Here is a 271,811-nt window from a genome sequence, read left to right as displayed (position 1 = left end):
CAAAAATCACTCCTAAATGGGTCATAGACTTAAATATAAAATATAAAACTATGAAAATTTTTAGGAGAAAATATAGAACATCTTTAGGACTTGGGGAGGAATTCTTAAACGTGATACCAAAAGTGTGATCCATAAAAGAAATCCATAAATTGGACCTCATCAAAGCTAAAAAAAAAAAAATTCTTAATTTAGAAAAGATTCTGTCAAGAGTATGAAAAGACATGCTATAAACTGGGAGAAAATATTTATAGACCGTATATCTGATAAAAGACTCATCTAGAATATATAAAGAACTCTAATTACTCAACAATCTAGTTAGAGAATGGGCAAAAGATGAAGAGACATTTCACTCAACAGGATATATGAATAGCAGATAAGCCCATGAAAAGATGTTTAACATTAGTAGGCATTAGAGGAATGCAAATTAAGACCCCCAAGAGATCATTACAGACCTATCAGAACAGCTAAAATTTGAAAAATAGGGACCATGCCAAATGTTGATGAGGACACAGAGAAACTAGATCTTTCATACATTTCTGATAGGAGTGTAAAATTGTATAGCAACTCTGGAAAACAAGTAGTTTCTTTAAAAAACCAAGCAAATGGCATGACTTAGCAATTATGGTTCTGGATATTTATCCCAGAGAAATGAAAATGTATGTCTGCATAAAAATCTGTACATAAATAATTACAGAAGCTTTATTTCTACTAGCCAAAAACTGGAAGCAACCAAAGTGTTCCTCAATAGGTGAAAGGTTAAACTGTGTTAAGTCCATATTATGTATTAGCATCAAAAAGGGACAAAACATTGAGCCACAAAACAACTTAGCAGGATCTCAAGGACATTAAGGTGAGTGAAAAAAGCAATATCAAAAGGTTAGAGACCATATGATTCTGTTTGTGTAACATTTTTGAAATGACAGTATTAGAGATGGAAAAGATACTAGTGGTTGCCAGGGGTTAGGAATGGTGGAGTGACTATATAGAGGGGTGGTATGAATGAGATCTTTGTGGTGATAGCGTAGTCCTCTATCTTGATTGTGGTGGTGGTTACAGAAATCTACACATGATAAAATGGCATAGAACTCTTCACATTGTTTCAGTGTCGATGTCCCGGTTGTGACAATCTTCTGTATCAAAGGGGAGAAACTCAGTGAAAAGTATATATGACCTTTTTATGTTATATTTGCAATTTCCTATGAATTATTTCAATACTTTTTTTTTTAATACCAACATGACTGCCAAACACATTTAAACTATTAGAAATATAAGGAAGGACGCCTGAGTGGCTCAGTAGGTTAAGCATCTGACTCTTGATTTTGGCTCAGGTCATGATCTGAGGGTTGTGGAATTGAGTCCCACAACAAGCTCCATGCTGAGTGAGGAGTCTTCTTGGGATTCTCTCTCTTCTTCTTCCTCTCTCTCTCTCTCTCACTCCCTTTCTCTCCCTCTCCCCACCCCCTGTCTTCCCCACCCCTGCTCACGTGCACACTCTGTGTCTCTAAAATAAAAACAAAAATTAAAAAAGAACTGTAACAAACAGCTGATAAAAACATAATTTAAGAGGAAGTTTTATTTATTAAAACAATTTTTTTTAGAAAGAGGGCTCAAGTGAGCAAGAGGCAGAGAGAGAGAGAGAGAAAGAGGAGGTGGGGCTCACCCGGGGCTTGTGTCTTACCTTAAGTGGGGCTTGTGCTCACCCGAAGTGAGGTTCGTGGGGTTCATGCTCACCAGAAGCGGGGCTTGTGCTCCCCCAAAGCAGGGCACAAGCTCACCTGAAGTGGGGCTTGAGCTCACCTGATGTGCAACTCAAACTCATGAACTGTGAGATCATGACCTGAGATCAAGCAGACAAGTGAACTCAAAAAGAAATCATTGGAAATAATTCAGTCAGAGGAGCGAAAAGAAAAGGAAAGTTCAGGGGTTTAAAGGATATCATAAAGCAGAGCAATATACACATTATAGGAGTCCCAGAAGGACAGAAAAAAAAAAAAGTAAATAAAAGGACTAGAAAGCTTACTCAAAGAAATAGAGGCTGGAAAATTCACAGATCTGGGGAAGGAAATGGATGTGTACAGATCCATGAAGACTCTAGAGAACACCAAACAGGAGGACTCCAAAAACAGCCACACTGAGACATGTTATAATCAAATTGTCAAAAGCCAAAGACAGAAAATTTTGAAATCAGAGAAAAGCAACTTGTCACATAAGAGGGAACATTTATGCCTCTCATTGGCTTTTTTCAGCAGAAAGTTTGTAGGCTAGAACAGAATTGCATGATATATTCAAACTGAAAGAAAAAAACCCCTGCCAACCAAGGCTACTTTACCTGGCAAAATTATCCCCCCAAAATGAAGAGATAAAGAATTTTCTAAACAAAGGTTGAAGGAGTTAATCACTACTATAACTGCCTTGAAAGAAATGATAAAGGGAGTTCTTCAAGTTGAAATGATGCTAAAAATCAACACAATGGCTTAAGAAAATATGAAACTCATTGGTAAAGGCAAATATATAGACAAATACAGAATACTGTATTACTTTAATGGTGGTAAATAAATTGCTTTTAATTCTAGCATAAAAATTGAAAGACAAAAGTATTGGGCGCCTGGGTGGCACAGTCGGTTAAGCGTCCGACTTCAGCCAGGTCACGATCTTGCGGTCCGTGAGTTCGAGCCCCGCGTCAGGCTCTGGGCTGATGGCTCAGAGCCTGGAACCTGTTTCCAACTCTGTGTCTCCCTCTCTCTCTGCCCCTCCCCCGTTCATGCTCTGTCTCTCTCTCTGTCCCAAAAATAAATAAAAACGTTGAAGAAAAAAAAAATTAAAAAAAAAAAGAAAGACAAAAGTATTGAAAGTAACAAAATATATTACAAAATACACAATATGAATAGATGCTAATTATGACAATAATAACAAAGTAGCAAGTGGGGTAGAAGTTAAAATGTTGATTTTTTTAATGTGATTAAGCTTAAGTTGTTATCAGCTTAAAATAGACCCTTATAACTATATTTTGTGTGAGCCCCCAGGTAACCACAAAAATTACCAATAGAAGTTACAAAAGAAAAAAGAAAGTAGTTAAAGCATATCAATACCAAAAAAATCAATAAAATGGAAAGGAAGACAAGAAAGGAAAAAGGCAGACGAAGTAACCATAAAACTACCAGAAAACAGCAAAATGGCAATACTAAATCCTTCCCTATCAATAATTACTTTAAATGTAAATAGATTAAATTTCCCAACCAGAAGATGTAAAGTGGCTGGATGGATTAAAAAAACAAGACTCTGTAAGAAACTCACTTCAGATTTATGGACACACATAGGCTGAAAGTGAAGGGATGGGAAAAGATTCTATGCAAATGATAATTCAGAGAGAACAAAGGTGACTATACTTAGGTCAGACAAAATCGACTTTAAGTCAGGATAGCCACAAGAGACAAGGACATTATATAATGATAAAAGGAGTAATCCACCAGGAAGAGAGAACAATTCTATATGCACCTGACATTTCATGGGAATACAAAGATACTACAAAAACATAGTAAAGACTGTTTACCAAAATCTAATAGCCCCTAAATATATAAAGAAAATATGGGCAGAACTGAATGGAGTAGATAACAATATACAGTAAAACCTTGGATTGCAATGAACTTGTTCAGTGAGTGTCCCACAAGATGAGCAAACATTTCTAATAAATTTTAACTTGATAACCGAGTGATGTCTTGCAATACAAGTAGTACGTAACGCCACATGTGACATGATCACCACTGAGCCAAAGGTTATTCTCTCTGTCTCTCTGTCTCTCTCATTTGCTGAGGGATTGTGCGAGATTGTCTCCCATGCTCAGATGCTTGGTCTCAAGCCATGGTGTTTGGCAGAAATCAATGATTTTTCAGAACGTTGGAAGGTGCCCACAACCAACATTAGTGTATTTTTTTTTTGTCACTTCAAAGCACCTATAGACATTCCTTTGCTTTTCCATACAAGAGTAAGCTTAGGAATGCTTGGCTTCATTGTAGGTCAGGCTGCCTGCAGTTATTGACCCTTTCCTATGCTGCCTTATTGCCACTTACATTAAATACAGTATATGACAAGTTTATTAATACTGTACTGTAGTCAATATCCATTAGTGGTAGTGAAAGTCATACTACACAATAACCCTACTCTCTCTTGTCTCCCTCACACTAGCCAAGAAGGTTTTCAAAGGTAAGTGCAGGTTAATCTGTTTATTTTTCCTTACATTTTATATTTTCTTTATCATTTTGTATTATATTACAGAATTGTAATCATTTTTATATGAATATTTTGGGGTTGTGGAATGAATCATCTCAGTTTCCATTATTTCTTAGGGGAAATTTGCTTTGATATACAAGTGCTTTGGATTACAAGCATGCTTCCAGAATGAATTTTGCTTGCAAACCAAGGTTTTACTGTACTAATAATAGGGGACTTCAATATCTCACTCTCTTTTTTTTTAATGTTTATTTATTTTTGAGAGAGACAGAGAGAGAGAGAGAGAGAGAGAGAGTGTGTGTGTGTGTGTGTGTGTGTGTGTGTGTGAACAAGGGAGGGCCAGGGAGAGAGGGAGACACAGAATCTGAAGCAGGCTCCAGGCTCTGAGCTGTCAGCACAGAGCCCGATGTGGGGCTCGAACTCATGAATTGTGAGGTCACGACCTAAGCCTAACTTAGACGTTTAACCAACTGAGCCACCCAGGCGCCCCATTATGTTCCACTTTCAATAATGGGTAGGACATCCAGGTAGAGTATCAATAAAGAAACAGAGGACTTAATATAGACCAAATGGACCTAATAGACATATCAGAGCATTGAACCTAATGGGGGGGCAGAATATACATTCTTCTCAAGTGGACCATACACAAAAATCAACTCAAAATGAATTAAAGACTTAAATCTAATACCTGAAACTGTACACCTCCTAGAAAAAGCTTCATGACATTGAAATGATTTCATGGATATGCTATCAAAAGCACAAACAACAAAAATAAAAATTAGTGGGACTACATCAAGCTAAAAAGCTTCTGTACAGCAAACAATCAACAGAATGAAAAGTCAAGTTTCAGAGTGGGAGAGATTATTTGCAAACCTGATACCTGTTAAGGAGTTCATCGCCAAAATATATAAGGAACTCCTACAACTCAGTAGCAAAATTAATATCCCAATTATAAAATGGGCTAAGGACTTGGATAGACATACTTCAAAGAAGACATACAGATGGCCAACAAATGTATGAAAAAATGTTCAACATTATAATTATCAGGGAAACGTAAATCAGAACTACAGTGAGATATCCCCTCATAGCTGTTGGGATGGCTATTATCAAAAAAACAGTGTTAGGATTTGTTAAAATTAGCTGCCTTGCACACTGTTGGTGGGAATGGAAAACAGTGTGACCGCTATAAAAAACAATATCGAGATTCCTCAAAACAACTAAAAAGGAACTATTTTACAATCCAGCAATCCCATTTATAGCACTTATTTAAACAATTGAAATAAGGATCACAAAGAGACACTAGCATTCCCATGTTCATTGTAGCCAAGTTTACCATAGCCAAGATGTAGAAACAATGTTGAACAGATAAAATCTGCATGTATGTACCACAGAATACTATTCAATCTTAAAAAGTAAGGAAGTCCTGCAATATGTGAAAACATAGATGAACCTTGAGGACATTATGCCAAATAAAATAGGGGAATCACAGAAAGATACTGCATAATTCCACTTATACGAGGTATCTAAGCCAAATGCATAGAATCAAAAAAGTAGAATGGTGATTGTCACAGGCTGGGGAATGGGGATTTATTAATAAAGTTTCAGTTAAGCAGGGTGAATAAGTTCTGGAAATCTGTACAACATTATATCTATAGTCAACAATAATGTAAAGTACTTAAAATTTTATTAAAAAGGTAGATTTCATGTGTTGTTACCACAATAAAAAAATGAATAATTTAGGAATGTATGATATGGGTACAGAAGAGATTTGAAACTACAAATATATTTGTGCAAATTTGTTTTCACTAAATTTGAAAATCTAAAGGAAAATATGGAAGGTTCTGTATGGAATTAGTGTAATCATAATACCCCAACTTGATAAAGATGGCATTTTTTATTTTTTTTTTTTAAATTTTTTTTTTTCAACGTTTATTTATTTTTGGAACAGAGAGAGACAGAGCATGAACGGGGGAGGGGCAGAGAGAGAGGGAGACACAGAATCGGAAACAGGCTCCAGGCTCTGAGCCATCAGCCCAGAGCCCGACGCGGGGCTCGAACTCACGGACTGCGAGATCATGACCTGGCTGAAGTCGGACGCTTAACCGACTGCGCCACCCAGGCGCCCCAAGATGGCATTTTTTAAAGGCAGAGATAATCTCACTTATTCTGAATGTAGACACAAGCAAAAAGATATATCAAAAATAGAATCTTGTATATTGGAGGAAAATACCATGCTCAAAAAGAATTTATGTCACGAAAACAGACACATAGATCAACGGAACAGAATAGAAAATACAGAAGTAGACCCACAAATGTCTGGCCAACTAATCTTCGACTAAACAGGAAGGAATATCCAATGGAAAAAAGACCGTCTCTACAGCAAATGGTGTGGGAAAACTGGCTAGCGACATGCAGAAGAATGAACCTGGACAGCACTTCCTTAACACCATACACAAAAATAAATTCAAAATAGATGAAAGACCTAAATGTAAAACAGGAAACCATCAAAGTCTTAGAGGAGAAAATAGGCAGCAACCTCTTTGACCTTGGCCACAGCAACTTCTTACTCAACACATCTGGAGGCAAGGGAAACAAAAGCAAAAATGCACTATTGGGACCTCATCAAGATAAAAAGCTTCTGCACAGTGAAGGAAACAGTCATCAAAATAAAAAGGCAACCAACGGAGTGGGAGAAGACATTTGCAAATGACATATCAGATAAAGGGTTAGTATCTAAAATCTATAAAGAACGTACCAAACTCAACACCCAAAAAACAAATAATCCAGTGAAGAAATGGACAGAAGACATGAATAGACACTTTTCCAAAGAAGACATCCAGATGGCTAACAGACACATGAAAAGATGCCAACATCATTCATCATCAGGGAAATACAAATCAAAACTACAATGAGATACTACCTCACAGCTGTCAGAATGGCTAAAATTAACAGCTCAGGAAACAACAGACATTGGCAAGGATGCAGAGAAAGGGGAACCCTTTTGTATACTTGCTGGGAATGCAAACTGGTGCAGCCACTCCAGAAAATAGTATAGAGGTTTCTCAAAAAGTTAAAAATAGAACTACCCTGCGACCCAGCAGTTACACTACTAGGAAGTTATAGAAAGGATACAAAAATGCTGAGGGGCACATGCGCTGCCATGCCTATAGCAGTGCTATCAACTAGCCAAATTATGGAAAGAGCCCAAATGTGCATTGACTGATGAATGGATAAAGAAGATGTGGGGTGTGTGTATGTGTGTGTGTGTGTATGTATAATGGAATATTATATATTATTATATAATTTGATGATCAAAAAACATGAAATCTTGCCATTTACAACAATGTGGATGGAGCTAGAATGTATTATGCTAGGCAAAATAAGTAAGAGAAGCACAAATATGATTTCATTCATATGTGGAATTCAAGAAACAAAACATGAGTATAAGGAAAGGGAAGGAAAAATAAGATAAAAACAGAAAAGGGGACAAACCATAAAAGACTCTTAAATACAGAGAACTCAGGGTGACTGGAGGGGATGAGGGGAGGGATGGGCTAAATGGGTGATGGGCATTAAGGGAGGTCACTTGTTGGGATGAGCACTCGGTATTATATGTAAGTGATGAATCACTGAATTCTACTCTTGAAACAAATACTGCACTATATGTTAACTGACTTGAATTTAAATTTAAAAAGAATTTATGCTAGAAACATAAGCATGAGTTTCACTTTTTAATAAATGCATCATCATAATCCATGACACAAAAGCTTAAAGGAGAAAAAAATGAACCTAAGAGTATCTACCAAAAATTTTGTTAAAATTCACCAACTATTCCTATTTTTAAAATTTTCATGGGAGGGATGCCTGGGTGGCTCAGTCAGTTGGGTGTCTGGCTCTTGATCTCAGTTCAGGTCATGATCTCACAGACCGTGAGTCCCGCATTGGGCTCCAACGCTAAGCTTGGAGCCTGCTTAGGATTCTCTCTTGCTCCTCCCTCTCTGCCTTTCACTCTCTCTCTTTCCCTCTCTCTCCAAATAAATAAATAAAATTAGTTTTAAACAACTTCATGGAATACAAAGATACTACATAAACATAGTAAAGACTGTTTACCAAAATCTAATAGCAAATAGCTTTTTTTAAATATCAAATTTATTGTCAAATTGGTTTCCATAAAACACCCAGTGCTTATCCCAAAAGGTACCCTCCTCAATACCCATCACCCACCTTCCCCTCCCTCCCACCCCCCATCTACCCTCAGTTTGTTCTCAGTTTTTAAGGGTCTCTTATGCTTTGGCTCTCTCCCTCTCTAACCTCTTTTTTTTTTTTTTCCCTCTGCTCCCCCATGGTCTTCTGTTAAGTTTCTCAGGATCCACCTAAGAGTGAAAACATATGGTATCTGTCGTTCTCTGTATGACTTATTTCACTTAGCGTAACACTCTCCAGTTCCATCCACGTTGCTACAAAAGGCCATATTTCATTCTTTCTCATTGCCACGTAGTATTCCATTGTGTATATAAACCACAATATCTTTATCCATTCGTCAGTTGATGGACATTTAGGCTCTTTCCATAATCTGGCTACTGTTGAAAGTGCTGCTATAAACATTGGGGTACAGGTGTCCCTATGCATCAGCACTCCTGTATCCCTTGGGTAAATTCCTAGCAGTGCTATTGCTGGGTCATAGGGTAGGTCTATTTTTAATTGCAAATAGCATTTTAATCATTGAAATAGGGAAGGTATTTCCACTTACAATCTATTTTCTTTGCCTTTTTGTCCTAGTCCGTTTGAATTACTTCCAGTAGATTCTCCCCAGTGTGAGACTTTGTCCTGAAAGTTTAATTTTAAAAACTCGTAGTCCTTAGACTTCTCTGGTATGTCCCCACCTTACAGTTGACCTCTTGCATTCTCCCCAAAATTGAGGTGTCAGAAACCCTTTCCAGTTTCAGGTGCTTTTTCTGCAAATTGGCTCACTCTGCTTCCCAGAATATCTGTTTGGTAGTTAGGGTATTTCCTTTTGTGGGGCCCAGTAGACATCTCATTACTCTTCTCTGCTTTCTCTCTGACAGATACTAATACCACTTGGGTCTTAACAGCTGTCAATAGTTTGTCCTCATCTACCCATACTTGGGGGTTTGTCGATGCCTTATCACCTTTTGTTGCTGTTGTTTGTAGGTTTTGATTTTACCATCCTAGTGCTTTGGCATTTTTTATGTGGTGATTTGAGGAGACTGTGAAAAACTGAAGTGCTGCTGCCACTTTGTGCAAATCTCCCTTCTTTTGTCATATGTAAATTTGTTTCCTAATCATTAAAAAATAGAATGTTACATCGTATGGTAAATAATTTTTTCCATGGACTGTGATATGGAGCCTTGCTCAAAAAGTTGTCTTTTTTTTTAAACCTAGAAAACTTGAATTCAAGTCCCGGTTTGGTTATTTGCAAATTGTTGTTTTTGTCATTTAATCTGAGCATCAGCTTCTTTTTTGTAGTGTGGAAATAACAGTATCTGAGTTTTGTTGATTATTCAACAGCATTTCTAGAAATGCTTTGCAAAGTAAAAAGCACAATCAATGCAAATACAAAATATCATTACTTCTTCAGTTTGCCTTAACTGAGAACTTTCCTAGGGTTTCCCCTTTCCCATGCATGTTTTTTTACAAAAAGTTTTTTTTTTTAATTGCAGGAGAGTATAGCAAAATTCTTACTATGTAATCAAGAATATTTGACCCATTATAGAGGCCCAGTGAATTAGCCAGACGTGAAATCCTTTGCAGAAATGATAGTGTCTTTCTTCAAATACCTTGATGCTGCTTTATTTGAATCACATCAAATATAGTAAGCATTAAAATGCCCAAGATCCCACCAAAGCATTTCCTTTGAAGAGCTCATGGACCCATCTCCAAAACAAAACGAGTTGTTTGTTTGTTTGTTTGTTTGTTTGTTTGTTTCTTATAGAGCGCAAGCAGGGAAGAGGACGGAGGGAGGGTGGGAGAGAGAGAGAGACAAAGAGAGAGAGAACCTCGAGCAGGCTGCACGCTCAGTGGAGAGCCCAATGAGAGGCTCGATCCCACAACCCTGGGATCAAGACCAAAGCCGAAATCAAGAGTCAGACACTCAACTGACTGAGCTACCCAGGCACCCCCAAAATGAATTTTTAAAGCATAATACTATTACACATACATTTATGTACATAAAACCTTATGTTTTCTACCTAAAAATAGACCATACTGATAATAATTGTTCCCAATAGGGAGGACTGGGAAGATCAGAAGTAGTGATGAACAGGGATTTAGCCCTATATTTAATGTTTTAAACTTTAAAAAATAGCTTTAGGGACACGTGGGTGGCTCAGTAATTTAAGCGTCCAACTTCGGCTCAGGTCATGATCTCGTGGTTCATGGGTTCGAGCTCCACTTTGGGCTCTGTGCTGACAGCTCAGAGCTTGGAGCTTGCTTGCTTCAGATTCTTTGTCTCCCTCTCTCTCTGCCCCTCCCCTGCTCATGCTCTGTCTGTCTCTCTCGCTCTCAAATAAACATTTAAAAAAATTTTTAAATAGCTTTACTGATGTATAATTAATATACTATAAAATTCACCCATTTAAAGCTTATTTACAGATTGTGCAGCCATCATCATAATCTCATTTTAGAACATTTTTATCACTCTAGAAAGAAACCTGTGCTCAGTAGCAGTCACTCCTCATTCTCTTCCATCAGCTTCTTCCTTTCTTTATGGATTTGCCTATTCTAGAGGTAAATATAGATGAAATCATGTAATATGTGACCTTCTGTGACTGGCTTTTTTCATTTAGCACAGTGTTTTTCAAGGTCTCCTGTACTATATAGTATGTATCACTATGACTTTCCTTTTTATTACTAAGTAATGGTCCATTGTATGGTGATAGCACATTTTATTTACCACCAAGCTCTAGGCAGAACCACATTGCCTGATGCTAACACAGTTCCTCACTTTCCTCTTTGAAGATTCTTATCCTGCCCACTCTACCAGTTCCCTCTTCTTCCTGACAAGTTTTTTTTTCATGAAATATTTATTTAAGAAAATAAGTATTACACAGAAGAAGACACTTTAAACTAGTTAAATTTAGGTGAATCTTTGTAAAGCATAAGCTGGGTCCTCATTTCAGAGGTATATCCTGAATAGGAATTTCTGGGGTTTATAACTTATAGACATTGAGGGGATGTGGGATGAGAAGGATTTACCGTACAATGGCCTAATTTGCTAATATGAGATGTAACAAAGGAAAACAATGGTAACCTGAACAAATATCTATTGCATATTTTGTTCTGAACAGTAGTCTAAAAGTTTTACATACTAGCAATCCTCATGGTAACCCTGCAAGGTACGTATGATGTATTCAATTTATGGTTGAAAAAAACCTGACGTTCATAGGGTAAAAATGTTATCCAAACTCAAAGCTAAGAAAGATGAGTAGAGATTCAAACCCACATTTCTATGACTTCAAAGTGCCAAGTGCTTTGGCCAACCTCTCTAATTAGACCTAGAGTTGGACAGTGGTATGGGAAGTGCTATCTCTGTATATGAAGTTTAGATTCATTTTAGTGAATTCAAGGGGCAGTAGGCTTGGGGCAGAAGATCCAAAGCCCCAACAGACTATTCCTAAACCTGTAATGTCATATCTGGGAAAAAACATTGATTTTTTTTTTTCATTGAGAGATGTCTTCTGAGGCTACCTCTGCAAGGCCATATAGGAGAGGGACAGGTTCCCATAAATCTCCTCTGCCTCATCCACTGCTAACAATGAATTCTAGCTGTGGAGTTGCTGTTTCTCTGAACCAAGTGGGATCCAAGCAGCCAAAGTTTGAATTAACTCAAGCAAGCAACAGGCTTGCCTGAAGCAGGATACTGGGAGGTGGTTCTCACTTGGTCTAAGTTTCCAGAACTAGCCTGTCAGTTGTTACTGAGAGAAGAATTCTGCCAATAAGAGTGGTGGAAAAGAGAAAGGAATAATGGGAAGACAGCACAGGTAAAGAATAGGACCCAGAAGAAAATCCTGGATGGATTTTGTTGGCAGTGTTACTTATAATGGCTAAAAACAACAACCCTGGGTACAAAATTCATGTCTGTCTATTAAAAATGGTTGAGGGGTACCTGGGTGGCTCAGTCAGGTAAGTGTCCAACTTTGGCTCAGGTCATGATTTCACAGTTTGTGGGCTCGAGCCCCGTGTTGGGCTCTGTACTGACAGCTCGGAGCCTGGAGCCTGCTTCTGATTCTATGTCTCCCTCTCTCTCTGCCTCTCCCCTGCTCACGCTCTGTCTCTCTCTGTCTCAAAAATAAATAAATGTAAAAAAAATGTTTTAAACGATTGTGTTAACTATAGAATATCATTAGCAACATACCATGGAATACTGTGCAATCATGACAAAGAGTGGTTTAGAAATGCACAGAATGACTTGGTGACCCTGCCACTATGCAGATAAAAGCAAGATTCAAAGGAATGTAGATAACATGAGGTCATTTAAAAAAGATTACCCCTAAAACATTTATATCTAATTATATGACTATGGAAAAGAATGTGGAAAGTTGTACACCAGGTTAGCAGTGATTTCTAAGAATAAAGTGGGGAGAACTGCAGTCAGTCAAGGGGGTGAAAAGAGAATATGGTAAGTGAAATAAATTAAGAGAGCATCTTATTAAAGGGAGGGAGTCCAAAATAAAAGGAGCGTATAGGATATGGTTTCATTTTGTAAAAGTATTTGGTCTAAGCTTTCTGAAAATAGCAGGGATTACAGTTCAGAAATCAGGGGATAATGGATGCTTGACATCAATGCTTCAAGACTTCACAGAGGCTACCCCTCCGGGGTGGGGGTTGGGGGTACCTTCAGACATTCTCATGCCTCAGTCTTTTACCTGCACCCTTTTATACAAAGCCCAAGTCCCCAACTTCCAACTTTTCTCTCACAAAATCCTTCCTTCTCAATGATCAACATTACAATGAATTCTATAAGAATGTAACTTTGCCTGCATTGAAGACCACTCATTTATAAGTTTAGTCAAGCTGTATAATCAGTCTTATCTCAACCACTCTAATGAAGAACAGGCCTTGAGTTTGACCTTTAAAATAAAACCTCACTAAAAGGTTCTCCTACAAAGGCAAATTTTGCATCCCCCTCTGATTAAACAAAAACTGATAATTTGAAATGTCTATAATTACAGTTATGTCATAGGTTTCAAAGATACAGGATCTATTTCAGAGGTAAGATCAAGGTCAAACTGTTTAGCTTCTCTCCCCAGCAGTCTCTGGAATAGAATGATTTTTTCATAACAGGACATAAGGTGGTAGATTGTGCATATTTATGGGGAAAGGTAATGGAAGATTCATTTTCCCATTACAGAGTAATCACCTAGAGCCATAAGACATATATAATGAAGGGATTGATAAAGAAGCTCAGGGGTGCCTGGATGGCTCAGTCGGTTAAGCATCCAACTTTGGCCTAGGTCATGATCTTGCCGTTCCTGAGTTTGAGCCCTGTGTCAGGCTCTGCGCGGGCAGCTCAGAGCCTGGAGCCTGTCTCAGATTCTGTGCCTCCCTCTCTCTCTCTTCCCCTCCCCCACTCACACTCTGTCTCTCTCTCAAAAATAAGTAAACATTAAAATTTTTTTTTAAGTTTAAAAATTTTGATAGCTGTATGTCTAGAAGCAGGGTGAAAACTTATTTTAAAGTTGTTAAGCATTTTCATTGGTGGAGGAAGATTGCTTTTTTTAAATTTCACTTTATGAAAACATTTTAGTGAGACTTTTGATCAATACCCCACCCTAAATGACAAAATTCTACTCAGGAATGTAGTTTCAGCCCACAGCTAATAACATCATACACAGTGATAAAAATCTGAACGCTTTTCCTCTAAGATCAAGAACAAGACAAGGATACTGACTCTAACCACTTTTATTCAACATAGTATTGGAAATCCTAGCCAGAGAAATTGGGCAAGAAAAATAAAAGGCATCCAGAGAGGAAGAAGTAAAGCCTCACTACTTGCAGGTGACATATAAAGACTCCACTAGGGTGCCTGCCTGGCTCAGTCAGTAGAGCATGAGACTCTTGATCTCAGGGTTGTGAGTTCAAGCCCCATGTTGGCTGTAAAGTTTAAACATTATTAATAATAAGTAATAAAGACTCCAACAGAAAATTTAGAACTAGTAAGTGAATTCAGTCAAGTTGCAGGATGCAAAATCAATATACAAAATCAGTTGTGTTTCTATACACTAATAATGAACTATCAGAAAAATTAAGAGCCCCATTTACAATTTCCTCAAAAAGAATAAAATACCTAGGAATAAATTTAACCAAGGAGGTGAAAGACCTGTAATTGAAAACTGTAAGACGCTGGTGGAAGACATTGAGGAAGACACAAAGAAATGGAAAGATACTTCATGCTTATGGGTTGGAAGATTCATATTGTTTATTTTTTTAATGTTTATTTTTGAGAGAAACAGAACAGGCAGAGAGAGAGGGAGACACAGAATCTGAAGCAGGCTCCAGGCTCCGAGCTGTCAGCACAGAGCCTGACGCAGGGCTCAAACCCATGAGCCACGAGATCATGACCTGAGCAGAAGTTGGATGCTTAACTGACTGAGCCACCCAAGCACCCCAAGAATTAATATTGTTAAAATGCCCATACTATCCAAAGCAATCTGCAGATTCAGTTCAGTTCCTACAAAAATTTCACAGTATTTTTATGTAGAAATAGAATAAATACCCTAAAATTTGTGTGGAACCACAAAAGTAACCAAAACAATATTAAGAAAGAAGAACAAAGTTGGAAGCATCACACTTTCTGATTTCAAACTATATTACAAAAGCTTAGTAATCAAAACAGTATGGCATGGGCATAAAAACAGACACATAGGTCAATGGAACAGAATAGAAAGCCCAGAAATAAACTCACACATATAGGCAATTAATTTAGGACAGTAAAGCCACAAATAGGCAATGGGGAAAGGACAGTCTCTTAAATGATGTTGGGACAACTGTACAGCCACATGCAAAAGAATGAAGCTGGACCACTATCATACCCATACACAAAAATTAACTCAAAATTGATTAAAGATTTGAACATAAGACCTGAAACCATACAACTCCTAGAAGAAAACATAGGCAATAAGCTTCTTGACATTGGTCTTGGTAGTGCTTTTTTGGATCTGACACCAAAAGCAAAGGCAACAAAAGCAAAAATAAGCAACTGAAACTACATCAAACTAAAAGTTTCCATAGCAGAGGAAATAATCAACAGAATGAAATCATCAACTACTGAATGGGAGAAAATACTTGCAAATCATGTATTTAATAAGGAGTTAATATCCAAAACATGTAAAGAACTCATACGACTAAAAAGCAGTAAAACAACCCAATCAAAAAATGGGAAGAGGATCTGAATAGACATTTTTCCAAAGAAGACCTACCAGGGGATATCTGGGTGACTTAGTTGGTTAAGCATCTGACTCTTGATTTTGCTCAGGTCATGATCTCCATGTTTGTGGAATTGGGGCTCTGTGCTGACTGTGTGGTGCCTGCTTTGAATTCTCTCTCCCATTCTCTCTGCCCCTCCCCTGCTCGTGTGCATGCAGGTGCACGTGCACACACGCTCTCTCTATATATGTATGTATATTTGTATATGTATTTGTATATATATGTTAATATATATAAAAACATAGGAGCACCTGGGTGGGTCAGTCGGTTAAGCGTCCGGCTTTGGCTCAGGTCATGGTCTCCTGGCTCTTGATTTAGAGCCCTGCTTCCAGCTCTGTGCTGACAGCTTGGAGCCTGGGGCCTGCTTTGAATTCTGTGTCTGTCTCCTTTTCTCTGCCACTCTCCCACTCATGTTCTTTCTCCCTCTTTCAAAAATGAATAAACGTTAAAATTTTTTTAAAGGTCATACAGATGGCCAACAGGTTCATGAAAAGGAGCTCAGTATCACTCATCATCAGGGAAATGAAAATCAAAGCTACACTGAGATATCACCCTACACCTGTTAGAATGGTTATTATCAAAAATGCATGAACTAACAAGTGTTGGTGAGGATGTGGACAAAAGGGACCCCTTGTGCGCTATTGGTGGGAATGTAAATTGGTGCATCCACTATGGAAAACACTGGCGTTTTCTCAAAAAAAGTTAAAAATAGAACTACTATATGATTTAGTAATTCCACTATTGGCTATCCAAAGGAAACAAAACACTAACTTGAAAAGATACCTGTACCTTCATGTTCACTGCAGCATTATTGACAATAGCCAAGACATGGAAGCTACCTAAGTGTTATCAGTGGATGAATGGATAAAGAAAATGTGAAAATATATATGTATGTTTATCTACTATATATAAAGGAGTATTTTATATATAGGTGTATGTGTGTGTGTGTGTGTGTATATATATATATATATATATATATATATATATATATATATATTCATTCAACAAGAAAAAAAGGAAATTTGCCATGTGTAACAACATGGATGGACCTTGACAGAATTTGAAATAAGTCCATAGAGAAAGACCAATATCATATATTCTCAAATACATGTGGAATCTAAAAACAAACAAAAACCAGAAATACCTCATAGATACAAAGAACAAATGAAAAGTTTCCAGAGGCAGGGGATGAAGGGATTGGTGAAATGGGTGAAGGCAGTCAAGAGATACAGACTTTTCAATCATAGAATAAATAAGTCCTGGGGATATAATATACAGTATGATGACTAATTAATACTGTAGAACTTACAGGTTCTCATAAGAAAAAAAATTATGTGTGGTGATGTATGTTAGATTATTGTGATAATCATTTCGAAATACATCCAAATACAAATTACTGTGTTGTACACCTGAAACTAATGTTATGTCAATTATATATCAATAAAAATAAAAAATAAGCTTAAGAAATGAAGTTTGAACATATAAAAAAGCTAAATTTTTGTCAAACTAATTTCATGCTTTGTCTCTGTTGTGTGTTCATGTGAGGTTATGATGACGTGATCTAGGTTTTCAGTTGTCATTAAAAAAAAATTTTGGGGGGCGCCTGGGTGGCGCAGTCGGTTGAGCGTCCGACTTCAGCCAGGTCACGATCTCGCGGTCCGTGAGTTCGAGCCCCGCGTCAGGCTCTGGGCTGATGGCTCAGAGCCTGGAGCCTGTTTCCGATTCTGTGTCTCCCTCTCTCTCTGCCCCTCCCCCGTTCATGCTCTGTCTCTCTCTGTCCCAAAAATAAATAAACGTTGGAAAAAAAAATTTTTTTTTTAAAAATTTTTCCCCTTCTCACTGGGCCCCAGAGAATGTGGTGGCATCTGATTCCAAGTAATGAGGATATTATCACAAGCACTCCTACAGGAACCATAAAGGATGTTAGGTCAGGTCAAAAAGGAGAGAGATGGCCTATCCAGGTCACCAGTTGGGCATGACCCCTGGACTCTTAGAAACATTAATACATATCTGCAGCATCCAAATGTTTTTCTTTTCCATATTATAATTTCTCTTTGTTCCCTTCAACCACAAATGTAGATAAAAATGTAGAACCTGGATGGGGCTGTGCTTTGAGGAACTAAGGGAAGGGCCTGGGTCTCCGCTCGCCTAAGGCAGCACAGAAAGGACAGTAGTTGCCCGGGAAAGATGGGCAAAATATAGAAGCGGGTCACCATCAGAAGTTTTAAGAAAGCAGCTGTCTGTTGACTACTGACACAGATTATTGGATAGTGCTACAAGTATTCATCAGAATCCCTCAGATGGGGAGGGGAGTCAGGTGAAAAGGTGTGCTTTCTAGAGTACACACAATGCGGAATTGTCACCTGAGCTTTACGAGAAACTCGGACCCTTGGAACACGGAGATTTCATAGCCCAAGTTACATCTGCTTTCTCCTGCTCACATTAAAACTGGCCACCTGCCCTACCATAGACTATCATAATCTGGTTCAAACTTCATTTGCTGGAATTTGAGATTTTATAAACTTTTGATTACTTGACAATTTATAAATGTTTAGCAATCGATATTGCATCTAGATTTCACTTGTGTTAAGGAGTAGCAAGAGACCTTCTGCCCAGGGAATGAATCTGGCCCTATATTTTATGGTTAGCACCACTTAATTATTCACTGGGTAAACATTTATTAAGCATCTACAATCAACACTAAATAAGATGACCATTCCATGATGTCAGGATGTAATAGGAGAAAAGACATTTTCATCAATAATGATTACACAATTTTGGAATTCATAGTAGAGGTCAATTAGGGGCATATACCTATTGAGTGTCTTCCCCATCACTTTTTACCACAGGAAAAAGCTCATGAAGAAATGGAAAATGGAGACTGAGTCATACCTGAGGAAAGATACAGGTTCTACTACTTAACCAGATCTAGAGCAAATTTTCTTTGCTTCCTCATGAACAAGATGGAGGTTTCATAGGGAAGTTGGGAGGATTAAGTTGAGACAATGAATGCAAAGTATTTAATACAGTTCCTAGCACAGAATGAATAGCATTAATATTACACTTGCTTTGTGCTGTCTTCACCAAGTAATATCTACCACCTCTAAGCTCCATTACCTGTAATTGGAGAGATTGCTTCAGATGTCAGTCAACAAGTTATTAGTTTCAATAAATTTTAAAAATAGACAAAATTTTAGTTTTGTACATATACTTAGCACTGTGGTAGGGGCCTCTATACTATTATAAAATTAGTATAAATAGAGTTTGTGAAGTCTACATGATGTTCATCAGACATGAGATATTTGGAGATCTGAAATTCATCCCATGAAGATTAGTACAGAGGAAATGCTATGAAAGCTTCTCTAAAAGAAAAAGAAATGAAACCTTTTTGATAAAGAGTGAGGATGGCTATAGGAAGGTCTTGGAAATACCAGGAAGTAATAAATTGTATATACGTATGTCATATTAAACATCTGCCAGATTTGATAAGGTACATGACTTCAACACTTGCCTCTTGACAATCAGGGTCTTCTGGTTTACCAGGTATAGTACATCCCACAGAGTCCCAGAACAAAGTAGACTCAATAACTATGCCAAGTGGAATCTGAAGAGATGTATAATCTGAATAAAGTTTTATTTATTTTTGGATTTAAACACTCCTCGTTTTCTGAATGCACATTTATAGGGCAAATTGCTCACGTTAAAAACCGTCCTCGTAATATGTAGTGGTATTGCAATGAAAAAACAAGTGAAAATAATAAATGCAGGTACATGTGGTAATGTATGTCAAACAGCTTACATGAAAGATGACGTGTCCTAAAAAAGTTCCTGGTGAATGGAAAAAAATGGCCCAAGGCAGACAACAATGTCTATAGATGCATATGAAGAGTTCAAATGAAACGTGGAAAAGTAAGAAGTAGTAAAACATTTACTATATTAAATAAATATAACCTCAGTTACTAAAATGAATAATAAAAGCAGATGAATCCCTGCTCCTACATTAGTATATTTTTACGGACTGAATAATTCTAGTTAGAGCCACTGGAGCTATCAATTCCCACTTCACCTATACATCCCTGAGCCTTTCATTCCCACTCAGTGCTTGAGATGTTTAATATATTTTACTTCTTCCTCCCTCTTATGGCTCTGATTCCTCCTCTTCCTCTTCCTCTTCCTCTTCTTCCTCTTCCTCTTCCTCCTCTTCCTCTTTCTCTTTCTCTTTCTCTTCCTCTTCCTCTTCCTCTTTCTCTTTCTCTTTCTCTTTCTCTTTCTCTTTCTCTTCTGATGGAGGTTCTTCAGCTGCCTCTTCTGCTGCAGGTATTTCAGGCTCTTGGGGCTTTACCACAGCCTTTTCTGGACCCTTTTCTGTGGGTTCTGGATGAGCTTCTTTTGTACATTTACAAAGGATGATGACACAAACAGTTATCAATACTGTGCCCAAAAGTATCAGGAGTAATATGAGCAAATAGTCTGAGAAATTTTCTTTATCTTTGTGAACAGTGGTAGTGTTTTGAGTTTCACCTGGGTGTGGTGCACTAGGAGAGCCACTGTCCACACTACCCCCATTTCCTGCAGTTTTGCAGTTGGGGGGTGCATAGCCAGCCTCACAATGGCAGTGCTTTAAATTGTTGCAAACTCCTCTCCCATTACACATTTCTTTCGGTTCACAGTCGTAGTTGAGCACAGCATGATCAGTGCAGGAGCGATTCATACAGATTTTCTCTGGGGCACAAAGAGTGCCAATGTGCACATATCCATTATCAGGGATATCAGTAATGTCATAGACATCCATGCTCCAGCAGAAATCATCTTTATGAGGGACCTGAATCATTGTTTGATTAGGTTTGATTTCTGGTACATGTTTAATATTTGTACATATGATTTTCCCACAATATATGTTTTCATCCTCACATTTAATGTATTCTGACCTAGGTGATGTGGGAAAGCCACAGTTTCCAAATCGGTCTCCTTTGGTGTTCATGGAAATGTAACAGTCTTCTGGGGCAGACCTTGCAGGGTACCCAAAAACATGTAGACATTGAATATCTGGGGTCCTGCACACACCCTGAACACAATAGTGAACTCTTTCACAAGTTGTACCATCTTGCTTGTATGTGTCGTGGGGGCATATTGCAGTCGTACCATCACAATATTCAGGAAGGTCACACTCTCCAAGAGCAGGACGACATATGAATCCCTTTTCTGCAAATCCACATGTTTCATTACAGCAGGGTCCAGGACTACACTTTGCATTTTCCTTCAGCCTACATGTTTGGTCACAGCACCGGTTATTACCACAGTCAGGTCCACAGTCACACTCCTCATTGTCCTCCAACACACCATTTCCACACTCTGCATTCCTACGCAGGCGATGTTGGGGCCGAGGCTTGTTAAATAGGCAGCCCCCTTTGTGTTCCCGGAGGAACTGGTAGAAGTAATCAGAGCTGCAGTTGCTGAAGCCACCTTCTTTGGTGATATTTTCACGCATGAGGCACAAGCGTTTATCTCTACAAGCGCAGGCCGAGTGGTCGTGCCGAATACCCAAGTTGTGCCCAAGCTCATGGGCCATGAGCGCTGCAAACAGGAGGACGTCTTCATGATGGAAGGACTCAACGGCTGCCGCAAAGCCACTTGAACAGGCACCACTGAGAAATGCCTGTCCCACGTCTCCTTCAGGACGATGTCCGACGATCATGTGGGCAACATCGTGCTTCACGCGACGGGAGAGCTTCTCCTGTCTCCAGCTGTTGAAATTCCCGAGTGTAACTTGCAAGTCCGCCGGGACTTCTATGAGGTCCCCCTCGGTCCAAATCTCCATTCCCGCCAGCACCACCTCTGTGTTTATCCCCCTGGTGAAGCTGTTGGCCAGAGCGGTGATGTCCATGACCCTCTGGACTGTCTCACTGACGTCACTGCCCCACATTTGGAACCGCTGGTTGTTGACCACAACAAACATCTCCACGTACTTGGTGTGTGACCAAAAGGAGGACGGTGCCTGTGGACTGTGAGGCTTCCTGCTCCCCTGCTGCCGGCTGGCAGGCGCCACTTGGCTGCCGTTGGAAGTGACCCCACAGGAGACTCGAGCTTGGTGTGCCATCGTGTACAACACATGTTCAGAGCGTTTCGAAGTGTCCTTGGGCTTAATGCCATAGGGTTTCCCCTCCTTAATCAGGATGCCCCTGAGGCCTGAACAGGTGTTGAGAGAAACAAAAGAACCCGGGACTCCTTCTATGTAGCCTTCATAGTGACAGTCATGTGAGATGAAAGGCATTTCTTGCCCCAGGACGCCACCGTGGTAGCTGAAGACTGGGAAGTCCTTCACAAAACAGTCTGTCTTCGCCTTCAGGTGAATCGTCCATTTCTGGCCCTGCATTAAGAGCATATAGGATGCCTTTTCCACTGGGTCTTCCCTTCCCTTGACTGTCAGGCTCTTGGGGATGACTGTTTCATAAGAAGAGTAATATACAGATCCCAGGTCACAGTACAAGGTTGGCAGGAAAATCAGCACCAACACTAGCATGATCCCCAACCTGACACACGGAGGTCCCGGCACCACTAGTGCCCACCTCGAGCCCTTCATTTGGGGAGCCCGAGTCAGAAGCGCTCTGCCAGCCTCATGTGTAACCACTTGGTATTTCTGTAGAGAAGACAAGGAGGAGGCAGAGTGTCTCACAGAGGCTGCCACTGGCATGGCCATTGTGAATCGGTTGATGGTGTGCGGCCTGTGTCCATTAGCAGCAGCTCTCCCTGACACGCCAACCCTCACATGGGAGTCTGGCATTATGGAGTCAAGGCATTAGCTCCAGATCTATGCTGGCTGTAGGAAGGGTGGCTGGCTGCTGCCTACTTCTGAGAGGCACAGCCTCTGGCTGTGTCCTTTCCAGTCTCTCTGATCTCTCTGTAATCCTTCAGATAGTGTCCTTTCTCTGTGACTTCCTTCCACAGCATCAGCTTCGGTGCTCCGTGGCTACGGTCCTTTTGACACCGTGGAGTGATGTAATCACAAAGGGCTGTGAACTCTAAAACGCAAGACCATCCCTTGAGAGTGGAAACAAAACCTGCATGCCTCCTTCAACTGTGCCACACGGAACGCCCCGCCCCCACCCCTCCTGTTGTCCGTTGCTTGACTAACTCCAAGTGTTCCAGACCAGGGGCCTTAGACATCTTTGGTGGGCACCCTCTGTTGCTCACTTCCCCTCTTCTAAACCTCTTGCTCTGTAACACATGGACATGATAACTCAGAGTGTCCTTTATCCCTCAGTGAGGCATTATAGTGACATGCACATCTCCCAGGCCAGTCTGTTCGCTAAGGCAAATGGGGTGGTGGGCCTGTGCCGCAGGATAGACCCAAGTGGGCTGGCGACCCATGGGGCACGAGTCAATACGCCTATGTTTTAACATCTTCAAAGCTCGGTTCCTCAAGTTCTGTTTATGACACTGTCCAAAAGTGTGTATGGGAGAGGCCAACAGAGCAGCCTCTTCTTATGTGCGAGTGTGAGTATCATGGGCATGTCAGTGGGTGAGTCCAGGCCCACACCCTTCTCAGGATGGCCCTGACATATGGCATGATGCTAAGGTTATGCCCGCTGTGAACTAGGTATCCTAAAAGTCTCCCCTGTGCTAGAATGTGGCCTCTACATGTCCAGTGACCACTTCTGTTTGTTCACCTTTATACCCTCATGTCTAGAAGAGTGCTTGTCCAAGAGTAGATGAACAAGAAATTATTTAGTGAGTGAATAAATGACTCCCAGGTATGGGTGCTGTGATTGAGGTCTCATCTGTTGCATGTTATTCGTTTGTACTTGCTGAACACCTGCCCTGAATGGCTGAAAGTGTCTTCAGGAAAACTCACAACCATGCTGACTAATGGCACATTTGTGATCTCAATGTGTACCTCTTCCTACATTTCACCGGTCAGGTCACCCTAATTTCTTCTTGTCTCACATTTCACTGAGAAAATGGAAGCAATCGAAAGGGAACTTCCACATGTAGAAGCCAGGCGAGCCCACCTGTACCTAGATTTTCCTCCTACTGTAGTGGATAAATTGTCCATGCTCCACTCTGAGGCCTATCCCTCTGTATCTAGAGTCACCTTCGCATTCTGTTTCTCATGGGCTTCACTTTTCCAGTGGTCCCTTCTCTCTTTTACACCTTAAACATCTGTTTGTCCATTGTATCCTATCTCATTATGTGCTGTAATATCTCACTTTTATGAAACCATCCTTCTCAGTTCATATCACTGCCCAGTCACATCCAGGTTCTCTTCTCTGTTTCACAAGGAAACTTTTTTGAAAGGGTGTGTAAACATTCTGTTCCAACTTGCATCACTAGTTTTCTTTTCCGAAATGTTTTCCTTTGAATTACAGCACAAACACTACACGTGCATGAAACATGAATGTATTTTACTGCGAGTTACTAAAAAGAGAACGGCTGAGCCAGATACAAAAGGACAACTATGTTATGATTACATTTATATGAGGTTCCTCAAAGAGTCAAGTTCAAGAGACAAAGTAGAATAGAGGTGACCGGGAGCTGGGGAAAAGAGTAATGGGGGAGTTCTTGTTTAATGGGTGCAGAGTTGCAGCTTGGGATGATGAAAAGTTCTGTAAATGGGTGGTGGTGACAGTTGTCCAACAGTGTGAATGTATTTAATGCCACCAAACTGTACACTGAAAAACAGTTAAGATGGTTGATGTTACATATATTTCACTCAGGGAGAGAAATAGCTGTGTGTGCACAACTCCACTGAAGTAATCAACAGTTTTAGCTCCACAGAAGTCACCCATTTACCATTCATTGCCAATCACAAACCCTCCTGCTCCAGAGAGAACCATGATCCTCTCTCTTTTGGTAACTCCTTTCTCACTTCTTAAAAAATTGTTTTGCTTCCTAAATAGGCATCCCAGAATTGTGTGATTTTAGTTTACTTGTCTTTTAGTGACACCTTTATTGAGCTACAACTCACATAGTTTAAAGAGTACAATTCAGTGGTTTGTAGTATGTTCAGAAAATTATGCAGGCATCACCACAGTCAAGTTTGGAACATTTTCCTCACCCTCCAAGGAAAGCTCTTGTATTCATTATCAGTCCCTCCCCACTCTCCCTTCCCCTGAGCCCCTGGCCACCACTAGTGTACTTTCCAGCTCTATGACTGTCTGTTCTGGGCATTTCATAGCAATGGACTTTCTACCCGTGTGGTTTTCTGTGACTCCCTTGTTTCACCTCGCATCTTGTCAAGGATGAGCCATGTTGTAATGTGTCCATACTTCATTGCGTTTTGGCCAAATAACGCATGCTTTTTGAGTAAGTGAGTATACCGCATTTTATTTTTTGACCCATCAGTCGATGACCATTTTGATTGTGTCCACTTTTTGGCTATTGTGAATAATCCTGCTGCTGTGGTCATTTGAGTACAAGTTTTTGCATGGACAAATGTTTTCATTTGCCTTGGGTAGGTTCTTGGGAGTGGAAGTGCTCGGTCATATGTTAAGTCTGTGTTTAGCCTTTTGAGGAATGGCCCAACTGTTTTCTAAAGCAGCTACACAATTTTACATTCCTGGCAGCAGTAAGTGAGGATTCCAGTTTCTCCACATCCTCTGACATTCATTCCTGCCTGTCCTTTTGATTTTAGCCATCCTAGTGGATGTAAACTGGTATCTCATTGTAGTTTTGATTTGCACTTTTCTGATAATTAGTAATATTGCACAGCCCCCTTCGTATTCTTATTGGTCATTTATTTCTTCTTTGGAGAAATGTCTCTTCACATCCCATGCCCTTTTAAAATTGGGTGTCTTTCTCCTTGACTTGTGAGAGTTCTTAATATTGTCTGGGCATTAGTCCCTATCACGTAGATGATCTGCAAGTATTCTCTCCCATCCCGTGGGCTGTCTTTTCACTTCCTCAGTGCTGTGTTTCTCTCCGAGCGGACGGCTATTTCATTTTTCTTCTTCTTTTTTTCCTAATGCGTTAAAACACAGAGAACATGAATTTTACCGGTTTTAAGGACACACTTCACTGGTTTTAAATGCATCCATAATGTTGTGCTGCCACCACCACTATCGATCTCCGGGACTCTTTTCGTCTTTTGACTGAAACTCCATAGTCAATAAACTATACATCCCCAGGGTCTCCTTGCCTCCATCCCCTCGCAACCACCATTCTACTTTCTGTGTCTGTGATTGTGACTACTCTGAGTAATTCCTGTGAGTGGAATCATAACAGTATTTGTCTTTGGGGGACTGGCTTATTGCACTTAGCGTAACGTCCCCAAGGTCCATCTGTGTTGTAGCATGCGTCAGAATATTTTTTCTTTCTAATGGTGAGTAGAAATATTTTTTCTTTCTAAGGGTGTTACATAGTATATGTGTATACCACATTTTGCTTATCCGTTCGTCGCCCGTCGGTGGACACTTAAGTTGCTTCTGTGTTTTAGCCACTGTGAATAGTGCTGCTAAGCACATGACATACAAATATCTCTTCCAGACCCTGCTTTCAGCTCTTTTGGGTATATGCCCAGAAGTGGAATTGCCGGATCGTACAGCAATTCTATTTCCGATCTTTTGAGGAACCGCGACACTGTGTTCCGCAGTGGCTGTATCATTTTACGTTGTCACCGATAGCACACGTGGGTTCCAATTTGCTCCACATCCTCTCCAGCACTTGCTCTTTTCTGGGTTTTTTGACAGTAGCCATCCTCATGGGTATGAGGTGGTACCTCAGTGGACTTTTGATTTGCATTTCCCTAAAGATTGGCGATGTAGGCCATTGGTGTATCTTCTTTGCAGACATGTCTTTTCGAGTCCTTGGCCCATTCTTTGAATCAGGTTGTTGATTTTATAGCTGTTGAGTTTTAGGAGCTTCTCTGTATATTCTGGATGTTAATCCCTTCTCAGATACTTGACTTGCAAATATTTCCTTCCATTCTGTGAGTAGCCTTTTTACTGTGTTAATAGTGTTTTTTGATGCACAAGATCTAAAAATTTTCGTGAAGTCCATTTTGTCTTTTTTTGTTGTTGTTTTCTGTGCCTTTGGTGTCATTAGTTGGAGAAATCTTTGCCAAATCCGGTGCCGTGAAACTTTTGCCTTCTGTTTTCTTCTAAGAGTTGATAGCAAGACAGGTCCTGTGAATGGGGATTTTCTGGGGAAGTGCCAGATATGTAAGTTAGTAACAGTTCTATGGCCATGGGGCCTTTGAGGAAGCTCCAAACTGTTCTGCCCCTTACACTGGGTGCTAGGCCGCCTGTTTTCACAGCTACTGCTGTTGATAGGATGTGTTTTTTTAAGGCTAGTGGGGACCTGAGGGAGACGGGGGATATGGGACTAGGGCAATTAAAACTTCACAGAGTTCACTGCTCTAACCAAGATTCGGCTGCTTTACTGTTTCTGTTTTTGAACAAACCGGCTTCACATGGTTCTGTCTTGGATTAATTTTCATACTGGCGGAAAATTGATTTTGACTGTTTTTGCCTGTGTTGTGACTACCTTTATGGAGGAGGGGACTTGGGGGGGACCCTGCTTTAACCTTTTGGAAGTCTTCCCGTTTTACCTCTTAACTTCCTGTGAATTCATAGGAATGCAGTGTGGCCGGCCTCTTTTGCTCCACATGGTATTTGAGTTTACACTTACTCTTTTTGGGTGCCGCCATAGCTCATTCCTTTCCACGTTGTTCTACACTTGCATTTCTCTGTGTGGATCAGTCACAACATTCACTGTATTATCTGTGAACACAGGGTTCTTTTCTTTGGGAATACTATGAAGAGTGCTTCTATGACCATTTTTGTCCAGTAACATGATGCAAATAAGCAGCAAGTTCTAGGGTATTTGCCTAGGAGTAAAATAGCTAAGTTACAGGGTACTTGAGACAATGAATGTAACTAGACAATAAAAAGTGCTATTTAAAAGCGGCACAGCTGTGTACATTTCTGAAGCAGTTTATGAGTGTTTCCACTGTTCTGCGGCAATACTTGGAGTTTTCAGTTTTATATAGTCAGTCTTGGGTGTGTGGTGATATCTCTTTGTGGCTATCTAATCTGTATTTCTCTGAATACTGATGACATTGAACACTTCCACGGATGTTTGTTTGACTCATCCTTTACATCTTGACTCCAGTAGAATGAGCTTTCATTCCCACCCATCCATCCAAACTGCTCTGCTCCCGGATACCAATGGGTAACTCTCCGTTGTCAAATCAAACGATCACCACTCCGTCTTCACCTTACGAGCCTATTGACAGCATTTAAAAGATGATGGGTATGTTCTGCCTTGCCTTTTAAAACAATCACTCTGCCCGCTGGGTGGAAAGTAGGCTATTGAGGGGAACCAGGGTGGAAGCAGAGAGACCAGCTAGAGACTCTACAGTTGGCCAAGAGGGAGTAGATGATGGCTTGCAGTGCACTGGAGAGTGGGGTGGGGGCGGTGGTGATAAGAGGTCACATTCTGGATATATGTTGATGATAGAGCCAAGAGAATTTGCGGGTGGACTGGGTTTGAAGTGTAAAACTCTCCCAGAAACACGTTCTTGCTTGGTTTTCAGGACAGTGCTCTCTCCTGGTGGTAGCCCTACCATACCAGCCACTTCTCCCACTTCTTTCCTGAATCCTCATCTTATCAACACCTACACATGGAATGTCCTGGAGCTAAGTCCTCACCCAGTCCTCAGATCTGTTCCTTTCTCTAGCTGCTGTCTCCCTAGAGCACTCTCAGGACAGTGTCAGCCTGTCCCTAGCTTGGATATCATCTCCATACTGACAACTCTCAAATATACATCTGTAGCTGACTTCCCTCCTGACTTCTAGACTCAGTCCTCTCGCTGCCGGCCTGGCATACCCGCTTAGGTGTGTAATAGGCATCTCAAACTAAACATGTGCAACGGCTGCTCTTTCTACACTCCTCTGCCCCTCAGTAAATGGCAACTCTGTTCTTGCAGTTGCTCAGGGCAGAGCCACTGGGGTTGTCCTTCCCGCCTTTGTCTCACACTCTACATCTGCTCCCACGGCAAATCCTTTGAGCTCTACTTCATAATCCTCCCAGGCTCTAGCCTCTTCTCACCACTGACACTTCAACCACCATCCTCAAAGCCTCTGATATCTCCCACTTGGCAAATCCCAAGGTCTATAAGGATTCTCTGCTCACGCAGTGGCTCATCGCCCTACCCCTGCCTGTTCCTTGATCATGTAGCATATGGAGTGATCCTTCAGTACTTCTCCGCTCTGGTCACTCCTTTGCTGAAGCCCCTCCATGCTTCCCATCTCCACTGAATAGAAAACATAACTCCTTACCAATGCTTACCAAGTCTTCATGTGATCTGTCTCCACCCACAGCCCTCAACTGCTACTCTCCACCATGCTCATTGTGTCCAGATAATGCTGACCTCCCTGCTGTTCTTCAAACATGCCAAGCATGCTGCCATCTCAGGACCTTTCCACCTAGACTTCCCTCTGCCAGGTTTGTTCTTCCCCTGATACCTGCTGAGCTTCTGCTGTCACCTTCTTTTTTGAAAAAGTTGTGTTCATTTTTGAGAGAGAGAGACTGAGAGCAAGCAGGGGAGGGGCAGAGAGAGGGAGACACAGAATCCGAAGCAGGCTCCAGGCTCCGAGCTGTCAGCACAGAGCCCGGCAGGGGGCTTGAATGCACAGACTATAAGATGATGACTTGAGCTGAAGTCGGATGCTTAACCGACTGAGCCACCCAGGCGCCCTTGCCCTTACTTTCTACCTGTCTCTCCTCAAATGTCACCTTCTCACACAGGTCTTCTCTGACCACTGCCTTCATATAACAGTCCACCCTGACATCACTCTACTTCCCCTTGCCCTGCTTCATTTTGTTCCATCACACAGATTATAACCTGGCACATCATGTTGTTATCCTTTTGTTTGTGCTGGGTTCACAATTTTTTAAAATTTCCATGGGACCTGGGGCTTTGTCTTATTTACTACCATGTCTGTTGTACTGGTAGTACAGTTCATAGGTAAAGACTCACTAGTGGTGGAACGAATGAACGAGTGAGACAATGAATGAATGGATGGATGGGGAGAAGTGACATGTGTCAGTTTCATAGTAAAATTAGAGTTCTATAAAAAGCCTTGGGCTTGGACAGCAAGGCTCAAATGTGCCAATTTGGTCCATCCCAAGCCATTTGCACTTGAAGGATTGAGGATACAGTCAGAAGAAGGAGAAGGCTAGAATCCATGACTTAGGATCCAAGAAGCAAGACTGTTTTAATGCCACTATGGTCTTGAGAGGGGTCTAAGGAAAAGAATAAAGTCCTTACCAGTCTTACGTGGGTAAGGACTGGGCCCAAGGCAGTGATTGCCACATTAGCCAAATCTTATTCCTCCTCATCCCCAGAGATTTTCAGTTTAGTAGAGGAAGTAGAATATGTTTGCAAATGACCATATATAGGGTAGGTCAGAATGCCATAGGTATAAAGGAAATTCAGTATTATGACTCAGGAGTGGACAGACCTTACTTACCATTGTGGAACAACGTACAATTAATACAGTCTTACAGCCATTGTCACAGTTGATGTTAGATCTTTTCGGTGTTTATTCGAGCACCCGCTGTATGCCGAGCACTGCACTGGATACCAGCACACACACACATTACCGAACTTAATCTCTCAACCGTTCTGTGAGAGGTAGCCTTTGTGGGTCATCATACTGAGGCAGAAACCCAGGCCCAAGGAAGTGAGGTTTCCTGTTCAAGACCAGTGAGCTAGAATGTAACGCTTAGGATTTAGGGACACGGAATGTGAAAGCCCCCTCGATAAGAAGAAAGGTGACTTTCTTCTTTTATTTATTTATTTAAAAAATTTTTAATGTTTATTTATTTTTGAGAGAGACAGAGACAGAGAGTAAGCAGGGAAGGGGCAGAGAGAGACAGAGATGCAGAAACTGAAGCATGCTCCAGACTCTGAGCGGTCAGCACAGAGCCCAACAAGGGGCTCAAACTCACGGACCGTGAGATCATGACCTGAGCCGAAGTCAGATGCTTAGTTAAGCCACTGAGCCAACCAGGTGCCCCGACTTTCTTCTTTTTTAAAAAAAGTTACTGTTTACCCTCAGAAAGTTCTTCCTGGTTGGATTTATTAGGCTAGGAGAACACAGGACTCAATGCTTACACGGCACTCATGCTCTTAGCATCCAAGGAGGAGAAGAGAACTCTCACAGTGCTTAGGAAAGGTAGCCTATTGTTTTCTCTTATGCTTGAATTGTTTTGTAAAACACTACTAGACATTTACATTGGTCATCAAAATGGCGAACATGACAAGAAAGATGATTAAAAATTGCATCTGTTTTGGGGGCGCCTGAGTGGCTCATTCGGTTAAGTGTCCGACGTTGGCTCAGGTCACAACCTCACAGTTTGTGAGATGGAGCCCCACATCAGGCTCTGTGCTGACAGCGCGGAGCCTGGAGCCCGCTTCAGATTCTGTGTCTCCCTCTCTCTGTGCCCCTCCCCTGCTCTCACTCTGTCTCTTTCTCTCTCTCAAAAATAAACAAACATTTTAAAAAAATGTATCTGTTTTGGAAAAAATCATGAATAAAACTAATGGTTTCTTTTTCTAGGTTCATATTGTGATAGAAAATGTAAATACTTCAGGAGAGACTCTGAATAGTTGGGGGATCTGATGTACTGGTATCATTTTGTTGCAAAAGTTTTATAGATTACTGTCTGTGGGCTTTTCTTAAATCCTGACACATCAGTTACCTCCAAGTTGGGTCTATTCTTATTTTTACAAAGCACTGAATTGGTAGCCTTTGCTTTATTTCACATACTTAATTGCATAGCTGTATTTTTCTACTGGCCTAGCTTACCTATGGACCATAAAGGAAGGCTCTGGGTGGAAAAGGGGTCAGTGGATGGCATGAGGGAGGGCCTTCTCTCCTGCACCTTTTTCATGCGAAATTGTCTGCACTGACACCCTGCTTGTGATTATTCAGCCACTGGAAACGCGTTACTAGAAGAAATGTCGTGGCTTCGAAGCTCACTCCTTTTGTGTCTCACACGGCTTTTTTTCCATTTCTCTACTAATGCATGAATACCTCCAGAATTTGAGATTCTGAGAACATGTCACCTGAGTAAACACATTTCTTGTGCTGAAAGTATTAATCGGAGATTTCACTCAAGGAAGGACAAGGATGGGTACTGCTTTTCTGTAGAAAACCATCACTTGATGGTCTGTTTCATACCGACTCCCCTCTTAGTTCTTTCCATGAGTATCCTCAAAGAGAACCCATGTTTTCTTCAGAAAAGTAGAGAAAGGTTTGCTGGAGCAGTTTCAAGAGCCTGTCCGGAGCTGTGATGGTTGAACCAAGCAGGGGTGGGGAAGAGTAAGGTCATTTGGTGGAATCAAAAGCCCAGAGTGGGAAGTGGCCATGGCATGTAGTGAGGACACGGGTCCTTCCTGTCAGACATACTGAGGTGAGGAAGGAGGGCATGCGTGTTTTCAAAAGTCATAGGAGACAAAGGACAGGAGGACCCAATTGTCACGGCCCTTTAATGCCACACCAGGTTTACATCTTCTGCTCTAGAAAACGAGAGAGCAGTGGAAGTTCCTGAACTCCAGACTGTGGTGACAAGATCAGTGTCTGTAGAAGCTTAGGAAGGCCTTAAGAAACCTGGTTAAGTAGTTTACAGCAGTAAAACGGGCAGGTGCTTGTAAACACTTGGTCAGCCATGATTCCATCTCTGCTGTTTCTTTTATAGATATGTTAAATATAGTTTTCTAACTGTGAGACGAGTCCCCATGGCTTTGTCATTCACATACTAACCCAACACCTTGCTTACCCTCATGCATTTCCTTGCAGCATAACCTCCTCACGTAAAACTTGCATAATTTTATTAAATAGCAGAAGTGGTATGGACCTTTTTTCCTTTCCTTTCCTAGTCCAAAACTTTTTAAAGATAAATGCCCAGAAGCAAGGGGAGTATTAATTTTAAAAAGTCAGCATTTTGCAAACATTCTTGGAAGAAGTCTACCTTGGTTTTGAGAAAACATTTCAATGAGCATATTTGCCCAAAGGAAACAGCAACATTCTGTTCTGAAATTAAGTTTGTAAACACTGGAAGTTTTTATTTCCATTTTTAATACGGTGTCAAGAAACATTGCAAACCAGGGCAAAACGTTACTTAGTGCAGAACTGCATCCCTGTGAAGTTGATAATGTCACCTGTGTTGAAGGTAAATCTTTTATTTTTCCTTCAGCTGAGCCCCAGAGGAGAGGTTGGTGTTTGCGTCCAAGTTATGAGGATATTCCCCAGACTACTCCTGCATGGACAAAGAAAGATGTCAGGTTGGGGGCATCCAAAGAAAGAGAGCACCTATCCAAGTCACCCAGGGAGGAAGAGACATGACCTCTGGACTCCACGAACATTAATGCCACATCCGAGTGCGTTCTTTTCCATATTAAGTTTCCTTTTGCTCCCTCTAAGTCTGGATAAAAATCTAGAGCCTGGACTTAGCTGTGCTTTGGGAAACTAAGGGAAGGGTCTTGGTCTCCACCAGTCTTAGGGAGCACAGAGAGGACAATAGCCACCCAGGGAAGGCAGGTGAAGGACGGCAAGGAGTCACTGTCAGAATCTCTTGGGGCTGCAGCTGGCTGGGTCATGAGTGACTACCAACAGAGATCACTGGAACACGTAATCAAGCCTTCCTCAGAATCCCCCAAACATGCTGGGGGAGGGAATCCGGTGAAAGAGTGGGCTTTGTAGAAAGAATCACACAAAATGCAGAACGCTGAACCTCAAACCAGAGTGCCCCTACCTCCTCTCTTAAAATTGGTCACCTCCCTTCTACGGCAGATCCTAAAGAACCCCAACCTTTAATCCCTGGAATTTGGGGGTTCCACACTTCTTAAGATCTACCTGGCAGTTAGAAACATGTCCCATTTTCTATCAGTTTTTCAGAGGAAGTTCATTCGAATAGCCTGTCCTAACCTTTGTTCCCTGCCTTCAACCTCGTCTTGCAATCATAAGGACAGCAACTAAAAATAGCCTATTCTACCTGCCACTTCCGTACTGCTAATTTTTTGTACATTTTGTTGTCAAACATTGTGAAGTTTTAAATAGGTTTTATTGATTGATTCTCGATTTTCCATCTGACTTTTGGTCTTTTAAGAACACCATTTAATTAGCTAAGCGTAATCACCCCATACGTAGATCATGACTCCCTTATACTTGAGAAGCTAGCAAAAATATGTGATGCTTTTTACCTTTTATCATAGTCCCCATCACATGTGCAGTTAGGAATGTCATCCCTGCTGTTCTCCACTGAAGTGCTTTTCAGCAGAAATCCTCCACATCTTTTTCAAAAGTCTCTAACCACAAGTTTACATGTGGGGGCCTTCATTTACCCAGTCTGCCCTTGTTCCCAAAGCTCTCAGCTCACTACTAATTAATGGTACATTTTCACCGCAAATCCTGATCTGTCATAAAACACTCTGAGATTCGGTTACCAGCAAATCTCATGACCTAGAATCTTACATACCTGAAGTCGTGATTTTGAATTTCCCCCTGACGTTTAGTTTTGTTCCACCAAAAGTAATTAATGTAAGCTTCTAAAAAGCAGAAATCAGGTCTTATCCTTCCTTTGTCTGCTCTTTCCCGCTCACGTAGGTCAAGCAGTTAGAAGAGGGACTCAGCAAAAGTGTCGGCAGGGACTGATGCTCAGGAACTTCCCTGAGGCTCAGAACGCTAGACCTGTAGCAGCAACACTGCACCTGCGCAAGGTTTTGGCCAGTGCCATCCATAGAAGTTACCCTCCTATTTTAAGGTTGGTTCTGGCTAAGTCCTTCACTTGGTCAACATTTACTGAGCACCTACAATGAGCTGAGACCTCAAGCTGAGTAGGATATGAACCTGCCACTCCAGGAGGTCAGGATGTAATGGGGTAAAGGCACTTTTCATCAGTAATGACCACACAACGTGGTAGGTTCGTGACAGCAATCAGCATCCATCCCGTAAAGGTTTTGTTTCGTTAGAGTCACTGAGGAAGAAGCCATGTTCTGGGCAATTGAGGACATACCGATGTTTGTTCTGGTCACTTTTTTTTACTGAAGGCCAGGCTCATGAAGCAGGGGGGAATGTAGATTCCGTCGTACCTGAGGCAGGACACAGGTTCCACCCGAACTCTGTGATGTCTGTTTCCTCATGTAGCAGATGGAGGTCTCAGAGTGTAGATGGGAAGATAAAATTAAGGCAAGGAATGCAAAGTGTTTTACACAGTGTCTTGTGCTATTGGATTATGTAGTTATTAAATGTGTTTGTGCTGTCTTTACAATGAAGTACCACTTAAAGCTCTGTTCCTTTCTACACTCACTCAACAGGTATTAACTTAATAAAGGAATTGAGAAACAAATATTTTTAATAAAGCAGAAAATAGAAAAAGGTAAAACGGGTATTTTAACTGAGCACTGGTCAAGATTGCTTCTTGGCTAGGTTGCCCACCTCTGGCCCATTTACCCCAACCAGAGTAATCATCCTGAATTAATGGAGCTCTTTCAAGAAACTGCAAAACTAAAGGACATCCAGGTTATAGGCCATATAAAGCCTAAAGTGATGTGTTGTTTGAACACATATATTTACTTACTTACTAATTTAAAATCGTTTCATTTCATGAATAAACTTCACAGGGCAAATTAGAACAATGAACATATAAACAACTTTCTAACATAATGTGTAGTTTTAAGTGGGGTGAAAAAGCCTGGGACTGCAATATGTATAAGCATAAATAATGCTGTACACCCAGTAAAATAGGTGGAAGATTATATCCATAAAAGACAGATTACTCAGAAACTGGACCTACTAAGGCAATATATTTATCTGAATATTTCATGAGAAAAGTTTAATTTAAATCCTTCATAAAATGTGAAAATGAAAATTTGAAATATTTTTGTAAGTGATTTTACATATGCATAGATAACCAGTGACGATGTTGAAGAAGAAAAGTCCTCCTCGCACAGTTTACCTTTCCACAGGCTGTAGACTTCCTGTCAGGGCCTGCAGCCGTCAGTGTAAACTTCATGCTTGCTCCACTGAGCCTCTATTCCACCTAATGATTCAGCTATTTGATATATTGGCCTTCTTCCTGTCACTACTCATTTTTCCCCCTGGTTCTTCCTCTAATCTGCCTACTTCTGTTTCTGGTACAGTTTCTTGAGTTTCTTCTAGAACCTTTTGTTGGCACTGTGATCTCTCCTTTCCAGCCCCAATAATGGCACCAATAATCAGACTTAAAAATACTATTAAAAGAAATAAGGCGAATAAGTACACCATCCTGGAAAGGCCTTTGCTTTCATCTTCATTCTCACAACCTCTGCCAGAATTACTACGAGAAACACTGTGACTTTTGCTTTCATCTTCACTTAGATTTCCATCATGTGGCTTTCCAGGAGGGCCACTGTCCACACTACCCCCATTTCCTGCAGCTTTGCAGTCAGGGGGTGCATAGCCAGCCTCACAATGACAGTGCCTTAAATTGTTGCAGACTCCTCTCCCATTACACATTTCATTAGGTTCACAGTCGTAATGGAGCACGGCATGATCAATGCAGGAGTAATTCATGCAGACTTTGTGTGGGGCACAAAGAGTGCCGTTGTGCACCTCTCCATCATCGGGGATGTCAGTCATGTTATAGGCATCCATGCTCCAGCACCAGTCATCTTTGTGAGGTACCTGGATCAGAGTATGGTGGGGTTTGATTGCTGGTATCCGTCTAATATTTGTACATATAAGTTTCCCACAAAATATATGATCATCAGAGCAACTAACATACTTTGTCCTAGACGAGGCCCACAAGCCACAGTTCCCAAACCGGTCTCCTTTGGTGTTCATGGAGATATAACAGTGTTCTGGGGCAGACCTTGCAGGGGACCCATATATATCCACACATTGATGATCAGGGTTCTTACACCGGCCGCCAAAACAATAGTGAATTCTGTCACACAATGTGCCATCTTGCTTATAGCGGTCTATGGGGCATTCTCCGGAGGTACCACCACAATATTCAGGGAGGTCACACTCTCCAAGAGCAGGACGACACATGAATCCCTTATGTCTCAACTGGCAATCAGAACAGCATAGTCCATCACTACACTGTGCATGCTCCTTCAGCCTACATGTTTGGTCACAGCACCGGTGATCACCACAGTCAGGTCCGCAGTCACACTCCTCATTGTCCTCCAACACACCATTTCCACACTCTGCATTCCTACGCAGGCGATGTTGGGGCCGAGGCTTGTTAAATAGGCAGCCTCCTTTGTGTTCCCGGAGGAACTGGTAGAAGTAATCAGAGCTGCAGTTGCTGAAGCCACCTTCTTTGGTGATATTTTCACGCATGAGGCACAAGCGTTTATCTCTACAAGCGCAGGCCGAGTGGTCGTGCCGAATACCCAAGTTGTGCCCAAGCTCATGGGCCATGAGCGCTGCAAACAGGAGGACGTCTTCATGATGGAAGGACTCAACGGCTGCCGCAAAGCCACTTGAACAGGCACCACTGAGAAATGCCTGTCCCACGTCTCCTTCAGGACGATGTCCGACGATTATGTGGGCAACATCGTGCTTCACGCGACGGGAGAGCTTCTCCTGTCTCCAGCTGTTGAAATTCCCGAGTGTAACTTGCAAGTCCGCCGGGACTTCTATGAGGTCCCCCTCGGTCCAAATCTCCATTCCCGCCAGCACCACCTCTGTGTTTATCCCCCTGGTGAAGCTGTTGGCCAGAGCGGTGATGTCCATGACCCTCTGGACTGTCTCACTGACGTCACTGCCCCACATTTGGAACCGCTGGTTGTTGACCACGACAAACATCTCCACGTACTTGGTGTGTGACCAAAAGGAGGACGGTGCCTGTGGACTGTGAGGCTTCCTGCTCCCCTGCTGCCGGCTGGCAGGCGCCACTTGGCTGCCGTTGGAAGTGACCCCACAGGAGACTCGAGCTTGGTGTGCCATCGTGTACAACACATGTTCAGAGCGTTTCGAAGTGTCCTTGGGCTTAATGCCATAGGGTTTCCCCTCCTTAATCAGGATGCCCCTGAGGCCTGAACAGGTGTTGAGAGAAACAAAAGAACCCGGGACTCCTTCTATGTAGCCTTCATAGTGACAGTCATGTGAGATAAAAGGCATTTCTTGCCCTAGGACGCCACCGTGGTAGCTGAAGACTGGAAAGTTCTTCACAAAACAGTCTGTCTTCGCCTTCAGGTGAATCGTCCATTTCTGGCCCTGCATTAAGAGCATATAGGATGCCTTTTCCACTGGGTCTTCCCTTCCCTTGACTGTCAGGCTCTTGGGGATGACTGTTTCATAAGAAGAGTAATATACAGATCCCAGGTCACAGTACAAGGTTGGCAGGAAAATCAGCGCCAACACTAGCATGATCCCCAACCTGACACACGGAGGTCCTCGCACCACTAGTGCCCACCTCGAGCCCTTCATTTGGGGAGCCCGAGTCAGAAGCGCTCTGCCAGCCTCATGTGTAACCACTTGGTATTTCTGTAGAGAAGACAAGGAGGAGGCAGAGTGTCTCACAGAGGCTGCCACTGGCATGGCCATTGTGAATCGGTTGATGGTGTGCGGCCTGTGTCCATTAGCAGCAGCTCTCCCTGACACGCCGACCCTCACATGGGAGTCTGGCATTATGGAGTCAAGGCATTAGCTCCAGATCTATGCTGGCTGTAGGAAGGGTGGCTGGCTCCTTCCTACTTCTGAGAGGCACAGCCTCTGGCTGTGTCCTTTCCAGTCTCTCTGATCTCTCTGTAATCCTTCAGATAGTGTCCTTTCTCTGTGACTTCCTTCCACAGCATCAGCTTCGGTGCTCCATGGCTACGGTCCTTTTGACACCATGGAGTGATGTAATCACAAAGGGCTGTGAACTCTAAAATGCAAGACCATCCCTTGAGAGTGGAAACAAAACCTGCATGCCTCCTTCAACTGTGCCACACGGAACGCCCCGCCCCCACCCCTCCTGTTGTCCGTTGCTTGACTAACTCCAAGTGTTCCAGACCAGGGGCCTTAGACATCTTTGGTGGGCACCCTCTGTTGCTCACTTCCCCTCTTCTAAACCTCTTGCTCTGTAACACATGGACATGATAACTCAGAGTGTCCTTTATCCCTCAGTGAGGCATTATAGTGACATGCACATTTCCCAGGCCAGTCTGTTCTCTAAGGCAAATGGAGTGGTGGCCCTGTGCCGCAGGATAGACCCAAGTGGGCTGGCGACCCATGGGGCACGAGTCAATACGCCTATGTTTTAACATCTTCAAAGCTCGGTTCCTCAAGTTCTGTTTATGACACTGTCCAAAAGTGTGTATGGGAGAGGCCAACAGAGCAGCCTCCTCTTATGTGCGAGTGTGAGTATCATGGGCATGTCAGTGGGTGAGTCCAGGCCCACACCCTTCTCAGGATGGCCCTGACATATGGCATGATGCTAAGGTTATACCCGCTGTGAACTAAGTATCGTAAAAGTCTCCCGTGTTAGAATGTGGCCTCTACATGTCCAGTGACCACTTCTGTTTGTTCACCTTTATACCCTCATGTCTAGAAGAGTGCTTGTCCAAGAGTAGATGAACAAGAAATTATTTAGTGAGTGAATAAATGACTCCCAGGTATGGGTGCTGTGATTGAGGTCTCATCTGTTGCATGTTATTCGTTTGTACTTGCTGAACACCTGCCCTGAATGGCTGAAAGTGTCTTCAGGAAAACTCACAACCATGCTGACTAATGGCACATTTGTGATCTCAATGTGTACCTCTTCCTACATTTCACCGGTCAGGTCACCCTAATTTCTTCTTGCCTCACATTTCACTGAGAAAATGGAAGCAATCGAAAGGGAACTTCCACATGTAGAAGCCAGGCGAGCCCACCTGTACCTAGATTTTCCTCCTACTGTAGTGGATAAATTGTCCATGCTCTGAGGCCAGTCCCTCTGTTTGTATACTTGAGAAGCTAGCAAAAATATGTGATGCTTTTTACCTTTTATCATAGTCCCCATCACATGTGCAGTTAGGAATGTCATCCCTGCTGTTCTCCACTGAAGTGCTTTTCAGCAGAAATCCTCCACATCTTTTTCAAAAGTCTCTAACCACAAGTTTACATGTGGGGGCCTTCATTTACCCAGTCTGCCCTTGTTCCCAAAGCTCTCAGCTCACTACTAATTAATGGTACATTTTCACCGCAAATCCTGATCTGTCATAAAACACTCTGAGATTCGGTTACCAGCAAATCTCATGACCTAGAATCTTACATACCTGAAGTCGTGATTTTGAATTTCCCCCTGACGTTTAGTTTTGTTCCACCAAAAGTAATTAATGTAAGCTTCTAAAAAGCAGAAATCAGGTCTTATCCTTCCTTTGTCTGCTCTTTCCCGCTCACGTAGGTCAAGCAGTTAGAAGAGGGACTCAGCAAAAGTGTCGGCAGGGACTGATGCTCAGGAACTTCCCTGAGGCTCAGAACGCTAGACCTGTAGCAGCAACACTGCACCTGCGCAAGGTTTTGGCCAGTGCCATCCATAGAAGTTACCCTCCTATTTTAAGGTTGGTTCTGGCTAAGTCCTTCACTTGGTCAACATTTACTGAGCACCTACAATGAGCTGAGACCTCAAGCTGAGTAGGATATGAACCTGCCACTCCAGGAGGTCAGGATGTAATGGGGTAAAGGCACTTTTCATCAGTAATGACCACACAACGTGGTAGGTTCGTGACAGCAATCAGCATCCATCCCGTAAAGGTTTTGTTTCGTTAGAGTCACTGAGGAAGAAGCCATGTTCTGGGCAATTGAGGACATACCGATTGTTTTTCTGGTCACTTTTTTTACTGAAGGAAAGGTTCACGAAGCAGGGGGGAATGTAGATTCCGTCGTACCTGAGGCAGGACACAGGTTCCACCTGAACTCTTTGATGTTTGTGTCCTCATGTAGCAGATGGAGGTCTCAGAGTGTAGATGGGAAGATAAAATTAAGGCAACGAATGTTAAGTGTTTCACACAGTGTCTCGCACAGTAGTATTATTGTTATGTGCTTTGTGCTCTCTCTACAAATATCTACCAAATTAATGTGTTGTTACAGGTATTTTGAAGATTTGTAGATAAAATATCAGCCTTATAGAAATTAATAAATCCGGAATATTAACAAATATTCAAATGTGAATTCCACACCACTGTGCACATGTCCCCTGGCCTCAGTTGCCTATTCCTGCCCCATTCACCCAGACCCTTGAATCAGATGCAGCCCCACCAGAGAGCCTTAATATAAAAAAGCCCATTACTAGGGTGCATGGAGTCTGAAGCGATGCTTCATCCAAAAATTGCCATTTATTTATTTTAAATTACCTCTATTTCATGAATAGAAACTTCATGGCAATAAGAGTACTCAAAAGATAATGTTCCTAAATAATGCATTGATGTGACTGGGTGAATAATCCAGGGACAGTCATGACATAGGTACTGATAATACACTGTGTCAAACAATGTAGATGGAAGATGGTATTGCCCTGAAAAATAACTTTAGTTCAGATATTGACCCAAACACAATACATGACATTGATACCAATGATCCATGAGAAGAGCTTAAGTAAAATTGTTTCGTGAAATGAGAAGAAGCAAAACTGCAGGATATTTTGTATATGAGTTCTTATATCAACGTGTAACCAAAGTACTACAAGCAGTATTGAAATCTGGGTTCCCTCCTCCCAGGTTACTGTTTCTCTAGACCCTGTAGTCCAGTTAGAGCCACTGGAGCTCTCAATTCTCACTTCATCTTTGTCTCTATGAGCCTCTCATTCCCACTCAGTGCTTGAGGTATTTGATGTATTTGACTTCTTCCTCCACTATTCTGCCTTTGGTTATTCCTGTCCTTCACCTGCTACCTCTTATGGTGCAGGCTCTCCTGGGGCTTCTGGTGGTGGAAGCTCCGGATGTGGGGCCTCTGGCGGTGGGACTTCCTGTGGTTGGGGGGTCTCCTCTGGTGGGGAAGCCTTCTCTAGTGGGGGGTCTTCCCGTGGAGCCTCCTCTGGACCCTTCTCTTCAGTATTTGTGGGTTGCTTTTGTAAGGGCTGTGTTATCTCTTGGTCCACAGTAGTCTCTGTGATCTCTGAGATCTCCTCTGAGGAGCCTCCTGTCGTCTCTAGTGACTCAGTTCTAGCCCTAAGGGTAATGAAAAGTATTAAAATGAACAGTAATACTAGAAGAAATCCGGGGAGTATGAAAATTATGCTGCCAAGAGCCCTCATTTGAGTCTTACGTTTAGTAGGACTGCCACTTCCTCCTGCACTTAGATTTTCATCAGTGGATTGTCCGGGGGGACCACTGTCCACGCTACCCCCATTTCCTGCAGCTTTGCAGTCAGGGGGTGCATAGCCAGCCTCACAATGACAGTGCCTTAAATTGTTGCAGACTCCTCTCCCATTACACATTTCATTAGGTTCACAGTCGTAATGGAGCACGGCATGATCAATGCAGGAGTAATTCATGCAGACTTTGTGTGGGGCACAAAGAGTGCCGTTGTGCACCTCTCCATCATCGGGGATGTCAGTCATGTTATAGGCATCCATGCTCCAGCACCAGTCATCTTTGTGAGGTACCTGGATCAGAGTATGGTGGGGTTTGATTGCTGGTATCCGTCTAATATTTGTACATATAAGTTTCCCACAAAATATATGATCATCAGAGCAACTAACATACTTTGTCCTAGACGAGGCCCACAAGCCACAGTTCCCAAACCGGTCTCCTTTGGTGTTCATGGAGATATAACAGTGTTCTGGGGCAGACCTTGCAGGGGACCCATATATATCCACACATTGATGATCAGGGTTCTTACACCGGCCGCCAAAACAATAGTGAATTCTGTCACACAATGTGCCATCTTGCTTATAGCGGTCTATGGGGCATTCTCCGGAGGTACCACCACAATATTCAGGGAGGTCACACTCTCCAAGAGCAGGACGACACATGAATCCCTTATGTCTCAACTGGCAATCAGAACAGCATAGTCCATCACTACACTGTGCATGCTCCTTCAGCCTACATGTTTGGTCACAGCACCGGTGATCACCACAGTCAGGTCCGCAGTCACACTCCTCATTGTCCTCCAACACACCATTTCCACACTCTGCATTCCTACGCAGGCGATGTTGGGGCCGAGGCTTGTTAAATAGGCAGCCTCCTTTGTGTTCCCGGAGGAACTGGTAGAAGTAATCAGAGCTGCAGTTGCTGAAGCCACCTTCTTTGGTGATATTTTCACGCATGAGGCACAAGCGTTTATCTCTACAAGCGCAGGCCGAGTGGTCGTGCCGAATACCCAAGTTGTGCCCAAGCTCATGGGCCATGAGCGCTGCAAACAGGAGGACGTCTTCATGATGGAAGGACTCAACGGCTGCCGCAAAGCCACTTGAACAGGCACCACTGAGAAATGCCTGTCCCACGTCTCCTTCAGGACGATGTCCGACGATCATGTGGGCAACATCGTGCTTCACGCGACGGGAGAGCTTCTCCTGTCTCCAGCTGTTGAAATTCCCGAGTGTAACTTGCAAGTCCGCCGGGACTTCTATGAGGTCCCCCTCGGTCCAAATCTCCATTCCCACCAGCACCACCTCTGTGTTTATCCCCCTGGTGAAGCTGTTGGCCAGAGCGGTGATGTCCATGACCCTCTGGACTGTCTCACTGACGTCACTGCCCCACATTTGGAACCGCTGGTTGTTGACCACGACAAACATCTCCACGTACTTGGTGTGTGACCAAAAGGAGGACGGTGCCTGTGGACTGTGAGGCTTCCTGCTCCCCTGCTGCCGGCTGGCAGGCGCCACTTGGCTGCCGTTGGAAGTGACCCCACAGGAGACTCGAGCTTGGTGTGCCATCGTGTACAACACATGTTCAGAGCGTTTCGAAGTGTCCTTGGGCTTAATGCCATAGGGTTTCCCCTCCTTAATCAGGATGCCCCTGAGGCCTGAACAGGTGTTGAGAGAAACAAAAGAACCCGGGACTCCTTCTATGTAGCCTTCATAGTAACAGTCATGTGAGATGAAAGGCATTTCTTGCCCCAGGATGCCACCGTGGTAGCTGAAGACTGGAAAGTCCTTCACAAAACAGTCTCTCTTCGCCTTCAGGTGAATCATCCATTTCTGGCCCTGCATTAAGAGCATATAGGATGTGTCTTTCACTGGGGTGTTCCTTTCCTGAACAGTCAGCCGCCTGGGGATGACTATTTTGTAGGACGTGTAATATACAGATCCCAGGTCACAGTACATGCTTGGCAGGAAAATCACCAACAGCAGCACAATCCCCAATCTGACACACGAGGGTTCTGGCACTTGCCCCAGCCTCAATTTCCTCTTCTGCTGAGCCCAAATCTGAAACTTTACCTTACCCTCTTTCGAGGCTCCTTGGTTTTTCCATGATGACAGTATAGAGGCAGGATGTCTCAAAGAGGCTGCCACTGAAACAGCCATTGTGAATCAGTTGGCACTGCAGGGCTTCCGTCCTACAGCAGCAGCTCTGCCTAGCATGTTGAGCCTCAGAGACTCAAGTATCAGCCCCAGATCTGGGCTGGCTCCCTTAGGGATGGCTGCTGTCCAGCTCTTGGGTTACAGACTTAGGGACTGTATTTCTACTTGCTCTTGGCCTTTTCTAGTTCCCTTACCATATGACTTCCTTCCAACAGCAGTAGCTTTAATGTTCCTTGGGTAAGTTCCCTTTGTCCTCACAGAGAGATGCCATGTGGGCAGACTGTAATGATCCAGCCAGTACTATAACTCAGGCAAATTATCCTTATTCTCAACCCAGGCCACACTACTCCTGATATCCGTTAATCTGTTCATTCTTTGAAATCCAACATTCTGGCAGGAGGTTGGGGGGAGGGGACAGGGATCCTTTGGGGATCTCTGAACAGGACAAAGTTCTCTGTTGCCCATGCCTCCCGTCCCCATTTCTGTAGCATTCAGGATACTGTTTCGCAGCCCAAGCCTCCTTTGTCAGCCTTTGTTCATTACACATTCAGTTTAGACATTTTATATCTGCATATAAACATATTTTTTCTGCTATGAAGTTTTCCTAATGCACATATTAAGTGACAAATGAAATGAACTCAGTTTTACCATGGAAATATGTAAGTGAGGAGGATCAACATTCAGTTCCTCCCAACAGACCCAACACAAAAAGAAACTAAGTAGGTATCTAGTTACCATTTCACCAATAAAAACTGGAGTCTGTAAGAATTTTTTTGAAGATTTCTTCACTCTTTTCACTAAAATTGAACTGTACTGTCTGTGTAAGTCTTTGGATTTGGTTTTGTGTCCAATTCCTGGGGTATTTTGCAGTACAAAATCAAAAGGGAGAAAAAGCACTATCTATCCACATTCTTTGCATAGTTATTCTCCTGTGCATTCTAAGATGAACTAAAATAAGACCATACATATTTTATCTTGCATAGAAATAATTTTATATCAAGTCAAACGTTTACAATATAAAACCCTTGAAGTAAGGGTTATGACTACAACTAACACTCAACAATGGAGATATGCCCTATCTAGTTCAAAAAGGAATGGTTCGGTACCACAAGATCTCAGATGTGAGCAGGAGAGCAGGTCACCTCAATTGTATTTAATTCCTAATACAGATGATAAAATTTATCATTAGCACTGGCATCATTAGCATCTAGCAAATATTAAGAAATTTATAGCAAATAAGGTAAGATGATTTTTAGCTAGATTTCTTCTTTTATTTTATATAAGAAAGCCTCTTCAAATTATATAATTTGGAAATTAATACAAACTTAAGGTATTTCCCTGTATTTTAACCAAACATGTAGGACAAATTGAGTCATTTTGTGGGATAAAAGAACCAAATTAATAATAAAAGAACACTACTACTTTTTAAATAGAAATATAATTAAAGCTAACTGTATCCAAGTTTTCAGTTTTTAAATTGAAACACATTTTCTTTAATACATACACATATACGTGTTCACAAACAAGGTCTGATTTAGATCATTTGAGTTCTTTAACCAATAATCCCTTCAATTTGTTCTTTCTCACATGAATACAACAAACTCTTCTTAAAAAGTTATCTAGAGAAAAAAATTTTTTCACTTGTTAAGTAGGCTCTATGCCCAATGTGGGGCTTGAACTCATCACACAAGATCAAGAGTGGCACACTCCACTGATGAGCCAGCCAGGTGCCCCTAAAAAGCGTACCCATTTCTAGCTTTAAAAAGCTAAAAAGCTATCCTCCTATGTTTCAGACAGGTATCTGACAGGTATTTTCCTATGCTTATACACTTAACTGGAAAGATAACACAAATTGTTTTACATCAAGCAGATTTATAACTATGTTAAAGTCTATAGGCATTTGAGTGGTAAGTAATGGTTTTGGTTAAACAGAGGGTTAGCAAATCATGTGGGAAAACTGGAGACTCTAACCTCCTGCCTACAAGAACTGTTCTTACAATGTGAACTGCCTGCAGGTAGAGGCATTTAGAGGTAGGAAGAGACGAAGCTGATTTTGTTTCACATCCAGTTACATGTGAAATTTGCTTTATTAGGAAACCTGACTGGCATACCAAAACAGAATTTGTTACTGGCCTACAAACCCCACAAACGAAATTCCACTTTGAAGACCACAAACAGTGCTGCGTCCTTTGGGAACTACTGTTCTGTCAGGAGTCCAAAATAAGACCCACTTTTGCATTACAACAGCTAGACTGTCCTCCAGGGTATTCACCAGCTTCCAGCATGGAGCTCTCTCATGTGGGCATATGTGGACGCAGCGCTTCTTTTGGGGGCCAGATTAATTCGGCCCGGTGTGACTAAAATGTGGGCAACTGTTACTTAGAGTAAAAGGAAGCACTATTGTGGATGTCCTTTTAGATCATGCCTAAAATTCACCACATGCTAAAGGAAAAAAAAAATCATCCAGAGCCTTTGGAAGGTACCCTAATAACAAATCGAGAAATTAATGGTAGACTGGGCATACCAGTATTTACTCTGAAAAAAAAGAGTAACAAAGTTAACTATGGCCATCCTTCCTCCAACCAATACCTCTGCCCTGAGAAAAACAACAGGTGAACATTCATTCTGTTCTTCTAGAAATAAGTGCAGCATTTTTCCTGATTGCAGTAAGCGATTTGTAAGACTGCATTTCACTAAAAAAACAGTAACTTAATTCAACCCTTAATTCAACTCTCAGCTAAATCTTCTGGTCAATAAATAAGAAAACATTTTGTTTTTCTCTGCTAACTCTTTGATTTTGCCGTATTTAAAAGCACTGAATTCTCCTTACAGGGTATCCATTTACAACAGTTATTAGTCACCTAAGATTAGGGAGCCTTACCGTTAAAAGTATCTATTACCCAATATGACAAGGTAATCCTTATAAGATGCTTTGTGTTTTTATCATGTATTTCCAGTCAGTCCCATACATGTGATGCATACTAACCAAATGTCATCCTGAGGACATGCTCAGCAAAGTGGACAAATCATAAGAAAAGAAGTGAGCTCTGTGAGGTCAATTTTGATCAAAGAGAATGTGACAGGACATAAGTGAAGAATTGCACCTGCGACCATCTTCCTCTGCTCTATGAATTGGAGTTTGCCTGTTAGCCCTTCTATTTACCAACACAGGCACCCGCCAAAAACTGCCAAACACACAAACAAATAACGGTTTGTTATGGAAGCTCGTGTGCACAACAGAAAACTAAAAAAGCATCCAGCCTTGTTTTCCATTCAAACAGTTGATCTCTGGCCGAAAACCACCCTTCCTGAAAATGAAGGGCACTTGAACGAAATAAGACGTAGCCTGGGGATGCCAACACGAAGCGCAGGCTGAAATATCAGAGAGTAAAAGGGCAGCTTTAGAAGAAAAAACTGGACCATTTTAGATGCTAATCCAGTAGTCTAGTTTACATGATATGTAACTTTCTCAGAAAAATTATCTGATAAAAAGGGCCAGGAGAACAGAAAAACGGAAGCAGCAGCAACAGAGCTTGGTGAGGCCTGTGGGGAAGGGAAGAGGACTGAGCAGGACCTTAGAGGAGCAGAATGAAGCTCTGGTTCTACATGAAAAGAATAAACTCGAAATCTTGTTAGACGTAAGAAACCTCCCATACCTTTGAAAAGACCTGACCCCAAAAAAGAGAGAAATGTTACCACTTTTCTCTAAGGAATTAGGGACAAGAGAAATGAGGCCTCAGCTCCTTGCCTCTTCTATCATGGGAGTTGGCATCCTGTGGGTTCCAGCAGGCAGTCTGCAATATGGATCCACAAAAATTTGTTTGGCACCAGAGCTAATCTACCGATGGTGCAGAAAGCAAATACACAGGGTGAGTGAGACCAGATTCCACAGTACTTGATTCAAATGTTTACTGAACAGACAGGTCAGTATCGTCGGCCCTTTGTCTATCACTGACAAGTGGTTTTTGTATACTTTATTACAAATAAAACAATCTTGTTGACAATACCATCTATCATCTTACAAACATATGAGAAAACAGTCCTAGAGTAATAGTATATCTCTAGGAACTGAGCTTTTCTTACAAACAAATGAACTATACTATGAGTAAGTTCTGTATTTAAATCTATACAGCGTCTTTAAGTAATGTGGAAATGAAATTATGATTTATTAATTTACATAAAAATTACTTTATACATTAAAGAATAATTTTTCAAATTGTTAAAAAAAAAAGTCTGAAGCCGTCATTATTGGGATTCATGGGACATGGTTTGTTCTTCTATCACTTGCTTCACAATTTCTGCCAGTTTTAGTCGATCCACTTTATCTGTGAATCCACGACCTGAAATGCACAAAAAAAAAAGGTCAGTCTCCAAATGTTTGGAGTGAGATTGTTAACAGGGATCCAGTAAGGTACCCAAGGGGTGTGAGACTGGGGCTCTGCAGTGTGGAATCTGCAGCACAAAGTTCATCTGAACTCTGGAAAGCAAGTGAGAGGGCTGGACGTCCATGCCTGCAGTTAAGCAGGACTAACCCCATACCAGAGTACTCCACTCACTTTCTAGCCTCACTTCCCCTCAAAACAGCCCCAGCTCAGCCCCCAGACATCCTCCATGTTTCACACGTAATGACTTCTCCGCGTTCATGGAGAAAGGGAGAAGTAAGTTTCCTACCATTCCAACTGAAGCTTTGCAGAGTATCTCTTAGGAGTTTGCATTCCCGGTTATACTTCCAAGCCTCCTGCATTACTTCATTCAGCTTTTCATCTTCATTCTCTCCTATTAATAAAGATGAAGAAGAAGTTGCGTTTTCCTGTGGCATCACGGGATGTGAAGTGTCAGAGACGGAAGGACATGATGTCCAGCTTGTTGAGAAGTGGTGAGTTAAAGTTAAGGGGCAAACTTTCACAGACACTGTTGTTACTACTAGTCCCTACCTTATATGGAGGCCACTTCTGGGCTCTGAACTCTTATTCTGAGAGCCTCACACAACTCCTCTCGTGGCCCCAGGGTCTTAGCACTGGGGTATGGGAAACAGGCAGAGTCAGACTCTGCTGCTGAGCAAGAATACCTGGTTAACCTAAGAGACCAAACGACGAAGGGAGAGCAAGGCTGAGGGGACCACCTCTTTGTCCTAGGCTCATTTCTTACTTTGGAAGCCGCGGTACACGCTGGGAGTTCTCTTAAAACCCAAGAAATCTAGATGGTTTTCTGGTCTACTACTTGAAGCCTCTCATTCATCTGCTGAGGAGAGTCCATGACACCCCAGTGAGTGTATTAAAAGAAAGCTGTCACTCAAAAGGAGACATGCACGAGTCACACTCTGCCCATGATACAAGTAGCAGCAGGGGTCACTTCTGAACTTGGGAGGTATTCTCTTTATATCCACAAGTTAATGACGGCCTTGTACTCTAAAGGCTCCGGAAACGTTCCTGACCTTCACAAGCTGATCCTGACCCTGTCCCCATTTTCCGTTCTCCATCTTCTATCCTGTGCCCTCGTTAACAAACTAAGAAAACACAAAACTGCATGCTGCACCAGACGCGGGCAATTATACGTCAACTAGCAGTTTCACAGAAAACCAAAAGAGGGACGAAACTTACCACCTTTCTGAGTTCCCACTGCCTTCTCTTTTTAGTGGGCACAGATTTATACATATATAAAATTACATAATAATTTATATAAATTTATAATTTAAATAATTTATATAATTATTTTCTTACAACACAAAGATGAAACAGACAGCCTCAAATTAAACCACTCCTTCTGTCATGTGCATGTGAGCACGTGCACACACACACACTCACACTCACACACACGGAACATTGGTAAATGGCGTGACCTTTACCAGCCTGGGGGAGAATACACTGAGCAATCACATCTCGGAGCTTTTCCAAGGCAACATTTGAATCCTCGGCTCCATTTTCACGGTCGTGGATATAAACACCGTCCTTTGGCTTGGTGCTTTAAAAGTTTGGGAGAGAGGTAATAACAAGGTGAAACCTCAAAAACCAACTCTCCACAGCTGTTTACTCTAAAGATAAGGCAGCACATTTTTCAGATAAATGATTAACTACAGAGTGTCTCCACCTCCTCATGCTATTTCACAAGCCATCCTTTCCACCCTCTTAAGAGGTAGAAAAAGGGCAGACCCCTGGCTGACCTCTCCCAATCCTGCACTCAGGCACACCAACCATGGAGAATCCACAAAATAAGCTTAGTTACCCGAGTAATTTCCTTTTTCTCAGAATGGGGTTGTTCACAGAGTGCAGGGGTTTGAGGCTGACTTTCAGATCCTGGATTCTCATGTTGGCCAACTGTTCTGCATGAGCCTGCTGGATTCCTGCAACCACCGCCTGAATGTAAACACTGTCATCAGTTTTCACACTCACTTCAGGGCACCTAAAGAGCCAATCTAAGAGAGTAGGAAGGAGAAGCTCAAAGAACTAAGAAGGTAGTTTCACTGTTATGCTGGCAGTATACAAATTTTGATAAGCCAGAGCATTCTTCCCCACGGATTGGCAAGCCCAGGGAATACCAGGCAAACCAAGGGCCATACAACAGCTAGCTCTTCTTCCCTGCGTGTGGACAGAAATGCAAGTAAGAAGTGCTAACAAGACTTATGTCACAGTCACGGGCAAGAGCAAGTGTAAAGAGAGGCATTCGTGGCCATTAGGGGAAAGGCTGGTAAGCTGCTGCCTGAGAAGTCTCCTGTAGTGGCATGTATTCACTGCCCCCACAGTGTAGACAATCATTTCAGCCCTGATGGCTCAGAACCCCAACTACTTCATACGATAAGCATGGTAGATCATCAGAAACTGATCTATAAGCCAATTAATTTACAATGAGAAATAACTGTCAATGGAGTCTAGAACTTTTGAAGTCTGTGTCTTTGTGACCAGTGCCGGCTCCTACTATGGGCAGACCAATTAAGGAAGATAAATAATCAGCAGAAAGCTTTCTAAGAACAAGATGATCCCATGTTTATATTTTTAAACAGGCCAAACTGTGAGTGTGTGCGTGTCTCCACAAAATAAGATCAGTAAGGATACATTAAGCCATAGATTACCTCATCTCTGAAGGGTGAGACTGAGGCCAGGGGAATGAAAAGGAATTTATGCTTTTTATTTTATATTTACTATTTGAATTTCAACAATAAAATTTGATAGTTTTAAAAAGTAGTTCCCTGTTAAGCATGCAATTATATCAGGCAGAGTTTGAACTCATTTAAGGGAACTATAATAGCTGGCCTTGGCTAAACTCCACTGGATCCTCACATCACCCTTATCAGTGATGGCCCAATCAAAAAGATGAGAATAGCTCAAGGTTGTCAGCTCAGACTCCATCTCCTAGGCAGGGCTTAGATGGACACTATCCAACATCTATATATGTGGCCATTTTTCTGCACTTCAGAGTTAGCCAACCTACATCATGACCCCATTATTTCTTCAAAAATGGGAATATATGGTCTGTCACCTTGCAGTTCCATCTTAGAGGCCTAGGGGCCACTCTTTCTCATTAAGAAGATTCTGCATATCCATATTTGGCTTCATTATACACTAAGTCTAAAGTAACTCCAGAAAGCAATCTTATTTCTTCAATCCCAAGATCTTGAGGAAAGTCACACTATAACCCCCATGTGCCAATTTAAATTATCTCAGGATTTTGGACTGATCAAACCAATTCTGGACCACTGGGCATATTTAAACCAGGAGGACAACGACACAAAATCAGATATGGCAAAGAACTCTGTTCTTTCCAGCCCTTTCTTTCCCATACTCCACCAAAACTAAGGGAAGACTGAAAATTTTTTTCCTATTATTCCCTTACCCTTTCTCATACTTCAACCCCGTGCCTTCTAAGTGGGTAAAACTCCCGTCTGCATCACTGCCTTTACCTCTCAACTACACTATAGTCCCACACAACACATCTCATTCATTTACATGTCCGTCTAAACAGTATCTAAAATCTAAGAGACTTGCCTTGACCTAAACCAGCTTTGTTCCTGATTTCCCTCTATTTGTCAATGGTATCACTAGGTATGACATCCATTGTCCCCTTAATATCTACTAAGTCATCAAAAACTATAGAAATTTGTCTTAGAAAATATTGAGTCTATTCATATGTCTCTACTTCTCTGCTCCTAGAGTTGCCCCTCAGCTTGCAGATGACTGCAGAAGTCTTAGGTTGGCAAGGCTGCAAGTCTGGCTGACCATCCCTAAATACCTTTCCTGTGGCAAATATCTTCCCCCAAATTTACAAAGGCCCCTCAGTTATGCGCTACTAAGACTTAAGCTCCTCTGTGCACTTTCAAAGCCTGGCCCTCCCACAGATGTCTCCCGGACTTCCCATTAATAAGCTAGGTGATTTTTCCCACTCAGGCACTTCGGTCTGTAATTGTTTGCTCCTGGTGTTCCCCACACTTGGGCACTTATGCTATCTGCTCATATTCTTTGAGGCAGCTCATGGCTAAACCCATGAACCGGTTAAAAACTGCCATGCAGTAATTAAAATATGGGAGGGTTGCCTTCTCTTTGGGAACTCTTCCCTAGTTACACCCCTTCAAAGATGTTCTCTTTTTCTGAATTCCCACAGCATTCACAGAAAATGTAGCATGCAAAGCTCTGATGTCTGAAATGTTCCCTCCCTGTTTCAGGTAAATTGGTCTTTCCAACCAGTCTTGTTTAAACCCCTCAGGGGAAGGGAGGGTGTCTCACAGTACTATGTGCCCCTCAACCCCACAGCACAAATATGAAGGATTTGGGTTTTCCTTTGGTGTGTATTCACTGGGCCCTGATCTGGTCTTTTATGCAAAGAAGCTTTTATTTCAGATCCTGACTTTGAGGAAAGCAGGGACACCTCTCTGGTAAAGACTGAGTTCTCTGTATTGCTCCGCTTTGAGCCCTCGCTGAACTTTGTCCCAGCATTCCTTCTCAACAAAGCCTTTTTGGTGAACAAAGTAAGCATCATTCAAAACCTTATCCATCATCAGTTGAGCAGAGGGTAGCACATTATCCAAGGCCTCTGTCGAGTTGAGCCATGGGTGGTCCAACACGCCCTCGATGGTGAGTCTTTCCTCTGGTTTGACCTTTAAGAGCCTGTGGAGAAAAGGCCAACAGGGTGCTGTGCATAGTTGCTTCCAGAAGGCCAGGAAGTTCCTGGGTCTGGTTCTTACCAGCTCCAGCTTCTGACTTTTTTTTTTTTTTTTTTTTTTGAGACAGAGAGAGACAGAGACAGACAGAGCATGAACGGGGGAGGGGCAGAGAGAGAGGGAGACACAGAATTGGAAGCAGGCTCCAGGCTCTGAGCCATCAGCCCAGAGCCCAACGCGGGGCTCGAACTCACGGACCGTGAGATCGTGACCTGAGCTGAAGTCGGACGCTTAACTGACTGAGCCACCCAGGCGCCCCCAGCTTCTGACTTTCTACAAACTCCTACAAGCTTAGGCTTTCCATCTGCAGGAAGGGGTGGGGTTCTAGTCCCTAGCCACTAGTTGTGAGGGCACTGTTGTCCTTTGCTAGTCCTTTCTATACTAGACAGAGTGAGATAAAAAAGACAGGAAAAGGCTTAATCCAGTGATACTTCAGACTGAGTTCTAGGTTCAATAAGCCCACATACAGCTTATAGTTCCTGAGACTTGAATCTCCACGTTCATGTTTTTTATGACAGCAGGCTCCAATTTCCAAATGGGACTCAAAGTGCTCTTTTGGCTGATAGTGGCTACAAAGAGGGTCATTCAGTAATGAAAATCCAGGTTGCTACTTGTGATAAAACTGACAGATGTAACCATATGAACCCTTTATTCCAAAAACATTCAAAAGCTAAAAATTTAGAGTTTCTGAGAGGGGAAGGCATTTCCTCCTAAGCTGAATGTATTGCTATGTACCATCTGCATTTTGATCGTACTTCTTTACATCTTGTCTGTTCATGCTGATGCAATTCTTAGCTCACTTCAGCATGTGTCCTAGGCTTTTTACAGCCCCTCCTTCCAACTACATATCCTCCCACTATAAATGTCAGAGTCAGGACAACACGTGCACTTGCTCTTTCAGGTTCTCTGCAACCTCTGGGTCATTCTGAACAAACAGCTTCAGATTCTAAAGAAAGGATTATTTAGAAAAGAATCCAAGGGGCACCTGGGTGGCTCAGTCAGTTAAGCATCCGACTCTTAATTTCAGCTCAGGTCATGTATGATCTCACGGTTTGTGGGTGTGAGCCCCACATCAGGCTCTGCATTGACAGTGCGGAGCCTGCTAGGGATTTTTCTCTCCCCCTTACTCCGCCCCTTCCCCCGCCTCAAAAAAAAACAAACAAACATAGGGAAAAGAAAGAAAAGAAAAGAAAAGAAAAGAAAAGAAAAGAAAAAAAAAGAAAAAGGAAGAAAAGAATCCCGAAGCTGAAAGAAGATAATCAATGTCACTCTAGGGACAGGAAATATATTCTACAGAACTGACAAAGAACCACTTAGAGGATACTGATGTTTTGGTTAAGGAGCTGAGAATACAGTGTGGAAAAAGCATGGGAAGACAAATGATGCTGTAAACATTGCCTCTGCCCTCCGCCCTCCTAAGAAGTTTTACTTACAGATTTTAGAAACTAGTCCCTCTTTATATACATAGATCCTTAACCAGTGGGATAAGCTCACTTTTGAAAGGGAGTAATCTCCACAGAGAAATGGCTGTGGTGTCAGGAGACAGCTCCTGGGGACTGCCCCGTTAATGCCTATCTTCATCGCATTACAGATGAAGAAACTGAAACCAAAAGAGGGAAAATTGCTCAGTGAACACAAAGCAGTAGGAATGCTGGAAGAGTGCCCAAATCCCAGGCAACTGGGCCTCCCACACAGGCGGGCAGGAAAGGCAAATACACCTCAAATTTAGGTCTGACTTCTTACCTAGTCCTTCAGCTACCAAAGGACTCTGTCAACTCTCCCTCACCCACTCACTAGGACTAAATCTTCTAAATCTATCTCAGCAGTGGGGAGTCTAGAGGCCTACACAATCAGCCGCATACCCCCAGCAGCCAAAGAATGAAAAGCCAAAGTGTCATTGTCATCTTAGCCCCTGAGTTCAGTTCCTGATGCCACGTCTTTTCCACGTGACTGGCTAACATGCAGGAAGGGCACACCACAGGGCTTACCACTTAAGGTCCTAAATTAATGTTCACAGAGACAGTAGCTACCGAGGGACCTGGGTTCACATCCCTGAGGACAAATTCTAAGAACGCAGCAGGTGGGAGCAAAGCTCCATTTTCATCAAGGTGGAAATGCAGAGCTCTCATCTCAGACCGCAGGGATGAGAATTCTATGATGTGCAAACAGGAAGGAACATGCCTGGGAAACCAATGACTTTTCCCTTGTGCTCCACCACCTTAGGCCTCCTTGGCCTCCCCACCCTGCAGCATGGGGACTCACTTCCTCACAACATCTTTGGCCATCTCCGAGATCTGGCTCCACTCTTCTTCTGGGAACTCAAAACTGCCTGTCATGATCTTTCTCCGCATATCCTTTGGGATAGTCCGGCTGTGGTGTTTGGAGTAAAAAGGAGGGTATCCACATAACATCACGTAGATAATCACCCCTAGGGACCACAGGTCACAGCTCTGAAAGGAAAAAGAAAATAGTCACTTATGAGCAGAGGTACAGCCCCAAAATAAAGCCCCCAGGACCAGCCCAGAGACAGCCCCTAAAATACACAGGCTGCTATCTCCAAAAATCACTTAACAGAGAATGGAAAAGTTTCAGGAAGTCTTAAGGGAACTAACCTTTCTCTCCATATGTTTTATATGCCACCACTGCTACATATATACACACCAGCACACAAGGCCAGTCTAGGGTGAAATAAACAGTCAATTTTATTCTCATTGCTCAGGCCCAAGCTACTAGCTGAGCCTTGGGTACAGGTGTACGACACTTCATCTCCAGCTACAGACGTAACAGATATAAACCAGCTGGTTGGGAAACATGTGCTAGGTCAACCTGGGCAAGGTTGAGGGTACAGGAACCAAGTAGCTAGGACACAGGCAGGTTGACCATATAATATAGCACAAGTCATTTCATCAAAACCCAAAGCAGTTTGACACAGATCAGAAAGAGACAGTAGAGGAAGAACAGGAGGTCTAAAAGCATTCCTTTGATGACTCATTGCACCCATGCGCCAGACCATACACCATTCTTGGGGAAGATCTTTGGAAAGAAAGAAAATTGCCACGAACTACTTTGTCTGTAGGTGTTAAGGTGCCTTCATGGGCAATAGTCACAACATGATCATTAATAAAACACTCCTAATTTAGTTAAATGCAGCTCTACCTGCCTCAGAACCTGGCTCCTCAGAGGCTCCAATTCAAGCCTGTCTTGAATTGCAGGACAAAAGCAGTGTCTGCCTGAGAGAGGCAGCCCAGGGAGCCTGCCACTGAGGCCACATGCTCTCGCCATACCACAGCTGCGTCCTGCTGAGAAAAGCTTGGAAAATGGGGTGTCTCAGGTACTCCCACCCATGTTTTGGCATCATACTAATGGGTATTCGTAGATGGCATGACCCATGCTATAGAACATAATTAAAAAATTATAGAAGTGAAAGGAATCTTAAAAATAATTCAAATCCCTCCCTTTCCACATGAGGAAACTGATACTACTTTTTAAAATTGAGGTTGATAGGGCGCCTGGGTGGCTCAGTTGGTTAAGCGTCCGACTTCAGCTCAGATCACGATCTCATGGTCCGTGAGTTCGAGCACCACGTCGGGCTCTGGGCTGATGGCTCAGAGCCTGGAGCCTGCTTCCCATTCTGTGTCTCCCTCTCTCTCTGCCCCACCCCCGTTCATGCTCTGTCTCTCTCTGTCTCAAAAATAAATAAACGTTAAAAAAAATAAAATAAAATAAAATTGAGGTTGATATGTTTAACTTCTAAAAATTTAATTGTATCTTATTATATATTTTTGTGAAAATATTATTTGCAAATGTAGCATTCAGTGTTCATTTAGTTGCCAATATAAAGATTATCTCTAGACGAACTTATATACACGTTCAAAAGCAATGTTTATTATTCAAAAGCTGTTTATTATTTCAACATGCTACTCATGTACAGTGCATCATTTTTATGAATCCCATGCTAATTCATGAGCACCACAGGGTTTACAAAATGGAACAGGAAAAGAAGAAAAAAATAGCACCAGAAAATAATATATCACACAAGAATTCACTGCATTCATGCCGAGATTTTAGCAAGTGGATCAATGTCATCTGAGTGCTTCTACCCCTCACTTCCTGCCTGCATTAAGAAGCAGGAAGCAGTTTCTGAGTCTGATGCCGTAATCAGCACAGCCCTCAAACCGTCACCCCATAAGAGCAGAGCTGCCTGTGGTTTTGAGTCTGTAAGACCAAGATGTGGAGCAGTAATTACTTGGGGACTGACGAGTGTTAATCATGAAAGTAAATGTTCAGGGTTCTGGTTACACTGTGCCAGTGACAGTGCGAAGCACAGGGTCATGAGTGGCAGAGGTCCCTGTGTGTTCTTTCATACGTATGTCTATGTGTACATGTGTGCAGACACTATAGGAATACGTGGCACCCTCTAAGGTGTGGGACTCAAGAAGAGCTGGCCTACTGCCTTTTTACCACACCCAAGTCCTTCTCTGTCATCTACATTCAGCCATGAGTCCCCAAGCAGCATCATTTTTTTTTCTGATCTACTCAGTGACTCCAGGACCTGTTTTAAAAGGCCCTAATATTCTTGTGCTTTAGAGCAGAGATCCTGATGCCTAGACTACATACTGAGAACTGTGATAGTACCAGGAACACATGCTGTGTGTCACAGACACTGTTCTAAGTTCAGTATTTTGGGGTAAGAAAGAATGGCCATAGAACATCCTCAGAAACAGCCTCCACCTCAAAAAAGCAAGACAACCATGTCTTTTAAATGTGGTCAGTGGACAATACAGTTACCCAAATAAATAACCTACAGGCAACCATCGCCCTTGGTTCCTGCTGCAAAACCTCAATTGCTGAGAACCTTATTTCATATTTCATCAGACAAAAACTTGAATTCCAAGTACTCTTCTGCATGTGTGGGTGCTGCCAGCTTTTGGGGCAGGAATATTATTAAGGGATAAGAATGGAATTAGCCACATTCCCAAAGAGCCACAAACACCTCACAGAAGAGGGGCTACACCTGAGGGGTGAAGGCAAGTATCTCTTCCCCTACCTTGTTGTAAGTGTAGGGTGTTGGTGAGGTAGGTATGATGCCAGATTTCTCCTTCTGATGCCTTCTCTGCGCCTCCAGTACCTGTCAGAGTCAGACCAAAGGGGACAATTTATTGAAAACCACAGCAACGACCTACAACTTGAGAAAGAATGCTGGAAGGCTGAAGAGGGTAGACACTGGCGGTCAATAATTAAAAACAACAACAACAACAACAACAACAACAACAACTTCTGTAAAACACAAACTGTCAAAAACCTTTTACCCCTCTTACAACCGACAATTTATCAGTATTTGCCTAGGTCAAGGACATGAAGATCAAGTCCTTAAAAGAGACTGAACTCTTCTTCCTGCCCATCAAGGCATCTGAGATCATGTATTTTTCCTGGAGACACAGACATTCCCTTATGCCTGTATAAAAGCAGACCAGCGCTGGCCAGTGGATCAGGTTTGAGGTACTTGTTGCCATCAAGGACTATAGCAGTCATGTAGGTCTGGGTGTTAAGTGTTCCAAAGAGGTAACCATGGGGCCATCATCCTGGCCAAGCTCTCCATTGTCCTGGGCAGGGAGACCCCTGGGGGAACAATACTGGCACACCCCACAGATTACTTGAAAGTGACAGGATGATGCAACTCTGTGCTGGTCTGCTTCCCTTGCACACCCAGACCCCCATGCCCATGAAGCTGCTGATGGCAGATGTTGATGACAGCTGCCACACCTCGGCCAGGGGCTGCAATGTCACCTGGGGCAACTTGGCCAAAGCAATCTTCGATGTCATCTCCAAGATCTATAGCTGCCTTCCCCCTGACACTCTGGAAAGAGACTGTGTTCACCAAGGCTCCCTGTCAGGAATTCACTGACCATCTTGACCACATCAGAGAGTCTCCATGCAGAGAACTCAGGCTCCAGCTATGGTCACCACACAGTGTTCTTACACAAGAGAAATAAAGCGAATTAATTAAACCTGAAAAAGAAAATACTGTTTATAATAGCACAAAAAACAGTAAGGATAAATCTAACAAAGATGGGAAAGACCTATACACTGAAAACTACACAAATGTTGTTAAGAAAAACTAAAGGCAAAAAAAAAATGGAGCAATACAGCCTGCTTATGGATCGGAAGGTTCGGTATTGTTTGGGTGTCAGTGCCCCTACATTGAACCATACTTCTAAAAGAATCCTAGTCAAAATTCCAACATACTTTTTTGTAGAATTTAACAGCTGACTCTAAGTTCATATGGAAATGTAAAGAAATTAAAATAGCTAAAACAACTATGACAAAGAACAAAGTTGGCTAACACTACCTTATTTTATATTATTATAAAATAATTATATAATTATTATAAAGTCACAGTAATCAAGACAGTACAGTACTTGTTAAAGACAAGCAGATCACTGGAACAGAACAGATAATCCAAAATTAAACCCACACATGTACATTCAACTGATCATTGACAAAGGCTCAAAAGCAAGGCAACGAAGAAAAGATAGCCTTTTCAACAAATGGCACCAGAACTGGATACACAAATGCTAAAAAATTAATGTGGATCCATACTCATGCATTACACAAAAATTATATCAAAATGGATCACACACCTAAATGTAAAGCCTGAAACTATAAAACTTGTATGAGGAGATCTTGGGTGATCTTGGGTTAGACAAAGATTTCTTACATAGGAGACCAAAAGCTGAGTCCATGAAACATTTTTAAAAATTGATAAATTGGCTTTCACCAAAATTAAAATCTTTTGCTCTTCAAAAGACACTGTTAAGAGAATGAAAAGCCACAGACTGGAAGAAAATCTTTCCAAAGCATATATCTGATAAAGGACTTTTATCCAGAATACATAAAGAATTCTCAAATTCGGCAATAAGAAAACAACACAATTTTAAAAATGGGGTGGGGCACCTGGGTGGCTCAGTTAGTTGAGCGACCAACTCTTGATTTCAGTTTAGGTCATAATCTCATGGTCTGTGGGTTTGAGCCCCACCATGTTGGGTTCTGTGCCGACAGCGTGGAGCCTGTTTGGGATTCTCACTCTTCCCCCTCTCTCTGCCCCTCCCCACTCACTCTCTCTCTCTCTCTCTCTCTCTCTCTCTCAAAATTAAATAAATAAATAAAAATAATTAAATTAAATTAAAATTAAAATGGGAAAAAGATTTGAACAGATGCTTCACCAAAGAAAATATACAAAAGGCAAAGACGCACCATGAAAAGATGCTCAACATCATTTAGTCATTAGGTATATGCAAATTAAAAGCACAATGAAATACCACTGCATGCCCACTAAAAAAGACTGCCCAGGGCGCCTGATTGGCTCAGTTGATTAAGCATCTGACTCTTGATTTTGGCTCAGATCACAATTTCACAGGTTAATGGGTTCGAGGGTGGAGCCTGCTTGGGATTCTCTCTCTCCCTCTCTCGTTGCCCTCTCCCCCACCTCCTCAATAAATAAGTTAACTTAAAAATAATAATAAAAGACTGCCCATACCAAATGCTGGTAAGAGTGCGGACACCTTACACTCTCAGACACTGCTGATGTGGATGTAAAATCGTATAACCACTCTGGAACACAGTCAGGTTGTAAATAATGATCTAGCTATTCCACTTCTAGGTATTTATCCAAGAGAAAAGGAAATAATTTTGTACAAAAACTTGTACACAAATGTTTATAAGAGCTTTATTTGTAATAGCCCAAAACTGAAACAACCACATATCCACCAATAGATGAATGGACAAACAAATCAAGATACACCAACATAATGGAATACTTATTAGCAGTAAAAACAACTAAACTATTTACTGATACATGTAACAACATGTAATTACACTGAGTGAAAGAAAACACCCAAAACTGAAAATACTGGATGATGTGCTACTTTACACATAAATCTGCAGAAAATGCAAATACTCTATAATGACAGAAAGCAGATCACTGGTTGCCTGGGAATGAGAGGACAAGAAGAGAGGCAGGGAAAGATTATGAAGGAGTACGCTAAAACTTTTGAGGGTGATGGATATGTTCACTACCTTGATTGTGGTGATGGTTTAATGAGATTATATAAATATATATATTAAAACTTACAAATTATGTAATTTAAATATGTATAGTTTATCATGTATCAATTATATTTGAATAATTTTTTTTCCCTTAAAGAGGGCTTCTTTGGTAAAATAAACCTTGAAAAGAAGAAGTATCAGCTATGTAAAAAAAATACAACACTCTGGCCATGATGGATTAACCAGTACAACTTTCTTTCCCACCACACACAACTTGAACATTGGACAAGATATAAGAGAAAGTGGGGCATCTGGGTGGTTCAGTCAGCTAAGCATCCAACTGTAGATTTTGGCTCAGCTCATGATCCCTGGGTCATAGGATGGAGCCCTGTGTCAAGGCATGAAGCCTGCTTGAGATTCTCTCTCTCCCTTTGTCCCTCTCCCCACTGCTCATGCTCTCTCTCTCTCTCTCTAAGATAAAAAAATTAAAAGATTCCTTCTTATCTTAACAAAAAAGATATGAGAGAAAACTGTTTTCTGACACTGAATAATATACAACACAGGTCAGCAAACCCTGACAGATAGCAAGCAAATGTGGTAATCCATATGATCTGTCAAGAAGCATTTTCTGGAATGCAGTGCAGGGAGAGATTCTAAGCAGGGTACAGAGGGCTCACAGGAGTTCAGTAGTGTGGCCAAAATTTGTGGAGCAGACTACCAACTGTGGGGAAGGTACGCAAAAACCTGCATGAGGATCCCTTTGATCTTTGGGATGGTACAGCAAGACTCTGTGAGACCAGAGAAGCAACGAGGTACTAGAACAACTACTCGGGATCTATAAGCTGAATAATTCCCAGATGTTGCAGAAGTCTAGGAGATACCTGAGGTCCAACTAGCCAAGGTAAAGAGACTTATTGATCATCTGGGGCATCAACAGAGGACCAGAAGTTTTCCTCTAGGTAGCAGGGCTGAGGTAACCCGAGAATAAGGCCTCATCTAGACTCACCCTGGAAGAATTGCAAAGCAAGTTTCAAGACAACCAAGTGGACCTGCATGTAACTTACCACTCACCAAAACAATCTTTTTATATACTTTTCTTTTAAAAAAAATTTTTTTTAACGTTTATTTTTGAAAGAGGCACAGAATGCGAGTGGGAGAGGAGTAGAAGGAGAGGGAGACACAGAATCTGAAGCAGGCTCCAGGCTCTGAGCTGTCAGCACAGAGCCTGACACAGGGCTCAAACTCATGAACCGTGAGATCATGACCTGAGCCGAAGTCAGACGCTTAACCATCTAAGCCATCCAGGCGTCCCTGTTTGTAAATATTTTTAAATGACAACAAAACCCAGACATTCACCAACATAATATTATAACATCCAGCACCCAATAAAAATTTCTTCAACATGCAAAGAAGCAGGAAAATGTAATCCATAACCAGGAAATGTGATCTGTAACCAAGGAAAAAAGTCAGTCATAAAAGCAGATTCAGAAATGACAAGGGTGGTGCAATCAGCAAAGATTTTATTACGTATGTTGAGGTACTTAAAGGTAAACATAAACATGAAATAAGAAAAGAAACAGATGATGTAAGTCAGAAATGTGGGGCACCTGGGTGGCTCAGTTGGTTGTACATCCAACTTTTGGTTTCGGCTCAGCTCATGATCTCACCATTCGTGGGTTTGAGCCCTGCATTGAGCTCTGCACTGGAAGTGTAGAGCCTGCTTGAGATTCTCTCACTCTTGCTCTCTCTGCCCCTTCCCTGCTCACTCACTCTCTCTCAAAATAAATAAATAAACATTAAGTAAATCAGAAATGAAGAAATTCACAGATTAGACAATGCAGAAGAAAAGAGTAGTGAAATTCTAATCATAGTAACAGAATTTGGCCAAAGTGAAAGAGAGAGAAAAAAAGATGAAAAAAAACAAAAAGATCACGGAGTGTCTGGCTGGCTCAGTCGATGGATGGACCATGAAACTCTTGATCTCGGGGTTGGGAATTCAAGCCCTACCTTGGGTGTAGAGATTACTTAAAAATAAAATCTTAAAAAAAAACAAAACAAAACAGAACTTTTAATGCTCTGTGTGTGATCTAACCTACATGTAACTGGAGTCTTTGGAAAAAGGCAGAGAGAGGACAAGCAGAAAAATATTTGAAGAAATGTCTGAAAATTGTCCTAAACTGATAAACACCATAAACTGACGGATCCAAGGAACTCAATAAACCCCTAGTAGGAAACAAACAAACAAACAAACACCTACACCACAGTCAAATTTCTGAGACCTGATTAGGATCTAGGATGTAGAAAGCTGGAGTGTTACTCCCATCCTAACAGCAAGGAAAAGCTAAACTACAAAATCATCACTTTTCTTGAACCTATTAGAGATCAGAGGTCTCAAGACAATGAAATATTATGCATTCTAAAGAAAGGCCCTTCCAGTAAGAAGCAAGATGTGAAAACTGGCTCACCTATGACAAGCCAGGAGGGAGCATTATAGCATGCCATATGAGTAAAAAGAATTCAGCTAAATTTTTAGCAAATTGCTAAAGGCAAAGTGTGGGCTAGCATGAGGGCTAGAAGACCCTGTAGGAACCATAGAAACAAGGGGAGTTTGCACCACTCACAGACGCTTCTGCACAGACTTCCACCAGATACTCAACAGGACCTGCACAAGACTGAGGCTGGTTCAGAAAAAGATACCTGTTGCTGCCAACACCCTCCACCAGGCTGGCAAGCACAATCTAGTGGTAGAGGAGAAGACTGTGAATTGAGAGCCCCTCTGAGGCACACAGTGCATAGGCAAGGCCAAAGCTAATGGTGGAGAAGTAACATTAAAAATAAATAAACATGAGGGGCGCCTGGGTGGCGCAGTCGGTTAAGCGTCCGACTTCAGCCAGGTCACGATCTCGCAGTCCGTGAGTTCGAGCCCCGCGTCGGGCTCTGTGCTGATGGCTCAGAGCCTGGAGCCTGTTTCCGATTCTGTGTCTCCCTCTCTCTCTGCCCCTCCCCCGTTCATGCTCTGTCTCTCTCTGTCCCAAAAATAAATAAACGTTAAAAAAAAAAAAAATTAATTAAAAAAAATAAATAAATAAATAAATAAACATGAGGCGCCTGGGTGGCGGTGGTTAAGTGTTTGACTTTGGCTCAGGTTCATGGGTTCAAGCCCCGCATCAGGCTTTGTGCTGACAGCTCGAAGCCTGGAGCCTGCCTCAGATCCTGTGTCTCCCTTACTCTCTGCCCCTCCCCGCTCGCATTCTTTCTCTCTCTCAAAAGTAAATAAACATTTTAAAAGATTTTAAAATATATACAAAACTTCAATAAATAGATCTGTATTTTTAAACTGACTGAATCATTAAACATTTTCTACAATGAAAACTCTAAAATACGTATCTATCTACCTATTTATTTTTTAATTTATATCCAAGTTAGTTAGCATATTTAGTTGCATTGTTAGTGCAACAATGATTTCAGGAGTAGATTCCTTAATGCCCCTTACCCATTTAGCCCATCCCCCCTCCCATAACCCCTCCAGCAACCCTGTTTTTTTCTCTATATTTAAGAGTCTCTTACGTTTTGTCCCCCTCCCTGTTTTTATATTATTTTTGCTTCCCTTCCCCTATGTTCATCTGTTTGATGATACTTGAAGTCATATGATACTTGTCTTCCTCTGACTGACCAATTTCGCTTAGCATAATACCCTCTAGTTCCATTCACATAGCTGCAAATGGCAAGATTTCATTCTTTTTGATTGCCTAGTAATACTCCATTATATATATGTATGTGTTGTGTATATATCTTTATCCATTCATCCATCAATGGACATTTGGGCTCTTTCCACACTTTGGCTATTGTCAATATAAACATTGGGGTGCATGTGCCCCTTCAAAACAGCATACCTGCATCCCTTGGATAAATACCTAGTAGTGCAATTGCTGGGTCGTAGGGTAGTTCTGTTTTTAATTTTTTGAGGAACCCCCATACTGTTTTCCAGAGTGGCTGGACCAGCTTGCATTGCCACCAACGATGCAGAAGAGATCCTCTTTCTCTGCATCCTCGCCAACATCTGTCGTTGCCTGAATTGTTAATGTTAGCCATTCTGACAGGTGTGAGGTGGTATCTCATTGTGGTTTTGATTTGTACTTCCCTGATGATGACAGATGTTGAGCATTTTTTCACGTGTTGGTTGGCCATCTGGATGTTTTCTTTGAAGAAGTGTCTATTCATGTCTTTTGCCCATTTCTTCACTGGATTATTTATTTTTTTGGGTGTTGAGTTTGATAAGTTCTTGATATGTTTGGGATATTAATCCTTTATCTGATATGTCATTTGCAAATATCTTCTCCCATTCCATTGGTTGTCTTTTAGTTTTACTGATTGTTTCCTTCGCTGTGCAGAAGCTTTTTATCTTGATGAGGTCCCAATAGTTCATTTTTGCTTTTGTTTCCCTTGCCTCTGGAGATGTGTTGAGTAAGAAGTTGCTGCAGGCGAGGTCAAAGAGCTTTTTGCCTGCTTTCTCTTCTAGGATTTTGATGGCTTCCTGTCTTACATTTAGGTCTTTCATCCATTTTAGGTTTATTTTTGTGTATGGTGTAAGAAAGTGGTCCAGGTTCGTTCTTCTGCATGTCGCTGTCCAGTTTTCCCAAAACCATTTGCCAAAGAGACTGTCTTTTTTTCCATTGGATATTCTTTCTTGCTTTGTCAAAGATTAGTTGGCCATACATTTGTGGGTCTATTTCTGGGTTCTCTATTCTGTTCCATTGATCTGAGTGTTTGGGGGCCAGTACCATACTGTCCTGATGATTACAGCTTTGTAATACAACTTGACGTCCGGAATTGTGATGCCTCCAGCTTTGGTTTTCTTTCTCAGGATTGCTTTGGCTATTCAGGGTCTTTTCTGTTCCATACAAATTTTAGGATTGTTTGTTCTAGCTCTGTGAAGAATGCTGGTGTTATTCTGATAGGGATTGCATTGAATATGTAGATTGCTTTCATAGTATCGACATTTTAACAGTATTTGTTCTTCCAATTCATTGAGCGTGGAATATTTTTCCATTTTCTTGTGTGTCGTCTTCAATTTCTTTCATAAGCTTTCTATAGTTTTCAGTGTATAGATTTTTCACCTTTTTGGTTAGGTTTATTCCAAGGTATTTTACGATTTTTGGTACAACTGTGAATAGGATCAATTCCTTGATTTCTCCTTCTGCTGCTTCATTATTGGTGTATAGAAATGCAACCAACCTGTACATTGATTTTATATCCTGCGACTTTGATGAACTCATGAATCAGTTCTAGCAGTTTTTTTGGTGGAGTCCTTTGGGCTTTCTACTTAGAGTATCGTGTTGTCTGCAAAGAGTGAAAGTTTGTCTTCCTCTTTGCCAATTTATGCCTTTTATTTCTTTCTGTTGTCTGATTGCTGAGGCTAGGACTTCCAACACTATGTTGATTTACAGTGGTGAGAGTGGACATCCCTGTCGTGCTCCTGTCCTTAGGGGAACGCTCTCAGTTTTATCTCATTGAGGATGATATTAGCAGTGGGTCTTTCGTATGTGGCCTTTATGACCTGGAGGTATGATCTGTCTATCCCTACCTTTTTGAGGGTTTTTATCAAGAAACAGTGCCATATTTTGTCAAATGTTTTTCAGCATCTATGGAGAGGATCATGTGGTTTTTGTCCTTTCTTTTATTAATATGATGTATCACATTGATTGATATGTAGATATTGCACAAATTTATTCCTGCATCCCAGGAATAAATCCCACTTGATCATGGTGAGTATAATTCTTTTAATGCATTGTTGGATCCAGTTGGCTAGTATATTGTTGAGAATTTTTACATCCATGTTCATCAGGGAAATTGGTCTATAGATCTCCTTTAATTGGGGTCTTTGTCTGGTTTTGGAATCAAGGTAATGCTGGCCTCACAGAATGAGTTTGGAAGTTTTCCTTCCATTTCTATTTTTTGGAACAGCTTCAAAAGAATAGGTGTTAACTCTTCTTTAAATGTTTGGTAGAATTCCCCTGGAAAGCCATCTGGCCCTGGACTCTTGTTTGTTGAGAGATTTTTGATTACTGATTCCATTTCTTTACTGGTTATGGGTCTGTTCAAATTTTCTATTTCTTCCTATTTCAGTTTTGGCATTTATATGTTTCTAGAAATTTGTCCATTTCTTTCAAATTGCCCAATTTGTTGGCATATGATTGCTCATAATATTCTTATTATCATTTGTATTTCTGCAGTGTTGGTTGTGATCTCTCCTCTTTCATTCATGATTTTGTTTATTTGGGTCCTTTCCTTTTTCTTTTTAACCAGTCTGGCTAGGGGATTATCAATTTTGTTAATTGTTTAAAAAGAGCTCCTGGTTTCATCGATCTGTTCTACCATTTTTCTGATTTTGATATAACTTATTTCTACCCTAATTTTTATTATTTCCCTTCTTCTGCTGGTTTTGGGCTTTATTTGCTGTTCTTTTTCCAGCTCTTTTAGGTGTATGGTTAGGTTGTATAATTGAGACCTTTCTTCCTCCTTTAGGAAGGCCTGGATTCCTATATACCTCCCTCTTATGACTGCCTTTGCTACATCCCAGAGGTTGTGGGTTGTCGTGTTTTCATTTTCATTGGCTTCTATGTATTTTTAATTTCTTGGTTAACGCATTCATTATTGAGTAGGATGTTCTTTAATCTCTAAGTATTCGTGTTCTTTCCAAATTTTTTCTTGTGGTTGATTTCGAGTTTCATAGTGCTGTGATCTGAAAATATGCAAGGTATGATCTCTATCTTTTTGTACTTATTGAGGGCTGGTTTGTGACCCAGTGTGTGATCTATTTGGAGAATGTTCCATGTGCACTCAAGAAGAATGCCTGTATTCTGCTGCTTTAGGATGAAATGTTCTGAATATATCTGTTAAGTCCATCTGGTCCAGTGTGTCATTCAGTGCCATTGTTTCCTTGTTGATTTTCTGCTTAGATGATCTGCCCATTGCTGTAAGTGGAGTGTTGAAGTCTCCTACTGTTACGGTATTATTATCAATGAGTTTATGTTTGTGATTAATTGATTTATATATTTGGGTGCTTCCATATTGGGTGTATAAGTATTTACCATTGTTAGATCTTCTTGGTGGATGTCTATCTCTTAATTATGATATAATGCCCTTCTTCATCTCTTTCTACAGTCTTTATTTTAAAATCTAGTTTGTCTGATATAAGTATGGCTACACCAGCTTTCTTCTGAGAACCATTAGCATGACAGATCATTCTCCATCCCCTTACTTTCAATCTACAGGTGTCTTTAGGTCCAAAATGAGTCTCTTATAAGCAGCATACAGATGGGTCTTGTTTTTTTATTCATTCTGATACCCTATATCTTTTGATTGGAGCATTTAGTGTACTGAAAGATACGAATTTAGCACCGTTAAGTTGCCTATTGAGTTGGTATTTCTGATGATGCTCTCTAGTCCTTTCTAGTCTTTGTTGCTTTTGGTCTTTTCTGTTTTGTCTTTTCTCCACACAAAAGTCCCCCTTACAATTTCTTGCAGGGCTGGTTTAGTGGTCACAAACTCCTTTAGTTTTTGTCTGGGAAACACTTTATCTCTCCTTCTATTCTAAATGACAGCTTTGCTGGATAAAGAAATCTTGGCTACATATTTTTCCAAATCAGCATATTGAATATACCTGCCACTCTTTTCTGGCCTGCCAAGTTTCTGTGGATAGGTCTGCTGCAAACCTGATTTGTCTTCCCTTATAGTTAAGGACTTTTTTTTTCTTTGCTGCTTTCATAATTCTTTCTTGTCTGTGTATTTTGTGAATTTGATTATGATACGCCTTGGTGATGGTCGGGTTTTGTTGAATCTAATGGGAGTTCCTGTGCTTCTTGGATTTTGATGTCTGTGTCCTTCCCAGATTAGGAAAGTCTTCCACCATAATTTGCTCACATAAAACTCCTGCCCCTTTTTCTCTCTTCATCTTCTGGGACTCCTATGATTTAGATGTTATTCCTTTTTAATAAGTCACTGAGTTCTCTAAGCCTTGTATCATGCTCCTTTGCCTTTGTTTCCCTCTTTTTTTCTGCTTCATTAGTCTATAATCTGGTCTGCTTCATTAGTCTATAATCTGGTCATCTAAATCGCTGATTCGTTGCTCTACTTCATCCATCCTTGCCGTTATGGCATCCATTCAAGATTGCGTCTCAGTTATCACATTTTAATTTCTTCCTGACTAGATTTTATTTTTTTTATATCCACAGAAAAGGATTCTATGATGTTTTCAACCCCAGTTGGTATTCTTATTATCGTGGTTCTAAATTCTAGTTCAGACATCTTGCTTATATCTGTGTTGATTAAGCCCCTGGCTGTCATTTCTTCCTCTTCTTTCTTTTGGGGTGAATTCCTTCGTTTTGTCATTTTGGAGGAAGAAAAAAATTAATAAAGTAAAAGATGAAAAGTAAAAATTTTAAAACAAAACAAAAATCAAATAAATGAAGCTAGATCCTAAGTGTGTTTTGGTCTGCTTGTTGACAGAAGCTTGATAGAACAGAGAAAAAAAAGGAAAGGATAAAAGAAAAAAAAGATAAGAAAAAATTTAAAAATTAAAAAAACTTAATGTAATAAAATAAAATAAAATGAAATAAAATGAAAGAGAAATAAAAAAAACTTTTTAAATAAAAAATAAAGGAATAAAAATAAAAAATAAAATTTTCTTTCTGTATTCAAGAATAAGGAAGAAAAGGAAAAAGAAAAAAGGAAACATTTAAGCAAAAACAGAAGCAAATAAAATGAACAAATAAATGAACCAGCGAACAGAATGAAACCCGAATGAAGTTACATCCAGTTTACCCCAGAACTGAAACTATGAAGCCTTCCATAGTCCATACACTAAGCAGGTGGAATGCCTAATGCTGTTTTTCTAGGGGATATGCTTGGAGGGCGCACTTAGGCAGGACTTAGTGTAATGGCTCCATTCTCCACTAGGTGGCTGCTTAGCTTACTGGAGTGGAACAGTGTAGTGCACATGTGTGCATATGCACGCATGCATGTGGGAGAGGTGGAAATGGTTTCACCCAACAAATTTAAAAAAATTTTTAAATAAGAACAAAAAACTGCTGCTCTTCAAAAGACCATTAAGAAAACTGAAATGCAAGCCACAGTCTGAGAGAAATATTCATAATATATATGTGGTAGGCAGAATAATAGCTCCCCAAAGATTTCCATGTCCTAATCCCTGAAGCCTGTGAATATGTTACCCTACAGAGCAAAGGGACTTTGCAGATTTTATTAAATGAAGGATGTTGTGGGATGCCTGGGAGGCTCAGTCAGTTAAGCATCTGACTTCAGCTCTGGTCATGATCTCATGGTCTGTGAGTTTGAGCCCCGCGTTGGCCTCTGTGCGGACAGCTCAGAGCCTGGAGCCTGCTTCAGATTCTGTGTCTCCCTCTCTCTGACCCTCCCCTGTTCATGCTCTGTCTTTCTCTGTCTCAAAAATAAATAAACGTTAAAAAATATATATATTTAAATGAAGGATGTTAAGATGGGAGACTATCCTGGATTATTTGGGTGTGTCTAATGTAATCACAATTATAAATGGGAAGCAAGAGTGTCAGAATCAGAGAAACTGGAAGATGCCATACTACTGGCTTTGAAAACGGAAGAAGAGGCTACCAGCCAAAGAATGCAAGGCACCTCACAAAGCTGGAAAAGGCAAGGGAATGAATTCTCCCCTAGAGATTCCAGAAGGAACACAGTCCTGCCAACACCATGAACCATTTCAGACTTCTAACCTCCAAAACTTTGAGATAATAAATGTGTTGTTTCAAGCCACTAAGTTTGTGGCAATTTGTCATGGTAGCAATAAAAAGTAATATACATATACAACAAAAAACTTGTATCCAGAAAATAGTAAGAACTTTCTATACCTCAATTATAAAACCAACAACCAAAAAAGGGCAAGAGATTTGTACACATACTTTACAAGAGAATGGTGTACACATATTTCACAATAGAATGTCCAACAAACACATGAAAAAGCACTCAACAGTAGCCATTAAGAAAATGCTATAATCAAATTCATAATGAAATAATACTGTGGACCTACCAGAAAGACTGAAATTATAAAGTGTAACATAAGTTGGTAAGAACATGAAGCAACCGAAACTCTTTAACTGGTGAATATGTAAAATGGTACAACCATTTTGGAAAAGATGTCCCCCCAAATTTGTAAATGAATGTTCCCAGCAGCTTTCTTCATTATAGTCCAAAAAGGAAACAATCCAAAATAGCCATCAGTCAGAGAATGGATAAACAAAACATGGCTTAGTCCTATTATAGAATACTACTTAACAAGAAAAAGGAACTGATGCTACGTGCAGCAACATGGATGAATTTCAAACACACGCTAAGCAAAAGAAGTGAAATACAACAGATACACGAGTTCCATTCATATGAATTTCTATAACCGGCAAAACTAACCCATGATGACAGAAAGCAGATCAGTGCTTTCCTGGAGCCAGGGGTTAAGCTGGGAGCAGACTGACTACAAAGGTTCACAAGAGCTTCTGAAGTGATGGAAATATTTTATATCTTAATTGTGGTAGTAATTATGCAGGAGTATCTGTGTCAAAGCTCATCAAACTACACTTAAAGTAGGAGTTTTTTTAATTGTACATCAAACCATGATTTTAAAAGAAGTTGAATTTATTTTTTAATTTAAAATTTTATTGATTTTATTTCTTAATTTAAAAAATTTTTAAATTGTTTTTAATGTTTATTTATTTTTGAGAGAGAGACAGAGCACGAGTCGGGGAAGGGCAGAGAGAGAGGGAAACACAGAATCCAAAGCAGGCTCCAGGCTCCGAGCTGTCAGCACAGAGCCCGATGTGGGGTTTGAACTCACAAACCATGAGATCATGACCTGAGCCAAAGTCAGACACTTAGCCAACTGAGCCACCCAGGCGCCCCAAGAAGTTGATTTTAAGAGAATAAAATGCCTGCACCTAATTAAGCAGACTGTAGGTTTCTGAAGCTGAGCCCTCCCTTTACCATTTGTAATATACACCTACTTGTGCTGCAGAAGAGAAGAAATGTGAGTCTATAGACAGCATGGTGATACATCCTGTGGCAGAAACAGCAAACACTTACCTGAGGTGCTACATAATAAGGGGTGAATTGGGGTGTCATCAAGTCACCTTGGTCAATTTTGGCAAACCCAAAGTCACACAACTTCACTGGGGCATCCTAAAATAAAGCAAATGGAAGTCACTGCTCCAGAGTTCTCAGTAAACACTAAAGGAAAATCCAAGTGGAAGACATATTACCTTGAGCTCTCACTCATGGGTTTCTGACTAACACCTGAGCCTATGAATAGCATGTCCTCACATCTGAAGACAATGATTCATACTGAAGAATCTTTCTTAGTAATACAGAGGTAAAGAATTTCTGCCCACTCACAGTTGGCCTTGTTTCATGACTGGTAATTTGCAGTACTAAAATCAAGATTTTAGCCAAAAGAAAAAAAAAAAATCTTAGCCAAGTGCCCCCTGACTCTATCTACTGGCCCGTCATCTCTTTTCGATCCAGGGTGCGATTTCACTTTTACCATCAGCTTCAAGATAGCCAGAGCAACTTATTTGGTGGGACATGGTACATAGGGCAAGGGGTGAGACGGGAGAGGAAAAAACACCTGATCAAAATTAACAGCAAATATAACCATTACGCCTGAAGGTAATTTTTAACAGCATATAGATTACTGCCCCTTCCCAAAGTACCTCCAAATAATATCCAAAATCTTAAGTCTTACAAATGCATTATCAGTACCATCCAAAATTATCAATGCCAGGGGTACAGTAGAATTTCTCTGAGCCTCTAGCAAGGAAACAAGTGGGGAAAGTAGGCTGCCTGAAGCACTTCAGCTTAAAGCCTCCTCACCATGGATTCAGAGCACTCCAAACACATACACACCTACACACCCATTCCTGAACTATGCTGAGCATGGCAGCACTAAAATGCAGCAAAACAAGTCATCTCACCAAAGAGTTATCCTTGAAGAGCAGATTTTCAGGCTTGAGGTCTCTGTGAGCAATGTTTAACAGGTGACAGTGCTGTAGAGCCAAAGCTATCTGGAAAAGGACAGTGGAGCAACCACATCTTAGAAAAGACAGCTCTTTAATGCTCCTGGTTTAGAGAACTCAGGATGTTAAAAAAAAAAAAAAAAAAAAAAAAAAGATCCTTAATTAAGTCAATTACAACTGCGGTCAGTTTTCAGTTTTAAAGCAGAAATTAAGTAAGACTTTGGGTACCAAGGAATAGAAATGAATTAAACTTAGTTTAAGTGCAACCTGTATTTTATTAAACAAAGAGAAAAATACAACAGTAACACACTTCTTTTGTCAAAGTAAACTGATGGTTAAATCCTGTATGAAACGGGAAGAATGAAATGCTTCCAATTCCACTCATCTGAGATGCAACGGGGCTGCAGAGTAAGCACTGTGCCAGGCAGCCTTCGTAAGGTTGGGTGTTGCCCAGCAGGGCAGTGGCCACTAACACCTGGCTCAGAAGGGAACTGCACTCTCCAGGGGGCTCAACTCCAAGCTCTGCCTTCGAGAAAAATAGAAAGCAGCTAACTGGATTTTTCCACCAGATGTTCCAATTTGCTCATCCCATTTGTTGAAATGAAATGTCACCTATTTAAGTGGGTTTGAAGGGTTTTTGTTTTACAGAAGATTATCAGAGCACATCCTAAGATTTAAAATATTTGAAAAATACGAGGTATATTTTTTAAAATTAAATAGAGAGAACAAATTCTACCTGTTTTTTAGTTCTCAGTATGGAATTGTCCTTGGCATTCCAAATATCAGTTCCTCCCTACCAGAAAGGAGGCTTCTAATAATGCGTGAGGCTCCTTCACATTGGTAGAGCTTGGATTTGAGGCTGCTGGCTGTGGTTTGCACTCACAAGCATAGGTAGTGTGCTATAAGAGGGTCAAGTCTTCCGCTAACACCGCAAGGGTCTCTGGCCCAGTAAGTAGAGTTTGATAGTAATTCTTGCTACAAGTGAAAAAAAAAAAATGCTTGAGGCTCATGGAAAATTTGGAATAATTTTTTTATTAAGAACCAATTAGGCTGTGCTTCCTGCTCTTTGCCTTGCTTGCTTGGCCTGAAGATAAGCCTTGAGAGTCTAGCTTTTCACCTCTTCAAGAGGTAATTTCAGTTAGATTCCTAGTATCGTTTGTGACATAAATCATTTCTGTAGCAATAAAACATGATGTCAAAATAGACTATAATCAGGAATAACCCAGAATTAGAAAGACCTTAGAATTCTATGAAAATCTGATAAGGTGACTCAAAAGCAAAGTGTCTTGTATACAATCATCTTAGAACATATTTTTATACCATACAATCTTTCAGGTGTTATCAGTAGCAATTTATCTCCAAGTCCAACAATAGTGCTTAGACACTACATGTTTAATAGCTACAGTCTAAAAAGGAATTAAAAAATTACCTTCCTTCCAGAGTGTATTTAAATCTTATAATAGACAAGCAATTGACAACCACTTAAAAATACAGTGCTCCCCACCAAAGCATAAAAGGGGTCACATTTCTCCTGTCAAAGCATCTTTTCTGATTACATAACAAAGCAGGCAATGAGAGATCAAATAGAGCTTTTCTTCAAGCTTTCTTTTATTCCCCCCAATGAAATTGTGCTTGTTAACCAACATTGTTGGCAGTTTGATTGGTACCCGGGGTTAACTTGCCTGCTTTGTTACTTGGCTGGCTTGCTTCTCTGTAAAGTGCCGGTGCTGGCTGATTCTGTGAAATAGCTCTCCCCCTTCCATCATCTCCATTACAATTAAGAGTCGAGCCCTGTTTGAAAGCATTTGATTTTGTTAAGTTAAAAAAAAAAAAAAAAACCTGAAACATCAAGTAGCTAACCTAAAGATGCCTCATGTACCAAATGTGTAATAACTGCTTCCTAAGTCTGACCCGCCCACACCCCTCTAAGTGGACCCTTGTCACTACCAACTAGACACTATGAATAAGAAATAGCCCACACCTAAAATTTTCTAAGCTAAAATGGGAGTAAAATAATTAAGTTTTGAAGACAATGATCCTTTTGAAGATACTGTACTTGTTATTACTAGATGTTAAAGGGGGGGTGATATATTAAGTGACATGTTTTGTATCATATTTAGGGCAGATAGATGGAAAATGTATCGAAAACAGAGTATGACTTTGTGTAGAACATGAATTTCAAGTCACTTGGCTGCTGTTGGGCCACCCTGGTAATTCACTCTCATTCTGTGTCTGTCTGTGTCTGTATCTATATCCGTGTCTCTCTCTCTCCACTCCTGTCCCCACTACACTAGTTTTCCATGTGACCCACAGCATACCCAGCAGGACAGCTGGACAAGGCTACACAGCTACTAAAAAAAAAAAAGCAAAAATTCTTATGGTGTCAAAAAGAAAAAAAATCAGAATTCTGGTTACCATTCTTTGATGTACATGCTTCCAGTTTCCATCCAAATGCTTTCACCAACAGAGCACAGTTGTAAGAAACAATCATTTGATTTCCCATTTGTTTTTACAAATCCATCTTCTTTGTCCACCCAGAAGACTCCTACCCATCCTCTTCAAGTCCTAGCCCCGACATAACCACTGTGTGAGACACCTTGTCTCCCTAGCCTACAGTTAGCAGCTCTCCTCTCCTTTATAAGCTCAAAGTATTTTATGGATGCCTCTCCTTGGTGCCTATCACATTGCTATGATGACAGGTTTACATCTCAGTACCCCCAGTAGAAACCATACCTTATTTAACTTTGAATTCCCTGGAAGACACCTGGAATGCCACTCAATGGGCTTGCCAAATATTTGGCAGCTAAAAGAATAATGTTGATTTCTTCCTTTAAAAGCAATGTCAGACTAAGCAATAAGGGCTTTTTGCCATATCAACTTCAAAGACAGTGCCTAGTAATATTTGGTCCTCTTTCACTAATTTGAAATAGAATGTTTTAATTCCACATTACATACTTTTTTTTTTTTTTTAAAGAGAAAGTAATCACAATAATCAGGGGGCCCCAGAGAGTAGGTGGGGCATAGATAAAACAAGACGGGCAATGAGTTGGTAACTGTTGAGTTTGCATGATGCGTACCTGGGGATTCACTGAATAATTCTGTCTGCTTTTACAAATGTTTGAAATTTTCCAAACTAAAAGGAGGAAAGAGGGAGGGAAGAAGGGAGGGAGGGAGGGAGGGAGGGAAGGAAGGAAGGAAGGAAGGAAGGGAGGAAGGAAGGAAGGAAGGATGGAGAGAAAGGGGGAGGGGGAGAGAGAGCACAAAAGAGAGGAAAACCCCACTACACCTTGGCCTACATGTGGAGAGGTGGATATGAGGAGATGACCCCTATGTAGTCTTACCTGGGGCTGGACTCATGAGGAAACTGTACACTGTTAGCAAACACTTCAATAATTTGAACTATATTTGGGTGTGTGGCACACATCATGTGCAGACGTACCTTAAAGAGAACAGAGATTCACCTCACCAACAAATTTACTTTCTGCTGCCCCATCTATTAGCAAATGAAAAATCTGGCAAATAACTCATTTTGTTTCAGAAATTATTCATACATCTCTAAGCAAAAGAGTATGTCCTCCATTGTACATATTCCTAACATGTCATCACAACATCTGGGTGATTTAAAACAAAGGTGTTTTTTTTAAAACTAGAAACACATCGTCACAGCACTCCTACAGCACTTACAAGACACTATTCACCATTCTCCACTCTTCAGGGACCTTGTCCAATAAGTATAAGCTGAGGTAAACCTGAACAGTTCAGGGCACAAGAACTACATTAACTGAAAAAGAACAAGAGGGAGTTGAAAGGAAATAAGATTCTATCAGCCTTTGGCACTGATAGATATGGGACCACTTTAAAATGATAACATGAATAGGGAAAAGGGGTAAATATGGATATAAAATTCTTTGTGCATCTCTGTATTCTCTGCCTTACTTGTAAAAAGAATAATTCTTAGGCACTTCCAATACTTAGGCAAATCAAGGCAACAAAGGGCCATACCTCATTTCTAGCTTTTGGACGATCAAAAAGAATTTTCAGTGCAAACCGTTCTTGAGTAGATTTCTTCACACAGACTCTAGATTTGGAGGAAAAAAATTCAATCAGAAATCATCTATTAACAGTGAAAACTAATTTAACAAGTTCTTTTAGAACTGTACTTTTTTTTTTAATGTTTACTTATTTATCTTGAGAGAAAGAGAGCACGAGCAGGGGACAGGCAGAGAGAGAGGGAGAAAGAGAATCCCAAGCAGGCTCCACGCTGCCAGCACAGAGCCCAACACAGGGCTCAATCTCACAAAACATAAGATCATGACCTGAGCCGAAATCAAGAGTCAGACACCTAACTGACTGAGCCACTTGGGTGCCCCCTTAGAATTGTACTTCTAATCAAGAATATATCCAGATGCATCCAAATAAACTTGCCCCTAGGGCTAGCAGGTGGAGAGGCAGAAAAGCCATCTCACCCACCCTGCACAAGCCTCAGCTCCCACGCCATGTGAAAGCAACCTGAGGATGGCCAAGGAAGGAATAATGGCCTCTGCTGGCTATAGGCGACTCTCAAGAGTAGCTCCGCAACCTCAGTATCTTAAATGATTCTACATTACAGACCATGTGGCTCAATTAGATTTCTAAATGGATGAGAAAAAGCCTAACATAAATACCTCCACTTGTTAAAGTTATTTCACAAATGTGGCACACTTGCTGTTTCTAATGGCCAATGTAGGTCAAATGGCCTTCTTCAGAGCAACTTTGCCATAGTTTGCATGTGGGTCTCTTACCTAACTGGACCACTAATTCCAGCTCCCAGCTTCTGAGTCCAATTGATATTGTATTCCTCTAAAATGGAGGTTTCCTATTAAAATAGAAAAGGGTGGGGGCAGAAAGTGATTCTCCAATTAAAAAGCTGAAAATTAAGCAGGGTGGACAACAGAAAACCTTATCACTCAACACCTCACCTTCTAAGAGAAACCGATAAGCAGAGCTTTGCATTCTTTTGGTTTTATAATTAGGTATTTTGTCTAAATGACTAAGTTAGGCACTGTTTTCCAGCAAAAGAGAAAGCAAACACATTAGGAGGAGAAGAAATTCTTCAGCTCATCTACAAGGTCCATTTGAGTAGATACTCAATGTTTTTTGGGGGGAGTGTGAAAGGAAGACATTCTTTCAAAATACTTCACTACTAAATATCACTTGCTAAAATGGTCAGGTACCTTTCCTGAGGTTCCAGAAAGACTGGTCTGATATATGCTTCCATGACCAGTGGCCTATACTCTTGAACAAGTTGGTCAAATTGTTGGAATAACAGTAAATTGTTATCTATTGAATAAATTGAGACTTAAAAGTTCAAATAAGGTAGTAGTGAGTAGTAAATTGATCTAATTTTCAATGGCATCATTTTGAATATAAAGATATTGTCATATTCATTGGGTAACTATATTTTTTTATAGTTTTCACTTGTTTTATTATACTTTTAATAGTTTTCAGTGGTTCCAGACATAGCCTCTATAGTTTTTATGGAATTCCTGTCTAATCATTATATGTTAAGCTTCTATTGCCATATGCTCAGGCAAGAAAGCCACATATTAAAGTTGTGGTAGGCTAAAATTCATTTTTTAGGGTTCCAAGGGAAGAAAAGGAAACCAAATTCAGACCTTGAGAAATTGGGCTAAAACTCATGAGACATTCAAATTGTTTTGTTGCAATGAAAATCTAACAGACTCCCAATTCCCAGTATATGGGAACAGAATATCTGTCCATGTAACACACATTCATTGAGCAGTTGATCTGTGCCAGACATTAGGCTAAGTTCAGAGATGAAAATAGAGCTTCTGCCCAATTAATATGCAAGCATATAAAATAAGATTAGGATAGCCATCACCTCCACACGTCTTTGCGGCCGTTTTTTGTTTTTTTTTTTCTGCTCAGACTTTTTTTTTTTTTTTGATTACTAGTGAAGTAAAACTTTTATTTTTTTAAATTTTTTATAATATAATTTATTGTCAAGCTGGTTTCCATACAACACCCAGTACTCATCCCAACAAGTGCCCTCCTCAATGCCCATCACCCACTTTCCCTTCTCCCCACAGCCCCCACCAACCCTCTGTTCTCAGTATCCAAGAGTCTCTTATGGTTTGCCTCCCTACCTCTCTGTAAATTTTTTCCCCCTTCCCCTCCCTCATGGTCTTCTGTTAAGTTTCTGAAGATCTATATATGAGTGAAAACATATGGTATCTATCTTTCTCTGACTGACTTATTTCACTTAGCCTAATACCCTCCAGTTCCATTCACGTTGCTGCAAATGGCCAGATTTCATTCTTTCTCATTGCCAAGTAGTATTCCATTGTGTATATAAACCACATCTTCTTTATCCATTCGTCAGTTGATGGGACATTTAGGCTCTTCAACAAATTGTGCTGGGAAAACTGGGTATCCACGTGCAAAAGAACAAAGTTGGACCCTTAACCCCCTATACCAAAACTCAAAATAGATCAAAGAGCTTAATGTAAGACCTAAGACAATAAAACTCTTAGGACACGAGTTTCATAACACTGTCTTTGGCAATGATTCCTTGGATAGGACATCAAAGGAACAGGCAACAAAAGAAAAACTAGACAAGATGACTATGAAAATTGAAAAATTTTGTGTATCAAAAAACACTATTAATAGAGTAAAAAGGCAACCCACATAATAGGAGAAAATATTTGCAGATCAAGTGTGTGATAAGGGATTACTATCCAGAATATAGAGAACACCTAAAACTCAACAAAAAAAACCAAACAACCTGATTCAAAAAATGGGCAAAGAATTTGAATAGACATTTTCCCAAAGATATAAAAACAGCCAATAAACACATGAAAAGATGCTCAGCATCACTAATCATGAAGAAAACACAAATCAAAATTCAATCAGATACAACCTCACACCCATTAGGATAGCTACTATCAAAAAGAAAAAAAAGGCAAAAAACAAAACAAAACACAAAAACAGAAAATAACAAGTATTGGCAAAGATATGGAGAAACTGGAACCCTTATGCACTACTGATGGGAATGTACAATGGTACAACTACTGTGGAAAACAGTATGGTAGCTCCTCAAAAAAATTAAAACTAGAATTCCCATATGATCCAGCAAGTCAACTTCTGGGTATATACTCAAAAGAAATGAAAACAAGATCTTCAAGAGGTATTTGTACATCTATGTTTATAACAGTACTATTCACAATAGCTAAAATATGTAAGGGACCTAAATGTCCATATACATACAATGGAATATCATTCAGCCTTAAAAAGTAAAAGAAAAGAAAGTCAGTAATATGCTACAATATGATAAACCTTGAAAATATTATGCTAAGAGAAATAAGTCAGTCACAAAAAGACAAATACTTTATGATTCCATTTTTCTGAGGTGCTCAGAGTAGTCAATATTATAGACAGAAAGTAGATGGATAGTTGGTAGAGTCTGGGGGGGAAGGAGACAGTTTCAGTTTTACAAGAGCAAAAGAATTATGGGGATGGATGGTGATGATAGCTGCACATTAGAACTGTATTTTTTTAAAATTTTTTTTCAACGTTTATTTATTTTTGGGACAGAGAGAGACAGAGCATGAACGGGGGAAGGGCAGAGAGAGAGGGAGACACAGAATCGGAAACAGGCTCCAGGCTCTGAGCCATCAGCCCAGAGCCCGACGCGGGGCTCGAACTCACAGACCGCGAGATCGTGACCTGGCTGAAGTCGGACGCTTAACCAACTGCGCCACCCAGGCGCCCCTAGAACTGTATTTAATGCCAGTGAAGTGCACCTTAAAAATGGTTAAGATGGTAAATTTTATGTCTAATTTTATCACAATTTTTTAAATGGGGAAAAAAGTAAAAGGATGGAAAAAGATATACCATGAGTAACTACAGGAGAGCTGAAGTAGCTATACAGACAATAGACAAAATAGACTTTAAAACAAAAGATGTTGTGACAGTATGGTTGGAACTAGAATACATTTGCTAAGTGAAATAAGTTAGGCAGAGAGAGACAAATTCTCATGATTTCACTCATATGTGGAATTTAGGAAACACAACAGATAAAACACAGGGGAAGGGGAGGAAAAATAAGATAAAAACAGAGAAGGAGGCAAACCATAAGAGACTCTTAAGTACAGAGATCAAACTGAGGGTTGTTAGAGGGATGGTGGGTGGGGGATGAGATAAATGGGTAATGGGCATTAAGGAGGGCACTTGTTGGGTGTTATATGTAAGTGATGAATCACTGGGTTCTACTCCTAAAACCAATACTACTCTGTATGTTAACCAACTTTAATTTAAATAGATAGATAGATAGATAGATAGATAGATAGATAGATAAAAAGATGTTAATAAAGAAAGAGAAGCACTTTTTATAATGATGAAAAGGTCAATTCAGATAGGATGATTATAAACATATATGCAGGCACCTAACAGTAGAATCCAAAAATACATGAAGCACAATTTGACAGAATATAAGAGGAAAATAGACAATTCAAAATAATAGTTGGAGATTCTAATACTGCCACTCTCAATAACCGAAAAGCTAGACAGAAAATCAGCAAGAAAAACTTGTAGTAGAAGATAACACTGTCAACCAATTTGACCTGACATCTACAGAACACAGCATCCTATTCTTCAGGATAAACCATATGCTAGATCATAAGTCTCCATAAATTTTTTTAAACTGAATATATAAAGTTCTTCAACCACAATGGAATTAAGCTATAAATCAACAAGGAAATTTGGGAAATTTCAAAAATTCAAAAAAAAATTCAAAATTCAAAAAAGTTCAAAATTTACATAACACTTCTAAATAATCAATGGGTCAAAGAAGAAACAAGAAAAATTAGAAAAATTTTTTTAAAAATATTTTGATCTGAATGAAAATAAAAACAATACAGTAGTCTTCCCTTGTCTGTGGAGGATACATTCCAAGACTCCCAGGGGATACCTGAAACCACAGGACAGTACCAAATCCTAATGTTTTTCCTCTACATACCTATGATAAAATTTAATAATTTAGTTATAATGTATATAGCTTAACATTATACATTATAATTTATAAATTAGGCACAGTAAGAGACTAACAATAATAATCAAATAAAACAATTATAACAATATACTGTAATAAAAGTCATGTTAACGTGCTCTCTCTCTCTCTCTCTTTCAGAAAATATCATATTCTACCATACTCACCCTTCCTCTTGTTGTGATGATGTGAGATGATAAAGTGCCTGTATGATGAGATGAAGTGAGATGAATGACGGGAAGCATTGTGACAAAGCATTAGGCTACTACTGACCTTCTGATGATTCAAAAGGATTGTCTGCTTCCCGACCATGGTTGGCCACAGATAACTGAAACTATGGAAAGCAAAACCGTGGCTGTGAGGGGGCTGTATGTATGCTAAAATTTATTATGTGCAGCTAAAGTGGTGTTTAGATGGAAATTTATAGCTATAAATCTCTACATAAGAAAGATCACAAATCAATAACCTAAGCTTCTATTTTGAAAAACTAGCAGGAAAAAAATATATACTTGGGGTACCTGGATGGCTCAGTCTGTTGAACATCTGACTCGATATAGGCTCAGGTTGTGATCTCACAGTCATGGAATCAAGCCCCGTTGGGCTCTGCACTGAGTGGAGCCTGCTTGGGATTCCATTTCTTCCTTTCTCTCTCTGCCCCTCCCCACACACACACTTTTTCACCCTCTCTCAAAATAAATAAACTTATATATATAGTCAAAGCAAGCAGAAAGAAATAATAAAAATTAGAGCAGAAATCAATAAAACAGAAGACAGAAAATAGAGAAAAATCAATGAAAACCAATAGTTAATTCCTCAAGATACCAAAATTAACAAAACTTTAGTTAGACTGAGAAGAAAAAAAAAACCCACAAATGATTAATATTAGAAATGAAAGAGGAGGGGGTGCCTGGGTGGCTCAGTGGGTTGAGCGTTCGATCCCCACGTCGGGCTCTGTGCTGACAGCTCAGAGCCTGCTTCGGATTCTGTGTCTCCCTCTCTCTCTGCCCCTCCCCTGCTCATGCTCTGTATCTCTCTCAAAAATAAACATTTAAAAAAATATTAAAAATAAAAAAAAAAAAGAAATAGGAGACATCACAATCAACCTTACAGGAATCAAAGCATTATAAAGGATCACCATAAACAACTTTATGCCAGCAAATCAGACCACTAGATGAAATGGGCAAATTCCTAGAAAGACATAAATTACCAAAACTTACTCAAGAGGAGATAGAAAATCTGAATAAAACTATAACAAGAAACTGAATTAATAACAAAACAAAACAAAACAAAACAAAACCAAACCAAACCAAACCAAAACAAAACAAAACAAAAAAGTCTTCCCACAAAGTAAAGGCTAGGCCCACATAGCTTCAGTGGTAAATTCTACCAAATCATTTAAAGCATGGTTTCTCAACCTCAGCATCACTGACATTATGAACCAATAGTTCTTTGTTGTGAGGTTGTCCTGTGCATTGCTAAGATGTTCAGGAGCATTCCTGGCCTCTACCTGCTAGATACTACCAGCATCCCCTACCCACACTGAACAACTGTAATGTCTCCAGACACTGCCAAATGCCTCACAAGAGGCAAAAACTCCCCCCTACTTAATGAAATGATATCAAGCCTCTGCACAAACTCTTCCAGAAAACAGAGGAGGATATAACTTCCCAAACTCATTCGGAAGCAAGTATTTCCCTCATACCAAAGCTAGACAAAGGCATCACAAGAAAACTATAGGCCTTTATCTCTCATGAATAAAAATGCAAAAATCCTCAGCAAAATTAGCAAAGTGAATACAGAAACATGTAAGAATAACTTTACATCAGACTAGGTGAGGTTTATACCAAGAATGCAAAATTGGTTTAATATCTGAAACTCAATTAATGTTACTCAATTAATACACCATAGTAAGAATAAAGAACAAAAACTATATAATCAACTCAATAGGTGAAGAAAAAGAACTTAACAAAAATTCAACACCTAATCCTGATAAAAATTCTCGGCAAACAAGGAATAGAAGAAAACTCAATTGGACAAAGGATGTCTACAAAACCACTTACTTAGCAATAAGTCTTTAATGCTTTCCCCCTGAGATCAGGAACAAGGCAAGATGTCCACTTTTGCCACTTTCATTCAACACTGTACCTGAGGTTCTACCCACAGAATAAGGCAAGAAAACAAAATTAAGAGCATGCATCCTGTAAAGGAAGAAGTAAAATGGTATTTATTTGCTGAAGACATGATTTTTATATGTGGAAAATCCTAAAGAACCTACACACACAAAAAAAATCTAGAACTTAGCAAATGTGGTAAAGATGCAAAACACAGTATCAAAATACAGAAATAAATTGCCTTTCTCTACACTAATGACAAACAATCCAAAAAATAAAATTTAACAATTCTTAACAGCATCATAAAGAATAAAATATTTAGGAATAAATTTGTTAAAAAGTGTACGATTTATACACTGAAAACTACAAATACATCACCAAGTAAAATGGGAGAAGCCCTAATGAAATGGAGAGCTATACCATGTTCATGGATTAGAAGACAATATTGTTAAGATAGCAACTGTCCCCAAATTGACCTATAGATTCAGTGGAACCTCTATCAAAATCCCAGCACACGTTTTTGTAGAAATAAACAAGCTGATTCTAAAATTTATTTGGAAATACAAAGAATTTGAATAGCCAACTTAATTTTGAAAAAGAAAAATCAAATTGGCTCTCACACTACCCAATTTTGGAAATTTACTATAAAGTTTCAGTAATAAAGATGATACTGGTATGAGGACAGTCATATTGATCAATAGAACAAAACAGAAAATCCAGAAAAAACTCACACACTATGATCAACTGATTCTCAAAAAAAGTACCAAAGTAATTCAATAAGCAAAAGACAGTGTTTTGAACAAACTGTCCTGGAACAACTGGATATCCATGTTAAAGACAAACAAACAAAACCTTAGACCCTTATGTAACACCAAAGACAAAAGTTAACTCCAAGTGGATATCAGATCTAAATAAATAACTAAAAACTATAAAACTTCTAGAAGGAAATATAGTTGAAAAAATCTTATAACCTGAGACTAGGCAAAGATTTCTTAGCTATGACACCATAAGCACAATCCATCAAAGAAAAGAAAAAGAAAAACAAAAAAGATACACTGGACTTCATCAAAGTTAAAACCATTAAAAAGTGAAAAGCCAAGACATATACTGGGAAAAAATATTTGCAGATCTATGTCTGATAAATCACTTTTATTCAGAGTTTATAAAGAACTCTTACAACTCAGTAATAAGACAATTTAAAAATGGGCAAGGGGCTCTTGGGTGGTTCAGTCAGTTAAGCATCTGAATTCAGCTCAGGTCATGATCTCACAGCCCATGAGTTCAAGCCCCACATCAGGCTCTCTGCTGTCAGCACAGAGCCCACTTCAGATCCTCTGTCTCCCTCCCTCTATTCCTCCCCTGCTTGTGTGCTCTCACTCTCTCTCCCTCAAAAATAAACATTTTAAAAAATTAAAAATAAAATAAAAATGGGCAAAAGATTTTATAGTTAAATAGGAAAAAAAAATACACGAATGGCAAACACGTGAAAAGATACTCAACAGCATTAGAATTAGGTTTTATTCAGAGTATATGAAGAACCTTGCAACTCAATAATAAGACAAATAACCCAATTTAAAAATGGGCAAATGATTTGAATAGACATTTCACCAGAAAAGATACACAAATGGCAAATAAACACATGAAAAGTTGTTCAACAATATGAGTCATTAGGGAAATGCACATTAAAACCACAATCAGATACTACTACACAACCATTAGAATAGCTAAAATAGAAAGACTGACAATACCAAATATTTGTGAGGAGGGTAAAAACAAACAAAAACGGCCCAAACCACTCAAATACTACCGGTGGGAATGAATATTGGTAAAGCTACTTTGGAAAAGTTTTGCAATTTCTTAAAAAGTTAAACATAAACTTACCATATGTAAAATTACCTAGTAATTCCATACCAAGGTATTTACCCAGAAGGAATTAAAACAAATGTTTACACAAAAACTTGCGTGGGCAAGTTGTATTTATCATTTTGTTCATAATAGCTAAAATTCAAAAACAACCTAAATGCCCATCAACTGGGGATGAATAAACAATAAAGACTACTCAACAAGTAAAAAGAAATAAACTCAACGCATGCACTAACATGGATGAAACTGACAAGTATTTTAAGAAGCCAAACACATAACACTACATATTATATACAATTTCATTAATTTGGAATTTCTCAAGACAAAACAAGTGACAGAAAACAGATCAATGATCATCTGGAGTGGCAAGTGGGAGTAGAGTAGGACTACAGAGAGGCAAAAAGAACTTTCTAGGGGGGGATAGAAATACTCTAAAACTGGATTGTGATGACAGTTGCACAACTCTGTAAGTTTATTAACAATTCTTCAAGTATACACTTACACTGAGTTAATTTTATGGTATGTAAATTATACTGAAATTAAAAAAAACATTTTTAAAACTAAGGAAATGAATTTTCACTAGTTCACCAAATATTAAGAACTCTTCCATATACAATAAAAGACATATATGCAAGACAGTATCTAACCCCCAAATGCTCACTCTCCAGGTTTAGTTAAGTGCCTTAGGAATAGTGAAGCCATAGGGCTATGGCAGAAGAGACAGAAATGAGAAGACAGAGGCTATGGTTGTTGCCTTGGCCATATCCTAATTATTCTGAAGAGTAATAAGATGAGATGTTAAAGTCTAATTGGACCGCTCTTAGGTAGTCAGGCAGAAGTTTAAGAGTCCGGGACAACAGCTTTTCCAGCTGAACTCTAGAGGTCTCAGTCCTCACCAATGAGGGACATCCTCAAGAAAGCAAAATAATGAATACAGCACAATGTTACAGACCAGAAGTTTTATTTATTGTGATGCTGGTTTGCTTCCAAGGGAGTATACCCTACTCAGTACTGGAAGTCAGATCAGATATTTTCAACTCCACTTATTTGTACTGGTTGGACACAAATTAGTAGGAAGACTCATCAATGACCTATCAAGTACATGAAGAAAAGCTAAAATATTTTAAGAAAATTAACTTGGGCAATAGTGACCAAGAAATGGTGACTTTCTAAAACGACTGTTTAGTTGCTATGAGCCAACATTCATCAAGTTCTTACTAAATGTTAGTTATTGTTTTAAGCACATTTAGAAATATTTGCTCATCAAATCCTCACAAACCCTATGGAGTGTTTTTATCTCATTTCTAGGAATGAGCAAACTCAGGGACAGAGAAGTAAAAGGATTTACTCAAGGACAGAGCTAATGAATGGCAAGGCTGAGGTTTTATAAGACTGACGTGCTACCTACTGTGCTAAGGAGGCACCTAAGGCTGATGTTTTAATCCATTAGTCTACATAAACTATTGTAACCACTATGTAACGTTGCCTCCCATTTATATATTTACCCACTAGAAGTCCCTCTTCTGTTAGAAACTCCACAGAGGTCCTCTTCTATTCAAGGTCAAAGCCAAAGTGCTTACAATGGTCTACAAGTCCCTCTGAGCTCTAGCTTCCCATCACCTTTCTAAAACGTAATCTATGCTGGGGTGCCTGGGTGGCTCAGTCAGTTAAGCGTTCAACTTCGCCTCAGGTCATGATCTCACAGTTCGGTTCGTAGGTTCAAGCCCTGCATCTGGCTCTGCGCTGACAGCTCAGAGCCTGGAGCCTGTTTCAGATTCTGTGTCTCCCTCTCTTTCTGCCCCTCCCCCCTGTCTCCATCTCAAAAATAAGTAAACATTTAAAAAAATAATAAATAAAACATAATGTATGTTGACCCAATGCATTCACCTTGCTTTTCCTGGATCACACAAGACTTGAACGTACCTCAGAGCCTTTTTATCTGGTGTTCCCACTGCCTGGAATATTCTTCCCCAAGACAGTGGAGGTTTGCTCCCTCATTGCTTTCAGAGCTCCACACAAATATCACTTCCTCAGAGAGGCCTCTCCTGACTACTTTTCCTAATATAGTACTCCCCACCCTTTTTATACTTAATTATAACCACCTGCAGTGTGTTGTGTTTTTTTGTTTGTTTTTGTTTTTGTTTTTTTTTACCTAACTCCACCATCTAGACTATAAACTGCATGAGAGGCAGGGACATTTAGAAGTTTGGCTTTGTACCACTAGTGCCTAAGACAGCACCTGGCACAAAACAGACAAGACTTGAATTTAAAAATCTGCCACATATGCAGTCATAAAACTTGAGGTAACCATTCCTGACCCTGTGCTAATAAAATCCAACCCCCTCCCACAAAAATGCAGTGTTTTAGAACATTTTTTGTGGTAAAATTTGATCTTCCTTAATGTGTATATTTTCATGCCTCCTTTAAAAGGTTAAGTTTCTTTGGAATGACTGATTTCTATAAACTTTACTACACCAAACAAAACAAAACAAAAACTGTTAGAAGTGTAACTTTATAAGTGTGTTCTGAAGGGGAAAATAACTCCCAAGTTGCCAATGGATGCCTGTCCTTCAAGGGAAAATGAAATTCTTTTTTTTTTTTTTAAGGTTTATTTTTTAGTAATCTCTACACCCAAGGTGGGGCGTGAACTCACAACCCCAAGACCAAGAGTTGCACGCTCTTCCAACTGAGCCAGCCAGGCACCACAGAAAATGAAAATTCGTAAATGCTCTGACTTAATACTGCAATATAAATAATGCATATCAAACTTTAAGCTTCAGTGTTCAACTTACACAAGACTAATTTCCAAGCTACAGCTAGATAATAACTTTCTAACTATTAGTACCTCTAAGTTTGCCTGTTTGTTTTGTGGTTTTTACAAAAACAAAGAGTAAAAAACAGATTTTTAAAAAACTTTTCATTTTATTTGGGTCATTTTAGAACACACATATTTGTTTTGTTGTTGTTGTTAACAGAGCAGTAAGTCACGGGACACCATTAGCGCTTCTTCAATAAATTAAACACTGCCTAGGAGGAGAGGGAAGAGGAAAAAGAGAGGCAACAAACGCAAAAGAACAAGTATTTGCCAAAAGACGGATTTTGTAAGAAGGCGGACCACCTCCTTCTGAACCTGCAGGTTTCCAGGAGGCTGGTTTCAAACAATTCGAGAGCGATGGGTAAAGTCCAACTCTCCAAGTACTGTAGCAGATCATCCGGAAACAAATACTGGCGGCACTTGGGGGGGTGATCGAAAGTGTAGTAGGGCCCCCTCCGTCCCACTCATATCAAGTATCTCCACGCCACTCACCTTCCGTTTTAGCTGAGCACAAATCACATCCCTGCTTTAACCAGAAAAGTCAGAGGGATCGGACATCCCTCCCTATACATACACAAACCATTCGCCCCAGGGCTGTAAAACGCAGTCCACGGAATCCGGGAAAATCGAAACCCGACAGTCGCTGGAATCTCTCGCTTCAAGTTCTCTCCGCTTTCTGAGGCTGAGCCCAGATGAATGCCACAGGGACAGAGCGGGGAGGAAGGGGGCATCTCCCCCTTACCTTGATGGCTTTCTCCATGTCGTTCTCCTCGGACATGCTCCGTGGGGTCTCTACGGCCGGGAGCGGCGGAGACTGCGCAAGTGCCGGGTCCCACCGCAGCCGAGGGTGCGAGGAGCTCGGCGCTAGGGCCCCTGGGCCTCGGGGAGACCGGCAGCCGCCGCCCCCAGGGACCGGAGGGGATGAGGGCCCTGGCGCCGGCTCGGCTTCGGCGGGCGGCTCTAGGCTGGCGGCGGCGGCCCCCGGGGACAAGCCTTTGTGCTGGGCCCCGCGCGGACGCCTCCCGGCTTCATCCCCAGCCGGGGAGGCAGGCTCCCGGGGCAGGGCGAGGCGGGGAGGGTCCCCGTCCGGGGCGCTGTGCAGAGGCCTCGCGGGGCCGCCGATTAGGCCCGGGCTCGCCAGGTCCTAATGAGGAACCTGCGCCTCCGTCTCCGCCGCCGGCACCTCCGCGAAGCCAAGGCCGAGCCCGCCGCCGCCGCCGCCGCCGCCGCTCCCGCTGCCGCTGCAGCTTCAGCGCCACACATCGCCGGGACACCCGCGCCGGGCAGCCCCGCCGGCCGCCCGCCCGCCGGCGCTGTGCCCCGCCTGAGCTCCGGGCCGCCCCTCCGGCCGCCCGACTCCGTGCCCCCACGGCTCCACGCACCCCTCGCCGACGTCCGCTGGGGTTTCCGAGCGCCCCCAAACCACGCAGCTGATTCGCAGGCGTCCGCCAGGGCCTCCCCAAGCAGCGCCACACTCGGGACAGGCCCCCGGGCCCTCCGCAACGCTGGCGCCGTGCTGATGACGTAATGGGTCGGGGGCCCCGACGGGGCGGGGCCATTGGTGTACACCACCTGATTCGAGCGGCGTTCGGGTTCTCTCTCTCCGCTCCCGGCGCCGGCCAGAAGGTTCGTCCCGCCAGTAACGGCCCGCGCGAAGGAGCCGGGAGTTTGGGCTCGTGATGAGCAAGAGGAAACAGAGGTCCCCGGCAGGTCCAGAGGTAAGAGAACAGAGTTGTGTGTAATAACAGCAATAAGAGTTGTATATTCGGAGGGTTAACTTTACGTAAAGCTCTTTTTCTCCATCAGTTTCTTTCTTCTTTACGAAGTAAGCATTTGACGCTGCGAGGTAAGTATGTTCTCATCCCCCGTTTGCAGATTAGGTAACTAAGTCTCAGAGAACCGAACTCACTTGCATAGCTGAGACGTGGTCAGGTCAGAATTGGACGCCAAGTTTGTGCTCCTTCCGCTACACCAGCAACCTACCGGAGGGCCTTGTAGGAGCTTTTGGCTGATCACCGCTTGGTGGTTCTTCATTCGTTCACTTAGATAGTGAGCGGCATCTGTACCAGGCCTACTCAACACTTGGGAAGCAATAGGATCAAGAGCCCGTCCTTGCTCAGTGGATCTCACTTTCAGGAGAGCTAAGCAGCAAATGAACAGGGGACAGCACTGAGTTTGTAGATGCTAAGAAGAAAGTGAACAGGATGCTGAGGTAAGAGAATAACTGGTTGTGGGGACTTTTCCTAGTAGATGATCAGGGAAGGTCTCCCATGAGGTAACATTGAAGCTGAGACCTCTGAGGAATGAGAAGGAGCTGTCTGTTGGAAATCTGAGGAGGAGATTTCTGGGCATATGGAACAGCAAGTGCAAAAATCTTAAGGCGGAAATAAGCTAAATAATGTTCGAGGAGCAGCAAAAAGTTCGTTGTAGCTGGAGCAGAGGGAGTAAAAGGACAGAACGACAAAGGATGAGGCTGGAGAGGTGGACAGGGCTGTATCATACACCTTGAGGTTCATAGTAATGACTTTGAATTTTATTCTATGTCACTGGAAGATTTTAAACTGAAGAGTGATGTGATCAAAGTTATGTTTCGAAAGATCACTCTGCTAGATAGAGAACTATGGGCAAGCAAGAGTGGAGACATGGAGAGCTATTAAGAGGTGATTGGAACAATCCAGATGAGAGATTATTTGATGCTCGAACTAAGGAGGTAGCAGCAAAGATCAGGTAGATGGATTTACGGTATGTTTTGGGAGTACAGTTGCCGGTATTTCCTGAAGGATTCAACGTAGAAAGTAAGAATAAGAAATGAATCAAGAATAACTTCCAGGAGTCTGTCTTCAGCAACCAGATGGATGATGGTGCCATTCAGTGAATGAAAGGTTTGATGAGGCTGAGGGTGGGGAATCCACAGGTTTTTTTCTGTCGAGGTTAATTTGAGGGTTTTGTGCGCTATCCCAGAGGATAAGTCAAGTTGTGGTGCAGACCTGGTTGTCATCTTTATTGGCCGTATGCCTACTGTACATTCCTCAGCCCCCTAAAGTAGGTGTGGCCACGTGCCTGTGCTCTCCCCAACGGAAAGTGTACAGAAGAGATGTGCCCAGTTTCCAGGCTTGGCCCAGAAACTTCGTCAACAGGTGCTCCTACTTACCCTGCCAGCTGGACGATTCTGGTTCTGGAGAAGGCACAGCCTCAAGATGGAAGATTCCTAAGTGGAGAACATTTGCCCCCATTGACCTATATGTCCACCCAGGACTGTTCTATGAGAAACAGAAATAAACCTTTATTGTTTTGAGCTTTCATGTATTCGAGTCTTTTTGTAATAGCAACTTTGCCTGTGCTGCCTGTAATCCAATTAAGAATGGTGATCCATCAGTGAACATTGGGAGGAAATTTCTAAATGAATTGATATTATCCATAACAGGAAATCAAAGATGCCTTGGTTTTATTCATTCATTGATTGAGTAGTAATTTATCGGGTGCCTCTCTGTGCCAGGCACTGTGCTACGTAATAAAGATGCAGAGATGAAGAAGAGAGGTCCATAGCCTCAAACACTGAGTCTGGCAGCTTAACTTCTTGACCATTACCTACATGTGCTTTCCCTCTCCCCTCCCAACACACACACACACACACACACACACACACACACACAGCCTAATTTGTACAAGTTCTTTTTTTTTCTTACATATTCTTCGACCACATTCCTCTTTTTTTTTTTAATGTTTATTTATTTTAGAGAGACAGAGAGAGAGAGACACAGGATCTGAAGCAAACTAGGCTCTGAGCTGTCAGCACAAAGCCCAACATGTGGCTCAAACTCACGAACCATGAGATCATGACCTGGGCCAAAGTCAGCCGGTTTAACCGACTGACCCACCTAGGTGCCCCTCTTCAACCACATGCTAAATACCACTTTATCAGGAAGACAGGATTAAGTCTTGTCCCCAGTCTAAATCAGATATTCCTATTGTCTCATAACTTACTTCCTTATACTTATCTCATAGTTTTTATTTATATATTTATTGTTTCTTATTCTTTAGTGGTCTCTCTCCAACTAGACTGTAAATAATCTCAAGGAACAGAATCTTATTTGTATTATTGACCACATCCTCAATACTCAGCCCACTGCAGATATTTAATAAATATTTGCTGAAGGAATCGATGAATGGAGAAGGCAGAGCCCAAAGGAAATGGCTGTGGTAGTAAGCTGGGGAAATGGCTGTGGTAGTAAGCCTCTAAGGTAGTCATCAGTGATGCCTACCCCTTGGTATTCATGGTCTTGTGTAATCCCTTCACCCTGCTTGAAGGATCTAATGACTTCTAATAATGGGATGTCATGTCCGAGATTACGTTACAGAAAGACTTTGGCTTCTCTCTTGGGCACTCTCTTACTCTCTTCTTCATTTGCTCTGAAGGATGCCAGCTCAAATGTGAGTTACTTTATTCATTTCCTGGGGCTTTCATAATAAGTTACCACAAACTGGGTGGTCTAAAACAAACACATTTATTTTCTCACAATTCTAGATGCCAAATGTCTGAAATCCATATGTTGGGAGGACCATGCCCCCTCTAAAGGCTCTAAGGTTCAATCCTTTACCTCTTCTACCTTCTGGTGGCTCCCGGCAGTCCTTGACATTCCTTGGCCAATAGGGAATGTATTACTCCAGTATCTGCCTCTGTCTTCACATATTCTTCTCTGTGTCCTGTCCTCTTAGGAGGACACTAGTCATTGGATTTAGGGCCCACCTTAATCCAGTATAGTTTTTATCTTAATTACATCTACAAAGAGGTCAAGATTCTGAGGTTCCATGTAAACATGAATTTGGAGGGGAGGATACTAATCAGCCCACGATAGTTGCCCAGTATAGGAGTCTACATATCCAGGAACTAATGTCTTTTGCCAACTGCCAGTGAGAACGCAAGGCCTGCCAAAGACCACATAAATGACCTTAGAATGGATCCTTCCTCATTTGAGCCTTGAGATGATTGCAGCCTTCTGTGCCAGGAAGAGGCACCCAGCTAAGCTGTGTCCAAATTCCTGACCCACAGAAACTAAGATAAAAAAGGTTTTTAGGGCACTAAGTTTGGGGGTGATTTGTCATGCAGCGTAGATAACTAATACGGATTTTGGTGCCTGGAAGTGGGAGGCTGCCATGACAACTGCCTATAATGTGGGAGTCGCTGAGAACCAGACAGTGCACAGAGGCTGGAAAGATTTTGAGGAGTGAGTTAGAGAAAGCTTAAATTATCTTGAACAAACTGAACTTTGAGATGAACTATCTGAAATCTGAACTTTGAAGATGCTATGAATGAGAGCTGAAAAGGAAGTAAGGAACGTTTTTGGAAACTGGAGGAAAGAGGATCCTGGTTTTGAAGTAGCACAAGGTTTGGCAACAATGCCATCGGCAATTGTGTGGAAAGAACTAATGTTCCCAATGAAGTTGGTGATCTCGTAAGGCAGTTTCCAAGCAGGAGATGCTGCCTGGTTTCTTCTTGCTCCTTGTAGTAAAACATGAGAAGAGAAGCAGATTATTAAACAGGAAGGAGCCAGGACTTGCTTGTTTTGAAATTTTTAGTCTCTCTAGATGGCAGCCAGTGCTAAAATTTAGCAGTGGCTGTGAAGCAAGGATCAAATCCAGAGCACTGTAAGGAAAATGTGGTCTGTCTTAGTTCAGGTTGCTGTAACAAAATACCTGCCCCCACCAAATTCAATTCCTTGCAGGCAAAATACATTCATTCCATTTCAACAGCCTCAAAAATTAAGCCTCCTACATCAGCTCCAATGTCCAAAGGATGTAAATATCTAAATCAGATGTGGATGAGACTATAGGTGTGATGCATCTTGAAACAAAATTCCTCTTTAGCTGTGGACCTGTGAAATCAAATAAGTTAGTTACGTGCTTCCAAAATACAGCGGTAGCACATGTGTAGGATAGCCGTTCCCATTCCAAAAGGGAGAAATCAGAAGGAGGAAAGGGGTGCTGGGTCGCAAGCAGGTCCAAAACCTAACAACGCAAATACCAGTAGATTTTAAGGCTGGAAAATAATCTTCTTTGGTTTGATACACTCTCCTCTGGACCCACTGGGGTTGTAGCCCTGCCACCAAACCCCAGATGAAGCCTCTCTAGCCTGTTGGAACCAAGCCATCGGCCCTGATGATTTCTGAATTACCTCTGGAATCATCCTCTCGAAGAATAGTGCACATTCACAGCAAGTTAGCTCTTTTGCCCTCTTTGGTAGAATCTAAGAAGTCCAGAAGCCTTCCTTCGTTTCTTCCTGTCTCGGTTCCCTTCAGTTCAAGCAGGCAGTGTTTCTCCTCCTATAATCCAATAATGTCTGTCACGTGATAGTCCAACCACATCCTTCAGTGTTCTCTTCCAAACACACTTTCTAAATTTTTGCAATATGGACAGGCTGAGAATTTTCCAAATTTTTAAAAAGTTCTGGTCCGTTTTTGTTTAACAATTCCTTCTTAGGTTCGTCTTTTTCCTCTTACATTTTATCATATGCAGTCAGAAGGAACCAAGCTGCTCTTCAAATGCTGCTTAGAAATTTCTGCTAAATATCCGGTTTCATTGCTCACGAGTTCTGTCTTCCAAAAGCACTAGGACATAGTTTGGCCACGTTCTTTGCCACTTTGCAACAAGGACCACCTTTTTTTTTCTCCATTGTCCAACAACATGTTCCCCATTTCCTTTAATGCCCCACCAAAATGGACCTTTCCACCCACATCTCCAGCATGTACCCCCAAACTCTTCTGGCTTCTACCCATTACCCACCCACCCAGTTTCAAAGCCACTTCCATGTTTTTAGGGATTTGTTACAGCAGCAGCCTTACTTCTCAGTACCAAAATCTGCTATAACAAAATACCGTAGACTGGGCATCTTAAAAACAGACAGACATTCCTCACAGTTCTGGAGGCTAGGAAGTCCAAGATCAAGGTGCTGGCAGATTTAGTTCCTGGTGAGGCCCTCTTCCTGGCTTGCAGGTGACCACCCTCTTGATGTGTGGTAGAGAGAGAGGAACCTCTAGTCTCTTCCTTTTCTTATAAGGATACTAATCCCATCATGGCACCCCCTTTTCATGACCTCATCTAATTTGTAAAACATTTTTAAATGTTTATTTTTTTATTTTTTTTAATTTTTTTTCAACGTTTTTTATTTATTTTTGGGACAGAGAGAGACAGAGCATGAATGGGGGAGGGGCAGAGAGAGAGGGAGACACAGAATCGGAAACAGGCTCCAGGCTCTGAGCCATCAGCCCAGAGCCCGACGCGGGGCTCGAACTCACAGACCGCAAGATCGTGACCTGGCTGAAGTCGGACGCTTAACCGACTGCGCCACCCAGGCGCCCCTTAAATGTTTATTTTTAAGAGAGAGAGAGAGAGAGAGAGAGAGAGAGAACGAGTGGGTGAGGGGCAGAGAGAGAGGGAGACACAGAATCCAAAGCAGGCACCAGGCTCTGAGCTGTCAGCACAGAGCCGGACGTGGGGCTTGAACTCATGAACCATGAAATCTTGACCTGAGCCAAAGTCAGACACTTAACCAACTGAGCCACCCAGGTGCCCCCTCTTGACCTCATCTAAACCTAATAACTACCCAAAGGCCCCACCTCCAAATATCGCAGTGGGAGTTGGAGCTTCAACATATAAATTTGGTAGGGACCGTAACATGGCCTAAAGGTAAAGTAGGAGATGTGACTATATAATTTGTTAAGACCTCAGACCATTAAAGATGGTATCTCAGAAGCCTATTCAATCTTCTGGAAAAGATCCTTTATAGATATTCAGGATGCATCTCTCAGATCCTCTCAGTCAAACCTAAGGCCTCTAGGAAGCTTAAGGTCATTGTTCCGCAGCACTCACAGCAGGAGTTGAAGGTAGAGGACTTTTTTCAGGGAGATTTGCGGGTGTGGCTGTGGTCTAATGGTGTGAACTACCTATAAGGTTCCCAGGAATCCCACAAAGTTCTTGAATGAGTTGTATTTGGACCCTTGGACTGAAGGAGAAACAGTACAGGATGAAAAGAGGCCTTCAGACCTCCAGAATTCTGGCAGGAAGCAGACTGAGAGAGCTGCTCAGCTCCACATATGTGCTACTTCTTATGAAATAGGATGACTCAGAGTGGAGCCAAGAGCCATGGATAATTATTCTCAGGCTCTGAGAACTCATCAGGGAGTTTCCAACATTTGCCCAGCTAGATTCAGACGTACTATGGACCAGTGACTCCTTTGTGCCTCTCACTTCCCCACCCTTGAACAAGAATGTCCATCGCTGTCATCCTAGCCTGGTCCCACCATAGTATGTTGAGTGTTGGGGGGGCGGGGGAGGCAAATAATTTGTCTCCTTAATTTTCATAAGTCGACAGATCGAAAGGATCTGTGCTTGAAGAAATGTAGTTCAGAAACTATACTTACGGGATGTCACCTAGACTTGATTTAGTTTTGAGATTGTGGACTTCCTGCTGATGCTGTAGTGGGATGAGGGTTTTGAAACCCTTCAAAGGGAGAGAGTACATTTTGCATGTGGGAAGGACATGAATCACTGGCTTCCAGATGGCAGCTTGTAGTGGGTAGCCTCTAACACGGCGCCTCGTGATACCTTTGTGCAACAGCCCCCACCTCTTAAAGGTGGCCTAGAACCAGTGATTGCTTTTCATTAACAGAATATAGCAAAGTGATGCAATATCCCTTCTAGGATTAGGTTACAAATACACTGTGCCTTCTGTCTGGGACTCCCTCTCACTCTTTTGCTCATTTGCTCTGAAGGAAGTCAGCTGCCGTGTTGTGTGCTACCTTATAGAGTAGTCCACATAGCAAAGAACCATGTTGGCTGATGTCTCTGGCCAACAGCCCACAGCCCACAGCCCACAGGCCCTGAGCCCTGCCAAGAGCCATGTGAATAAGTAACTGGGAAGTGGATCCTCCCCCAGTTGAACCATGAGATAACTACAACCCCAGCCAGCACCTTGATTGTTGTGAGGTTGAGTCTGAGCTCCCCATTAAGGTGTAAAGATTACTTTAAAAAAATATGGGTTGTTTTAAGCTTCTACATTTGTAGTGATCTGTTATGTAGCAATAAGTAACTGATAACAGGTGGTTAAAAAGAAGAGACATGCAGGTCAGAGGTCATGGTAGCCTGGACTGGGATGATGACAGCAGACAGCAGGGAGAAGCAAACAGATCTGAGATGTATTTTCCATGTGGAATCAGCAGGAGTCAGTGATGGATTGGATGTGGGGGATGCAGGGGCAGGCAGTGGAAAGGGTAATACCCAGGTTATCCAAGGGCACAAGCAACCCAGGGGGCAGGGGTGATTTACTAGGACTGAGCACACTGGGAGGAAAGGGGTTAAAGGGTACTTACTGGTAGGGGCTCAATGACTGAAATGTAGGGGTGGATGGATGAGAACCTGCAGTCAACCTGTCACCACATGTCATTTTCTCTGATGCACAAGTGCCCTTAATCAGCAGTTTCAGAAGAGTAACCCTGCTTGGCAAGGGTTGGTGGGGATGTGGCAAAACTGGAACGCTTGTACGTTCTCAAACATTTTATACTGGCGAGAGCATAAGATGATTTACAGCTACTGTGGAGAACAGTTCGGCCGCTCCTCCGAAAGCTAAACATAGAATTACCATCTGCTCCAGCAATTCTTTCCTAGATGTATACCCCAAAGAATCAAAAATAGGTATGCAAACAAATCTTTGTAAACGAATGTTCATAGCAACGGTATTCACAGTAGCCAAAGATGGAAACATCCGGGTGTCCATTAACAGATGAGTGGATGAACGAAATGTGATATATATCTATATAATGAATATTATTCAGTCAGAAAAAGGAATGAAGCACTGATTCATGCTACGGTGTGGGTAAACCTCGAAGACGTGATCCCGAATGAAAGAAGCCAGAACAAAAAGTCACATTCTGTGTGATTTCATTCATATGAAATTTCCAGAATAGGCAAATACATAGAGACAAAAAGTGGACAGTGGTTGCCAGGGGCCGGGTGGAGAAGGGAACTGAGAGTAACTGCTTCCTTGATACAGAATTCCCTTTTGGGGTAGTGAAAATGTTTTAAAATTAGATAGAGGTGGTGGTTGCACAGCATTGAGAATGTGCTAAATGCCACCAAATTGCAGTTTAAAATGATCAGTGGTCAATTTTATGTTATGTAAATTTGACCCTATTAAAAAAAAACAAAAACAAAAAACAATACAACCACCCCATTACTCTCAAAAGGATCTTTCCTTTTTAAACTGAATTATTTCTTTTTTTAATTTATTTTTTAATTTTTTTAATGTTTATTTATTTTTGAGACAGAGAGAGACAGAGCATGAATGGGGGAGGGTCAGAGGGAGAGGGAGACACAGAATCCAAAGCAGGCTCCAGGCTCTGAGCTGTCAGCACAGAGCCCGACTCGGGGCTCGAACTCACCGACTGGGAGATCAGGACCTGAGCCGAAGTCGGAAGCTCAACCAACTGAGCCACCCAGGCGCCCCTAAACTGAATTATTTCTTAACACACTTAGAAGTCCACTTAAAGGGGCGCCTAGCTGGCTCAGTCAGAAGAGCATGCAACTCTTGATCTCAGAGTCATGAGTTCAAGCCCCACGTCGGGTATAGAGATCACTTAAATTTTAAAAACTTTTTTTTTAAAGGGCCTCTTATGGGGCACCTGGGTGGCTCAGTCAGCTAAATGTCCATCTTCGGCTCAGGTCATGCTCTCGTGGTCTGTGAGTTTGAGCCCTGTATCAGGCTCTGAGCTGACACCTCAGAGCTCAGATTCTCTCTCTCTCTCTCTTTCTCTCTCTCTCTCTCTCTCTGCCCCTCCACCACTCATGCTCTGTCTCTATCTCAAAAATAAACATTAAAAAAATTTTTTAGTCCACTTAAAGTATTAACAGACCCAGGCCGCTACATGAATTTCCTAAGTGCTTAGAACAAGGGTGGTGGACTTCTGAGTCTGAAAGGTTTATAGTCATCTGACTTACTGGATAGTCTGCTTGAGCAATTGCCAGGGAAGTGTGTTTGCTTTCTTTTCCCCTGGTGGCTTGGTATAGCTCTCATTCCAAGTGGAGCCTGTGAAGATTTGAGACCAAAAAGTAGTTGGAAACCATACAGCCTTTCTCCCTCTCCCCTATCTTTTCCCTCTAGTGGAGTTTATTTTCCCATTTCAGAAGCACTGTGTATGTCATTAGTTTTTAAGAGTTGAACAGTTTGGGGGTTAATGCAGAAAGTGGAAATTCCCCACGAACTCACTAACAGAGGAAGCCTTTGTTAATTCTTTCCTGCTGCCCTTCTCTGAAACCAAGTTTGTATTTACCTGCCCCCAGCATGGCACCTGTAATGGCATCTGGCATTGGGTGAAACACAGCTTACCTCCTTTCCAAACTCTTCAGATACCCACACTTTATTCTGTGATAGGAACTAACACCTTTATGGTAACCTTCACCTACCTTATCTCATTTAACCTCCTAACAGCCCTTAGAGGTGGGCATGGTGATTATTATCGTTCCCATTTTACTGATGAGGAAACAGACTAAGAGAGGTTAACTAGGCTTAATCCATCTTCAGTAATTCATACATAAAATATTTCTTGAGGACCTACTGTGTGCCCAGCAGTGGGCTGGATCATCCATCCGGTGAAGTGGCAGCTCATCCCTGGAACTGAGGACCAACCCGATTCTGTCCATAGCCCCACTTCCCGCCCAAGCTCCTATTGACATGGCTGAGGCAAGGGTTGCTACAGTGTGCTGCTTACTGTGCCTTCTTCAAGAGCCTCGTCACCTACTCAGGACGAGAATAAGTCAGTTGGTCTGAAGGCCTGGCAGCACCTCTTCTGGTTCTGTACTTCTAAAACCTTAAGGTGCAGACAAATCCCCTGGGGATCTTATTCAACTGCACATTCGAGTTCACTCTGGCTGAGCTGGGGCTTGAGATTCTGTATTTCTAACAAGTACCCGAGTGAGGTCGATGCTGCTGGTTTAAGACCCAACCGTTGACTAGCAGGGTTCGAATGTCCCTCTTCAATCTTGAGAGGCCATTTTCCATGTCTCCATGTCCCAGGCCCATGTTCCTGACTTTAGAATAATGCAGTCCTTCAGTGGCACCTTCGTACAATGTGTTATATGTCACTTCAGGCCGTGTAACACACATTCATTGAGCACCTATTCTAGATACATTGGTCTCTACTATTGGAGGGTTCACAGTCTAAACAGAGGGAAACAGATCAAGTACAGCGTCATGTAGGCAATATATAGAGGTCTGGGCTAAGTACAAGGTCGTTAAAAGGAGGAAGCCGTGCACATGGGGCTAGGAGGAGAATAACAGGGTCCTGATGGAAATGAGCTCTGAGTACCATTCCAGAGGAGCCATGAGCTAGGGACTAGCATTGATGATACAAGACATTGTGGTGAGTAACGGGTCCGACAACATGTTTGCTGGAGCAAGTAAAATGAACAAGAAGCTGCAGGATTGAGCGCTCAGGAGAGTTGTGGGGTTATCCGATCCACAGGATAGCCGGCCCTCCGCTGTGATCAAGCTCTGCCCTAGTTTGGACAAGTCATGAAATCCCTCTGGGCGGTTAGAGACTGGTGGACGACTCATCATCAGAACACAAATGCTTTGCTCCCTTTTATGGAAAAGACTAATGCCCAGAGGCCTACTAATCCTCACACTCCAGGGGGGCTCTTCCTCCAGGTTACATGAAAGTTGTAGTAAACTGATGATGGGCAGGAGAAACCCACGGGGACACTGGTTTTCTGTTGCGGTGGTGTCTTTTACATGTATAATTTTATATATATATATATATATATATATATATGTTTTATATATAATTATATATATGTGTATAATTTTTTAATGTTTATTTTTGAGAGAGAGAGAGCGCACGCGCACACATGGAATGTGCAGAGCGCCTGACATGGGGCTCGAACCCACAAACCGTGAGATCACGACCTAAGCTGACGCCTAACTCACTGAGCCACCCAGGCGCCCTGGTGTCTTCTTTTTTTAACTATGATTCTCAAAATTAAATTCTCCCTATTTTGTGTAGTGGTTATAAAAGCGATATTACCTGAATATCCATTAATAGAGGCTTATTCAATTGCATATATATATATATAAATATATATATATATATATATATATATCTTAAGTAATAGTGTAGCTGTTGAAAAGAACAAAACGCCTGTTATATGCACTGAAATGAAAGATGCTTGTAGTAGAACAAGTAAAAAATAGTAAGATACCACACATTCCGGATAAAGGAAATTCTTCTCTTAATTAATAATTAATGAAGGATTGCATAACAGAAAGTAAAAGTTTATCATTGACACACAATTTTGTGTTCTTCGCATATTTTTATATGCACTTGTAAATGTGTGTTTGTTATGAGATGATCAGGCACGTGCAGACCAGCAGGAGCTACAATTTTTTGGCAGGAAGATGACTTATCATTTACAACCACCGCTGCTCTCCAAGGAAGGTCCTTGATTTGCTGACCAAGGTGGAGGGTGGGTGAGAGGGTGCAGATTGTACCCAGATGCTTTGCTGTGTGTTAGAAAAGGATGAGGCAGCGGAGTGCAGGGAGGGAGGGAGAGAGGGGTCATGGAGGGTTAAGAACAAGAGAAAAAAAGGAAAGTCCTGGGCTAGGGAAAGGGGATGATCTCCAGGAGAGGATGCATGATGAGGGTGGGAAAGGACTGGACTGATAGTTCGAACCCTGTGTGATGTGTCACTCCCCCTTGTGCCTCCAAAAAGCTTCAGTAAAGTTTGCTTGCAGGCATGTATTTGCTTTGGAGAAGATCTACGCAATTCTGAGTCCTGTTTCAAGACTAGCGCTGGGCAATATCAGAAGTTGCCCAGCACGGCCCAGCCACATCTGAGTTTGTTATGCAATTTTTTTTCTACAAAAATGGAAATCTAACCCAAGAGAATGAAAACACGTCCACTCAAAAGCTTGTGCATGAATGTTCTTAGCAGCATGATTTATAATAGCCAAAAAGTAGACACAGCAGGTTAATGGATAAACAAAATGTGATCTGTCCCTATGCTGGGATAGTATTCAGCAATACAAAGGCCTGAGGTACTGACACATGCTACACTGTGCATAAATCTTGAAAACATTACACTAAAGTGAAAGAAGTCAGACAGAAGAGGCCCCATACCATATGACTCTATTTATATGAAATGCCCAGAACAGGCAAATCTCTAGAGACAAAGTAGATTAGTGATTGCTGGGGAGGAAGAGGGTGGTGGGAAGGGATTGGGAGATGAAAGCCAAGGGGTATGGGTTTCTTTTTAGGACAATGAAAATGTCCTACAGTCAGCTGTGGTGATAGATGCACAGTTCTCTGAACATACTAACAAATGTGAGGTATGCACTTTAAATAGGTGAATTGTATGGTATGTGTGATATACAGTGATAAAACTGTTTCAATAAGGAAGGGAGGAAAGGTGGGAGGGATGGAGGGAAGGAAGGAAGGAAGGAAGGAAGGAAGGAAGGAAGGAAGGAAGGAAATGGGAGCCGACCTTCCTTTCTTGTGATAAACCAATGTCTGTCAAATTGAATGGACATACTGACCACTGAGGACCTTGTTAAAATACAGATTCTGATTTATTAGGTGTGGGGTGGAACCTGGGATTCTGCATTGCTTAGAAGCTGCCTGGTGATGCAGTTGCTTCCAGCCGGTTGTAGATCTCACTGATGAGTGGGTATAGACACCTCCAGGGCACCCATCACTCAACAGCCCCTGCCTAAGTGATGGACCTAACTACAAGCGAGTGCCATGTGACCCCATCCCCCGGCCACAGCCAACTGGCTCAGGAATGGACATCTGACCCAAATTGGGCCCAGCAGAGGCTCCTGGGAATTGAGACTGGAACGTTAAGCCAGTCATGGGTTATGTTGTCCAGTCTGAGGCAGTCATTGTCTGTCTCAGACATTGTCTGTCAATATTAAAGTGGGGAAAGCCAGCCTGCAGAGAGAGGAGACGACTGTGGAGAGAAGCAGAAAGGAGCAGTATTCCTGTCTCACTACACTTCATGTCCCATATCCTTCCCCAAACATCTCCCTTTTGCTTAGAGTGGTGTCTCACAATGCCACCAAGTGGTCACTGGTGTTTTTGTTTTTGTTTGTTTGTTTGGTGGTTTGTTTTTTAGAGAGAGCATGAGTGGGGGAGAAGGGCAAAGGGGGAAAGAGAGAGAGAGACTGACTGACTGACTTGTAAGCAGGCTCCACGCTCAGGAGGAAGCCCAAATGCGGGCTCAATCCCACGATCCAGGGATCATGACTTGAGCCGAAATCAAGAGTTGGAGATTCAACTGACTGAGCCACCCAGGCTCAGTCACTGTTTTGTTTTGTTTATTAATTTTTTTTAATTTACATCCAAGTTAGTTAGCATATACTGCAATAATGATTTCAGGAGTAGATTCCAGCGATTCATCCCCTGTGTTAAACACCCAGTGCTTATCCCAGCAAGTGTCTTCCTTAGTGCCCCTTAACAACCCATTCCCCAACCCACAACCCCTCCAGCAACGCTCAGTTGTTTTTTTATATTTAAGAGTCTCTTATGTTTTGTCCCCCTCCCTGATTTTATATTATTTTTGCTTCCCTTACGTTCATCTGTTTTGTATCTTAAATTCCACGTGTGAGTGGAGTCATATATTTGTCTTTCTCTGACCAATTTCGCTTAGCATAATACCATCTAGTTCTATCCATGTTGTTGCAAATGGCAAGATTTCATTCCTTTTGATTGCCGAGTAATATTCCAGTGTGTGTGTGTGGGGGGGGGGGTGTATGCCACATCTTCTTTTTCCATCCATCCATCGATGGACATTGGGGCTCTTTGCACACTTTGGCTCTTGTCGACAGTGCTGCTATAAACATTGGGGAGCATGTGTGTCTTCAAAACAACACACCTGTATCCCTTGGATAAATACCTAGTAGTGCAATTGCTGGGTCATAGGGTAGTTCTATTTTTAACTTTTTGAGGAAACTCCATATTGTTTTCCAGAGTGGCTGCACCAGTTTGCATTCCCACCAGCAGTGCAAAAGAGATTCTCTTTCTCCACATCCTCACCAACATCTGTTGTTGCCTGGGTTGTTCATTTTAGCCATTCTGACAGGTGTGGGCTGGTATCTCATTGTGGTTTTGATTTGTATTTCCCTGATGATGAGTGATGTGGAGCATTTTTTCATGTGTCTCTTAGCCAGCTGGATGTCTTCTTTGGAAAAGCTCTATTCATGTCTTCTGTCCATTTCTTCACTGGACTATGTGTTTTTTCGGTGTTGAGTTTGATAAGTTCTTTATAGATTTTGGATGCTAACCCTTTATCTGATATGTCGTTTGCAAATATCTTCTCCCATTCCGTCGGTTGCCTTTTAGTTTTGCTCTTTGTTTCCTTTGCTGTGCAGAAGCATTTTATCTTGATGAGGTCCCAATAATTCATTTTGCTTTTGTTTCCCTTACCTCTGGAGACGTGTTGAATAAGAAGTTGCTGCACTGAGGTCAAAGAGCTTTTTGCCTGCTTTCTCTTCTAGGATTTTGATGGCTTCCTGTCTTACATTGAGGTCTTTCATCCATTTTGAGTTTATTTTTGTGTATGGTGTAAGAAAGTGGTCCAGGTTCGTTCTTCTGCATGTCGCTGTCCAGTTTTCCCAGCACCATTTGCTGAAGAGACTGTCTTTATTCCATTGGATATTCTTTCCTGCTTTGTCAAAGATTAGCTGGCCATACGTTTATGGGTCCATTTCTGGGTTCTCTATTCTGTTCCATTGATCTATATGTCTGTTTTTGTGCCAGTACCATACTGTCTTGATGATTTTAGCTTTGTAATACATCTTAAAGTCCGGGATTGTGATGCCTCCAGCTTTGGTTTTCTTTTCCAGGATTGTTTTAGCTATTCGGTTCTTTTCTGGTTCCATACAAATTTTAGGATTGTTTGTTATAGCTCTGTGAAGAATGCTAGTATTATTTTGATAGGGATTGCATTGAATATGTAGATTGCTTTGGGCAGTATTGACATTGTAACAATATTTGTTTTCCTATCCAGGAGCATGGAATATTTTTCCTTTTTGTGGTGTCTTCAATTTCTTTCATAAGCTTTCTATAGTTTTCAATGTATAAAATTTTCAAATCTTTGGTTAGATTTATTCCTAGGTATTTTATGGGTTTTGGTGCAATTATGAATGGGATAGATTCTTAATTTCTCTTTCTGTTGTTTCATTATTGGTGTACAGAGATGCAACCGACTTCTGTACATTGATTTTATATCCTATGACTTTGCTGAATTCATGGACCAGTTCTAGCAGTTTTTTGGTAGACTCTTTTGGGCTTTCCATATAGAGTATTTCCATATAGAGTCACCTGAGAAGAGTGTAAGTTTGACTTCCTCCTGGCAGATTTGGATGCCTTTTATTCCTTTTTGTGTCTGATTGCTGAGGCTAGGACTTCCAGTACTGTGTTGAATAACAGTGGTGAGAGTGGAAATCCCTGTCATGTTCCTGTCCTTAGGAGGAAAGCTCTGTTTTTCCCCATTGAGGATGATATTAGCGGTGGGTCTTTCATATATAGCTTTTATGGTCTTAAGATATATCTTTCTATCCCTAATTTCTTGAAGGTTTTTATCAAGAAAGGATGCTATATTTTGTCAAATGCTTTCTCTGCATCTATTGAGAGGATCATGTGGCCCTTGTCCTTTCTTTTATTGATGTGATGAATCACACTGTTTTACAGATATTGAACCAGCTCTGCATCCCAGGTATAAATCCCATTTGGTCATGGTGAATAATTCTTTTAATTCTTTTGCTGGATCTGGTTGGCTATTATCTTGTTGAGGATTTTTGCATCCATGTTCATCAGGGAAATTGGTCTGTAGTTTAGTGGGGTGTTTGCCTGGTTTTGGGAAATTGGTCTGTAGTTTAGTGGGGTGTTTGTCTGGTTTTGGAATCATTTTTTTTTAATGTTTACTTATTTTTGAGAGAGAGAGAGAGAGAGAGAGAGAGAGAGAGAGAGAGAACACAAGCTAGGGAAGGGCAGAGAGAGATGGAGACACAGAATCCGAAGGAGGCTCTAGGATCTGAGCTGTCAGCGCAGAGCTGGATGCAGGGCTCAGACTGGGCAGTGAGATCATGACCTGTGCCGAATATGGAGACTTAACCGACTAAGCCACCCAGATGCCCCCAAGACACTATTTTTTTTTAATGGACACTTAAGTTTGATGTTTTCTGCTGTTACAAATAGTAATAGCATGATTTTCACACTTGTCCAGTTATATTCTTGATACATTTTAGCAGTGGATTTCTATCAACAAGGTCGTACCAAGTTATATTCTCCTACAAGTGTGAAAGCACACACTGGTTTGTGTGTGTGTGTGTGTGTGTGTGTGTGTGTGTGTGTGTGTTTACCTAAACTTCAAATACATCATAATAAAATTTTACAGTCTGTGAATGGAAAATTCTAGCATTTGCTGAACTTGACTCAGCTGAAATCCTTCAGCCTCTCAGAGTTGGAAGGGACCCTAGCAATCAAGGCCAACCCTGTGCCCACAGTCCTGCCCTGCATTTCCACAGCATCCCTGCTGGGGCTCCTCAGGCCTTGCTGGGACACTTCCCCTGACCCAGCCTGAACTGTCCCTCGTGCAGTCCTTCCTGCCCATTGTGAGAGGACTCCCACTGGCCTCCTTCTCTGTTTGCTGATGGCATCGTGCTCTCCTTTGGGAGCCACAGAAACATCATCTCTCTCCTAGGACAGCTTTTCAGATGTCTCACTTGGTGGCCTTTTTAAAAAACTATTTTCTGGGGTGCCTGGGTGGCTCAGTCGGTTGAGCGTCTGACCTCAGCTCAGGTCATGATCTCACGGTTTGTGGGTTCGAGCCCTGCATCGGGCTCTGTGCTGACAGCTCAGAGCCCGGAGCCTGCTTTGGATTCTGTGCCTCCCTCTCTCTCTGTCCCTCCCCCACCTCGAACTCTGTCTGTCTCTCAAGAATAAATAAACATTAAAACAAATTAAAAAAAAACATTTTCTTACTGTGGTAAAAAAAGGTCTAACATAAAATTTACCATCTTAACCATTTCTAAGTGTGTAGCTTAGTACGTTTAAGTATATTTGCATTGCCGTAGAGTCCATCTCCACAACTTTTTCATCTTGCAAAACGGAAACTACACTTATTAAACAGCAACTTCAATTGGTATGAAGCCCAAATGGAATTCTGAATGGGATTCTGATAAGGCACACTTCCTAAAGAATTGTAGCATCTCCCTCGACAGCTATGATTCCCACTTTCCAGCTGAGAAATGAGACAGGGAATGCCTCAAATGTAGAGGTATATGACCCTTATAGGTATATGAACTGTTAAGCTTTCCGTTTTTGTCATCATCATCATCATCATCATATCATCCCTAGGTAATAAACAGAACTGCTATGCTTACCCCCACCCCTAGCAATGGCACTGAAGAGAGGAGTCAGTAGGAATCAGAAATGAATAAAGGTCTGGTCCTGTCTTGGTCTGTTCTGGCTGCTGTAATAAAATAATAAAATGCCACAGACGAAGTGGCTTACAAACAGTGGAAATATATTTCTCTCGGTTCTGGAGACTGGAAGTCTGAGATCAGGGGGCCATCATGGTTGGGTGAGGGCCCTCTTGTTCCATAGTAGTGTGTGAGAGTCTCCAATTAGGCAGAGTAGGTCCAGGAAATGTCACCCGCCTCCCCCAGGATAATCCTGTCCCTCAGATGTTGCCGCTGCTGTCAAAAGCTCCCACAAGCATTGTATCAATGTGTATCCAATTGAATTTCCCAAATAGTACATAACTGAACCGTGGTTATGGAAGACCATATGCAAGGTAAAAATTCAAATGCAATAAAGTAGTAAGAGACAAATGGGCATGCTGCCTGCAACCTACTCATAGAAGGTCCAGTCACAAAGGAAATCTATATAGGAGGTGAGAAGTGGGGGGAGGAGTGACAGCCAAATGGGGAAAATGCTAAATGTGGTTGAATCTGGGTAAAAAAGTATATGGGAGCTGGGGCGCATGCCTGGCTGGCTCAGTCGGTTAAATGTCTGCTTTGGCTGAGGTCATGAACTCGTGGTTTTTGAGTTTGAGCCCCACATCACGCTCTATGCTGACAGCTCAGGGCCTGGAACCTACTTTGGATCCTGTGTCTCCCTCTCACTCTGCCCTTCCCTCCTCACACTCTGTCTGTCTCTCTCTCAAAAATAAGTAAACATTAAAAAAAATTTTTTTAAGTATATGAGAGCTTGTTGTACTATTTTTTAAATTTTTTATTAAAACAATTTTTTTTACATTTATTATTTTTTACATTTGTTTTTGAGAGACAGAGTGAGACAGTGCGTGAGTTGGGGAGGGGCAGAGAGAGAAGGAGGCACAGAAACTGAAGCAAGCTCCAGGCTCTGAGCTGTCACCACAGAGCCAGATGCGGGGCTTGAACCCACGAACCGTGAGATCATGACCTGAGCTGAAGTCGGACGCTCAACTTACTAAGCCACCCAGGCGCCCCTTGTTGTACTATTCCTAAAGCTTCTGTAAGTTTGAAACAACTTCAAAATAAAAAGCAAACAAACACAAATCTTTCTGAAGGAAGTTCTGGTCCCTCTCTTATTAAGTGTGACCCCCAGACCAACAGCATCAGCATCACCTGGCACTTAAATATTTCTTCTTGGGACCACAATATTGGGAGCCAGATTTATATTTCACTGATTGATTGATTGATTGATTGATTGGTTTTTTAAGTAGGTGCCACACCCAGCGTGGAGCCAACAAGGGGCTTGAACTCACAACCCTGAGATCAAGACCTGAGCTGAAATCAAGGGTCAGACGCTTAATTGACTGAGCCACCCAGGAGCTCCTCACTGATTTTTTTTTACCATGTGTATTTCCTTTTCAAAAAAGGATAAGAAAATCAATGTGAATAAGTAAATATCAGTTCCCTTTTACCCCTCACAGAATTGCTGCCCGAGGGCTGGAAGGAACCACCAGGGTTATGAGAAGTGGAGGCCCAGAGGGTATGTGGCTTGCCTGAGTTACCCCAAACAGCTCTGACACTCTGGCTGCTTTATGTATTTGTTTATTTAGGCTGCTTTATTTTCTTAATTGAAGCGAAAGTCACATAGCATAAAGCAGGCCATTTTAAGGTAAACAATTCTGTGGCATTTCTTATGTTCACAGTGATGTGCAGCTATCAATCATCACTGTCCAGTTCCCATCTTTGTCACCCCAAAAGGAAGCCCCATACCCATTAAGTAGTCACTCCCCAATTCCCAGCCCTTGGCATCCACTAGTCTACTTTCTTTCTCTATGGACTTGCCCATTCTGGGCATGTCATGTATATGGAATCTTCCACTGTGTGGCCTTCAGTGTCTGGCTTCTTTCTGTCAGCATCATGTTTTTGAGGTTCATCCACATTGCAGCATGTGTCGGTGCTTTGTTTATTTTCATGATTGAATACATTCCATTACGTGTATAGACCACATTTTGTTTATCCTTTTATCTGTTGATGGGCATTTACATCATTTCCACCTTTTGGCTGCTATGAATAGTACCTTTGTCAACATTAATGTATAAGTTTTTGCTGGAGTCCGTGTTTTCAATTATTTGGAGTATGTGACCCTGGCCTCTTGATTCCCTCATTGCATTGCCTGCCAGATGTAGGCCGTGTACAGTTGTAACACCTTCTTTGAAGGACCTTGGCAGGTAGGTCTGTCAGCTCTTGGAGAGGATGGCAGTGTAGTTGTACTTATTACCCACCAGGTGGCGCCTGTACTTAAGAAAAACAAAAACAAAAACAAAAACCCACCTCATCAGCCCAGTTCTCCAGGCTATGGGAAAAGTTCAAGTTTATGTACTTTATTCACCCAGAGGTGGAGCATTTCCTCTTGGGCACTTGGCAAGACTAAAGGCAGGAGCAGCAGCTTTATACCCAATACTCCTGTGACTGATCCATATCCAAATACCCAAAGAGATCAGGTTGTTTCTAACCTGAGAACTTTGTTTTTTGTTCAGACATCTACTTATGGTTCTAATTGGTTCCTGTCAGTAAAAACACAAAGAGATAATTAAATGTCTAGGATGTCAGCATCAACATTATAGACATGTCTTCATAGCTAGCATTTCCTTGTTTTTCATTGGTTTAAAGAGAGGATTCTCTTAAAATTGCAGTGAGTTTGATTCACAGGACTCCAGGGGCAAGAAACTTTGTATTTCTCTCTCTTTTTCTTTTCAATGCATTCTTCAAACCGTTCTTGGCAACATTGTTTGAAGTACTAAAAGACTGATGATAACTCCAAGAGAACTTTCCAGTCTCTGGAAGAGACTTCCCCAGTTTTCTTTTGGGGATCTACTCCTCTCTCATTCTTAGCCCAGGTGGACTAGATAGGTTCCACTCCTGGCTACAAGGGTGGACCATTATGACTCAGGTCTAAGTGAATCACCACGTTTCACCCCTCTGGCTACTGTGATTGGTCAGGGGAGGTGTGGGGTGTCACATCAATGGAACCGATCAGCATGAACCTCAGGATCCTTGCAGGAGGCCTTCAAAAGGGGGCTTTCTCCTAGCCAGTGGGTTTGAGCCTGGCTAGAGTTCTTGAGGGCACTTGGCTCTTCTAAGAATCCAGACTCACCAGAACTAAAACAGGAATGGGCTGAAAATAAAGCCCATGTGGCAGAGGTAGAGCCAAGAGATGAAAACTTTTCAAACTTCTGTATCAAGCCATGGCAAAACCATGATCCCGGCATTTTGGAATATGGGAGCCATCTTTTTCCACACTGGTTGGAATTTGGTTTCCTGACACTTGTAACTAAAATATTGTTAACCGGTACATTGTATAGAAAACCTTCCCAGAAGTAATCTCACGCTACATCATGAGATTTGGAGTAGGCTGGTCCAAGGTTAGGCACAGGAAAGGCATCACTCTAAATCTTGAGTAAAGAGGAATTTCCTTTAGCTTAGAGAATATTGAAAAGAAGGCATTGTCTTGGTGACTGTCAAATCACAGGGTTGTGTTTCACATCATGGTAGGGATTGCTATTTGCCCCAAATCCATTTTCCTTTTCTTCTTTAGAATTAAAAACTTCAGTTTTAGCTAGGCACACCAATACCCAGTTAAAAGACAATGTGCCTCATCCTTCTTTGCTGCTAGATGTGGCCATGTGTCTAAATTTTGTCCAAAGAGATATACATGGAAGTATTGTGTGCAACCCCTGGGATGTCTCCTTATAGGGAGTAGGGTACCACCTTTCTTTATCCTTTTAACCATCCTGCTACCTGGAATGTTGATGTGATGGCTGGAATGTAAGCAGCCACATCCTCATCCTTGAGGATGAGGGCCATACCATACCATACCATAGGGACGATGGAACATTACAATAGTAAGAGCCCAGGTCCCTTAAAGACTTTGTGGGTTCATTTTACCAGCCCTTCACTGCCTACCTCTGGACTTTTTCTTACCCGAGGGAAAAAATTAACTTTTATCCTTGTTTTAACTATTTTTGCCTAACCCACATGTGGACTGGGAACAAATCAAGGAGTTTCAGAAGAGTCAGAACCTTGTAACTCAGTGAAAGAGACACCAAAGTAGCTAAATAAACCTTAGCTTTGCTTCCACAGTTCCTAATCATTGTTCCTTCTAACCTGTAAAAACGAACATTCAAAGTGTGTTTAGTCTGTGGAGAGCGATGCAAGCCCCCAACAGTATAATCCCATGATCTGGGGATGTCTGTCATCCTATTGTGACACTTCACTTTATTGTACTCACGTATTTCATTATCACTGGACTGGAAGCACTGGGGGCTGGTAACGTGCCCAGCTTGCTCACTGCAGAAGCAGTTGCCTCGCACACTACCTGGCCTAGGAAACGTGCTCCTAATGACTTACTAAAACAAGGAAGGGATGAATGGAAAAAAGTAAACTTTAAAAGATTTTAACAAATGGCCAGTGATGACATTTTAGGATGATGGGGGGTTTGTGGGGTCCAGAGCCGATAGCCAAGAAAGAATTCTTGAGACATCTTCGGTGCAAAAAGGTGATTTTATTAAAGCACGGGAACAGGACCCGTGGGCAGGAAGAGCTGCCCCAGGACCGTGAGGAGAGACTGGTTATATACTATGGAGTTGGGGGAGGTAAAGTCCAGGGGAAGTTTCCAATGAGATTTGCATATGCTAAATTAGACTCACAGGATCCTGGAGGCCTAGCTATTGGCAAGTTAAGGCTGTTTTTCCCTCTAGCAAAGCATTAGCAGTAAGACAGTAGAGAGTTCCTGGAGAAACCTTTTGCTCTGCCTGCCTCAAGTATTTGTCAATGGGCTGCAGGTTATAATGAAATTTAATTCTAAACCTGCCATTTCCTTCTGCCTTTGTTTCCCACACCAGCCAGCATACTTTGTGAAAGTGTTGCTGTTAAGCAGATGGCAATCTCAAGGCTCCTCATGCACTTGCCCAGCTTGGCTTAGGCAGTTCTCAAACCTTATTTTAGTTATACCTAAGAAGCAGTGAACCAAAGGTTAGGAATTTGTTCAATCTGAATTTCTGGAGGGACAGCCTTGGAGCTGGTGGGAGCAGTAATCCTGTTTCCCGAAATGAGCTTTGCCCAGCAGTGGTGTTACGGGGATGATTTCAGTTGGTACACGGGCAAACTTTAATGATTACATGCTTGTAAATTATCCAAAACTTGCAAATTTGGCAGGAAGATCAATATATCCTTTCAACATCCTGCCAAAACCAGGTTTAACAGCCCCACCCGATGATCTTCTGTTCTCTAGGACAGAGGTCAGCAAACTATGGCCAGGGGCCAAATCCAGACCTTATGGCCCCCTGCCCTCAAGGTAACAATGTTGTGGGTTTTTTTTCCATTTTTAAAGGCTCGTGAAGAACAGAAATACACCACCACCAACAAAAGAATATGTGACAGAGATAGGTCTAGCCTTCAAGGTCTAGCGTATGTTTATCTGGTCCTCTTACAGAAAAAAGCTTGCTACCTCTGCCCTAGGAGATTATAGCACTCTTTGAACTTGCTCTTTAATAATTGAGAACTCACACTCCATGAAGCGGCCTGTAGATTTATGCGGACGATTTCTAGCTGGTCAAAACAAAATGCTCATGTTTACTTCTTTCTTCCTCTGGAAAACATGACCCAGTTTTGTATCTAACCCAGCAACCTTGCTCTCATATCCCTTTACTAAAAGGCCCACCAACAGCCAGTTCAATGTGAGTTTTGAACCTCCTTCATCTTACTGGTTCCCTCACTAATTAATGAGTAAAGTCCTGACCTGTGTTCATTTTATATTTGTTCAGGAGTCATGTTTTCACCTTTGAAAATCAGACTTTCACATGCCTTTATTATAGCTTAGGGTAAATATTGATCAGAAGGGAGTGGTACTCCCACTTCAAGAAGGCACGTAAATGACAGGGAAATAACCCAGGCTCAACCCTTCAAGAACTGGATCTCTGGCAAGAAGCCTGGAATACACATAAAAAATACAGTGTGAGCAGCCTCTAGGCAGCGTTCTCCATTGCCTGCAGTCAGCAGGGGCCCTTCCTGTCCTTCCTCGAGTCATTACCTTATCACGGTGGTTGCACCGGTACCCGTACTGTATTCTCATCATCTCTTCAGAGGCTTTCGTCACCAGATCCCGTGGAAGTAGAAGTGTGTCTCACACACCGTGCTGTGTGCGTCACCAGCAGCAGTTAGCAGTCCGTGATAAATGTTTATAACGGACAAACGTGTAGTGTGAAGGGGCTGGACCTTTTCCTCCACCAGGCCCAGCGTAGGCCAACCATCCCCCTGTTCACACTCTGAGAACACCCTCTTCCTTCCATGTCCCTATGTTTAATGCCACCGTCCCGGGGTAGATGGAGCACACGCGCCGTGAGGGCAGGGACAGATGCTTCCGCTGACCAGCCTATCCCGACGCACCGCACGCAGTCCTCAGCCTGGGAGGCCGAAGAGCAGGATGGGAGAACGAAGAGCAGGGAGGGGTCCGAGCTTCGCCCTTCACCTCTAGGTTCCTGTGTCATGACACCGTTGTTGCTGGTTAGCATCAAAGCTAAAATGCAGAATCATTTTATTGACAGTGAACCCCACGTCATCTTGAAGCACCAAGAAGTGGAGTGTTACTGCTGACGGTCATAAAATCTTAAGTCTTCTCCTCATGGCACACTTATTTCAGGTATGGACAATTGTGGAATTAGATTTGTGTGTGTGTGTGTGTGTGTGTGTGTGTGTGTGTGTGTGTGTAAGTTTACTTGTATTTTCTTATTTTCAATTTAGGGACGTTGTTTGCTTTCATCTTTTTTTATAATGCCTTTGAATCACAGCAGTTAAAAGCAGCTTTTTTTTTATGTATGGAAATAAGGTGTTTTTTTTTTTTTGGAAATAAGGTGTTTAAATGTTTTTATCTAAATAAAAGTCAGTTTAAAGAAAAACATACATGATACAGGTGTATGCATATATGATAAAAATTATGAAGCACTCTTCAAATAAGTCAACTTAGTCTTTAGTGAATAGGGATTGTTTCCTAAGATGTGGCTTAGCCTGAGTGAAATAAGAGAGGGGTCAGTCAGTGTGCTCCACCATTCCTGACACGGTCTGCAAAAATTATATAGAAGGTGTCTTTTCCTTAGGAGATAATCAGATTTTCCTCAGATTGTTAAAGTAATCTGTGACCCCAAACATGATCACAAACTTCACAAACTACTACAATTTATTCAGCTTTTTGCTCCCACTCCATTGTTCATCAGGAAATATTCAGATTCCTAATTTACTAATTACTAATTTGCCAGGTCCCGTGAATAAAGCAAGGCGGTGTTCTGGACAGGAGATCCACGGGGTCTGGTTACCAGAAATACAGACTTCACCTAAGATAAATAAATAGACATCTCATTTCCAAATTAATCTCATGAAATTTGTCAGCATGAATCTGTCTCATTTAATGTGACCAAGTTTTTTAACTTAAAATACAGAGAACTAATCCTGGATGTCAAGTGTCTCTTTCCTGGTTTACCATCCCCTCGCTGAGGACAGGGGCTGGGAGTCCTGTTTAGGTGACTTCCCTAGTGCCTAGCACAGGGGCTGCCACAGGCTGACAGGATGGAAACAAAAGCTATTTACCCACAGTCAGGGAAGGGCGGTAGTCGTATACAGTGTGACACACACAAGGAGGGGACAGCATCCCTATGTGGTAGTATTTCCTTGGGTTACTGAGATGGACACAGAACTAACTAACCAAAAAGTGAACAGCAGCATTGTTTTTAATGAATTTGAGGCCAGAATGCAAAGCAAGATGCTAGCTGTTGCTCTGACTTGTTAGTACAAGTGTCAACAATGGCTTTTTGTGCCCCCGTTAAAGGCGAGTTACAGAAGTGTATCAGATGGCCAGGATGAGACACTCGAATCTAGTTTGGAAAAATCAGCCTGAAAGCTAGCAGTATTGTTGCAGTTTAAAGGGCTTCCCACATACTCTTTGCCTCACACCCACCCCATTTATCAATTCAAATTCTGGGACTTTCTTGGTCAAGAGATTTTGTGGGAGAATTTCTTTTTTGAGACTTTTAGCGTGCAAGGTCATTTTCTTGGTTTTGCTGCCGATGTCCTTGATCTCTCCACTGCTGGACGAGTGGGGAAGTTGGCACAGTTCTTCAGGAGTTCTTCTGAGGCACTTTGATCGTGACCTGTAAGAGGGGTGCAGAGCAGCTGTTAAATCTTCATGCTTCCCTCTGATCTATAGGCGCTCTCAGCAGGGTGTGGCCAAGGATGAGCACAAGGGCTTTCTTCACTCTGACATCTTGATGGCCAACTGGCCTGTCCCAGGAACACAGCCAGGGCTATGTTCTGTGTGACATCACTCCCTGCCTCCCCTTCACCCACTCATTTTTTATGGTCGTGGGGCAGAAGAGGGTGGAGCTACTGTGGCATCTAGTAGGTGGAAGTCAGGAATGCTCAATGAACATCCTACCCTGCACAGGATGCCCCACAACAAACAATGACCCGACCCCAAATGTCGGTAGTGCTGGGGTTGAGAGACCTTGATCTAGATCCATGTTTTCCTCAAAAAGAATCAAAGTAAGGAAAAATATAACATGCTGAAGCTCGCAGGTGCCTCAATGTGTCAAGTGGAAAGATTCCAGATTCAGATGGATTTGGGGTCAAATCCCAGCTTTATCCCCTCCTGGGCAAGCACTTCACCTCTGTGTGCCCTGCTTCCTAATCTGTAAGATGGGATATCGGTTCTCTTTCATGGGGTTGTTGTGAGCACTGAATGAGATAATGTGCATAAGGAAGTCTAGCAGATTCTGGCACCAAGTAATCACTCAGTAAATACGAGTTCAAAAGAAGACATTTTCTTGGCAGTCCCCCAGGCAACCTCAGACTTCTGAAACGTTTTTGAGCCTAATCTTGTTAGGAGCATCGCTTGAGTTCCCAAAGCTCAAAGTACAGGGATCTTTATCATGAGCACAAAGGCTAGGGCCCGGCACTGGCTGAACCAGCTTTGCCGCCTTCACCTGCAGCCGCTAACCCTCCAGCCATCAAGTCCTGCTACTTCCCATTCTCTCCAACACCCCAGCGCCCTAGGCCTCCTGTGTCAGCGGCTTACACTTGGATTCCAGCATGAACCACCTCAACTCAAGCCTCTTCTTGGGCTCTCCCCCCAACCTCCAGTCAGTCCTTAGATACTGCAGCTCCCGGGTCTCAGTCCTAGCACCCCCTATACCACACCTAAATAATCCCATCATCATTTTGAGGAACAGTTATAGACCAACGTCTGTAGGTTCAAACCTGGGTCTCACCTCTTGTGTGTATGGGACAATTTTAAATAAACAAGGAAACGTGTTGATTTTATTCCAGTGAGCTTTGAGAACACAAGTTGTGCCTTACTAAACTGAGTACTGAGACCGCTGTCTGCCCTTCTCACTCTGCTCCCCCTGGCTGGTTTGCTTGCCCTGAACCTTCTCTTTCCCAATCCTGGGAAGGCCCTACTCAGCCCATTTCTCTTTTCTTTAAATATTACTTGTGAGTTTGTTTCCTGGTTAAACTGTAATTAATGTCCACTGTAGAGAAAATTATTTTCACTTTGGTGCCTTTTTTTCCAGTCTTTTCCATAGTAAATAAAGGTACGCGAGTACCCTTAAATTATATATAGCCTTTAAACTGGGCTTATATTGCATGTATTACTTTGTATCCTGCCTTTTCATTTTAAAGGATGATGATTTTCCATGTCTGATATCCTACAAAAATATTTTTACCGGCTACTTAGTACACCATGATTTGGGTGTTCCATAATTTATTGGGCATTTAGTCACATCTGACTTTTTCACCTTTGAGAGCTAATGCAGTGATGAATATTTAAGGATTAATACTTTCCTTGTACTTCTGATTAGCTCCTCCGGCTCTATTCCTATCATTGACATTATGAAATCAAAGGATATTGGTAACATTTATGGCCCTTGGTGTCTAATGCCTCACAGCCTGATTCTCATTAGAAGTCTTTCCCCACTGCTTTGGACCACAGGATCTTTCCTTCCTTTCAAGTCTTGCAGAACTTGACGTATAACAAAGCCTAGCAAAGGACTATGTAGGCGTAGTGGTGGCCGAGTCCCAAGTTATTTCTCACAAGACACAGCAAACACTGGGTCTTCACCCTCTTCTGTGGCTTAAAACCAGAAACTAGTAACAAGTAGTGATGGAGTCTAGCGTGAGGGAGAGCTGAGAAGGCACCCATACTCACCGTTTTCACTTCAGTGTATGCCTGCAGCCCATACTCTCCTAGCTCCCGGCCATTCCCGGACATCTTGTAGCCTCCGAACGGTGACTGGGCCCCAAACACATCATAGCAGTTGACCCTATAATTTGAACAGAATTTCAGAAGTAACTGTTGGGAGATATGTGTCATACCCCTCAGACCTCCTGAATTTCCCTAAAATGTTATTGAGGGAAAATGGATGGGTAGAACCATAGTAATAACCAGCCGTGTAGGAGCCAACAGCAAACCACATGAAATAAAGCCATAAGTTGTCATCCTTTGTGATGTGGTCACAGATGAATGTCAGGAACAGGGAGCACCACATGATAGCTTCCCATTTTAATGAGTAATTTTTGCTAATTAGATGCTAAGCTCTTTTTGCAGTTCTTAAAAATTAAATTTTAATTGAATTTAAAGTCACCACTTTACACAATTCAGTGGATTATAGCAGATTCAGTGTTGTGTAACCATCACCTCTATCTAATTCCAGAACACTTCTATCACCCCAAAAAGAACCCTTTACCCAATGAGCAGTTATTCCCCATTCCCCTGCTCTCCAGCCCCTGGAAGTCCTAATCTACTTTCTGTCTCTATGGATGTGTCTGTTCTGGACATTTCATATAAATGGATTCACACAACATGTGGCCTTTTGTGTCTGGCTTCTTTCACTTAGTATCACATTTTCAAGGTTCATCTATGTTTATAGAATAGATGAACCACTTCATCAGTGGTGGTAGTATCAGCACTTTATTCCTTTTTATGCCTCAATGATACTTCATTGTGTGGCTAGACATTTTATATATCCATTCATCAGCTGATGGACATCTAGGTTGTTTCCACCTTTTGGATATTGTCAGTAATTTGGTATGAACATTCGGATACACTTTCTTGTGGGGATGTATGCTTTTCTTTCTCTTGGGTATATGCCTAGGAGTAGAATTGCTGGGTCCTATGGTAATTCTACATCTAACTCACTGAGGAGCTGCCAGACTGTCTTCCATAATGGCGGCAACATTTTACATTCCCACCAGCAATATGCGAAGGTTCAAATTTGTCTACATCCTCGTTAACACTGTTTTGTTTTTTTTAAAATAACAGCCATCCTAGTGGGTGTGAAGTAGGTGCTTAGCTCTTAAGACCACTATTACATAGGTGTAGATACTCAGCTCTGATCTCCTACTCTTGTTCAGCTTAGTAAGGAGCCCCCAGTCATCCATCTGCTTGCCCAAGAACAAAGCTGCATGGGCCTATGTACTGGAGGGAAGTTTAATCTCCTAGAGGAGAGGGGATGGGAAATCTCTGTCTGCTATACCACACCCTGACCCAGGAGGAACTGAGCCCAGCATCCCAAATTCTGGGATGTGAGCACTAAATTCCAAAAAACTCTGGCTTGGGGATCCCTGCCTGGGCTGTAAGGGGCTGCTAGGAGGCTCTTACCACACAGTGCCAGCCTGGAGGGCTTGGGACAGATAATTGGCCTTGTCCAAGTCCTTGGTGAAGACAGCTGCAGCCAGCCCATACTTGGAATTGTTGGCTCTCCCAATGACTTCCTCTATGGTCTTGAACTTCAGGATCTGCATCACTGGCCCAAAGATCTGTAGTACAAGAGTGGACAGCGGAAGGGTGGGGCAGACGTGGAAACCAGCTATGCAGCTTTCCAGTGCTGAGCAGATGATTGCTCAAGCCCCCAGAGATACCCCAACAGTTCCACAGGGAGACAACAGTTCCCAAGCTCAGTGAAACACAAATGTAAGAAAGCTAATGGGGATCGGTTACCTTCTATACACCACGTGCTTAACATAGCCTATCTTATTTCTAAACAATCCTGGAAGGCAGGCGTTCCTGGCATGTTATATGTAGATTTAGTTTCAAAGAATTTGTATCAGTTGTTCAGCAAGGCACACGCCAGAAGCTGAAGAAGTAACTGTGAACAGAACAGTGTCTGTGCTCTCAAGACATCCAGGTTCATCTTGTACTTTCCCTGACCTGTTCCTGGCATAAACCATTTCTTCAAGGAATCCCGGTTCTCTTTAGTGGAGAATGAGATTCAAAAACCAAGACATGGGGGCCAGGTGTGCTTGCTGTTGTCCAGGTGTGGCCACTGTCAGCCCTATCAGGGCAGGGCACTGGAAGGAGGGGACTAGAAGCGATCCTGATGTAATCGATGGTTTGAAGGCAACCATTAGCCGGCAGTGTGATGGGAACCCACAGGAGCTCCCAGCCTGACTGAGTGCAGAGGAGGGGTATCAGGGGAGGCTTCCCAGAAGTGACAGCCAAGCTGTGATACAACAGGAACAGAAACTGGCCCAACCAGCGTGCAGGTGGGGAGCAGGGAGGAGGGAAATGGAGTTCCAGGAATAAGCACACCCAGCGCCCATCCTCGTGAAATCCCACTTTCCAATAGGAAGCAGGACTTCTTGAAGAAATGGCTGATTCCAGGACTGCCTGGTGAGTGTCAAGACGGGTGGGAGAAGAGTGCCAGGAGCTCATCATGGTTGGAGCAGGGCTGTGAGATGGGGCATCGTGGAACTGGCAAAGGAGAGGCACCCCCCAACCCTTCTGGAAAATTGATATTTGAGATTTCAGAAAAGGCATCAAAGTAGTCATGATGGAAAAAGAGGCAGAACTCTGTTGGACTTTCTTACCCTGATTTTGCATTTTAATATTATTTTATTTTGAATTATATATGAAAGGGGAAATACTTTCCCTGCATAAAGCTGCTCAGAGGCTTAATCCGAGGGAAGCGGAGCACGTGTGAACCGTATGAGGGCAGGGAACACGTCTTGGAATACCTCTGGATCTCCAGGGTCTGTAAAGAGCCTGGCACAGAGTAGGCATTCAATAAATACTTGTGAAGCGAATGAATGAATGAGACAGAGCTGCTGCCCTGTGCTCAAAATGAGTGCCGAGGGGGAGATCATCGGGAATCTTGCCGTGTGAGGAAGTCACAGCCCTTTGGTCTAGCCCACTGTCCTGCTTATGTGAAGATCATAAAAGGGCTGAGCAAAATCATTCCTTGACTCCTGGCTCACAGGGAGCAGAACACAAAGGGCCTGGAGGCCATGCAAGGAAATTTGGAAGTTCTCCCCAACAGTGGGTGGAGGTGGAAGAGGAGAGTGACCAGATCAGATGGAGTTGTAAATAATTTGTCTTAGGCACAGAGCCAGGATTTGGCCCAAAGCCAGCAGAAGGATCATGGTATGAAGATACCAGACTTAAATGTCTATTTCTCCTAAAAACATTCCCCAGAGTGCTGGCCCCATGCTAACCTCCTCCTTGGCGATGGTCATGCCGTCTTGCACATCTCCGAACACAGTGGGCTGGATGAAGTAGCCACGGTCAGCAGCCGCCCCTCCACCACACAGCAGCTTCGCCCCCTCCTCCTTCCCAGATTTGATATAACCGAGGACCTTCTGAAACTGAGTTTTGTCCACCTGCAGGGGCGGGGGGGGGGGGGGGGGGGGCGGGAAGAAGACCCAAATTTCAGAGACGCTAGGGCCAGACCTCTCCTACTTCAGGCTTCTAAGTGCACAGGCAGTGGGACAATGGGCCAAGCTTAGGAATAAGCAAGGCACAGGGAGGAACTACAAAGGGCCAAAAAACATAAGAAAAGGTTCAACCAGCCTCATTAAGCCCTCAAAGAAATGCATATCAAACCAACCCATCGTTTATTTTCCAACTCTGAGGTTACTAAGAATTTAAAATAGTAAGAAAAATACATGTGCTTGCTTTGGCAGCACGTAGACTAAAACTGGAACAATAAATACATCAACAATAAATACAATCCTATTTTTGTTAAACATACAAAAATGTAACAGGGGGGTTATCTATGGGGAAAGGACATGGAAGGGGGCCACGGGGGTCTTATTTTTTCCTTTAAACACTTATTAAAATTTCTATACAAGTTTGTATTACCCTCCCTACTAATTAGATAGCCACAAACTACAAAGAAAAACGAGAAAGAAAAAGAGATGTTGGGATTCATAGCAGCACTATTCACAATAGCTGAAAAGTAGAAACAACCCAAGTACCCATCAGCAGATGACTAGATAAAGAAAATGCGGTATGTCTATACAATGGTATATTATTCAGCCATAAAAGGGAATAAGCTATCAAGTCACAAAAAGACATGGAGGAAAGCTAAATGCACACTGTTAAGTAAAAGAAGCCAACCTGTAAAGGTTATATACTGTATGATTCCAGCTGTAGAACATTCTGGAAAAGGCAAAACAGAGACAGTAAAAAGATCGGTAGTTGCCTAGGGTTGCGGGTACAGAAGGCATGAATAGGTGGAGCACAGGGGAATTTTAGGGCATTGGAACTATTCTGTATGATACTGGGCTGGTGGATACAGTCTTTATACCTTTGTCCACACCCACAGAATGCAACACCAAGAGTGAACCCAAAGGTAAACTACGTTCTTTAGTTAATAATATATCACGTTGGCTCATCAGCTACAACAAATGTACCACACGAGTGCAAGAGGTCAAGGTCAAGAATCAGGGAAACCAGGGGCGTGGGCTGGGGGAGTGAAGAGGTATATGAGAACGCCGTACTTTCTGCTCATGTTTCTATAACCCTAAATGGCTCTAAAAAATTGTCTGTTAATTAAAGGAGGAAAAAAAGACTGCCTTGGCCAGCCCTGGAGCCTGGTGAGTAGACACCAGCAGCACACACCTTTAGGGGGATGGGGCCTGCAGAAAGGCACGCGTGGACCCCAGAAGTGGGCGCAGGGACCTGTGGGAGCCAGGAGCACCCCTGACCCTGTGGACTCCTCACTTCTGGGGGAGGCCAGTGCATGACCCTGTGGAGAGAGAGCCCGGGACAGGCTGGGTCTAAGGATAATGCTGGAAAAAGGCCCAGGATATGAGAGGAAATGGTGGGCAGAAGCACTATAATTTTTTTGTTGTAATTATTATTGACTATAGTTTTATTGGTTAAAATGAATACATGTTCCTGGTTAAAAAAAAAAAAAAAAAATATATATATATATATATATATATATATATATATATATATATATATATATATATACATATATATACACACACACACACACATACACATGTTTGTTTAAACCAAATAGCTCAGAAGAGTATAAAGTGAAATAAAGTCCCTCTGCTACCCATGCCATGGCCCTCTGTCCCACTCCCCAAAGATAACCATGGTTAACAGATACCTGTGTGTCCTTTTAATAGATGCATTTTTATGGATGGCCAAGGTCTTTTTTTGAGAGAGAGAAAATGAGAGCAGGGGAGGGACAGAGACACAGGGAGACTAAGAATCCCAAACAGGCTCCATGCTGTCAGCACTGAGCCCGGTGCGGGGCTCGATCTAATGAACCCGTGAGATCATGACCTGAGCTGAAATCAACAGTAAGATGCCTAATCAACTGAGCCACCCAGGCACCCCAACATGCAGTCCTTTTTACATAGACATTTCTGGTACTTATTATGTGTAAGAAATTTACATATTGCTTTCTATTACTGATTTCCACTTCAAAGCCAGCCTGTGAGTCAGGAAAGGTGGTCGTTATGGATGAGCAAACAGTGGCTCAGAGGGTATGTGGCTTCCCAGGGACACACAGCTGGTACATGGCAGAACTGAGACTTGAAGCCAAGGTTGCCTGCCTCTGAATTTGAGACCTTTGCTGCTTCTCCATGCTAACTCTGGACACCCTGACCCACCTGTAGCAGCTGGGCTCACCTGTGGCCCCTGCTCTGTCTGGCTGTCAAAGGGGTTCCCAACTACACGAGACTTGGCCCGGGCGACACTCCGCTCCACAAACTCAGCATAAACATCTTCTTGCACAAAGGTCCGGGAGCCCGCACAGCAGCACTGGCCCTGGTTGAAGAACAGGGCAAAGTGGGCCTGCTCCACGGCCCAGTTCACTGGGGGGGCAGAAAGGCAACCATGAGAAGAGACAGAGGACAAACCTTGCCCCAGGGGCTGCCTACCCCCTTAACCCGTTCACACCACCAATAGGACCCTGTGCCCACAAGACAGACCTGATCTCTCCCTTCTTGGGGTGTGGACACCCAGCACACAGTCACAGAAAGAGTGGCAGTCACAGCCCTTCGTGGTAACAGACGAGGGCGGTGGGAGGACTGACCCAGCCAGCCTACAGCACTCGGGGAAGGCAAATCGGGGCGCCAGGCAGGACCAGGAAAAGGGAGGAAATGGAGGAAGAGCAGTCTGGCCCAAGAGAAAGTGTGCAGTAGGGTTGGAAACGGAGCAGCCCAGCTCGGCTGGGTGACGGAGCAAAGAGGGGAGAAGCCAGGGAGAAACCGGGTCATGCGGGCTGGAGGGCCACACTGTAGACTCTGACTTTGATCCTGAGGCCCGGGGGCCAGAAACCGAGTCCAGTGGGTGCTGACGCTCATAGAAGTGACTGGAACCACAGTATGGACAGCCAGCGGCTGCCTTCACCCCACACCTACTCCTCCCAGAAGACTTACTGTCTGCATCTGACATAATGATATTGGGGCTCTTTCCCCCCAGCTCCAGGGTCACTCTCTTGAGGTTACTGCTCCCTGCAGCAATCTGGATCAGGTGGCCAACCTGTGCGGAAGCAGAGACCCAGACAAGCTCTCGATAGCAGGAAAAAAAGAACCACATGCTCTCCTGGACACAGGCCGAAGGATCCCACAACTTGAGGGAGCAGCTGGATTACAAGAGACCAGGAGAATTTCACCAAATCTATTCACTTACCCCTGCTGCCCCATGCCTCTGAGCTCCTAAGATGACAGTGACTAGGACCGCATGAGCAGAGTCACTACTGTGTGGCTTCTACATGCTGAGCACTGCCTACAAACCAGACACTGTGCTGAGTGCTTTGTGTTTGTAAGTTCAATCCTCGCAGTGACCTCAAAGATAGACAGGACTCTTTTCCTTGATTTAGAAATGTGGGCGCTACGGCTCAGAGTGGTCAAGTCACTTGCCCAAAGTGGTAAATGTGGCATTAGAACTCACACTTGGGCAGCGTGAATCCATCACCAGTTCGAACCATTATCCTGTCTCCTTCCCACAGTGTTGCGAGGGTGGTCCCCCAGCCCATGGCACACTCGGTGAGGGCAAGGGTGGGATACTTCTCACCTCCTTATTCCCAGAGCCTGGCACAAAGCCGCCCTGAACCTATTTGAATGAACACATGCATCTCTGTCAGGAAACCGTCCCCTCTGCAAGATTCTCAAGATTGAGGCATAAATGTAGGCACACATAAATGTAGGCACAAAGCAAACAAAGAACCGGGACCATATTACCTCGGCATCATTTCTGCCCTCCTGGCATTGCCATCACTGCGTACAGATTGAATATTTGAAGGTGTCTTTTTCTCAGGGGGAACTGTCTGAAGAGCATGTTCATTACATTATTCAGTGTGCCTTCTCTGAAGTCATGCACTGAACCCTCCCAAGAATTCAAGGAGAGGAAAAAGTTCCTCTTTAGAAGGAATTCGGTCCCTGCTTCGAAGGAGACGATGTGTAGGGAATCCCCAGACACCCTGCTTCTCCAGGGCCTGGCACAGAGCAGCATAATCCCCTTGCTCATTCATTCACTCATTCATTCATTCACTTATTGAGCACTTGCTCTGAGCCAGACCTTTGCCCAGCACTTGATAAACTTCATCTTACTGGTTCCCATCCTAGGAGATGGGTGCCATTCTCCCCCCCATTTTACAGATGAGGCAGAGGCCGTGGGAGACTAAGTGACTTGCCGATGATCACACAGCTGGCAAGTGCTACTGGAACAGTAAGACTCCGAAGCACATTATCTTCCCCACTACACCATACAAACCGCCTCTACCGCCTAGATATTGCCATCCTCATTTTAAAGACAACAAACGGAGCCCCAAAGACATTCAGTGAATCACCCCATGTCACAATGGTGAGGCTGGGATTGGAACTCCTGTCTTTCTGAAGCCCATGCTCTGTAACTGTCAGGGCAGTGCTGGTCAAGGAGCCTGACACAGCTGAGGGGCTGGGCAGGCAGTCACGAAGTCTAGACGGTCTCGGTGTCTTTATTCCATGCATGATGCTGGCCCTGAAACACCATCCAGAGCGTCAACCAACCCACGAAGGGCTCCACTCTGACAGTCACTGCCCTCGCTCAAGCTACTCAGAGGCAGTCTTGGGGGACCCCCCACCATGCATCACCCAGAGGCTAATCTTCAATGCTGCATCCTTGAGGGCAGTGGGAACTTGGGCCAAATGTACCACATGCTTGAGATCCTGGTGATGTCTTACCTCAGTGGAGCCCGTGAAGGCTACTTTGTCCACATCCTGATGGGAGGCGATGGCAGCCCCAGCTGTGGGGCCAAATCCAGGGATAATATTGACCACACCAGGGGGAAAGCCAGCCTGTATGCAAACAGCCAGGGACACTTGGAATCATTCTCCTGCTCCAAAGGGTTTGGACAGAAGGACACACACCCCTCCCAGAGAGACTAAAGCAGCCTGCCTGGTACCCGAGTAAGCAGATGCCAGTCTTGTGGGGTACTGCTCAGGAATTCCAAATGGCACGGCAGAGAACCTGCTATTGGGGGTTCCCTGTGGCTATTGCCTCTTCTCAGTGGCATTCACTTAGAAAAATTTTCATTCTTCAAAGGGGTCTGGCAGTGAAACTGTACCATAGATATAAGGTGACAGGGGCCATTTTGGCTGATCTGTGATGAGGTGTGGGGGTTGGGGAGGGCTTGGTCCCTGCTCTACAAATACCCGCCCTCCTAAGCTCCCCCCGCAGGAGCAAGTCTGTACAAGGGCATTCAGAGGTCAAGACAGACATAAACCACACACCTCCTTAATGAGGTTGGCCACGTAGAGGGCGGTGAGTGGAGTCTGCTCAGCCACCTTCATCACAACCACGTTTCCGGTCGCCAGGGCTGGGCCCAGTTTCCAGGCTTGCATCAGGAGCGGGAAGTTCCACTGCAAGAAAAAACAGCCGCTCCTGGAACCTCAGCTGAGGGCTGCAGCGGCCCGTGAAAGCGGTAGCCCAGGTCATGGAAGCAGCACTGGCATCTCTGAGCCCCTGGTGCTACCCCCACGACTCAATTGTGAGTTTCAGATGGATGGACACAGCAGGTGGACCAGAACACAGTGACTCATGCTCATTAGAGCTTTCTCCATACTAGGCTCTGTGCTGAGTTGTTGTATCATGTCCCCAGTGTCCCTTCCGCTTTTCAGGTAAGGAAACCGAGTCTTGGGATAAAGGATTTGCCACGGATGGCAGTGCTGGTTGGCTTTTTAAAGCCTGTGTTCTTAGCCACCACCCAGGCCACCCTCTGACATCACCCCGCAGACACCCCGCCTTTGTAATTAGCCTGTTGGGATCACTGCATCTCAAGGCATTCCTGATAAACCTTCATTTGTTTATTATGAAGCTGGCACTCACCGGAATGATCTGCCCGCACACCCCGACAGGTTCATGGCGGGTATAACTGAAGAAGTCCCCATCGATGGGAATGGTTTTCCCATGGTACTTATCAGCCCAGCCAGCATAATAACTTAAAAAAAAAGAAAAATCCAAGCTTAATCAATGACAGTCAGGGACCCCTGTGAACCTTGGCAGAAAGAGAAGATTCAGACCCAATTAAGTCTTTCTGGTAATTGCTCTTACTCTTGGCTTATTTCCAGAAACACTTAAATAGCTTCAAGGGGCACAGTAATCCACTCTGGGTAACTAACCTCTAAACCTCAGAATCACCTAGGTTGCTTGTAAAAAACACCACATTCCCGGCACCCACTTCCAACCTACTCAATCTGGAGTGCTGGGGAGTCCCAGGAATCTGTATTTTTAAGAAATAAACCAGCCCAGCACCACAGATTAGCATGAGAGCCATGGACTGAATCTGGTAGAGAAGTGCAAACCTATCCAACAGCTGGTACTTCCTGTGTGCAGAGCCCCAAACTAAGGCTGGGGGAACAGCCACCAGAAACAAATCCTCAACTGGCCCAACCTCTTGGAAAGTTTACCACCTAGATGCACAGGGACACAGGGGACAGAAAAGCCCAGCAGATTAGAGTGGGGGAGAAAGGAGCAGTGTGTTTCCAGTACATAATGATTAAGTTTTCAGGGCAGTAGGAAAAACGAGAGAAGGGGAAAGATGGAATGTGCGGTAACAGGAAGAGTTTTGAAATAAATGTGACTGCCAGGGAGAATCTGAGCCCCAGGCTGACCTGGCTTTGAACACAGGTCTGTGAACCTGGGGAGAAACGCAGCCAGGGAGTTACCAATCTATACAAGGGAAGGCACGGCCGCTCCCTTCCCACTAGCCTGTATTACATGGGTTTTCAGGCCTCAGAACGGTTACTTAATCAGCACAAAGGCATATCCCTAAAATCAGGAAGGCATGGGACTCTGCCCAAGCTTCAGCAGGCTGCTCTCTCTGGGACACCCTTGCAGAGTGTTCTAATCTTGCCACTCCTGTCATTTGGGACTGGAAAATTCTTTGATGTGCAGGCTGTGCTGTGCACTGTAGGATTTTTAGCAGCATCCCTGGCCGCTGCGCGCTAGATGCCAGTAGCACCCTTCCCCCCATGCTGTGACAACCAAAAATGTCTCCAGACATTGCCAGCTGTCACCTGGGAGATGTGACTACCCTGGTTGAGAACCCATCATGTTGTACAACCCCCACTTTTCTGGCACTGCTTCTTCCCCTCTTTGTCCCCAGCGTCATAGGGGGAGTAGTCCCCCCGTGCACAATGATCTGTCCACCCGGACCACAACTGATCAGATTCAAGGCCAGCCAATCAGGGTGGCATCTGGCCCCTGAGTCTGGCATTAGACTTTGGCACTTGGCAGGAATTCGGCATTTGGACTAAGGGATTGCAGTGTAGTCTGGTAGGATCACGCATACGGAAGCAAGCCCAGGTGCGGAAAGCCGGCCTCCAGCACACAGACTGGCCCTGAAGGAGGCGAGAGGTAATCGAGAGAAGGATGAAGCAAGAGGGCCAAGATGCGCCGTGGTGATGCTCAGCGACCTTCTGGATTCAAGACCCCCAACTCTCCACAGTGCCCAAGGTAGGCTGAGTCTACTTGTTAAGCTACAACCCAAAGGACCCTCACAAAGCTCTTATTCCTCAGCCTGCATTTCTTGGTCATTAGGATGTTTGATTAAACTAAACCCAAAGCCAGCAAGAAGGAAATAATAAAGACCAGAACAGAGACAGATGAAATCAAGAACAGGAAAACAACAGAGGAAATCAACAAAACCAAAAGTGGGTTCTTTCCAGAAGTCACCAAACTGACAAAGCATTTGCTAGACTAAGAAAAAAAGGTAGAAGACACAAACAACTGAAATCACAAATGAAAGCAGGGACATCGTAAGATAAGAGAATGTGTAAGAGAATGTGAACAATTGTAGCCAACAAACAAGATAACCTACATAAAATGGGCAAATTCCAACTAACGTACAAATTACCAAAACTGCCTCAAGAAGGAAGAGAAAATGCTTATGAGTAAATTACAGTTTTGAAATCGAGGGATTTTCTCATAAGACAGAGTCTCATAGAACATGTTTCTCCAACTCCTGTGATCCTTTTACACATTATTATTTTTTCTCCCCCCACAAGACTTGCTCCCCTGGGGCACAGCCAGAGCAAAGAACAGGAAGCCCGAGCCCATACCGGAGGCATTTAAGGACCATGTCCAAATCCACCAGGTAGGAGATGACGTAGGGCTTGCCGTTATCCAGCGTCTCCAAGGCCTGAGAAGAGAGAACGATGAGCACAGAACTGCAGGCACAGGACTGCCTTACAGCACTCGCAGTAGGGGACGACCGGCACTGAAGCTCAGCATGGATCAGGGCTGACGGCCGCTTTGTGCCATGGAATGCCGTGGCATTTCTGGCCCATCGCCTCTCCCTCTCCAAAGACAGGAAAGTGAGGGGTGGGGAGGGAATGGTGCACCAACAAGCACACGTTTCCAGGTTCTGCTGTAAGCCACACCTGAGCCCTTGCTGGGAATAAGAGACCCACATGGGAGCTGAGAGAGCAAAGTGCCAGTGGGTAATGGTTCGAATCATCAATCACAAGCTAGAAAGGGGAAATCAGGATGCCCAGCCCAGTCTGAGAAGCACCCTTTAGGGTGAAACTGGAAGGACATGTAGGAGGTAACTAGGCAACGGGAAAGGTACAACTGATGACAAAGGGAAGAGCACCCCAAGCAGAAGGAACAGCATGTGCAAAGGCCCTGATGCCTCAAAGAAGCCTAGCAGTCGGGAAGTTGAGGGAAGGCTGGTGAGCTGAGCTGGGGGGGCAGGGGGGTGGGGTGGCGGTGCCCATAGTCCAGCATGAGTTGGGAGACGGAGTCAGACCCAGCAGGGCCTTGTAGACCATGTTGAGAGAACAGGAGTTTATCCTAAGGATATAGAGGATGCCATGGAAGGCTTGAGACCATGGTATAATTTACTTTCTAGAAGGTTCACTTTGGCTGCTCTTTGCAGATTGGACTGGGGAGAGGCAAGGATGTTGCCTCCTGGTTTCTTCTGCTCTGGCAGCCAGAAAGAAGGCCTGCCATACGGAGGGGCTGTGAGAACAATGTCCATCCCTGGGGGTCTCTGGGAAGGCTCCCCTGTGGCTCCCCTCTCCCTCTCCCAGTCTCCTCCTTTCTTAGCCATCATAGGAGACACTGAGAGGCTGGTTGGTACAGGGGTGGTACAGGGGTGTATCCCAAAGGTGTCCAGCCTATGCCATTCTGACCAGTTACATGTCAGCAATGCAACCCCCTTCCCAGCTGTCCGTGAGAAGCCCATTCACCATGTGGGATGAGAGAGGAGGGAGCTGAGAACTCACTGCCAGGTAGGTCCGGTCCCGCTCAATCAGATCAGCCAGGCGGTTCAGCAGGCGGCCCCTATCGGATGCGTCCATGCGGCGCCAGGGTGAGCCCCACTGGAAGGCGTCCCGGGCAGCCTTTACTGCCTTGTCCACATCTTCCTGGAAAACACCCACCAGGGCAGCTCAGGCCTTCTCGGTGAAAACTGCCTCCAATTACCACGCGCCCTGCTGCCAAGCAACACCCAGGGGGCTTCAGTCAATGCCTGTGTGGAAACCTGCCCCAAACAGTCCCTCCCCACCACGGAGGGCTCTCTGCCTGACAAGCTTCAGACTCTCCCTTCCAGAGTCATGGAGGAAATGAGGACCCTGACAGTTTCCGTTTCTGTATTTTCTTTTTTTATTTTTTTAAGAGAGTATATGAATATTTTAGATCTGCATCTTCATTTTTTTTAATGTTTTTTACCTTGAGAGTGGGAGAAAGGCAGAGAGAGAGGGAGAGAGAGCATCCCAAGCAGGCTCCATGCTATCAGCACAGAGCCCAATGTGGGACTCAAACTCACAAACCGTGAGATCGTGACTTGAGCCAAAACCAAGAGTCAGATGCTTAACTGACTGAGCCACCCAGGCACCCCAACTGTTTCTGTATTTTCATTTCAGAGTCCCCAAAAGTGTTCTGGAGAGAGTCATTCAGGGGCCAGTGCTTAGAATTTGATCATTTCCCCCCTCCTGCTAAGAAAGCAAGCGCAGCCAATAACCATCCCTTCTGAGATGACTGGCAATGTCCCCCAAGTGAAGGTTTAACCAGCTTCCCCCTTCTTGGGGAAGCTGTAAAATAACACAGCTAGCATTTTTCATATAGGGAAATGTATATCAGGAGGCTGGGAGCATGGTTTTCATTAATATTAAATATACTTAGGGATGCCTGGGTGGCTCAGTTGGTTGAGCGTCCAGCTCTTGGTTTTGGCTCGGGTAATGATCCCAGGGTTATGGGACTGAGCCCTGCGTTGAGCTCTGCGCTGAGTGTGGAGCCTGCTTGAGACTCTCTCTCTCTCTCTCTCTCTCTCTCTCTCTCTCTCTCTCTCTCTGCCTCTGCTCCTTGACCCTGTTTCCTTGCTGTCTAACTTAAAAATAATAAGCCATCCTTGCCCACCCATGCCCTGAGGGTAAGTCACCAATTCTCACCTTGTCTCCTTCAGCTACCTGACAGATGACTTCTCCAGTGGATGGATTGACGGTGGGGAATGTTTTCCTGCTGACAGCATCGTGCCACTCATTGTTTATGAAGATCTACAGAGAGAAGGAAGAAAGTTCTCAGGACCAGCTCTCAACCCAGTGCTGAGAACCAGCAATTTTAAAAAAGCAAAAACATCAGAACAAACCTGAATTAGCCTCTCAGAGTGATGTGGCGTGAGGTTTAAAGCCCAGCCTTGGGGACCACCAAGTTGGAATGCCCACTCTGCCAAGGGACTTGGGGTGAGTTCTTGGCCTTGGTTTCCCTGATCTGGGAAATGAAGGGAATGCACTCCTACCTTATCAGTTATCTGTCTCCATTGTTGGGTCACATCTCACAACTCAAGTGGCTCACACGACTTGTTACTTTCTTACAGTCATGCCCACTGACTGAGCTCAGCTGCACAGGGCTCAGCTGGGCTCACATAGGGGCTTGCAGGGCAAAGGTACCCGGGACTGGGTGTGCAGGAGGGCTCTGCGCTCACAAGGCCTCGTTTCTGCCACCAAACTCCACTGGGCAGTGTGAGTCACAGGCCCAGTCCGGACCTTGGGGAGGGGAAGGAGCCTTCACCTTGAGAGGAGCAGCAAAGAATTTGCAACCATGTTTCCTCTACCACACTACGGCACAGGGCTGTTATTCAGTAAATATTTAGTGAACACCAACAATGGGCCCTGCTCTAAGGCTGAGGACACAGTGGAAACCCAACCCAGTAAGGACCTCTCTCTCATGGGAGCTGGTGTTCTGGTGGGCACAGACAGTAGAGAAGCAATCAGATACACAAGGCAACCTCAGATTGCAGTGGTAGGTGCACAGGAGAAAATGAGGATACAGAGAGGGTCCTGAAGTGGGGGAAGATAGGGAACTTCGGCTGGGATGGTCGGGTGGGTCTAAGGAGCAGATATTTCACTGGAGCCCTGACTGATGAAAAGGAGGCAGCGGCAGGAAGAATGGGAGGATAAGCAGTCCAGGCAGTAGGAACTGCAAGTGCAAAGGCCCTGGGTAAGAATAAGTCTGGTGCCTTTGAGAAAAAACAAAAGTGGCCAGAGTTACTGGTGAACCAAGAAGAAGTGCTAGGAGATGGGGTCAGAGAAGGAGTGTGGGTCCTGCGAAGCCCTCAGTTCAGCGCCTGGCAGCAGCCTGGCAGCAACCGCTGTTTTCTGTTTTCGCCGTTGGGAGGTCTAACAGCAACCAAGTGGAGAAAGACCACATGGTTTTATGAAGTCAATGGCAGGGAGATGGAAGCCTCTCCATTCACTCAGAGAAAGGACCCTTGCCCAAAGCTGCTTAATTAAGTGCCAGAATTTTCTCTCTGCTTCTAAGAGCCAGCTGATGGCTTCAGGGGATAAAAGGGAAGAAATCTGCCAGCAAGCTGTTGTTCTCCTGCAGGCTGGGGAAACTGGTCTGGTGAGGGGAGGGGGTATTTTGTCACTTTCCCAGGACTGCGTAAATGTCACACTCAGGGTGACCGTCAGTCCAAGGCCACTGTGCCTTCCTTCCTCAAGGGCTCTCCTTGGCCCCAGCATCCCAAAATGGCCTGGCTTAGGACCCTGGGGAGTCATCTCCAGTTACTCTGGGCCACAGTCCAGGACCACAAACGAGACCAGGCCACTAAGCAAAGCGTGGAGTCTGGTTCGTGCCAGGGCCAGAGATTTCAGGACCAGTAGGCTCCAGGGAGGTCTGGCCCAACCTTGTGGTCAAGAGCAGGGTCAGGATGAGCACCGGATGAATCCGGGCTTTTTTTTTTTTTAACTTTTTTTTTTTTTTTTTTTTTTGAGGGAGAGAGACAGAGCATGAGCGGGGGAGGGGCACAGACAGAGAGGGAGACATAGAATCTGAAACAGGTTCCAGGCTCTGAGCTGTCAGCACAGAGCCTGGTGCCGGGCTCAAACTCAGGAACGGTGAGATCATGACCTGAGCCAAAGTCGGGCACTCAACCGACTGAGCCACCCAGGCGCCCTGAATCTGGGCTCTTTTGATCCTTGTTGTGTCGCACGGGGCAAGGCATTGCTTTTGCTTCCTCGTCTGCGGAGTGGGAATCATTGCATTGGCCCTCATCACGAGGCACGTGAGGGCTTCAAGCATATGCACCGAGCTTCACATGGAGTTAAGCGTGCAATGCTGGTGCCGGTGGGAGTGGGCGCAGGAAGGAGCCGGTTAGGAAAGGTCCACCAGGGGTCACGTTCCCAGGCTCAAATTTGGTCTTTTGGTGGAATCTGCAGCTGTGTACCTAAGTAAGAGGCTCTTGGCATCTGGCAGGAGCACATAGGTAAACATCAGCTGGAGTCTCTGGAAGTATGTTCGTGTGGTTGGTTTTGCATTAGTTGGTTGATCGTTAATCTGGAGGGAATTGAGACCTTTATTGCCGAGAAGCAGGCAATGGGTAGTTTCCAGTGGAGGGAAGGAATGTGGCAAAAAGAATTCTGGGTGACTGTGAGTTCAAGTTGGACACGGCCACGGCTGGCCACGCCCTGCATAAGTGCTTCCCTGAGAACCGGCTTCCTCCAGTCAGAGCCCAGGTCTGCCTTCAAGGAGGCCAGAACTCTTGTTTCTTAATCTCCATCTTCACGGTTTACATACTGGCCAACAGCGGGTTTGATTTTGAGGTTTTATTCTGGGTGGTATAAAATGCACCAACCTCTAAGCCACACAGAATCTCGAATCTCGGCTCTGCCCCTCATCTGCTGTGACCTTGGGCTTCCAGATTGCTTCATGGGTCCCTGGGGAGAAGGTGTGTGGGGGCGGATGTGAGGATTAAATGCATCAAGGGGTGTAAAGCCCCTAAGCCAGGAGCCCGCACACAGTGGATCTTACCACAGCAGTCACTGCAACATTACTCTAGATCCTGTGGTACTCTCAGGTTAAAGATTTTTGGGATTTGTATTATTTCCTGTACCGCGGCATACTAAATTAGTTTGTCCTGAAAAAGTTTTAATTGTCATTTTGCAAAGATCAGGAAGTAGAAAGCAGAGAGTGGGCCAGTCAGCTGCTCTCCTAGTCCTCACCCCCTCCTCCCTGTCCCCCGAATCTTAGACTAGGACCCTGGGAAGACCACTCCCTGGCACCTGTTTGCCTTTCAAAGCCCTGAATTTGCTGGGTCACTTTCCGCTGTTGAATTTTCAACAATCCATCCTGCCTTCTAACTGATCAAATAAGCCGGAACCTGCCTAGCAGGAACCTAGAATCTTCCTTCTGTTTAGAATTCCCATTTCCCTCCTCCTAGAGCCAGACGTCCGTGGCCTCCCGGACCTGCCCTCCAATGAGGACGGATGGGCCTCTACCATAGTTTTGCTTCAAGGGAGGAGAGCCTCACAGCAATTTCATTTATGTAAGCATGAGGGCAGACATCAGGCCAAATGTTTCATAACCTCCTGGCCCAAAACCCAAAGCTTCACTTCTCTAACAGGGTTAACTATTAAGCCTGGGGGGTGGGGATGGGGGATGGGGCCCTCCCAGCTCACACTTCCTTATGCGAGTTTCTAGAAGCAGAGCAATAGGCAGAGTGATATCCCAGTGACATTAGGAGCTGACACTTTGAATCTGGACTGCTGGCAAAACTCATAGAGCTTTTCCATCAACATGCTTTATTTTCTACACATTTTAACAGACACATCTCCCTTCGTTTTGTGTAAGTTGGGATTCATCATCCACGCAGTCGAAAGTTTTAACAGAGTGCCATCACCATGCTGAGCACTGAGTGAAAAAGCATCCTGGCTCCTTGAGCTAAAAAGTCCTGTGGAGGAGAGACACCATCTACAAGCCCACATACAAAGCGAGAAGCAGAAACAAACGGGCGACAGTGAGGAACGGACCGGGAAGTCAGATGGCACCTGAGGGGGGCGCCTGACGGAAGAGGTTGGGGATAGGAGGAACCAAAAGGGCCCCCTGGCTGCAGAGTGAGGGGGCAGGACAGCAGAGGGGGCTCTGGATCCCACCCCTGCCGTGTGCAGGCGGCTGTGCTGGTGTTAGGGGTGCAGAGAGTACAGGACACACGTGCGAGCCTCCATGCTGTGTGGAGATCATCGGCTCTCCATTTCTTAACTTGCTTTTCTCACATTACTCCACAACCAGATGGCTCCATTATTTTAAGCAACACAGCATTCCTCCACAGTTTACATAACCATTTCCTACGCGTGCACTTTCAGGACAGTTTCCACTATTCCCAACGATGCTGCTGCAGCAAACATCCTTGGACGTGTACCTTTGTGAACTTGGGACAGATTACTGTACAGACGCCAAAACTGCTGAGGAGTTAGAGGATTACACGATCCTTGGCCGCATCCAGAAACTTGGGTGGTGTGGTGAGTGCCTAGAAGTTGGGGCAGGGACAGCAGAGGTGGGACCCCAGGGAAGAGGCTTAACCAAGGTGAAGACAGAGCACTATTTCAAAGCCACCTCCACCCCATGGCAGTGGACAGTCATAATCTGCCCAAAGTCTCCGGCAAGAGGTTAAATGGTGTTCAGTAGCTCCAGTTTAAGGAGACAGGATGCTTTGATGGATGAAAGAACTGGGGGTCTGTTACCTGGGAAATCTGCATCCCTGGAACATGTTACTTTCCCCAAGGGTGAGGGAGCAGATGGGGTGGTTCTCTGTCTTGGGGAGACTCGTGCTGGCATTTGCTTTTCAGTGGCAGTTAGGTAACTCGTGTCCGATAGAGAGCAGATGCTATCTTTTCTATTACAAGATCCTGAGAAAATAAGTTCAAGACAAACACTGAATGCCACACACATTCACGTTTCTCCACATAATCCTCTAGAAACCTCAGGGTCAATTTAGAATTAAGGTCAAGGGCAGCGACCTCCCTTAGACTTGCTGGAGACATTCTGGCTCCTGATCCCAGCCCTCTCCTCCCCTCCTCAGCTCCCAGGGTCTTTCTTTTTTTTTTTTAATTTTTTTTTTAATGTTTATTTTTGAGAGAGACAGAGAGAGAGCAAGGAAGGGAGAGAGAAAGAGGGAGACACAGAATCTGAATCAGGCTCCAGGCTCTGAGCTGTCAACACAGAGCCTGATGTGGGGCTCAAACTCACAAATCGTGAGATCATGACCTGAACCGAAGTCAGATGCTTAACCGACTGAGCCACCCAGGCGCCCCTCCCAGGGTCTTTCCTTATGCGTTCCTGGATTTTTTTTCACCATTTCCACGATGGGAGGCTTGGTTCTACTATGGACTGTCTGCCATGCAGGCATGGTTTCAACTTGTTGATATTCTTTGGGCTTATGATTTGGCAAACCCCTATCTTGCTGCAATCACTTCCCTTGTTGGACAATTTTAGCACTCCCTGCATGTCTCCACATTCTTATTCACATTAACTCCCAAATGCTCTGAAAATACCCCTCCTAAGTGGAAATACTGCGTTTCCATTCCTTGCTCCTGGAACACGAAATTATAAACACAGTTTCATAAATGGCAACCATTCATGCCTTCAATAAATATTTACTGAGCAGCAATTATATTCTGATCTCGGTGCTAGGTGCTGGGTATACACATGTGAACACAAACACGGCACCTCCCTCCTAATTTCAAATATTCCAAGTCAAGATATTACAAAGATGTGAATATCTACATCCTTGTTTGACCACAGGGCCTGGTCACGAGGCAGCACAGCATGTGGCTAAGGGCATGCATGTCAGAGTTGGACCTTGGTTTCATACTTACTACTTAATGTGAACATGACCTCCCTGAGTCTCAGTTTCCTCATCTGCAAGATGAGGTACTACGATACCTGGTTCGTACAGTTGCCGGAGGGATGAAAGGCGAAAACGTAGTTACGTGTCCTCAGCACAGGGCCCGAAAGATCCTAAGTGTTCAGTAACCATGATTATTCAATCAGGGGAAACGTACACATGTCCACAACACACATACCTGTCCTTTCAACTTGACCTCAATACCATAAACTTTCTTGGAGCCCAGTCACCTGTAACTCAGTGTGTTCCCACAGATTCTGGGGAGGCAGGAGGTAATGAGAAGCATTTGTATTCATTCATAACAGAACTGTTGTTAAAAGCAGAAGAATCTAGGTAGGTCTGGTAAAATCCTCTAATTCTCTGGGTTGCCTGAATCTATTATTTCTACAAAAGATCGTAAAACTCCTACACAAGCAATAAAACCAGTATGATCACTGTGGAGATATTTCACTTGATTCATTCAGCATAAAAGCCACTTCAAACCACTGCCTACCCCAACACAGGTTTTAGCTCATTATGTAAGAATCTCCCAAGGAAAACAAGGAAAATCAAATTCCTATTCTGTATATATTCTACCTGTTAGCAGTGATTATCTGCAGGTATGAGATAATCAGAGGCCTGTCACTTTCTTTTTTCTTTTTATGTTTGCTTACAGGTTACTTACTTTTAAAGAAACAAAATATGCGGGGCGCCTGGGTGGCTCAGTCGGTTAAGCGTCCGACTTCAGCCCAGGTTACGATCTCGCGGTCTGTGGGTTCCAGCCCTGCGTCGGGCTCTGGGCTGATGGCTCAGAGCCTGGAGCCTGCTTCCGATTCTGTGTCTCCCTCTCTCTCTGCCCCTCCCCCATTCATGCTCTGTCTCTCTCTGTCTCAAAAATAAAAGGTTAAAAAAAATTTTTTTAATAAAAAAAAAAAAAGAGAAACAAAATATGTAAAGAAAGCCAAAGTTCCCTACGGTCACTGCCTGCCAGCAAATTCCCTATGCGGCACCCCTCCCCGCCACCACCCGACCCCCTCACCCCTGGCACTCACCGCCCTCACACCAATGAGCTTTTTCCTTCCTGTACATTTTTATACATTTTATATGGAGATAGGTCTATTCACATTCAATGTAAAGTTTGGGGTAGTTTTAATTAGTTTCATTCCCCCCCCCCTTGAAACATTCATTGTTTTTCAGGCCCATTATTCATACAGCTCTAGCTAATTCCTGTAACTAGCACATGCATTGAATTATTCCTCCCTGTAACTATAACATATGTTGTTCATCTGCCTCCCTATGGATGGCAAGCTGGCTTCCTGAGTTTTTTGCCCATATAAACTATGTGACAATGAACATCTGTGCATGCCTATATATATTTCCAGTGAGTTTCTACCTCACAGACCTCTGTAATGTTTGACTTTTTGTACTGAGGATGTATTAATATTGTAATCAGAAAATTCTATATAATAGGGAGATCCTTTCTTAATTTCCTTGTCAGTTCTCCCTTTAGTTCCTGAGTGTTGTGGTCAAGAAGCTAAGAATAGAAGACACAAACTTAATTCACCCCAAGCCCCCATTTCAGCTTTCCCACAACCTAACTTAACCCTTCAGAAAACAAGTTACAACTACAACAGCACCCACATAATGGAGTTACATCGCATTATCTTGTAAGCTCAACAGCATCACTGTTCTCACAGCTTTTACTTACGGCTAAATAAATATGGAGGCACAGGGCGCCATGAGCCGGGCATTTGCTAAGGGCTGTATCAGGATGACCCCACTTCATCCTCACAGCAACCCTATCTATGATGTAGATGGGATTTTTACCCCATTGTACAGGTGCGGTAGCTGAGGTACAGAGCTCAGCTCTGTACCACCCTCCATATCGCCCTGTTCCCTGCCGTATTTTTCTCCACAGCACTGATTGCCTTGGCCACATTATTTCCCTTATTTGTCTGTCTCCACCATCCAGGCCACAAACTTCCCACAGGCAGGGATTCCTGTCTGTTTTGTTTATTGGAACTGGGAGTGCTCAGGAAATGTCTGTTGAATGAATGAACCTGCCCAAGTCAGCACTAACGGGTGGCAGGCAGTCTGAGTCCAGAGCATAACACGGTATCTAACAATATTTTCTTCTTCATTATTATTATCAACCAACGTGGGGAGTCAGGAAGACGGCGGAGTAGGAGGATCCTGAGCTCACCCTGTCCCACAGACATACCAAGAGAACAGCTACATCTATTCAACTAACTCTGAAAACGACCTGAAGACTGGTAGAACAGACCTTCCACAGTTTGTCATAAAGAGGGGGCCATACTGAAAAGGGCAGGAAGGGCAGAGACACGGGCACCAAATCCCTGGCGAGACTCCCACAAACAGAGGGACACCACAAGCACGGAGAAGCAAAAACGAGAGATCAGATCCTACACCAGGCACGGCCGGCACTGGGGTCTAACATTGGGAAGACAAGTCCCCATAGTATCTGGCTATGAAAATCAGTGCGGCTTGACTTCAGGAGCTTTTAAAATCCACAGAGCTTGGGGCGCCTGGGTGGCTCAGTCGGTTAAGCGTCCGACTTCGGCTCAGGTCATGATCTCACGGTCCGTGGGTTCGAGCCCCGCGTCGGGCTCTGTGCTGACAGCTCAGAGCCTAGAGCCTGTTTCAGATTCTGTGTCTCCCTCTCTCTCTGACCCTCCCCCGTTCATGCTCTGTCTCTCTCTGTCTCAAAAATAAATAAATGTTAAAAAAAATTTTTTTTATAAATAAATAAAATAAAATAAAATAAAATAAAATAAAATAAAATAAAATCCACAGAGCTTAACTCGGGGCAATTTATTATCAACCAACACGAATTGGTGATGTTGAAGATAGAAGTATTAGTCACACTCCATCCAGAGAGGTAATTTTGCTGAAGCCACAGTCCCTTGGGTTTTCCTTTAAGTTGTCTTCCGAGATCTTAATTACTCTCCAAGTCAGGAAAGAAAAGAAGAATGAAAAATGAAAATCAGCTTATTGACAGAGATGTGTCCCCGAAACCGCCAAGGATAAGAAATGTTGGTCTTCAAGAAACCTGGCCATCAATCAGTTTCCCCTACAGGTCCCTGCTTGTGAGTTGGGGAAGGAGAATGCGTCCTGAAATCGTCCTAACCCAACCAGTAAATCTACCCCACCCTGCAGCCTCACTCAAGACAAGTAGAGGCAAGAGGACCCCAGGAAGGTGGACCAAACCAGCCCCCTCAACTTCTTTCAGATTGAGAAAAAGAGGTGACAAGGAGAAGACCTGTTGCCTGACCCCTCTTACCCATCCAGATGAGACCCAACAAGCCTGAAATACGACATTTCCCCCAAAAGCCCAAACACCTTCCCTCCCCGCAGATGCCCTTGGCAAGAAAACCGCCTGTCGGAAGAACTTTTTGGGAAACTCAACTCCAGAATAGTTGAATGAACTTAAAGGATCCAGCAACACCTGAGAGAAATGTCCAGGAATGTGATCTACTTTGTACTTAGAGCCCCTGACTCCTAGAGACAGATTTTTCAGATAAGGCTTTGGCATGCTTGCCAGCAGGTTGGCAACAACTTAACACTGAAAACAGCCCAAGGAACTTTAAGAATAGCCAGTTCCCGCATGGTGGGATGCTTTGCAACCTTTGGGAAGAATAAACAAGATATAAATGTACTAATTGAGAAAGATAAGTCAGGTACACTGTTCAATGAGACAGTGCTTCAGTACAGTAAGTACTAGCATCTCATTTATGTAAAAAAAAATCTGGTGCATGCTTGCTCATGTGCGCGCGCGCACACACACACACACACACACACACACAAAATACAAGATCACAGACCTACGTGTTAACAGTGCTCTTGGAGAGAATGGAATGGGGTCTGGGAGAAGTTTTACGGTACTCAGCATTTTTGCAGTGAGCAAATGTTACTTTTATGATCTCAAAAAATGTGATAAAGAAAAGCAGCTGTGGGGAGATTTCACTCTTCTCCCCCCAACTTACATCCCCAGAGTGAATCTGGAGAGCAGGAATCGTGCTATCTACAAGTCCCCACATGCATGTACATTTGAAGGCCATTCCCTCACCTCCACGTGACCACATAGGAGGAAGATCTTAATTAGATCTCGTGCCCACAAAGACTTGGGAGGCTGACAATTCTCCCTGAAGGATATTTCTGCATGATCTTTTTGATGTTCAAGTCTTCCAAGCATTAGCTCCTCATTAGGCAGCCTATCGAAAGAACAAGAGCTGCTGCATTTGGGGCCTGTGTGATGCAAAAGGAGTTTTATCTCTTGTTTCTATTGCCTCGCCAAAGCGACCATTTGTAACACTCCTTCCAACATAAAGCTGAGCCTTTAGCCACCACCTGTGCACAGATCTGCAGCCCCACTCCAGGCCAGACAAGCAGGTCCGCAGCTGAAAGTGAGTTGGCCAGGGACTGGCTCTACAGCACCCTACATCAGCAGTGACTCCTGAGTTCCAACCCTGAGTTGCATTCTGTAGTAGCACAGAATGTTCTGGGTAGAGGCTTTCTCTTGGGATTCTAGATGTGAACCCCAACTTTGACACTGGGCAGCCCATGAAACCTCTCTGCAACTCAACCTTGTTTGTTCACCTGTAAAACGTCTGCGATCACGGTACCCACCTAACTCGGCTGTTTTAAGGCTTGAGCGGTACAACAAAACGGCGGCAGGTGCAAAAGCTGTGCACAGAGCACGGGAGCTGTTACTGCTGTTAAGTGCTTACCAAGCGCATGAGGCCCCGGGGTTGCCCTCTGACCCACTTCCCACTTTTCAGAAGAAACTCAGGTTCACAGAAGGGCAGTTTGCTGCACCTACAACACAAACTCTTTTCATAATCATTTCCTTCTCTGTGAATTCCAGCACTTTACCCAAACTCAAAGATCAAAAGAGAAAATATTCCAGAGTCCTGCTCGAGCAAGAAATTGGCCTCTGGGAATCAGTGTTACCCGGGAAAGCCTCTCCTTGGTTTGCTGGAAGAAAGCCAGCTCCTTGGAAGGCGCGGACACCCTTTGGGGACTGCACCCCGGAGGCGCAAGTCCCGCACCCTTTCCCAGTTCTCAGCAGTGGGCATGGGCTCTCCCCGCACTGCGGCCTTGCCTTTTCCTTAGGGAATGGGTGAACTTTGGCTGAAAAGGGCCTTTTCCTTTGTTTTTCCGTTCGGACTTCCTTGGACGCGGGCAAGAATTAAAGATTCAGAAATAACCACGGAAAAGACAGAAAAGCTCCTGCTAAGAGGGACTTTGGTGGACATGTCGTCCGGGTGGGTGGCGAAGGCCCTGTGCAGACACCGCAGCGACTAAGAGGCCGGGAGGGATGGGGGGGTGGGCGAGAAAATGGAACCAAGAGAACTGGCGCAGGAAAGCGGCCGGCGGCCGAATGAAAACAGGTAAGTGGCCGAAGTCACATCTGGATAATGAAACGGGGGGCGGGGGCTGCCAGAGGCGGTGAAGGGGCCAAAACGCTAGCGGGGAGGGAAGATGTGCGTAAAGATCAAGAGCAGCAAACCCCTCGAGCCCCAACTGGGTAAACTGGAGCCCGAAGAGGCCCAGAGCCTTCCCAGCCGGCGAGCGCCGTCTCCGCGAGAGAACAAAGCCCCGGGGCCAACGGCCTCACCTGGTTGAAGAGGACTTCAGGCTGCTGGTTGGGGGCCGGTACCGCCTGGGTGGCGGCGGCCGACAGGAGGCGGCGGCCCAGGCGGGGCCCGAGACTGGCAGCGGCGCGGAACATGCTGCGGCGGGAGCGGGCGCGCGAGACGTCGCGCGGGCAACTTGGGCAAGGCTGCAGGCTGGGGCGGTGGGGGGAGAAGGGGATCACGGCAACCGCGACCTCTCCCCGCCCCCGGCGCGGCCGCCAATGGGCAGGCGCGAGGAGGGGCCGAGGGGGGGCGTGTCTGCCACCTCCCCCGGGTTCCTGGCGGAGCTGCCCCGTAGCCCACCCCTCCCCCTCCCACCCAAGGCCCTGGGCTGATCCCTGCTCCGCACCCCTTGGTGCACCGCTACTGGCCCCCGCGTGCGCGCCGGATGTGTGGACTCACCCGACCTTGCGAATTCAGCGCGCATGGACCCCCTAATGTGTGCCCTAACCCTGATGTGGACGGGCCTGATCCGGAGCGACCCTGGCCCTGACTTCTGGGGGCTACTGTAAAGGGGAGAGACACCGACCTTAAACCAAACACGAAGTAATTTCAGAAAAGGGTGAGGAATGTGAAGGAAACAGGGTGAATACAGGGTTGGAGCGGAGAGCACGGCTTTTAAGTGACCCGTGAGACCCGAATTGTTTTCAGAAGGTCTTACAGGCAGTGGTGAGGAGTTCACAGAAGGATGACTTTCTCATTCTGTGGAGAATGGACAAGAGAGTGGGGGGGGGGGGGGGGGTAGGCAAGGGTTTTGCAAACTGTTTCATTCAGGGGACATTCTGGAGCAGGACAGTGGGGAGAACAGGGAGGAATCAGAGGAGGTTTGCTAGGAAGGGGGATGGACGCAGGGTCAGATGTGTGCATTTCAACCAGATAATAAATACCAACAAAAGCAGGAGGAGGAGGTGAAGAAACCTGCAGGTGTCTGCCTTGCTGTTGAGGCTCTTGCCCCTGGAGCGGAAGCTGGAGAGGTTGACCAATGCCCAGGGATTAAATACCAGGCAAAGTTGTTGATCTAAGGTCTGAAGGAGACTCACAGTGTGTGTGCCTGTGTGTGTGTTTTGCTTTGCTTTGCTTTGCTTTGAAGAGCTAACATGATATCAAAAGGATAAATAATTAACAGAGCTGCTATAACAGATATGCCACGGAGTTCCAGTAACCAAACACAATACAGTCCCAATTCGAGTCTCACACAGATGTTCCCCTCCAGACAGAAGCCCAGGGACCCAGGCTCTTTTCTTTGTATGACTCTGACTTTCAGACGTGATTCCCAAAGTCACTGGGGAGCTCAACGTCATTTCAGACACCCAGAGGAGAAAAATGCGTTAAAGATGGCACATAGGGAGTTTTTATGGCTGAGCCTGTTGACTGGCTAGAATTTAGTCGCTTGGCCATTCCTCCAGATAAAGGAGTCTGGAAAATGAGCTGTGTGCCCAGGAAGAGGGGGCAATAGGTTTGGAGATCAGCTGCAGAGATAAACTGAAAAGTGAACCGCACTCTTTTCTGAAAGCAGCCCTCAGGCCGCCACCTTCCTTTCTTCAAGACATCCTGTTTTTTTCACCTAATAATACATGTGGGAGATGGTTCTTCACCCTCACACAAGGAAGGTGTCTCCATTCTCTTAAACAGTTACACAGAATTCCACTGGATTCATGTACCATTTTTATTTAATGAATTCCCCAAGGATGGATTTTTAGGTTGTTTCCAATCTTGGGCCATTATAAACAATGCCAAAATGTGTATCTTTGACTTACTTGGGAAATTCGTAGAAATGGAGCTGATAAAGGATATTTACAATTTAAATCTACACATCGGCTCTTGAACAACACGGGTTTGAACCGTGCAAGTCCACTTAGATGCAGATTTTTTACAGTACTGTAAATATATTTTCTTTTCCTTACGATTTTCTTAACATTTTCTGTATCCTACTTTATTGTATGAATGCAGTACATAATACATATAACATACAAAATATGTGTCAATTGACGCTTTATGTCATCAATAAGTCTTCTGGTCAACAGTGGGCTATTAATAGTTAAGTGCTGGGGGAATCAAAAGTTACATGTGGATTTTTGACTGTGTAGGGGGATCTGCGCTCCTAACTCCTGTGTTTTTCCAGGGTTTACTTTAGATATTGCTGTATTACCCTCTGTAGAGGCTTGATTAACTTACAACTGCCCCACGCCGTCACATATGAGTTTCCTCACACCCTCAGCAATACAATTTATCAGACTTTTTAAAACTTTATTAATCATATAGGTGAAAAGTAGCAATTCACTCTCGCATTAATTTGCATTTCCCTTCCTAGGAGTGAGCTTGAACATCTTTGCCTGTATGAAGTCCTGCATTCTCCTCTGCTACAAATGAACCATTCAGGTACCTTGCTCAGTTTTTTATTGGATTGTTGTTGGTTTCTTTAAAACTGATTTCTAGCTGCTTTCTATATATCAATGCAATGAACATTTGCTCATTTCATATATGGTCCAAGTATTTTCTGCCATCATCATTGATCTTTTTACTTAGCTTATGCCTTCTTTGGTTTTGTTTTTGTCTTAAAGGTTTTGTTGTTGTTGTTGTAGGAGGGGCTGTCCACTGTTTTTTTTTTTTTAAGTTTATTTACTTATTTAAGTAATCTCCACACCCAACGTGGGGCTCCAACCCACAACTCCAAGATCAAGAGTTGCACGTTCTTCCGACTGAGCCAGCCAGGTGCCCCACTCCAGTGTTTTCTTTTATGTCTCTGGCTTTTATGTCATGCCTAGAAAGCCTCTTCCACTCAGATTATCTTTTGTTTTATTATATTTTTATTATTTTTTTAATGTTTATTTATTTTGAGACAGAGAGAGAGCAAGTGGGGGAGGGGCAGAGTGGGAGAGAGAGAGAATGTCAAGCAGGCTTCTCACTGTCAGCGCAGAGTCCAACACGGGGTACTCAATCCCAAGGATTAGGAGACCATGACCTGTTGCTCAACCCACTGAGCCACCCACACGCCCCTCAGATTATTTTTTATTTTTTTTAACATTTATTTATTTTTGAGACAGAGCATGAATGGGGAAGGGTCAGAGAGAGGGAGACACAGAATCTGAAACAGGCTCCAGGCTCTGAGCTGTCAGCACAGAGCCCGACGCGGGGCTCGAACTCACAGACCGCGAGATCATGACCTGAGCCAAAGTCAGCCACTTAACCGACTGAGCCACCCAGGCACCCCTTTTTTTTTCAGATTATTTTTTAAATGTCTCCTATATTTTTTTCTGTTATTTATTTTTCAGCTTTATGGGCATATAACTGACATATAACATTGTGTAAGTTAGATACAATCCTGTATTGCAAAATGATTGCCACAATAGCATTAGCTAATACCTCTATCATGTTATATGATTACCATTTCTTTTTTTCTGTGGTAAGAACATTTGAGGTATACTCTCTTAGCAACTTTCAAGAATATAAGTATATAATACGATATTGGTAATTGTAATCCCCATGCTGTAACAGATCGCCAGAATTTATTGATCTTATAACTAAAGTTTGTACCCTTTAACCAACATTTCCCCACTTCCTTCAGCATCTAGCAGCAGGTAACCACCATTCGACTTTCTTTCTGTGAGGTCAGCTCTTTTGGATTCCAAATATAATACAAATCATACAGTATTTTTTAAGAGATTTTATCTTTTTTCAAGCGATCTCTACACCCAACGTGGGGCTTGAACCTACAACCCCAAGATCAAGAGTCGCACGCTCTACAAACTGAGCCAACCAGGTGTCCTAACTATATTTATCTTTCTGTCTGACTTACTTCACTTAGCATAATGCCCTCAAGGTTCATCCATAATGTTGCAAATGGCAGGGTTTCTTTCTCATGCCTGAATTATATTCCACTGTACTTACGTACCACATTTTCTTTATCCCTACTGGACGCTTAGGTTGTTTCTGTATCTTGGCTGTTGTGAATGATGCTGCAGTGAATATGAAAGTGCAGATATCTCTTCAAAATCCTGTTTTCATTTCCTTTGGATATATACTCAGAAGTGGGATTGCTGGACCATATGGCAGTTCTATTTTTAATTTTTTTTACGTCTATTTATTTGGGGGGGGGTGAAAGCACACAAGCGGGGGGCGGGGCAGAGAGACAGAGAGACAGAGAGACAAAGAGACAGAGGATCCGAAGTGGGCTCTGAGCTGACAGCAGCGAACCCGATGAGGGGCCCGAAATCGCGAACCGTGACATCATGCCCTGAGCCGAAGTCAGGCACTTAACCAACTGAGCCACCCAGGCGCCCCTCTATTTTTATTTTTTGAGGAAATTTAATACTGTTTTCCACAGTGACTGAATCAATTTACCTTCCCACCAACAGTGCACAAGGATTCCCTTTTCTTCACAGGCTCACCAACAATTTCTCTCTCCTGTGTTTGATGAATAGCCATTCTAACAGGTGTGAGATGATATCTCATTGTGGTTTCAAATACTATGTCCCTGATGATGAATGATGTTGAACATCTTTCCGTGTGCCTGTTGGTCATTTGTGTGTCTTCTTTGGAAAAATGTTTACTCAGTTCCTCTATTTTTTTTTTTTTTTTGAGAGAGAGAGAGAGAGCAGGGGAGGGGCAGAGAGAGAGAGGGAGAGAGAGAGTCCCAAGTAGGTTCTGCACTGTCAGCACTGTGAGATCACAACCTGAGCCAAAATCAAGAGTTGAACACTTAACTGACTGAACCATCCAGGCACCCCCCAGTGCCCATTTTTTTAATCAGACAGGTTTTGTTTGGGTTTTTGGATTTTGTTTGGTTGGACATTAACCCCTTATCAGATGTATAATTTGCAAATGTTTTCTCTCCTTCCATAGGCTGCTTTTTCTTTTTTTTTCCTCTTTTTTTCTTTTTGAGAGAGAGAGAGAGAGAGCGCACAAGTGAGCGAGGGGCAGAGGGAGAGAGAGAAAGAGAGACAGTGTGTGTGGAGTGTGGAACCCAGAGTGGGGCTCAAGCTCACCCGGAGTGGGACTTGAGCTCTCACACTGTGGGGCTTGAACTCACAAACCGTGAGATCACGACCTGAGCCAAAGTTGGACGCTTAACTGACTGAGCCTCCCAGGCACCCCATAGGCTTCTTTTTCATTTTGTTGATTCTTTCACAGTACAGAAGCTTTTCAGTTTGATGTAGTCCCATTCACTAATTTTTGCTTTTGATGCTTGTGCTTTTGGAGTTATAGGCAAAAAAAAAAAAAAGTTGCCAAGACCAATGTCAGATAGCTTTTTCCCTATATTTTTTTCTAGGAGTTTTATGGCTTCAGGTCTTATGTTCAACTCTTTATTCCATTTCAAGTTAACTTTTATGAGTGATGTAAGATAGGGGTCCAACTTCATTCTTCTGCCTCTGGTTATCCAGTTTTCCCAACACAGTTTATTGAATGTTTACTTATTTGTTTTCAAGTACTTTTATTGCTTGTATTTTACACTCTCAAATGGGATTCTTTTATTAATTTTGGTAGAAGGAAAGATTTGGGGATCCAATTCTTTTTTCTTTTTTTAGATGTTTCTCAGGGTTCCTAACATCACTTATTCAATAATTCATCTTCCCCACCCCCCATCATTATGAAAAGCTACCTTTTTGTATCCTAAGTGCCCTTAAGCAGTTGTGTATTTCTGAACTATCTTCTGTTGCCTGGACCTGTCTCTTTGTATTCCAGTATGATGCTGTTTTGGTCACTGTATCTTTCTTGTAGTTCTTGTATTATCATTTGTAGTATCATTTTTTTTTTCCATTTCTCTTAACCAGGATATTTAAGCTTGGAAGTGATGAGTTTGCCTATGTGCTTTGAGGGAGCCTCTGGAGATGACAAAGAAAACTGGTTGTAGACAGGATACAGGCCAGTGGCGAGAGCTGACACGAGAGGTGATGAGGGCCTCGTTAGAAGCAGTGGGGATGGCTGGGAGGGAGCACCTAGAGACAGAATTGATGAGAGTGAAGGAGGAGTGGAAAACGGTGCTGACATTTGTCCCCCGTGCTGGCCACGAAGAAGGGGAAGCCGTAAAGTTGGTTGCAGGATGGGGAAGGAGAAATGCATTCACTTACAGACATTCATATACGTTGAGAGAGTGGGCCAACGACATGCTTGGGTCCCGCCAGTGTGCATGGGCGTGTGTCTCAGTACAGCGCACACGTTGGGTCACAGATTTATTTTGTTTAGTTTGTTCATCTGTGGTGCTGACCATCTCCCACCACAGCTTTCCCACCCCTGGTCTCTTAGTTGGGGGAGTGGGGGGCATCTTCCCCATGCCCATCCTACCCTCTCTGCTTACGGAAATCTTATCACAATTCAAGCCAAATCCCATCCTCTGGGGAAGTCTTCCATAACCACATTAGCCTTCGTCAGTGGCTTTCACACGGTCTTCAATTCAAAGTCATCCAAACACTGCAGATCAAAATCAATTGGATGTGCTGAAATCCCGATATACTTGTGGCTCCGTGTGGCTCAGTCTGTCCAAAGCATTAACTCAAATTTAACTCTCCCTGACAGTGTGTGTTGCTCTTTTCTATCTTTCTTTCAATTTCTTTTCTTGTTCTTAAGGAAGTCTTTGTTCTGATTTTAAAAAGGGGTAAGGGGGGTGGTGCTTGGGGTTGAGCATCTGACTCTCGGTCTCAGTTTAGGTCTTGATATCAGGGTCATGAGTTCAAGACCGACATTGGGCTCCCACGCTGGGCATGAAGCCTACTTAAAAAAAAAAAACAAAACTCTTTTTCTCTAGTTCCAGCTTTCTCTCTTGTTCTCCATTGCCCTTTGTCCATGGACTCGTTGCCGGGAACTGAGCTGACCAAAGCAAAGAATACTTAAAAAGCTAAAGAGTTGCCTGACTTGCTCAGCCAGTGGAGTGTGCTACTCTTGATCTCGGGATTGTAAATTTAATCCCCACAGTGGTTGTAGAGATTACTTAAAAATAAAATCTTGGGACACCTGGGTGGCTTAGTCAGTTAAGCATCCGACTTTGGCTCAGGCCATGACCTCGAGGTTCATGAGTTCAAGCCCTGCGTCGGGCTCTGTGCTGACAGCTCAGAGCCTGGAATCTGCTTCGGATTCTGTGTCTCCCTCTCTCTCTGCTCCTCCCCTGCTCATGCTCTGTCTCTCTCTCTTTTTATATATATTTAATATATATAAAATATATATTAAAAAAATAAAATCTTTAGGGGAGCCTGGGTGGCTCAGTCACTTGAGCAGCCCACTCTTGATTCTGGCTCAGGTATGATCCCAGGGTCGTGGGATCCAGCCCCACATTGGACTGCATGCTCAGTGTGGAGCCTGCTTAAGATTCTCTCTCTCTTTTCCTCTCTCTCTCCCTCTGCCCCTCTTCCCTGCTCACTCTCTTCTCTCTCAAATAAAAACTAACAAACTAATTCATAAATAATAAAATCTTTAAAAAGAAAGGGCAGAAGATGAAGCAGGGGGAGGAAGTAAGCAAGCGAAATGAAATTTCTTTCCAGCGTGATGTAGCAGGGAGAGATGTGAACGGTCTGACATGAATCAGCGCTGTCCTTCACTGTGTCCCTGGGAGAAGCCCCAAGTTGAGTAAGAGTCGTTTCACTTGTTTAGAGCACGTATACAAACTCTTAGCTTTGCAAGAAACTAAAACATCTCATGGTTAGGGCCCATGTTATTTTCATGTTGAAAATGATCCAGTTCCATCTACTGTCTAAAACAGGTGGTAACATGGGGCGCCTGGGTGGCGCAGTCGGTTGAGCGTCCGACTTCAGCCAGGTCACGATCTCGCGGTCCGTGAGTTCGAGCCCCGCATCGGGCTCTGGGCTGATGGCTCAGAGCCTGGAGCCTGTTTCCGATTCTGTGTCTCCCTCTCTCTCTGCCCCTCCCCCGTTCATGCTCTGTCTCTCTCTGTCCCAAAAATAAATAAACGTTGAAAAAAAAATTAAAAAAAAAAATAAAACAGGTGGTAACAAAGGTGTCCTTTGGAGTCACTGAGTGGTGAGATTTGATTAATTAGCATCTATCCTGGGACACTGACTCTATCTAATGGAAGTTGTTTGTTTGTTTGTTTGTTTTCCTTTCCAAACAATGGATATGAGGTGGGCAATTCAAAGCAACACTTAAGCAGGGAGAGATATTCTGCCTCAGAAGCAGGAGAAAAATGTGGTGAGGCCCTCCTTATTTGTATACACACAGATACTCGTGACTCCACACTCATTCACCACACTGCACATGCAGCCAGGCCCACCGGTATACCGTTCCAGTCCGTGAAGGCAGCAAGGAGGTATTCCCTAGATTACCCAGCTTTTTTTTTTTTTAAGTTGATTTATTTATTTTGAGAGAGAGAGCACAAGCAGGGGAGAACAGAGAGAGAAGGAGAGAAAGAGAATCCCAAGCAAGCTGTGCACTGTCGTCCCAGAGCCTGATGTGGGGCCTGAACTCTGGAACCATGAAGTCATTGTTACAGGAGGGTGGGAGAGACACTGGTCGTTATCTCACGGAGTAGAAGAATGAATCTCGAGCACAACAGAGAGTGAGTACAGCGATGGAGTTTGAGAGAAAGTATGAAGCTCTCAAGAGTGCAGAAGGTCCTGACTGGGTAGCCACTGAGGATTTCTGCCCCTGACTTTTTACTGGGACCTTATCAGAAAGTTTGTGAGACTCCACTCATGGCATCTAGCCCAGGCGGGTCTGGAATACATTTATCCTCCCTTCCCCCCCAACTTTGCAGCTGCAGCCTGCCTCCCAGGCAGTCCCTTATCTTCCCCAGCCTAATGTTAACCCTTTCCCTATTCAACATGACCTGAGCCAAAATCAAGAGTCTTTATCTTTATCTTTTTTAAAAATGTTTATTTTTGAGAGAGCACAAGCAGGGGAGGGACAGAGAGATGGGGCGGGGGGGGGGGGGGGGGGGGGGGGAGAGATACAGAATCCAAAGCAGGCTCCAGGCTCTGAGCTGTCAGCACAGAGCCCAGCCAGTTGTGGGGCTCAAACCCACGAACTGTGAGATCAAGACCTGAGTCGAAGTCAGACACTCAACTGACAGAGCCACCCAGGTGACCCTGGGTGACCAGGTGATCTTTGACAGCTCTTTATGCTGTGTTATCTATATAGTGCTGCTATGATACAGAATTCCCAGAAGCCATTTCTCTACTCAGCCATCTTGGTCAAAAGAAACTCTGCTTCCAGAGTACTTGTCCAACAGATCACAGGTTTGGACCCCAGGTTGCTGGAGTCTGGGACTCCTCCATCTGTGCCCTCTGATACTCGTACCATAGCGAGACTGACAGAGGATACAAGTCTGTAGCCATGTGGCAGCACAGAGGGCGGTGTAAACACCAACTAAGATGTCTCAGAGGTGTTCAACCATTGCTTCAGCCCTGGGCCTCCACAGGGTTTCACTGTGGCTGCAGAGGGGCAAGTGGCAACATGGCCCTGGCATGCCCAGTCATCCCTGGGGAGCTCTGGAGCCCCGGGTGCTGACGGACATGGGCCATCTCTGAGCCACCAGTGGGGACTCTCAGATGGGGTATGTGATGGAGATCACAGAGCCTGGGAGATCATTTCCAGCTGCTGTCTTGAGCGGGGGGCCCAGCCAGGCCAGTTGCCTGGGATTCAGTCTTTCTTTCAGCTTCTTTGTGATTATTCTGGAATGATCTGACAGTATCCAAAATCAGGGCTTGGGAGAGCACAGGCAGCCTGTGGGTGCCAAGCCCACGAGTTGCTGCAGGGAGAATGAGGAGGAGGCAGAACAGGGAGGCCTCAAAGCCCCTGCCTCGGTTGTCAGTCCTGGTGGAACCGTGTGGACATCTGACTGCCACTGGATCGCGGGGGAGGGTCCAGCCCTACAGAAATCCAGCCCCCAGTGCTTGTCAAGAGAGGAACAGAGGAGTACGTGTTCAGTTGCCCTGGATAGAACATTGCTGTGAGAAGGAAAAATCGTCGGCTGTTATGATCACGTGTTTCTCCCTTTCCCACAGCTAAGAAGACAGGTCCAGCCACGTAGGGACGATGGCAAGGTGTTTAGTATGCCACAAGTAAAACTGGTCAGATGCTATCATTACCATGCCAAGCTTGTTCATGCCCAAACACACACCCACAACCACACATTGACTCCCACTCCTGAGAAGCACAGTGCTGAGAGCATGATGCCATTAGTTAGCACATTTGGCCTAGTAGAAGTGTCAATTGTTTGTTGAAGGTGGAAAAAACATCAGATTAGCACCAGATTAGATTTCCTATATTCTTTGGATCCTTTGCTCTGTCTCTTCTTAAGGCCCTGCCCCCACTTCCTTTTTTTTTTTTTCTTTTTTTTTTTTAATTTTCACAGGTGGTTCTTTTAGAGCTGTGTGCAGTGTTAGGGAACTTTAAGCCAGCTATAATTTTCCTTTATTCTTTCTTCATCCTGGGGAACTTTGGAGAACAGAAGGATCTCTTTAAAACTCAAATCAAGCCATATCACACCACTTCCTAAACTCACCACTTTGTCACATTTAGAATCATTGCCAAACTCCTGACCAAGGCCTTGAGGCCCCGTGTAATATGACATCTCTATTGGCTCTGCTCCTTACCCCAGACATACCGGGCTGCTCACCAGGGTCTCTGCATTTGCCCCTCCTTCTTCTGGAGTACCCTTGCCTGCCTGTTCTTGTCATGCAGCAGTGGCTCAAATGCATCTTCTGGAACGAGCTCCCAAGAGCCCCAACCATCCAACTGCCCAACCGTGCCTACCACGTCACCCACCACGGTCTTGGGATACTCACTGGCATCCTCCAGTGAGATGTGAACTCCTGTTTTGTTTACCTGAACATGCCCCAAGGCCTAGACCATGCCAGGCCCAGAGTCAGGATGCAGTTGACGTTGGTGAGTGGGATTTGTAACAGCACTGGAGCCTCCGAGTGAGGGGCTGCTGGAGGTTCTATCTCAGAGACTTCCATGACTTGTCATTCTTTGGGCTGCATTTAGGGTCCTGCCTGAGTGCCTCCAGCCTTTGCAGCAGAGTATCTGAGGGAGACGTGAGGCCATCCCATAGCACGGCTTCTATTTTCATCCCTTAACAAGCAAGGTTAGCCTCGGAGACCATGAGAGAAATTCTGAGGGCCATGTGATAGGCCAAGCCACTAGCCAAGGCACTTCCTTTTTTAAAATGACCTCCTCCTGGGGAACCTGGGTGGCTCAGTCGGTTAAGCGGCTGACTTCGGCTCAGGTCATGATCTCGCGGTCCGTGAGTTCAAGCCCCGCGTCGGACTCTGTGCTGACAGCTCAGAGCCTGGAGCCTTTTCAGAGTCTGTGTCTCCCTCTCTCTCTGACCCTCCCCCGTTCATGCTCTGTCTCTCTCTGTCTCAAAAATAAAATAAACGTTAAAAAAAAATTTAAAATGACCTCCTCCGTCCTGTGGCTGGAGGCAAGGATTCGGGCTATGCTAGAACCCTGCCAGCATCTACAAAAGATTGTTTGCCAGGGTGGCTAGTGTTGTAATGGTAGTTGGTTTGGGTGTCTGAATTGAACTTGACCTTTCATGAGAAGCAAGCAGTGTGGTTGAGAAGGGCTTGCCTCCCCAGACTGCTGGGGCAAGAATGTCTGGGGAGCCCTTTCACAAGCCACCCAAGACTCTCCAGTAGACTGATGGCACAGCCCGGGCTCTAGCTGGCGGACACTCTCTTGGGTAAAGCACTGCCCTACTGGAGGTCAAGTCTGCAATGCAGCTGATCAGGCAGGCAGTCCCTACCCATCTGGACCAACCTGAAAAGGGGAAGGTAGCTGTTGGTCACATCATCACAAATTATGATTAGCAGACTGGGTCCGAATAGCCAGTGGCTTATCTCTGCATGCCAGCTGGGCTCACGGCTCACCTATGTCTCAAAGAACTCAGACCTCAAGCAGGTGAGCATTTCTACTTTCCCCCAAGAGGAGGATATTGCTCTCTTAATTGTGATGTCATGTCACCTGCCATCTCCCCTCCCCCCAAATACCATGTGACTCTGCAGCAGATGGAAATGTGTGGAAGTTGCAGGGGTCCTCACACACAGAAAGCTTATTCCTTCGGTGACATTTACACGGGTGTCAGTGAGGTGGCTGATCCAGGATCTACCAGAGGTCACAACATCTGCATGCCCCATGTGTAGAGGCCAATGCACTCGGTAGGATCCTACATAAATACAAGTGTCAGGATGGGACTGATGCACAGAGACAGAGGGACTGTGGCATGAACCTTTATTCTCAATTCCTTTTGAGAACGAACATTCACAAAGTCTCTCTGATGTACTTTTTTCCTCTTTTGTGTCCCTTTCCAAAATATTGTCTTAATTAGTGTTCTGGGCCATGGACATTCAAACGAAGAAAATCAGATGCCAGTGGCTTCATGATTTTGGTTCATTTCATTTTCCCAGGAGTGCTGTAGCCCTGGGTCCTTAGGCTGTGGCCAGTGATGGCTGCCCCATGCTTGCTGGGGAGGACGCTAAGGGGCAGGAAGCCCACAGTCACACTGCCCCAGCAGGGCTCCTAATATTTGTCCAGATTCCCACAGCCTTTACACCCTACTGCCAGACAGAAAGGAGGCATCGACTTCCCAGTCGGGCATGCAGTCTGGTACCCAGCTTTCCAGGCTCTGTATGAAACCCATTCAGCTCACAGCGAATCCCCTTCCTCCTTGCCTGAAACAGCAAAGTCACAGAAATGTCTTCTGTGGGGCCCCAAAAAGGTTGAGTTCACAGTGACTGTCCCAGGATGGAGCTGCCGGGCAGGGTGCAAGAATCACACATACCACACCTTTCAGGGCACGTCCCCTAAAGTTTTGGGCACTGCAGGCACAACAACATAGGTCCCGTTGCTACAGTCCTGCTGACGTGAAGGCGGCACTTAGACTCCACCTTGGCCACCGCTGCCCACTGCACCTCGTCAAGGCCGTCGGCAAAGTGCAGCACAGGGGCCCCGGCGAAGAACTGAGCCGAGAGGTAGTTAGTGCTCAGCCCTGCTCCTCCGAAGGCCTGGAAGACCCAAGGCAGGAAGGAGGAACCCTGGGTGAGCCCCTATCCCTGAGGGCCCCAGGAACAAGGGCCTGCTCGTAATGGCTCAGAACCGCTCATAACAGCTGTTTTCCTAGGGATGTCTGACACCTGCATGATAACTAATGTTCTGGAAAACTTCAGGTGGGGCCACACCTGCCATCCCCATGGACACCAGACTCCCCAAATCCACTCCACTGGGTGAGTTCTGATGCCAGGAAATCTCCAGGTTAAGATTTGGGAAGGAGGCATCACTGAATGATTAGGAGGCCGGGCTTTGTTGTAATGAGGACCTAGGTTCCCAAAAATCTGAGATCAGATACTTGCAGGCTGAGTGACCTAGACAAGTCATTTCATTTTTCTGTGCCTCTGTTTCCTCATATTAAATGGGGTAGGAGTGGGTCCCCCTTTTAGGGTTGGTTCCAGGGGGAACCACATCGCATGCGTAGTGATCGTGTCACAATAAGCAGCGGACCGAGTTTACATGTTGGGCAGCTGAAGGCAAGAGAAGTTCAAACGAGCCAGCAGTCCACAGTCTATGCTCACCGGAATAGTGCCATCAGTCACCTGGTAGGCCTAGGACAAGACTACCACCTTCATCGTGGCAATATCTAAAGCTGCAGCCTCCTGGGGTGCCTGGGTGGCTCAGTTGGTTAAGCATCTGACTTCGGCTCAGGTCATGATCTCAAGGTTCGTGAGTTCGAGCCCCGTGTCCGGCTCTGTGCTGACAGCTCAGAGCCTGGAGCCTGCTTCGGAGTCTGTGTCTCCCTCTTTCTCTGCCCCTCCCCCACTTGCGCGCACGCCCGTGCTCTCTCTTTCTCTCTCTCCCTCTCAAAAATAAATAAACATTAAAAAAAATTAGGGGCGCCTGGGTGGCGCAGTCGGTTAAGCATCCGACTTCAGCCAGGTCACGATCTCGCGGTCCGGGAGTTCGAGCCCCGCGTCGGGCTCTGGGCTGATGGCTCAGAGCCTGGAGCCTGTTTCCGATTCTGTGTCTCCCTCTCTCTCTGCCCCTCCCCCGTTCATGCTCTGTCTCTCTCTGTCCCAAAAGTAAATAAACATTGAAAAAAAAAATTTTTTTAATTAAAAAAAAAAAAAATTAAAAAGAAAAGCTGCAGCCTGCAAGGATGAGGAGATGTGGTTAGAAGGGCACAACCTGAGGGCAGACCGCTTGGAAGAAAAATCAGTTTTACGAGGAGTAGAAACAACAGCTCAGAGGAGAGACCTGAGGTCCCGCTGGACCACAAGCTCTGTAAGGTAGCCCCTGCCTGGTGCGTGGGGTATGCCCAGCATCTAGTGAGATGGGGTGGAGGCCTCGGTGGTGGTGACTGCGAGGGTGACTCAGGATGTTGTGTGAGCAAGTGCTCAGCCAAGGACAGGCTTGGAAACGTGGGAATGTGGATGTTTTCCCCAGATGACAGGGAGCACCACCAGCACACACAGAAGGCAGCACATGGAGGGGCACATGCTTCCCTCAGGGTCACAGCCGGCTTGGTCTCCAACCTGACAATGGCCTACGGCCAGCCAGAACTCTGGGGAACTGAGCCACAAGGATCTGCCCTGGGTCGGGCGTTCGAGGGAGGCCGCTGAGAGTCTCCTCCGTATCTGGCACAAGAGTGCCGGGGAACCAGGAACTCGAGCCTGGGCTGCCCTCCCCAACCACTGAGGCCTCTCAGCTAAGGGGCAGAGGCTGCCCCGTGAAGAGCTGGAGAAGGAAGGGTCAATGTGGGCATCGTGCCTGCCCATGAGAAGTACTCGGAAAGATCTGCTTAAGGAATCACGTCATGCTTGAAAATAAATCTTCTCTCTTGGTTAGTTCCTTTGCTGGTGCGGTTTGCCTGACACTGCACCAACGAGGCCTGGAAGTCCAGGCTGGACACAGTTAAAGCGGGCATAAGGGGGCAGGGAGGCGGGGGGGCACGTGGACGCGTTGGCCCATTGTCTTGGACAGAAGTTCACCAGGCCAGTAAACAGAAAGTTCAGAACTCTTTAATTGTCCCTTTTCCAGTTTTGAAAAGCTGCCTAAATACTTCCAAGCAGAATTAAAGCAAAGTTATTAGTGTCAAGGAGCCAAGCTTTTTCTCCATGATTTTCTGAACAGGGAAGGAAGAGTCAATGTCTAAGATTCCCAGGATGGATTCCCTCACCCCAGCCTAAGCCCTTATTATCCGTGGGGCCCCTCAGCCTCCCGTCTTATCCCCTGCCACATCCATGAGGTGGGCGGCTTTCTGCCCTAGCAGCCGGGCAGGCTGCATCTCCACGAGCCACCGGGCGATGGATGTCTGCCAGGGGCTTCCCGAAGGCCTTGCGGACTTCACCCTTGCACACAGGAGAGGCAGCCCGCGTGGCACCGGTGCCCTGCAGAGGAGATAGTGGAGGCACACACAGGCAATTTTCAGGGAGAAGATCCAGACACAGACAATATTCACATGCACTGTGGAGCTAGTCACCATGGTAGCTGCACAAATTACTTCCAGGAATCCCTTTCCTCCAGCGGTTCGGCCCCCTCTGGGCAGGCCTGGCTGCCAGGCCTAACAGTGTTTAAAAAAAATTTTTTTTAATGCTTATTTTTAAGAGAGAGAGAGAGACAGACAGAGTGTGAGTAGCGGAGGGGCAGAGAGAGCGAGAGGGAGACACAGAATCTGGAGTGGGCTCCAGGTTCCTAGCTGTCAGCAGCACAGAGCTTGACGCGGGCTCAACCCTGAGATCACGACCGGAGCCGAAGTCGGACGCTTAACCGACTGAGCCACCCAGGCACCCCTAGAACAGTGTTTTTAGATCTGAACTGGCATCTGGCCCAGACGTTCTGGAAATGAGGTAGTGACTGTGGGCTCCTCACAGGCTGGGGAGTATGCCCACTCTCACTGTGGCCCAGCTTCACCTCCGCTTGGGAGCAAGGTTGGGGTGCCAGAGCCCCCTGGTGGTCGGTTATTGCAGTGGGGATTCTAGAGCCTGAAACTCACAAGCAATTAGAAAAGGTTGTAAGGGATTCTTTTTTTTTTTTTTTACTTTTTTCTCTTTTTTAAAACTAAAAACAATTACACAAATAATGTATCTCATGGTAGAAAAAGTATACTTTTCAAATAAAAAAAGAGAAAGGGGTGCCCAGATGGCTCAGTTGGAAGAGCCTATGACTCTTGATCTCAGGGTTGTGAGTTCAAGACCCATGTTGGGTATAGAGATGACTTAAACAAATAAATAAATTAAACCTTTTTTTTTTTTAAGGGAGAAAATAAGAATATACCAATCATCTAGTCCCTCCCTTCTAGTTACTTGGTGGATGTCCTTCTAGACTTTTTGTATGCATACACACACACACACACACACACACACATATGTATATATATTTTTTTACAAAAATGGGGTCATACTCTATATATTGCTTTGTAGCCTGCTTTTTTTTTCCATTTAAGAGCATATAGTGAACATCTTTGTTAAGAAATAGGTTCCTCCAGCATCATTTTGGAATTTCACTGCAGCTCGTACTTGGATTGACCTGACCAGCCTCCAGTTGATCTCCCTACAGGTTGTTCCCAACATTTTGCTTTTACAATCAGTGTTGAAGTGAACCCTCTATTGTCACATCTTTTGTTGACTCCTGTTTATTCCCTCATGCCCACTCCTAGGAGTGGAACTGCCACGTTGGTGCTGTGCCCCTTCTGAAGACTTCTGACATGTGTGATCAAACAGCTCTATGGGAGGGCTGGTCTGAGTTTCAGCACAGGATGGGGCTGAAGTACCATACCTGAGCCCTTAGAGAGGAGCACTTTCTTTTATTTTTTTGTCTGTGTTTTTTTCTCGTTTTAATTCCAGTATATTCTCATGCAGTGTTACATTAATTTCAGGTGCACAATATAGTGATTCAGCAATTCCATACATTACACAGTGCTCATCATGATGTGAACTCTTTTCTTTTTTAATTAGGCTCCATGCCTAACATGGGGCTTAAACTCATGACCTCAAGATGGAGAGTCATGTGCTCTGCCAACTGAGCCAACCAGATGCCCCTTGATAAGTGTACTCTTTAATCCCCATCACCTATTACACTCATCCCCCCACCCACCCACCCACCTCCTCTCTGGTAACCATCAGTTTGTTCTCTATAGTTAAGAGTCTGTTTCTTGGTTTGTCTCTCTGTCTTTTTCCTTTGTTTTTGTTTCTTAAATTCCACATGTGAGTGAACTTATATGGTATTTGTCTTTCTCTGACTGATTTCTCTGAGCATTATACTCTCTAGCTCTGTCCATTGCAAATGGCAAGATTTCATTCTTTTTATGGCTGAATAATATCCCATTGTCTATATACACCACATCTTCTATATCCATTCATCAGTCGATGGACACTTGGGCTGCTTCCATAGTTTGGCTATTGTAAATACGGCTGCTATAAAACATAGGGGGGCACGTATCCCTTTGAATTAGTGTTTCTGTATTCTTTGGGTAAATACCCAGTTGTGTGATTACTGGATCATAGGGTAGTTCTATTTTTAATTTTTTGAGGAACCTCCATACTGTTTTCCACAGCGACTGCACCAGTGTGCATTCCCACCAACAGTGCAAGAGGGTTCCCCTTTCTCCGCATCCTTGCCAACACCTGTTGTTTCTTGTGTCGTTGATTTTAGCCATTCTGAGAGGTGCGAGGTGGTATCACATTGTGATTTGGATTTGCATTTCCCGTGGTGTTGAGCATCTTTTAATGTGTCTCTTGGCCACCTGGATGTCTTCTTGGGAAAGATATCCGTTCATGTCTTCTGTCCATTTTTAATTGGATTATCTGTGGGTTTTTGGTGTTGACTTGTGAGGAGCACTTTCTTTTGAAAGAAAAAAGAACTCGTCAGCTGCAACTCAAACAGGTGTGAATCATAGAAGGTTTGCTCGGTAGTCCAAACACATTGGACGGCCTTTTTTTCTTGGTACAGAGATTCCTGTGAGACGTCTGTTCGGTCTCAAGGGTTTGCTTCATTTTTGTGAAACCGCTGCCACTGATTTGAATTACCATTCCCAGCAACAGCTCTGTCTTTTGTGTGGGCTTCCAACCTTGGAGGGGATCAAAGAATAAAGTTTTCTGTGGACACGCTGGGCAAGAAGGGTGATTTAGGGCTAGACACTAGAACCCCAGGGACAAAAACCACCAATATGGGTTCTCTCTGGTGTCTGAATTTTGAAGATAAGCTAGGAGCAGAAGTGGTCCTCACCAGCGCATGACCCTTTGGACCTTGGAACTTGCCCTCCGCTGCCATAGAGGCTGGCCTGTTCCTTCTGATCACCTCGACAGAGTGAGACCCATTCTGCTCTGAATTTCCAACTTCAAAAGTAACAGATGCAAAGCAAAGACAGGGTCGCAGCTTCTTGGCAAGAACATCATCTTGTTTCACCTGCTAAGTGCTCTCAGGAAACAGTGAGGATTTGAGGTCCAGTGGCAAAACAGACAGGTGGCTCTGGGTCAGAGCGGGCACACACGAAAGCACTCAGTGTGGGCTTTCCTGAGCGCCAGGACCCTCCCTGAGTACCCAGTTAGCCGCATGCATCAGTGGATGCTGCTGGGATTCAGTCCTCTCTGGGTAATCTCGAAGCCCAGCCTGCCCAGTATTCTCCTCAGGCATGTCCCCTCTGCTCAAACAGGACTTCACCCACCGTGGCCACTGAAACCCCCAGGCAATTCCCACTGAGCAGTCTGTCTACCTGTTTCCCTTGGGTGTGTTTATCCCTTGCCTCAGTTCAGGTCACCTGCTGGCAACAGTCCTGTCCTTTACTCAGCCTTCTAACTGGGACATGGTTGAAGGGGAAGGGAGGGTAGGAAGGAGCCTATTAAAGAGGGACAAGAAATCACAGATTTATAATGTTACACGCATATTTTGCCATTCCTTCTCTAAAACGTTATCACTCTACCTTGAACTGAAACTCCTTGGTGGGGCGTGACTACCACTGTAGTGATCCTCTGGAAACACTGAAAATAAAAATGTGAATACTGTTAGAGAAAGAGGCTCTGTGGGAGGCGCTCCAGGCCCGGAGGTCAGCTGTCCGCTGGGATCTAGAAGACAAGGTTTGTAGTGCACTTCTCCGTCCTGGGTGGCCTCCTCACCTCAGATTCTTGCTTATCTTCTAAGTTCAGGAAAGGGAAAAAAGAGTATGAATACCTGTCTGAAATTTGCCTGGCAGTTGATATTCACGTATGGAAATCACATGGAGGAGCGTGTGACCCTCCCAATGTCGTCATACCCTTGGAGGTTTTGTGTCCTGAGCTAGAGCACGGGCTGCCCAAAGCCGCTTCCCTAGGCCAGACCCACACACAGAGGCGAGCTGCTCCCGGGTGCTAACCTGGAGCGTCCTCTAGCCCAGACTGTGTCAGAGACGGGATGATTTTTGTCCCCGGGGTATCGTGGGAACCAAGAGCATGAACTGCTGCCAGTGGCTTGGGGCACGCGGGTCTATTTTTCCCAAAACACACCGAGTTGGCAGCGGGGATCCAGGGAAAGGAGAGAGGCAGACCCTCTCATCTGGCACCCGGGGCCCTCGGCTCTCTTTGCAGACGCAGTCCTGGCCCAGGAGAGCCAATGCCAGCAAGCAGATATAGCTCATTAAGACTTCACATAATCAGATGAGTACGTGCAGGTTCCTGACCAGAAGTGAGAGCTATTGGTTTTTGTCCCAGTGAGGAAGGAATCCAACATCATAAGAGCAGTTAAAAAAAAATTTTTTTTTAAACCATGTAGAGTTGAAAATATAATTTAGACACAAGAGGCTGAAAGCTGCTACTTTATCACTGGCAACCTGTCCTGCTGTCCCCACGGGCTCCATCAACATAATGGGCACAGGGTTCCGAATCAGGCCAACCCTTCACTCCAGGTTTACATGCGAGCAGGGGGCTAGTACCTTAGTCAAGTGACTCAAGTCACTTCCTGGTCTTAGTTTTCCCCTCTGTAAGACAGGGATGGCAATTTGTACCTCCTGGGAGGTGAGGTGCATACAGCATTTAAAGAGGGCCCTGCAAAGTTCCTGCACGATGAAGGGCTGGATTATCACTAGCTGCTGTGATGTAGCACCTGATCTCACAGCGGGGGGGGGGGGGGGGGGGGGCGGTGGCACTGAGGAAGGGTTTGCTGCCTCTGCTGGGAGCGAAGAGACAGAATCTCCTTTGCATCCTGTTTCCCAGGCAACAGCAGGGCAGAGATGCACTTATCAATACAGACCCATGGAAGTGTCACTGAAAAATGAATTTCAGGCCAAATGCCCGAGATCCATCCCTTGTGACCATCTGTTACATGGAAACCCCCCTCCTCTAGGACGGAAGAGAACTAATGAGGCACCCCGAGAGCACGCCGGCCTAGAGCTGGCAGGGCCCCCTCCCCATCCCCCTTCTCAACCTCCCACCCAGCCCCACCCCAGCTCCCTGCACCCAGAGGGGCCCCACAGGGATCTGGTCTGATGAGGAAGAGCTCCAGGGGGTGGTGCCCCAAGCAGGTGCCAGGGGCTGGGTCATAGCAAAATAGGAGCCAGCCTTCCCTTCTGGTGACAGTATCGGTCAGTGGGTTTGCTCCTGGGGCCATATTGCACCAGAAGCTCCGTGTATCTGGAGCAGAACAATTAAGTATCTGACAAGAAGAGAAGGCATAATAGTGACTCCCATGTCCATATTCAAAACTTCAAATACCCTGGAAGTGTGAGCAAGGGCTCCCTCCGAGTCAAGTTGCCCTCTGACACCCTCATGGAAGTTCTTCCAGAAGCCCCGCCATGGACCTCCTTTGTTGAAAGACGACAGAGAAGGAACTGTGGGAGCCGAAGACTCACAGAAGCCCAGTACATGTGGCTGCTGTGATGTGGTGTGTGGGGACAGCCCCTGAACCAGCTTCCTTTGAGGGGCAGTTTTGTTCCCTGGACAAGTAACCCCAGAATTTTCAACATAGCTCCCGGGCAAGTAACTAGAAAGTCTAGCCTGGGGTTCAGGAACTCTGGCCTTCAGTCAGACTACCTGGTTCAGAGTCAGCCCTGCCACACCTGGCTGGGCAAGCCATGGGATCAGTTTCTCCATCTGTGAAATGGGACATGACTACCCACCTATCAGTCAGGACTATTGAGTTGTAGAATAGAAACTGACTGTGGCTAACTAAGGGGGGAGAAAAGAACCGAGTGTAAAGGTTACCAGGAGCTCAGGTTAGAGAATGAAGCTCAGAAATAAACAGGGATCCAGATACCCTACAGGGTCACACAGGACAGGATACTCAGCAGTCCTGCCGGGGCCCCACTGCTATGGAATGAGTGAGTGCCAAGTTTTTTTCTTGAAAATACTGTTCATTCTCCCAATTCCAGAGAGCCTGGCTGGCCTAGCTTGGCTCATGTGCCCACTTCTTGCCCAAGGAGGGCTGGGCTGGCACCCGGACCGACAGTTCTGCCACTGTATCCAAAGGAGGGGAAGGAATGCCCCCAAATGAAACTGGGGTGCTGTACCGAGAAAGAAGAATGAACACTAGGCTGCCCAAACCCAATCAGTGTCCACAATGCCCACTCATCTGGGTTGCTGTAAAGATGAAATGAGATGAGGGGCACCTGGATGGCTCAGTTAAGCATCTGACTCTCGATTTGGCTCAGGTCACGATCTCATGGTTCGTGGGTTCGAGCCCTGCATCGAGCTCTGAGCGGACAGTGATTCCCTCTCTCCCTTCTGTCTGCCCCTGCTCTAAATAAATAAATAAACTTAAAAAAAAAAAAAAAGATTATCTGAGATGACCTGTAGAATACAAAGTGTCTGACACAGAAGCAGACAGCCTGCACTAAATGTTAGTGATTGTGAATATAATCAGCATCACTTCTTCTCACTGGGAGGACACCAGCTGGCCTGACTTTTGCATTTATACTGAGCCTGGTCTGATGACGTACTTCCAGGATCCGTAGCTGCACTCGTCTCATTGTTTGTATTAAGCTGATTAGCTCAGAGTGCAATTACCAAGGAGAAAAAGGGCAGATTTATTGAGCAAATAAAGCAGGATAGGGCAGGAGAAGAAACACAGGAGTTCTGAAGAGGCAGAATAAGGAAATGGATCTAATCATCTCCCTGTGTTTGTGTGGGGGGACCCACAGAATCTGAGCCCAGCAGATCTGGACATGAATCCGGGCGCTGTTATTCCTAGCTGTGTTCCTGGACACATCCATTTCCTTACTTGTAAATCGAGGTTAACAATGCTTACCTCACAGGATTTGTGAAATACACCGTAAATGGCTACGCATGTCTTCCCATTTACGGGAGTAACCACACTTGGGATAAAAGCCTTGAGCTACAGTTTCACTGCTTTGCCCACAAATCTCCATGATGTTCCCATTCAGGTATAACTGCAAGTAAAATGATCCCTAATCTCGGTTTTTCCTCAGCATTCCTTTTAGAGTCTGGAGGTGTCTGCTGTGTGCGCATTTCCTTTTCCAATGCTTCCATGCCCTTGATGGGCTTGTATCACATGTGAGAGCCTGAAATGTTCTGGCCAGCCATGGAGGGGAGAGGCAGTTCACACGTTAATGATGGGAGCCTAGAGCAGTAAGCACCTTCGTGATCAAAAGTTGGCAATATTTGGGGCACCTGGAGAGCTCAGTCAGTGGAGCGTGTGACTCTTGATCTCGGGGTTGTGAGTTTGAGCCCCATGTTGGATGTAGAGATTACTTAAAAATTTTTAAATCTGAAAAAAAACCCTTGGCAATGTTTATTAAAACACTAAATAGTCTCATTCTTGGACAGTATTTTTACTTCAAAGAATTTATCCTGTTGTAGAAACAATAAATGTACACAGAAGTATGTGAGAGCATTCAATGCACCTTGCTTGCAAAGCATCCGAACCTGCTTCTTATTCTGGAGGACTCTTTCATCACATAAATTTTAGTGGGATCAAGGTATAGTCTCCTACTGCAGAAAGTGAAGGGGGCCAGACATGCCCTCCTTCTCCCTGCTTCCAGGCAATAAAGGCGAGGCCATGAGACCTACTCCCCTGGCTCCCCGGCCAGCTGAAAATTCCCATCTCAAAGTTTTGAGTCGGAGTCCTGAGGAAGCTTCCTGAGATCTCCCAGCCAGCTGGCTGCTTTTATGACAGCCTTGGCTACACCTCCTGCAGCCTGCCTTCCCTTGGCTTCTAAAGCTGGGTCTTCAGCCTCCTTATCCATGTCAGCAGCTAGCTAATGTCCTTCTCTGCCTAAGTGATCCAGTGACCTAGCCTACTGAGACACCAATGGGATCCCTCAGCCAGGGGGAGGGTAGACAAATTACGTACACCCACACTGCAGAAACCCTAGAAGGTCCATCTCCAGGCACTGACATGCCATTAAATTAAATAAGCAAGTGGGAGATTCAAATGTATACAACAATCCCATTACAACATAGGAATGATATGTTAGAATGTAATAGAGAAAAGCAGCTGGGAGCCTAATACGCCAAGCTGTTGACAGCGATGATCTCAGAGGGCAAGGGATTTTAGAGAGATCTTTCTATGTTATGAACTCTTCTTACTCTCGTCATGTTTGAGCTTTGGTGGTTTTGCAATAGGTTTGTAACCAGAAAAAAAGTGATAATGCCATTTTCTTAAAAAGTAGATGATGGGGGCGCCTGGGTGGCGCAGTCGGTTAAGCGTCCGACTTCAGCCAGGTCACGATCTCGCGGTCCGTGAGTTCGAGCCCCGCGTCGGGCTCTGGGCTGATGGCTCGGAGCCTGGAGCCTGTTTCCGATTCTGTGTCTCCCTCTCTCTCTGCCCCTCCCCCGTTCATGCTCTGTCTCTCTCTGTCCCAAAAATAAATTAAAAAAAAAAAAAAAAAAAAAAAAAAAGTAGATGATGGTTGGGGCGCCTGGCTGGCTCAGTCGGTTAATTGTCCGACTTCGGCTCAGGTCATGATCTCATGGTTGAGCCCCTTTTTGGGCTCTGTGCTGACATCTCAGAGCCTGGAACCTACTTCGGACTCTGTGTCTCCCTCTCTCTGTCCCTCCCCGGCTCATGCTCTGTCTCTGTCTCTCTCTCTCAAAAGGGCACGTCTCTCTCTCTCCGTCTCTCTCTCTCCATCAAGGGCACGGAAGCATTGGAAAAGGAAATGCATTCTGTCTCTGTCTCTCTCTCCAAAAATAAACGTTAAAAACAAATTAAAAGAAAAAAAAGATGATGGCTGCAAAATGTGTGCTCCTGAAGATCTTAAATAACTTAAAAACTAACACAAGCCAAGACTCACCCTGACAAAGAACAAGCAGGTATTTCCATTATCAGCTAAAGTAGTGTCACTCTGTTCAATGGCTGAAACACAGTTTACAGTTGACTTTAGCCCTTTATTTTTGACATTATGGGTTCTTTAAAGAGAGTTTATTGGGGCACCTGGGTGACTCAGGCAGTTGAGCATCTGACTCTTGGTTTCGGCTCAGGTCATGATCTCACAATTCATGGGATTGAGCCCCACGTCAGGCTCTGCACTGAGAGCGTGGAGACTCTTGGGATTCTCTCTCCCTCTCTTTGCCCTCCCCTGTATGTGCAAGGTTTCTCTCTCTCTCTCTCTCTGAAAATAATTAAACCTTTTAAAAATAAGAGGCTTTATTAACTGATGTATTTTATATCACCGTGTTTCAAATTTACATAATTCACATATGCACAAAATAAGCCCGCCTGTCCTGGGGGCATGAACCACAGACCTGGTGTTCCTGTGCCTAGGCTGAGGTATCTGGCCATGACACGGTCACACAGAGAAAGCAATGAAGTGGAAACCGAGTAATCTAGAGCTAGCTTTTCCTGATGATGATGAAAAACAAAGATAATTCATTACAGCCCTCTTGCCTCTTCACTGCTTAGGAGGGGAACAGACGTGTCTGGTCAATGAGCTGGGGTTCCACCATGTTAATGACATCTTACCAACTCTCAATACGCTACTTTCCATTGAGATATTCAATCAGCAGGGAAGCGGTCCATCCCTCTGCTGAGGCTTGGTGACTCCATAAGCTCTGACTCAGCGGGGTACACATGTCATGGCTTTAGTCACTGATACAGCTCCCTGACTGGTGGGGAAAGGCCCTCTGGAGAGAGAACCAGAGTTCCCTTTGAGGCATGAGCCGGGGAAGATTCTGTAAAGGGGATATAACTGCTCACGCCTGAGGTGCTCGGCAGGGACTGTGACCAGCCTGAGTGTGATAGGACCTCATTGACGGTTTTGTGGCTGGCATCTCTTTGAAAACCCGGAACCCTTCTTTGATGGCAAAATCCCATGCCAGGTTAGACATAAATTCAGGCAGTTTTCCACTTTGTTCGGTGTCCACAAAGCTTGCTTGCCCTAAGCAGAAGCAAAGAAAAACAGTGATTACTCCCAAACAACCCTTAATAAGAATGCCGTCAGCAGCCACTACCATTTGCTGAGCACTTGGCCATATACCAAACACAGTGCTAAGCGCTCTGCATGGATTATTATAGCTCATCGAATTCCCGAAGCATTATGATGCTTTTAATCCCCACTTTACAGAAAGAATCTGGGTCTTAGGAAGCGTAGACAAGCTGACAGCAGTGGGCTTGGGGCCAGGAGTCAGGCTCATCTGGACTGCTCCCTGCTCTTTACCTCTTCTTTCCGTCAAGGCACTAAATGAAGCCAGGGACACCCCCAGTCACTTGTGCTGTCGCCAGGGGGCTATCGAAAGCCCTGCATTATCTTAGACCGACTGCTCTTGCTGCAAAACCAGTAACAACCGTCCCCAGGGACCAGGTTAACGACAGATCTCTGGACACCACTCTGTGCAGATGAACGCCAGTGTCAGCCCTGCAGAACTCACTCCACTTATGCACTCACTGCTTTCTTTTTTTTTTTTAATACATGCATCAAGACTTTTTTAAAAAGTAAAAAATTTTTTAAATTGAAGTACGGTGTATATACACTCTCTTTATAAAAGTGTATAGTTCTGTGAGTTTAGTCAGGTAACCAGCACTGCCATCAAGATACAAAATATGTCCATCATTCCCCCAATTTTTTTTTTCTCAACTTTTTTTTTTTTTAATTTTTTTAATTTTTGGGACAGAGAGAGACAGAGCATGAACGGGGGGGGGGGGGGGGTGGGGCAGAGAGAGAGGGAGACACAGAATCGGAAACAGGCTCCAGGCTCCGAGCCATCAGCCCAGAGCCTGACGTGGGGCTCGAACTCACGGACCGCGAGATCGTGACCTGGCTGAAGTCAGATGCTCAACCGACTGCGCCACCCAGGCGCCCCTGATCTCTGTTTCTTTTAGAGAGAGAGAGAGAGAGAGAGAGAGAGGCAGAGAAAGAAGGAGAGAGAATCTTAAGTAGGCTCCACGTGCAGTGCAGAGCCTGACAAGGGGCTCGATCTCATGACCCTGGGATCATGACCTGAGCCAAAATCAAGAGACAGACACTTAACCGACTGAGCCACCCAGGCGCCCCACCCCCTTTTAAATCTCTGTTTCCCTAGTTGGCTTTTTCCGGAATGTCACGTAAATATACACATCATAGGGTGTGCAGTCTTTTCACTGTGGCTTCTTGCATTCAGTGAACTGCATCCGAGATCCCTGCATGAAGCGTGTATATTGTCTCCTTATAGTGAGCTTCTTCACAGCCAACCCTCCTAGATTATTTTTAGCATTTCCGTATTCTAAAAAGACTGTGTTTTCCTCATTCTCTTTGTATCGATAAATGGATCTTTGCAGAGGCCTATTTTTCTTCTGGTCCCTGCCACAGCCAATTTCCCCAAAGAGCCATTTTCACGAAGCTTTGGTGTTAAAGGTATTATGCTGTTCTTACAGATCAGGAGCCAAATCCATGTGCTACAGAGCAGAGAAGGCAGGCCGCCAGACAAGTCTTTACTCAGCACCTTCCGGGGGCGGTCATGGACCCAGGCCCTGGGGGGGCGGGGAGGGGGGCAGTCGGGAACCAGACAGCCCCCTTCCCTGAGTCACTGTGAGGGCAGTGAGGGCAGATGCGCACTCTCTCATGAGGGGCTGCATCTCCCCAGCCCGTTACTCTGACTGCACATGCCACGTGCAAGCAAGACCCCCCCCCCCCCCCTTGAACTCACTGCTCTTCATAATGACTTCCTTTTCCTAGCAGAGAATACGAAGCGCTCTCTTCATTTTCCTCTCCTTAAGTCGATCTCCCTCTCAGAGTGCCGCTCTGTCTCTTGGAAAGTCGCCGATAAGAGCCTGGGCTGACTTAAAGCTATCATTACTTCTGTGTATTTTCCCACATGTCGTCTCAGCAGAGGAGACTGCAGCCTCCTAAGCTGTGGTCACAAGCACTTCTTCCATTCTAGAATTTCAGCAGCCGTCTACCGGAAACCTAAATGTCAGCACCCACATGCCGACTATAAACCAGAGGCCCCCGCCCCCGGCTCTGGGCATGGTTCTCCCCTTCCCCACCCAGTGATGAGCTAACACCACCGAGAATGCCTTTGAAACAAATGCTCCTTCTCCAAACCCCACCTTCCAGGGCAATACCAAGTTCCTCCCTTCTTCAAACAGGAAAATGCTTTTAGACAGAAATAATATTTGCATTCGTAGAGCCGGGTTTCTTCTTCCCCTCGTGTAACATTATTACACTATTCTCCAAAAAACGGATTCCCGGTTTTATGTGAGAAAACTACGTCACTTCCTCTGTGTGTCTGGCTGGCTTCCCGGGTGGGAGGGGAAGGAGCGCCAACAGGATCGGAGGAACGCAGTCGTGTAAGGACAGCACATGTGTATTCCTGTGTGTGGAGTGTTTTACCTCTGAGCCGAGGGAAGCGTGAAGCCAAGCCAGTGGCACACAGGACCTTGGAAACTGTCAAATGGCTTCCTGTTAGGCCCATTGGCGGCAAGACCAATGGGGTTTACAGGTGTCGAGACTCCAGGAGAGATCATTCCGAGCCCACTCAGCTTATCCCCAGGCACTGGAACAGGATCCAGCGAGAACACAGTAGTCGTCTAGAAAATGTCTACCGGCAGTCAGGCCTGTTGGTCACCTGATGGACCCAACAGCCCTTCTGCTTGATTAAATATTTCTGGTTAGCTTTCATTGCGAAGCCCTAACAAAAATTGGGAAATGGTTGGTCAGAACTAATGCTCTCTGGAGGAGGCAAAAATACGGTTTTCGAGAATTCCTGCTTATTGAGACCCCTATCATCAGATCAGGGCGGGTGAAACTAGAAGTCATCTGGGTGCCGATCTTTCTCTGAACATTGTTTTGCTCACGACTTTGTACTGCTAGTTCCTAGTACCTGGCTTGGCAGAGGTTCATATCCTTGTGAATGAACCATCAATTCCCCTACTCCAACTGCCTTTCTCATTAGAATACGGGAACCTGGCTGAGGACGACAGGTGGCCGCCAAGCTTAGGATGTCGATGACCTGGAAGCTAAGATGTTCCCGTTGTACTAGCAAACCCACTGCTGGGTTTCTCTCTACTTGACTTTTGTCTTAATTTTGGAAACTTTCAAAGATACATAAAAATAGAGTGAAGGGTTTAAGGAATCTGGAAGTGTCTACCACTCAGCTTAAACAATCATCAAAGTATGGCCAATCTTGTTTCATTCTCTGTCGTCCCCATCCTCACTGCCTTAGATTTTTCTGAAGTAAATCCCAAACATTAGATCATGCCATCTGTAAATATTTCATTTATGTCTAATAGCACTTAAAAGCACACAGTACCATCATCACTCTTAAAAAACAGTTAACTGGGACGCTCAGCTGGTTGAGTGTCCAACTCTTGATTTGAGCTCAGGTCATGATCCCAGGGTCATGGGATCGAGCCCTGTATCAAGCTCTTGCTGAGTGTGGAGTCTGCTTGGGATTGTCTCTCTCTCTCTCTCTCTCTGTCTCTCTCTCTCTCCCTCACTCCTCCCCCACACGCATGTGCACACGTGTACACTCTCTCTCAAAAATAAACACACTTGGGGCGCCTGGGTGTGGTTAGGCAAAGTGGTTAGGCAACCGACTTTGGCTCGGGTCATGATCTCACAGTTTGTGAGCTAGAGCCCTGTGTTGGGCTCTGTGCTGACAGCTCAGAGCCTGGACCCTGCTTCGGATTCTGTGTCTCCCCCTCTCTCTGCCCCTCCCCTCTCATGCTCTCTCTGTCTCTTAATAAATAAACGTGAAAAAAAAAAACACACTTAAAAAAAAGATTCTCTCTCCACCTCTGCTCCTCTCCCCCCACAGGGAACATGTGTGTTCTCTTCTCTCAAATAAAAAAATAAAAATAAAATAAGTTAACTATGACTCCAATATCACTAACTATCCAGTCAGAATTCAAAATTTCACTGACTATCGCATAAATTTTTTTTATAATTTGTTTTTTCAAATAGGGATCTAAATAAGATCCAAACACTGTAACTGGCTGATGTGTCTTTTAAGTCCCTTTCAATCTATAGGTTCCCTTTTCATCTTTTCTTTTCCCCCCTGACATTCATTTGTTGAAGAAACTGAAGTGTCCCCAAATCTGGATGTTGTGAGTGGCTGTGCCTCAGTGCTGATGTTGAACGTGCTCCTCTGACCCTCTGTTTCCTGTAAGTTGGTAGTTAGCACTACGGCTCGGTCAGATCCAGGTCTGACTTTTGGGGAAGCATCAGGAGGTATGTAATGTCTGGCTGTTTCTCTCTTGCTGACATTAGCACCATGGATACTTATTTTCTGGACCCATTAATGTAGAGGGGTGGAAAACTGGTGATACGCTAATTCTGTCATTCTGTCTGAGCTACTTCCCTAGAGAGAAACTTTCCCTCAGTTATTTTGTTAGCCTGACACATAATTTGTGAGTGAGACTTTGACTCTGGTTTAGTGTCACTCTTTACTCATGGATTTAAACATACTTGATGTGTTCCCCATCCATTTCAGTTCATCCTTACTGGTGCTCAAAGTGTCCTGTCATTAGCAACTGGGAGCCCATGAGAGCTGTCTCCTGAGTCCTTTAGATATGACCCGAGTAGTCTTCAACAGCCTACTATACGACAAGGTGTTCCAGGTTCATCTGTAGATTGTCTGCCCTAGACCTGAACACGGTCCTGGCTCCTTCCAGTGGGAATGGAATTTAGAGATGATGACATGGCGAAAACTGGGAGTACAGAATGCTACTGGGTTAGTCACTATTTCTAGGACTTTTTGGCAGGTCTGTCTGCTTTCTGCTGTTCCTTTCTACATAGGAAACAAACTATAACCTGTTTTTCTATCATCTTAAATAATTTAGGATATAGATGATTTCATTTACTATCCCGCAAGATCTAAAATTAATACTAGAGTGTTTACATAGATAGATAGATAGATAGATAGATAGATGGTACATTTATATACACATTCAATTCAACCGTCAGTTCTGAGTAGCAATGATGAACTTCTCTTCCCAGAAGCTCAGACACACAAGATATAATCTAGAACTCCAAGCTAGTTCAGTAAAGCATTTTCCCATGTATGTAAGAGCACCATCAAAGAAGACACATAATCTTTTTTCTTCCTTCAGCAATCCTCTTACTGGAATTTGGCAACATGTACAAAAAATTAAAATGCACATACTTTAACTAAGCAATTCTAATTCTGGGAATTTATCCTTTGGGTTTATTCACGCATGTGCAGAAGAGGGTGTTCACCAACCACTATCTGTGTTTGCTAAAATGTGCAAATAATCCAAAGAGATATTGATAAGAGAATGGGTTAAATAAATTACACTACATCCATACAATGGGACATACTATAGAAATCAAAAACAATGATGTATATCTGTACATATTCATATGGGAAGGTCTCTATGAAATATTGTGAAAATTAAAATAAGTGAAAATAAAAGCAAGGAATGTACCTTATGTTGTTGTAAAGTATATATCTATAATAATTATATATATATGTATATATGCTATATATACACACATATCATATCCTACATATACACACATATAAATATTTCATAGGAATTCTTAAGCATAAAAAATTAAAAATGAAGGTACTAAAAATACATGTAGGATGATCACATTTTTATGAAACTTGGAGAAAGAGAGAAGATAGATACACAGAACAAATTGGGGGACCCATGAAACTTTTAAGGGTGGCGTTTATGTTTAAGAAACGGTACTGAGAAAAAAGGAAAATAATTTTGTATTATGACTGAATTCTTATCATGTAAGTTTTTTCTTAAAAAATTGTATGTTATGTTAATAATTTTTTAAAGTTTGGGGCGCCTGGGTGTGGCTCAGTTGGTTAAGGGTCCGATTCTTGATTTTGGCTCAGGTCATGGCCTCACGGTTCGTGAGCTGGAGCCCCACATTGGGCTGTGTGCTGGCAGTGTGGAGCCTGCTTGGGATTTTCTGTCTCTGTCTCTCTGTCTCTCTTTCTCTCTCTCCCCCTCTGCCCCTCGCGCCTGCACATGTGCACACTCTCTCTCTCAAAATAAACATTAAAAAAATTTTTTTTAAGTTTAAATATTTTAAAGAATACATATAGGGGCGCCTGGGTGGCTCGGTCGGTTAAGCATTCAACTTCAGCTCTGGTCATGATATTGTGGTCCGTGAGCTCGAGCGCCGTGTCCAGCTCTGTGCTGACAGCTCAGAGCCTGCAGCCTGCTTCGGATTCTGTCTCCCTCTCTCTCTCTCTGCCCCTCCCCTGCTTGCACTCTGTCTCTCTCAAAAATAAATAAACGTTAAAAAAAATTTAAGAATACATATATATGTATATGCTATTAATGACAGATGGTTGAGTTAACTGAATATTGTAGAATTCTGGCCAAATTGGTCACAGGAGGGTTTCTAGGGGGAGAAGCTGAGTGGTTGGGACCCAGACCCTCAGGCAGGCTCTCCTGAGCCACCCGTTACCTGTGAGCGAGCGCTTGTAGACTCCCTGCAGGATCGCGGCCATGCGGAAAAAGCAGAAGGCCATGTAGAAGTTCCAGTTCTCAGTAGGAGGGATCCCCGAGTGAAGACAGTACATCCTGAAATACTCCTCTGCAGTAGGGATTCCCAGCTGAGTGAAATCACAGTCACTGAAACCTGAGGCGACAGACAGAGACATGTCTGGGCAGTGACCACACACTCCCTTGTGGCCACAGGTATCTGAATTATGAAAATCACTTCCTGCCTTGGAAATTAGTTTTACAACTAATTCACAGGGTCAGCTCCTTATTTCAACAGCTCTTCCGCCCCCACATGGCTGGGATCCTGGCACGAAGCTATTCACAAATTGGCCCTTAAAAGTTTCAGACTAAATTGGCAGTAGTGGAGGGAATGAGGGGCCTCCACTTCCACCTGGGCCACAGTTCAGGGTGGATGCATATGATTTTCCATCTGCCATTTGATAAAAAATGGTATTGAAAGAAAGATCCTGCCAAATTTTGAAAAAAATAATTACAACAGATCAGAAATGTGTACTGATTTCCTTCATTGGTAACATTTTCATGGCTTAGAAGCATGTAATATATTTTGTTCCTGGGACTTTGTTCGGAGTATACCTTATAATATAGGCAAGGATACTCCTACAAAGATGTTCACTGCCTTTTTTTGTGAGGGTTAGGGGGGAGGTAGTATAAAAGAAAAATTGAAAACAAAATTAAATATCCAAATGAGATACTGAGATATTTGTCTGAAGACATTTGTCAAATGTCTTGATTAAATTAATTCTATTCAAAAAAATCCTATTTCATCATTAAAAATGATGCTGTAGAAGAAATACTTAATGGCATAAAAACATGTAATTAAGTGAAAAAAAAACAGGCCATAAAATCATATAATCACATTTTCATTTAAACAAATGTATGTACACACACCAAAAGACGAAAATGTTGGCAGTGCTCATCTCTGGGACTATTGATGATTTTAACTTTTCCTTTTGTTATTTGTTGGCTCTAACATTTTATTTTAATTTTTTATTTTTTTAAATTGACATCCAAATTAGTTAGTATATAGTGCAACAATGATTTCAGGAGTAGATTCCTTAGTGCCCCTTCCCCATTTAGCCCATCCCCCCTCCCACAGCCCCTCCAGTAACCCTCAGTTTGTTCTCCATATTCATGAGTCTCTTCTGTTTCGTCCCCCTCCCTGTTTTTATATGATTTTTGTTTCCCTTCCCTTATGTTCATCTGTTTTGTCTCTTAAAGTCCTCATATGAGTGAAGTCATATGATTTTTGTCTTTCTCTGACTAATTTCACTTAGCATAATAGCCTCCAGTTCTATCCACATAGTTGCAAATGCAACATTTCATTCTTTTTGATTGCCGAGTAATACTCCATTGTATAGATATACCACATCTTCTTTATCCATTCCTCCATCGATGGACATTTGGGCTCTTTCCATACTTTGGCTATTGTGTTGGCTCTAACATTTTAAAATAAATTTGTATTTTTTTATTTAGAAAATTAGATAGAAATTAGTTGAGTAAAAACATAGGAGGGGCCTATGCACACATCCTTCTCGCTTAAAATACATCTACACATATTTCCCTCCACTGGCAGGAATGCATTTTCCAGCCAAACCACCAGGACCTCAATTTCATGCACCAACCGATCACGGTTACTTCTGTGCCTCAGGTGCTTTGAGAATGGAGCTGCCCTGTTCCCTCTTCTCCTTCAGCTGTTCCTACCTCGCAGCAGGGACCCGGGAAAACTGGATGGCAAGTAGTGAGCCAGGCAGCTGGAGGCCACGTCCACAAGGGGGTCGCCTAAGGTAGAGAGTTCCCAGTCAAGGACGGCAAGCACCTCGGCCTTTTCTGGATGGAACAGCAGGTTGTCCAGCCTGAATAAGCCACAAAAGGAATGGAAAGACAGCTCTAAGGAAACTGAGTGCTAGGGGTGTGTTCTGTGCTGGGTGTCTTCCATTTGCCCCTGCAAATGCACTCCCCACCCTATGAACCCCTCAGTGCCCACGTCCACTGGCTCCCTTGCCCTATGGCTCAGGTGGGCTCAGCCAATGAGGACATCAGCAGGAGACGAGAAGGAGGCAGATAGGTGAGGGACGCTATATTCCTCTCCCAAGGGCCATAAGAGCTGTGGTCCAGGAGCCCTCTCCACAGAGTGACCTCTCTGGGTTCTCGTACTTCCTCCTTCCCTCTGATGGATTTAAAACAGGTCTGTACATTCTGACACTTCTTACACAAAAGGAAGAGTCTAATTCTTTGCTGCTTGAGGCAACTGGCTTCTGACAAATATAATGCAGGTGGAAGTGATGCTAAGAGACTCTAGAGCCCAGCTCAGAAAAGGTGACCAGCTCCCTCCCAGTCAGCCCTCTCTCTTGGAACACACACGTTTGCAGCCCTGAGCCACTTAGGTAAGGAGTCCAGCTGCCCAGAAGCTGCTATGCCGGAGGGACCACGTGGGAGACCAAAGAGAGGCCCAGGGAGCCCAGCTCAGTCTTCTCTGCCCCAGTGCCAGGCATGTGAGTGAGCCTTCAGGGGAGTCCAGCCCCCAGCCTGACAGCCTCCCCAGGTGAAACCAGCTATCCTGTCCCCAGACAGCAGATTTCGTGAGCAAAATAACTGCCATCGTTGTTTACAGCCATGCGGTTTGGGAGGAGTCTTTTATGCAGCCGTAATAACTGGAGCACACACTTGCACTTTCAAACCTAGGGGCTGTAATAACTCCCACTGTTGCACAGGACAGCCCCCCATCATAACGAATTTTCTGGCCCCAAATGTCAAGAGGCCAAGGTGGAGAAACCATGCCTTAAAAGGGCACGCACAAGGAGATCCTCTGTGAAGAAGTAATTCTCAACTGTAAATTGGGTTCGGACTAGCTGTTTGATTTCCGCTTCAAGGGCCCTGCCCATCATTTTCCACGTCTAGGTATTCACTCCTCCTCACAGCCATGCCTACCTGAAGTCCCCATGCACCAGTGTGGTCTTCTGTTGCCTGGGAAGATGGTGCGGCAGCCATTGGATGAGCCTCTCCATCGCCGGGATGCTGCTGGTTTCTGAGGCTCGATAGTGCTTAATCCAGGTTTGCACCTGATGTGAAATATAGTCCCCTGAGGGAAAGAGAATGAGAACATGGCATGCCACTCTAACATCCTCCAAAAGTTCCAGAAGGTAACCAAAACAGTGAAAGCCTTATTAATGCTCTGTGGTATCATCTTCTTTTTTTTTTTTAATTTTATTTTCTTTTATTATTTTATCTTTTTTTTTTTTTTTAATAATTTACATCCAAGTTAGTGAGCATATGGTGCAACAATGATTTCAGGAGTAGATCCCTTAAGCCCCTTACCCAGTTAGCCCATCCCCCCTCTCACAACCCCTCCAGCAACCCCTCCTCCCCCTCTGTTTGTTCTCTATGTTTAAGAGTCTCTTATGTTTTGTCTCCTTCCCTGTTTTTATATTATGTTTGCTTCCCTTCCCTTATGTTCATCTGTTTTGTCTCTTAAAGTCCTCCAATGAGTGAAGTCATATGATATTTGTCTTTCTCTCACTGGCTAATTTCACTTAGCATAATACCCTCCAGTTCCATCCACACAGTTGCAAATGGCAAGATTTCATTCTTTTTGATTGCCGAGTAATACTGCATCATATATATATATATATATATATATATATATACACACACACAGCACATCTTCTTTATCCATTTATCTATCAGTGGACATTTGGGCTCTTTCCATACTTTGGCTATTGTCAATAGAGCCGCTATAAACATTGGGGTGCATGTGTCCCTTTGAAACAGCCCACCTGTATTCCCTGGATAAATACCTAGTAGTGCAATTGCTGGGTCATAGGATAGTTCTATTTTTAACTTTTTGAGGAACCTCCATATTATTTTCTGGAGTGGCCGCACCAGTTTGCATTCCCACCAGCAGTGCAAAACAGAACCTTTTTCTCCGCATCCTTGCCAACATCTGTCATTGCCTGAGTTGTTAATGTCAGCCATTCTGACAGGTGTGAGGTGGTATCTCAGTGTGGTTTTGATGTGTATTTCCCTGATGATGAGTGATGTTGAGCATTTTTTCATGTGTCGGTTGGTCATCTGGATGTCTTCTTTGGAGAAGTGTCCATTCATGTCTTTTGCCCATTTCTTCACTGGTTTACTTGTTTTTTCGGTGTTGAGTTTGATAAGTTCTCTATAAATTTTAGATCCTAACCCCTTATCTGATATATCTCCTCCCATTCCATTAGTTGCCTTTTAGTTTTGCTGATTGTTTCCTTCGCTGTGCAGAAGCTTTTTATTTTGATGAAGTCCCAATAGTTCATTTTTGTTTTTGTTTCCGTTGCCTCTGGAGACGTGTTGAGTAAGAAGTTGCTGCAGCTGAGGTTAAAGAGATTTTTGCCTGCTTTCTCCTCGAGGATTTTGATGGCTTTCTGTCTTACATTGAAGTCTTTCATCCATTGTGAGTTTATTTTTGTGTATGGTGTAAGAAAGTGGCCCAGGTTCATTCTTCTGCTGTCCAGTTTTCCTAGCACCACTTGCTGAAGAGACTGTCTTTTTTCCATTGGATATTCTTTCCTGCCTTGTCAGAGATTAGTTGGCCATACGTTTGTGGGTCCATTTCTGGGTTCTCTATTCTGTTCCATTGATCTGAGTGTCTGTTTTTGTGCCATGTGGTATCACCTTCTGATGACCTAGGAGTTTCTCATGTGATGCTCCTGCCGCCGTGGCTGGATTTCAGTGTGATCTGGGTACTGTTTCCAGCCACATGGCCTGCAAGCCTGATCCCTGGCCCTCTCAGACATCCTACAAGCTTCCTAACAGCCTTTAAAAAATCCCTTGTTGGCTAAACAACAGTGGTTGGCTAAGAGCATGGAGTCTGGGGCTGGGCTGCCTCGGTATGGTTCCCAGCTCTGCCATTCTCTATCTTTCTGATCTCAGACAGGTGACTTAACCTCTCTGTGCCTCAGTTTTTCCTCGTCAGTGAGATGTTCCTCAGAGAGTTGTTGGGAGGATAAAATGTGTAAACACCCCTGGAAATGTTCCTGGCATGTAATACTACTACATGAGTATTTGCTATCATTATTCAGTTGTTTGCTAAGAAACCCAAGAGATACCAAAGTTGAGGAACTTGCAAGTTATATCTGGGACCAGGACACTGGAAGGAGTTCTGGAGTCAACTCAGCTCACAGTCAAGGTCTTCAATTGATTTAACTTCTCTGAGCCTCATTTGCTTCTTCTACAGGAATATATTGACACCTAAATTCCACAAGACTGTTGTGAAGGCTAACAGAAATCCATACAGAACATGCCAGATACTTAGCTGCACAGAAGGCTGCTCCATGAATGGTGGCATTATTGTCCCGGTTATTGTCAATTGATCATTATTAATTGTCACTATTAATATAACTAAAAATTAATAAATGTGTCAGGTCCCTGGATCTAAGCCAAGCCCTCATCCCTCATCTGAAAGAGCAATGGTCCCCAGAGGGTGAAGGGTTTGAAGATAAGGATAGAGACGTCAAGCTCCTTCTGTGCAGTCCTCTCACAGTTGGGGCATCCAGACATGAGCCCTTTGGAAAATCTAGTTGGGTCATGAGAGGTGGAGATCAAAATCCACAGGAATTTAATCCAAAACAAATCAAGCCTTTAGAACTAACTTCTAGTTTTCAGAATTATAGGAAATAGAGTAAAGTAAACCATAAGGAAATAATCAAGACAAATATATAAGACAACTGACTTGGTCTTTTTTTTTTTCCCTGAGAGACAGAGAGAGAGAGAGAGAGAGAGAGAGAGAGAGAGATAATATCTTAAGCAAGCTCCAGGCTTGATCTCACAACTATGGGATCGTGACCTGAGCCAAAATTACGAGTTGGATGCTTAACCAACTGAGCCACCCAAGCACTCCCTGACTTGGTGTCAAAAAAACACGTGGGGGGTGGGGGGGCTGTTCTAGATTCCTTGATCAGATCCTGATATGGGGGAGGGGGACTCATTTATAAAAGATATAAGGGGATAACTGATGAAGTCTATCTGAATATGGATTGGGTTTTAGATATTCTAGGAAAATTTTTAATTTTCTTGGATGTGATAATGGTATCGGAGAATGCCCTTATTTTTAAGGAAATGCATAAAGTATTTAGGAGTTAAGTGTTAGGGTCTCTACAACTTTGTTAAATATATTTATATATAGGGAGAGAGATAAACAGAAGAAGCGGGAGAAGGAAAGAGAAAAGTGAATATGGCAAAAGTTCAGCATTGTTAAAATCAGTAGCGGGCATGTGTAGTTATTCATTGTACTATTTCATGTTTCTGTAAGTTTGAAAATTATCATGCTAAGGAGTCAAATACAAAACTCACAGGAGCTGAGCCTTTGTGAAAGGAGCCCTTCAGGAAAACCTCCGATGTGGATTTGGGACCTCCCGCCCCTCACACACACCAGTCCAGTGCTGCACACGTTCCATTTTCACGGGAAGCAGACGCAGCTGCCCCTGTGTCTCTGGCTCTGCTGGCCGCTGGTCTCTCTCAGGCCTGCCAAAGCGCTGAAACATCCTTCCTGAAGCAGACTGCCCCCCTGGGATAAGGAAGGAGGATTATGTGCTCCCTGCAGGTCCTGGGTGGTGAAAAGGTTCTTTGTGGTAATTGGACTGCACCTGAAGGATCTTTGTCAAAAGTCCCTCTTGGTTAGAAATCCTGTTTGTGTGCTCTCTCAGTCTTTCTTTTGTATTTTTACAAATTTAAATGTGTTCTTTTGAATAGATAACACATTCACATGGCTTGGACAAAAGGGCAAACAGTAATCTTTTTCCCACCCCTCCGCCCAGCCATTCAGCTCTTTTCCTCCCCCAAGGCAACCCACGTGACCAGCTTCTTAGGTATTCTTTTGGAGATATTCACTTGTGCCAGCAAATATTTAAATGTATTTGAATATGTAAATTAATTCAAATATACCGCTCTTTACACAAACGGTACTATCTATTTATAGCCAATGCCCTGCCAAGCAGCTGGATTCCTGACATAACCAGAGAAATTGCAGGGTTTTTTTGAAAAGAAGAATCTAGTGCGTCTGTAGCTGGATCAGTGAACCTGAAGCATGACGAAACTGCTTTATGCTTTCAGACTCAAAACATAGCCAGTGGCCTGGGATGCTGGCCCTTAGATCACATGAAATCACATCAGATTTCTGCTTTGTCTCTTGATGCTAAGAGGTCAGTGGAAAAAACGTCAAAATAGTCTACTTTAAAGGCACAGGGGGCACCTGGGTGGCTCAGTTGATTGAGCAGATGGATCCTCTGTCCCCTCTCTCTGCCCCTCCCCTGCCTGCACTCTCTCAAAAATAAGCGTTTAAAAATAAAATAAAATAAAATAAAATAAAATAAAATAAAATAAAATAAAATAAAAGGCACAGGATCCATTCAGACAGCACATGGGAGAGGCTCTTCCATAAGCTGTTCTCGCTCTAGGACAGGATGTTACACTGCCCACTACTTCATTTGCCTAAGGCTTTATCTTCATTCAAAGCACCGGGACAGCTGCCACCTCATTTGCTTTTCAGATCAGCCCTGTGAGGGAGGCAGCACAGGCCTTTTTTTTTTTTTTTTTTTTCCACACCAAACCTTTACTATTGAGAAAACTATGAGGAGGTAACGTGACTTGCCCGAGGTCGCTGATAAATTAGCATCCAACTTCTCCAATGCTCTTTCCATCTTGAAACGACGGATCAATATGGGCAACATGGGTTGTCTTTGCCCACTTGCCCTTTTACTGGTGAGTAGGGCTGCCAGATAAAATACAGGATACCCAGGGTGCCTGGGTGGCTCAGTTGGTTAAGCGGCCAACTCTTGATTTCAGCTCAGGTCATGATCTCATGGCTCTCATGGGATTGAGCCCCACTTTCGGGGACTCTGCACCGACAGCATGGAGCCTGCTTGAGATTCTCAATCTCTCTCTCTCTCACTCCCTCTGCCGCTCCCCCACTCATGCAGGTGTGTGCTCTCTCAAAATAAATAAATAAACATTAAAAAAAAATACCCACTTAAATTTGAATTTCAGATAAACAACACATTTTTATTTCCAAATGAGACTACCAAGGTGGAGGGGAACCCACAGGGGATGGTACGGAGCCCGCTGTACTTGGAAGGGATGGAGAACTCCCTCAGTATGGGCTAGGAGGTCAGCAGGCCTGCTCTGTTGTAGCTAAGTGTCTCAGAGTGATCTGAGTAGGGACTCAGATCAGGTGCCCGTGGAGAGGTGGAACTTTAGGTACTTTGGCAGAAACGGTAGGAAGTTGATATACACTGGACACATACTATAGCCTTTGATGTGGTCCTACAGAAAAGAGGCACATTTAGGCTAAAAGCAGAGAAAGAAGAAAATACAGCTTCGCTGAGAGATTCTTTTTGACTACAGCCAAGGATACATACTGGTCAAGAGTCAAATAATACTCTTGTACTTTCCAAGTCAGAAAGAGTGAAATTCTTTGGCTTGTGCTAAAGTTTGTGCATGCAAAAGAACGGAGACATTTGTGACAGTGGTTTTAAAATTGTGTGTGCCTGTCAAATTCATAAAATGCTACACTTCAATACACCTGACTTCAAAAACAAAACAAAAAAAAAAAAAGGGAAAGCAAAGCAAAAACAGACAATAACAATGAGGATGAGGAGCAACTGGTACGCTCAGACATTAAAAAACAAGCAGAGGGCACTTCGGTGGCTCAGTGGGTTAAGCGTCAGACCTCAGCTCAGGTCATGATCTCACAGTTCTTGAGTTCAAGCCCCACTCTCTGCTGTCAGTGAGGAACCCGCTCCGGATCCTCTGTCCCCCTCTCTCTCTGCCCCTCCCTCGTGCTTGCTCTCTTTCTCTCTCTCAAAAATAAACATTAAAAAAAAAAAAAAAAAAACAAGCAGAAACAAACTCTGCAAACAAAATACCTTGGCATAATGGCATTTTAAAAGTCTATCCCTTTGAAAAGAATATTTAGGGGAAAGAGTAAAAAACAGAAAGAAGTATCTTAAATACTCCTGGCTGGTATCAGAAAAAAGAAAGATTAAAATGGTCTAGCAAGATAAAGTTGCAGGGAAGAGAGATTCTGTAGTCCATGAAGGGATGTACCCAAGGATAGAATGTCGTATTCTAGGTAAGTGACACCTCCATTAAAATGTAACTGGATTTCCCAGCAGGAGGCTATGAAGCCCACATCACATTTAGCAAACACTAGGTGCGTGAACAACTTGACATCACGCAAATCCTAAAACCAGGGGCACCATGAGGAAACTATCAGCATGAAAGACAAATGGCCTTGTGCTCACCGTGTTTCGCGTAGTCTTCTAGGCCCGTAGCGTTGAGGTCCACGCTGTGAATTTTGCACAAGACTCTGTTCATGGCAGTGTAAATGGCCCGCCTCTGGGTGGGCTCCAAGCCTGGCAGAGAGGGGTCTCTGTAGTTGAGGCCTGGGCAGTACTCCATCAGATAGAAGGGAGTACCGATGACCCTGGGAGGGACACAGACAGGATGTTTCAGTGGCCCAGCTCATAACATGGCAGGCTGTTAGTCATGGTATTGCTCTAACGGTCCTGTGTGTTCATTCCAAGAACTGAGGAAGGTACTGGATGTTTCCTTTCTCCTTCGTACACGAGCACAGGTTAGAAGCACCCCATCCCCAAACCAGTCCACACACACAGCCCTGTCTATACTTCCTTGCCCGCATACCTCTCTTCCATTAGGTCCACTTGGGGAAGCTATGGAATGGAGTTTAAGAGTGATAATGTAGGAAAGCATATTAAGAGGAGGCTAGACATTACTAGAAATCAGTTGACTGTTCTAAAAACTTGTTTTGAAAATTCTACCATTAAAACTGTTTATCCTGATTTGACCATGGGCTAGAACTTAAATTTATTATTAAATTATTAATTGTCTTAAGTGTAATAATGCTGCTTTGATTATGAAAGAAAATGTCTTTATTTTTAGGAGGGGTATGCAACTTACTTCAAAAGATTCAGCTAAAAATATATATAGAAAAAGGAAATATATTTATAAAATGTATAAAATTATAAAATTATTAGAGTGTGTAATTACTATTATATAAAATTATTTATATCATACACCTATACACATATGTAAACATACATATATTCATACAGAAGGCAAATATGGCAAAATGTTAGCAACATTTTAATCTAGATGAGAACTCTTTATGCTACTTTTTCTTTCAACTTTTCTATGTTTCAACATGTTCATAATTAAATAGGTGGGACAAAAAAAAATTCAAAAAGGTTATTGCAAAGCAGTTTAAAAACAACTTAGAAGGACCACAATAAAAGATTAACAAAAACAAACATGAAGCTAGGTGGATCCAATTCTCACAAAAGCAAATATTTCTTCATCTTTCAGGATAACTTACAGATCTGTGAGCTCTCGGGGCGGGGCGGGGGGGTAGGGGGGTGGGAATGCTCTAAAGTCTTTCTTCTCTCCCATCCACATTTTATTTGTCTTCATTCTAACAAACTGGGATCTGAGCGACTAGATGGGCTTTTCTCTTCTGTAGTTTGAATATGTAATAAAAAATAAATCCAGGGGCGCCTGGGTGGCGCAGTCGGTTAAGCGTCCGACTTCAGCCAGGTCACGATCTCGCGGTCCGTGAGTTCGAGCCCCGCATCGGGCTCTGGGCTGATGGCTCAGAGCCTGGAGCCTGTTTCCGATTCTGTGTCTGCCTCTCTCTCTGCCCCTCCCCCATTCATGCTCTGTCTCTCTCTGTCCCAAAAATAAATAAACGTTGAAAAAAAAAAAAAATAAATAAATCCAGGGGCGCCTGGGTGGCTCAGTCGGTTAAGCGTCTGACTTCAGCTCAGGTCATGATCTCACGGTCCGTGAGTTCGAGCCCCGCGTCGGGCTCTGGGCTGATGGCTCAGAGCCTGGAGCCTGCTTCTGATTCTGTGTCTCCCTCTCTCTCTGCCCCTCCCCCGTTCATGCTCTGTCTCTCTCTGTCTCAAAAATAAAATAAACGTTAAGAAAGGTTTTAAAAATAAATAAATAAATAAATAAATAAATCCAGTGGCGTCTGCGTGGCTCAGTCGGTTAAGCGTCTGACTTCAGCTCAGATCATGATCTCACAGTTTGTGAGTTCGAGCCCTGCATCAGGCTCTATGCTGACAGCCCACAGCCTGGACCCTGCTTCGGATTCTTTGTCTTCCTCTCTCTCTCTCTGCCTCTGCCCCACTTGCTCTCTCTCCCTCTCTCTCTCAAAAATAAATAAACATTAAAACAAATCAGTCAATCAATCAATCAATCTGGAAGCACCTGGATGGCTCAGTGGGTTAAAGCATCTGGCTCTTGATTTTGGCTTAGGTCATGATCTCACGGTTTGTGAGATTGAGCCCCGGTGAGTGCAGAGCCTGCTTGGAATTCTCTCTCTCCCTCATTCTCTGCCCCTCCCCGCCAAATAAATAAGTAAACATTTAAAAATAAATAAATAAATCTCATCATTACCCTGAGTCTTCACAGAGGTCAAGAACTCTGGGGACAGGCACCCCAGCATTTCCAAGGGCTTTCATTATCCTGCCAGAATAAAGAAAAATGAATGAAAATGCTGGCTGAATTGATGAGATTTTCTTGAAATTATTTTTCTGAATTAAAATTAGTGTACACAGGAATTAAAACAGAATTCTAAAAAATATCCAATTGACCCCAAAGTATGCAAGAAGAACAAACAACAGATGGAACAAACAAAAACCAAATAGCAAAATTATGGACTTAAGTCAAATATATCAATAGTTACATTATATTGATTAGACTAAACATTTCAGTTGAGACAGAGATTGTTGTATTGCACAGAAAAGCAAGACTTAGCTACATGCTGTCTACAGGAGACATTCTTTATATATAAAAACATAGGGAGGGGCGCCTGGGTGGTGCAGTCGGTTAAGCGTCCGACTTTGGCCAGGTCACGATCTCGCGGTCTGTGAGTTCGAGCCCCGCGTCAGGCTCTGGGCTGACGGCTCAGAGCCTGGAGCCTGTTTCCGATTCTGTGTCTCCCTCTCTCTCTGCCCCTCCCCCATTCATGCTCTGTCTCTCTCTGTCCCAAAAATAAATTAAAAAAAAAAAAAACAACAAAAACAACAAAAAAAAAAACATAAGGAAAGGAGCACCTGGGTGGCCCAGTCGGTTAGGCGGCCAACTTCAGCTCAGGTCATGATCTCATGGTCTGTGAGTTTGAGCCCTGCGTCGGGCTCTGTGCTAACAGCTCAGAGCCTGGAGCCTACTTCTGATTCTGTGTCTCTCTGACCCTCCTCCACTCACATTCTCTCTCTCTTTGTCTCTCAAAAACGAATAAATGTTAAAAAAAATTTTTTTAAAGAAATAGCCACATTAATATCAGAGAAAGGACACTTTAAGACAGAGTACTACCAGAAGCAGAGGGACATTTCCAGATGATACAAGAATTAATCCATCAGGAAGATATTGCAATCATAAATGTGTACATGCCTCATAACAGGACTTCAAAATGAAAGAAAAACGATCAGAATTACAGAGAGAAACGGACAAATCCACAATCATAGTTGAGACTATAGTACCCCTTTATCAGTAACTGATGGAACTAGAACAAAAAGCAGTAAGACAAAGTTCCAAGTGATACTACCAACGACTTGACCTGATGGCCATTCCCCCAATACTCAACAAGGGCAGGATACACATTCTTTTGAAGGACACACAGTACGTTCACCAAGATAAATCATATGCTGGTTCATACGATTAAGTAACGGAAATCTTAAACAGTATTTCTAAGATCTCAATGGTATTAAACTAAAAATCATTAATTTATGACATGTAGAAAAAGCTCAAATATTTGAGGGGTGCCTGGCCGGCTTGATCGGAAGATCCTGCAGCTCTTGATCTCAGGGTTGTGAGTTTGAGCCCCATGTGAGGTGTAGATTACTTAAATAAATAAAACATTTTTTTAAGAAGCTCAAATATTTGCAAATTAAAGAACACACTTTCATATAAGCCATGGGGCAAACAAGATATTACGAGGGAAATTAGAAAATATTTTAAACTGTAATAACAATAAAAAATACATGTCAAAATTTGTGAGATACAGAAGTGCTTAGAAAGTAACGTATAACTTTAAATACTTGTGAAAAGACTTTAAATCAGTTACACTATAAAGGAAAAAATAAGCCCAGAGTAAGTAGATGGAAAGCAATAAAGATAGAACAGAAATAAATGAGACAGAAAACAGAATGATTTAATAAAGTGAAACACTCTTCTTTGAAAACAGTTGATAAATCCCTAAATAGACTAATGAGAGAAAGAACAAATTATCACTCAATATCATGAAAAAGAGGGAAAATCACTACATTAAAAGGATAATAAAAGAATATCATGAACAATAAATTTGATAGATTAGACAAATGGACAAATTCCTTGCAAATTATGACTTACCAAAACTAAAACAGGATGAAATAAAATATCCGAATAACCCAATATTTATAAATTGAATCCATAATCAAAAAACCTTTTCCTAAAAACTCTAGTCCCTGATGGGTTTACTGGTAAATTTTATGAATCACTTAAGGAAGAAATTTTTTCATGTTTTAAATAGAAAAATAATTACTCAGTCTTTTTTTTTCATTAAAAAAATTTTTTTTAATGTTTATTTATTATTGAGAGACAGAGAGACACAGAGCGTGAGCAGGGGAGGGGTAGAGAGAGGGGGAGACATAGAATTTGAAGTAGGCTCCAGGCTCTGAGCTGTCAGCACAGAGCCTGATGCGGGGCTCGAACTCACAAACTGCGAGATCATGACCTGAGCTGAAGTCGGTCGCTCAACCAACTGAGCCACCCAGGCGCCCCAATAATTACTCAGTCTTATCACCAGTAACTGGCTCCTGCTTTTTGCCTGCCTGGTGTCCTTTCCTTGCTTCAAGTTCTGGTAACATACCTGGGCTTTCCTTTAGGAAACAGCTCTCCCCCACCGTCAGTCCACATGGTCTGGGTGGGACTGATGCAAACCCTGGTTCCAAGGATGGGCACAAGACCCAGATTTGGCCAATCTGAATACTGCATCCTCCTGACCCCAGACAAAACATTGGGCCAATGAGTCAAATCTCAGGAGGTATGCTGGAACATTCACTGAGGTTACGGAGGAAAGAAGAGTGGAGAGATGAAGAGAGAGAGAAAATGAGTGAGTCCTGGTGACGTTATATGGGCCCTTGGATCTGGTTATGCCTGAAAGATTTAAATTGTGACGTCAATAAATTTTACTCCTCTTCCTTTTTTTTTTTTTTTTTTTTTTTTTTAATTTTTTTTTTTCAACGTTTATTTATTTTGGGGACAGAGAGAGACAGAGCATGAACGGGGGAGGGGCAGAGAGAGAAGGAGACACAGAATCGGAAACAGGCTCCAGGCTCTGAGCCATCAGCCCAGAGCCTGACGCGGGGCTCGAACTCACGGACCGCGAGATCGTGACCTGGCTGAAGCCGGACACTTAACCGACTGCGCCACCCAGGCGCCCCTCCTCTTCCTTTTTTAAAAATGAAGACTTAAGTCAGTCTAGGTGGGTTTCTGTTGCTTACAGTTGAGGAACAGAAACATGCTAGTCCAACATGACCATGGTAAATAATGTTGTGTTCTTTTCTAATATTTTTGTTTCAGTGCACAAGTCTTTAAAAAAAAAAAAAAAAATAGGCGGTGCCTGGCTGGCTCAGCTGGTACAGTGTGTGACTCTTGATCTTGGGGTTGTGGGTTTGAGCCCCAGGTTGGGTGTAAAGATTACTTAAAAATAAAATCTTTAAAAAACAAAACAAAAAAACAGGATAGAACTATATGTGGTTTCTATCTGTTTTTATCACGTTAAAATTTTATCATGGCATTTTTGTGTCAGGCATATTATTGGCTACACTAATAGCACAATCATTAAAGCTGGGCTGTGAAATCCTACTGCCTCCCAGGTATGATGCCCAACTCCGTCACTCACAGCTAGTTGTGTGTCCCTGGAGATACCGCTTAACCTCTTTAATCCTCGCTTCTCTCACCTATAAAATGGGGACCATAATAGTAACATATCATGAGTTGTTGTGAGAATGCTTTGGGTTAACAATACATCCAAAACATTTATTGCAGTGCCTGGCACATACTAAACGCTCAGTAAATGTCAGCTATTACTATTATTGTTGTTATGGCAACAAGTAGATAGACCAAGGTTTAATCATCTCCTGATTATTGTACCTTTTGGGTGTTTGCAATTTTTTATTAAAACAACATTGTGGTGACCATATTACTGCATAAAGCTGTTTTCCCTATTTAGAATTATTTTTTAAAGAGACATTCCTCTAACTGGAATTGTTAGATCTCAAAGTGTGACTACAATGAAGTTTTTAATAAATTGTATCATGCTGTTTTCCAAAATTCCCAAAGTTGTTCAGATTTACCTTTGGCATTTTAATGTTTATTTATTTTTGAGAGAAAGAGTGTGAGCAGGGGAGGGGCAGAGAAAGAAAGACACACACACACACACACACACACACACACACACACACACAGAATCTGAAGCAGGCTCCAGGCCCTGAGCTGTCAGCACAGAGCCCAACACAGGGTTAGAACTCACAAACTATGAGATCATGACCTGAGCCAAAGTCAGATGCTTAACTGACTAAGTCACCCAGGTGCCCCTACATTTAGCATTTTTTTTTTAACATTTATTTATTTTTGAGACAGAGAGAGAGCATGAACAGGGGGAGGGTCAGAAAGAGAGGGAGACACAGAATCTGAAGCAGGCTCCACGCTCCAACCTGTCGGCACAGAGCCCGACGCGGGGCTCGAACTCGTGAACCACAAGATCATGACCTGAGCCGAAGTGGGACACTTAACCAACTGAGCCACCCAGGCGCGCCCCCCCCCCCACATTTAGCATTTTATAAGCAGATACTATATTACATTTCATCTTCAAATGCCCATTTTATTCCTTTACTAAAATGGAAATTCTCTGCATTCCTGGATTTTTGGAATGTCACCACAGCCCTCCAGAACTCCTCAGTACCCCTGGGAATGGTCAGAGTTCACAAGCAGGATGCATGAGAATAGAGTGGGGGTTTCACACTTTTAGGGTTTCTTTCCTCTAAATACAAACCTGCTACTATGTGGGTACATATATAAATGTTCAGAAATAGCTACAGGTTTTCTCCTCTGAAGACCCCTAAAGCTTCATAATTCTCAGTCACCATTGCCTGCAATACTTGGAGAAGTCACATTCTAGGAACTAAAAAGTCCAAAGAAGAAAGAGTAAACAGTGAGAACAAGAAGGGACCAAGAGCCAAAGTCACATTTTCCTTACTACTCTGCAACATTCCTTCTACAGAACATAATGGGCTGGAAGGAAGAAGGAAGCAGAGGAAGAGAAAGGCTTCCAGGAAAGTAAGCCCCACTCTGGAGACCATCCAGAATTTTCATCTCAGTTTCAAAGAATTTGGAGCTAGGTTTTTTTTTCAACCTGCTATGTTTAAATTTTCCTATTTTCAAAAGAAACTATGTTATTTGGGATGGGCTGTAATGCAACCCATTATTATTTTACATATTTTATTATGGAAAATTTCAGACATCTATGAGTAGAGATTCATAAAACAAACCCCCATGTAGCCAATTTCAACAACTACCAACTCAATGCCATGCTTGTTTTGGCCTCAGCCCCACTGATACACTGTTTATAAGACTAAAGGTCTTAGTCTTGAGGCGCCTGGGTGGCTCAGTCGGTTGAGCGGCCGACTTCGGCTCAGGTCATGATCTCGCAGTCCGTGAGTTCGAGCCCCGCATCAGGCTCTGTGCTGACACCTCGGAGCCTGGAGCCTGTTTCGGATTCTGTGTCTCCCTCTCTCTGACCCTCCCCCATTCATGCTCTGTGTCTCTCTGTCTCAAAAATAAATAAACGTTAAAAAAAAATTAAAAAAAAAAAAATTAAAAAAAAATAAAGGTCTTAGTCTTTAAGACTAAAAGGTGAGACTAATGAGTATTCCAATAATGCTTTTTCCACCAGAGGTTCCAAAAAGGTCTAGTTTCCTACAGGTTCAGGTACAGAAAAGAGAAAACAAACTTCTGAATAAAATTAGGTTACATGTTCTTATTTGAGATAATTTTGGAAATTCGTACATGCATACATACACTAAATGTCTCAAGGCAGTCTGATGGAGACCTGACTTGTCAGCTCAGGGCTGAGCTGCGGAGGATGGAGGGGAGCACACCCCAGCTCTGAGAAGTTACCTGAACTCCCTCTCCACTGCCTGGGAGGATGGAAGGAGTGTCCCCGGGGGCATCTTCCGCAGAACCAGCCGGTGGTTAGCTAGCCTGATGTAGTAGGTTGGATTTGACTGCCCATGGTCAAACTGAAGGAGTTCCAATGGGCCTGCAAGTTTGAAAACAAAGATAACGACAGTAGTTCGGAAGGATAGAGCTGGGCATTCCTGCTCTCTAATAAGTACCGCATTTGGGATGCAGGACATTCTGATTAGGGATGCACCTCCGACTTGGGCACCAGAAGTGATGGAGCCCCAGGCCTACTGTGCCAACCCAGGTCCACTACAGTGTGGCAAAGGCCACTCCATTTATACCACAGTCATCTTCACTTTGTGCAGGTGTCCAGTTTTGTCCTTCTTGCCAACTCCCGCTCCACGAAGAAAAGCTTTTCAGTTCTGTTTATCAACCACAAGCACGGTCATGGCAACCCACCATGCTAAAATGGAATGCTTTAAGCCTGAGGATGAAAAGCGCCCTTGTGCATCCCTCAGTCCACACTCGGCCAAACCACGCCTGAGACTGGCGTGACGGCTGGGAGGAACTTCCGCGGAGGCCTGTAGCTTGAGCTGAAGTGCTTCCCTCAGATGCTCTCTCCCACCCCAAGGGGCTCAAATCCGTGGCTCCCGCTCAGGAACATCCTAATTAACCTTCAGCTTCATAACAAGACTGAACTCTGGACACAGATTCGTTTCACATGGTCAGAAGAGCAAGAAACTGGCATTTGCCTGAGTTAGCTGGAGCTGGCCTGCTCAGAAGGGGCCCCTCAGCTTTGCAGAGGCCCTAAGAACAATCCAATCTCTGGAAAACATAAGTGGAGCTCCATGCAAAAAGTCTTCAAGGATTAAATGGGTGAGGCAAAACTTTATCACCAGGTGGAAATGTCTTCCAAGGCCCCCGAGGCACCTATTTTTCTGAGAGAGGAATATGAAGAATCAAAGAGGGGCCTTTGAAGAGATGGAGACAACTTGTCACACTGTAAATTTATGCAGCTTCTTAAGTCACCTCCACAAAACAGGCTGTCATCTCAAAACATTTAGACACACTCAAACACCCCTGGGCACGTACACAGTCTCCAGATCCCAGGCGATCCCTGCCACACCACGCTCTCGGGTGGAAGAGAGGGTGAGTGTACTTTTGGGGTTCATGCTTTTCCCCAAGAAAAACTGAAAGCTGCACTCAGATCCACTGAGCTCCATGGCTGTTTTCCTCACCACACAGCCTCTGTCTCCAGCATATTCCACTAGGGTTTGAAAGTGAGAACCAGACTGAAGGCCTAGCCTTGAAAGAGTTGGCAAAAAGCAGAAATTTAAATACCTGTGCTTTGGGTCCCCAGTAAGTCTTTGAGGTACTTCTCCAAGGAACCTCGTGGAATGTCCATTGTCTTTCTCATGGGGCAAGTGTTTGGAACAACCATTCTCAACGTAAAACCCAAACGGGTTTCTAATTCCTTTACTGCAGTTTCTGGGTCATCAACCTGGTTTCAAAGAGAAGACTGAACATGTACCACCAGTCAACCCTGACCTGGCCTCCTGTCTGTTCTCTAAAAGGGCAGTTTTTTAGAGGAAAATATCCAAGAAGTCACGTTTCTGAGCAAGGACTTTGGAGGCCAAGATATTCAGCTAATGAGGAAGCTGTATAAAGACTTTGCTCTTCCCATTTAATTCTTAACCACACTAAACTTTCTTATTGGCTGGGAAGAGTGCCAGTTAAGAGTCCACGATGCTCCTTCATGCCAGGAGGGCATGATACTGTGCTGCAGCATCAACCCTGTCCCTATGGCCCATCAGCTTCATAATGGAAACCCAAACACAGGAAGCTGGACAGAGACGTCCTCTCAGGTGGCTTCTTGTGCTTCACAGCCATGACCTGGGCGGTCCGTGTGGCTGGTAGCTGCCGGCTCCCTACCCAGAACGGTGTCACAGGGACAGCCTAGCTGCCATCCCAAATGTCTTAAGCCTGCCATTCACCTCCTTGCACAATTCTTTTCTCAAACTGCCTTCTTAGTGTTTGTCTTACTTCCTTTCAAAAATAGAGTGGCTTGTCATGTAAATATCCTAAAATTAATAAAAAAGAAGACCATAGCAACATGGTGGAAAACCACTAAACACAACTATGATTGTTAACAGGACAAGCTTAGAAATGCTTATGCTAGTGCCTAGAGCACAGCAGGGGTTCAAAAAATAGTGATCATTACCTTTATGGTGTGAATGCCAAGGCTGGCAGCCGCTTTTAGATTCGGTCCAAGATCATCAAGAAAGATGGACTCAGAAGGCGGCAGGCCAAGCCGCTCCAAGCACAGCTTGTATATCCTGGGGTCTGGCTTACAGACACCTTCTAGGCAGGACTCCACGACCTGAGCGAGGGACGGGGATGAGAGATGAGTGTCCGTAAAAGGTGGTCCTCCCACATGCATACTGGCATATTTTTTAAAAGAATAATAGGGGGGCGCCTGGGTGGCGCAGTCGGTTAAGCGTCCGACTTCAGCCAGGTCACGATCTCGCGGTCCGTGAGTTCGAGCCCCGCGTCGGGCTCTGGGCTGATGGCTCAGAGCCTGGAGCCTGTTTCCGATTCTGTGTCTCCCTCTCTCTCTGCCCCTCCCCCGTTCATGCTCTGTCTCTCTCTGTCCCAAAAATAAATAAACGTTGAAAAAAAAAATTTTTTTTTTAAATAAAAATAAAAAAAAATAAAAGAATAATAGGAAGACCGTTGAGATTTGTTATAATAAGTAACTTCAGAGTGTTATGATATAAAATGATGTTGCTTTTTAAAGTTGGAGATATGGTAATACTGGGTTACTAGCTGGGGGCAAGCTCAGAAAACCAAAGTTCTGGTTCAGAAACAGCGACCTTGCACACACAGCGAAGCCACAATGGGCCTCAGTGTCATCATCGGCAAAGTGGGGATGCTAATAGCTATCTTACCTATCTTAGCGGTTGTTGAGAACATTAAATGAAAGGTGAGTGGTTCCAAAATGATGTTAGCATTTTGCTAATGTTAAATATTGTGGCTACACAGAAGAGCTGTAGATTTCTACTTCACCATTTTTTCAGAAAGAAGGGAGGGGCACCTGGGTGGCTCAGTCAGTTGAGTGCCCGACTTCGGCTCAAGTCATGATCTCATGGTTGGTTCGTGGGTTTGAGCCCCACATCGGGCTCTCTGCTGTCGGTGCAGATCCTACTTTGGATCCTCTGTCTCCCTCTCTGCCCATCCCCAGCTCGTGCTCTCTCTCTCCCTCTCTCAAAAATAAACATTAAAAAAAATTTTTTTTTTAAAAAAGAAGGCGGCACTGTTTACTAACTACAAAAGGCACATGACCTTAATGTCTGTATTTCAGAAATTAAAAAGCAAAACAGCCATCCTCAACTTATATAAATCCCATGGGAGAACAGACCCCAAAGAGACTGTTCATGGCAAAGTACTGTTCCTTTCACGCAAAGAGCTTCCTGTGTCCTGACAACCTCACTTCCACTGTGTATCTGGTCTGGAAATGCAGTGGGGGGCGGAGGGTGGGGGGTGGGTATGCTTCAGAGGGTCCAGATGAAACCCTGCAAAACTGGACCCAGTGCCAGGCAACCTCTGATCCATCAACCTGCAGGTCCTCTTACACTGTCCCCAGGGCTTAATCTCCTATAAAGTGGGCCTAAAACAGCCACAGAAGCTTATAACTGACACCCTCTGGTCTGCCCTGAGAATAGAACTCAATCCATGCTCACTCCAGGAAGGACTCAGGCTCTCCAAAACCAAGGACAAACCCCTCCCTCTACTCTACATTTGCATTATTCAGGGTTGGGTGAGAACTGCCCTTTCAGGAAAATAAATATCCTAAATAGATTGGACCACTCTATTTAATCTTCCCTGTCTCTTAAGGAGCCGAATGAACTAAAAAAGACAAGCTCCGTGTAAAGAAAACATCAGTAGTGGGTACCAGAGAAGCTGGGTGTTTCAGACACAGACCAGTGTCCACACTGCGGGAGAACAACACAGCTGTGCTGGCTGAGACAGAGGGGGTGGTGAGCCCAGTGAGCCAAGTTCTCACAAGCAGGCATCTCTCCTGAGGGACTATGTTGAGGGTCACTGTATTGGGGAAGTGAAAAAATTCTCCAGATTTAAGTTTGATAAGATCCCTGGCCTTCTCTTTCTGTTCTATTTTGCAAGTTGAAAAAGTCCTGGAGATGTAGTTCTTAACAATGTGAATATACTTAACGCTACTGAACTGAACACTTTAAACATGGTTATGATGGTAACTTTTATGTTATGTGGGTTTTTACAATAAAAAAATGTAAAAATATTTTTAATTGAAAAAAATTAGATGGAAAAACATTTTGAAGCCGAGACAGATTCCTATAATACTGGTTTAAGAGTTCAGCCTCTAATGTTGACAGAGATCACAGATTGCTTACACTATCTTTATTCTATCAAAACATCTATGTATGTGTGCGCGCGTGTGCTTTAGAGAACAAAAATCTAAACCCTTGCCCTTGATGAAATGTTTTTAAAACTCCAGGTCTTCTGCAGACCTAAAATACGAAAACCCATCAGAAAACTCCTGGAAAGCACATGCCAAAATGCCTGTGAAGTCTGAATAAACAAGTCCATTTTTTTTTTTTTTTAAAGAAACTCATAGGTCTTTTAAATTGTAGCTTCATTTGAAGGGCTGAACGTGAGCCTGGACAATTTAATTTGTCTAGATGAAGATATCATTCCTATAGCTGCACCGCACTCTGAAAATAACCAAAACGTACTGAATACTGACCATGTGCCAGGACCATGCAGAGAGCTTTGCATGCATAATTCTGTGGGATGCACGCAGCGACCCTACAACAAAGAAATTGCTATTCCCGAATTACAGAGGAAGAAACTGAGGTTCAAGGAAGCAAAGCCACCGCCCGTGATCAACTGGCTAGCAAGCTGCAGAGACAGGATTGAATCTGGCTGAAGTCCCGGAGCACTCGGAGGGGAGGGGACTTGGAAGAGCGCTGTTTGTGTCCCACGGGGAAAACAACAATCAAAGCAGGTGGGGAGCTAGACAAGGTGTACAGAGGGGACAGGACTCTATCTCTGACAGGCTTTCTGTAAGAAGGAAGGAGGACGTGGGAGGTGAAGACAGCACTAGGCTGAGAGGTTCATTTCCAACATTTGCCCTCTGAATTTCCACCTGTCAATTTTACTAGATTTTATGTTCTAAAATAGCACTATCCAATAGAACTTTTCAGAATGATGGAAACGCTGTATATGCTGTCCAGTATAGTAGCCACTAGCCGCACGTGGTGAGTGAGCACCTGAAATGTAGCAGGTGCGTACTCTGTGGGGCAAGGATCGTGTCTGTCACATTTGCCACAGTATCCCTTCACGTGTAGTCAGTGGCCAGCGCGCAGTAACTGCTCAGTAAGAGTCTACTTTCTAACTGAAGTTTAAGCAAGTCAGCTACGAATAATTCGTATCTGTCCCAGGATGATAATCTATTTCTCTCTTGGGGAAATGGGGAATCGTTTATAGGAGTAACCTCCTGGCACAGAAGACCATCTTTCACTCAGTATGTTCTCAGGGCAGTTTGATGGTCTAGCACTGGGCTATCCAATATAGTAACCACCAGCCACATGTGATTATTTACATTTAAACTAATAAAAATGAAATAAAATTCAGTTGTTAGTGACACCAGCCACATTTCAAGGGCTTAATAGCCATATGTGACTAGAAACAACCATATTGGACATTTCCATTACTGCAGTAAGTTTTATTGGATAGCACTGGTCGCAGGATTAATGCCACAGAAATAAAGGGCAACATCACTGGTCTTTTTTTTTTCTTTTTAAAAAACATTTACTTAAGTTATCTCTACACCCAATCTGGGACTCAAACTCACGATCCTGGGATCAAGAGTTGTACACTCTGCTGACTGAGCCACCTAGACACCCCAACATGGTTGGTCTTTGAAGAGATAAGGTCAAAGGTCCCTTTAGATGTGAGGGCTGACGGAAGTTTGTGAGTTATGTGACGAATAAGGTTCAAACCCAGAACATGAAAGAGTCTCTAAAGCTGAGGTTTCAACCAGTTATCAAAGACCATAAATGCTGGACCTTGCTGAGAGCTCAGAGATGTTTTAGAAGTCCTCTTTTCATCCTGTTAGGTCTAAGTCTAATTTAGTCAAGTTAGACTGACTAAGGAAACCCATTCACTCAAGACCTGCTACGAGGCAGTGTTTAATGATGCATCCTAAAGCAAGGACAGAGACTCTGTTTCGATAGTTTTGGATTACTTCAAGCTTACCACATCAAACTGTTTCCGGTCCAGGGGCAAAAAGCTTTTCCCGTTGGGAAGATAAAAATTATTGCTCAAGACTGCAGTCCGAAGGCCTTTTGCCCGAATTTGAGTTATGGCCTCAGTCATCACTGGGAACTGCTTCGCCACTTGCTCACTGGTCAGCAGGGAGAAAAAGGAGCTCACAGGTACGGAGGTCTTTGACTAAAAATGGGGGAGGGGAAAGGAGAGGCAGCAATAATTAAGAGTAGGAGGAACAGCTTATGACCAACAGAGAAAAACACGGCTTCCTGTCTTCCTACTGCTACCTCGTTTGATTTGCTACCTAAAGGAATTGTCCCTCAGCCCCGGTGCAGAACTTCACATACAAGGTTGTAAAAAGTAACTTCAGGTGACAGTGGTGAGGGAATGGAGCTATTTATATCAATAGTCCAGTTAAATGAATTCTTTATTTCAGTCATGGATTGGCAATTTTACTTATTTATTTTTAAATGTTTACGTATTTGTTTTTGAGAGAGAGAGAGAGAGAGGGTGCGTGCACAAGTGGGGTGGGGGTGGGGGGCAGAGAGAGACACACACACAGAATTTGAAGTAGGCTCCCAGGCTCTGAACTGTCAGCACAGAGACCAGTGTGGGGCTCAAACCCACAAACTGTGAGATCATAACCTGAGCTGAGATCCAGAGTTAGATGCTTAACTGACTGAGCCACCCAGGCACCCCATGGATTGGCAATTTTAAAGAGCATCAGAATATCCAAGGACAACTTAAGCTAGAAGTATATTAAGCAGGTATCATTTCATTCTTTTTTAAAAATTTATTTATTTTGAGACAGAGAACACACACACGCAGAGAGAGAATCCCAAGTAGGCTCTGCACTGTCAGCACAGAGCTCAATGCAGGGCTCGAACTCATGAACTGTGAGATCATGACCTGAGCTGAAATAGAGTGAAACACTTAACCGACTGAGCCACCCAGACACCCCTATAATTTAATTCTTAATGATCCAGAAGACATGTAATGATTTCGTATTGTGGACTTCAGCTTCTGACCCATTTTTCATTTTTAAATTCAATCTACGTGGGTTTTGGAAACTGTTACCATATTTCAAACATTTGCAAAGGCAGGTCTGCTCTTTTATACAAACACACACATACACACTACGGAACAGCTTTCTTGAGATACAATTCACATACCACACAATTCACCCATAAACTGTACAATTCAAAATTTTTAATATATTCACAGTTGTGTAACCATCACCACAATCAATTTTAGAACATTTTCATCACCTTGAAAAGAAACTCCATAAATATCAGCAGTCATGTTCCATTCTACCCGCCATTCCCAATACTCTCAGTCCTAGAAAATCACTAATCTAAATTTCTATTTCTATTGATTTCCCTGTCCTAGACATTTCATATCAATGGGATCATACAATCTGTGGTCTTTTTGACTGACTTCTTTCTTTCACTTAGCACAGAGTTTTATATACCTATTTGAAATTGTGGTAAAATATACGTAACATAGGGACAGTTGGGTGACTCAGTCAATTAAGCATCCAACATTGGCTTAGGTCATGATCTCGGGGTGCAGGAGTTCACACCCTGTGTCAGGCTGTGTGCTGACAGCTCAGAGCCTGGAACCTGCTTCGGATTCTGTGTCTCCCTCTCTCTCTGCCCCTCCCCTGCTCATGCTCTGTCTCTCTCTCTCTCTCTCTCTCTCAAACACAAAAAAATAATAAAATCTTTAAAAAAACATACATCACATACAATGTACTATTTCCACCACTTTAAGTGTGCAGTTGAGCAGCATTATGTACATTCATTTAAAGATTTTTTTTTAATGTTTGTTTTTGAAAAAGAGACACAGAGCATGAGTGGGGGAGGCACATACTTTTAGATATATGTAGTTAAAGTTCAGTACCTGGGGATGGAAGAAATGCATTAAGAACTTAAAAATGGCGGGGCACCTGGGTGGCTCAGTCGGTTAAGCGTCCCAACTCAGGTCATGATCTCATGGCTTGTAAATTCAAGCTCCACATCGAGCTCTCTGCTGTCAGCACACAGCCTGCTTTGGATCCTCAGGCCCCCTCCTTTTGTGCCCCTCCCTTGCTTGTTCTCTTTCTCTCTCTCCCAAATGAATAAATTTAAAAAGTTTTTTTAATTCAAATGGATTATTAGGTTTTCACTTATTTGCAGTTTAACCAACTTAATAGCTGAGTATTGCACCCAAACTCTAGGCAGAAAGAATATGTAAATTCAAGTATGTTTATCACTCACGATTTCAGAGCAAAGTCTCCCAAATTGCTGTAAGAAATCCTCTGTTGTTATCTCTCCCCTCATAAATTTCATCCAGGGCCCCTTTTCACCACCTGAGATAAAGGCCTGCAGTATAGTTCCAGGAGGGATACCATTTTGTAGCTCCCATTCTATAGGAATTAAAATTTGCAATAAGTGAAATACATTCAGAGATGGCTGGGGTTTGGAAAGCTCAGGGGAATTACCACCAGTCCCTGTGACGCTGCTGTGGTCCCAGGGGGGGATTCTCACGGGAATTAGGAGAAACTGAGGAAACGCAAAATCTCAGCCTTAGACCCCAAGGCAACAGTGATATGGAGGGGACACTGCTGTTAAGCATCAGGTCCTTACCCTCTACTTGACATGACTCTGGACACCGCATTATGCATTTTCTTCCCTGCTCTCATCAGCTGCCTCATGTACCTCAGGTCACTCATACACTCCTGGCACGTAGTAAGAAAACACAAGCGCAATAAGCCACGTTCGGACAGCACACCAAAACAGGCCCTCCATTTTGTAAACTGGAGTCATCCTCTGTGGCACCAGAACTGCTACGCTGAAACATTCACTTGGGGGATGCGGTCTTTGCGGAATAAAGAAGAAATTTTCTTTTTCTTTTTATTCTTGAGGGGTGGAAGGAGAGTGCGAGCAAGGGGCAGAGACAGAGAGAGAATCCCAGGCAGGCTCCACACTGTCAGCACAGAGCCCGACACAGGGCTCGAACTCATGAACAGTAAGATCATGACCTGAGCCAAAATCAAGAGTTGGATGCTCAACCAACTGAGCCACCCAGGCGCCCCTAAAGATGATTTCTATCCATAAGAAGTTCAGGCAGTGGATGGATGGATCAGCATTTGTGTGTACGGGGAGTCTTTGGACAGAGGCTGCTTTTTCTTGTACCAGGTTGTGTGTTTTCTTTCTAAAATATAGCTGCTATGGGGCAAATATATATGTAGCAATCATAAGTATTTCTAAGACATAATATACTTTACACATTTATTTTGTTTTGATGAAGTAGGGCCTGTGCATTGAAAATATTTGACAATATAGAAAGTATAAAAAAGAAAGTTAAATGACAAGCAATCTCCCTTAGAAATAATCAATGTTACTAATTTGATACATGTTCTTTGAGAATAGCAAGACTGAAAGCTCAATCCAAATAATCCTACTTATTTAATTTGAGAACTAAAATGTGTAACATTTTTTATGGTCTCAGAATTGGCAAGCATGTAAGGAAACTGGCACTCTTGTAGACTGTTGATGGGAGTGGAAAGAAGAACAACCTCTATGGAGAGCAAAATTTTAAATATACGTTTGATGTAGTAATTCCACTTCTAGGAATTTCTCCCACATATATATTTATAAAAGTCAGCAAAGATTATGAACAAGGCTGTTTGTGCAGAATTGCTCATGATGAAAAGAGCCAGGAATTTAAACACATGTTAGTAAATCGCTTGTTACATCAACTTTGATACATCCATAGAATGGAATACCACACAGGTGTATAAACTAGACCAAGGATATGCAAAATACGGCCTGGGAACCAAATCTGTCTCCTATCTGCTTTTGTATTCATGTACTACTGTCTATCACTGTTTTCTTGCTCCAGCAGGAGAATTAAGCAATTGTGACAGATTGTGTGGCTTGCAAAGCCTACTTAACCCTTTATAGAAAAAGCTTGCTACCTAAAACACACCTTGATAAAGGATGAACTGACCTGGGAACATGCTAGACAGGGACACTCTACCCAGGGAGGAGGTCAGAGAGGCTTTCACAGAAAAGAAGTCGTTTTTTTGTAGTTGTTTGTTTGTTTGTTTTTTAAGTTTATTTATTTTTAAGAGAGGGGGAGAGAGAGAGCGCGCACATGAGCATGCACAGGGTACGGGCAGAGAGAGGGAGACAGAGAAAATCCCAAGCAGACTCTGCACTGTTAGTGCAGAGCCCAATGCAGGGCTTGAACCCACAAACTATGAGATCATGACCCAAACCAAAGTTGGACACTTAACCAACTGAGTCACCCAGGTGCCCCAAGAAGTCTTAAAATCAATATTAATAACCACCACAAGATTTCTTGAGTGTGCAAAATACTCCAGGCACTGTGCCAAGTAATATACTGTTTAGGTCACCATCAAAAGTACAAGTAGGATTTGAACAGGCAGAGGAGGCAGGGAAGGGTGGCTGCCAGCAGAGGGGAGAGAACTTGCAAAGACACAGGAGTGTAAAGGTGTTCGGCAAATTTAAAGAACATCAAGCAGTCCACAGAGGCTGAAATGTGGGAAATGCTATGGTACATGGACACGAGGGCTAATTTGCAAGAGGCCTTGGATACCAAGCGAAAGCTTCTGGGCTTAACCTAAGGGACAAAGCACAGGCACTCGAGGATTTGAAGCAAGGGAGGAAAGGGATGGGATCTGCATCTCAGAAACGTAACTCTGGGGGCTGCATGGAAGGTGGTACAAAACCCAGAGGGCCAGAGGCAGAGAGAAGAGTTAGGAGGTTCATGTGATGGTGCAGGTAGGAGACGGTAGGGTCCTGAACCTGGGCCGAAGCAGAGGGAGTGAAGCGAATAGGTTCTCAAGATATTCTGGAGAAAGCTGAGAAGACTCCTGTCCAGTGATCTTTGTTTTCTGTAAAAGAAGAGATTCAGCTGTCTTCCAAGTATGAAGGCTTGGGGGGGGGGGGGAGTAGGAGACTGCTGGGAGGTTGGAGCAGCCCTGTGGCAAATGCCAGAGGAATATGAGCAGAGGAATAGGGAGGCTGAGGGACCAGCTGCAGCAGGAGCTAAAAAATTGCTCACCAAGTCAGTTTGCTTAGCTGGGTAACGTGAAAAGGAAAACCTCACTAAAATGAAGTCAGGATGCCAGAAGGGGGAGCTCGCACGCCCTTCCAACTCCGTCAATGACAGACACCAACAGAATCTCCAACAGGAAAGGATGGTGAATTACTGGCCCCAACAGGAAAAAAGACGTATGCTGAACTGACTACCCCACCAGCTCGGCTAATGAGAAACCATCATCACCATGAACTCCTGCCTTTCTCCCATGGACTTTTGTTCAAAACAAGCCCTCCCAACTTCCTCCTCCTCCTCCATAAAATGTTCCTCTCCTTTGTTTGTTGGACTAGCCTATGGTTTTGACCAAAGCTAGCTTGTCCCAAATTGCAATTCTCCGCTATTCAAACTCATTTTTGCTGGTTAAATAACTGTTTCATGTTTAACGTCAATAGTAATTTTTTTTTACCCAGGGACATATAAAACCTGTACTTGGGTTGGTTTAGCATGGAGAATCGCCCAACCAGCTACCATAGAGGTCAGCTCTTTGGCCCTTTTTTATTCCTGCTGGCTGGAATGAGAATGTGATGGCAGGAGGTAGTGCAGCCAAGAGAGATCAGGAGGTGAAACTGAAAATGAAGAGTATTTGCAGCAGAGCAATACAATAGACACAACCTGAGTGCCTGATATCACCGAGCAACATACTAGCCCCCTACCACACACCTGAGCTTTCATGTGCCAAAGAAAGAAACTTTGATCTTGTTTTGGTCACTGTTCTGTTAGGTTTCCTAACACTTGAGGCCAAAATTAATCCAATGCGGGGCGCCTGGGTGGCTCAGTCGGTTAAGCGTCCGACTTCGGCTTAGGTCATGATCTCATGGTTCGTGGGTTCCAGCCCCGTGTCGGGCTCTGTGCTGCTGACAGCTCGGAGCCTAAAGCCTGCTTCTGATTGTGTGTCTCCTTCTCTCTCTCTGCCCCTCCCCAGCTTACGCTCTGTCTCTCAAAAATAAATAAATGGAAAAAAAAAAATTAATCCAATGCAAGTCAGTTGAACTGAGTAAGGAAAAAAGTAAACCAGGAGGGGCTGATAAAGGATCAGAGACTAGAGGTTTGATCTTGAAGGACATAAAGCAGGTTTCTCAGGCAAGCAGCACAGTTCTCAGAGAAAGGTAGTTAAATTCTACCAATACCAATAACAACAATAACAATGGCAGCTCATCATGAATTGGGAATTTAAGTTGAGATAAGCACTCACTGTGCTACGCAAGTGTCTTCTGTAATCATTTCATTCAACTCTCCCCAAATCCCAAAGAGGTAAGTACCATAATTAGCCTTAATTTAAATTTTATTTATTTATTTTGAGAGACAGAGCCCAATGCCAGGCTCAATGTCACGAACCATCAGATCATGACCTGAGCCGAAAACAAGAGTCAAGACACTCAATCTACTGAACCACCCAGGCACCCCTATTAGCCTTAATTTGATAACAAAATGAAAATAAAGACTCAGAGAAGTTGAATAATTTACTCAAAATACCCAGCCACAAAGTGGTGCTTGGAATTTGATTTAAGAGCCAGAGTATCTCCCCCTGCCCAAATCTTCCTGTCTCCCCTTACCTCACTTCATTCCCCTCCACCCCAGCCTAGTCTCCAAAAGTAAAACAGAATAAAGAGCTCACCTGCAGCCACTCTCCCTGGAGAAGGAATGAGAACTCCATACATATCAAAAATCACCGCTCTGTAGGGGCCGCCTCCAGAATGTGTCCAGTGCCTGGCTCCCTGGTGCTTGCCCTGGATGTGCTTCAGGAAGGCTGCCCTCCGAGGCTGCTGGAGTTGTGACAACTGGAAGAGCCATCTTATGTACATGTTGAGGCCAAGACTGCAGGAGAAGACACGGGGCACAGCTCGCCTTCGTTGCCCCCAATCCAGTCCACCATCTTAGAGCTCAGGTGTGCCAACTTGGCATCTCCACTGATCTCCAGCAAACACTTCAAACCACAACCAGAACTGAACCCTCCCTGACTCCTCCTTTTTCTCAGTTCCTTAGCTCAGTAAAGGGCTCCACCATTCAGCTACCTGCTCAAGCTAGAAAACTGGGATTCACCCCTGACTTCTCCCAGTCCCCCACCTGGGGAGAAACTAGATGCTCTGTGCTGTCAACTCTTCCTCCTGAAAGCCGCTGTCTACCTCTCTCCACTTACTACCCACCGATGAACTTGCCCACAGATCATTGCAACAGCTTAACCGGTTCCCCTGCCTCTTCTCAAACCCCCTCTTCATTCTTCACTCTTCAAACAGAGTAAGAGCGCTCTTTCAAAACTGTAAATGTGGCCACCTCCTAATGCCACTTAAAATCTTCAATGGTAGTGGAGCACCTGGGTGGCTCAGTCAGTTGCGCATCTGACTTTGGCTCGGGTCTCGATCTCGCACTCTGTGAGTTCAAGCCCCACATGGGGCTCTGTGCTGACAGCTCAGAGCCTGGAGCCTGCTTTGAATTCTGTGTCTCCCTCTCTCTTCCTCCCCCGCTCACACTCTGTCTCTCTCTCAAAAATAAAGATTAAAAAAATTTTTTTAATAAAATAAAAATTTCAATGGCAGGATGCCTGGGTGGCTCAGTCGATTAAGCGTCCGACTCTTGATTTCAGCTCAGGTCATGATCTCACAACCATGAGATCGACCCCTGCATTGGGCTCTGCACTGATCGTGGAGCCTGCTCGGGATTTTCTCTCCTCTCTCTCTCTCTCTCAAAATAAATAAACATTAAAAAAATAAATACATAAAATAACATTTTCAGTGGCTCCCCCACTGCCCTCAAGACAAACTCTTTAACCTTCCTCAAGAGGCCCTCTAGATCTGCCCCTGACTTTGGGTAGCAACTCTCTTTTAACCTTAATCCAGATGATGTGGACATGCAAATCTACATGCCGCTTCCTCAGACCCATGATGTTCTCCTCCAGCTACCACACCTTGGCCTATGCTGCTTCCTTGCCCTGGGCTGCTCCTTTCCACCTGTTACCTGGCTAATTCCAAATTGTCCTTTAGGCTCTAGTTGACCTATCACTTCCTTCATGAAACCTCTTCTGGCTACCAGAAAAGACACATGAGAAGTCAGTAAAAGGATACCCAGTACTGACCGCCTCCTAGCACTTACGGTGCCTGCATCACTCCAGTAGCCCTCCAACACTTCGCTGCAACAGGCTCCTAACTGTTCTCCATTTGCCTCTTTTTTAAATGTTTTATTTATTTTTGAGAGAATGCAAGTGGGGGAGAAGCAGAGAGAGAGAGAGGGACAGAGGATTTGAAGCAGGCTCTGTGCTGACAGCAGCAAGCCCAATGTGGGGCTTGAACTCACGAACCACAAGATAATGACGTGAGGTTAAGTCAGATGCTCAACGGACTGAACCACCCAGGAGCCCCCATTTGCTTCTTTTCTAAACGTACTGTCAAAAAGTTCGGGGGGGGGGAATCATATACATATAACACATACATATGTATATAGACTTACACATATATAGGTATAGAGATAATCCAAATATGGCAAAATGTTATTAGTCTATTTAGGTGAAAGGCAGATGATGAAAAGCATATGAGAGGTCACTCTTATATAGCATCTAGACACAGTGTAAAATTCTTTCAACTTTTCTGTATGTCTGAAATAAAAAGCTAGGGTAAAAAAATAATTAAAGCAGGGGCGCCTGGGTGGCTCAGTTGGTTAAGCGTCCGACTTCGGCTCAGGTCGTGATCTCACGGTTCGTGGGTTCGAGCCCCGCATCGGGCTCTGTGCTGACAGCTCAGAGCCTGGAGCCTGCTTCAGATTCTGTGTCTCCCTCTCTCTCTGCCCCTCCCCCACTTGCACTCTGTCTCTCTCTGTCTCAAAAATAAACAAACATTAAAAAAAATTTTTTTTAATAATTAAAGCAAATTCTATTTGCTGTCAGTTTCTCATGAAAATCTTTACACTTTTTGTGTGTATGCTTTTTCTATAGTTTAAAAGCTTATTAAAAATCAGGTTTGAACAAAACGTTGGTAAAACAGTCTGTAAATTTACGGGAGCCACTTCAGTGCCTCCATAAGGATTCAACAAGCTATGTAAGACTCTAAAGAGAGGATTCTTAAGCAGTAAATCTTCAAGATGATACAATGTGTTTTTCCTGTAACTGGACATTTGCTGAACTGGGGGTGGGGGGTGGAATTTTGAAATGAAAAACTTAAAGATTGATTTGCATTTTCAGTTTTACTTATGTTCCTATGCCAAGGCCAAAGTTTATGATGGAAGGAGTTTATTTATAGGCTACTAAAAGCGTCAAAATGTTTTGTGTCAGGGCTTAACAGAGATGAAAAGTGTCTCTGGGGCCTGAAGGGCTGACTTTCATCTTAACTGAGGATACTAATGGATGAATGGGCAATGCTCCCATGACCAGCTTGCTTATTCCTTCCAACTAGAGATGACGGTTCTGTCCTAGCCACTTCCCAACACTCTCTTCAGAGCAGCAGAACACTGATTTCTGATCCCTCCAGGCTGTGGTACCTGTCCACTGACTGTAACATCTCTCCCTGCTTCACCTGCCGGTAAACTTCCACTGATTTTTACCTCACAGCCTCAGTTTTACCTTTACCTCCTCTGCAGAGGCTTTTCTTTTCTTTAAAAAATTTTTCTTTTTTTAAGTAGGCTCCACACTCAACCTGGAGCTTGAACTCAAGAATCTCACGTTCTACCGGCTGAGCCAGTCAGGCACCCCGGGGGCTTTTTTCTTTTCCCAGGCACTCTCTGGCACTACTGTTTTGTTTTTTTTTTTTAACTCGTATTGCTTCTTCTCCATACCTTCACCAGAGCATTTACCCCATTACACAGCAACTGTCTGCACACCTATCTGCTCCTGTAATTGTAAGCTTCTTACGGCAAGGCGTATCTTGCCGTTTCACCTTTGTACATATTTCATCCTTGTGTATATCCATCCCCTGGGGCTTAGCACAGCATCTAGACACATAGCAGGTGCTCAGCATAAATGAGCTGGAAGAATGAATAAACTGGATGAATCCGAGAATTGGGGAAGGCAGGGGACAGGTTTCACGGCCGATAGCCACAAAGAACTGTTACAAGCCCAACTTGCCCATTGCTAACTAACGATTCTAGTTCTCTGGGACTGGCATCTTTTTTCTGTAACACGGAGAGTATTTGTCTTCTCCGTGACTTTCAGAACAATGAGATTAGTATGATAATGTAGATTTGCTACTTAATTTATGCTTTTATAAACATGCACACACACTATGTGTTGTCACATGCTAAGATGGTTTAGTAAAGAGGCTTGAGTGTTGGCTTTAGAATCAGATTGCCTGGGTATGAATTCTAGCTCAGCCACTTACTAAGTGTAAGAGCCTGACCAGTTTCTCTTGCTGGGATTCAGGTTCCTCCTCTGTAAATGGGAATAATTATACAACGGTTTCATGCAGTTGTTGTTACTACTGCATGAAATAAAGTATGTAAAGCACTCAAGTTAGTACCTGACACACTATTATCTACTACTGTAATAATTATAAAAAGTCCACAGATCTTGCATGTTATATGCATATACTATGTGAATACATATATGCATTTTCACAGCAATTCTTAACAGGGGTTGATTTTGGTCCTAAGGGAACATTTGGCAATGTACCCAGACATTGTGAGTTGTCACCACTTATGGGGGGGAGAAGTGCTAGTGGGTCAAGACAAGGATGCCTTGGCAAACATCCTATAAAGTATAGGACACACACACACACACACACACACACACACACCACAAAAAATGATCAGGACTCAAAATGTTAATAGCGCAAAGATTGAGAAACCCTGACATAGAGAGTATATTGAAAGGTGACAGCGTGCAGTCACAAGCTATGTAGACATATGTCATGTGGTCATGTTATATGCATATATCGCTCACGTCCCTACATGTGTCCAGGACATGCTGTGACACACATCTTAGATGTCTTTATAGCATTCGCTTGGAATAGCATTCTGTCATGTATGTGCTATGTAGGTCTGTATGTCTTAATGTCTATATGGTAAAGGCAGTCTGACGTACTGGAAAACAAAGATGAATCTAAGAAAAGTGATAAAGAGCCACAGCTCTATTCATTTAATACTCACGGCTGCGTAATATCCTAGTTTTACGCAACACCTAGCTCAAGGTCACACAACTCACTGATCAAGGTCGACTCCATAACAGGAACTATTTGTGTTTATCTTATTCACGAAAATATCCCATTACCCCACCAGTGCTTAGGCTCTCAGTAAACATTTGTGAAGTGATGCGGCGGAGAGTAGGGCCCAGATCTAGCTCCAGCACCGCGCACGTAACCAGGCCACCGCCCTAGACAGAGTCAGAAACACTGCAATCGAGTCCCTATTCCTCAAGCGCCTTCAGAGAAACGGATTCACCTCTCTGAGCTTTAGCATACCTATCTGTAACGTGTGGCTAACACAAAACAACTCCACTAGCGCTAGAGCGAGTGGTGAAACATAACAAAGGCAAGAGCTCGCCATATGGCTAACAGTTCCTCGGACAATTCGGAGAGCTCGCGGAGCCGAGGACCCCTCGCCGTCGGCTGAAGTAGGCTGAGGGCAATGCCTCTCGCGTAGGTAAACTCGGGCCTGGGCGCAAACCCACCGATCGGCCTAACGCGGCAGCCACTACCCTCAGTCTTCGGAACGTTCCTCCTTCCCAACCTCTTCGAGATCTCCCCGGGAGCGCAGACTCACCTCCGCGCCGTCACGCCAGTCACGTGCCCGCTTCCCCATCCAATCGGAGCGCGCGCTGATCCGCGCATGCGTAACCCCGCGGGTCGACGACGGCAGCCGGGAGGCGGAAGTGAAGGTTGTTGTGGCTCGGCTGGTTGCGCGCGGAGCTGCTGCTACCGAGGCAGCGGCGCCGGCGCTGAGGCGGTGGCTGCGCTGCCGACTCTGGACCTCTTGGCCTCTCGGCTCGCCTCCTAGCCTCGCCTGAGCCCGCCGGGGCCCGCGCCGGCCAGCGCCTGCCCTATGAGTGTGTCACTGGTTGTCATCCGACTGGAGCTTGCGGAACACTCGCCCGTCCCCGCCGGCTTCGGCTTCAGCGCCGCGGGTGAGTCCCGCGGCCTCGCAGCCTTCCGTCTAGCCCCGGGGAAAGGCGGTGGCGAGGGTCTTTGTCTCAGGAAGAAGCTGAGAGGTGGTTGAGATTCCTCTTACTCCACCCATGCTAAATAGGCCGGATGTCATCTCTGGGAAGCCCTTCCCGGCCCATCCCTCCTGGTGCCTTCCCACGGGCACCCTTTATACCTGGCACGTCGCCCTCTCCACCCGGGGTTAGAGTCAAGTTTTGTAAGTTACTTTCCTCTAGGCTTTGTGAAGGCAGCGACTGCATCCCAGAGATGCTGACGGTTTGTGGTTTAATTAAATCGTTCCTTTTTGGAAGAATATCTATTTAGGCGCCCTGCAGCCATAGTAATAACTAAAATGAGTACACTTCCTACGTCCCAGCACTGTACTAAGCACCTTGTATGTGTTATCTTTAATTATCTGTACAACAGTCCTGTTACGTAGATGGGTGGTATGCCCCTTTTACAGATTGGGAAACAAGCCCAGTGGTTGAATGACTTGCCCACAATTATCTGTAGGTGGTAAAACTGGGATTCTAACTTAGAGCTGGACTTGAGAGTCTGAGCTGTTCCTTACCAGCCACACAGTCTGCTTCGTGGCGAATGCAACTATGACTGCGTTTCTTGAACCTTAAGCAATTACCTAACAGTAACAGTTATTCAAGAAGAAATCACTGAATGCTCACCATCTGCTGGAACTTTAGTTGTTTGCAGAATCAGACATGGTCCCTGGTGTAATGGCTCCAGCAGCTCAATGGGGAGAGATGAATTAAATAATTGCAGAATTATAGTACTGCAGAATTATTATTAAGTAATTGTAGAATTACAAGTGGGAAAACAGCTGTGAAGGAAAGGAAGCGTTTGGAAAGGTATTACACGAGGATCTCTTTGGTTTGAGGAGGGGACATAGGGCAGGTAGGTATGGTGTCCTTGGAAACTAACTTGAGTGTGTGAATTTTGGAGCTGCAATTTAAAAATTCAATAGGATTTAATGGGTTACAAGCACCTTTCAAAGACTACAAGCGATCTCTCTGAGTTCTGAAAGTCAGCTTAATTGATATTAGGCACATATACATCTCTAAATGGGTTATTCATTGATTCAACAAAACTTTAAAGAGCTTGCACTGTGTGCTAGGCACTGTCGTGTAAGTGCTGGGGATACAGCGGTGGGCTAAACAGGCCTGGCTCCTGCTCTGATAGAACTTGTATTAAGGATACTTCAATCGAATCTCCCAAGCTCCTTTCCCATTTTTGTGTGTTTCATTGATTTAAGACCGTGATCACAGATTTTCATGGTATGATGCATGGCATGAGGCTAACTTAGGGTGTTTAAGAAGACTACTGCTAAAGGTTTTTGAAATTTTTGTTTATTAATGGACTTGATACCTTCATTTGGAGCTCAACACAGTTTCACTTTACTGGAGGTTACTAAAAGTGTTGGTTTGTCTTGGCATAATCACTCTTGAACTCTCTAAAGCTCCTGTTCTCGTTGATATGCTTTAAAGTGCATGATTTCACTATGACAACCCTGCATTTCTCAATTTATTGCACTGGGAGTTTATTGACTGTCTGCTGGGCACTAAGGAGCCCCAGAGGTGAGTGGGATGGACACCACAAAGGCATCTGAATATCTTGGGGGAGGGCAGCAGAGAGGAAAAGGAAGGTTTTTGATGGATACATTGAAAGTGGAGAAGAGCTTGTTTTATTATCGGATATTAATCATTCATGTGTTCTTTAGCCGGGGAAATGTCTGATGAGGAGATCAAAAAGAAGACACTAGCTTCAGCTGTAGCCTCTTTAGAAGGGAAGTCACCAGGGGAAAAAGCAGCAATCATACATCAGCATCTTGGTCGTCGAGAAATGACAGATATGATCATTGAGACCATGAAGTCCAACCCAGGTATGCTTTCTAAAACCCTAAACTCATGTAACATAAGCTCATGGTTGCCTGTTTTATACATGTCATTCAATGAGCCCATGATTTTGACCTCTAGCATACTTTTATCTTTAACTACCTGTGTGCCTTACTTGAGGTCGTCAAGCCAGATTTTAGCCTCTCCAAATATTTCTCCTAAATTAATACTAACAACATGGGTTGACAGCTTTATTCGGTGAGGAGAGCTACTTGCCATCTAGGTTAGTGGCAGATCACGAACGAATCTAGATAAGCATGTTGTGTCTCCCGCCCCCCGCACATGCCCTTTCAGCTCCCTCCAACCCAGAGCCTGGATGTATGCTACATCTCCAGTATGAAGATGGTCAGAACTGGTAGGTTTGGTTTTCAAAATTAATAGCCCTGAATGTCCCACTTAGGAGCACATGATGGAAGACGCCTGCTTTTATTACGGTGCTGCCAAATGTAAGAGCCATCCTTAAGTTTCTGTGGGTGTTAATGAAATTTTTATGGGATAAAGAGTGCTTTTAAGTTTAGGCGATCCCCCAAACTTGACTGTGGTGTAAATACATTTCTTACCGCCATTCATTACAGTTTCTCTGTCCAAGTTTATTTTTCTGACTCAAAATTTTAACCTAATTAGAATCCTTCCACCTATTTCCTATCAGTTTATAATCTGCTAATTTTTGATTTGTGAAAGATGAGCTGAAAGCCACAATGGAAGAAAGGAAGTCTTCAGAAGCATCTCTCACTGCACAGAGAAGTAAAGATCAAAGTATAGAATGCATAAACGCTGCTCCCGATTCTCCATCCAAACAGCTTCCAGACCAGATTTCGTTCTTTAGTGGAAACCCATCAGTTGAAATAGTTCATGGTATTATGCATCTATACAAGACAAAGTAAGAAAAAACCTTTTCCTTTTGAGTTGGTCTGTTTTTTGTCTTAGGGCAGTGGAAAATGTCTTGCCCTGAAGGGAAGTGGATATTTTAAGATTCAAAAGCATAGTACTCTCATATATTGTGTATTAGAGAATTCTTAGATGTTTTATATTTGGTTAATCTTATAGATTGGGTCATAGTTTCTTCTCATAGAAGAAATATGTAGATACGCTTGAGAAAATACTTAAGAAAATATTCCCTGAGACGGTAGGCATGCAAGATGATTGGAAAATTGAAAGAAAGAAAGATAAAAAGAGGAAGAAAAATTATAAATGATTCATAACATCATTGTGCCCTCTTGTCCCCACCAAATCTTTACTAAAGAAGTTGATAAGTCAGTTAATGGATTACAATGTCATCATCTCTTTTTAACCTTTTTTGTGGTCCAAACAAAACTTATAACAAGCCAAAGGAAAGGAAGCATTTGGCTAGATAATCAATAATCTGGGTTATCAGCCCCTTGGATAATTGGTAGCTGATCTCTTTAAAGCCTGTCCTTGTCCTAACATGTTTGCTAGGTCCCCACTGGGAGACAGTGGACACTCGGGTCACCATTTTGGAGCACAGCTGTTGAAGTGAATTTGCAGCATTTCAGAAGCAAATTGCATTGCAGGAGGTTTTTTTCTCTTCCTCTCTTCCAGCTATTCCTACCAAACAACACTTTCTGTAATCTTCAGAGTCACGTCTTCCTAGTTCTGAATTCTTTCTTTTTTTTTTTTTTTTTTTTTTTTTTTTTTTCAACGTTTATTTATTTTTGGGACAGAGAGAGACAGAGCATGAACGGGGGAGGGGCAGAGAGAGAGAGGGAGACACAGAATCGGAAACAGGCTCCAGGCTCTGAGCCATCAGCCCAGAGCCTGACGCGGGGCTCGAACTCACGGACCGCGAGATCGTGACCTGGCTGAAGTCGGACGCTTAACCGACTGCGCCACCCAGGCGCCCCTGAATTCTTTCTTATATTTAGAACTCTCTTCTCTTCTAAACCCCTTGAGAGAAGTCCATAGTTGGAGTTGCCCATTAGCTTGTAGATTGAAACTTACTCTGGCCACCTCTCTTCCTTCGTGGGGGCAGTTCTCTTTAACTTCCAGAATAGTGATTTTAAAATTTAAAAATGAAGAAGAAAAGAAAAACAGAGTTGTGCTTCTAAGTTACCTAATGAGAGATTATTGTAGAAAAGCTAATAAGAATAAAACACAAACTGCAGATTTATAAGCGTAACAAGCTTTTAACTGAAGACTAAAAATTTCAGTGGTGGATGTAATATAGGCCATTTCAAAGCTTACCGTAAGCTCTGTTGCAGGTATGTTGAAGGGATTCTGCTTTTACCCAGGTCGTGTGTTTTCAGGTATTATAACACTCTGTTTAAATTGGTCTGTGAACTAATACAAGGTTTATTTTTTTCTATTTTCTTGGACATAAAAGTTGTCTAATTAGTGTTGTCTGAACTAACCATACCTCATCTATTCAAGACAGTCTAATTATTGTCTTATTAGTAAGATGACCTCCTTAAAAGAAGATGTGAGGCGCAGTGCCATGCTGTGTATTCTCACAGTCCCTGCTACAATGACCAGTCATGACCTTATGAAGTTTGTCGCCCCATTTAATGAAGTAATTGAACAAATGAAAATCATCAGAGACTCTACTCCAAATCAATATATGGTGCTGATAAAGTTTAGTGCACAGGTAAAAGTTAAGATATTAAAAATCTCTTTGCCACAGAAACTGTGTTTTTGAAACTGTGTGATACTAGCCGTGTGTGATTTACAGCATTTTGCACTTAAGACTCTTGATATATACCTATCTTTGAGGGTATTGTTGTCATTCTAGAAATCCTTCTAAATTCATTAGCAGACACACAATGCTAATTCATACCCATAATTTTTTATAGAGCGGATTGGGTATGAAATCTAGGGTTGTATTTTATTTATCCAGTAGTAACTATTCCAGTAGAGCAGTAGATCCCAAACTTTCTGAAACTGATACCATATTCTTATTTGCCACTATGACACTGTGCCCCTACTTTTCTCGTTCCCCTTTTAAAAATTATTATTTGGCACATTTTAGAAAATAAAATCCATTTTATATTTATGTTGGTGACAGATTTGGGGATGTTCCTTGAAGTATCAAAGATGCTTTAGAGTTCTGCTTGAAAATCCCTGCCACAGAGAGAAGCAGTGAAAGGATGGTGATATTTTCTAGTTTGAAAAGTACTTGTACATTATTACTTTTTGTATATTATACTTTTTGATATAAGAAGGTTTTGCCATTCACTTCATTTCATTTGTTGCATTCAGCAACATTTTCCGGGGGCCTCAGTTATAAAGGTGTTGGGAAAATATTCTCTTGGTTTTATATGTTCATTGTGAAGCGTATGCATTCATATTTGTATGAATATGAAAATAAGATAAGCTTTAGGTATTATCCAAGTTATTTAAGTGCCATCCTATCCATAGGTTTTAATTTGTTGTTGTTGTTTTTAATGGCTGTTACATTTGTCCATTCATTAGGTTTAGAAATGCAGCTCTGTCAAAAGTTACTTCTTTCTCACCTCATTAGGAAACAGCCTTCTTGAATTTGCCCCAGATCAACAGTTCTGGCTTACAGATTGACAAAGAGTGGGTGTGCCTTTTGATCATTTGCCATTGCCTCTGACCAGTTACCAAGATCTGTGGGTGAAAGGGAGCCGTGACACGAGGCCCGCTTGTCCTCTCCTTCCTCATTGCAGAAATCCAGAGTTGACGGCAGTAGCAGTCATTCGTTGGCCATGGGGAGGAAATTAAGAGAAGTGAGGGCTGGATTATGTTTGGGCCTGTTCTGTGGGCCACAGAAAGAGAACCCTTAGTGTAGCACTCTGTGTACGAGAGGGTACGTGATAGTTACCTTTAACCTTTACAGAATACCCCACCATTGACGTGAGACATTTAAAATAATGAACCTTCCTGCATGCAGACTTAGACTTCACAAGGTGACAGTGAAAATGGAAAAGCACTTAAACAGCTGTGTTCACTGACTGTCGGGAGACCTTCCATGGTCACTGAGGAGCTTTGCAAACAGTGGGCAAGTGGTACCTTTTAAATCTGGTAGCACATGTAATACGAAGGATAATGATGATAATGTGCAGTCTTACTGACTGCTTAATTCTACACCATTCGTTGCACCAAGTGCTTAACGTGTATTATCTCCTGTAGTCCTCACTACAGCCCTGTGAAGTAGATAAGTACTGTTATTATCCTTGTTTGACAAACGAAACTGACTGCAGAGAGAAGTTAGTAGATTGCCCCCAGTGACTGAACTGAGATTTGAGGCCTCACTTTAATCCTAGGGCATATGCTTCTTCCAGTAGGACTGGATGAAAGTGTGGGGAAAGGGAGATAGTCACTGTTGGTAAGAAATTGTAATGGCAATATTTTAGTTATAGCTCCTACTTAACAATTGAGGGAGATCGGCAAGTAACACAGGAAAAGTCACCGATTGGGGAAGAACGTTTAAGAGCTTTATTAGACCTCTTAAATAGTCTGAAGTCTGATAAACCCACAAACTATAGCAAGGGCCACCCCTTTGTGGTGTGCAGGTAATGCTGTGGAAAGTTTCCACTACTGTTAATGGATTCCTTTGTACTTCTGCAGTCTCTCCACCTGTCTTTTAACCAGATTTGGTGTCCCAAGTTCACGGATATTAGTTCTGAGACGAATGAAACAGTGTGCTGGCCCTTCCCCATGGAGATAGTACCCTTGATCTGAGAATCATGAGTTGTACTGTTTATTGCTGATGTTGGATCTTAGGGTCTGAGGCTCATCCTATCAGGGATTTTCTGAGTTCTAAAAACACTTTCCTGGTATAAGACTTGAAGTTGTTAAATTAATACTGGGCCCTAGTGAAAAAACAGTCAAAAGGTAAAAACTATTAAGCACTTACTAGATGCCAGGCCATATAAGTGTTTTTCACCTATTAGCTCCTTGTCCTCTCAACAATGCTATGAGCTAGGTGTTGTTAGTTTCATCTTTTATAATTGAGGAAACACACATGGATAAGTCACTTGCCCAAAGCCAATTAAGTGTCAGGAGTTAGATTTCAAACACAGACAGCCAGACTCTGTAGCCTGGGAAGCTAACGGTATTCTTACTCCTTTCTTTTTCTCACCAGAGAATTTTTTGGGTTTTTTTCACCAGAGAATTTTTAAAAAGAGTAATCCTCTGTATCTCCTATAAGCTCTTGAACTTCTTTTGGCCTCAGCTTTATGCTGTAGTTCTAGAGTGATAACGTTTACGTGGTTGTACCGTGACTGTCAGAAAACTTAGTCTTCGGGTAAGGAATTTGTAATTCATCAGAACACAGGAAGGCTGGAGGGGGTCAAGTTTTGTAGTGCCTGAGGACCGAAAAGGAGAGAGAAGCTCTCTGTAGAGTGTGTTGGCTCACTTTCATTTGCATGCTTGGGACAGCCTAGGAGACCCATCTTTTGAGAAGCAAAAATATATTTTCCACACTATAGTTTTGATCACTGTGACAGTAAAGGAACCTTGATCATAATGGGTTTTTCTTTTTCAAAGTTTATCCTGGGAAGAGAACAATTAGAACAAAAGACTCAAAAAAAAAAAAAAATCAACAAACCCAAACTGGGCTTCTTAAAAATGTTGGGCTCTATACAATGCAAGCATTTTAAATAAAAGAGCTGTTTCTTCTGTGTTTTTTGCAGTTAGTTTCAGGCTTTTGTTTTGTGCATTTCAGCGGTGGGCTGAAGTAGGAACCACGTGTATTTTGTTCTTTACTCTGGTCCTAGCACATAGCACCGTGCCTGGCACATGCTGGGTGCTTAGTGAATATTCAAACGAGCGAAGCTACATTTCCAATACCGAGATTTTAAAGAAAGAGATCTATGTGTTCAAAACATATATTTCCTTGTCATGGATACACAACTCCCTCAAGAAAAGAATCGCTTGTCTGGTGTTAAGTAGATTTTGTCACATGCTCACAAACTGACCCTTCCTCTGAGAAAGCTCGGTCACGTAGCAACCATTCACAGAGCTGGAGGTCTGAGGAGGAGTCTGCCTTTCCTCAGCTGGCACACGTGTAGCCAGCTCTTGGTGGTGCTTGAGGCCCTGGAAAGCTGACCTGCGGCCCTCACTTTCAGTGGTCACTTCCCTCAGTACACAAATCCAATTGCTCACTGTGCTGCTTACTCATCCAAAGCATTTAAAGAAAAAGACGTTGCTCTTGAAGAACGGGGGAAGCCATTTTAGGTTGCCTCTTAGTAGTTAAGAGATTTATTGTCCAAGAACCGGCTCTTAACATTTTGAAGTTAGGGGCACCCGGTGGCTCAGTCGGTTAAGCATCTGACTTGGGCTCAGGTCATGATCTCACGGGTTGTGAGTTCAGGCCCCACATTTGGCTCTGTGCTGACAGCTCAGAGCCTTTAAAAAAAAATTTTTTTTTTGAAGTTAAAATGCACTGTACCCAATACAGTTGTTTCCTGAAAAGGAAGCTCCCACTCCCGCCCTCCAAAAAAAAAAAATCAAAATCTGTGTTCAGAATTGATTATCCTTCCTCAGCTGCTTAGTTCATTTGGTCATATTAAGAAAACATAAATAATCAAGAATCCACACTTGAGTTACATCATTGGAGTGAAATTAAAAGGTGCCAAGAAGCTTGCAATCTTTTGCTATAAAGTTCAGAATCCTATGAAGGTAGACAGGCAAGACTCTTGCCTGGTACAGACTTGAATCTCATCCTAGAGGCTGACAAAGTGGCATTTCCTTTTGTAGGACAACTCCCCCGCCCTGCGCACTTGTCTACATTGGTAGGGCCAAAGCACACAACTTCCTGTGTTTGGGTTAATGCCTGTTTGGGAGTAAGATCTAGACAAACCTCGGCCTTTCAGATGCCTCTAAAAATTGCTGAGTTTAAAAACTGAAATTATGTCTTTGTTATTTCCTGTTAAGGCTACACTAGAAGGTTTGGTTTACTTGTGTTCATATTCACAAATGCACAGGTGCCTTTGCAGCCTTACCTACAGGAGACCGTTTCCCCTGAGTCTATCTTCCGCCTCGAGGAATAAGACCATTTGTATTTTAAAGACTGGTTCATCTTAAACCTCTTGATCTTGGTCAAAGGTTTTGCTTTCAATATTATACACTAGGTTGTTTAAAACCTCCCAATGGGATCCTTATCTATGATGTATTATTGGCTTATTGAAGAGAAGGAGTTGGCTTTTTCCTCCATACCAGTACCTGTGGTCCTTTACTCTCCCTAACATAGATGCTGACGTTTTTTAAAAAGAACTCTTTGCTAACAATCATCAGTTATGATTGAGTTCTAAGTTTTGCAAAAATAAGTGTTTGCTTTTAGCTGCTGAGAAAGTCCTGACTTGAGGAAAAAAATACTGATATCAAGGGAAATGATGACTGTTGTTGGTTGAATATTAAAGTCATACTGGCTGTCAGCTTTTGCACTTCAGCAGCTTCTGCTGGTTTCAGTGAGATTGTGATGTATCAGGAAACATTGTAGAGACGCGGGATATTGACCTACACAGTTTGACTCACCTATGAACCTGCTTTCTGCTTCCGTAGATGGTACTTTTGACAGTTGCTTTCTCTCCTAAGTATAAATTTTAAACGCTGATGAAGAGAATAATTGAAGCTATGCATCTTGAATAAAAGCATGTTTTCAGGATATCTCTCTTAATTTTTTCCTTTTCTCCATTGGTATACCTAGGCCGACGCAGATAGTTTTTATATGGCGTGCAACGGCCGCCAGTTCAACTCGATAGAAGATGATGTTTGCCAGTTGGTGTATGTGGAAAGGGCTGAAGTACTAAAATCTGAAGATGTAAGTGTGCATCATTCTTATATTTTACGTATATGTTGTATACAAGTGTGTGTGTGTATATATATATATATATATATATACGAATGTATATAACATATATATATGTATAGATATATAGATACGGATATAGGTATAGATATATATGGGGAAAGAGAGGAATGAGGAGTGATTGCAATGAGTACAAGGTTTCTTTTTAGGGTGATAGGAATGGTCTAAAGTGTTTTTCTTCAAATATCAACCCTTAATCCCTGTCCTGATCCTTAACTCTGTTTAGGTAACAATTTGTAATTGCTCTGGTTTGCTATCGTCCGTGGGACCTCTTCCTACAAAATGTGCTCAGCTCACTTAAATCATCTTCTAAAGAAAGTAGTAGATTCAACTCTGTTATATTTTTAAGATTTTCTTTCTTTTAAAGGAGACCTAAAGGTCTTTTTACCTTGAAATCAGCTTGATAGAAAGAAATTCAGGTTTGATTGTTCTATCATTAGGTTAGGTAAAATAAAAATTGACAGGTGATAAAGTCAGGCTTCCTTTGTGCCAGGGGCTATGTAAGGCTTCAGTTTAGGAGATTGTTTTCTCTAAATGAATACGGCTTCTTGAGAGATTTCCTATAGAAAGCTACTCTTCAGGGACCATAGATTAACGTGATTTTTCTCAGCATGTCCTTACATGTATGTCTCATCTTTGCTTCAAGAATTCCTGCTCACTTTACAGCTGGCAGGGCTCAAGGGAGACATCGCGGGGGTGGGGGTGGGGGTGGGGTGCCTTTCTTGACCACAGACCGTTATGCCCCCGATTTCACACCCTATTATAGATTCCTGTACTTTTCTTACATAGCAGTTATGACCACTGGTAATTATACTTTTTCATAAATTTGACTTTTGCCTCTCTCTACCAGATTTTAAGCTCTATGAGGACAAGGCCTGACCTTGTGCTTTGGGATCTGGCGAATCTGCTTTGCTCACCATTGTTCCAAACCTAGAACAGTGTCTGGCCTACATAGCAAGGACTCAATAAGTGTGTGTCAAATGAATAAATAAACCAGTGTTGTTGATGCTATTATCACGTAGTAGGAAGTGCTACGTTTTCATTTACTCTGTGGAAAAAATCAGTCAGTCCCATTTCTACTTGGCTGCTTTTATTCACTTACGTTGTTAGAGTTCCATACCCTTAGAAGTAGAGCTTGGAGTCTGGTAACATTTGAGATTCTCTGTTAAGCTTTTGGCAGCTAGTCTCTCTTTCCAGAGTATCAGCTCCATGAGGGCAGGGGTCTTTGTGTGCTTGTTCTCCACCATGTCCACAGTGCTATGAGTATAAAGGGTGCTCAGTCAATATTTGTTGTATGAATGAAAATCTTACCGATTTAAACTACTTGCACAGGGAAGAAATGTTGAAAACATCCTACCAGGAGTCAGAAAGCAACAGGTAAACTAGTTAGTCAAAAACAGATCTCTTAGGACTGTGGAGGAAGAGTCAGGCTTATGTGAGGTATTTCCCTGTAGGGTGCCAGCCTCCCCGTGATGGACCTGACGGAGCTCCCCAAGTGCACGGTGTGTCTGGAGCGCATGGACGAGTCTGTGAATGGCATCCTCACCACGTTATGTAACCACAGCTTCCACAGCCAGTGCCTGCAGCGTTGGGACGACACCACGTGAGTGTAGAGCTAATTTCTCACCCTGCCAAAGCCTGTTACCACCCTTTCCCAGAATTAAAAACAGCCACCACCAAAAATGAGCCATTCTAAGTGCTTGACTTTATACACCTGGGCACTACAAAGGTGAAGGGGTCACATGGAAGGGCCTTCCATTTTTCTTCACTTTCCTCTGTTCACATGGGAATCAGCATCCTTAGACCACGTCCTTCTTAGTATGCTGATTCAAAATCCTTGTGGAGTTTCCAAAAGCAGCATGAATTGTTTGCTTCCAAAAGCCAGAGAATGGGGGTGGGGGGGGGTGGGGTAGGAAAGCTTAGCTTTGAGGCTCTTATACACAAATGAAATCTAAGTCTGAAGTCTCATTTATCACTTGCACTTGATGTTTACCATTTACTCTGGCTTTCTTACCAATTGGGCTATAGTAGTAGTCTCACATTTTCAATTTAGCGTGTTGTTGAGGGCTCAGTGGCCAGTGGTAATAGCAGTCACTAAGTATGAAGCACACACATGCCACACCTTCCTGTTTCCCAGTGCAATAGAGGCCTTGTTTGTAGGGTGGCATAGCACAGGCAAAGAACTAAGGGGTAAGTTGTACCACGTTTTTTTGTTGCTTTGTTTTGTTCTGTTTCGTTTTATTATAAATCAAGGATTGTTCCTCCCTTTGTAAACTGTGCTATGGACTTAGCTAGATGAGTAAATCAGACAGTGGCCTGGGTTTCCCAGTAGAGAGAGGAAGGAAGGCACAGAATCCAATAATCGTACAAATGAATGTGCAGTCACAGCTGTAACAGGTGTTACAAAGGAGCAGTGTGCAGCGTTGTGACTGGGGAAGTAGAGCCCTGATAACAGCCAGGGCTGCCTGAGAAGTGCAGTCTCCAGGAGGATGAGGAGACGTTAACCAAGGAAAGAGGGGGACCTGAGAGAAGGCATTGTGAGGGCGGGGATGCGCATGGGAAGGGCAAGATCACATGGCAAAGCCCAGAAGTTAGGAAGGTGAACATGTAGAGGAATCTGTTCTCCACCCCCAAGTGACCAGAAGAATTCCAGCTTTCACAGAGCAGGGACCTTGTCTGGCTTGTTCACTGCTGTGCCCTTACCTAGCAGGAGACCTGGCGCATTGTAAGGAGCTCAGAAAATACCCTTGAGCAAATAAACCCTGGGTTTTCCCTCGAAAAAAGCCCCACTGAGATGGACGCACTCCATAAAGTATTTATCTGTATCTTGTGTCCTTGTGTCTGTCTGCTACACCGTTTAAGTTCTGGACGCTTCTTTGTTCCCTACCACTACAGTTCAACTCTCAGTGCAGGTTAACTGCCCCAGGAGCGTAGCATTTTAAAGTTAGAAGTTGGCTCAGGGACCATATTGTCCAGCCTCCTCATTTTACAGAGGAGGTGACTGAGACCCAGACATGAAACATAGCATGTTGAGAGCATCCTGCAGAGAAGGCCAGAACTGGGACTGGAATTCAGCCGTCTGTATAGACAAGCCTCATGGCTATCCTCAAAAACACATAGTTCTTTCAGCAAGTAAGTTTCCGCCCTCAGTATAATATGCACCGAATAGTGCTAGGGGTGGATGGGAGAGAATCAAACGTAGATCCTCCGCAGGGAGTTTCAGCCAGCTAAGGGAGTTTACACCTGTGCATAAGTGCAATCCAATTCAAGGTAGAAACTGGAGAGAGTAGAGTTGGTTTCCCCACTGAGGGTGGCCAAGAAGGGCTGCGTGGAGAAGGCAGCATTGGTACCAGGTCTTGGAGGGTAGTTTTTTGACACACGCAGATGTCAGAGAAGGATATTCTGGGAAGGTTTCCCCAAATATCTCCTCAGGAAGATAAGATGACAACTCAAAAGTTATTTTTGAAGGGGAAGGAAGGGTTTAATAAACTGTTAATCATCTTTTAATCAATGAGATGGTATGTCATAGAATACTACATATATAATACCAGTAAGGTGATTTCTGTAATTTTTTTCCCTTTTCTCTTTTTAATTCTCAGGGATCATCCTTAACATTCCAGAAAGCTCATTCTGGCATAATGTAGGAAATAAGATTGCAGAATTAATTTATTGTTTAATTAAAAAAATTTTATCTATTTGAGAGAGAGAGAATGGGAATGAGCAGGGGGGGGGGGGGCAGAGAGAGGGAGACTGAGAATCCCAAGCAGGCTCTGCACTGCCAGCACAGAACCCAATGCTTGACCTCAACAAACTGCGAGATCATGCCCTGAGTCAAAACCAAGAGTCAGACGCTTAACCGACTGAGCCACCCAGGCACCCCTGTTTGTTTGTTTTAAGGACTCTTTTTCTCAGTAAATACACTATGCTTTTTTTTTTTTTTTTTTTTTTTTTTTTTTTTTTAAAAAGAGAGAGCATAAGCAAGGAGAGAAGGAGAGGGAAGGAGAGAGAGAGAGAATCCTAAGCAAGCTCCACACTCCACACAGCCCGACACGGGGCTCAATCCCATGACCCTGGGATCATGATCTGAGCCAAGATCAAGAGTCAAATGCTTAACTGACTGAGCCATCCAAGCACCGTATTGTTTTTTAATCCAACCACTACCACAGCTGCCACACAGATCGAAGGAGTGACAGAGCTAGTTTGTACCTTTGACAAAACTGCTTGCTGCTTGGGGCGCCTGTGTGGCTCTGTTGGTTAAGCATCTGTCTTCGGCTCAGGTTATGATCTCACGGTTTGTGAGTTCAAGCACTGCTTCAAGTGAGCCCTGCTTCTCTCTCTGCCTCTCACTCACTTGTGTCTTCACTGTCTCTCTCTCAAAATAATAATAATAATAATAAATAATAAAATGATCAGTGTTGTGATTTTTTTAAAAAAAATGGCTGTGTGCTGCTCACTACAGCTGTCATTCTTGTTTCTGCAAATTTGTCTTCCAGCTACTTTTAAAAGTTTTTATTTAAATTCCAGTGAGTTCTAGTCCCTGGGCACCTGGGTGGCTCAGTCAGTTGAGCATCTGACTCTAGGGTTTTGGCTCAGGGTATGATCTCGCTGATCCTGAGTTCAGGCCCCCTGACAGGCTCTGTGCTGACAGCTCAGCCTGGAGCCTGTTTCGGATTCTGTGTCTCCTTCACTCTCTCTGCCCCTCCCCGCGCTGCGTGTATGCTCTCTCTCATAAATAACATTAAAAAAAAATTTAAATTCCAGTGATTTCTCTCTCCCTCTCTCTTTCTCTCAAAAATAAATAAACATTAAAATTTTTTAAAGAAAAAGGGTGCCTGGGTGGCTCAGTTGGTTAAGTGTCCAACTTCAGCTCAGGTCATGATCTCACAGTTCATGAATTTGAGCCTTGCGTTATTAGGCTCTTTGCTGTCGGCACAGAGCCCACTTTGGATCCTCTGTCTCCCTCTCTCTCTGCCTCTCTCTGTCTCTTGAAAATAAATAAACATTAAAAAACAATTTTAATTCCAGAGAGTTAACATACAGTGTAATGTTGGTTTCAAGTGTGCAATATGATTCAGCATTCCCATGCAACACCTGATGCTCATCACACGTGTACTCCTTAACCACCATCACCGTCCCCTCTGTTAACCATCAGGTTGTTCTCTATAGTTAGGTGTCTGTTTCTTGGTTTGTCTCTCTTTCTCTTCTCTTTTCCCCTTTGCTCATTTGTTTTGTTTCTTAAATTCCGCATAGGAGTGAAATCATACGGTATTTATCTTTTCTGACTGACTTCACTTAGCATAATACTCTCTAGCTCCATCCAGGTCATTGCAAATGACAAGGTTTCATTCTCTTTTATGGCCGAGTTGTATTCCATTGTGTATATATACCACATCTTCTTTCTCCATTCATCTATTGGTGGACACTTGGGCTGCTTCCATAATGTGGCCATTATTGATAATACTGCTCTAAACGTCAGGGTGTGTGTCTGGCTTCTCTCTTGATACTAAACAGAGATGGACTAGATCATTTAGCTTTCTCTTAGGAAATACAGATAGAAACTCCTCATTTGGGATAGGAACTTCATGTTCTTCCTGCTTATTTCCTTTTCTTGGTTTCATTTACTCAGTTGGGTAACAAATTGGATGTGAGGTGTATCTTAAGCATTCTTTCTTCTTGGTGCCGATTCACGGTTAGCTTCAACTATAACCCACTTTCTATCATTTTTGCTTGCCTGATGAAAATATTCATGACTGGTACTTAGTGTTACTCTCTCTTGAGAATAAGAGAAAAGCATTAATGGATTTTTAAATGCCTTTTCCCCCCAGCTTTATCAAACTATAACTGATCACCAAAAATTGTATGTATTTAGGGGCACCTGGCTGGCTCAGTCACTAGAGCATGCGACTGTTGATCTCAGGGTCTTGAATTCAAGCCCCACATTGGGGGTAGAGATTACTTAAAAAACAATAAATAACATCTTTTTGAAAAGTAACCTCTATCCCCAATGTGGAGCTCAAACTCATGACCTTGATATGAAGAGACGCATGCTCCACTGATTAAGCAGCCAGGTACCCCAAGTTTACTTGAAAAAAAATTGTATATATTTAAAATGTACATGGGGCACCTGGGCTGCTCAGTCAGTTGAGCATCCAACTTCAGCTCAGGTCATGATCTCACAATCTGTGGGTTCAAGCCCCGTGTTGGGCTCTGTGCTGACAGCTCAGAGCCTGGAGCCTGCTTGGATTCTGTGTCTCCCTCTCTCTGCTCCTCCCTTGCTTACACTCTGTCTCTCTCTCTCTCTCTCTCTCTCTCTCTGTCTCAAAAATAAATAAACATTTAAAAAAATGTTTAATGTACAACCTGATGACTCAACATACATATACATTATGAAATAGTCACAAACAAGCCAATCAGCATGTATCTATCAACCTCTTTACCAGTTTCCTTTTTTCCTTTGTGTGTGTGGTGAGAACACCCAAAGTCTGTCTTCTTAGAAAATTTCAAAAACAATACAATATTGTCAACTATACTCACATTGATGCGAACCGGTTTTCCAGAATTGATTCATCTTGTATAATTGGATCCTGTACCCTTTGACCAACATCTCCCTACTGCGCCCTCCCCGCAGCCCATGGTGTCCATCTACCTTTCTCCTCTCTGTTTCTGTGGGTTTAGCTTCAGTGGCATTTTTATTGGCTTTTTGTAAATTGAAACTTGAGTACTTAGCACTGGTATCCTCTTCCACATGTTAATTGTATGGTAAAATATCATGTGCATTTCAGGAAATATATCAACTTTTTTGATGGGGGTGAAATTTATTACAGATTTTAGTTCTAACTCTTAGGAGCAATCTAGAGAGGACAGGGTACATTTTGAGTGATTTAGATCTTTGGGAGATGGAGGTAAGGTAGATTGTTTGAAGTAAAAAAATACTTTATGGATAACCAGACATAAAATTCATAGCTTATCTTAACATCCCTAATTCTAACCTGCACATATTTAGTTCTTTGGTTAAGCTTTAGACAGAAGAGTGAAAAAAGGTACGAAGCAGATCAAGATTCCTCCCTTTTTTTCTCCTTTATCAAGATTTTGGGAGTTCTGTTTTGTTTTTTGTTTGTTTATTTTTTTCATTTTGTTTGCAAATATCTTTGAGTGATATCCTTAGTTATGATGAATTATAACAGACAGTACGTGAGAGACAGAAGATTTAAAATACGGTTTTTGACTTTTGGTTCTGTAACAACTCTCTTTTGTATTTGATCTGTGCTGTTACTTTCGGTGTCCTGCACAGGTGTCCTGTGTGCCGATACTGCCAGACTCCAGAGCCAGTAGAAGAGAATAAGTGTTTTGAGTGTGGCGTTCAGGAAGTAAGTAATGGCTGGTGGGAAAGAATAATGAACACAGCTTTAATGCTCTGGGGATTTCTTTTGTCCTGTGTGCCTTAAATTCTTTTAAATTCTTTTTCAGACTGGTGCTTTTGTTTTCTTTTGTCTAAGGTCATGCAAGACATACGAATACGTTATTTTACACTCTGAAGCAAAAATCTCTGTGCTTTTATTTTTTGTTTTTTGAAAAAGACTAGGCTTTTACTGATAAATTATGAATATTTGTCTTGCCATTTCCCTAGAGTTCCTTAAAAAACCAGAGGGAGAAAATGACCCATAAAAGCACCCTTGCTTTTTGCATTTCAAACACATATTTATTCAAAACTCCTGTAGAAACAATTCACCTTCATTCTGTGTCAGGGCCTTTCCTACTCTGAGTGAGCCAGGTCATGTGTTTTTGTACAACTAATTAAGATGTTGTCTTCTCCTTGGCAGAACCTTTGGATTTGTTTAATATGTGGCCACATAGGATGTGGACGATATGTAAGTCGACATGCTTATAAGCACTTTGAGGAAACCCAGCACACGTATGCCATGCAGCTTACCAACCATCGAGTCTGGGACTATGCTGGAGGTGAAGGCCATTCTTGTTTTCTAATTTGGATTCATTCTGCATGAACGTGTCTCCCTTAGAACCTCTCCTCTTCCTCTTCTCTCACAGCTTGAAATCTTCCTGACTGCTGTGGCAAACTTGAATTCTCAGGGTGCCCCATAGCACACTATTTCCTGCAAATGGCCTGAATTACACATTATAAAGAGAGTTAATACTTCTATACTTGCCCGCTGACTCTTAAATTCAAGTGAGTTAGCCCACTTGTACAGAAGTATTGCAAGGCATTTAATTTAGACCTGTAAAAACAAAAATTCTGGCCAGGTTGAAAGTATATGCAGATCCTTTTCATTCTAAAGAAACAAGCCTTGATTGACTGATTCATTCTTTTCTTTAGATAATTATGTCCATCGATTGGTTGCAAGTAAAACAGATGGAAAAATAGTACAATATGAATGTGAGGGTGATACTTGCCAGGAAGAGAAAATAGATGCCTTACAGTTAGAGGTAAGATACTTTGTTAGTAATTACTAAGCACCTTTTTGTACTGCTTTTTACTATCCTACCTTAAAAAGTGCCTTGGGCTTTTACTCTTGCCATTTATTTCTGTATGCCAACTTTTTTTTAAAGTTCTATCATTGCTGTGGAGGATTATTAAAATACTTTTATCCTATCTAATTTTCTTGTTTGGAAGTCTACGCTTCACTGTGTCTTACTATTTTGAATGGGATGTTTCTCATTGTCTCAAGCTCAATGTTAAGGTGGTTCTCTAGCTGCAATAAAACTGAAAGTTAAGAATCTTCCTGTTGGCATCACAGTAGCAGTTGGAAACCGAGCAGGTCAGAATGAGGAAACCCCAGTAGCACCCTTCCATGCCCAGGAAGCTTTTTCACATGTCTTGGACATTTTATGAAGTAGATGCTTACATACTCAAAGTATGTATTTTATGAATTTGATGTTTACATATGTATGTCTAAAGCCATTTGGGAGTATTCATATATAGTTGAAGAAACAACAAAATTAGCACAGTCTGATTTTTCACTGTAGTAGTAAATCCCACCTACTATAAAATTAGTATATTGTAAACGTTACGATAATGAAGGAAAAGTTTAAAATGAGTCTTGTTTTGTATTAATTTCAATCTGATTGCTTTAAAAACAAATAGCTTAGGGGTGCCTGGGTGGCTCAGTTGGTTAAGAGTCTCACGGTCTGTGAGTTCAAGCCCCGCGCCGGGCTCTGTGCTGACAGCCTGGAGCCTGCTTCAGATTCTGTGTCTCCCCCTTTCTCTGCTACTCCCTTGCTTGTGCTGTGTCTCTCCCTCTCTCTCAAAAGTAAATAAACGTTAAAATAAAATTTAAAAACAAATAGCTTAGCCTTGGGAGGAAATGGATATTTGAAAGCTTGGTCATCTCCGGACTTTTATGGTCTAATAGATTGAGTAGAATGGCTTAAGATAAGGCTGATGTTTTTACGATTAATTGTATTGATATGAAAAAGTTTAAACCTTTTACATTAAGTTTTTAGAAGTAACCCTTCCACATTAACTCTAGGTATATTCATTCAACAAATGTTTATTGAGGGCTGCTGTCTGTGGGCCAGTCTTCTTGGTGCTGGGAATGCAGCATTGAACAGACTCCCTGCCCTCGTGGAGTGTACATTCTAGGAGCACACACACATTCTCCCATCTGTCCTTTCTCCCTGTTGTACCTTCCTTCTCTTCTCTAGCTTACAAGCACATTCATATCTCCTTTTAGTCTTTTAGAATGGTTTTTCTGAAATGCAGATGTCATGTTGCTACTCCACGGCCCACATTTCTCAGTATGATGCCCCCGGGCCTCCTATAGGCCCCATCTGCCCATACCTTGCACCCTAGCCTCATTGATGTTACTCCTTCATCTTGAAGAGATCCTAAATGTCCACAGCTCACATCTGGGTCCAGTAGTTCTCTGGAATCAGATCTCTGTCTTTACCTGTCTCCTCCACCTCTCTGTCGAGAGCCCTCCCATATCTCTCCTTCTCTCAGATGTCCTCCCAGACCCTACTGTCATAAGCCATCTATCCTTTCTCAGTAGTTACACATTCATTCATGTTGTTCATTCATTCATGCAGTCAGGTAGCAAACATTTCCTGACATCCAGCATGTGCCAGGCACTGAGGCTACAGAAATAAAGTTAGAACCCTCACTTTCGAAGAGTTCATATTCTAGTCAGGGAGATCTGGTGATTAAGTGCTAGCATCCTAAGTGCTGTTAATGACAGGCACTATACTAAGGGAGCTGAGACGGGTGCTTAATCCCAGGCTGGGAGGGACAGGGACAGCTTCCTAGAGGGGGGTGAGCTGATTTAATACTTTGATTTAAAAACCTTGGGGTTCTTCTTAAAATTAGCTTGATGAGACACCTGGGTGGCTCAGTCGGTAGGGTGTGTGACTTTGGCTTAGGTCATTATCTCACAGTCTGCGGGTTCAGGCCCCATGCGGGGCTCTGTGCTGACAGCTCGGAGCCAGGAGCCTGCTTTGGATTCTGTCTCGCTCTCTCTCTGCCTCTCCCCAGCTTGTGCTCGCTCGCTCTCTCTCTCTCTCTCTCTCTCTCTCTCTCAATAATAAATAAATAAACTTAAAAAATTATTTTAAAAAATTAGCTTGAACAGAAACTTATTTGCTAATGTACATTTCTCTGCTTTCTTGTCCAGACTAGATTGTAAGCCCCAGGTCAGGAGTGTAATTGACATCTCTGTATTCCCATGATTTGTTGAGCAGAGAATAACCAAGATGTAATACATGTTCTGATGATTGTATTTACTCTTCTGTAGGGCATTAAAAGTCAGGATTTGGTTTTTTTTAATAAAAATAAATAAAAGGTTTTAACTGAAATTCAGAAACTACAGTGACTTATGTGTTGGTGTCTGTTTTCTGTTTTTAGTATTCGTATTTACTAACAAGCCAGTTGGAATCTCAGCGAATCTACTGGGAAAACAAGATAGTTCGGATAGAGAAGGACACAGCAGAGGAAGTAAGTTTCTGTCTGGACTGCTGCTGACGTGCCACATGGCAGGGCTGTCTGATGTTGGGATGGGAGAAGGCAGAATACAAGAAAAAAGGAATGCTGGAATCATTCTTAGGCTGATACAGAGATAGAGAATTGTTTTGCCTCTAAAAAGAAACCTTTGTCATATGTCAGTTATATCTCAATAAAGCCTGGGTGGGGGGGCAGCGGCGGAGAGAAGAAAGAAAACAAGAATTTGGAATCAGTTGGCTCACCCCAGTAATCTAACTTTAGATCAGGATTCCAGAGAGAAGTGGTTAAAAACATGAATCATCATCATTATATTACAGACATAGCCCCTGAAGGCAGTGTCAGGCAACAAGAAATTCTAGACCACAAAGAGAATGAAATTAGTCAAAATGAGGAAAAGGAAGAGGCAAAAATATGCTGTTGCAAATGCTGTCAGCTGAGCATTATTTAAGAAAGGGAGGGAAGCCAACATACACTCTCACCTAGGGTTACCAAATCGAAAAGAATGTATTAAAATTGTATGCCGAGCTCTGTATTACACTAAATATAGGAAGAAACAAAATACCTGCTACGTACCCTGAAAAAAGAAGACTTGGATTTAAAGACTTGAGTATTTTGGTGTTTTTGATTGGGAAGAGATTTGTTTGTTAATTCAGTCAGGTTTTCTACGCCTTGTGCAATTCCATTAAAAAAATAGAAGTATGTACATGAGGACTTGTAATTTGAGTCAGCCAGTTGGTTTGTCAGCTTGGGAACAGCTGCTTTGAGGAGCTGCGTGTGGGCTTCTGTGGCACCAAGATGGTGCTGAGCCCTTCAAAATTGAAGAGAAGAAAATCAGGCTGAGGTGTTAGAGCTTCGGTGGTTCCCGTGATGCCTTGTTTGTCTAGGACACAGGTTTTCAAATTTAGCGAAATCCTTGAAAGAAGATGCCACTCACTCCTCCACCAGGTAGAAGAGGAAAGTGTTGTGTTTTTGGTGGAAACCCGGATGGAGGGCCCAGAACTTCACCTGCTTGGTTTTCCCATCGTCTCCAGCAGGTACAAGGGACCCTGACGGTTCCAAAGAAAGCATTTTGAAAACCAGTGAGCTCCTGAGGGTTCACATAGAATGGGAGTTCCCAGAACCTTTCTCAGGTTCTAGGGACAGTGTTCGTAATTCACTGATCCTCTTAGTAGTAGTACAGGCTTTTCAATTTTTTTAATAATTGGGGTGCCCGGATGGCTCAGTCAGCTGAGCGTCCGACTCTTAATTTCAGCTCAGGTCATGATCCCAGGGTCGTAGGATCGACCTCAGTATGTTGGGCTCTGCACTGAGTGCAGAACCTCCTTAAGAGTCTCTCCCCCTCTGCCTCCTTCCCCCATGTAGGCACATGGGCTTGTGCATGCGTACTTTCTCTCTCTGAAATAAGATAACAACAATGAAACAAATAAATCCTTAAATGATTATTTTAGTAATTTTGTGAGTCCCTGGCATAACTAGATCTTCAGAAAGGGACTGCAGAGCCAGGCTCAGGTCTCATCTGTGTGGTAGCTAGGGTTATCCTGGAATTAAGCAGGCAGGGCCAGGCTCACACATATGTCAGGCCCGTTGGCCCCAGTTTCTGGGTATGCCTACAAATGAGGAGAAATCAAGGTTCTCAAATTAAGGCTTAACACCAGCTTCAAAATCTTTAGTTCAGGGGCGCCTGGATGGCTCAGTCAGTTGAACGTCCTACTTCGGCTCAGGTCACGATCTCGCGGTTGGTGGGTTCAAGCCCCACGTCGGGCTCTGTGCTGACAGCTCGGAGCCTGGAGCCTGCTTCGGATTGTGTGTCTCCCTCCCTCTCTGCCCCTCCTCCGCTCGTACTCTGTCTCTCAAAAATTAATAAAAACGTAAAAAAAACAAAAAAGATCTTCAGTTCAAAGTTGTTGATGTAGTTTTTATCAGAACCTTCCAAGTGGTGGAGGTGCCTTTCCAGAGGAACTCAGGGTCACTTGCTGTACCGGTTCTGAATGGGGCTTAGTTAGAGCACACATGGGAAGGACATGCCTCCGACAGCACTCAGGAGGACGAGCTCTGGTTACTGCCACTTGGTGTCAAGTCCTGAGTCCCTAGGAGGAACACTCAAAACACAGCCTCAGTACTAGGCGTTTCCACAGGGGGGGTACCTAAAGTGCTTCATGCAGACCCTTGAGAGCTAAGCTTAGGGTTCTCTCTGCCTTTTAAGACCCTTTAGGATTAACTGCATTCCCTAACGAATGCCTAAAGCTCATTTTTCCTTTGCCGTGCAGCTATGGCCTGCAATGTAGTGCAGAGAGGTTTAGAACTTGGGTCCAGTCCCAGACCCACCATGCTCTAGCTGGGTAACCTTGGCCATATTGCCTCACCTTTCCACAAGCCTGTTGATGAAGTTGACACACTGAAGTCTCTGGCTTCTTATCAGATATAAAGGAGATACTGCTTACAAAACATCTGGCTGGTGCTTGGGCCATAGGATTTAAATTCTCAGTCCCTTTCAGCTCCTGCCCTTTCGGCTATTACTGCCTCACGATCCACCCAGCCTCACTACTTCCCATCCAGTCTTCTCCCTGTGTCCTCAGACTGGTAGAGGTGAGGCATTTCTCAGTTGGGTAGATCGTCACACCTGACTGAATCTAATGTCTGCTTAGCTAGACTTCAACAGACTCTTGGTTTCTGACACGTAATACGCCAGAATTTTAAAATTCTCTTCAGTTTATAAGACAATGTAACATGAATTCGTTCTCTCTATATTGCATTTATAAATTAACTCAAAACAGGAACTGCTTATGTTCCATGTGGCTTCGTGGTACATGAGAAAATTTAATAATGAGGTTTTTTTGGGGGGTAGGGACCCAAACAGTTAAAATCCTTTATTACAATTTTCTTGGATTAGATTAGTTTGTTAGATTATTTGGTTAGTAATTTTTGGAATGTGATCTCAGGAGGAAAAAAACGTGAGTTAAGAAGAGGCTCTGGTCTGGCCTCTGACAGACTGTCTCCTGCCTCACTGCCTGAAGCTCACTCTTTACTTCTGAGCAGTTTCACTTGCCGTTTAGCTGTGATCCGTTGTTCATCCTTGTATAGAGAAACAGTAAGGGGTAAAAAAAGCATTTCTCAAAATGTTTATTTCTGTTACAGAAGTTCTTTCAAATGATTGTCTCACCTTTTCTTAGTTTGGTTTATCAAAGTTACAGACAGGTCATTGAAAAAACGCTTGTGAAGTTAGCCCCAGAGACCCCACAAAACTATGCCTCTTTGAAGTGAAACTGATCTCCGTTTGCTCTTCCAGATTAACAACATGAAGACCAAATTTAAAGAAACAATTGAGAAATGTGACAATCTGGAGCACAGACTGAATGATCTCCTAAAAGAAAAGCAGTCTGTGGAAAGAAAGTAGGTGTAATTGGTCTCTTCTTTAACTTAGCTGTTTCATTTTTACAGGTAATCTCCTCCATTCCTATGAACACCCTTTCCTTTTCAAGGGTGCCTATCACTAGGTTTTCAGGGGTCTCCCTATTTATGGAGCAAACTTACTGTGACTTCCTGTTGATTAAAAACGACAGCATTACATGCCAGATGGGTGCCGTGTGGAATGCAGAGCTCTCTGCTGATGTCGGTGCTCGCTGTATGTGCAGATATCTTCCACTGTCGCCTCTAGAGGGCAATTCCCTTGTGCTCAGAGCTGCAGCTTCTCGGAGCCATGGTGGCTGAGAACTGGCAGGAGAGAGAGTATGTCTGAGCCGGACATGGTGTGTATTCCGGCCTTGGGCAGGAATTAAAGGCCAGAGTTGTTGAATATGGAGGAAAAAATTCAAGACCAGCATGGCAAGAACCTACTCTACTACTGTGATATGGGGAGATAGTTGCTGCTCATGGAAATTACCTTTCTAGTTTAGGTATATTCCCAAAAATAATTGGCTTTTTACTTCCAGACAGTGGATGAAAGATAATGAGAATTTTTAAGAGTTGGTTTTTTTTTGGTTTTTTTTGGTTTTTTTTGTTTTTTTTGTTTTTTTTGTTTTTTTTAAGAAACCTTCATTCTGGAATAAATTCAGGTTTACGGAGGTTGCTAAGATAGTGCAAAGAGTTTCCATGTACCCTTCACCTGTTTTCCCCACTGTCAAAAGTTATTTTAATAGTTTTTCTTTGTATTGTGGTAAAATCTATATAACAAAATTTGTCCTATTCACTCTAAGTGTATAATTCGGTGGCACTAAGTGGCATTCACAGCATCCTGCTACTGTCACCATCATCTGTTTCAAATTTTTTCATCACCCACAAGACTCTCCACCAAAGGTTTTTTTTTTCTTTTAAATATTTTCTTTTTTTTATTTCTTTCCCCACACTCTTAAATATCTTATTTTTTAAGGAATCTCTACACCCAACGTGGGGCTTGAACTCAACAGCCCTGAGATTAAGAGTCTCATGCTCTACTGACAACCAGCCAGGCGCCCCAAAGGTTTTTTTCTTTTTTTAAACTGTTCTAAAAGCAACACTACAGAATTAATAGAAATTAAAATATTCTATACTTTCAACTCCCTAACAAATTCAACTGTATTAAAGAATTAAAATTGGAAGTTTTCGTCCAGGCTGTAGATTTTGCTATCTAAAGATTACCACTATTCATTGATGGTACCAGTGAATATTTACTCTTCCAGATCTTTTGTTGTACCCATATGAATGTCTCACATATCTTTTTTTCTAGAAAAATAGAATAATATTAGGTATTCTGTTTGGTAAAATATTCCGTTTCTGAGATTTTTTTTTTCATACTGACACTTGTAACGGCTGCATGGTATTGCATTGTATGGAGGTTCCCTAATAATTTTAACCGGTCCCCTATTGATAGACATTTAAAGTTGTCTCAAGTCTTAGACTAATATAAACTAGGGTGCAATGGGCATTTTTCTCCATGTTTCTTTTAGTGCAGTCTCGAATATATTTTATTGGATGAGTTCCTAGAATAGGTATGTCAGAGGGCATGTGAAATTGTGGTTTTTAGAGTTACTGCCACGCTGACTTCCGAAGAGTTTGTACCAGTTCGCACTCCAGTGCCAACGCGGGGAAGTTCCTCTTTTCCCACGGTTGAGCTCTTTGGCATTCCAATACATAAAAATGGTATATCCAGTGATGCTTTAATTTGTAATTCTTGCCTTGTGAGTAAGATTGAGCATCAAGAATAAGGCACTCCCTATTCTTGAAAACTCTTCTCCAGTAAATGCAGTGAGGTCAGAGCACTTGACTCTCCAAGAATGTCACTTTTCCTCATAACTTCTTTATCGTAGCTGTTATCTGTAAGCCATCTATTTAACCACGGACTGCAAAACAAAGGAGCAGTAGAAGTTTTACCATGAATCATAGAATCATTTACACTATTGAAAAATTTCTGAGACTTAGAAAAACTGTTGCGCCGCTGACTAGAGCGGAATCCTTGCTTCGTACAGCAGTCGCGGTGGCAGCACAGTGGAGACTGTGGTGGCAGTCTCCCTCCGCCACAGGAGGGAGGAGTCCGGTCCCTAAATGGATTCTGAGATCACAGCGCCTCTGTTCAATCCCAGAGCAGAGAGCGGACTGTGTCGGCAAATGAAAAAACATGCTTTTGTCTTCCTTTGTTTTGCAAAAGGTGCACTCAGCTAAACACAAAAGTGGCCAAACTCACCACAGAGCTCAGAGAGGAGCAGGAAATGAACAAGTGTTTGCGTGCCAACCAAGTCCTCCTGCAGAACAAACTGAAGGAGGAGGAGAGGGTGTTGAAGGAAACCTGCGACCAGAAGGATCTGCAGATCACCGAGATCCAGGAGCAGTTGCGTGACGTCATGTTCTACCTGGAGACACAGCAGAAGATCAACCACCTGCCTGCTGAGACCCGGCAGGAAATCCAGGAGGGACAGATCAACATCGCCATGGCCTCAGCCTCCAGCGCCCCCTCTTCGGGGGGCAGCGGGAAGCTGCCCTCCAGGAAAGGCCGCAGCAAGAGGGGCAAGTGACCTTCTGAGAAACAGACGTCCCTGAGACTGGTTTCCCTGGCGCAGTGAGGGTGTGCTGGGGCTTCAGCTAAATGTGAGGGCGGACCTTAAATAAGTACAAGTGAGGACCGAGCCGCAGTTGTTTGGATCTTTCATTTGCTGGCGTGTGGTGTGATAAACGTAAGGGGTTGCTGGCTAGGAGCGCCGATGGAGATGGGCCGTGTTTTAGAAGGTGGCTGCTGTTTTCAACCGTAGTAGTTCACTAACCTCAGACATTCTAATGACCATTTTGCCTTCCTACTTGATAGAAGCCCCAGCTCTGCTGTGCATTTTTCCGTTGTATTTATTGAGCCCGTGTATCTGACGTTCAGGTCTGGGGTCGGTTTAAGATGTCGAATTTTTTTTTTGTAACCTCAAAGGTAACGTTACCTGAGGTCTAGCAGCTGCTTTAAAGAGAGGTTTGCACTGGCCGCTGAGGATTTATGAAAACTCCCCGGTGTTAGTCTGACGTCCTTGTCATCCCCTCCCTGCGTCTGGGAAGAAGAATTGGTTGAATGTCATATGAAAAGAGGCTGGGCCTGTAAACCTTTAGTCACTAGCCTGTCACAGCAGCCTTCTTTTGCTCTAGGACTAGCCAGGAAAAACAAACAACCCTGGGGCAGGCTGAGCAGACTCAGTGTAGGGAAAATGGTGGTGCTTCTACTTTGTTTATTTTCGATGACTCCAGGCCACATTATGAACCTCAAGTAAAGAGGAGGCTGAATGGTCGCTCTAAGACTCCGATCTCAGAGTGGATTTCCTAGCATCTAGCAAGAATCAGCAAGCGGATTTATTATCCATGTGAAAATGGGCAGCGAGGCCTCTGACTAGCTGATTGTGTATTTTGCTAGGATCAGTGTTTTCTGAATGTTTACAAAAGATTGGGCTGCATGCTCAGGTTGCGGCTAGAGGGAGCTTGGGCAGATTTTCAGTTATGCTTTCAAGATACAACCAAAGGCTGTTTCTAAATCCGAAAATTAGAATTTTAACAGGGCCCCTTTAAAACAGTCGTGCAGTGCTCGTTGTGAGCCAACAGAGGGGCTGTGTACTTTCTCTAGAAACCTTAACGTCAAGTTAGTTCATAATACGCAGTAATTAAGCCAAGTTAAAGGAAGACCCGTGTTGGAATTCAGCTTCCAGAAGGGGTAGCTGGACCCTGAAATGTTGGGTTTTGTTTTCTGCTTTAGAATTAGCCAGAGTTTTCCAATGGTCACATTTTAGAATTGTTTTTAGCCTATGGTTAGGCCTCATCCCCTTTGGCGTAAATGTCCTTCGTGTTCCTTGTTAGCACACAAACTGTATTGCTAATCACCATCCATTTTTGTGGGATGCGCTGGAGCATTTCCCAGAAACCCTCACCTGTAACTTTGCGAAATGAATGTACTCAGACATTCTCAAATTCTACGTAGGGCAGACCAACTCTGGAAGTGCCCCTTGGACTTACATATACAGACACCTTAAACAAGAGTGGGAATGTAAAGCGTAACCTAATTCTCTTTCCTATAGAGATTCTATTTTATTTAAAATCTATTTTTACACTAGGTAGAATCCTGCTTTTTTGGCCAAGTACTTGTCTTGCATGTCTGACCTTGCAGAAGCTGGGGTGGATCGTAGCATACTAATTACGAGAATTAGAAGTAGTTTACAAAGCTTGCTCGTTCCTCATTTTCCCATGATCACCTCCGCCAAGCAGCCCCACCACCAGCTGGGGGAACAGAGGTTTTCAGTACAGGTGGGATAAGTGCCCTGAAAGGCTGTGCCCAGAGGAATGAGCAAATAGGCAAATGTTTCCAAACTACTTGAAGGTTTAAAAATGTTTTCCAGAAAAAAAAAAACATCAAGATACATAAAGAAAGTGTTTTTGAAAAAGGTCAAAGAGTCATGTTTGATTTTGACAAAATTACATAAGATAGAAACTGTTAGTATTTTCTTCAGGATGGAAATGAACCACTTAAGATATCCGTACTACCTTGAACAATGAAATTGCATTAAAATGACCGAACTTTGAAATGATTCTGCCCCGTGTGAAATTTGTGTCTCACTGGTTGACATTTGCTTGGGAGCTTGTATCTAAATAACCTAAGAAGGTGTCAATGACCTGAATTTTAAAACAGCACGAAAACCATCCCCTCAACAATATAGTGAGCAGCTAGATTATTCATCTTCCTACCCGCCTTTGCTCCAGCTTCCCAAACTAATAAAAAGTAGCTGAACCAAATACAGAATAAGGAAAATTATCTGAATGTAAAGGGTCGAGATAGGATGAGACCCGGCACACAACTCTTACAAATGCAAGGCAATCAACATGTAGGTAGGCCTTCTAGCAAGCCGAGGTGGTTTTATTTTTTGAAACTGTCCCAGATGTGACTTGTTAGGATACACTGGGTAAGACAAGGCCCTGAAGCAACTACCCACTCCACGCTTGCACGGGGAGGTAGGTTGTCCTAAGCAAAAGGGCTGAGAAATGAATTGAAACAGCCAGCCAGTTGAATGTAGAGGACTTGGCAAATCACGAATGAACAACCTTCTGTCATCACTTGGAAACCCCTCTCCTGGTACAGTCGGGATACACAAGTTACAAATACCATCCTTGATTTGGCTGCTGTGCGTTCTGCCACATAGCTTGGGCTGGTGGCAAGCTTGGGCTCCCGCAATGAAGTCAATGGGCTTATCTAAAAAAGGAAAGCCACTCTCCCATTTGAGGAAAGCTATTTCATTTTCTCCAGGATAAAGCTGAATTAACTGCCGCGGTGAATTCTGCTGCGTTAATTTCTTTCTTGGCAGCAGAAGGGAAATTTTTCAGGAGTCTCTCAAGACCCAGCTCCTGCGCCTTATTGGTGCTGGGGGACATCTAAACTACTCAGAGACCTGGCCATCACCTTAAGCGAGTTTAGGAAGCCACCAAGTGTTCTCCGACAGGCCTCTGCTTTCTGGCCAGTCCTTTTCACTTGTGCCCGTGAAGGTTCTGGAAGTGGGAGTTCCAGGATATCTGTATAGTGTCCACACCAACAGATGTAGCTTTTAAAGTTAAAAATTTTAGGGGCTTCTGGGTGGCTCAGTTGAGCATCGGACTCAATTTCGGCTCAGGTCATGATCCCAGGGTCGTGGTGTGGGATCGAGCCCGCATCGGGCTTCATGCTGTGCGTGGAGCCTGCTTGGGATTCTCTCTCTCCCTCTCTTTCTCTCAAATTAAAAAATAAAAAAACCAAAAAAAAACCCCATATATATATATATATATATATGAAGTTAAAAGAGTGAAGTGAAAAGGAAAAGTGTGAAGTAGTAATAGGAAGAAAAGCCTTTCCTTTCAGGAACCCTCCCCCCCACCCCCCACCATTCTGTCCTGGAGCCAAAGCCAAGTGTCTCATCCTGTGTAACAGGAAGTTCATTTTCACCCCCAAGCACTTCGCTTTAGTCACCCTGGAGCAAACAAAAAATATTTTTGCATTGGTGCATTAGGAGACCTCAGGGAAGTTACATAAAGCTGCTTTTATTTTTTACCTTTTATTTTTGGGGAGGGGTTGTGGCCTCTTTATCCCGATTAATGTTATAATCAACCCTTTCATGCCTTGTTTTCATCACTTAAAGGTAATAGTAACCATTTACCACTTACTGGTAACCCTTTTTACCCGGCCTCCCCGGGACTCGCGCCCTCCCCGGAATGCTCAGGCGCTTAACAATATCAGGTTCTGTTAGACATTCATTTTGAAAGCTGTACTCCCAGAAGCCAAAACTACCTCAGCAGCATTTTAGCTCGTATGCTTTTCACCAACATTGAGCAGTCTCTTATTATAATTCTGGAAGCTTAGGTGAGCACGAAAGGGGCGCCGCAATTGGTTCTTAATCTGGATTTTGCATTCTCAATGCATTAAAGAAGGCCAGGGAGAAATGAACAATCTGCTGTTTTGTACAAGATGATTGTGGTCTTTGGGGCCTAATGTTGAATTGCTTCGGGTCAGAAACTTCTCATTGGAATCATCTGGAAAATGTGGTTTTGGTACTTGGCACGGAGCTGCGCTGGTGCAGATAACATTTGTTACTCCAAGGCTAATTACCACGCGCACTAAGTGAACTAAAGCAGCTTTGCTTCTTTTCAGACCGTGTTCTAAATCCCCTGGCCCCAAACTCCTTTCAGATCCAGCCTCAAAATAAATGCAGAGATGTTTGACCTGGCCTCTGTGGAGATGTCTTTTGCCATCTTTGGTCAGGAAGGAGCAGTAGATCCCAGACCAAATCTCCCTGTACGTCTGTTTCCTCATTTAAAAAGGAATGGTGTTGGGGGGGCCTGGGTGGCTCAGTTGGTTGAGCGTCTGACTCTTGATCTCAGCTCAGGTCTTGCTCTCTCGGGGTGGTAAGTTCAAGCCCCACGTGCACTGGGCATGAAACCTATTTTTTAAAAAAAAAAGTGCACTGAGACTTCCTTCAGCCATCTCAATTCCTGATTGTAAATTCTCAATCCCTTGGTTATGGCCCAATGGGCCAAGAGTCCAGACCTTCCCTAGAGGCCTGGGGGCAGTTGAGCGCCATTAAGACAATGTGTCGCCCTCCACCACTTGAGAAACTTGCCTGTATCACTTTACATCATTAATATAATGGTTAGCATCAAAAGACTTTGGTGCTAACTGGAAAGAAGGAACTCGAACTAATTTCTGGGGCAAAAGAACAAGATCACAGATCTAGAAGTGAAGAAGAGTCCATGGAAAATTTTAGGAGGAAGAGGAGAACTGCTCTCCTGGAAACACTCCAGCGGGAGAGCAAACAAATTGTGACTTATCACACACAGCCAGAGGGTCCTCCGGCAGCATCTTCCAGGAATTATCTTCCGTGAAAGACTGAGCCTTAGCCGTGGCCATGCCCACTCACACATTCTAACTGATTAGTTTGTGCTCACACGGAAACTATGAGCCCAAAACCGTCTGCAGAAGAGACAGCAATAGAAGAGCCACGTCACACAACTTTCCCACCTCCTGGCCCCACCTGTCCTCCGGAGGGGGGGGGGGGGGAACAACCTCAAATCCTCTTTGCAAAAGCATGCCTCAGGAAAACAGCTTCGTTGCATTTGTTTCCATGCTGCAGAAAATCAACACTAACTGGCTTTGATCCCAAACAGGGCCAACTGCAGAACACAGAGATTGTGCAGCCAGGAACTCAGAGGCCTCCTCCATCTACCCTCCCCCGCCCAGCACATTCGACTTCAATTATGTGGGAACATGCCTGGGCGGGGGGGGGAGGGGGGGGGGGGGCTGCTGCCAGAACTCTCCTGGCCCCGACGGAGGAGGCCCCTGTGCTGTGGCCCAGAATCTTTCCTAAAAGTCCATACAGGATCTCTCGGTTGCTGCCAATCGCACACTCTCCCTTTGGCGAGATTCCTAGCTCTGTTTGGCCAGAGCAACGCTAAAGCTCTCTTCCCTTACTTTCTTCCTATACGCTGGGTTCTCCGCTCCCTGTGGCCCCTGTTCCCCTCACGCTTATAAGAATGTTCCACTGCTTTTCAGAACCAGAATAATCCCGAGAAAGATAACTTACACTGAGCCCTGCCTCTCTTCTCTTGGAGCCCTCAGGAGACGGCTTTTTGGTGAACTCTTAAAAACAGTTTTCTTTTCACCTGCTGAGATAACATTCTTGTGAGAAGGGAGGTAATTGACGCTAAGAACCCTGATTGTGTTACTATTGGCTTGTGTGAGCCCAAGGGGACTTGGAAAAACCTAGAAGAACATCCCCAGGAGAGACCTCTTTTCCAGCACCAAAGAGGCAATCCAGAGGGGCAGACCCAGAATCCCTGTTTTCTTTGGTAGGACCCAAAGCTGATAGAGAATTAGAAGTGCAGAATTAGAGAATTCTCCTGCACTTGCTGAGCATTAGAGGCAGAAGCAAGCTCTGCCCTGTTTTGACGTGTCTGATTCCATGGGCTAGTTCAATTCCTGCTGACCGAACCACACTTGCTGTGCTGAGTACTTTGCACGTACTATTCCATTCAGTCCTTAACGCCAGCCTGGTGAGGTAGGTGCAGTTACCCCATGGTACAAATCAAGAAACCGAGGCCCAGTAGGAGACAGTTCAGGACTGGCCAGCGTTGGCTGAGGTTGTGTAGCTGACCCCTGAAGAGGGCAGTGCTCAATCCCAGCATCGCCTGAGTCCAAAATCTGGGCTCCTCACCCACTCTGCTCTACTGCCCCCCTCTAACTCTGGAACTTGGGGACAGAAAGGAAACAGCTCCCAAGACCTGTGTTGTGGTTGCTTTGGGAAAGGAGCCGAGTACCGAGTGGAGACCATGTTGGTGTGAGTGAAACAGTCCAGTACGCCCACCCTCTGCAAGCCTCCCCCTCTCCTCCTGGAACTTTCTAACTTCTCCCTGTCTCCTCTCCCACTTCAGCGGGGCCTGAGCCAGAGCTGATAAAGAAGGAGGAAGAAAACCACGCCAGTGGTTTTCCCCCTCCACCCAAGGGCTGGCTTTGGGAAATCACTTCATTCCGATTGCCTGTTGTGGCCCCTTCACTCCGGGGAAGCTTGGGGCCCAGTCCACACAAACCATTTACGCTGACGTCTCAGTTCTTTTATATGGAGCTTCATGGAAGCCAGGGTGCTTCCCCAGCTGGAAAAGTTGCTTCTGGAACAAAACTATCTAGACTCTAAGGAGTCCTTTCTTTGAGAATATAGACTCAGTTACTGCCCCCAGAGGCACAGTCAAACAGGAATAAACAGGCTAACCGGCAACTTTAGATTCTGCAGGGATCAGCTTAACTGTGGCTTCAGTTTGTTACAGAATAAACAGAGGAGAGAGAAAGCCTAGAACAAAATTTTTATAAACTACAGGGGTATGTTACAAAGTGGTGTTGATTTCGCAGGTATAGACTGGTCTGTATGTGTCCACATGTAGAGGTCTTCCCAGAACTTTTTCTGTCTTCTTCTTTTTTATTAATGTTACAGCAAGTCAGGGGCACCTGCGTGGCTCAGCCGATTAAGCATCATGATCTCATGGTTCGTGAGTTCGAGCTCCGTGTCAGGCTCTCTGCTTGTCAGCGTGGAGCCTGCTTTGGATCTTCTGTCCCCTTCTCTCTCTTGGCCCCTCCCCCCCTAAAAAAATACTAAAAATTAAAAAAAAAAATAACCAAATATAATTTAGAATCTAGATTTAATACCTGTTATCCTATTTACAATTATATATTTTAAATTCTATAAGACAATTGCAAGAGCATTATATTTTAAGATAGACACATGTATTATTTATATGGTTTTTATTTTTGAGGTGTAATTAGCATATAATAGAATGCAGCTCTCAAGCGTTCAGTTGGATGAGTTTTGATAGTTGTCCACATCCGTGTAATCACCACTCAAACCAAGATGTAGAGCATTTCTATCTCCCCCCCAAAATAGGATGTTTTATTTATTTTTTATTTTTTAAGTTTATTTATTTTGAGAGAGAGAGCACAAGTGGGGGAGGGGCAGAGAAATGAGAGAGAGAGAGAGAGAGAGAGAGAGAGAATCCCAAGCAGGCTCCATACTGACAGCACGGAGCTAGACATGGGGCTCAAATTCACTAACTGTGAGATCATGACCTGAGCCAAAATCAAGAGTCAAATGCTTAACCAACTGAGCCACCCAGGTGCCCCAGGATGTTTTATTTTTATTTTTATTATTTTTTTAATGTTTATTTATTTTTGAGAGAGAGAGACAGACAGACAGAGCATGAGCATGAGCATGGGAAGGGCAGAGACAGGGGTAGACACAGAATCTGAAGCAGGCTCCAGGCTCTGAGCTATCAGCACAGAGCCCGATGCGGGGCTTGAACCCACAAACTGCGAGATCATGACCTGAGCTGAAGTCAGATGCTCAACTGACTGAGCCACCTAGGTGCCCCAGATGTTTTATTCTGGTGCCCCAGAAAAATATAGAGAGGAAAATTAAAAGTATTCTTATCAACAGAGGAAACCATGAACACTGAACTCTTTGAGTTGTTTCTTCTGGTGTTTCCCATGCGTATTGTTTCTCTAGGTTTATTTGTTCTCTCGGTAATTACGTGAGGGCCTACTAAGTGCCAGACACAATCAGGATTCGAGGGATATAGCAGCAAATACAACAGTCCCAGTCATTGCTGCCCTAAAAACAAATGAAACTGTATGGGATTTCAGATAACCGTAAGTGCTAGGAAGAAATAGTGTAAGGGGATGGGAGGGAAGGGCTACTGTAGGTAGGGATAGTCACAGAGGCTTCATGGTTGCTGCTGTACAAAAAAAATGCTTGATTCGGACTTGCCTCCAGAACTATGAGGGAATCAACTTCTATTGTCCTAAGCCCCCGAGTTTGTGGCTCTTTGTTACCCTAGGAAACTGACGCACGGGTCTGACAGCTGCTCTCTCCTCCCTGGCCATTTCCCATTCCTGCAGTCCACCTGACTACTTACCATGTCCTCGAGAAGGCTCTTCTCGTCCCCAGGAGTAGCCTGGCTCCCCCAGGCCACGGGTTCTCTACACATCCGTAATCATGAGTCATCCCTGGTCATCTCCCCCAGCCCTCAGGAGAGGGATTCTCAGGGCTGGGTCCCGGCCTTTCTCTTCCTTCTCCTCTCTCTAGGTGACCTCACCAATTCCTGTGGTTTGAAAGACCATCTTGATGCAGTGAGATCCCCAGATTTCTATCTCTGGCATAGATCCTGCTCTGAGCTCCAGACTCACAGCCCCATCTGCTTGCTCAATGTTTCTGTTGGGATGTTGCATACACACATACCTTCTTGCGTTTGAAAGGAATGCTTCCATTCTCCCCCACAAATCTAGCTCTACCCCCAGCTCTGGTCTTTTGTCTTGGAGTAAGAACCATCCTCAGCGATCCAGTAACTCGAGCCGGGAATCGCCCTTGATTCCTCCCTCTCTCCCCTCCCCAGCCATCCACAGATCCCCCAGATGTCTGCAGAACAAACTCTGTCCAAGCCATCATCTTCTCTCACCTGGACGATGCAGTGGCTTCCTTGCTGGTCTTTCCACTGTTACTCCTGCCCCCTTCCAAAGCATCTGTGACACAGCATTGCCTCCCCGCCCCCACTTGGGACGTTTATAAAACCCACGCGTGGTTTTCCTGGATCTTAGAATAAGATCTTGCGTGATCTGGCCCTGACCTGCCTTTCTAGTCTCATCTCACAGGACTCTCCCTCCCTGTCTCTACTTCCCAGCTCCATTGAGACCTACACAGGGTATATATTCATAAGCTATCACGGCCGTAACAAAGGGCCACAAACTCAAAGGCTTAGACAACAGAAATGTATTGTCTTGCGGTCTGGAGGCTAAAAGTCCAAGATCGAGGTGACTACAGGGGTGGTTCCTTCTGAGACCCTGCAGGAAGGATGTGCTCAAGGCCTCTCACTGCAAGCAGAGATCTGGCAAGTATTTTCCCTTGCCCCCTGCCACCTGGACAGGCAGTGCAGTGCAGAAATTTGTGCCCGGGCCTGGGTTCAAACCCCAGCTCTGCCACTGCCTGGCTGTGTGATCCAGGGAAAGTTATGTGACATCTCTGAGCAGTGACTTCATCTCCAAAATGGAGACAGTAGTAGCATGTGCCCCTCAGAAGATTTGTGGGAGGATTAAAGGACCTGGTGCTCAGTTCGGCTCAATGGGCACAAGTAGTGATCTCTGTGTTAGCATTTTCCCTGCTCTCGCTCTCCCCCAGCCTGTGTTAGTGGTCCCTGTCCTGCTTCCTGGTGGCCCCTGTGCTTATCTCTGTCACTGTCCCCTGGCTAGATGATATGCATTTTGAAGGTGGGGGCCATTTTCCTTAATCCGCACAAGGCCTAGCCCAGAGGAGCCCCTCAACACTGGACTGTCGGAATGAATGAATGAATGAATGCACAAAGGTCAGGCAGAGTAAAACCAAGCACGCTTTGCATGATCGAAGGCAGGCAAGGGGCAACTTCACCTGTAAAATGCCAGCTCCTAGCACCTCCCCTAGAACGTACAGGGCTTTAATAAACACCTGCTGAGTGAATTGGGAAGGGCAACAGGAAGAGCGCACAAAATGTCTGAGGGGTTTGGGAGAGGGCAGGGTGATTGTGACTGCGCACGTCAGCGATGGCTTTAGGGACAAGATGGCAATTGAGATGGACCTTGGAAGGACAGAGTGGACTGGCCTCTCCTGTGGCCCGTATCTTTGGAGCGCTAAAGCAAGTCTGGAGAAAACTGCCTTGAGCACATTCCGCCAGAGTTAGAGGAATGTATCTGTGAGATGCCTTCAGCTACAAGTAACAGAATCCCAACTGAATGTGGCTCACACCATGAGGGCTGTATCTCCCGCAGTGAGAATGGAGGTAGGCCAAGTCCTGGATTGGCTAAATGAGTGGCTTAACAACCTCACCAAAGACCTGATCCAGAAGCCCTCCAAGAGACTCGCTCTCACGTTCCACGAGGCCAACCACGGTTCAGTTCCCAAGACCAGGGGTGGGCCTCACCACCCTGGAAGCTCAAAGAGGGTGAGCGTGTGCACAATTGCGCTGCTCTCTTAGCAAATGGAAGAATCATAATTGGCTGTAGCCAATCACAGGAATCTTATTCTGCTATGTGAGAGGTCAGGGTCAGGGATGGTGACTAGATTGTGACTAGATTATGGTCAATGAGATGGAGAGGGACGTGTGCTGGGGATTTCTGGAAAAGATTTTACCCCCTGAAATTAAAAAAAAGGTGAAAATGAGAAAGTTCCTCTTCTCCTGCCTCCTTCCTTTCTTCTTTTCTTCCTTCTCAGAAGGCCACTGTGTGAGGCTGTCACAGCAGCCATTCTCTGATCCAGAGGAACAATGTTATAGACATGCTGCGGATGGAAGAGCACAAAGAGAGAAAGAACCTGGTTCTTGATGACATGGTTGAATCACCAAGCCAACACTGGAGTTGCTTACCTCCAGACAGCCAATTCTTGCAACAAATAAGCCTTTATCACTTAAGTCCCATTAGTAGGGACTTACAGCGTTCCTGATTGATAGTCTCTAACTCTGTCTAACCTTACTGCCCTCTATACACTTCACATTCCTTCTTTGCTGGTAATAAGTGACTGTGGGGCTGCTGGTGGCCATCTCTTTTGCGGTGCGGAAGGAGACCACTTGAAAATAAAATCGACACAGCACAAAGAACGGGGGAGAAATGGAGAGGGACCAATCCCTGATGTCTCTGTCTGAGGGCCCCTGGATCCAGCTGTGCCAGAAATGAGCCCTAGTCTTAGACCTTGCAGCTACATAAACCAGTAAATTCCATCCTCCCTACCCTGCACCTTTGTCTTTCTTAATCCAGTTCTCCCGATTTTCTGCCATTGAAAGAGGCCAGTGTTATCCCTTCAGTGTCTTCCCTCACATCGCATATCATCCCAAAGTATTTGTCAAGGAGATGAATTCACTACTTTACCTTCTGTTTCCTGCACACCAGACTTGGAAGCTACCCACCCACACTACAGTCATATAGCTAGGTCTCTACACAGTGCAAAGAATTAGACCATGAAGCCTTACAAGTTACAGCCTGTATTTGCCGAGATTCATTCAGGCACAACTCAAATATCCAACCCCAACTGACAGAAGCAAAAAAAAAAGGTGGGGGGGGGGCATTGCTTAGCTCTTGTCAAGGGAAGTCCAAGGGTGGGGCTGGCCTTGGGGACTGGGGTCACACATCGGCCCAGCTCACTAACCACCCAGAGCTCAGTTTTCCTCCAAGTTGACCTCATTCTCCTGTCTGTACGCAGGCTTCCCCAAGGTGGAGGCTGATGACGGGGGCGGGACCTCCCCCTGGCTCACCAGCACCTTCTCTCTCCAGCCTCCATGTAGAATCCCATGGCTTCATTTTCTTTAGCCCAGTCTGGGCAACATGCCCCCATCTGGGACAACCACTCTGACTCTGACCGGATATACCTATGCCATGGGCCCCAGTTCTGTGGGCTTTAGGGCAATGTGACCGTGACCACCTTGTGTGGGAAGATAAAACTCCCCAAAGGAAGGAAGGGAGCTGTTGTGCACACGAGGGGGGGGGGGGTCAGGAATGCAGGGCCTGGTGGATGGAACAACTGACATCTATCATAAAGCTTTCCCACTACAAACCAGGACTTCAAGAATCTTAATGAATTTCACTAACTGCTTTTGGACTCACGAAATGCCTTTTTGCACCTGTTAAGTGCCATGAGCTATGCGTTAGGAGCTGGGGCAATACAGACAATCAAGCAGAAGTCCCTACTCCTACGGACTTCACTGTTGAGTAAGTGATCAGATGTGTAAACCAGATATTGTTTGTATGTCATAAGTTGCTATGCTCTGGGAACATGAGAAAGAGTGCACTTCATTCTTCCGGTAGTGGGGATTAAGGAAAGCTACAAAAGAGAAGTGCCATTTGAGCTAAGCCTAGAAATTAAAGTATGGAGATGGGCAGGTGGAAAGAGGTGGGCCAGTCATTCAGCAGAGGAAAGAGCAAGAGCAAAGGGGCAGAGGGGAGGAAGTGGCTGGTGGGTCCTGAGAGCGTCAGGGGAGTCCCAGCTGGCTAAAGCGGGGGTGTCACATGTTTGGGTACAGTGGTGGGCCCTCAAAGATACCCACATCCTGATCCCCTGAACTTGTGTGCATTACTTTATATGGCAGAAGGGACAGTGCAGATGATCTTAAGATGGGGAGGTTATCCTGAATTACCCAGCTGAGGCCTAAATGCAACCCCAAAGATCCTTATCAGTGGGCGGCAGAGACCAGAGTGGGTAGGAGATGGTGTGGCAATAAAAACAGAGGGAGAAAAGGCAATGTGGGGCCACAAGCCAAGGAATGTGAACAGCGTACAGAAGAAAAGACGAGGAACAGAGTCTCCCCGAGAGCCTCCAGAAGAAACCAGGCAGGCTAACACCTTGAAGTTAGTTAGCCCCATAAGACTCGTTGTGGACTTCTGGCCTCTGTAACTGTAAGATGATAAATGTGTGTGGTTTCAATCTGCGAAATTTGCGGCAATTTGTTAAAGAAGCAATGCAGTAGGAAACGGATACAGGTAGGGTGGTTGATGGAAAGAGAACAGGTTATGAGGGCCTTGTCTATCACTCTAAGAAATTTGGATGGCATCGCCTACAGGACCGGGAAACGAGAGACTCATCAGGGCAGCAGGATTAGGTGGGTGTCTTAGAAAACTCCGCTGTGGTCATAAGAAGGACAGGTGGGGTGGGGCAGGTGGGGAGCAGAGACTGGAGGCCAGGGAGGCTTTTTAGAAGCTCAGGTGAGAGACGACGGCTCTGTGTTAGGCCAGTGGGGACGGAAAGGTGGAAAGAGATAAGGACGTTGTTTCCAGGTCCCAAAGGCCAGATCAGTGAGCATGAGGTGGGGAGGGAGACAGCATGGTGGTGCGTGTACCCACGTGGTGGTGCACAGCTACGTGCACGATGCTCTTAAGAGCTGAGGAACAGCATTGCAGAGGGAGAGGAAAGAGTTTCATGTAACTGTAATCAATAGAACGTTCATGCCCATCGCCGTGCCCAGGGCAGGGGCTTCTTTCCCATTTCGGTTCTGCTTCACCTCTCTGCCTGATACCAAACCACTAACCACATGCCAAGCCGTGTGCCAAGCACTTGACAAGTGTTACCAAAACACATCCTCAGCCAACCCTACAAAGTAGGTACTGTCACCATTTCCATTTCATAGATGAGGAAACCGGGACACAGAAAAGTGAAAGAACTTGCCCGTGGCTACCTGGCTAGCAAAGAGTAGAACTGGCTTTCAACCCCGGACGGTCGGAAGGTGGGAGGGAACTTAGGCTGGCCAGGAAAGGGAGGGGCAATGAATGTGATTTGGGACACACATGAGTCTAAAGGTTCTTTCTGCAGGATGTTGAGGTGGAAATGGACAGTAGGCAGCTGGCAAGACGGGTCCGGAGCTGACAACAGGACAGCTCTGGGGATTCATTGTTATATAGGCATGGCCAAGACTCTGGATATAGCAAAGAATGTCCAAGACAGTATAGATGTAAGACGACATGAAGGCTTAAGACATAGCTTGGAGGACAGTGACAAATGGGGCAGGAGTGAAAGAGACCGAGAAAGAGCTGCCTGAAAGGTCAGGGGAGGGGCCCGTTGGTAGGATGTCCGGAAACCTGTCTTATTGTGGGAGTGGGGAACCGCGGTCAGCGGTTTAGCATGGGGCCAAGAGGCCAAGCAGGGCAGCTTGGAAGAAAGGCCATTGCACTGGGCATTGGAGCATCGGTGACCACTGCCAGAGCACTTTGGGTGGACTGGTGGGGCTGGAAGCCTTGTTATCCAGGACTGAGGAGGGCACAAAAAGTCAGGAGGTGGAGTGGCCATGGTGGACTAGAAGTTTGGTGGCAAAAGGAAGGGGAGTAATCGGCAAAAAGCTTGAGGGAGATGCAAGATGTCGTGTTTCATTTCCAGGTTGGGGGACACTCGGACATGTTTACAGGAGGCAGTAAAAGACATTGACAGTTAGGTGGAGGTCTGTTGCTTTCACTCTCTGCTCCCAAGTGCAAGTTTTCCCTTGGGGAACTGTCTCCCACTTCTTGGGCCGTCGCCTGTCCCTACTCTGGAAGTAGTCATGTGACTCAGGCCTGGTCAACCAGCATGTTCTTAGCCCCTGGCCACAGTGATAGGTTAACAAAAGAACACGTGACACAGTTTCCTGCCCAATGAGCATTGGCCATGGGAATTTTGCTATAATCCTGTCTTCAGGGATTGCCAAGCTGCAGAATGAAAGCTTGGAGCTGTAGGGAGCATTTTGACTACCACGTAAGGAGGACCTGCCTGGGAATGTAGTCAACACGGATGATAACAGAGCTGAGAGATGGTGAGGGACTGGGTCCCCAAGCCTAATACATTCTTCAGCCAGTTTGTGCAAGGCTGTTGTGCCACTTGAAATGGAGACTCATGGGGAGGGGTGGGTATGATTTTTATTGGACAAGGATGACATCTGTTCTTCTCAGGCTCACTCACAAGCTCACTTGGCTGGCCTCAGTTCCTCCCTGGCTGTTATAGGAGACTTTGGTTCTTGCTACACGGGGGTCTCCATAAACTGCCCGAGTGTCCTCATGACACGGTAGCTGGCTTCTGCCTGAGTCAGTTGTCTGAGGAAGAGAAAGCAAAAGCGCTGGCCCAAGATGAAAGCCAAAAGCTTTTCAATAACCTAATTCTGGAAGTGACATACCATTGCTTCCACCATATTGTGTGTTTGAAGCTAGTCACTAAGCCCATCGCAGTCACAAGGGGACTAGAGTTAAGCTTCATTTCTTCCTCTTCTCTTTCTCCTCCCCCTCCTCCTTCTTCTTTTTCAATTTTAAGTAAACTCTATGCCACACATGGGGCTTGAACTCATGACCTTGAGATCAAGGGTGGCATGCTCTCCCTACTGAGCCAGCCAGGCACCCCGGGCTTCACTTCTCAAAGGGAGGCCTATCAGAGGATTTGTGGGGCATAGTTTTTAAACTACCATCCCACCAAACGTCCCCCTAACATCTCATTCATGAGATTGGGGTCACATGGTGATACCTCAACCAGTCACTGGTAAGGGGAGTGGATTATTTTAAGGTTAGTCACTTCTGGGGCCGGGCTCAGCTTCCTTGAGGCTCAGGGCTGCTCGGAGGAAGGGAGATGCCTCAACAGAATCGGTATTCTGGGAGAAAGGGAAGAATGGGTGCCAGTGTGGCACCAGCAGTAGGGGGTTACTCAGCGGTGAGTAACTGGGAAGGCAGGGAAGAGGTTTCAAAGGAAGAGGAGCTACGTTTAATACTTAATTAAGTGCCAGATCCTTTAGTGGTATATATTTACCAGAAGAAGAGAAAGAATAAGATGAATGGAGTTTCCTTTCTGACTTGGAACCCTGTTTTGTCCCCTCTGCCCTAGAAATTTTGTAATTTGTGTTCTCTACAGAGACACAATAATCCTTTTTATCACTGAGTCTTTGCAAAAATGCTATTTCATAATGAAAGTCAAGGTTGCGCTAATTAAAGGATCTAACATGAAGCCTAAACAGTTTTATTTTTAATTGAAGTGAAATTCACATGCAATTAAAATTAACCATTTTAAAGTGAGCCATTCAGTGGCATTTAGTACATTTACGATACTGTGCAACTATCACCTCTGTCTAGTCCCAACATGTTTACATACTCCCCGCCCCCCCCAAAAGCAACACTGGACCCATTAGGAGTCACTCTCCATCCCCCCGTCCCCCCAGTCCCTGGCAACCACCAATCTACTTTCTGTCTGTATGGATTTACCTACTCTGGACATTTTATATAAATGGAATCATACAATATGTGACCTTTTGTGTCTGGCTTCTTAGCATCATGGTTTTGAAGTTCATTCATGATGGTGTATATCAGAACCTCATTCCTTTTTTTTTTTTTTTTTTATAATTTGTTAATGTTTATTTATTTTTGAGAAAGAACAAGGCGGTGGTGGGGGGTGGCAAAGAGAGAGGGAGACACAGAATCCGAAGCAGGCTCCAGGTTCTGAGCTGCCAGCACAGAGCCGGATGTGGGGCTTAAACTCACAGACTGTGAGATCATGACCTGAGCCGAAGTAAGATGCTTAACCGACTGAGCCACCCAGGTGCCCTCCCCCCAACCTTTTTTTCTTTTTTTTTTGAGAGAGAGAGAGAGAGAGCAGGGAAAGGGCAGAGAGGAGAGAGGAAGAGAGAGAATCCCAAGCAGGCTCTACACTGTCAGGACAGTGCCCAATGCAGGGCTCAAACTCATGAACTGTGAGATCATGCCTGAGCCAAAACCAAGAGTCAGACACTTAGCTGACTCAGCCACCCAGGCACCCCAGAACCTCATTCTTTTTTACGACTGAATATTCCATTGTACGGTTATATATATATATATATATATATATATATATATCTTTTTTTCTTGTTTGTTTGTTTGTTTATCCATTCACCCAGCTATAGACATATGGGATGCTCCCACTTTTTGGCTACCACAAATAGTGCTGTTATGAACATGCATGTACACATACTATTTTGAGTGTCTGTTTTCAACCTTGGAGGGGTATACACCTAGGAATGAAATTGCTGAGTCATATGGTACTTCCATGTGTAACTCCTGATGAATGGCACACTGTTTTCTAAAACAGCTATATCATTTTGCATTCTCACCAGCAATGTGTGAGGGTTTCAATTTCTTCACATCCTTGCCAACACTTGTTATTTTCCATTGTTTTCAGTGTGGCCACCCTAGTGGGTTTGAAATGGCAAAGGAGATTTTAGAGGTGCCCATTAATTACCTAATTATTTCAGATCAACAGGGTGAAAATCTTACATTGGATTTTTCTTAAAAAAAAGAAAGAGGGGTGCCTGGGTGGCTCAGCTGGTTGAGTGTCCGACTTCGGCTTAGGTCATGATCTCATGGTTCGTGGGTTCGAGCCCCGCATCGGGATCTGTGCTGACAGCTCAGAGCCTGGAACCTGCTTTGGATTCTGTGTCTCCCTCTCTCTCTCTCTCTGCTCCTCCCCCCCCCCCCCCCACTCACGCTCTCTCTCTCTCTCTCAAAAATAAATAAACATTAAAAATTTTTTCAAAAAAAGAAAGAAAGAAAGAAAGAGAGAGAGAAAGAAAGAAATGGGGGTGCCTGGGTGGCTCAATCAGTTAAGCATCTGACTCTTGATCTCCATTCAGGTCTTGATCTCAGGGTTGTCAGTTCAAGCCCTGCGTTGGGCTATATACTAGCTGTGAAGCCTACTTTAAAAAAGTAAATAAAATAAAATCAGTTCAAAAAAAAAGAACGTAAAAGCAAACTAAGCTTCTACTAGCCTTCATCTATTCTAATTAAGAATTGGCTTTTGAACAATTTGAGGGTGGAACTACCCTTGTAAATGCTCTTAGGAGATTAAATTCACTAAAATGTGCTTCAAAACCAGCCAAAGAAGAACAGTGGAAACTCACATTGACAACGTTGAGCCAGGCTCCTAAATAACTACCAGAAAAGTGGAAAGCATTGTGGTCTCCTTGTCACAACTGAGCAAAGCAGAAAAAAAGAAAACAGCCAGAAGCCAGTCTGTGATATGTATTTGTATCCATTTAACCATGATCAGAAGAGTTTAATGGAAATGAGCCGTAAGAAATCAGATAGATCCAATATGTGTATTTATCTGCCTATCTATAAAATGTGGATACCTTTTTAAAATTTATTTTTTTAATTTACATCCAAGTTAGTTAGCATATGGTGCAACAATGATTTCAGGAGTAGATTCCTTAATGCCCCTTCCCCATTTAGCCCATCCCCCCACCCACAGTCCTTCCAGCAACCCTCAGTTTGTTCTCTGTGTTTAAGAGTCTCTTATGTTTTGTCCCCCTCCCTGTTTTTATGTTATTTTTGCTTCCCTTACCTTATGTTCATCTGTTTTATATCTTAAAGTCCTCGTATGAGTGAAGTCATATGATGGATATCTTTCTTTTTAATGTTTATTTATTTTTGAGAGAGAGAGAGAGAGAGAGAGAGAGAGACAGAGCACGAGTGGGGAAGGGACAAAGAGAGGGAGATACAGAATCCGAGCAGGCTCCAGGCTCTGAGCTGTCAGCACAGAGCCTGACACAGGACTCGAACTCACGAACCATGAGATCATGACCTGAGCGGAAGTCAGATGCTTAACCGATGGAGCCACCCAGGTGCCCCCAAAATATGGATACCTTTGATATCTATCTACAGATATATCTGGATTCATTTATGTTGAATTTGCTGTGTTGTCTGTGTTTATACAGGCAAATAGATATAGGTGATATAGATATAGATGTAGATATAGATAGATGTACAAATACAATTGACCTTTGAACAACATGGGTTTGAACTAAGTGGGTCCACTTATCTGTGGATTTTTTTCCCAATAAATATAGCATAGTCAATGTATTTTCTCTTCTTTATAATAACACTTTTCTCTAGCTTAATTTATTGTAAGAATACAGTATATAATACATATCGCCTACAAAATATGTGTTAACTAACTCTTTATGTTACTGTTAAGGCTTCCAGTGAACAGTAGGCTATCAATAAAGTTTTTGAGGAGTCAAAAGTCATATGTGGATTTTCAGCTGGGGTTGGCATCCCAACCGCTGCATTGTTCAAGGGTCAACTGTATATCTCTTTTATCTTGTTATCCATTTCCGTGGTTGTCCAGGAGTGCATTTATTTAATTTATTTTTTATTTTAAAAATTTTTTAACATTTATTCATTTTTGAAAGGCAGAGACAGAGCGTGGACGGGGGAGGGGCAGAGAGAGAGGGAGACACAGAAACAGAAGCAGGCTCCAGGCTCCGAGCTGTCAGCACAGAGCCCGACGTGGGGCTGGAACTCATGGACCGTGAGATCACGACCTGAGCCGAAGTCAGATGCTTAACCGACTGAGCCACCCAGGGACCCCTAATTTATTTTTTTTAAGTAATCTCTATTTCCAGCATCTATTACCTCTCTATGGTGCTCAGTCTCATGACCCCAAGATCAAGAGTCACATGCCCTACTGACTGATCCAGACAGGTGCCCCCCAGGAATGCATTTATAAAACACAACACATATAGGACACCTGGATGGTCCAGTTAAGCATCTTGATTTCAGCTCAGGTCATGATCCCAGGGTTGTGGAATCAAGCCTTGCATCGGGCTGAGTGTGGAGCCTGCTTAAGATTCTCTCTCTTTCTGGGGCGCCTGGGTGGCTCAGTTGGTTAAGCGTCTGACTTCAACTCAGGTCGCGATCTCGCGGTCCGTGAGTTCAAGCCCCGCGTCGGGCTCTGGGCTGATGGCTCAGAGCCTGGAGCCTGTTTGTGATTCTGTGTCTCCCTGTCTCCCTGTCTCTCTGTCCCTCCCCCGTTCATTCTCGGTCTCAAAAATAAATAAACGTTAAAAAAAAAAAAAGATTCTCTCTCTTTCTTCCTCTGCCCCTCTCCCTTGCTACCTCTTTCTAAAATAAAATAAATAAAAATAAATAAATAACAAAACACATATGGGGCACCTGTTTGGCTCATTCGGAAGAGCATGTGACTCTTGATCTTAGGGTACTGTGAGTTCAAGCTTTGTGTTGGGTATGGAGATTAAATGAATAAATAAAAACTTAAAAAAAAGTCACCAAATATATATCTAGTGGTGATAAGTGGTAGGAAGAAAAATAAAGCAGATTATGGGGGTACAGAGATGAGGTAAGGTGCTGTTGTACACAACAGGGTGCTCAGGGAAGCCTTCTCTACTAAGAAGGATCCAAAATGAGCCCAAAGATCCAAATAAGGTGGAGGACTGAGCCATGTGTACACCTGTGGAAAGGGCATTCCAGGAAGAGGGAACAGCAAGTGCAAAGGCCCTGAGGTGAAGGTGGGGCTGTACTCGGCATGCTGGAAGACTATCAAGGAGGCAGAGTGTGTGGCCTGGGATGAGCAAGCAGAAGAGCGGAAGGAGTGGAAGACTGAAGAGGTAGTGAAGGGCCAGATGCTTCGGACCTAGTAAGTCAAGGTAAGTGTGTAAGCCTTTATTCTGACGGGAAAGACATGAGTGTTTTTAGTAGGGGAGCCGCATCTTATGACTTGTGCTTTTAAAGGATGACTCTGGACGTCGTTTGGAAAATAGACTCAGTGGGGTAAGAGTGGAAGCAAGGAGACACATGGGGCCTGAGCAAGCACGAGAGAGAATGCAGCTGGGAGGAGGGTGTGAGTCCCCAGGCGGGAGAAAGGGGCACACCTGAGCGCGGAGTATTAGGGGCGGGCAGTGAGGAAAAGCCGGCGGAGGATGAAGACGCCTCTGCGCTCCTTGCTGTTGCTGTCTTATCTGAGCAGGGGAAGGCTGGAGGTAGACATTTCTGGGGTGCAGGCACCGGGGAGAGGGGGCCGAGCTAACCCGAGAAGTCCTGGGACCCGCTGCGGGAGAGGTCGGGACAGCAGCCTGCGGGTCACCAGGGCCCGGGCTGGGGGAGGGGGTGTCTGCCCAGAATTGGGGTGCGCTGGGCTGGATGAGCCCGTGTGGGAGTTTAGAGGGGTGAAAGAAGGCGCGTGGCCATGCCGAGGAGGTTAGGAAGGCGACAGGTGCCAGTGGGGGCAGGGGAGCAGGAGAGAGTCCAGGGCAGGGAGCCAGGTGGCAGGAGTGTCTCCAGAAGGAGGCAGTGGCCACCCAGGATGAAGTCTGCTGATAAAGCCAGAAAGCAGACGGAGGACAACTGGCTGTGGGATTCTGCAGTGGGGCAACCATGGCAGACATTGAGGAAAGTGTTTCTTTGAAGAGGCGGGGCTCAGGAGGGAAGGGGAGTGGAGGAAGGGGAGGTGGGGGCAGGGCGGGAAGAAGGAGGTAGCCCCAAGCAGGTGAGCAGCAAGAGAGGATTACTTTTGGGGTGCCTGTGCAGCTCGGTCGGTTAAGCATCCGACTCTTGATTTCGGCTCCGGTCATGACCTCGCGGTTTGTGAGTTCGAGCCCCGTGTCCGGTTCTGCACTGACAATGTGGAACCTGCTTGGGATTCTTTCTGCCCCTCCCCTGCTCATGCTCTCTCTCTCTCTCAAATAAATAAAACTTTAGAAAAAAAAAAATTTTTTTTTAAAGAGAGGATTACTTTTGCAAAGATGAGAGGTAATAGTTTACTTAGAAAAATAAATACAGGGGCACCTGGGTGGCGCAGTCGGTTAAGCGTCCGACTTCAGCCAGGTCACGATCTCGCGGTCCGTGAGTTCGAGCCCCGCGTCGGGCTCTGGGCTGATGGCTCAGCGCCTGGAGCCTGTTTGTGATTCTGTGTCTCCCTCTCTCTCTGCCCCTCCCCCGTTCATGATCTGTCTCTCTCTGTCCCAAGAAAAATAAATAAACGTTGAAAAAAAAAAATTAAAAAAAAAAAAAAAGAAATACATAAATCTTAAACATCAAAAATTAAATTAAAAAAAGAAAGATAGGGGCGCCTGGGTGGCGCAGTCGGTTAAGCGTCCGACTTCAGCCAGGTCACGATCTCGCACTCCGTGAGTTCGAGCCCCGCGTCGGGCTCTGGGCTGATGGCTCGGAGCCTGGAGCCTGTTTCCGATTCTGTGTCTCCCTCTCTCTCTGCCCCTCCCCCGTTCATGCTCTGTCTCTCTCTGTCCCAAAAATAAATAAACGTTGAAAAAAAAAAAAAAAGAAAGATATATTTAGGGGCCCTTGGCTGACTCAGTAGGTGGATCACGCAACTCTTGATATCTGGGTCATGAGTTCAAGTCCCATGTTGGGTGTAGAGTTTACTTAATAAAATAACAATAAATAAAAATAAATTTAAAATTAAAAAAAGGATGAGAGGTATCACAGCATGTTGGTTTGCTGAAGAGAATGAGCCAGAAGAGAGCAGAGCACTGGGGATGTTCCTCAGGAGGAAAGAGACTATAAGATCTACATAGAATATGGACCATCTATTAGAACAGTGATATTTTCTGGATGCCTAAGTGGCATCAGTGGCTCAGTGGGTTGAGCATCTGACTCTTGATTTCGGCTTGGGTCATGATCTCACAGTTTGTGAGTTCGAGCCCCATGTCAGATTCCCTGCTGACAGCGCTGAGCCTGCCTGGGATTTTCTGTCTCCCTCTCTCTCTGTCCCTCCCCTGCTCACTCTCTCTGTCTCTCAAAATAAATAAACACTAAAAAAAAAAAAAAAAAAAAAAAAAAAGAACAGTGGACATTTCTACAAGCGCAAATAATGTTTCTGTGGGTGTGTCCGCTGATCCTGAACTTTGAATTGAACCACTTAGGGTTTATCAAATAATCTAAGAATATCTCTCATGTTCTCTTAGCTTCAAAGCCATCTGCTGATAGTTTATTATTTATTGCTACTTTTTTTTATTATGGTAAAATATACATAAAATATACCATTTAACCATTAATTTTTTTTAACATTTATTTATTTTTGAGAGACAGAGCACTAGTTGGGGGGGGGGGTGTTGCAGAGAGAGGGAGACACAGAATCTGAAGCAGGCTCCAGGCTCTGAGCTGTCAGCACAGAGCCCAACGTGGGGCTCAAACTCACGGACCGCGAGATCGTGACCTGAGCTGAAGTCAGACGCTTAACCAACTGAGCCACCCAGGTGCCCCTGTTGTTGTTTTTTTAATGTTTATTTTTGAGACAGAGCGAGAGAGAGGGAGACACAGAATTTGAAGGAGGCTCCAGGCTCTGAGCCGTCAGCACAGAGCCCGACACGGGGCTCCAACTCACGAACCGTGAGATCGTGACCTGAGCCGAAGTCGGACGCTTAACAGACTGAGCCACCCAGGCACCCTGGGAATTAGCGTTTCATGAGGACAGAGTTTCAGTTTGGAAGATGAAAACGTTCTAGAGATGGATGATGGTGGTTGCATAACAATGTGAATGTACTTGATGCCAAAAACTGCATACTCAAAAATCGTTATGATGGTAAATTTTAGGTTATGTATATTTTGTCACAAGAAAAAGAAATAGCCTAAGTGGCAGAAAGTAGATTAGTGGTTGCCAAGGGCTGGGGAAGGGGGAATGGGGAGTGATTGCTAATGGTTATGGGATTTCCTTTTGGGATGATGAAATGTTCTAAAATTATACTGTGGTGATGGTTGACAGCTCTGTAAATATATTAAAAACCACTGAATTGTACACATTTGAAATGAGTGAATTACAGAGAATGTGAATTATATCTCAACAAAGCTGTCAAAAGAAAAGTCCAAGTTGGCCATCTTAGGAAAAGTGCTAAATTAACAGATTCTTTTCATTCATTTGCCTTCATTCTCTCTCCCTCTTTTCCCGGCCTTCATTTATTTGGACATTTTCAAGAACTTACTATATGCCTTCCCCCTTTTCACATCTAACTTGTTGAGTATTCTGCTCTAATGCCCTTTAAGGCCTGGGGGGAAAGGAAAGGCTATTAAGGTCAGGCTGGAATAAATGGTGTGTTTGTAAAATGGTACAATAATATTGCCCAATAAAAATGAGATCAAAGGGTTTCACCAGGCCTATGAAAAGGAAAAGTTGAAAATCATCATCTCACAGACCATATCAAAAATCTGGATGAAAGCAGAAAGCTTCAGGCCCATGCCTAGCCATCTTATCTCTACGAGCAGGGGTTGGGCCATTCAGCATGTGGCCTATTCTCCTTTCTGGCAACATAACCTCTGAAAGTTCCCTTGCAGGTGTCTGACTGGCTAAGTCGCTGGAGTATGTGACTCTGGATCTCAGGGTCGTGGGTCCGAGCCCCACGTTGGGTATAGAGATTACTTAAAAATCATTAAAAAAAAAAATGTTCCCTTGCAACTTGAGAACATCTAGTGCAGCCTTCATTGTCAATGAAGGATAATGAGGATGACCTTCCTAAGGTCATGTGATTGCATTTCTGGAGAACCAGTCAGTGTGTTAGCTAGGGTCCAGAGAAACAGAACCAACAAGAGATACGTCTATCCGTATGTAGAGAGATTTATTATAAGGAATTGGCTCATGTAATTATAAAGGCTAAAAAGTCCCACAATCTGCCATCTGCAAGTTGGAGACCCAGGAAAGCTGGCGGTGTAATTCAATTTCAAGTCTGAATGCCTGAGAACAAGGAGCACTGATGACATTAAGTGCCAGTCTGAGGGCAGAAGACCAAGGACCCAGCTCAACTGGTCAGCCAGAGGATTCTCCCTTCTTCTGCATGTTTGTTCTCAGTCCTCAGTGAACTGGACGATGCCCACACACAGTGGAGAGGACAATCTGCTTTACTCAATCTACCAACTCAAGTGGTAATCTTTTCTGGAAACCCCCTCCCAGACACATCCCAGAAATAATGTTTAACCAGATATATCTGGGCATCCCATTGCCCAGTCAAGCTGACACATAAGATTAACCATCATAACCATCTTTGCAGAAAATAGACATGGTGCTGTTTTCATCAGGATACTTCTAGCAGTCTTGAGTGAGATGACCAAGAATCTGGAGGTTTGGAAGTCATCAGATTGTTAAGGTAGGTTTCTCAGCTTTCTTCTGAATACTGGAAGTCATCGTGTTAAAAGAAAAAATAATAATGAGGTTTAAAAAATTTTTTTTAACGTTTATTTATTTTTGGGACAGAGAGAGACAGAGCATGAATGGGGGAGGGGCAGAGAGAGAGGGAGACACAGAATCGGAAGCAGGCTCCAGGCTCTGAGCCATCAGCCCAGAGCCCGACGCGGGGCTCGAACTCACAGACCGCGAGATTGTGACCTGAGCTGAAGTCGGACGCCCAACCGACTGAGCCACCCAGGTGCCCCGAATGAGGTTTAAATAGATTTTCAAATTATCCCATCACTGATTGTGATAGATTACAAAAAAGGGCCACAAAAAATCTTTCCTTCCCTCCCTTTGGCCTGTCCTGTGCAAAATAATTTTGCAGCTTGCTATTTCACCAGCCCTCAAATCTGGACTAGGCTTTGACTAATGTGACATTAGAAAATGTGACACAGGGGCACCTGGGTGACTCAGTTGGTTAAGCGACTGACTCTTGATTTTGGCTCAGGCCATGATCTCACAGTTCATGAGAGTGAGCCCTACATCGGGCTCTACATTGACAGAGTGGAGCCTGCTTGTGATTCTCTTTCCCTCCCTCTCTCTCTCCCCCTCCCCCACTCGCACTTGTGCTCATGTATGCATGCTCTCTCTCTTGAAATAAATAAGCTTTTTAAAAAATGTGACACAAGAAGAGATATGAAGAGTGCCTGTGCATTAGGGCTTGCCTTTCCTTGCTGCTCTTGGGACCTGTGTGACCACCACCATGTGAATGAGTCTAGGCCAGTCTATGGGATGATTAGGGATACTGGCCAAGTTGTCTTGATCCACTCCAGCTGACCTAGAGCCAACTGCCATCAATGTCAGTGAGGCCATCCTAGACCATCCAACTCCAATTGAGTCAGCCCAGAAAAGAAGAATTGTTCAGCCAACCCACAGAACTTTAAGGGAAAAAAAAGTTTGTTGTTTTAAGCCACTATGTTGGAGGTAGTTTGTTACACAGCAAATGCTAACCATTACACAAACATTTAGTATGTTCTTAAAAAGGCTTAATAACAACAACAACAACAAAATAATGTGTTAAGATTATCAGAAATTGCGGTAACAGGATTCCTGAGTCATTTTCAGGATATCAGAAGCCTATCCACTGCTTATTTGCTACCTGAACGCTTGGTCTGTATTGACACACTGAGGACAGAAATGAGCCACATGTGCAATGGAAGAGAACGGGAGTCCTGATCATAGGAGAGTGAATCCAGCTCTCATAGGGCCTCAGCAATAACTTCCTCCAGGCTGCTGGAGTCTGGTGACTAAGAGTAGTTCCCCAGGAGGCCCCTTGTGGTTTCCTGGCTTCAGCGTCTCTGATGAACTAGACTGACACTTTCCCGAATGCCTATAAGGTCGCATCACAAGCTATTAACTGGAAGAGAAGTAAGCTTTATCCAGTGAGTGAATGAAAACTCTGCCCAAACCACGTGTGATGGAAACACATGGGTAAAGCAGCCTAATTGTCTGACTGCCCCTCTCACTGCCTGGAAATGCTTGGGTCATTAGGGGGTGGCCTTGGATGTTGGCCCCACCATTCTGGCCCATGGCTGGTAGTCATTAGCAGGTCTAAATAAAAAGCATATGCCATTGTAGGTCCAAAAAAGCAAACATGTATAAACTGGGAACTATTCTCTACCAAATCAAGTGAGCTCAGGTTTATTAAGTGCCTATTACAGACTGACTCTGTAGGTGCTGGAGGTGAACGGGTCTACCTGATCCCTAGTTCATCTATTTAGTTGAGCTAGCATTTCAGCAGAAAACAATATAAATGTGGCAGAAAGGGATGGGGGGTGGGGGTGAAAAGCTCCTGAAACTAGTCTTTTTTTTTCTCTTTCTATGGGAACCAGAATTTACTGCCTAGAGTTTGAGAAGGACAGTTTGTGGTTGAATAAAACAAAATTAAAGTGGTAGGGACAGTAATTGATCTTACTTTGGGAAGTGGGAAAGAGAAGGATGTGAAGAAGTCAGCAGTAAGTGACCTGAGGTGGCTCAGGCCACTTCTCTGCCCTGGTGTCACCATCTCTGTAATGGTGGGGGCACCAAAGGAAATCCTACAGATAAAAGTTCTTTGTAAACTATGAAGTGTTATGTAAACAGTAGTTACTCTTACTGATGCCCTAACATTCTATTGTTATTTTTTTAATAAAAGGTAATATGTGCACATGATAAGACAAATTTTCAAAAATGAAATTTCCAACAGTGCAAAAGATATAAAGTATATTTTCCTTCTCCCTAGTCCTCCAGTATCCGTTTTTTTCCTGCCCCATCTAATTTAGATGTATGCATATAAACACAGGTAAAAAATATATATATAATATAATATATGATATGATATATACTTGTTTAACACAAGTAAGTGTATACCATACAAGACCATCTACACGTTTTTTTATGAATTGGTTTTTTTTTTTGTTTTACAATCTTCTGCTTTTGGCTTAACAAGTCCCCCCCCCCCCCCCCCCGCTTTACTGAAGAATCATTGGCAAATAAAAAGCAATATATTAAAGTAGACAAGGTGATGGTTTGATCTATGTAGACACTGTGAAATGGTTCCCATAATCCAGTGAATTAGTATCTGTCGCCTCCCATGGTTACCTGTTTTGTTTTTTTTCTTTTTTTAAACAACAGGTTTTAAAGATCCTTTATGGATCAGTGTGAAGCTCTGCCTCTTTCTCACTGAACAGCTGAGAATATTGCATCTTCCGCTGCGTTTAGGATACTCTATGAGGCATCTGACTGCTCCCTGCTGATGGGGCTTCTGTTCTCTGTTCCAAACAGCACTGCGGGGGTCATCCTCGCATGTTCATCTCTCCACCTTTGTTGGGCCAGAGGAAAGGGGCAGTTTCAGTGTTAATGGGCTCTGCCAGCTGTAGATGGGGACTTTTAACATTCGTCCCTTCTCTCTCTAATCCAGCGACGGGCAGTCGGTAGTGCTGCCAGGTCACCAGAACCTTGCCTTTGATGAAACCAAGAAGAAAAGTTTGTTTTTCTCAGAGAGCCCTCTTAGGCGTTCACTATTTTATATAGGAGAGCGGTTTAGCGACCAGATGTTGCGGGCAGACTGCCACTGCCTGGGTTCCGATCCTAGCTCTAGCATTTAATGAATGTGGCCATAGGCAAAACGACTTAAACTTTTTGTGCCTCAGTCTCCCCATCTGTCACATGGCAATAATAATCCTATCTACTTCGCAGGGCTATGCAGGGTTTCTCTACCAACCTAGGCCCTACTGACATTTGGAGGGGGATAATTCTTTGTGGGGGAGGGGAGTTGTCCTATGCACTGTAGTGTGTTTAGCAGCATCCCTGGCCTCACTCACAGCACGCCAGTAACATTTACTCTTCAAAAGGTTTTTTAAATGTTGATTTATGGGAGAGAGAGAGAGAGAGAGAGAGAGAGAGACAGAGCACGAGTGAAGGAAGGGCAGAAAGAGAAGGAGACCCAGAATCCAAAGCAGGCTCCAGGCTCTGAGCTGTCAGCACAGAGCATGACACGGGGCTCGAACTCACAAACCATGAGATCATGACCTGAGCTGAAGTCAGACACTTAACCGACTGAGCCACCCAGGCACCCCGCATTTACTCTTCAATTGTGACAACCAAGGATATCTCTAGACATTTCCAAATGTCCCCCGGGGCGGGGAGGAGGCAGTGCAAAATTCTCCCTTTCCATTAAGAATCAGTGGGTATTGTGAGGATTACATGAGTTCTTATGTAGAAAGCACTTAGGGGGCACCTGGATGGCTCAGTCGGTTAAGCATTCAACTTTGGCTCAGGTCATGATCTCTTGGTTCATGAGTTCGAGCCCCACATCTGGCTCTGTGCTAACAGCTAGGACCCTGGAGCCTTCTTCAGATTCTGTGTCTCCCTCTCTCTCTGCCCCTTCCCCGCTCACACTCTCTCTCTCTCAAAAATAAGTAAACATTAAAAAAATATTTTAAAAAAAAAGCACTTAGAACAGAGCTGGCCCACAGTGAATGCTATATAAGGACCTGCAATTATTATCATCCTCATTCTCTAGTCCAGGCCTACCTTATGGAAAATAAATCGTTTTGGTAATATGGGGGCTTAGGCAAGACAGGGAGTATTGTTTTTTTTTTTTTGTTTGTTTGTTTTTTAATTTAATTTTATTTAATTTTTTAAATGTTTATTTATTCTTTAGGGAGAGAGAGCGTGCATAAGCACAGGGGAGGGGCAGAGAGAGAGAGGAAGGCAGAATCCCAAGCAGACTCTGTGCTGACAGCCTCAAACTCACAAACGGTGAGATCATGACCTGAGCCGAAATCAAGAGTCGACGCTTAACCGATTTGAGCCACCCAGGCACCCCAGGACCCTTCTTGATAGGTGGAATCCTTCTTAACCATTTTTGTATTCCTAATGCCTAGCAAATAGTAAGTACTCAGTAAACGTTTAATGCAGAAATGAACTAATGAATGAGTATAGTTAAGGACAGGGAGTATTGTTAAGCTGGTATCTGATTCCACTCTGGAATAAGAATCCAAGTCTTCATTTTAGGATGATAGGTCAGCAGTGCTAGCTAGTATTAATTATAGTCTGATCCCTCTGGGGGCTCTATTGTAGGGTTCCTAGTATCTTGTAGCAAACTTAACAAGCTCCCATGCTAATGGCCACTTCAGCTGTCAGTGTTGCCGCACACATCAATTTTAAATCCCCTCCTGCAATTCTCCAAATGGTGCATGCTTCAAATCTCTGGTTTCCATAAATCTGGCCGCTGGAACAACAGGCTGCCCACAAAATTCACCCAAAAAAGGGGGGGAATGAAAACAAAAAGAGAGAAATGAGGAAAAACAAAAGGCTGAGTTTCTTTAAATTTCTGGCTCTGCGCAGTGCAAGCAATTCCAATGAAGAGTAAAGAATTCTTTCTTCTGTGTCTATTTCAGCTGGCCTCCAGCTTTTGCTTCGTGAATAATGTCACCGCATCATTATTCTGTCCCACAAGGTAAAACAAAATGAGCAACTTAACAACCAGAAGTGTGCTTGTGTGAAGGAAAGACTCATTTAAAAGCTTTTCAGATAATGTTGCTGTGTTCCCTACTATTTTGGCACCCCCACCTCTGTTTTTTCAAATCTATGGGAAAGTTGTTACTTTGCACACAAGGTGTATAAATAATGCCCTCCTGGAAGCACTCCACACCATACACTTCTTCTTTTTCTTTCTTTCTTTCTTTCTTTTTTTTTTTTTTTTTAATTGCTTTTAGTCTTTTGGGATTCCTGGAGTGTCTACAAATAGATTAGCCTCTAAGAATTCTGAGTAACCATGGTTAGAAAAAAACACTGGTTTAATTAGCCATGGTCCTATTTTTGAAATTACATCTGCTCTCTCTCTTTTTTTAAAATGAGGATTGGTCTATGCAAAAACTTGAAGAGGATGGATTTTTGGGGGGTGCATGTTAGTTTTGATTTGAATTAATTTTCATGCTTTTGAAAGTGAAATCAAGAGTATTGAGTGAATAATGTATCATCATACATTAAACATGATCCAATGAAGAGAGCTGAAAAGAAATGATTGCAGAAAAATGAATTACTGGAAATACTGGATCATCTGATGTGTGCTGCTGTTCTGAGAGATAGCAAATCGCTCTTTGCATTTCTGCTTTGCGTGGTTACATCAGTTTTTCCTCCCCAAATCCTCAGACTTGATTAATCAGTGAAGTGATGAAAATTAAAGGGCCCTGTGGCTCACTGAAGGGTCATTGAAAATCAAAAAGCAAGTATAGAATTCACAGGACTAGATTCCCAAGTTTGAAAGGCTCTCCCTATATGCCTCCTCACTTGATACTCTTTTCATTTCTGAAATAGTGGTTGGAATGGTAACAATTATTTTTGAAGTTTAAATTTTAGCAATATTTCTCAATCTCAGAACTCCTTTGGGACAATGTTCTTCATTGTCTTTGATGACAACTCTCCAGTGACACTTGTTGGTTTGGTTTAAATGGCTGCCTGAAGGTCATTTGGGAAACATTCAAAAATTTACATTCTATTGGATATAATATATCTGATTTCAGCATTTGTTTTTAAAGAATTATTTTTAATTTTAAAGATTTTATTTTTAAGTAATCTCTACACTCAACATGGGGCTCAAACTCACAACGCTGAGATCAAGAGTCGTATGCTCCACTAACTCAGCCAGCCAGGCACCCCTTTAAAGAATTCTGAATGCACATGGAAATCATAGGAAATGCACTTTTTTGGTCATCTGTATTGGTTGTCTTTTGCTGCATGACAAATTACGCCGGGACTTATTGACTGAAACAACAAAAGGGTTGGGAATCTGGTGTGGCAAAACTGAGCACCTCTAGCTCAGGGTCTCTAACAAAGCCTATTAAGATGCTTTGATCAGGGCTGTAGCCACATCAAGTCTGGATTGGGGGATGATCCACTTCCAAGCTCCCCACATGGCTCTTGGCAGCCATCAGGTCCTCACTGCTGTGCTCATACACAACAATTCCTTGCCATGTAGGCCTCTTCGTAGGGTAGTTCACAACATGGCAGCTAGCTTCCTTCAAACAAATGAGTGAGAGAAGACCATCCCAAACAAAAGCCACAGTCTTTTTATAACCTAATCTCGGAATTGGAAGCCCGTACTTTTTTCAAACTTTTTGTTTGAAGGAAGCCAGTAGGTCCAGTGGAAATTCAAGTGGTAGAGCTTTCATGGGGTCTGAACCCCAGGAGAACAGGATTGCGTGGGGTCATCTTACAGGCTGCCTACCACACCATTTGTCTTCAGGTGCATTATCCTGATATTTACATTTGTTAAAACTGTTTTTTTTTTGTTTGTTTTTGAGAGAAAGATAGGGGAAAGAGAGAGAGAGAGGGAGAGAGAAGAGGAGAAACAGAAGCAAAGGGGGGGGGGGGAGGAGAGAGAATCTTAAGAGGACTCCACACTGACCATGAGATCATGACCTGAACCGAAATCGAGTCAGACGCTTTACCAACTGAGCCACCCAGTGGCCGCCTGACATTTACATTGAAAGCTTAAGCCCCCTGAAGTGATGTCACAGTTGCTGTTAAATAGCCACATCTTTAGATGTCCAGAATTTAGGTGAAAGCTTTGCAATAAAACACATCCTTGGTTTTGGGTGGTGATCTTCCTTCAGCAAATAAAAAAGGGGTGTGTGTACAAAACAGACTCGATGGTAAAGGTTCTCTTGGTTTCCATTTTAATATAAAAGCAGAAGTGGGATTTTAATGATAAACCCTCAAACATTCCAGGTGTGGATGTAAAATGGCAGAGTCACTTTGGAAAAGAGTTTGATAGTATCTTTAAAAAGTTAAATATAGGGGTGCCTGACTGGCTCAGTTGGTAGAGCATGCAACTCTTGATCTCAGGATTGTGAGTTTGAGCCCCATGTTGAGTGTAGAGATTACTTAAAAAAACAAAATCTTAAAAAGATAAGAGTTAAATATAAATTTGCAATACCACCCAACATTCCATTTTTAGGCATCTGTTCAAGAGACATGAAAACATGTATCCACATGAAGACATACTTTGCAAATGTTCATAGTGGTAGTATTCATAATAGCCCCCAACTTGAAACAACTAAAAGTCCACCAACTGGTGAGGAGATACTACTCAGTGATAATAAGTAATTAAACATTGATACATGCTATGACATAGATAAACCTCCAAAACATTATGCTAAGTGAAAGACCACTTATTGTTATATTCCATTTATATGGATATGTCTAGAATAGATAAATCTGATGAAAGTAGATTAGTGGTTGTTGGTGCTGAGAATGGGAACCAGGAGTAAGTGCAAACGGGTGTAAGGATCCTTTTGGGGTGATGGAAATGTTCTGAAATTAATGGTGATGGTTGCATAACTCTGTGGATTTACTGAGAATCATTGGTTTGTAAACAAAATGGGTAAATTTTATAATATGAAAATTATACCTCAATAAATTGTTAAATATATTTTCAACGATAGTGGGTGAAAACTTGGAGATTTCTTAAGCCTAAACCAAATCAAGTTCAGCTGTCAGCTTCAGGTTTTCTTATTCCACTCCCTTCAGTCTCCCACCTGCCTGCAGTTTGGTCCTAAGACTTAATTCTGGGATCTTGGTCCCAGACATGGTTAACTATCAAATCATTAAACCAGAGAAAGTTGATTGTATTTCTATTATGGTCCTTCTATTTTTTTCCCCCTCTCCTCTGTTTTTTTTTTTTTTTTTTTTTTTCATCTCAATTTCCTTTGGGTTAAATTTTAAAGGATTTTGCAACTGTTGGCTTAAAAGAATAGTTTTCTTTTTCTTGTCAACCTTCTTTTTACTTCAGATGGGAGATAAAGCTGATTTCCTACATTTCACATACTTGTAGAATATAATAATTTTTGCCTGGACTATCTAGGAGATTAATTTCCATTTGGTTACTGGAGACTTGTGGCTTAATCATTCTCCCAAGTTTTTCTATGTCTTTACCTTTATCTGACAATTCTGGGAAGTTGAGGGGGAATTTTGGTGTTTTCCCCCTATCATTTCCTTAA

General features: G+C 43.6%; 7 protein-coding genes, 1 long non-coding RNA gene and 1 other non-coding gene across 12 annotated transcripts; 3 read left to right on the top strand and 6 right to left on the bottom strand.

The window, feature by feature from the left end:
- Nucleotides 1-19,299: 19,299 nt before the first annotated feature.
- On the bottom strand, nucleotides 19,300-22,404 carry LOC125148596 (disintegrin and metalloproteinase domain-containing protein 1a-like). Its single transcript, XM_047826582.1, is given in 2 exon segments — nucleotides 19,300-22,377; nucleotides 22,380-22,404. Coding segments are annotated over 2 exon segments (2,592 nt in total). The 3' UTR covers nucleotides 19,300-19,810.
- A 12,710-nt stretch (nucleotides 22,405-35,114) lies between these two features.
- Nucleotides 35,115-38,632, bottom strand: LOC125149223 (disintegrin and metalloproteinase domain-containing protein 1a-like). Its single transcript, XM_047828059.1, has one exon. It carries the CDS (start codon nucleotides 38,295-38,297, stop codon nucleotides 35,727-35,729), a length of 2,571 nt encoding a protein of 856 aa, XP_047684015.1. The 5' UTR covers nucleotides 38,298-38,632; the 3' UTR covers nucleotides 35,115-35,726.
- A 2,325-nt stretch (nucleotides 38,633-40,957) lies between these two features.
- On the bottom strand, nucleotides 40,958-44,458 carry LOC125149185 (disintegrin and metalloproteinase domain-containing protein 1-like). The gene has a single exon (XM_047827987.1). The coding sequence runs from the start codon at nucleotides 44,095-44,097 to the stop codon at nucleotides 41,524-41,526; it is 2,574 nt and encodes an 857-aa protein (XP_047683943.1). The 5' UTR covers nucleotides 44,098-44,458; the 3' UTR covers nucleotides 40,958-41,523.
- A 3,595-nt stretch (nucleotides 44,459-48,053) lies between these two features.
- MAPKAPK5 (MAPK activated protein kinase 5) lies at nucleotides 48,054-90,406 on the bottom strand. Of its 2 annotated transcripts, none has more exons than XM_047827371.1 (14): nucleotides 89,916-90,406; nucleotides 78,120-78,193; nucleotides 77,341-77,416; nucleotides 76,680-76,777; nucleotides 75,021-75,129; nucleotides 73,297-73,386; nucleotides 72,410-72,505; nucleotides 58,290-58,370; nucleotides 55,505-55,692; nucleotides 53,069-53,189; nucleotides 50,317-50,447; nucleotides 49,934-50,055; nucleotides 48,766-48,870; nucleotides 48,054-48,434 (listed from the first exon to the last, which is right to left on the bottom strand). In XM_047827371.1, the coding sequence occupies exons 1-14, from the start codon at nucleotides 89,949-89,951 to the stop codon at nucleotides 48,340-48,342; spliced, it is 1,422 nt and encodes a 473-aa protein (XP_047683327.1). In that variant the 5' UTR covers nucleotides 89,952-90,406; the 3' UTR covers nucleotides 48,054-48,339. The 2 variants fall into 2 exon arrangements, with proteins under 2 accessions (XP_047683327.1, XP_047683328.1); XM_047827372.1 differs by having other exon boundaries at nucleotides 49,940-50,055; nucleotides 89,916-90,405.
- LOC125149734 (small nucleolar RNA SNORA62/SNORA6 family) lies at nucleotides 74,168-74,321 on the top strand. Its single transcript, XR_007146034.1, has one exon. It is a non-coding gene; the product is annotated as a small nucleolar RNA SNORA62/SNORA6 family (small nucleolar RNA).
- Nucleotides 90,407-98,289: 7,883 nt separating the features above from the next.
- On the top strand, nucleotides 98,290-123,576 carry LOC125148912 (uncharacterized). The gene is made up of 3 exons (XR_007145740.1): nucleotides 98,290-98,300; nucleotides 115,260-115,354; nucleotides 123,539-123,576. It is a non-coding gene; the product is annotated as an uncharacterized LOC125148912 (long non-coding RNA).
- On the bottom strand, nucleotides 116,076-144,418 carry ALDH2 (aldehyde dehydrogenase 2 family member). 2 transcript variants are annotated; one of them, XM_047827368.1, is made up of 13 exons: nucleotides 144,226-144,417; nucleotides 132,877-132,981; nucleotides 131,713-131,853; nucleotides 130,546-130,625; nucleotides 128,312-128,423; nucleotides 127,717-127,845; nucleotides 127,168-127,281; nucleotides 125,383-125,485; nucleotides 124,631-124,815; nucleotides 122,194-122,358; nucleotides 120,362-120,519; nucleotides 118,910-119,024; nucleotides 116,076-116,855 (listed from the first exon to the last, which is right to left on the bottom strand). In XM_047827368.1, the coding sequence occupies exons 1-13, from the start codon at nucleotides 144,337-144,339 to the stop codon at nucleotides 116,823-116,825; spliced, it is 1,554 nt and encodes a 517-aa protein (XP_047683324.1). In that variant the 5' UTR covers nucleotides 144,340-144,417; the 3' UTR covers nucleotides 116,076-116,822. The 2 variants fall into 2 exon arrangements, with proteins under 2 accessions (XP_047683324.1, XP_047683326.1); XM_047827370.1 differs by lacking the exons at nucleotides 124,631-124,815; nucleotides 125,383-125,485 and having other exon boundaries at nucleotides 144,226-144,418.
- Nucleotides 132,988-240,396, top strand: BRAP (BRCA1 associated protein). Of its 2 annotated transcripts, XM_047827366.1 has the most exons (13): nucleotides 132,988-133,167; nucleotides 146,556-146,623; nucleotides 213,467-213,628; nucleotides 214,323-214,521; nucleotides 216,054-216,243; nucleotides 221,269-221,382; nucleotides 222,885-223,033; nucleotides 228,722-228,797; nucleotides 229,251-229,389; nucleotides 229,763-229,872; nucleotides 232,286-232,375; nucleotides 235,668-235,771; nucleotides 238,002-240,396. In XM_047827366.1, the coding sequence occupies exons 1-13, from the start codon at nucleotides 133,142-133,144 to the stop codon at nucleotides 238,363-238,365; spliced, it is 1,791 nt and encodes a 596-aa protein (XP_047683322.1). In that variant the 5' UTR covers nucleotides 132,988-133,141; the 3' UTR covers nucleotides 238,366-240,396. The 2 variants fall into 2 exon arrangements, with proteins under 2 accessions (XP_047683322.1, XP_047683323.1); XM_047827367.1 differs by lacking the exons at nucleotides 132,988-133,167; nucleotides 146,556-146,623 and adding an exon at nucleotides 211,451-211,715.
- On the bottom strand, nucleotides 168,743-211,190 carry ACAD10 (acyl-CoA dehydrogenase family member 10). Its single transcript, XM_047827365.1, has 13 exons — nucleotides 211,054-211,190; nucleotides 206,292-206,491; nucleotides 201,826-201,974; nucleotides 199,556-199,750; nucleotides 195,483-195,641; nucleotides 194,603-194,762; nucleotides 193,256-193,397; nucleotides 187,493-187,561; nucleotides 185,317-185,498; nucleotides 178,970-179,120; nucleotides 177,743-177,894; nucleotides 175,983-176,156; nucleotides 168,743-169,490 (listed from the first exon to the last, which is right to left on the bottom strand). Exons 2-13 carry the CDS (start codon nucleotides 206,476-206,478, stop codon nucleotides 169,306-169,308), a joined length of 1,905 nt encoding a protein of 634 aa, XP_047683321.1. The 5' UTR covers nucleotides 206,479-206,491; nucleotides 211,054-211,190; the 3' UTR covers nucleotides 168,743-169,305.
- Nucleotides 240,397-271,811: the final 31,415 nt, after the last annotated feature.

The sequence above is a fragment of the Prionailurus viverrinus genome, chromosome D3 (genome assembly GCF_022837055.1).
Source record: "Prionailurus viverrinus isolate Anna chromosome D3, UM_Priviv_1.0, whole genome shotgun sequence".
NCBI lineage: Eukaryota > Metazoa > Chordata > Mammalia > Carnivora > Felidae > Prionailurus > Prionailurus viverrinus.
This window is presented reverse-complemented; position numbering and strand designations above follow the sequence as displayed.

Coding starts and splice junctions, on each gene's coding strand:
- ACAD10 (XM_047827365.1), bottom strand. CDS start 206,478: ATGTACATAAGATGGCTCTTCCAGTTGTCACAACTCCAGCAGCCTCGG. Junction 179,121..185,316: donor AGAAGACTACGCGAAACACG/GTGAGCACAAGG, acceptor TCTTTCCCTCAG/GGGACTATATTTCACATCAG. Junction 177,895..178,969: donor CTGGTGCATGGGGACTTCAG/GTAGGCATGGCT, acceptor TGGCTTATTCAG/GCTGGACAACCTGCTGTTCC.
- LOC125149223 (XM_047828059.1), bottom strand. CDS start 38,297: ATGCCAGACTCCCATGTGAGGGTCGGCGTGTCAGGGAGAGCTGCTGCT.
- MAPKAPK5 (XM_047827371.1), bottom strand. CDS start 89,951: ATGTCCGAGGAGAACGACATGGAGAAAGCCATCAAG. Junction 78,194..89,915: donor ACATGGAGAAAGCCATCAAG/GTAAGGGGGAGA, acceptor CTATTTTAATAG/GAAACCTCCATTTTAGAGGA. Junction 77,417..78,119: donor GGAATTAGTGGTCCAGTTAG/GTAAGAGACCCA, acceptor CTCCAAATCTAG/AGTCTGTGTGAAGAAATCTA.
- LOC125149185 (XM_047827987.1), bottom strand. CDS start 44,097: ATGGCTGTTTCAGTGGCAGCCTCTTTGAGACATCCTGCCTCTATACTG.
- ALDH2 (XM_047827368.1), bottom strand. CDS start 144,339: ATGTTCCGCGCCGCTGCCAGTCTCGGGCCCCGCCTGGGCCGCCGCCTC. Junction 122,359..124,630: donor AGACAGAGCAGGGGCCACAG/GTGAGCCCAGCT, acceptor CCGCCCCTGCAG/GTGGACAAAACTCAGTTTCA. Junction 116,856..118,909: donor CATACACTGAAGTGAAAACG/GTGAGTATGGGT, acceptor CCCCTCTTACAG/GTCACGATCAAAGTGCCTCA.
- BRAP (XM_047827366.1), top strand. CDS start 133,142: ATGCCCACTCTGCCAAGGGACTTGGG. Junction 216,244..221,268: donor TGATAAAGTTTAGTGCACAG/GTAAAAGTTAAG, acceptor TGGTATACCTAG/GCCGACGCAGATAGTTTTTA. Junction 223,034..228,721: donor CAGCGTTGGGACGACACCAC/GTGAGTGTAGAG, acceptor TGTCCTGCACAG/GTGTCCTGTGTGCCGATACT.